General features: G+C 42.0%; 2 protein-coding genes across 2 annotated transcripts; both read left to right on the top strand.

Moving 5' to 3' along the window:
* The first annotated feature begins 75,694 nt into the window (after positions 1 to 75,694).
* Positions 75,695 to 212,160, top strand: LOC145397749 (eukaryotic translation initiation factor 2-alpha kinase 1-like). Its single transcript, XM_080270771.1, has 4 exons — positions 75,695 to 75,758; positions 116,336 to 116,551; positions 163,541 to 163,681; positions 211,622 to 212,160. The coding sequence occupies exons 1-4, from the start codon at positions 75,702 to 75,704 to the stop codon at positions 212,144 to 212,146; spliced, it is 939 nt and encodes a 312-aa protein (XP_080126897.1). The 5' UTR covers positions 75,695 to 75,701; the 3' UTR covers positions 212,147 to 212,160.
* Positions 212,161 to 258,308: 46,148 nt separating this feature from the next.
* Positions 258,309 to 258,839, top strand: LOC145397806 (uncharacterized). Its single transcript, XM_080270826.1, has one exon. The coding sequence runs from the start codon at positions 258,309 to 258,311 to the stop codon at positions 258,837 to 258,839; it is 531 nt and encodes a 176-aa protein (XP_080126952.1).
* Positions 258,840 to 288,358: the final 29,519 nt, after the last annotated feature.

Here is a 288,358-nt window from a genome sequence, read left to right as displayed (position 1 = left end):
ACTCCACCAATTCTTGGGGCTTTCCCCGATTTAACTTTCTTCATTGCTTCTACAACTTCTCTCCTACTGATTTCTTCCTGTCTTCTCACCTCCCTCCTTCTCCCAGCCATTCCCCAGCCACTTACACTCGCATTACTTCCATCCTGTATGCTCAACAATTCCTTAAAGTGTTCTCTCCATCTGCTCACTTTTTCTCCCTTCTCCACTAGTAATCTACCATTTTTATCTTTCACTCCCCTGCTAACCTGACTTCCACCCTGTCTTACTCTCTTCACCTCTTTCCAGAACATTTTCTTACAGACCCTCCACTTCACACTCAAATTCCTTCCAAATTCCAAATTCCTCATCCACTCTCTCTCTTACTAATCTTTTCACCTCTCTCTTTCTTTCTACATATAACTCTCTCTTCCGCTTCTCAACTTCTTCCACACCCCTATTTCTCATCCATTCATTGTATGCTTTCTTCTTTTGTGCCACAGCCTGTTTCACCTCTTCAGTCCACCACGCTGTTCCTTGCACCCCCCTCCATTTTCTCTTCCTCCCACACACCACATCACATGATGCACATATTTCTTCTGTAAATATCCTGCACACACCTTCCATGTCCCCCATCTGCTCCAATTCATATTTGCCCAATCGTTCCTCCACTTCTCTCTTATACTCTGCCTTTTTCTCATCCTCTTGTAACCTTTCCACTCTCCATGCAACTACCCCTTCCTCTCGTCTTTCCCTTCTTCTATTCCTCCATCTTACTTGGATCCTAATTCTGGCCACCACCAAGTAGTGGTCAGAAAGTCCACTCCCCCAACCTCTATAAGCTCTTGCATCCATTACACATCTTCGCATCATTTCATCCACACACACATAATCAATCATTGCCTTCCTTTCATTCAGTTCACCACCCACCCTTCTCATCACTCGCCATGTATACCTGTGGATCATTTTATGCCTGAAGAGGGTATTGGCTATCACCAACCCCCTCCCAGCACAAATGTCCACTAATGCACTGCCATTCTCATCTATCTCAGCAGGCACACCCCACTCACCAACTATTCCATCCATCTTCACATTCCCTACTTTACCATTCATATCACCGATCAAAAACACTCTCTCATTCCTTCCAATCTTTTCCATGCACACTTCCACATTTGTCCAGAACTCTTCTCTCACTCTGCTAGCATGATCTTGCGTTGGCGCATACACACACACAATCGCCCACATTTGTATTCCAACTTTTAACTTTACCCACACAATCCTTGACCCAACTGATCCATACTGTCTTATGCTCTTCTTCCATCTTTTACACACAACTATACATACTCCTTCCTTTGCCCTCTCGTTCTCACCTGCTTCTGCACATATACCCCATCCATACTCCCATTCTCTCACACTTTGTCCTCTCCATTTTGTTTCAGTTATTCCACATACATCCACTTTCACACCCTCAAGCACCTGGACAATCTCTCTCTCTTTCACCTCATCATTCGCTCCACTTACATTCCATGTAGCCATTACCAAGTCCTTTGTCCGGCCCTCGGTTGTCATCGTTAGGTTAGTCCTTGTCCGAGGCTTCTTGTTTGTTTTTTTAGTTAGTTGTTTTCCGGGGTGGGGCACAACCCTCCACCAAGCCTTTTAGTTGCCTTTTACGACAAGCAGGGATATTGAGGGAGTATTCTTGAAAAAAAAACCTACCCCCAGGGGGTAGATAAAAATAATATTTTCTAATTACAAGTATCGATGCTATGCTGCTTTGGTAAATTACCGCTGATTTGGAAATACGTCACACCTGCATATGATTCAGTCCCCTCTTTGAGCAGCCAATAGGATAGGGAGAAAGAAGACATGTAGGCAGATAATAAGGGACACTACCAGTCATAAGCAAGCTCTCATTGTGAGAAATGAAAGGGAGATATGTGTTTTGAAATACCGAATGCTGAACAGCACATACCTATACAATACAGGGTAGTTGCACAATTTAACCCATCACGTCCCAAGGTTTTCCGCACCTCCAACACCCCCCAATCCCGAGCTATTTTGGAAAAAGATTTTTTTGGCTAAAACTTCCGCTTTTGTTGAGAAACAAAGGAAAATCACCAAGAAAGGGCTTACCGTGGTCCATAAGTGGTCGGAACAGGTGAGGTCGCCCGCGCCAGGTATCGTATTCTATCATTGACGTTTGAGGCGCTCACATTTTGTATGGTAGGAAGTAGTGGGAGAAACAACAAACAACACCTCTACATTTATTGAATTTGAACTAATAAACAATAAGAGTAACAATAAAATGAATTTCAAACACATATATATGAAAAATAAGCATTGTACCTTTGTGCAAGCATAGTGAGTTAGGTCCAAGTGGTAACATGCTATGTGCTAAGTTTCTTGTATCAGTCAACATATCATTTTTTCTACTTGTATACTTCAGTTTCATTGACATTTTACCTATTTTTACTGTTTGTAAATGTTTTCAGATGTTTTCATTCATTACGATGACATGCAGCATAAGTATAGCGCACATCTGCTTACTAAGCGCAGTTGCTATGACTCGTATTTCAACATACCCAATTGTTTTATAACTTTCCTATTATTTTTTTCTTTACATAGAACTTTCCCCCACCAATGTAAATGTTTTCAATTATTTACATTCATTACAAGGGCATTTAACGAAATGCTAGAGCATAGTCACGTAGCAAGCACAATCTCAGACACTTGTGTTTCATCTTCTGCTTTATTTTTTGACTCCAATTATACTTTCCCACTTACATTACACATGTTTACACCCCTATACTGCACAATACATAGTTACTGGCACCTATACTGCACAATACATAGTTACTGGCATTATTTATTCAAGTGATCGTCAGAATATCGCATGAAAATACTCTCGCAATGAATGTTTCGACCAACATAATACTCAGACACTTACATACAAATTTTTCACATATATTACACACTTTCCCACTTGTTGACTTCTGTTTTCATAATTACGGGCCTTATTCATTCCACTGAGTGACAGGATATCGCATCTCTATACACACACTAGGAATATTTTGACTTAGAATATATTTCAGCACTTACAGTAATTTGAACTTGTATTATACCCGTTTGCATTTCCCATAATAATATTTGCATATTTAAGGCCTTATTTATTGCACTGAGCGACAGAATATCACATCAAAAAACCCTTGCTAGGTATGTTTCCACTTACATCATAAAGTATTTATACACTTACATACTATTTTTGCACTTATGTTATACCCGTATTCACATTATACTAATATTTTCAGATCAACAGGACTTATAATTTCACTGAGCGTCTGTTTGTTGCATTTACTTCATAGTTTCAGCGTCGTATCGCATTCACACCATATTAGAATTGCATCAAGGTGTGATATTCGCTGAAACATGGGTGCATACAGAGACCCACGTCACACTCGACGCACTCATAGCGGGTGTCCTTCCTCTGTGTGGTGAGTCTCACCCGGGAATTGCTACACACGTAACACCTGCGTTGGGGCCTAGGTCTATTTGGCTGGGGAGGGATAGGAGTGGGGACATGGCGGCCGGATATTCTCAGGGGAGTTTGGGCAATAGGGGCAATGCGGGTGCGATGTTGGCGCCTTTCAACAGCATACTGTGCAAACATCTCTCTTGTGAGCTCCCTCACAAACCCTTCAAAGGTTTCCTGAACTCCTATTGTCAGGGCGTGCAGGTGGTGGCAATTCAGAGCAGTGATATCTAGCAAGTGAAAGAACAGTTTCTTATACCACTTCATCGTGGTACTGGCACACTCTACCGTCGATATCATGGAGTCTGACTGGTCCACCAGGTGCATGTTTATGTTATAGTCTATGACACACTCAGGTTTCCCAATGTGACACCTGTTCTCGCTCCAGTAATCAACGGAATCAGTACAGTGCATCAAAGGGCGGTGAACCGTTGACAAGAGGCTTACTTCTCTATTATGGTTCCACACAGTTGCAAGTATGTTGTTTGCTTTGAAGAAGACAACCTCATTCCTGTCAAGTTTCCTCCCTACCTTGACCATGTGACGCCGGTTCACCTTCACGATTCCACAGATTCCCGTTTCATGCATGTGTAAATAACGAGCGAGAAGAGGGCTAGTGTACCAATTGTCCAGGTAGAGGACGTGACCACGATGAAGGTAGTCTTCTATCATTGTCTTTACCACTGCTCCTGACAGTCCAATACTCCGATCTTCTGTTATGTCTGTCTGTGCACCGGTGTACAAGACTATGTCTTGCACATAACCAGTCCTACAGTCACACATAACAAAGATCTTGAACCTAAAATGGTGCCTTTTGCTGGGTGTATACTGCCTAAATGAAATATTACCTCTCCACAACACGAGACTCTCGTCTATGACGAGGTCTCTATAGGGATAAAATGACAAATGAAAGGTTTGCCTCAGGTGATCAAAGACCAACCTAATTCACCTCATCTTATCTGTGTCGTTCGCATTTGCAGGATCATCAGCATCATAGAAATGGAGGCGACTTAGAATTTGTTGGAAGCGATTACGGCTCATGACTTGCCCAAATATTCGTGTAAGCATAACAGGGTCCCTTGTCCAGTAGGCCGGAATTCTGTTCTTTCGTATAATACCCATCAAAAGGACCAGGGCAAAAAATAGGAACATTTCTGAAAGGGAGACAGGGTAATCATATATGATAGAATGCCTGCTCCTTGTTCCCAATCTTTCACTCTCACGGCGCTTGGTGCTTGCAAAACGGTTGGTTTGGTCAACAGTCTGCTCCACGAATGCCTCACTAGAAAACAGGTGGAAAAAATCCATCCTGGTGGAATTACAGTGAATTCCGGGAGCAATGCAGCCAGCATGCCCCTGCTTAGTGAAAATCACTCCCATCCTCCCAATTCCATCCCACAAATCCCTTGTCCCCATCAGCCCCATCACCGCCTTCGTCTGGGTGGGGAGGAGATGCTGGTGGGGGAGGTTGGGGAGAAGGAGTGCGGAGGCTTCCCCACTCTAACTCCTATTCCCTCTGCCTTTACCCTTTCCCTTTCCCTTACCCTTACGGCCTTGAGGAACATTAGGGGGATGTGGGGATGAAGTTGGGGAATATTGAGGAGCATAAGACGTGCTGGGGAGTGGTTCCTCCCCACCTTCCCCCTCTATCACAACACCACCTGATTTTTCACGCACCCTCACTTGCCCACGTGTTTGGGGATATTGAGGAGCATAAGATGTGCTTGGGAGTGGTTCCTCTCCACCTTCCCCCTCCATCACAACCCCACGTGATACAGAACGCACCAGCACTCGCCCACGTGATACACCCCGCCGCCTCACACTACCTAGGGAGAGCGATGACTCACTCCCGCCACTCTCACTTTCCATACTCCTCCCTGCACTTTCCCTTTCACTCCCCACTCCCTCCATGGCACTTCCTACATCCCCAAACAAAATACTAGGCCCATACCTGCTCGTCCGATGTGGTGTGAGCTCGGGGCCACGATGAGTAATCATCTCACGTCCGTACCACGTGGCAGCACATCCCACGGCTCCGTCCTCGTCCTCGTCCTCATCCTTGTCATCAAATTCGGGTTCCACGTCACGTTGGGGCTGGGCATAGGATGTTGCATGTGGTTTTTTGGCCGGCTGCCCCTCTCTAGCAGCACGGTAAGTCACGTACTGCCGCTTCCTGGGGGACGGGACTTCTTTATCACTGTTGGTGGTTTCCTCCTCCTCCGGCTGCACATAATCTTTGTCAACAACCTCGTCGTCCAGTGGGGAATCACTGTTGCCTGTAAAGGTGTCCAGGGCGGCTTGAATTTCGTCCTCTGAGAGACCTCCCTTCGCTGTGTCTGAGCAGGACCGTTGCTAACAGGTGAGTGACCGAGCCGCGGGTGAGCGCGGGTCGCTCGGGGTCGCCGAGTGTCCCTGCCTGATGGCAGGTAGGGGAAGGTCAAGCAACGATATGTACCGAAAATCAAACGCGAAATTTGAAAATTGTGGAAATTATGCACTTTGCAATTGCACGACGTACTGGTACGTCGCCGGGACTGGCAAATGCAAAATGTTGCAATGTACCCATACGTCGACGGGACAGGGTGGGTTAACTGTAAAGGACAGTATTTCTTATGGAAAACTTCCAAATTCAGTAAAACCTCGATATAATGGACTTCAGTAAACCGGAATTCACTTTTATCGGACTCGAGGAGCTACCGGACTAAGTTCCTATATATTGGAAAAAGTCCGATAAAGCCAGAAGCAGTCCGGATTGCCTGACCACTTCAGCTATGTTCACCACAATAAAGTAAATAAAAGACATGTTTATCAGTGTACAGTACAGTAATATTATATATATATTACACCATTTGATTAATGTAGTGAAGTTATAACACAGTACAGGACTGCAATGGTAGTCAAAACAGTTTAAAAACCGTTCATGTGATGGACTCATGTCTGATATATCGGAAAAAGTCCGGATTAGCAGGGGGAAGTCTGGATGTCACTTTTATCGGAATTTCTCATTTTTCAGAGTGGTTTGGGCCCCAATTAGTTCGTTATAGTGAGATCTTACTGTAAATCACTTAACCCTCTCGTTTATCAATCGACGCAGGCTCAACCATGAGCGAGTACCTGGGACACAGTTCTGGGAGACACAGTTCTGGGTGCCCAAGGCTACACACTGAGAGCGAGAACCTCCCCCCTTTCACCGTGCTGTTCCCACGCACTCTATAGTTCATAAACTTAATTGTCACATCCTTATTTATGCTTCAATAATGGTAATGTTTTTTAACCATAATCTTGAATAAATGTACTCGCTTAAGGTGTTGTAAAAGAGATCAGCTGAATGTATATTATGCCTCATTTTTTTTTCTTCAATTTTTTTCATTTTTTTCTCATAGAAATATAATCTTCATGGTAAATGTTACCAAGAAAAAGTTATAAGGAATTTACTTGGCTACATTTTAGTGTATAAAGAATTACTGTAGGTCAATTAGGGCCGATTTTATGAAGCTAAAAAAGGAAATTATCTTAAGCTCAAGCAAGGCCCGTAGCACACTGACTGGGGCGGTGGGGCAACGCTGGGTGTGGGGTGGGGTGGGTTGAGCGCGTTGGAGGGATACAAAGGGACACAAATAGTGCTTTTTTCTCGCCCGGAAATGGATGCAAGATCATTCCATAACCAAAAAAAGAGGGCCATTTCGTTCAAGGCAACCGACATCGAGTGGTAACTAGTGGTTGAAATGTTTGCAGATGCAGCCTGTGTCAAATGGTAACGTGTGCATGAGATTTGCACCGGACCCATAAACACCAGAGGGTTAAGAACCACTAAGAACAGCTGATGCTGTAGGAAAAGCAGGAAATAGCTTCCTGTGAATTTTTGAAATAATTTCTCAGAAAAATCTGCGAATATGTGAACCTGCAAATGGCAAATCCTGCGAATAGTGGGGGTTGACTGTATGGTATCTTATTCTTTCATCCAGACACGCATAATCAATCATTGCCTTCTGTTCATTCAACTCACCACGTATACCTGTTGATTATTTTGTGCCTGAAGAGAGAATTGGCTGTCAGCAATTCCCCTTCAGCACAAATGTCCACTATAGCACTTCCATTCTCATCCACTTCTGTATGCTCACCTCACTCACCACCTACTCCATCCACTTCCACATTCCCTACTTTTCCATTCATATCTCCAGTCTAAAACACTCTCTCACTTCCAAACTTTTCCATCCATGCTTCCACATTTGCCCAGAACTCTTCTTTCACTCATCATTCACAGTCTTCTGTCAGCACATATACAGTACTTTCACAGTTGCCCATGCTTGTACACCTACTTTCATTCTTACCCATGCAATCCTTGAACCATCTGATCCATACTTTCTACTATGATGTCCCTGATAATGGAGAGACATAAGATTGGTGTGCATCTGCAAACCCAACTTTCACATTCTTCCTTGCACCTCACTGTGGCAAGGTGTTGTCTGCTGCAAGGGAACATCAGTTCACTGTATGGAACTGCCCTTCAGGGGCATTTTCTTGCTTACAATTGATTGGTCTGCTCAACCAGACAGACTGGGGTTACTCAACAACAACTTGAGATGTATCTTTTGGTGGTACATTGCTGGTTAGGTAGGTAGGTGTTATTCGATCTCTTCTGAGAAAGAGAAGACCCTTAGGCTTTTGAAAGCTGGCAGATGATCAGTTGTCTGAGTGCATTCATTAGTCTGTCCATCTATTGGTCTGTCTGTTGCCAGACACCTTAATCCTGTAATGGGTGACCACAGACAAATCGCCTCCATCCCGCCTTGTCCCCCGGCTTTTCACAGCCCACCCTTCGGCTCACACACCCCTCTCTTATATACCTTTCCACTCCATCCCTCCGTCTCCCCCCCCCCTCCACTATCCTCATTAGTCTCTCGCATTCCATCCTTTCCACATGGCCAAACCACCTCACTGTATTTCTCCTAACACTTTCCATCACATCCACATCACAATGCTCCCTCACTTCATTCATTGGTAACAATGTCTTTTAAATAATTTTTATAAGAAGGGTTGCAGTAAGATTACAGGTGGTCCCCTACTTACGAATGGGTTACCTTCTGAGAAACTTCGTAAGTGGAATTTTTCCTGAGTCAAAAATGCATTTAATACACCTAACCTACTGAACATCATAGCCTAGCCAAGCCTACCCTAAACATGAATATAACACTTATATTAACTTACAGTTGGGCAAAATCATTAGCACAAAAACTATTTTGTAATAAAGTGTTGGGTATCTCTTGTTATTCATTCAGTACTGTACTGAGATCGTCTATTGTCAAAGTCCAAATTCACGTTCGGTTGCCAGTACGGGCTGGTTCCTGGACAATTGCCTGTCATGATGAATCACCGTCAAGACAATTCGTTGTCAGACAATTCCTTGTGAAAACTTGGATGACTCCTTGTCTGTAGGCAGAGAATCCCAAACTTATATATTTATATACAGTGGGTACCCGAGTTTAGCATTTGCTTTATTCTGGCCGCACCACGCCGAACTTGCGATATGTGTTTACGTGTAAATAGCCGTGTTCCTTCTGACTCGCGGCAGAATCCACTTATATTGACCTCTTAGTCCAAGTTATTCTCTCATGTAAAACTAGAGGATAAGCAGTCTGCTGCACAACACAGTATAGTATAATTTTAGCAAGGTTTATGTAACTCACAAGAAGATACAGTATTTTCATTCATTAAAAGCATCATGGCCACCATCCTGCTTCACTTCACAAGTTCTTTCCAACTCGGTTCCATTTGCCTCTTAACTTTTCTCAAATGCCACTATACATAATTTATTGCATAACACATTAAAATCTAAGCAAGGCCTGGTAAAAATAAAACTCATCAGTAATGAAAAAAAAAAATATTTTCTCATGGACAGAATCTGAGGTAACCATTCCGACTCCGCTCACCCGACTCTTCCCCCACCTTAGCGAGTGTTTATCATCATTCAGCACCTGGTGGAGTATCGCTTAGAGCAAATCCTACGAAATCATTACCCATATCTCCAGTGTCATCGTCAAGGAACAGTAAATCCTCCTCCTGATTGTCTTCACTGGCAGGAGCAGGATCCTGGACAGGAACTGGAGGTGCAGCTTGTACCTTGTGTGCAGTGTGTCATGTGATTAATGCTTGGTGTCTCGAATTTATTCTTTTTCTGTGCAGTTCTTCATATGCAGCGTGCTTTTCTTGATAAATTCAATACAGGCTTCATGCCGTCCAAGATTGAGATCACATTCGGTGACTGCCTGTTTGCATCTCTCGGCAGTTGCCAAAATCTCGGTCAGCTGATGAGTGGTTGGCTCACCTTGTGGTTGTTCCACTCCTTGTTCATTCTCCTCTTTTTCCTCAGCTTTCTGATCTTCTTCTATCATATCTTCCACATTCTCATCAACAATTGTCTGGCCAACCATTTCTTCAATGTCAGCAACCTCCACCTGATTGAAACCACCAACCCTTATTGTTCTGGCTCATTCAGCCACAGCTGTAACCACCACCACCATGTTCAGCCTCTCATAGTTTTCCCCTCCACCCACTGTTGCCATGATGTCTACTCCAGGAAGAACTTTCTTCCATCCATGATGAATTGTTGCTGCATTAATGTAACACCAACATTCCACACTCCTTGTTTGATGTTGAAGCAACTGAAAAAATCTTCATTTTTTTCTTCTGGGGTATCTCCATTTGGCAACGGTGCTGCACGAGTCACCAGCTGTTCAGTTGTATTGCTGGCTGGGTGGTGTTGGCCATTTGATTCCACATGATCATATGCTTTTTGATTGATGTGCCGGCTGCTAGTTCTGGCTCCACCTCATCTTCAACTTGTCGGAGACTCTGGAAATTTATATGGAAACCCTTTTTTTCTTTCATTCTGTTATCCTTGTTTTTACGAACTGTGTCATACGCTGCTTTTAATAATGGCAAACACTGACAGTTTTGTTAAGCTCAATAGAGCAGAAATCTTGTAAATAATATAAAAGCAAGTGGGAAAAAAAAAAAAAGTTTTATTCAGGCTTGTTACAGACAATTTTAGTCACAAACTTTCCTAACATTAATTAACGTCTTGTGTTACTTTAGTTGTAACATTTTTATACCATAGTCAATAACGATGAAGAAAACTGTCAAAATGAAGTTGAATAAGAATAGGTGTATAGGTTTTTTTTTTTTTTTTTTTTTTTTTTTTTTTAATGAAAATAACTACCATAACCTACCTCATCACTGTCCAGTGATGCCTCAAGTCGGTCCCAGGCCCTAAGGTAAAATTTCAACTTGACGTTAGCAATTACCTCTTGATCTAGAGGCTGAAGAACAGAGGTTGTGTTCGGAGGGAGAAATACAACTTCACAATTTGGATGGGATCCCTTGAGAAAGTGTGGATGACCTGGAGCATTATCAAGCAGCAACAGCAACTTGAATGCTAAGTCGTTGCATTTGCAACATGTTGTCAAACCAGTCCGTGCATGTTGCTGAGGTCATCCATCCCTTTTTGTTAGCTGCCCAGTCTACATTTAGTTTTTTCATGTTGGAGCTGTGGTATGGAACAGGACACGCTGCATTGTAGATAATGAGGGGTTTCATTTGGAATCCTCAGCTGCATTAATAGCAAAGAGCACGCTAAATCGCTGTTTTTAGGCTTTTTTTCTTGGCGTACTATGGTTGATTTGAGTTTTTGTTTCCAATAAAAGCAAGTTTCATCTGCGTTAAACAATTGCCGAAGATCGTACCCACTGTCATCAGTGATTTGCTTCAGCACACCAGTAAATTCTTCCACTGCTGTTGTGTCTGCCTCTGCATCTTCTCCAAGTGCATGAGCACTTTTGAGCGAATGCCGTTTTTTGAAGCAGGCAAACCAACCAACACTTGCAGTGAACGGCAATGGGATTTTAATGTTTAACTTGCATGCAACAGCTTCGTAAATTTCTTTCGCTTTCCGCCTTGCCTGGCCTGAGGAAACACACACTCCATGTTCACTTTTGTGGTCAGTATACCTCCTTAGATAATGTTCTGTTGTGACCAGCTTGCTGCTTGGGTGTGCATCTCTGAGGTACAATCTTATTGCATCACACATCAACCTTATGCTTCTGACTGTAGATTCACTGATCTTAAACAATTTTCCAACCGCACTTGGGCCTAACCCTGAATCAAGTTTATCCCAAACTTCACCTTTCTCTTTCATACTCAGTAATTTTTTTTTCATCCCTACTCTTTCTGGCCTACTTCCCTTGTCTGAGGTATGTTTCCGACCATTACTGAACACAGCACAGTTAGTTGCTGTTCCCGACACTGTCCCACACTTCATTATGAAATACAGCACTGCTATCTGTTGTTCGTCCTTGACCACCACACGTGCGTTTGAGTGGAAGGAAGTGAAGGCCGCTGAGCATCCTTGAAGCTGATTACAGGTTTGCCAAGTACTGTACCTTTTTTTTTTTTTTTTTTCACAATCAGTATTTGATATTTATGATTTTTACCATAAGAAAGCTAAAGAAAATGATTTTTTTTTTTTTAACTACATACCAGATTCTGTTATGTGATTTATTGAAAAATATCAAGATTGGGAACATGTGGAAACTGTACCTGTTCCCGCTCAGTGATGTCATAAATATGGCCACGGAACAAATAAGCACTGCGTTCCAAGGGTTGTAGCCAGCAAAATAGTGCTAAACACGAGAGAGGTATCCGCTATTGATGAGAGGAGGATATTTTAGCAGTCTCCGCTAAACTTGTGATTAGCTAGACTCGCATTACGCTGAACTCGGGTACCCACTGTACACATAACGTGTTAGTTATTCGTTTAATTTTCATGTATATTGATCGTTCACTTAAAGTAATTGGACAATAATTAAATTAATGGTAATGTCTTATATGTATACAGCCTAATGTTAATTGATGAAGTGAAAGTTATCGCACATCGCCTGATTCGCGTTTCAATATTATATTTTTTCCGTTAGTATGGGTCATTTGATGCCACTTTTACATTTATCATAAAAAAAAAAAAGCCATTATCACTTTTATACATTCTAAAAAACTATATACTGTTAAGTAAATGGAGAATGTGAGTGCATTTAAGTACTGTACTTGAATAGTATGATGAGTAAGGATGGAAGGTTAGAGGGTGAGGTGGTTGAAAGGGTGCAGCAGGGAAGAAAGGTTGCTGGCTCCTTGAAAGCAGTGATAAGAAACAGGGAAGTGAGCATGGAAGTGAAAAAGCTACTACACAACAGTATTGTTATACCAGCTGTAATGTATGTTTTTTTATTTTAAGTAAGAGTTATGTGCTAATGACTTTTGGGCCGTGGCTCTGGCACAGTTGCTATCAAACCATTTTGGAGAGTTCGATCTGCTAGTGAACTGTTAACTTGGTATGAATAAATCCATACCAGCTAGTATTAAGGGATTAATGTGGGACTGGGTAGAATTGACATTACTGGAGAAGAAAGACTGCCATGGAATGTCAGCAAGATAATTTCTAAATCCATCCCAGTCTGCCCTATCGAAGTGCCATCAGGTCACCCTGGCAGGTTCAGAATGAGGAGCTTTGAGGGGAGAGGGGCTAACTAATGAGGCTTTTATGAGACTGTGGTCAGAGGATCCAAGTGGTGACTGTACTTCTATCCTGTTTTGATCTGGATTATTTGTTAGGAATAGATCCAAGAGATGGGCATTATGGTCAGGATTATCTGGTATTCTGGATGGTTGCTTTACCAACTGCCTGAGATTAAACGATTCTGCAAACAGCTGGCACTCTAGACCAGCATCGTCAGTCCTAGCAGAATGCAATAACCATTCAACATTATGTACAGTAAAATCACCCAAGATGGTTATTTCGGTGCTAAGGGCAAGGTTAAGATTACTCAACTCGGTGGATATAGAGTCAAATACACAGGGTTCTGAAGAAGCATTGGGGAAGCGATAGACTAAACAGGTATTTTGGTAATATTTTGATCATTTAGTTTATATGGTGAGTAATCAGAATTAGTTGAAATGAAGTTTAAAACAGTGTCAACTGCATATTCAGATTTGATATAACAACAGGTGTCAGCTTAGTTACAGAGCTTAGTTACAGAAGTTTATGGCCTTACGCCTTAAAGGAAGTGAACCTAAGCCTAAAACTTGTTAATAACTCATCAAAACCAACAAATATAATCAGAAAATCAGAAAAAAATGGGTCAGAAAATATCAAACAGCTCTCATCACTTAATTCTTTTAACTCCTTGACTGCGGTTAAGGTGGCAAGAGCGATACCCCTGTTGCGGCAATCTACACGAAAGTTACCCATTTTCAGTGCAATAATTTTCATATTAATCTATCTATCTATCTATTGCCAGATGCCTCAATTCCGTTTGGGGTGGCCACAAACAAATCGCCTCTACGTCTTCCTGTCCCCCGCCATTTCACTGCCCTGCTCCCAACTCACACCACCCTCTCTCATATACCTCTCCACTCCATCCCTCCATCTCATCCTCGGCCTCCCCCTCCCTCTTCCCCCCTCCGCCTCACTCACATACACTCTCTTCGTCAGTCTCTCACCCTCCATCCTCTCCGCATGGCCAAACCACCTCAGTGTGTTCCTCATAACGCTTCCTATCACATCCACGTCCACACCACAACGCTCGTTTATATCCTCATTTGTCAGCCAGTCTCTCCATGTTACTCCACAGGCTCCTCTTAAATAACTCATTTCCACTGCTCTCACTCTTGACTTGTGTCCTTCCAACAATGTCCAAGCTTCACTTCCATACGTTAGAGTTGGTATCACAATACTGTCATGTAGTAACTTTTTCACTTCCCTGCTCACTTCCCTGTTTCTTATCACTGCTTTCAAAGAACCAGCAACCTTTCTTCCCTGCTGTACCCTTTCAAGCACTTCACCCTGCAAACCTCCATCCTTACTCCTCACACTACCCAAGTACTTAAATGTACTCACATTTTCCAATTCCTCACCATCCAACCTCACTGTACATTCACTGACTTCACCTCTCTCAAAGACCATCACTTTACTCTTCCCTACATTCACCTTTAGGTTCTGTTTCTTACACACTCTCCCAAACTCATCCACCAAGCCTTGCAGCTCCCCTTCATCTTCACTCAACAACACAGTATCATCTGCAAACAACAGTACAGGGAGTTTCCACATACTATCCTCTCTCACCAGGGCCAATCCAACATCCACTACCCTGCCTTGCACCTCTTGTATTACCCCATCCATGTACAGATTAAAGAACTATGGAGACATGACACATCCCTGTTTCAACCCAACCTTCAAAGAGAAAAATTCACTTAGTTCACCATCCACACGCACTGCAGCCTTAGCACCATCATACATACTCTTCACAGCATTCAACAACTTCCCATCTACTCCATATATTCTTAATACTTTCCACAATCCTTGTCTATCCACCCTGTCATATGCTTTTTCCAAATCCATGAAAGCTGCATACAACTTCTTTCCCTTCTCTAGAAACTTTTCCACTAAAGATCTAAGAATGAATATCTGATCTACACAGCCTCTTCCCTTCCTAAAGTCTCCCTGTTCTTCTCCAACTAATTTCTCTGTTCTTTCTCTAACTCTGTCAATAAGTATCCTACCATACACTTTTCCTATTATTCTAAGAAGACAAATGCCCCTGTGATTACCACACACTTCTTTTTTCCCTTTTCCTTTGTACAAGGGTATAATTATACCTGACTTCCAATCCTCCAGGACTCTACCTTCCTCCCAGGCCAATCTGCACATCTTCCACATCCATTCTACTACTATCTCTCCCCCATGCTTCAGCATTTCACCACACACTCCACCAATTCCTGGGGCTTTCCCCAATTTAACTTTCTTCATTGCTTCCACAACTTCTATCCTACTGATTTCTTTCTGTCTTCTCACCTCTCTCCTTCTCCCAGCCATTCCCCAGCCACTTATACTTGCATTACTTCCATCCTATATGTTCAACAATTCCTTAAAGTGTTCTCTCCATCTGCTCACTTTTTCTCCCTTCTCCACTAGTAATCTACCATTTTTATCTTTCACAAGATAAAAATAAAAAAAAGTACTGTCCTAAAACATGCACAAGAAAGGGAAGCCCTTCTTCTTACCCAGGAGCACATCAGTGAATGTTTAGATGCTCCTGCAATTACGCAGAGAAAGGTGAAAGCGGTACCATTTTCAGTGTTTTTTTTTGCGTCGCTGACACTGTAGCTGTCCGTCACGCACCACTACCCACACTGCAACTCGCCACTCTTCATTTCTCGACTATGTACCATTATATGCATCACATTTTTTGCATTAACTTGAATGGTTCCCTCAGCACTTCAAAATCATTATTTTACAAACATTTTAAAATAAAATACACCCATACCCCGATAACCAGTGCTGCACTAGACTGAACACAAGAAATTGGGGAACAGTCCCACAATCCAAACAGTTTCAATGTCTGTCGCCTCACTTGTCTGACACCCTACCTCTTTAGTCTGACAACCCTCCTCTCCGTAGGTTTGAAACGAGGCTCCTCCAGTCCTACTGTCTTCCCTCCATCCTTTTCTTCTCCCCCTCCCTGTCTCTCGTCTCCTCCCCCCGTCCCTCCTCAATCCCCCACCACACTCAGCACTGCCAGACATGTCTCCCTCCATCCCCCTGCCCTCCCCCACCCCTGGTTGTCTCCCTCTCCATCCCCCCACCTTCCTCCACCTCTGCCTGTCTCCCATGTGTGTGTGTGTTCTTACCTAATTGTTCTTACCTAATTGTATCTTTACAGGAATGAGTCAAGCTCGTACTGTCCCGTGTCTTAAACCATATTTATCGTACATATCCTTAAATTTGTGAATTGTTTTGGCACACACTATTTCATTTGGTAGTGCATTCCATTGATCAATTGCTCTGTTTGGGAAACTGAATTTCCTTATGTCTTTATCACCTCTTCTTATGCAGTTTTTTGCAGTGTCCTCTTGCTGATGCTTCTCCATATGTTAAGTAATCATTTATGTCTATTTTCTCCTTCCCTGATATGCACTTATATAGCATTATCATGTCACCTCTTTTCCTTCGCTCCTGTAGTGTTGGTAGATTCAGTTTATTTAGTCTTTCTTCGTAGCTTAGGTCCCTGAAGCTTGGTATCCATCTTGTAGTGGCCCTTTGAACTTTTTCAATCTTGTCTATGTGTGTTTTGAGATGAGGACTCCAGACTACTGATGCATATTCCAGGGTTGGTCTAATGAATGATGTTATTATCCTTCTTAGCATGTCTTCATTTATGTATGTGAATGCTATTCTCATATTTGCAAGCAGTGTATACATGTTCCGTACCTTCTCGCTGATGTGGTCAGCCGGAGATAGTCTGTTATTGATGATCACACCTAGGTCTTTTACTCTTTCTGATGAGTATAGGGGTTTATTTCCTAACTTATAATCCCAATCAGGTCTTTTTCCACTTTTACCAAACTTGATTACATGATACTTGTCCACATTGAATTCCATTTGCCATGTACTACTCCATTCATGAAGTTTATTTAATTCTTCTTTAAGCAACGTTGGGTCTGGTTAGTACTTGGATGGGTGACCGCCTGGGAACACCAGATGCTGTTGGCTGGCATCCCTGCGTGTCAAGTGGGGTTGGTGGAGGATTAGTGCCCCTCCCTGTAAAACAATTAACTCTAAGCCGTTGGCCACCCCGTTTGGGATACATGGCGTCTGGCAATGAATGAATGTAGCTTTTTACAAGAGTCTGTGTTAGTAATTCTCCTTTGTATTTTTGCATCATCTGCAAACATATTCAGATAGCTCTCATTTCCAGTGTTACTGTTTATATCATTTATATACACTAAAAACATGATTGGTGCCAGCACTGAACCCTGTGGTACTCCACTAGTCACTTCTTTCCATGATGAGTAGTTTCCTCTTAGTACTGTCCTCATTTCTCTTTTTATGAGAAAGTCTTGCATCCAACAAAACAATTTGCCTCGAATTCCTCCTTGATGGTACAGTTTCCATAAAAGTCTTTGGTGTGGTACTGTGTTGAAAGCTTTCTTGAAATCTAAATAGATACTGTCCACCCATCCTTCCCTTTCCTGTATTGTGTTTGTTACTCTGTCATAGTAGCTCAACAGATTAGTAACACATGATATTCCTTTTCTGAAACCAAACTGTCTTTCTGTTATCATACTATGTTCTTCTAGATGATTTACCCAAGCTTTTCTTATAAGCTTTTCTAATACCTTGCTTACAACACTGGTCAGTGATACTGGTCGGTAGTTGAGTGGATTTTGTCTATTTCCTTTCTTGAATAAGGGGACAATATTTGCTTTTTTCCAAATATCAGGTAGTTTACCTTGACTCAAGGATTTCTTGAAAATTAAAAATAATGGTTTACTTAACTCCTTTGCACATTCTCGTAGTACCCAACATGAAATTTCATCAGGATCACTTGCTTTTCCTCTGTCTAATCTACTTAACTCCTCCTGTATTACTTTTTCTGCTATTTGTATATCTGGTAGTATGTGTGGACATGCATGTTCCACACAGTCCCTCTCAAAATTTTTTCCTTCTGTAAAAGCTAATTGAAAATTCTTATTTAGTGCTTCACAAATATCTTTCTCTTCTGTATAAGTGATTCCCTTGTCCGTAATGGATTGTATTATATCTTTTACTTTGGTTTTGCTTCTGATATAGCTGTAAAACAGCTTTGGTTGATCACTACTTTTATTTATTATATCCTCCTCAAACTGTTTTTGGGCTTCCCTCCTTATTCTTGTATAGTCATTTCTTGCCTGTTTGTAATTATTATACGCCCTTTCACTATTGTGTCTTCTGTATCTATTCCACAACAAATCTCTTCTTTCTTTTGATTTTTTACATTCTGTATTGAACCATTTCTGTATTTTCTTATCTGCTTCTTTGTGCTGTGGGATGTACTTCTGGACTCCTATTTCATAAATTCACAAAAATTTTTATATACAGCATTTAAATCTTGTCCTCTAAGCTCATTTTCCCAATCCACTTCTAAGAAATACTTCTTTAGGTCTTGATAATTTCCCTTTTTATATTTTAGGCTCTTTTTGTAACTGTCATTGCTGTTTACTATGTCATATGCTATCCTGAACCTATAATTTAGTACTGCATGATCGCTTTTACCGAGTGGAGGGTGATATATTAAACTGTCAATATCATTTTCTTGCCTGGTAAATATTAGATCTAGCACTGAAGGTACATCAAGTCCTCTTTTTCTGGTGGTTTCCCTCACATGTTGCGTTAAGAAAAACTCTTGTACGAGATCCAGGAGCTTTTCGTCCCAACAGCTTTCTTGGCTATTTATATCTAGAGTATTCCAATTTATATTTGTATTGAAGTCCCCAGTTAGTCTAATTCTTTCCGATTTCTCTTCCATTTTATGTAGCAATGATCTTATACTTTGATTTGTGCTCTCTGCCAGGTCCTCATATTCGTCTCTTTCCCATGTGTTTGATCTGGGTGGCATGTACAAATTGGCGACAGTTACTTTACCTTCAGATGTGTCGATCTTTACTGCAATCAGTTCTACTTGTGATGGTGTATCTAGTTTTATTTCCTTGACTTTTAGATTTTTCTTAGTTAATATTATAATTCCTCCTCCTTTTTTTAAATTTCTGTCTCTTCTCCATATATTGTATTCCTCTAAGTTTAGCATGTCATTGGATATCCTTAGTGTTAATTTTGTCTCAGTTAGGCATATTATTTGTGGTTCATTTTCTCTGACATAATCATTCATCTCTAGTAATTTAGATTCCATTCCATCCACATTTGAGTACATCAACTTTATCATCTTGTTTATATACTTGTCATGACGTGGTTCTACTACCTTCCTCCTTTTTCTTCCATCCTGTTTGTGTACCACTTTCGTACCTGCAATCCTATTACTTTGTAAAAAAATTTCTTCTTCTCCTCTTCTGATCTTCCCTCATTTTTTGGTTTTACTTCCTTCCTTTTCTCTTTCAGTAATTCCAGTTCCTCTTGTGTTAGGCATCATTTTATCCATACATTTTTGAACTCCTCTTTTTCCATAAGATTCTTTGCATTTTTTAGTATCTCTTCCACAGTGTTTACACTCTGGAAAGTCACCTTTAGAGGTTTTGTCTTGCTTTTCTCGTATTTCCCTAACCTTTTGTGTTCCTCTATGTCTTTACTACAGATTTCCTCTGATACTTCTTTCAGTAAGCTCATTACATATGCCATCTCCTTTTTGTCTCTAGTGATCTTGTTTTTAACTTCTTCCTCTTCTATACCAGTGATTACTATTGATTTGTTTATATGTACTGAATCTCTGACTAATTTTGGATTGTTTTGGATTATTCTTTTCACTTCCTTTTTAATGCTTTTTTCCTCCACCCTTGTTTCTAAGTCTTTCTTTACTTTCACCATTTCAGCATACATGGTTTCTACATCATTTTTGTAGCTTTGCACAGCTTCATTCACCTGTGTTATCTTCTCCTCAATATCACTGCTCTGGTCGATAAGACTGCTTGCTTGCCTAATTGTCTCTGTGTCATTTTTGAACTCTTCCATAACACTCTCGTGATTGACTACTGTACTTGCCATTTCACTCACTTTCTTAAGCGTACTCAAATCCACTGTTAGTTCACTGATGGTTGTGTCTTTCTTATTGGCCTCCCTTCCTAGTTTTTCTCTCTCTTCCTTTTGCAAGTGCATTTGCTTCTTTATTTCATCAATTTCATTTTTGAAAGCCATTTCTAGTTTGTGTACACGTTCAACCAGTCTATTGTGAGTCTCCACTTCAACCAGTTCTTGGTAGAAATCATCATTTTGCTTTTTACTTTTATCCCTTTTCTTTTCCAAATTTGTTTTACTGAAGTATGTATCCATTTTGTAATACTAAATGAACAGAGTATGTACTGACAGAGTATGTACACTTTCCCCATGTTGCTGTAGTCTAAACAAACCCAGCTGCGTACGTGCGTGTGTGTATATTTACCTGGTTGAATTTACCTATTTACCTATTTGTAGCATACAGGAATTGAGCAGTGCTCGTGTTGTCCTGTCTCCATATCCACATTTATCTAGTTTACTTTTACACACATGAATGTTTTTCTCCTGCACCACCTTTTCGTCTAAGTCGTTCCAAATACTTATGTATTTACCCAATATACCTAATTGAGATACACACGAAATATGCTATGCTCGTGGGTTCCCATCGCTGTTTCTCAGTAAGCCAAATTTAGCTTTAAACTCATTTAAGTTTTTAGACTGGACGATCTCTTTTTCAAGGCTATTCCATAAATCTATACTTCTGTAAAGAAAGCTATGTTTCTTGATATCCTTCAAGCAGCTTGACTATTTCAATTTCATTCCGTGTCCTCTTGTTGCTCTCTTATCCCATAAAAACAGATCTTCTCAGTCAATTTTATCTACTGCCACCATGGTCCTGAACACTGCAATCATGTCTCCCCTCGTTCTCCTTTCCTCTAAGGAAGGCAAATCCAGCTTTTCCAGCCTCTCTCTGTATGACAGATCTGCCAGACTGGGGACCATCTTGCTTGCTGTTCTTTGTATTCTTTCAATCTTGTTTATATCTTTCTTTTTGTGTGGGGACCACACTACTGCTGCATATTCTAACCTGGGGCGGATCATGGCCACTATCAATTTTTTCATCATCTCCTCATTCATATAATGAAATGCTACTCTTATGATAGTCAGGAGTTTATAGTCTCTCTAACTGTCTTATTAATGTGCCTTTCAGGTGACAAACTATCTTGGAACAGCACTCCCAAGTCTTTCTCTTCTCTCATTTTAGTGATTAATTCATTACCCAACAAATAATTCAGTGATGGCCTCCTGGTACTTTTACCCATTTCTAATATTTTACATTTCTTTACATTAAATTTCATTTCCCACATCTGGCTCCAATCATGTATCCTATCCAGATCCTCCTGCAGCATTTTACAATCCTCCTCAACCTCTACTGTCCTCAAGATCTTTACATCATCAGCAAACAGACTTGCATAACTGTTCACTCCATCTACCATATCATTTACGTAAATCAGGAACATTACTGGTGCCATCACCGAGCCTTGGGGGACTCCACTTGTTACTTCCCTCCATCCAGACGTCCTATCCTTTATTACTGTCCTCATTTGTCTGTCTCTCAAAAAGTCTCTCATCCATTCTGGGAGATTCCCCTTCAGTCCTCCTATATATTCTAGTTTCCGCATTAGTCTCTTATGAGGTGCCTTGTCAAAGGCCTTCTCTAAGTCAAAGTACACACAATCCACCCAACCATCTCTCTCCTGTACCACGTCAATCGCTCTTGAGTAAAAGCTCAACAAGTTAGAAACACATGACCTTCCACTTCTGAATCCAAACTGACATTCGGCCAAAATATTCATCTCTTCTAGATATTTTATCCATCTGTCTTTCAGGATTCTCTCGCACAATTTTGCGACCACGCTGGTTAGAGAATATCTATCTATCTATAGCCCAACGCCCTAATCCCGCAAAGGGTGGCCGCAGACAAAACGCCTCCAAGTCGCTCTTGTCACCCACCATTTGACTACCCTCCCCCCAACTCACCCCCCCCCTCCCTCATATACCTCTCAACTCCATCCCTCCACCTCATCCTCGGTCTACCTCTCCCTCTCCCTCCCTCCACCTCACCTACATACACCCTCTTAGTCAGTCTTTCATTCTCCATTCTCTTTACATGTCCAAACCACCTCAGTGTATTTCTCCTAATCTTCTCAACCACATCCACATCCACCCCACAGCGTTCCTTCACTTCTTCATTCGTCAACCTGTCCCTCCACGTCACTCCGCATGCTCCTCTCAAGTAATTCATTTCCACTGCTCTCACTCTTGACTTGTTCCCCTCTTGCAAGATCCATACCTTGCTTCCATACATCAGGGTAGGAATCACAATACTATCATGCAGTGACTTCTTAACTTCCATACTCACCTCCCTATTTCTCATAACTGCTTTCAGGGTACCAACAACCTTCCTTCCCTGCTGTACCCTTTCATGCACTTCATCCCCCAAAGTTCCATCCTTACTCATCACACTACCCCAAGTACTTGAATGCACTCACATTCTCCATATCCCCACCATCCAACCTCACTGCACACTCTGTGACTTCATTCCTCTCAAACACCATAACTTTACTTTTGTTTACATTAACTTTCAGATTCCTCCTCCTACACAATGTCCCAAATTCATTCACCAAACCTTGCAACTCCCATTCATCTTCACTCAACAGTACTGTATCATCAGCAAACAGCAACACCGGAATCTTCCAAATCTCACCCTCATTCATTAGAGCCACCCCCACATCCACTGCCCTACCCTGCACCTCCTTTATAACCCCATCCATGTATATATTAAACAGCCATGGAGACATCACACAACCCTGTTTCAGTCCCACATTGAGATCAAAGAACTCACTCAGCTCACTATCCACTCGCACCGTAACCCTAGCTCCCTCGTACATACTCTTCACAGCACTCAACAATTTCCCCTCCACTCCATATATTCTTAATACCTTCCACATACCTTGCCTATCTGTTCTGTCATAAGCTTTCTCCAAGTCCATGAAGGCAGCATACACTTTCCTTCCCTTCTCTAGATACTTCTCCACTAAACATCTTAGAACAAATATCTGATCTGCACACCCTTTTCCCTTCCTAAATCCCCCTTGTTCTTCTCCAACTAGCTCCTCTGTCATATGCCTAACCCTATCAATGAGTATTCTACCCTATATTTTACCAGTCACACTAAGTAGGCAAATACACCTATGCTTACCACATACTTCTCTCTCTCCTTTTCCTTTGTATAAAGGAACAATTATACCTGATTTCCAGTCCTCTGGAACCCTTCCCTCTTCCCAAGCCAATCTACACAACTTCCATATCCACTCCACAACAATCTCACCCTCATACCTAAGCATTTCACCACACACTCCATCAGTTCCTGGGGCCTTTCCCAACTTAATATTTTTCATTGCTTCCACTACTTCCGCCGTACTGATCTCTTCCTCCCTCCTCTCATCTTTTCTTCTCCCAGCCATTCCCCAACCACTTATACTCACACTGCTCTCACTCTCCACATTCAACAAATCCTCAAAGTGCTCCTTCCATCTCCTCAGTACATTCACTGGTTAGAGACACTGGTCTATAATTCAGGGGTTCTTCCCTGTTTCCTCCCTTATAAATTGGTACCACATTTGCCCTCTTCCATTCTTTAGGCACTTTCTCCTCTTCCAGAGAACACATGATTAAACTGTGAATTTTATCTGCCAGTTGTTCTCTGCATTCCTTCAGTACCCAATTAGAAATTCCATCAGGTCCTGGGGCTTTCCTTACATCTTGGGTTTCCAATAATTTGTACACTTCCTGTACCTCCACTTTTATATCTTTTATCACCGGTACATTTCTAGTCACTCCCTCCCCTTCCACAAACTCTTTTTCATTAGTGAAAACTGATTGGAAACATTTGTTCATTATTTCAGCTTGCATTGCTGCATCTTTATAGACCTCTCCTTTTACTTTCAATGTGGTGATTCCTTCCTTTTGTTTCAGTTTGCCATTAACAAATTTATAAAACAGTTTGGGTTCATCCTTGCATTTGTCTGTTATACCTTTTTCAAAATTCCTTTCTTCTTCTGTATGTATTCTTGTGTATTCATTTCTAGTTCTTTTATATTCTTCCTTTGTTCTGTTGTTACCTCTCTTTCTCCAGTTGTTCCACGTCTTATCTCTCTCTTTTTTTTGCTATCATACACCTTCTATTAAACCACTCCTTTTTCCTGTTTTCTTTCCCTCTTACTCTTGGTACAAATTTTTCCACTCCCAAATTATAGAGGTCTAGGAAGATATCCCACTTCCTTTGTATCTCTCTTCTGTCTATCTATCTATTGCCAGACGCCTTAATCCCGTTTGGGGTGGCCACAAACAAATCACCTCCAAGTCGCCCTGTCCCCCGCCATTTCACTGCCCTGCTCCCAACTCACACCCCCCTCTCTCATATACCTCTCCACCCCGTCCCTCCATCTCATCCCCGGCCTCCCCCTCCCTCTTCCCCCCTCCACCTCACTCACATACACTCTCTTCGTCAGTCTTTCACCCTCCATCCTCTCCACATGGCCAAACCACCTCAGTGTGTTCCTCATAACGCTTCCTATCACATCCACATCCACACCACAATGCTCCTTTATATCCTCATTCATCAGCCTGTCTCTCCATGTGACTCCACAGGCTCCTCTTAAATAACTCATTTCCACTGCTCTCACTCTTGATGTGTGTCCTTCCAACAACGTCCAAGCTTCACTTCCGTACGTTAGAGTTGGTATCACAATACTGTCATGTAGTAACTTTTTCACTTCCATGCTCACTTCCCTGTTTCTTATCACTGCTTTCAAAGAACCAGCAACCTTTCTTCCCTACTGTACCCTTTCAAGCACTTCACCCTCCAAACATCCATCCTTACTCATCACACTACCCAAGTACTTAAACGTACTCACATTTTCCAATTCCTCACCATCCAACCTCGCTGTACATTCACTGACTTCACCTCTCTCAAAGACCATCACTTTACTCTTCCCTACATTCACCTTTAGATTCCGTTTCTTACACACTCTCCCAAACTCATCCACCAAGCCTTGCAGCTCCCCTTCTTCTTCACTCAACAACACAGTATCATCTGCAAACAACAGTATAGGGAGTTTCCAAACACTATCCTCTCTCACCAGGGCCACTCCAACATCCACTACCTACCTTGTACCTCTTTTATTACCCCATCCATGTACAGATTGAACAACCATGGAGACATGACACATCCCTGTTTCAACCCAACTTTCAAAGAGAAAAATTCACTTAGTTCACCATCCACACGCACTGCAGCCTTCGCACCATCGTACATACTCTTCACAGCATTCAGCAACTTCCCATCTACTCCATATATTCTTAACACTTTCCACAATCCTTGTCTATCCACCCTGTCATATCAATCAATCAATCATTTCCTGTGGCACCCTCGGGGATGCATAGGGCCTCGATGAACTCACACCACCACATCCTATCTTGTGCTAACTCCTCAAGATCTCCCCAACACTCATCTCCAGCTTCCCGTCTCATTGTCTTCACCCACGTCTCTTTTGGCCTTCCTCTACCTCTCCTACCAAGTGCCACCCACCCTGGTGTACCTCGTACTATTCCCTGTCTCCTATACGCATGTCCTAGCCACTTCCATCGTGAGAACCTAACATATTCATCGATCGGCTGCACTCCCGTTATTTCTCTAATTCTACTATTTGGTATCCTTTCCCACCACTTAACTCCTAATATTCTTCTAAGTGCTTTATTTTCAAACACCAAGAATTTATTTTCCATAGTCACTGTGCTGTACCAAGACTCGTGTCCATAAATTAAGATACTCCTAACCATTACCTTATAAAGTTTGATTTTTGTATGCACAGAAAAATTGTTATTATTCCAAATATTTTTAAGCATTCCCATTGCCTGATTAGCCTTCTTTAACCTTTCCTCGAATTCAAAGTTCAAAGAACCATCCTTGGCTAAATAAGTACCTAAATATTTAAACCTATCAACTTGCTTTACAACTATACCTCCAATTACACATTCCTCCGCATTTTCCATATTCATATTGATTATTTCAGTTTTTCCACAATTAATAACCAAACCCACCTTGCGACCTTCACTCACCAAACAGTCCAACACTCTCTGCATCTCTTCCGGCCCATCACAAATCAAAACTATATCATCTGCATAATCTAAATCCAAAAGTTTCCTGTTCTCTCCCCAAAGTATACCTGCACCGGTTTCTGTTCCAACGCGTTTCATAATGTAATCAATGACCAATATAAATAGTAAAGGCGATAGAACACCACCTTGAATTACTCCGGACTTGACTTCAAACGAATCACTCAGACAACCATCAACCATCACTTTACAAAATGTGTCCTCATGCATGTTCATAATGACCCTCACAAACTCCTCTGGTATTCCATAATGTCTCATGATCTTCCCCATAGTCTCTCTCGAAACACTATCAAAAGCCTTTTCAAAATCAACAAAACAAAGACTTAACGGTACTCTCATTTCATTAACTTGCTGCATCAAATGCCTAACTATAAAGATCTGATCATTGCAACCACGTCCCTTTCTAAAACCAGCCTGTTCATCCCTCAGAATACCCTCAACCACCGGCTCCAACCTATTTAACAACACTCTACTGAAAACTTTCAAAGCTATCGGTCATATGCTTTCTCCAAATCCATGAAAGCCACATACAACTTCTTTCCCTTCTCTAGAAACTTTTCCACTAAAGATCTAAGAATGAATATCTGATCTACACAACCTCTTCCCTTCCTAAAGCCTCCCTGTTCTTCTCCAACTAATTTCTCTGTTCTTTCTCTACCTCTGTCAATAAGTGTCCTACCATACACTTTTCCTATTATACTAAGAAGACAAATGCCCCTATGATTACCACACACTTCTTTTTCCCCTTTTCCTTTGTACAAGGGAATAATTATACCTGACTTCCAATCCTCCGGGACTCTACCTTCCTCCCAGGCCAATCTGCACATCTTCCACATCCATTCCACTACTATCTCTCCCCCATGCTTCAGCATTTCACCACACACTCCATCAATTCCTGGGGCTTTCCCCGATTTAACTTTCTTCATTGCTTCCACAACTTCTATCCTACTGATTTTTTCCTGTCTTCTCACCTCCCTCCTTCTCCCAGCCATTCCCCAGCCACTTATACTCTCATTACTTCCATCATCTATGTTCAACAATTCCTTAAAGTGTTCTCTCCATCTGCTCACTTTTTCTCCCTTCTCCACTAGTAATCTACCATTTTTATCTTTCACTCCCCTGCTACCTTCACTTCCACCTTGTCTTACTCTTTTCACCTCTTTCCAGAACATTTTCTTACAGTCCCTCCACTTTACACTCAAATTCCTTCCAAATTCCTCATCCACTCTCTTCTTACTCTCTCTTACTAATCTTTTCACCTCTCTCTTTCTTTCTACGTATAACTCTCTCTTCCGCCTCTCAACTTCTTCCACGCCCCTATTTCTCATCCATTCATTGTATGCTTTCTTCTGTCTCACCTCTTCAGTCCACCACGCTGTTCCTTGCACCCCCCTCCGTCTTCTCTTCCTTCCACACACCACATCACATGCTGCACATATTTCTTCTGTAAATATCCTACACACACCTTCCACGTCTCCCATCTGCTCCAATTCATATTTGCCCAAGCGTTCCTCCACTTCTCTCTTATACTCTGCCTATTTCTCATCCTCTTGTAACCTTTCCACTCTCCTTGCAACTACTCCTTCCTCTCGTCTTTCTCTTCTTCTATTCCTCCATCTTACTTGAATTCTAATTCTGGCCACCACCAAGTAGTGGTCAGAAAGTCCACTCCCCCAGCCTCTATAAACTCTTGCGTCTATTACACATCTTCGCATCGTTTCATCCACACACACATAAGCAATCATTGCCTTCCTTTCATTCAGTTCACCACCCACCCTTCTCATCACTCGCCATGTATACCTGTGGATCATTTTATGCCTGAAGAGGGTATTGGCTATCACCAACCCCCTCCCAGCACAGATGTCCACTAACGCACTCCTATTCTCATCTACCTCAGCAGGCACACCCCACTCACCAACTATTCCATCCACCCTCACATTCCCAACTTTACCATTTATATCACCGATCAAAAACACTCTCTCATTCCTTCCAAACTTTTCCATGCACACTTCTACATTTGTCCAGAACTCTTCTCTCACTCTTCTAGCACGATCTTGCGTTGGCGCATACACACACACAATCGCCCACATTTGTATTCCAACTTTCAACTTTACCCACACAATCCTTGACCCAACTGATCCATGCTGTCTTTAGCTCTTCTTCCATCTTTTACTCACAACTATACATACTCCTTCCTTTGCCCTCTCATTCTCACCTACTCCTGCACATATACCCCATCCATACTCCCATTCTCTCACACTTTGTCCTCTTCATTTTGTTTCAGTTATTCCACATACATCCACTTTCGCACCCTCAAGCACCTGGACAATCTCTCTCTCTTTCACCTCATCATTCGCTCCCCTTACATTCCATGTTCCGATAACCATGTCCTTTGTCCGGTCTCTTGTTTCTCTGAATTTTCTCCAATCCGCATTTTCAAAAAATTTTCTCAATCTGTGAAATTAGCTTTCCCAAAGTTGTATCTTCCCTGTCTATGAAGCTCGTCTCTTGGCTTGACATTCCCTATTATCATCTGGAATACAATGACAACATGATCACTTTTTCCTATAGGACAGAAATATTTCAATGATTCTATTACATCGGATTCTTTGGTAAACAGTAAATCTAACCTTGCTGGTGTGTCCTCACCTCGGAACTGTCTCTTCTTTGACCCATTGCGTGATCACATTATTCATTATTATATTTAATAATATAGTGCCCCACGAATCCTCACTGTCTCCTGAGTCCCATTCTTCCCAGTTCACCTCTTTACAGTTAAAGTCAACCACCAAAATTATATTGATGCTTTTTCTCAGTTGTTTTTTGTAAATAACTAGCCATATCTGACAACATCTCCTGGTATTCGTCATCATTCCATGCTCTCGTTTTAGGGGGAACATACCCTACTGCCATATCTCTCTTGACTTTCTCTCCAGTTTCTAATTTAATATATATCACTTCAGCCCTGTCTTCTCCCATTTCCACAGTACCTACATTTATGTTGTTCTTCACTGCTATCAACACTCCTCCTCCTGTTTTTTCTTTTCGGTCTCTTCTCCACAGATTGTATTTACCGTCTCCCAAATGAGCATCAATATCTTCTCTTAATTTGGTCTCTACAAAGCACATGACATAAGGTTCATGTTCTTTCAAGAAATCATTAATTTCAAGCTTTGCCGATATTAAACCATCAATATTAGTGTATATCACCTTTAAATTATTTTTGATGTTTTTTATACCCTCTTCTCTCCAAGTTGTGATATATAGGAAATTGTGATATATAGGAAATTAGCTACGCTCGTGGGGTCCCATCTCTGTTTCTCAATGTCAGATTTTGCTTTGAACTCGTTTAAGTTTTGAGACTGGATGATCTCTTTGTCCAGGCCATTCCACAGGTCTGTGCATGTATATGGAAAACTATAATTCTTGATATCCTTCAAGCAACTTGGTTTTATCAGTTTCATTCCGTGTCCTCTTGTTACTCTCCCATCCCATACAAACAAATCTTTTCTGCCAATTTTATCTACTCCCATCATGGCCCTGAACACTGCAGTCTTGTCGCCCCTCACTCTCCTTTCTTCTAAGGAGCCTCTCTCTGTACTACAGATCTGCCAGGCTAGGGACCATCTTGGTTGCTGTTCTTTGTACGTATTTTCTCAATCTTGTTTATATCTCTTTTTTTATGGGGACCACACTACTGCTGCATATTCTAACCTGGGCCGGATCATGTCCACTATCAATTTTTTTTATTGTCTTCTCATCCATGTAAACAAATGCCACTCTTTATGTTTGTCAGATCATACTTCTCTCTGTCTTGTTAATGTGTTTTTCAAGTGACAAACTCTCCTGGACTAGCATTCCCAAATCTTTCTCTTCTCTTGCTTTTATGATTGGTTCATTACCCATCAAAAAATTTGGTGATGGCCTCTTGGTACTTTTACTCATTTCCAGTATTTTATACTTTTTTGCTTTGAATTTTATTTCCCACATCCGGCTCCAGTCATGAATCCTATCCAGGTCCTCCTGCAGCATTTTTATAGTCTTCCTCAACTTCTGCTTTCCTCAAGATATTTGCATCATCAGCAAACAGATTTGATTACCTGTTCATTCCATCTATCTTATTGTTTACATAAATCAGGAACATAACTGGTGCTAACACCATACCCTGTGGGACTCCACTTGTTACTTCCCTCTATCCAGACATCCTGTCCTTTATTACTGTCCTAATTTGTCTGTCTCTCAAAAAGTCTCTCATCCACTCCGGGAGGTTTCCCTTAAGTCCTCTTATGTGCTCCAATTTTCACATTAGTCACTTCTGGGGTACCCCGTCAATGACTTTCTCCGTACACACAATCCACCAAACATCTCTCTCCTGTAGCATGTCAGTCGCTCTTGAGTAAAAGCTCAACAAGCTGGAAACACATGACCTTCCAGTTCTGAATCCAAACTGACATTCAGCCAAAATGTTCAACTCCTCTAGATATTTTATCCATCTGTCTTTTGGAGTTTTCTCACACAATTTTGCAAACATACTGATCAGGGACACTGGTCTGTAATTCCTTGTTTCCTCCCTTGTAAATTGGTACAACATGGGCCCTCTTCCATTCCTGAGGCACTTTCCTTTTTTTCAGAGAACACGCAATAAAACCATGAATCTTACCTGCCAGTTGTTCTCTGCATTCCCTCAGTACTCAGTTAGAGATTCCATCCAGTCCTGGGGCTTTCCTAACATCTTGGGTTTCCAGTAATTTATACACTTCCTGCACTTCCACTTTTATATCTTTTATCAGTACAATTCTAGTCACTCCCTCCCCCTCTACAAAATTCCTTTCTTTAGCGAGAATGTACTGGGCTCCTCTGTGATCCAAACTATTGTATAGTCAAAAGGGGCAAAAACCAAGTCACAGATGATGACTACACATGGTGGAATGGTCAGGAACTCAGATTGACGGAGACTCTCTCCCAATAGCGGCCTCTTCGGTTGTGTTTGTTCCTTTTCAGGTGGTAAAGTTAAGAGTGGTAGCATACCAGAATGATGGAGTAAGTCTCCAACTCGGCCAACTCAAGCCCAACCTTCACAATTTCCCCCAAATGCTCCTAAGGTTACACATTAACAAACTACTAGGTAAGCTCTATACCACCAGTTCTCAAGGGTTATACAAACAGTAAAGTTCGAGTGGGAGGAACTGTGTATTATCAAGACCAATAAAATGCGTAGCAATCTTCCTAGCTACCAGCCTTACAGATTAAACCTGAATCTGTTGGCATGTTGTTCAAAAATAATATATATATGGTCCTAATATCAGATGCCACAAAACGTAGCTCCTTCGTCCCAGGTTCAGTCCAGTGTGGCTCTCCATAACCATCCCTCTGAGCTCATAGTTCACTGGTCCAATCTTCTCATATTCTTGACCTTGACTTCCACACTGGGACCTTAACCATACGTGCTCCCTACGTGTCAAGTAGGTTGGTGGAGGGTTCGTGCCCCTCCCTGTAAAACAAATAACTCAGAGTCAAATGGCCACCCCATACGGGATTATGGCGTCTGGCAATAGATAGATAGATAGATAGACTTCCACACTGGGACCTTGACCTTGACTCACTCACTGGGACTGACCTCCATGCTTCGACTTTGACTCACTCACTGGGACTTCGGCCTCCACACTTGGACTGCTAGAAGTTAACATGTATAATGAATAACTATTCTCCCTAATTCAAGTAATCCCTTCACATGATCAAGAAAGTCTCATAATAAAGAAACATGAGTTACAACACTAGGCATCATAATTAATAACAGAATAACACATGGCACTACAGACACATAGGTCTGCTCAAAATAATACTTATTGTAGGGATAACATGGAAGAAAAAGTACTATAACAAATAAGCATGAAGAACTCTAGCCATGAAAAACATCACTGCATCAATATCATGGTACCTCACAAAGCAATACGTGAACATTAACTCACAACTAACACAGCCCTACTAAGTACTGAAATGCAAAGTCATCCTAACACATATTAATAAATAATTCACAGTTCCAAGGCACTTGATATTTGGCCCACAAAAATCACATTTATCTGAGGCTCAGACAGAACTCTGCGTCATAACTACATTCTCATATGCCAGTTACACACTAAATAATAATAATATAAAATACTTTACACAAATATATGGGAAATACCTCACTATCTAGCTCAAGAAATACAAGGGAGGTGAGCAGGAACTCAGACTTGCTTCTCCAGTGAGGCCAATGGCGTCACCTCGTGTGATCAAACACTTTCTGAGGAACGACAGCAGCTTGATACTAACCCGAGTCTTTTTTATTATTTTCGTCACTATTATCACTCGTGGAGTATCAATTATTCATGCTTCAACATGTCAAATATCAATATTATCAAATTACTTACAGAATTCCTTGGGGGGGAAGGGGGAGGGGAGGATGATGACAGTACTGACCACCTGTCACATTTCACAGCCGGTGAATGAGTGAGCATCTCGTTGTACTCTTGGTGGGAAAAGGAGGGGGGATGACGGTTTACGCAATTTAAAATTTTCATTAATATAGACTCGTGATTGACTCAGTGTGATGCATTTCCCTTTACAATCGATTACCTGAAAAAAAATGACATTCTCTAATTACAGTAATTGCTCTACAACAATCTCTATACACTTGCATCAAAAAAACAATGAAAATCATCGTGCTTCACACCACTTGGTGCATGCGTACATGATGCTAGATTACATGACCATAGGCACATGTTCCTTCTCACTCGAGTTTTTATATTATAAAGAGACTTAATACTAGTTGATTACAGTAGAAAAAAAAAATTACTTAGCAATTAGGTAACTTAATCTATGTTCTGATCACGTTCGCATGGAAACAACTATACCCTGGCCACACTCTCTCACTTAACCGAACTTTTGGTTGTATAAAATGAACTAGATACAACTCATTATCACTTCCAGGCACTACATCCGCCCACGGTTAGGGAAGACCAAAAGTTTGGGCGACTGGACCCGAACTCCTCAGAAATACTCAGTACTCATACTTAACAAGCTCTGTACATAAGTTCATCATTTTGGCCAGTCTCCCTCAATACTGCTGCTGTGAGGTGTTCCACACACTCCTTGCTCGTGAGGGGAAACCAATCTACACACCTCCAAACACACCAGCCGGCCTGTCCTATACTGCGACTGTGGGATATTACATAAGCACCATGCTCAACAACAGTCGGCGGCTATCCTGTCACAAGAAAAAAAAAAAAAATCCTACCACAAGTAAATGTTATCACGATATGCAACTAACAACGTATGTCACTCACCAGGCATATTACTCACAAGGAGAATGCCCTGCTAGAAGGAGAAACTTTGTGCTTAGCTAAGAGTAACACGAACCGCTCCACTGTGTTCTGTCCAGAGAGACCGAATGAAACCTACCTACCTCTCCTAACATGCGAGAGCCCCATACTTCAACTTCTCCAAGCCCTATAGAGAAACTGGAAATTTCCCCTCTCTCTCTTTCTGAGCAGTCCTATACTGCAGTTCGGGTATTACATACACTTGGCGCTCAAGGTTCTCAAAGCGAATAGGAAACCTCCTGGTGGAGACCTTCAGGTAGAACTGCTCCTCACATGTACAATTCCCTAAATCTGAAAAAAAAAGTCCTAACTGTGAGATCCCATTTTCCCTAACTAAGCCTAACAATCAAACCTAAAGAAAACAAAAAAAATCGAGGTAAGGCAAGAACGATAGTCTATACACCGTGGTGCACTAGATTTGACAAACATGCAGCTTCCACACCTCATCTCTCCAAAAGCTGGACATACCCTAAAAAACTACTCAACCCTATTAATCAACTCGAAATTACAACTCAGTGGTACTGGTAAAAAAAAGATAAATACACAGGTAACCGGAGAGACCTGGAAGGGCAAACCTGACTCCATGTTCCCAGTCAGTTAAAGCAAGGACCAGACGTGCTCAGAGAAAGAAAAATTGAGTATATACATTATATACACCATACACCCATCATCTACGTGTACTGCAACCTCTCAGGCGGTCTCCGGGAGCTTACACTAGGCAGTATCTCCTCCTCTTCCTCACTGGTCAAAAACTTGTGATCCACCGTACTCAGTAAGGCATCTCTCTAAACATATCTTTTGACCTTTTCAGCTGCCCTACTCAACATGGTGCCATCGAACACATTTTCTAACTCATAGGCTCTACCCTGACTGATAACTTTGATAATCTTGTAAGGGCCCTGCCATTTTCTGTTTAGCTTTGATGCTGTACCAAGCAAGCACTCTTCAACATGGATCCAAAACTAATTCACCTACTTCTAGAGAGTCATTCCTACGTGCCTTATTTGCCCTGTTAAGGTATCCTGCTGTCATCAGTGGTTGTATCTCCTTGAGCATCTGTTTGACATCTATTTTTTCTACACAGTCTTCATCAGTAGGCAACTGCAAATCTCCTTCTTCGCGATTTGGATGTCGTCCATAAAAAGCAAAGAATGGTGATGTGCATAGGGACGTATGCACTGCCTCGGTCAATGCTTTCTCGGTGTCGCACAGATGCATGGGCCACGTATTCGGATGTTCTTGGCTCTAGATCGCCAGTACTGTCTTTATGGTCCTATGTGCTCTCTCAATAACTGAATTTCCTCAGGGATGGTAGACAGAATCCTTGCTTTATCCTGGCTCTCCTACAAAAATCTCTAAACTCTGCACTGGTGAATTCTCCTCCGTTGCCCATGATAACTACCTGCGACTTGCCATACCTACAGATGTCCTTCTTAAATTCTTCAGCTATGGCTTTAGTGGATTTTGTTCAAAGGAGGTAGATATGTAACCTTGAAAAATGGTCTATCACCGTGAGACAATACCTGTGACCACTCCTATTATTAGGCAAATCTATGAGATCTATTGCAACTCTCTGACCATTATCATCTACTGGTGGCAGTTCCTTAAAATGGTGCACAATCTTTCCGTGACCCTTGAACTGCTGACATGACATGCATGATTTGACAAAATGTCGCACATCGGTTAGAAGAGACGGCCAATAGAAAAGCTGTCTTGCCTTGGCTACCGTCTTGCATTCTCCTAGGTGTGAAGGGTTATAAACAATTGAACAGGCAATAGCAACTAAAGACTTGGGTACTACCAAGCACAACCTCGATTTTCCCATCTCTTCTCTTCGGACATACAGAATCTCCTCGTTCATTTCGAAAGCGTAAATGGGACAATTACCAGACAACTTCCTGGGTAACTGACCTCCTTCTAAATACTGAATTACGTGTCTCCACCTTGGGTCTGCTCTCTGGGCTTCCCGGACCTTATCCACCGTAAGGCCCAGTCACCGAAATTCTGCATTAGATTGGGTTATATCGGAGGCCTCCTCAATTGCTCTGACTGGTCTACTCAAAGCATCTGGGACATAATGATTCACACCCTTTTGTACTTTATCACAAAATCGTAGTCTCTCATCTCCAATAACTAACGCGATATGCTTGGGCATTTAGTCTTTTTCTTAACCCCTTAACCGCGGGGCGTCACTTTCTTGACGCTTGGGAGCAAGGGATCATACCGCAGGGCGTCGCTTTTGTGATTCTGTGTTATTTTGAATTCACCCGGGCTTCCAAGTGGGGGCTTGTATCATCTATCAGTACTGCCAATGTCCAACACTAGTCAGCACTCCTATTCTCATCTGTACTCCCATCCATTGTTGACAATTTAGCCATTTCTCCCCGTTCTTGACTCTCCTCCCTACCCCCCCTCCATTACCCTATCCTCTCGCCTGCCTGGCCATGCTACGCTAAGTAAATCTTCCCTGGAATTTTTCACTGATTTCATCCATTGAAATAAGCCCTATGCCCTATTCTTATACCAAATAATATATACAAGAAAGAAATAGGGTAAGTGAGAGAGCCATACACCTGGCATTGGCTAATTATCACCTGACAACACTTCACGTGCACTCGTTCGCTAATTTTCGCTATTTCCCCATGAAATATGCCGTATAATCTATTTTCGTTATAAATATACATATAAGGAGGGAAGGGAGAAGCCTAAGTGATATTTACATTCACCTGGAACTACCTAATTTATAATGTATTGTCTAGATTTCCTGCCAATCATTTCATTGCTATAAATAGCTGTGTCAAGAGGCTAAACGTTGGCAGTGCTGCTTTCCCTAGGTATGCCTCCACCCCGGCCCACCCTTATCAGTTCACTCTCATCTTCCAGTGTGGGGATACGTCTGTTCGCTCTTGCTAGCTTCAGGGCCATTCCACCCCCATGCAAAGGGCCCTGTGACCTTTACCCCCTACTATACCTCGTGTAGAAAGAGGTAAAGGGCTGACAACTGATAAAAGAGTAACTACGATCTTTCTGTTGAGTAAAACAGTGCAAGTGGAATTGTAAATAATGTGTAAATAATGTGTAAACAGCAAGTGAAAGTAATGAATGTAAATATACGTGAACAGTGGAAAATAGTTTTATAAGTTACTTCAAGTGACAGTGCATAACACAGTGTAAATAAAATAGAAATGTAAATAACGTAAATAAAATAGAGAACGTAAATAGAAATGTAAATGAGTAGTATTATAAGAATACGAGTATATACCCTAGGAGTAATGAAAGTGAAAGTTTCACTCTAGCATGTCTGAATACTATGAGTTATGAGAGTGAAGGTGAAAGTGACATTCACTCTCAATGCTAGTATGCAGGACGAGAAAGTGAATGCTACGTATTTTACTGAAAGAAATTGATTGCCTACAGTGACAATAAACTAATACTACTGAAGGAAACTTATGGATAAAGACTGTAGATATATATAAGTGTTATATAGTAATAGAAATATAAAGTGTGAGGGGTTTTATGAATAAAAAATGACAGAGTACCAAGAGCTAACTAACGCAAGTGCGACGGTCAGACGCGCTCATAATTTTCATTGCTTTCACAGTGTTTTTTTTTTTGAGTATGGATCCCAAACTACTTGAAAATCATAGAGTAGTGTTTATAGTGTTAATATCTGGCTGTGGTAATCATATTACGGGTTGTCGGGAAGTGTAAAGTGGAGACTTCGTTACCCAACTTCAGAGGTGTCCACAAGTCCTACGGTAACCGACAAAGGCTCAACAAACATTCCAGGAGAAAGCTGAAGGTATGTGCCATAAGCATATGTAATTTTAATATTCTAGGACTAATAACTGATTTTTGGCAAATATTTTTTGAGAGTGTGCCGGAGCCCGAATAACCCCGCGGCACACGCAAAACATCGGTAAACATGCCCGCAGTGTAGGGGTTAAAGATGGTGGTTAACGGTCTATGGTCAGTAATGATGGAAAAGGGTTTGCACCATAAATAGTGGCTGAAAAATCTACATGCACTCACTACTGCCACGGCTTCCTTATCTGTTACTGAGTATCTGTTCTCTGTCGGGGTAAGCTTCCTTGAAAAGTATCCAATAGGTCTCGGATCTTTCTCACCCTTCAACTGCATAAGAGCTCCGCCAAATGTGCGAGTCGCTAGTATCTGTGTGTAACTCGAATGGTTTAGTTAAATCTGCCTTTACTAGTACTGGAGCTGACACTAACTTTTGTTTAAGAACTAAGAATGCATTCTCACATTCCTCTGACCATTCAAATTTTGCATCCATCCTAAGCAAATTAGTGAGAGGACTGGCAATGGCAGCAAAGTCAGGAATGTGTTTGTGATAGAAGTTACACATGCTCACAAAGCGTCTCACTTCCTTGGCCTTCGTTGGTCGTGACATCTGTTCAATGGCTTCAAGATTCTTAATGTCAGGGCATACTCCTTTCGCTGACACTACATGTCCCAAGAACTTAATTTCTCGTTTTATGAAAGAGCATTTACTAACATTCAGCTTCATTCCAAACTCGGTTAACCTTCCAAAGGTAATCTTCAGTTGGTCTAGCATCTGATCGAAAGAGTCTGCCCAAATCACAACATCGTCTTGCTAGTTACGGCACCAACCTTCTCTAACTAAAGGGGCTAACACCTGTTGCATTTTCCTCGTGAAAATAGCAGGACTCACATACAATCCAAAAGATAAGCGCTTGTATCTGAACAAATTAACCCCGTCAGAAAAAGTTGTCAAGTCTTGAGAACTCTCATCCAACCGAACTTGGAGGTAAGTGTCTTTCAAATCAAGAGTGCAGTAAATCTTTTTCCCAGCACTTTCCTCTACTAATTCATCTAATCGTGGTAGAGGTTGGATATCTATCTTGACCTTTTTATTAAGAGCCCAATAATCAATACACATCCTTTTGCTGCTGTCTGGCTTGCTGACTTTTTTTTTTTTTTTTTTTTTTTTTTTTTTTTATGCGAGGAAGAAGGAACCAAAGGCCATGGCCCGCAGTAACAGTTCCCTCCAAGAGAAAAACAAAATACAATAGAGAGCCAAATTCAAGATCCGATCATTTTGAGATGCCTGGACACACTGCGTTTGAAAGACTGGAGATCATAGGCAGCAGGAAATACAGACAGAGGGAGACAGTTCCAGAGTTGACCTGTTGCATAAATGAAAGACTGGGAGTAACGGTCAACTCTTGCATTAGAGAGTTGGACAGAAAAGGGATGAGAGTTTGCTGCCAGACGGGTGCTACGCGCCCGTCGTAGAGGTGGAGGAATGCAAGCAGACAGTTCAGAGGAGCAGTGACCATTAAAGTAGCGATAGAAAAGAGATAAAGATGCAACAGTGCGGCGAAGAGACAGAGGCTGAAGGGAGTCAGTAAGAGGAGGAGAGTTAATGAGGCAGCCTTTGACTCCACCCTATTGAGAAGAGCTGTATGTGGGGAGCCTCCCCACACATGAGAGTTGTACTCCACACAGGGGCGGATAAAACCTCTGTATAGAGTCAACAATTGTGCAGGGGTAAAGAAAAGAGCGGAGTCGGCTTAGCACACCCAATCTCTTAGAAGCAGATTTTACAAGAGATGTAATATGATCTTTCCAAGATAAGTCCCGAGTAAATGAAACCCCAAGCATGTTCAAGGATGATGCAGGATTAAGCTGAATATTATTAAACATTAATGGGTATACCTGTGGAAGATTTTGTCGGGTTGATAGGTGTAAGAACTGAGTCTTAGATGCATTAAAGACAACCATATTATTTTTACCCCAGTCAGCGATACGAGCCAAGTCAGACATTAGGTGTGCCATAGCCTCATCCTTGTTTCTTGAAGCAACTGTTGAGATGGGCGTTGCGGGAACCGAATGGAAAGGTGAAGGGTGGAGTCATCAGCGTATGAGTGGATAGGGTTAGATGTACAGCTTAGAAGATCATTGATGAATAAAAGGAAGAGAGTTGGTGATAGGACAGAGCCCTGAGGAACACCACTGTTGATAGATCTAGGAGAAGAACGATGGCCGTCTACAACAGCGGCTATAGAACGACCAGAAAGGAAGCTAGCGATGAAGGCACAGATAGAAGGATAGAAACCGTAGGAGGGCAGTTTGGAAATTAAAGATTTATGCCAGACTCGATCGAAAGCCTTTGAGATGTCAAGTGCAATGGCAAAGCTTTCGCCAAAGTCCCGAAAGGAGGATGACCAGGAGTCTGAAAGGTAGGTGAGAAGATCGCCAGTGGAGCGTCCCTGACGGAACCCATACTGACGATCGGAAAGAAGGTTGTGATAGGAAAGATGCCTTAAAATTTTTCTATTAAGAATTGACTCGAAAACTTTTGAAATACAGGACGTTAAAGCAATTGGACGATAGTTGGAGGGTTGGGAGTGGTCACCCTTCTTTGGGACTGGCTGAATGAGAGCAAACTTCCAGCAAGAAGGAAAGGTACAAGTTGACAGACAAAGGCGAAAGAGTTTGCCTAGGCAGGGTGTAAGCACAGAAGCACAGTTCTTGAGAACAACAGGAGGGACCCCATCAGGCCCATATGCCTTGTTAGTACTGAGGCCAGTGATGGCAGAAAATACATCAACTGAAGAAATTTTAATGTCAGCCATGAGGAAGTCAGAGGGGAGAAGTGATGGAGGAACAGCACCGGAATCGTCTAAGGTGGAATTGGAGGAGAAAGTCTGTGCGAAGAGATCTGCTTTATCAGTAGAAGAAATAGCTACAGAACCATCAGAGTAGAAAAGAGGAGGGAAGGATGATGAGGTAAAGTTGTTAGAAAGATTTTTTGGCAAGGTGCCAGAAGGAGCGGGGAAGAATTCAAGTTGGAGAGTTGAGAGCATTTAGTATGGATGAAATTATTTTTAGTAGAGCGAAGAACAGACTTAGCACGATTCCGGGCAGAAACGTAAAGATGATGTGATTCAGGTGTGGGTTGGCTCCGGTACCTTTTGTAGGCCCTCTCCTTGTTGCGGACAGCATTAGAACAAGCGTGATTAAACCAAGGCTTTCTTGCGTTAGTCAAAGGATATGAGAAAGGAATGTATGCTTCCATGCCCGAGAGAATAACCTCCGTAATGCGCGAGGCACACTCAGATGGCTCCCGGCCATGGAAGCAATAATCATTCCAGGGAAAATCAAAGAAGTACTGCCTGAGGGCCTCCCAGTTCGCGGCTCCAAAGTGCCACAGACGACGTTTCCCTGGAGGGTCCACAGGCCGTACCGGAGTGATAGGACAGGTTAAGGTAATAAGGTTGTGATCGGAGGAGCCCAACGGAGAGAAAAGATTAACAGAGTAAGCAGAAGGATTAGTTGTGAGGAAGAGGTCAAGTATGTTGGGGCTCTCTCAAGGCGGTCAGGGATACGGGTAGGGTGCTGTACAAGCTGCTCTAGGTCATTAAGGATAGAAAAGATGTAGGCTTGTTCACCAGGTGGATCCGTGAAAGGAGAGGAGAGCCAAAGGTGGTGGTGAACATTGAAATCTCCAAGAATGGAGATTTCAGAGAAAGGAGAAATGGACAGAATGTGTTCCATCGTAGAAGTAAGATAGTCAAAGAATTTTTGATAGTCAGTAGAATTAGGGATAAGTAAACAGCACAGATATATTTAGTCAGAGAATGACAGGAAAAGCCGAAGCCAGAGTGTGGAGAATTCAGAAGAATCAAGTTCAGGAACACGAGAGCAAGATAAGTCGTTGCGTATGTATACACAACAGCCACCTTTGGCTTTGAAATGAGTATAGAGAAAGTAGGAGGATACAGAAAGGGTTTGCTGTCGGTTGCCTCAGACAGCTGAGTCTCCGTCAGAAAAAGAAGGTGAGGTTTAGAGGAGGAGAGGTGGTGCTCAACAGAGCGAAAGTTAGATGAAAGGCCGCGAATGTTGCAGAAATGAAGAAGAAGAGAGTCAGACAGTGGTTCCAGGCACCTCGAGTCGTCACCGGGAGAGGGGCAGATGGCGGGGGCATTTATGGTCCCCCCCCCTGGGGACTCCGAGGCTTGATTAATAGACGCCATTTGTATTGATTTTTGAAAAGGAAGTGTAGCGTGTGCTGTGCATGTAGTTTGGTGAAGATAGTTAGAGAAATTTGTACTGGAGAGCATGCTGGCCTACTCTCTGTGTAACTGAGACACTGAAAAAGTTCAGCAAAGGGGGATGGTCAGGAACTAGTCCTGAGGGCTGATGAAACGGGAGCTCCAGCACTCCCTGTCATCAGCTTTCCATCCACCTCGGGAGTACTGCCCTGCTCGACTGGTGCTACAGTCTACTGTAGCTAAATATGCAGCAGTCGATTCCTCAGTCACATCCTTATCAATCATCTTGTCGATCATCTCGGAAATTATCTTCCTTGCTTGCTCAGGATGCTCATACACACGGGTTCAGAGTCGATAGTATCAATGTGAGCTTCAGGTACTTTAAGGGTGCCAATTTCCTTTGGACCAAGAATGAACAGTGCATGATTATCCAATATCACTTCTCTCAAAATGTCCCTCTGTCACTGAGACAAATGCGTCCACTTCAGCTCTCTGAGAGTTGAATTAAGCGCAGCACGTTGGTCACTCCCATCTTGTGCCTGATCCATGTGTGGTAACAAAGCATTATCGACCCGAACTACTGGTGCCACAAGGTCACCTTCTGCCTCGCCCTCTGGTTGCACTAATTCAGGTGGACCTCTGTCCTGTTCCTTGGGGCTATGATAAGTAGTACTCGACTCATCAACTACATGGTATGTTCCCAACACTTGTCCCGGGTTTAGCTTCACTGGCCCCTTGGTTACGTTTGTAATGGGTAAATAGCATGTCCCGTTCTCACTAAATCTCACACAACAGTTTGGTGCTGATGAAGCTTTACCCATGGCCTTCTGAAATTTACTAACATGTAAGACATCTCTGGGTTTTCGGTCTTTTAACGCAATGGGTACTAACATCAATGTTTATGCAGGTACCACGATCCTACACTTCACTTGTACTAGCTATCCTTCTGCCTTTCTCGTATGGTCAGACTGGAACCTTATTCTATTCACTGTCTGGCAAAGCTTTTTTCGGACCTTGTACTGCTGACCACCCCAATGCAGTACCTGACCTTCTCCATCCCAAGTGAAAATCGCTCTACCAATTAAGTCCGCACCCGTGAGCACTGCTGTTGACAAATCGCTCCACTATGCTTGTCTCGGGGGCAATATGCACTACTGATGAAACCTGGCCAACAGCAGTTAACTTATGGTTGGATACTGAATGCAGTGAACATTGGCACTTGCTAATCTTTAATGCTAATCTATTTGCTGTACTCAGTTTCATCAGCGTTGCTACACTACTGGTATCTACAAAAGCTGAAACCTGATACTGTCCCAAAACTGAGCTTATCACTGGAGTGTCTACTTCACCTTGAACTTTTCAGACTTCCTCCACCTCAGCATCTGAAAGGTTCTGACGACTCTCATTCTGTTTTATATCCTGTACGCTACACACAACACGACTGGCAGCCTGCATTACCCCATGGGCCTCTACAGTAGTCATTCCCTAGGCAGTTGGGAGTCTGGATGTAATTGAGAATCCTGCTGTGGAAGGGGATTAGCTGTTGCGGGAGGTATACTTGGCATGCTTCTCTCAGGTTTTCTACTCAGGTTAGGTCTACCAGGGCATCCCTCATGTCCCCTTCTAGAGTTAGCTTTCAAGCAATCAAAACAACTTCTCCGCTCTGGTTTCCTTGGACAACTCGCATGATCATGTTTACTGCCATCTGAGCACCACCCACAAGGCCTCATCATAGGTCTAGCTTTAAAAGATACCTGATGTACCAGTACTTGAGTCACTGGACAAGCGTCGTCACTGACAACTGGAGGTGTGATTCTAGTAGGGGTTGGAACATAAATAATGCCAAACCCTTGTTCATCCACAACTTTTGCCACTCTGTGCCACTGTCTATAACCCATTTTTGTCTAATTCTGAAATAAAGGTCTCCTCCATTACCACATCTATAAACAACTCTAATCGTTCCCTAACTTTCTGGGGTACATTTCATAGCACAACTTTCTTCCACATCTGCTCCACATTGGGAGGGTTAATATGGGGATGTTCTCTACAAATTGCCCTAAAGTTAATCTTGAATTGTCTAACAAATCTCTTAGGTGGATCCTCAAAGTTATACTCCATTTGGGCAAGCTCGCGGAATGCATCAGCGATCCCTGCGGGACCTCTGAACTCCTGTTGCAACAATGATTTGATGTCCCAATAAGTACCACCTGCCTCGCATAAGCTTAACTCTCCCAGAACGTATGTACGCAACTCTGTGTCCATACGGGTGAGCACTACCGCTTTCCGCCGTTCTAAGTTAGCAATCACTGACTCCACCTGCATTAAAAAGTGATCCACCAGGGTCCTAGTACGTAGACCATACATTTCACTCATCCTTAGAATGTCAACATCCTTGCTTTCTAGTACTACCAAATTTCCCTGACAGCTCTGCATACCTCCATCAGGCAAATTTGACCATTGTGGAGTTGACTGCCTCGATTTCCAGACTTTATGGGGGTATACTGTGATGGGTCTCCAATCTTGGTCGGGGTGAGTCCGCGTGGGCTTAACATGTCCTCCAAAGCTCTAATATGCTCAAAACACTCATCAGTTGCAGATGGTTCCTGCTTCACACCTACTCCCTCAGGAATTTCAGTCTCAAGGTCGATTAATTTTTCAGCATGGGACTCCATCATGAAATATACAAATGTGAGCAACCCCAGAAGGTGAATATTCAACTAGTAAAATGCCCAGCTGCAACACCAAGATAGTACACACTACAAATATACATACCCCATAATTCTACATATAATGGCAAGTACATATACCTTTGAGAACTGGGGGATGAGCCATTATCTTAATGAGATTTAATGACAGTCATCTAAATGACCTCTCAGTTATTGCTTACAAGTTTAATTACCCTCACATTAACCCCTTAACCGCGGGACGTCACTTTCGTGGTGCTCGGGAGCAAGGGATCATACTGCGGTGCGTCACTTTTATGATTCTGTGTTATTTTTAATTTGCCCTGGCTTTCAAGTGGTGGCTTGTATCATCTATCAGTACTACCAGTGTCCAGCTATACTCAGCTCTGCTAATGTCATCTACACTCCCATCCACTGTTGACAATTTAGCCATTTTTCCCCCTATCCTTGACACTCCTCCTTACCTCTCCTCCATTACCCTCTCCTCCCGCCAGTCCAGCTGCACTGCACTACACAAATCCTGGACGGATTTTTCCACTCATTTTATCCATTGAAATGTGCCCTATGCCCTATTCTTATACATAATAATATATAAAAGAAAGAGAAAAGTAATTGATACTGCCATATGTCTGGAATGGGATAATTATCACCTGGCAACACCCCACATGCACTCGTTCGCTAATTTTCCCTGTTTATTTACCCTTGAAATATGCTGTATGACCTATTCTCGTAACAAAAATATATACCGGGTATAAGAAAGGAAGGGAGAAGCCTAAGTGATATTTACATTCACCTGGAACTACCTAATTTATTATGTATTGTCTAGATTTCCTGCCAATCATTTTATAGCATATAAATTAGCAGCAGTCACCACGCTGACATTGTCAACCCTTCCCTGCCCCTAGGATACATCATTCAGTTTACTGTCATCTTTCAAGGTGAAACCATGTCCGATTCGCGCCAGTCCTTAGCCCCCTGCAAAGGGCCCTGTGACCTCAACCCCTACTAAACCTCGTGTGGGAAGCGGTAAAGGGCTAAGTGACTCTACTGTGGAATGTGAACTGGCTAATTGATCAATGATAATGATGGACAGTGACTACAATCTTTCTGGTGACTCTAAAATAGTGCAAGTGGAAATGTAAATAATGTTTAAATAGCAAGTGAAAGCAATGAATGTAAATATAACTGAACAGTGGAAAATAGTTTTATAAGTTACTGCAAGTGACAGTGCATAACATAGTGTAAATAGAATAGAAATGTAAATAATGTAAATAAAATAATGTAAATAGAAATGTAAATAGTTTGTAATATAAGAATACGAGTATAAATACTTGGAGTAATGAAAGTGAAAGTGAAAGCTTTGCTCTAGTGTGTATAAATACTTGGAGTAATGAAAGTGAAAATGAAAACTTTCGCTCTCTACACTAGTTAGTTTACTGAACGAGAAAGTGAATGCCTGGAGTGAAAATAAACTACTAGTACTGAAAGAAACTTATGGATAAATACTGTATATATAAATATGTGTAATAAATACTAGGAATATATAGTGAGAGTGTGTTTATGAATAATAAATGACAGCTCCGCCTCAGAATACCATCGGGGAATGAGCGTGGGTGGAAAGCTCGTATGCGCTCGTAATTTGCGTTGCTTTCACAGTGTTTTTTTTTTGGGGGGGGCATATGGATTCCAAACTACTTGAATTCATAGAATAGTGTTTGTAGTTATAATATCAGGCAGTGGTAACCATATTACAGGGTATCGGGAAGTGTAAAGTGGAGACTTTGTTACCCAACTTCAGAAGTCTCCACAAGTCCTATGGTAGTCGACAAAGGATCAACAAACATTCCAGGAGAAAGCTGAAGGTATGTGCCATTTGCTTATTGAATTATAATATTCTAGGACTAATAACTGGTTTTTGGCAAATATTTTTAAAAAGTCAGTCTGAGCGCGATTATCCCCACGGGACGCGCACGGCACACTTCCAACAACCCCGCGGTTAAGGGTCATCCCAGTGTTGTGCCACCACTCGTATTGGGCACCTATGCAATCCAGACTATTGCGTGGTCAAAAGGGTCAAAAACCAAGTCACAGATGATGACTACACATGCTGGTATGGTCGGGAACTCAGATTGACGGAGACTCTCTACCAATAGCGGCCTCTTTGGTTGCGTTTGTTACTTTTCAAGTAGTCAAGTTAAGAGTGGTAGCATGCCAAAATGACGGGGTCAGTCTCCAACCCGGCCAATCCAAGCCCAACCTTCGGAATTTCCCCAAAATTCTCCTAAGGTTACACATTAACAAACTACAGTGGAACCTCGGTCCTCGAACGTCTCACATGTCGAACAAATCGGACCTCGACCAAAAAATTCAAGAAATTTTTGCTCCAGAGGTCGACCAAAATATCGGACCTCGACCAACCTGAACGTAGCCAAACGAAGGGAAGCTGGCCGACCGACAGTCACGCGTCCACCTTTGTTGTTCGTCAACGTGGTCGTCCTGCTGTGCTTCACATTTTTCTTGATTCAGTGCAGTATTAGCCCCTAATAATGGCTCCAAAGAAAGCAAGTTCATCCAGTATGGCTATTGGCAGTGAAAAGAGGAAAGTAGTGCGGAAAATAATTGAAGTGGAAAAATTATTGCTTATCTTCATCAATGAGAAACAGTTAGCAGGAGACAGTGTTAGTGAGTATATAATTTGTGAAAAGGCAAGAGAAATATACAGTGACCTCGTAAAGGAAAGCACTGGTACCAGTGCTGAAACTTAAATAGGTAAGCATCTGGGGTCTTGGAACGGATTAAAATGATTTACATTATTTCTTATGGGGAAAATTAGTTCGGTCCTCGACCAATTTGGTCCTGGAACAGCCTTCCAGAACGGATTGTGTTCGAGGACCGAGGTTCTACTGTACTAGGTAAGCTCTATATCACCAGTTCTCAAGGGTTATACAAACCATAAAGTTCGAGTGGGAGGAACTGTGTATTATCAAGATAAAAAAAATGAGTAGAAATCATCCTAGCTACCAGCCTTCAAGATTAAACCTGAATCCGTTGGCGTGTTGTTCAAAAATAAAAAAATATATGGTCCTAATATCAGATGCCATAACGTAGCTCCTTCGTCCCAGGTTCAGTCCAGTGTGGCTCTCCATAACCATCCCTCTGAGCTCATAGTTCACTGGTCCAATCTTCTCATATTCTTGACCTTGACTTCCACACTGGGACCTTGACCTTGATTCACTCACTGGGACTGACCTCCGCACTTCGACTTTGGCTCACTCACTGGGACTTCGACCTCCACACTTGGACCCGCTAGAAGTCAATATGTATAATGAATAACTATTCTCCCTAATGCAAGTAATCCCTTCACATGATCAAGAAAGTCTCATAATAAACATGAGGTACAACACTCAGCATCTCAATAAATAACAGAGTAACACATGGCACTACAGACACATAGGTCTACTCAAAATAATACTTATTGTAGGGATAACATGGAAGAAAAAGTACTATAACAAATAAGCATGAAGAACTCAAACTCTAACCATGAAAAACATCACTGCATCGATATCATGGTACCTCACAAAGCAATATGTGAACATTAACTCACAACTAACACAGCCCTAATAAGTACTGAAATGCAAAGTCATCCTAACACATATTAATAAATAATTCACAGTTCCAAGGCACCTGATATTTGGCCCACAAAAATCACATTTATCTGAGGCTCAGACAGAACTCTGCTTCTTAACTACATTCTCATATTCCAGTTACACACTAAATAATACAGTACTAATATAAAATACAGTACACAAAAAATATGGAAAATACCTCACTATCCAGCTCAAGAAATACAAGGAAGGTGAGCGGGAACTCAGACTCGCTTCTCCAATGAGGCCAATGGCATCACCTCGTGTGATCAAACACTCTCTGAGGAACGACGACAACTTGATACTAACCCGAGTCTTTTTCTTATTTTCGTCACTATTATCACTCGTGGAGTATCAATTATTCACGCTTCAACATGTCAAACATCAATATTATCAAATTACTTACAGAATTCCTTGAGGGGGGAGGGGGAGAAGGGGGGAGGGGAGGATGATGACAGTACTGACCACCCGTCACATTTCATGACCGGTGAGCGAGTGAGCATCTCGTGGTACTAGTGGTGGGAAAAGGGGAGTGGGGATGACAGTTTACGCAGTTTAAAATTTTCATTAATATAGACACGTGGTAGGTTCAATGTGATGCCTTTCCCCTTATAATCGATTACCCGAAAAAAATGACATTCTCTAGTTACAGTAATTACAAAAATCTCTCTCTCTATACACTTGCATTGACAAAACAATGAAAATCATCATTCTTCACACCACTTGGCGCATGCGTACACAATGCTAGATTACATGATCATAGGCACATGTTCCTTCTCACTCGAGTTTCTATATTATAAAGACACTTAATACTAGTAAATTACAGTAGGGAAAAAAAAATGACAGCAGTTAGGTAACTTAATCTACATTCTGATCATTTCCGCATGGAAACAACTATACCCTGGCCACACTCTCTCACTTAACTGAACTTTTGGTCATATAAAGTGAACTAGATACAACTCATTATCACTTCCAGGCACTACAAGAACCGGTTGGAAAAATTTGTACATTATTTCAGCTTGCATTCCCGCTTCTTTATAGACCTCTCCTTCTACTTTCAGTTTGGTGATTCCTTCCTTTTATTTCAATTTGCCATTGATAAATCTATAAAACAATTTGGGTTCTTTCTTACATTTTTCAATTATACCTTTTTCAAAGTTCTTTTTTTCTTCTCTACATATTCTAGTACTGTATATTCATTTCTGATTCTTCTATATTCTTCCTTTGTTCTGTTATTACTTCTGTTTCTCGAGTTGTTCCATGCAATGTCCCTTTCCATTTTTGCTATCATACAGTTTCTGTTAACCCTTTAACCGCGAGCATTGTTTTGACCCAACTGCCCCCCCCCCCCACGGGGGTTCCAGCCAAAATGTAAACAAATTTTAAACCTTTATAACTCTGCACAGAATAAATCTAGAGTGAAAAATAAGGTACCATTGGAAAGTACTAACCTTCGGCTTTGCAATGGTGTAGGTTTCATGATTTTGTTGACTATCACTGGATGGGCAGTGCCATTAGAAGTGAGAGATCTAAAATCGCTATTTTTCGCTCACACACTATTACCAAATGCCAACCTCATTCTGATAATAATACTATAAACATATATGAACACTGCACATACAATAAACACCCACTCTGTGTTCACTGAGGCAGGTAAAAGACGTTGTAATTGCCCGCACTTCACTGCCACATCAGCGCTGTTGTCACTCACAAAGCTGGACAGATACTGATGCGTGTTTGGTCAGGGGTGGGGTGGGGGGCCCAGGGGGTGGGAGGTGGGGGTCCGGGGGGTGGGAGGAGGGAGGTGGGGGTCGGCTGGAGTGAAAGAACTTAATAGCTACTCTCCCTTGAAACAATTGGCGCGCGGAAAAACGCGCGGTATTCAAAATATTCACAAACATTCCAGAATGACACCCGCGGTTTCGTCCAGTTTTTGCTATGTCATTCTGGAATGACACCTGCAGTTAAGGGGTTAAACCAGTCCTTTTTCCTGTTTTCTTTCCCACTTACGCTTGGCACATATATTTCCACTCCTGAATTATGGAGGGCTAAAAAGATATCCCACTTCCTCTGCATCTCTCTTGTTTCTCTGAATTTTCCTCAGTCCACATTTTCAAAAAATTTCCTCAGTCCTGTAAACTTTGCTTTCCCAAACTTGTATCTTCCCTGCCTTTGAAGCTCGTCTCTTCTTACCACGTTCCCTTTTATCATCTGGAACTCAATGACCACATGATCACTTTTCCCTATAGGACACAGATATTTCAAAGATTCAATTATGTCAGGTCCTTTGGTTAGCGGTAAATCCAGTCTTGCTGGTGTGTCATCACCTCTGAATCTTGTCTTCTTTAACCCACTGGGTCATTTCATTATTCATTGCTGTATTTAAAAACATAGTTCCCAACGAATCTTCACTGCCTCCTGAGTCCCATTCCTCCCAGTTCACTTCTTTACAATTAAAATCACTCATCAGAATTATGTTGTTGCTTTTCTCAGTCACTTTCTGTAGATAACTAACCGTGTCTGACAACATCTCCTAATATTCATCATCATTACACAACATTTCCTAATATTCATCATCATTCCATGCCTTTGTCTTTGGGGGAACATATACTAATGCTGTGTCTCTCTTGCCATTCTCTCCAGTTTCTTATTTTATATTTATCATTTCAGCCCTACCCTCTCCCAGTTCCACAGTATCCACATTTATGTTGTTCTTCACTGCTATCATCACTCCTCCTCCCGTGTGTCTCATCTCAACAGTTTGTATTTACAATTTCCCATATGGATATCAGTGTCCTCTCTTAACTTGGTCTCTACAAAGCACATAGCATGTAGAACTCATTGATTTCTATCCTTGCCAATATTAAACCATCAACATTAGTATATGCCATTTTCAAACATTATTCATTGTTTTCTGTTCATTCTTCTCTCCCTCTCTCCATCAGTACCACTTTCTCAGTTTCTGATGAATAACTTTCCAGTAGAGCACTGTCTTCTCTTCCTCCATTCTCAGTTCATTTTTTTCCTTTGCAATCTTTACTAGCGCCTTTATTTTAGCTCTTTCTTCCTCATTAGCATCTCTTCTTATCCAAACATTCTTGAACCCCTCTTTGTCTGATAATTTCCATGTTCTGTTGATGATTTCATTTCCCATTACCTGAGACTTAAATTTTAAGTGGCCTTTTATTTGGCCTCATCCCTCCTTCCTCGTACTTTCCTAACCTAAACACTTCTTCAGTCTCTTCTTGAGCTTCGTTGTTACCCTCCATAACTACTGATACTATCTCTTTAACCTTACCCACTTCTTCTCTTTCCCTTTCTGATCTTACTGTGATACGTTTTTCTTTTCCTTGTGAAATTATCACTCATTTTTTCCTTGTCTGCTACATCCCTGACTTAAGATTCTCTACTTCTTAGCACTCTAACCACTTCCATCTCTGTCTTTTCCTTGCTTTGTTGTTCTATAATCTCTTTCAAATTTATATTTCCTTCCTCTTGAATTTTCTTCCACCCCATTTGTTGCTCCTTGATTTCCGTAATGTGTTCATGTTCATCTTGCGTTCCCTGATTTTGATTCATGCTCATCTAGTTTACTTTTCATCCTGTCCCTTTCTTCTTCCAGCCTCTTACTGTCTCCTCTTGAGCTGTTTTATTTCATTTGAGGCAGATTCGTCACTCACTTTTAGTTCTGTAACTTCTCTTTCTTGTTCAGCACTGTGTGTGCAGACGTTTTCCAACTTACCTGTACTCTGCATTACTTTGATCTCGTTCTCCTGATCCAAGGTCCGTTCCTGGAACTCTCTAATTATTGACCATACCTTTTTTTAACTCCTGGACATTCCTGTCCTCCATTTTCTCCACTCATGCTACTCTTGTTTGGTTCAGTTTAGTCCTTCCTTTACCCTTATGTTCATCGGAGAAGCCCGCAAAGTCACCGCCACAAGATGTAAACAATGAACTATCCCTTTCTGCCATGATGCAACCATACAGAAACGTTGTACTGTACCTGTACTGTGTCTTGTACTCTTTTTATGACTGAATTTTTTTTTTTTTTTTTTTTTTTTTTTTTTAATACTAAGATCCGATGGGACCATCACTCACGTATTCAGTCACTTAATCACAATTAGGCTGGTTTCCTTTTCAACGCTGATTGGGCGATTATTTCCCCACCATCCACAAAGAGCTCCGTCTATGTCAGCAACCTGTGTGTATTTACCTATTTGTAGTATACAGGAATTGAGCTAAGCTTGTATTGTCCTGTCTCCATATCTACATTTATCTAGTGTAGTTTTTAACACATGTTTTTTGCCTGCATCACCTCTTCGTCTAAGTCATTCCAAATACTTATGCATCTGTTTTGGAAACTGAACCTTTTCAGATCATTAAGACATATACTTTTCCTCAACTTGAAGTCTTGACCATTTGTTCTTCCATCTCCCAACACCAAAAGATCCTCTCTATCCACCCTTTCCGTTTCTCATACATTTCTAAACATTGTGATCATCACCTCTTTCCCCTCTCTCGCGCGGTGTTAGTAACTTCAGTTTTCCCAATCTCTCCCCGTAGGTACGTTCGCATAAGCATGGTATCAGCCTCATTGCCATCCATTGAACCTTCTCTAGTTTATCAATTTGCTTCTTCAAATGAGGTGACCATAACTCAGTTGCATACTCTTGTCTTGGTCTTATCATGGTCAGTGTCATCTCCCTCAGCATTTCCTTGTCCATATAATTAAAAGCCACCCTCATGTTCATCAGTAATCCATAAGTGCTTCCAATGATTCTATTTATATGCTTTTCTGGTAACAAGTCATCCAGAATAATCACTCCCAAGTCTTTCTCATCTTTTCTTTTACTAATTATCCCATTGCCCATTTTATATGTCCAGTGCTGTCTTTTTTCACTCATTCTCATTTCCAATACATGACACTTCTTGGCATTAAAATCCATTTTCCAAGTTTGGCTCCAGCTGTGGAGTTTGTCCAAGTCCTCTTGTAGTGTTTTACAGCTATCAGGACTGTAACTTGCAATACTTTGGTGATAGAAACTCCGTGTACAAACAGCTAGTTAAGGAGTTTATTACGAGCTCACAACAAAATAGTCTGCCCTTCTTGAGTGTCTGCTCTGAACTGAAGCAGTAGCGCCTTCTCCCAGGCTTGAACTCTGGGAAAGCATGCTAGGTCAGCAAGTTTAGTGGGGGCATGTATGCATTGAGGGTGGGGGGCATATATACATCGGGGATAGACATATTGTAGGGGGGGGGGTACATTACTCCCCCGGGTAGTTGAGATGGTGTCTCCTGACACCAGGAGTTATATGGTGTTTGATTATATTACCAAGGCAGGGTCGGGGAGGTTTGTACAAGGGATAAGTATGATACAGGGGCAGTAGGGGAGACATGGCCATGTTTAGGGGAGGGAATTAGGAGGATATATACATATAAGATAAGAAGGATTAATAGGTATGTGTCCAGTAAGGGTCGAAGGTATACATAGACATAATGGGGATTACACAATAATATCTTGATACATGATAAACAAGGAGTAGATATGAGAGTTCTATTGTTTTTCTTCGTTCATTTTTTTTTTTTTTTTTTTTTTTTTTTTTTTTTTTTTTTAGGATACACTGTCACTCAATAATGCATTAAAGAAATACCATCATTTTCTAGTAGGAAGAGTTCTGTTAACATTTTGGTTAATTGTCAGATGGCATTGGTAGTCACTGAATGTGAGGGCACTATGTACGGGGAGTTTCTACGTCGTGTGTAGGGCGAACTATGCCTGTAGCGACTCTGATTTCTTGGAGACGGCGTTCCATTTTCCTGACACAGCAATGCACTGCACATATGATGAGTAGAAAACCTATGAAAGCGATAACCACAGAGGGAAACACAACTGTTGGATGAACCCATGAACAGCTGAAGGCTAGAGAAAATTGATCCATAATGAAGTCACTGTCATTGAGGAATGTTAGCATGCGCAAGTTAGGGAAGGTGACGGTTATGTTGGCAGATGGTAGGGTTGAAGGCATGTTGATTGGTTGAAAGATGTCATAGGAGTGTTTACGGACAGCTTGGTGATAGCGAGTGGCGTAAGTGATGACGGACTCTGATTTGACGGTACAATAGTCTGGTGCTTTGTGGAGACCACTAGCGGGGATGGATCGAACCGAAGAACCAGGACACATGATTGTGACAGAGATGGGAACCGGGAGTTCAGGAGCTGGTACAAAGGAACAGGCCGAGTAGATGAAATGGTTGCAAACTAAAGCAGACTCACAGGGTGTAGCGCTGCTAGGGAAGATAGTGAAAAGGTGTCAGCACAGAGACGAGAGGTCGGAGTAAGGGAGGAACATTTCTGGAGGTCTGTGGAAGAAAGGAAGGCAACTGAAAGATGATCATGGGAGAGGAGAAAATATTCTGAAGGAACAGATACCTGTAACAAGGAGGTGTTGAGGCGGAAAGGGAATGGAATGATGTGGAAAAAGTTAAAGGTTATGGCAGAACGGAGAGGAATATGGACGATGATGTATTTGGTGAGAAGAGTGGCTCCGAGAAGAGGATAATAATATTCGAGGGAGGAGTAGGGGAGGACCTGGGATTGACCGAAGGTGGAGTGAGCCCATTCCAGGACAGAACGGAGAGCTGAGACAGGTACTAAGTCGGCAGTCACACGTTCATTTATAGCATCGACCAGGATATGAACCAAGGCAGAGACTTGAGACAGGAGAGAGTCAATGGCCAGGTGGAGATTATCCATGTTGAGTTTGAGGTAGAAGAACTGAGAGATAACATTGAGATCTGAAAGGTGTTGTCGTAAGATATCAGTGAAGTTGTTTAGAGTGGACGTTACTTCATTTAAGTGGGCCGTAATCTTCTGTAACATAGTGTGTTGGATTTTGATGACTCGGCGTTGGGATTCTAGGGCTGAAGCTAAATGAGCGAGATTAGATTTGAAGCCAGAAATGTCACGGGCTGTAGCAACGCCAAACAAGCCACTTAGAATCTCACCTCCGAAGTCGAAGAGACCTTGTTTCACACGTTACGACCAATGGGTGTCTGAATGGAAAATGTGTCATTGAGCTCAGTGAATTTGTTACTTATGTATTGCAATTGCCAGGAGAGTGGTAGGAAAAGGTTATAGAGATACTGATTTGGGTTGCGTGTCCCCATGATGGCCGTGAGATGGGTCTTGATTCCGTGGAGCTGGTGCGCTTAGGCAGGTAGGGCAATGGCTACGTCGGCCAGGGGTGCAAGATCGTAGCGCAGGGAGACTACCTCGCCTCCTGAGCCGACCAAGGCCCTGGGACATACTCCACCATCGTCCTGACCCGACCCAGACCCCAGGAGGGTCAGCACTGCCAGCAGGGAGATCGCTAACATCGTACCCAGAAAATCAGGGTAGAGTTAATGGGAGAGGTCCTGTAGAGGTTGATGGGCAGAGCGCAGTTTGGACCGATATTGATTTGTTGATGAATGAGTAGGTGTAGGTGGAGATGAAGGAGATTGAGGGATGTGTGGAGGGGGAGGGGGGTCAGGAGGTTGTGTAAGTGACTCTTCCAACACGAGGCCACGGTGTGCTTGCTTTAAGTCATCAACCTGGACCCATTTGGTGTCCTTAGTGGACAGGTCCTGGAGGTGAAATTTGTTGCCTTGTTGAGTCAGGACGCGGTGGGGCCCTGTAAATTTGTCATCCAACTTAGAGGAACGCGTATGGGAATGAGCAAAGACAAGATCCCCTACATTGATAGTGATAGGAGAGGCAGATTTATGTTGGCGCTGCAGCATGCCCTCCTGAGAGGAAGCCAGAGTGGATTGGACATACTGGTGGATTGTTTGGAAGCTGGCCAATTTTAGTTTAACATAATCATCCATGTTGTAGATGGGTTCTGGCTTTGAGGATAAGAGAGAGTATGGGAGGTCCTTGTCAAAACCAAAGAGGATGAAGAAGGGAGATTCGGCAATGGATGCATTGATGGAGCTATTGATTGAGGATGCCACGTGGGGAATCCAGTCATCCCAGGACGAACTATGGGAGCCTAGATGTCTAAGGCACTCTAAGATTTTTCGGTTGTGGCGTTCTACATGGCCATTGGAAGCTGGATGGTTAGGCACGACATTGCACTTACTGATATGAAAGTGGTGACAGATCTCATCTAGAAGGCTATTGTTGAACTCTGTACCATTGTCAGTAAGAATGGTATGAGGGGTACTGAACGGGCAAATTACGTGATCTACAAAGGGACGTCCAACGCTCTTTGTGGTCTTGTCGGAGAGGGGTACAAGGACACAGTAGCGGGAGAAGTGGTCGACTGCTACGAACAAGTACTCAGTGCCGGATTCCGTGAGAGGTAGTTTTAAGAGATCGATTGAGACAGTTTCCCATGGTCGTGGCGGGATTGGGTATTGTAAGAGCGGTGCAGGTAAGCCGGTTGATCCTTTGTGTCGGTGGCAGGAGAGGCAGGAGTCACAGTGGGCATTGATATCGCGGCACATGGTTGGCCAATAGTATTTGAGACGTGCTTGGCGCAAGCATCGGTCTTTACCTGGATGGGAAGCTTGAGGGGTATTATGAACAATGTGAAGAACCGTTGATATCAGGGCAGTGGGGACAAGTTGGCGTACTTCGCAATTGGGCATGTCTCTTCCTGTTAGTAGTGTTTTCCTGTACAAGAGATCATCATCTAGCATGAACTCATCTAGTGATACTGGCAGAGTAGGTAAGGTCGAGGCATCGCCAGATTCTAGGAAATAAATGACTCTGGACCATATGGGGTCTTGGCGTTGAAAGTTTCGAACAACTTCTGACATTAGTGTAGTGTTTTCAATTACTTCGGGCTGCAGCGATGTTATAGCTGAAGCTACGTGACATGATAGTGCATCTGCGTCTACATTCAACTTGCCTGGTACATATTGAAAAGTGGGATTGAAGTCCTGGATGATGATGGACCATCTAGCTAGCCTACCTGTTAGGTTGCGGTTCTTGAACAAATCACATAGTGGAAGGTGGTCTGTTTGGATATGCACTGGATAACCATAGACTATATCTCTGAAATGTTTCAAAGACCAGACTAACGCTAGCGCTTCGAGATCTGTGATACTGTAGTTACATTCAGCAGTTGTAAGGGTGCGACTAGCATACGCTATTACGCGCTTCCTTGATGCTTCATCGAGTTGCATCAAAACGGCACCAAGTCCAGTGCCTGAGGCATCTGTGCAGAGCAGGAAGGGTTTGGTATAATCGGGGATGCTAGAACAGGTGCATTTACAAGAGCTGTCTTTAGCTTTTGGAAAGCCTGTGACTGGTCATTAGTCCAAACAAAGGGCACATTCTGTTTGAGTAAGTGGGTCAGAGGAGCGGCGATCTTTGCATAGTCTTTAATGAATCTACGATAATAGCCACTGAGCCCAGGAAACTTCGTACAGCTTCGGTAGTGGTAGGTTCTGGGATGTTATTAATCGCTTTAGTTTTATCTTCATTAGTATGAATGCCTTGTGCATCTATGACATGGCCTAGGAATTTGATTTTCATTCGCAGGAAGTCACATTTACTGAGATTGATTTTCAGGCCTGCGAGCTGGAGGCGTTCAAAGACTTGCTGGAGCTTGGTAAAATGGTTAGGGATGGATTTACTCACAACAGTGATATCATCTAGGTAAGCAAAAAGAGTGTCCCATCATACCGCTGAAGACTGAATGGATAAGTTGCATGAACACAGAAGGAGCATTTCTCAGACCAAAAGGGAGTCTCTTAAACTGAAAATGTCCGGAAGGGGTGCTGTAACTGGGCGAGAGGACTCTTCCATTTCAACCTGCCAGTACCTGCTGAGGAGGTCTAAAGATGAAAAGACTACGTTAATTTCACCAAGGGATTCTAGCAAATCAGTGAGGACGGGTAACGGGAAACGATCTGGAACGGTGACAGAATTGACCTTACGATAGTCGACTACTGGTCTAAAGTTCCCGTCCTTCTTTGGTACTAAGAAAAGTGGGCTATTCCATGGACTGACGGAGGGTTCAATAATGTCCTGGTCTAACATGTTCTGCACATTTGATCTGTTTGCTTTCTCTGGCTGTGAGGAAATCGATACGTTGGTATGTAAATCGGCTGAGTTCCTGGTAGTAGTTCAATCGTATGTTTGACAAGGTCTGTTCTGCCCATCGGTTCACCGGGTAAGGCAACCACGTTTCTGTACGAGGTCAGAAGGTCGAGGAGTTGTGTGGAATTTTCTGGGAAATCCGCGCAAGTGAGATGTGAGAGCATATCGGGTGAATATGTCAGTGCAGATCCCGTAGAGTTAATAGTACATACACCAATTGGCATACTATCATCAGTCTTAATAGTAGGAATTAAGGAATCCTGGCACACCTTTACGGCCGCTGGGTATACTAGGAAGTCTCCAATCTTTACACCACTTTTAAGTTTTAGTGGAGCATTTGTGACATTGAGCAAGTACAGGTAGCATAAACTGTCCTCTAAGACTGTACACCACGCTGACTCATAAGTCAAGCCATTTACACAACACGTCTCAGGTAGTGTTAGTACATCCGCTCCTTCTTTCGCACCGGCAACACAAACAGAGACTTTGGTGAACTCATGCGGTAACAAAATTGTGCACATATTCGTTACTGCACGTTTCGTCTCTGCGTATTGGAGAGGATCATTCACACTGCGGGAGGTTGGTAACTGAGACATGTCTGAGTCAGCGATAGTGTTGTCGGGAGAGGAGGTAAGAGCCATTTCCGAAGGCTGAGAGGATGTATCAGTAGACATTGAGGAATTTATGTCCTTGCTCGCAGTCAGTAAAGGAATGATCTCTGTATTCTCGGATGATGATAGTGGTGGTTTGGGCTGGTCTGGACTTTTTGGTAGTGATCGGGACAGAGGTAACTGAAGGACTGATTTGATTGTAAGAACAGGATGGGGACATTCCATACTGTATACTGGGAATCCAGAAATGTCTATACTACCACAGGCAGGTAATAATGCAATGGAGTGTTGTGCCATGGTGGAGAAACCAATAAGGGCATCTGCGGGATACTGCAAGTCATTAGTGACATGAAAGTCAATTGGGATAGGGGACAAATCTCTGTGTAGTTTGACTTCTAGGGTGACTCTTCCCTTAACCTTAAACTCTGAGCCTTCGACACCACATAGGCGAATGTCTGGTGGTTCTAGGAAACTGACGTGGTTGTGATGTTGTTGAATAATATGTAAGGAATTGTCGGAGATCAGATTTACTATAGATCCTGTGTCCAAGAAGAATGACGTTGGTATGTCATGACTGCATCCGAGAATGACTAAACCTGAGGATGTTATGGGACCAACATGGCGGATGGGGAGTTGGGTTTCTGGTTCTATGTGATATTGGGCCGATACGGGCGCGGCGCTTCCCCTGACTGGTGGCGGTTGAGGTAACGACATTCCTCAGTGGTGTGAGTCATGCTGGATTTGTGGTATTTGCATTTTGGACGACGGGAGCGGAAAGGCATACGCTGTCTGGTTTGGGAGTGAGAACGTCTGTATTTACGGTCGCAACTGGATTCTCGATGTCCAGGATGACCACAGTGCCAGCAAAGAATCGAAGATTGTCTGTTCCGTCGGACGCTAGATTGATCACGACCTGCGATAGGAGAACGATGCGTGGCAGGTCTGCCGCGTGTGGTGGGACGGGAGCGAGATTGGTCTGGGGTAGTGGAGGATTGACCGACTGAGGAGACCAAGGGTTGGGTGGTGCCCTGATGCGTGTAGTTTGAACCTGTTCTTTCAGTAATGGCTTTAGTGACCTGAATAATTTTATCTCCTGGATTGAAACCTATTTCCAAGGCTAGCTCTCGCTGTGTAGGAGTAAGCCAATGAAGGAATCTCAGGCAACCGATTAAGTCAGCAAAGTTGATGAGTGAAACCACTGGAACGCCATTTATGTGTTCTAACCATTTCGTGCCTACCAGTAATTGAAGCATCTCGCTACTAGTTGCTTTCATGGTGGCGGCAGCTTCGTGGAGCTTGGCATGTTGTGCTGGGACCCTCAAGTCCTCATCCATTTGGTTTAGGAGATTAATGAATCCCATGAGAGACGCGGCATTTGAATGCTGGCAACAAAGGCTGATGAGTTCCATACGAAAATCAGCAAAGGTAGTAATGCTATCGAAATGGCCTGCACAGATCGCGGATCTGACGTCCGATTTGCCGTGGTGCAAGCGACCCATGAGGTAGGCTACTTTGAGCGATTCATCGGTAATCTACCGATTGCGGATGTCAGTTTCGACTTCTCTGAGGAAATCATAGACAGACCAAGTTGGGTCCTGGCCGGTAAATTTGGGATGATTGGCGTCGTCGAGATAGAGAGACTGTGGAGGGGTGGCCATGGCTGGAAGTGCGGAAGTGGCGGAAGGAGAGGAGTGGGAGAGAGAGAAGGCAGTGGTAGTTACGGGAAAGCAAGACAGGTATGAAGTGAGGCACGTGAGTGAAACGATAGGGGAAGGAGTAGAGGAAGAAGAAAGGAGTGTAGAGGTAGGGGTAGAGGACGAGGTATCTGGATTTACGATTGTAGGATGGGTAGTAAGTGGTTCTGCGGGAAGTGAAACGGGAGTCAGAGGTACAGGTCGGTGGTACTCGTTGCCACTTCTTAAGTAAGTGATTGTGTTAGAGTCGGCAGGTGATGTTTCTGGGTCGAGAGGGCTGGTGTTAAGCAGTTGATGTTGAAAGTATGACATTTAATGCGGCAATGGAAGATGAGATGAAGGATGAAGATGGATATGTAGGTGGAAATGTATAATATAAAGATGAGAGAATGTAATACATGAGTAGGTGTGAAAACGAATGAAGGTGAGGGGATGGAGGGATTAAATAAAAGGCGAAGGATGAGATGCATAATAAATAACGTAGGTGAAGATGAAAACGGGGTAATGGAAGTGAGATGGAATATTTACAAAATATCCAATTTGTAGAGAAAATCGAGGATAATCTCTATAGAAAGGTAAGGTATACTATAGTTACACAGTAGAGACGGGATTGACGAGATGTATGATGTGCAGGTGTGGCTGGGTGTAGCGGGGCTGGGGCGGGGCGGGGCAGGGCGGGTCGGCGCTGGAGGGACAGCTGGTCGGAGATGAGAGTGGCTGGGGACGAGACTGGAGCGATATGTTGGATGAGTCTTAGAAGAGGCGGAACTTCTCGCTGGGCTTAAGTCGAGACGGGAAGAGACGCTCCAATGAGTCACCGGCAGGGAGTTGCGGTCCTAGAAGGCTCACTTAATGCAGACTACATGTGAGGGCAAGGTGTGGCGGCGTCGGGGCCGGTGGTGGGGGTGAGGGCAGATGTTGGTACAATGCAGGTGTAGAGCTGTTGAGTTGCAAATTCAGAGAATGGCGGTGGGCAGACAGTGATAAGTGGCACTGTGGGGGCAGGATTTATGATGAGTTCGGAACAGGTGCTGGGAACAGGTGAAACAGGTGCGTAGGTCGGTGATGGTGACACTTGCGGTCAGGAACAAGGTGTGTAGGTGGGGTTGTTTGAGAGGTGAGCACTGGTGAGAGAAATTCTACACCCGGGAGCACAGCCAGTTATTACACCACGAGCGGCACTGAGGAGGGGTGAGGCTGTGAGATGCAAGATGTCGTGTATCTGTTAGTGGCACTAAATAGTGTAGGAGGCGATCAGAATCTGATGGTCCGAAACACCGCTGCTACCAATTGTAACTTGCAATACTTTGGTGATAGAAACTCCGTGTACAAACAGCTAGTTAAGGAGTTTATTACGAGCTCACAACAAAATAGTCTGCCCTTCTTTGTGTCTGCTCTGAACTGACACAGTAGCGCCTTCTCCCAGGCTTGGACTCTGGGAAAGCGTGCTAGGTCAGCAAGTTTAGTGGTGGCATGTATGCATTGGGGGGGGGGGCATATATACATCGGGGGTAGACATATTGTGGGCGGGGGTACAGGACATTTAATATGTTTCATGATTTTAGCATCATCTGCAAACATACTCATTTAACTATTCAAACCCTCTGGCAGATCATTTACATATATCAGAAACATTACTGGGGCAAAGACAGAGCCCTGGGGTACTCCACTAGTCATGTTTCTCCATTGTGAAATCTTGTCTCTTATAACTGTTCTCATCTGCCTTCCTATCAAATAATCTCCCATCCACTTTAATAGTTTCCCATGCATCCTTCCAAAGGTCTTCAACTTTCACAGCAGTCTCTTATAGGACACCCTGTCAAATGCTTCCTTGAGATCAAGATAGACACACTCTGCCCATCCCTCTCTCTCTCTCTTGTATGACATCTATTACCCAACTGTAGAAACTTAATAGGTTAGTAACACATGATCTTTCTTCCCTAAAACCAAATTGTCGTGGTGTTATTGCTGCATTTTCTTTGAATACTTTATTAACCTTTTTCTAATAATTTTCTCACAGATTGTACAAACAATACTAGTAAGTGATACAGGTCAATAATTAAGTGGATCTTTTCTATCTCCTCCCTTGAAGATTGGCACAATACTTGCTCCTTTCCAGTCTGTAGGTAACTGTCCATTTTCCAGTGAGGTCTTGATGATGACACAAGCAAGCTGTACTAACTGGTCAGCACATTCCACCAAGGATCCATCCAGCCACACCATCTGGTCCCATTGCTTTTCTCACATCCAAATCCCTTGTCAGTTGTAGCACCTCATTCACGGCAACTGCAATCTCTGCCATTCCTGTCATCCTGGGCAGGGGCGCACCCAGAAATTTTCTAAGGAAGGGGGGGACCTGTAGTGAGATGAGGTCAGGTAATCCGATAATTATGGGAGAGGTCACATGCAGGTTTAGAGTCAGGGAGCGGCTGGCTCATGTTTTACTCTTCATTTGTACCTGCCAATTTTTCATGTTTTGCTGTTATCGAAATAAATATATGTAAATTTTTAAAGGACCCAGAGAGCTAAGGGGGGGGGCCCGGGCCTGGCCCCCCTCCCTTAGCTCTCTGGGTGGCCCTCCCCCCTGGGTGTGCCCCTGATCCTGGATTCCATTTCAGGTTCCCTAAATTCCTCTTCCAACACATAGAGTGACTGCAGCTTGTTGTTCATTATTTTGCACAATTCTTCTTCTCTTTCGTAAGTTTCCTCTCCAGCCATCAGTCGAATTTTACCGTCCTTAACTTTCATTTTACCATTTACAGACCTATAAAATTGTTTCAGCTTCTTTTTACATTTAGTTACAATATCTTTTTCATATTTCCTCTTGTCATTTTTACCATTTACAAACCTATAAAATAGTTTCAGCTCCTTTTTACATTTAGTTACAATATCTTTTTCGTATTTCCTTTCTTCTTCTCTCCGCACCCTTACAAATTCGTTTCTTATCTGCTTGTGCTCCTCCCAAGCCCTTTCACTAGACCTTCTTCTCACATTATTCCATGGTCTTTTTGTTGCCCCATGTGCCATTCTACATATGTTGTTAAACCATTCTTTCTTCCTTTCCATAGCTGTGGAGAATTTTGGGACACAATTACTAACTCCTGTTTTGTGTACTTGTATAATAAACTCCTCATCAACATTTGTGATCACATTCATTTTACTCTAGTCTACATTTTGGAAAAAGTTCCTTAAGGAAGCAAAGTCTGCCTTCCCATAATTGTATCTAATTTCTCTGTGTTTTTCATCTCTTTCTCCTTCCTTACTCCTGCCACTTCCATCTCAATAACCAGATGTTCACTTTAACCAAAGGGGCATTGGTAGGTTATGTTCCTCACATCGTTTGGGTCCTCTGTGAATACAGTACTAATTCGAGCCTTGATGGTTCGTCATTTCCTCTAATTCTTGTATTTTCTTTAATTATTATTATTATTATTTTTTGTTATGTGTCTGATTCTGGGCATAGGCTTCACAGCCTGTTCCCAAGGCCTAGTAATCCTCCTACATTCCATGCACCTCTACATGCCACCACTTCGGTGCTAACACCCACTGTCCATATTGAATACATGCTAGGGCTGTTTCATACAGGACTGGTGTATTGGTATTAGCGGGGGTATTTTTACGACATGTCAGTTGGTCTTCTGGTACATCAGTAAAGTCTGCTTTTATTAAATTCAAAATCCTTAAACTGTTCCCTGCCCCAGTGGGGATTTGATCCTGGGTCTGGTAAGACTGCAGGCCACCTCTCTACTCGTACTAACTAAACTACCAACATGTTTTCCATCACCAATTCTGTTATTTATTTACCCATGATTCCTCATTGTTTCCAGTATCCATACTTTCCCAATCAACTTCCCTACAGTTAAAGTATCCCATTATTATTATTCTACTTCTTCATTCAGTTAACATCTGTAGTTTAACAATGGATTCTTTTATTAACCATTTATAATCTTCTTTTGTCCATGCCCTAGTTTTGGGGGCATATGAATACTAGTACATCTATTTTTTCTCCATAACAGTCCTCTATTTCAGTTCTCAAAAGTTCAGCCATGGTATTTTCAGTTTCATTATTTTTTGCTCTTAGGTCATTATGGGTTAAATTCATTATCCAGTAAAAGTCCAATATTTCAGCATCCAAATCCCCGGCAAATCTGACATTTCGGCAGTTTTGAGAAATAGTCCCATTTACGAAAATCTCCGATCGTTCGGCAGATTCTCCGATTTTTTTCGTCAGTCTTGAAATTCTCCATGAGGCTCGCCAGCTAGCTACCCGCCTTTACCCGCCTTAGTGAGTAAGATAGTGAAAGTGATGGAACGAGTCTACCACTGCCATGAAGCTCAGAGGCTAGCTCTTTCTCCTATAGCATAAAGAGAGGACAAACATGTAGTGAGTCTAGCATAGGAAAGAGAATCTGTTTCGCCATTCTTCCGCCATTCTTCCGAGTTGTTGCCGTGCTGCTGCCGACTTCTCTTGATTCTTCTGTGTGCTTTGTGAACTTCGTACCGAAATACCTCTGAAATTACTATTCGAGTGTGCTGTAAGCACCGCAACATCAGACAGGAGCTTTGTAACACCTGAGTGGACCAGCCGTGTGTTGTGAACAGTATAAACATCTTCTGCGTACTTTGAAAATGGCCTCCACGTGTGGAAAGTTAACTGGTGTTAGCAAGAAGCGTACACATAAGATGTTGACTATTGCTCGGAAAATTGAGCTGTTGAAAAAATTAGAGGCTGGCATGAGTAGGAAACAGATTATGGATGAGTTTAACGTAAGCTCCTCTGCTCCCTCCTCTCCATCACCAACAGCAGTCTCTGAACCTCAAGCTCTACTGCCGCAGCAACAGGGAGAAGAGTCCTTAGAGCCTGTTGCAGGACCCTCTACTGCTGGGGACTTCTTCCAGCAGTAGCAGAGTCCAATCAACCCCTTTTATTGTACATATGTAAATAAGGAACCTACTATAAGTTTAGGTAAGTGCATGTGAACTTGTAGGCCTACTGTACCATTACATTTATATACAGTATGTTCACTAATTTCTTTATTTTTCATATTCATGTATAGTACTGTATTCATTACAGTATTGTACAGTATCAAACAGTATACAGTACTCTCTCCAAGCACATTTGTAATGATATGAGTGGTGATGATAGTGTTCACCGAAACATATAAGGTACTGAGTGGGTAGGGTTTTTGATAATTCGGCAATTTTGATATTTCGGCACTTGCCTGGTCCCATAGATGCCGAAAATTCGGACTTCTACTGTACCTCCCTCAAACATGCTTTCGCTATCCTTCCTCCAAATATTATAATTTTTTAATCCAAATAATTTTGTATCAACATCTCAGACCAACTTTGTCCCCACCAAGCATACAGTTTCAGGTGTCTTTTATGTAGTCTCCAGTTTCCTCTTGCTTAGATATAACCCATCTACAGTACTATACATGATATTTAGATTTACTGCCCTGGTTTTATCTGTACTCATTCTTCTCTTTTTCATATTCATATCCATCCCCCTTGTTTCCTTCACTTCTGGGCCCCCACATACCACATCCTTACTTTCATATCCATCATTCTCTCCAAAAAAATTTTACATTCATCCTCTAACCTCTGTCATTTTTTTCCTCTACTTGTTCCTTCAAAGATTTTAAAACTTCTCTTTCTTCATCATTCAAATCTTTTCTTACTATAATATTTTCCATCCCTGCCTCTTTACTTAGTTTCGAGGTCACTTTGAGTATGTCATTTACCACACTTTCTGATGACAACTTAACTCTCATTGGTCTTGCTTCCCTTTTCTTGTACGACCCTATCCTCCTTACTTCCTCAGTTTCTTTTTTTCATTTGTTTCCTTCGAGATCGATCTTGCCCAATATTTTTCTCACTTGATTCGAGTCTCTCTCGAGTCTCCCATATCTAACCTTTTCTTCCTCCTTCTTGTTTCCAAATATTACCACACATCTGTTCTTTCTGCAGTTTTTCTCACTATTTTCTCTTTTTCTTCAATATTCTCACTACATTTTCTTCCATTTTTTTTCTTGTTCATATCTCTTTCTTCCTGAATGATTTCCCTTAAGCTGACTACTTCTTTCTGTTCTTCTTCCACATGTACCCACTTTGCCTTTAGCTCTTCTATCACAGTACTCAGCTTCTCCATTTTGTTACTGCTCTCTTCTAGTTTTCTTTTTAATTCGATATTTTCTCGTTTCAGATTCTCGGTCTCCTGGTTCTTTGTCTGTATCAGACTCTGTTTAGTGTTTTCAGTATTTTCAGGCATGTTTCTTGATACTAGATCCTCCACTTTCTTTTCTAGTTCACTAATTCTCATAATCAACGTTTTAACTAAATCCATCACACTTGTTTCAGTGTCAAATCCTGGAAATTCAGGTCTGTCAATGTTTACGTTGTCAGCCATATTTGATGGTTGGTTATAGTACTAAACAGCTGTTACTGAGATTCCGATAAACACTCATGTATACTCACTGACAATAACTCTTTACATTTTTGGTAGACTATATTAACATACAATACTTTAAACTTTAGACAAGACTACAAGAGACAGGACAAACATAATTTCTGAAACCTACTTTTTCAGAGGTGGTTAAGACACGTCCGTTCGCTCTGGCTGGTCCACTGTGTGTGTGTGTGTGTGTGTGTGTGTGTGTGTGTGTGTGTGTGTGTGTGTGTGTGTGTTCTTACCTTACCTAATTGTTCTTACCTAATTGTATCTTTACAGGAATCAGTCAAGCTCGTACTGTCCCGTGTCTTAAACCATGTTTATCGTACATATCCTTAAATTTGTGAATTGTTTTGGCACACGCTATTTCATTCGGTAGTGCATTCCATTGATCAATTGCTCTGTTTGGGAAACTGAATTTCCATACGTCTTTATCACCTTTCTTCTTATGCGGTTTTTTGCAGTGTCCTCTTGCTGATGCTTCCCCATATGTTAAGTAATCATTTATGTCTATTTTCTCCTTCTCTGATATGCATTTATATAGCATTATCATGTCACCTCTTTTCCTTCTCTCCTGTAGTGTTGATAGATTCAGTTTATTTAGTCTTTCTTCGTAGCTTAGGTCCCTTAAGCTTGGTATCCATCTTGTAGCGGCCCATTGAACTTTTTCAATGTTGTCTATGTGTTTTTTGAGATGAGGACTCCAGACTACTGATGCATACTCCAGGGTTGGTCTAATGAATGATGTTATCCTTCTTAGCATGTCTTCATTCATGTATGTGAATGCTATTCTCATATTTGCAAGCAGTGTATACATGTTCCATACCTTCTCGCTGATGTGGTCAGCCGGAGATAGTCTGTTATTGATAATCACACCTAGGTCCTTCTCTCTTTCTGATGTGTGTAGGGTTTTATTTCCTAACGTATAATCCCAATCAGGTCTTTTTCCACTTTTACCAAACTTGATTACATGACACTTGTCCACACTGAATTCCATTTGCCATGTATTACTCCATTCATGAAGTTTATATAATTCTTCTTGTAGCTCTTTACAAGAGTCTGTGTTAGTAATTCTCCTTTGTATTTTTGCATCATCTGCAAACATATTCAGATAGCTTTCATTTCCAGTGTTACTGTTTATATCATTTATATACACTAAAAACATGATTGGTGCCAGCACTGAACCCTGTGGTACTCCACTAGTCACTTCTTTCCATGATGAATAGTTTCCCCTTAGTACTGTTCTCATTTCTCTTTTTATGAGAAAATCTTGCATCCAACAAAACAGTTTGCCTTGAATTCCTCCTTGATGGTACAGTTTCCATAAAAGTCTTTGGTGTGGTACTGTGTCAAATGCTTTCTTGAAATCTAAATAGATACTGTCCACCCATCCTTCCCTTTCCTGTATTGTGTTTGTTACTCTGTCATAGTAGCTCAACAGATTAGTAACACATGATTTTCCTTTTCTGAAACCAAACTGTCTTTCTGTTATCATACTGTGTTCTTCTAGATGATTTACCCAAGCTTTTCTAATACCTTGCTTAGAACACTGGTCAGTGATACTGGTGGGTAGTTGAGTGGATTTTGTCTATTTCCTTTCTTGAATAAGGGGACAATATTTGCTTTCTTCCAAATATCAGGTAGTTTACCTTGACTCAAGGATTTCTTGAAAATTAAAAATAATGGTTTACTTAACTCCTTTGCACATTCTTGTAGTACTCAACATGAAATTTCATCAGGACCATTTGCTTTTCCTCTGTCTAATTTACTTAACTCCTCCTCTATTACTTTTTCTTCTATTTGTATATCTGGTAGTACGTGTGGACATGCATGTTCCACATAGTCCCTCTCAAAATTTTTTTCTTCTGTAAAAACTAATTGGAAATTCTTATTTAGCGCTTCACAAATATCTTTCTCTTGTGTATAGGTGATTCCCTCGTCTGTAATGGATTGTATTATATCTTTTACTTTGGTTTTGCTTCTGATGTAGCTGTAAAATAGCTTTGGTTGATCGCTACTTTTATTTATTATATCCTCCTCAAACTGTTTTTGGGCTTCCCTCCTTATTCTTGTATAATTATTTCTTGCCTGTTTGTAATTATTATATGCCCTTTCACTATTGTGTCTTCTGTATCTATTCCACAACAAATCTCTTCTTTCTTTTGAATTTTCACATTCTGTATTGAACCATTTCTGTATTTTCTTATCTGCTTCTTTGTGCTGTGGGATGTACTTCTGGACTCCTATTTCATAAAATTCACAGAATTTTTTATATACAGCATTTAAATCTTGTCCTCTAAGCTCATTTTCCCAATCCACTTCTAAGAAATACTTCTTAGGTCTTGATAATTTCCCTTTTTATAGTTTAGGCTCTTTTTGTAACTTTCATTGCTGTTAACTATGTTATATGCTATCCTGAAGTTGTAATTTAGTACTGCATGATCACTTTTGCCGAGTGGAGGGTGATATATTAAACTGTCAATATCATATTCTTGCCTAGTAAATATTAGATCTAGCATTGAAGGTACATCGAGTCCTCTTTTTCTGGTGGTTTCCCTCACATGTTGCGTTAGGAAAAACTTTTGCACGAGATCCAGGAGCTTTTGGTCCCAACAGCTTTCTTGGCTAATTATATCTAGAGTATTCTAATTTATATTTGTATTAAAATCTCCAGTTAGTATACTGTATTTCTTTCCGATTTCTCTTCCATTTTATGTAGTAATGATCTTAAACTCTGAATTGTAATCTCTGCCAGGTCCTCATATTTGTCTCTTTCCCATGTGTTTGATCTGGGTGGCATGTACAAATTGGCTACAATTACTTTCCCTTCAGATGTGTTGATCTCTGCTGCAATCAGTTCTACTTGTGATGGTTTATCTAGTTTTATTTCATTGACTTTTAGATTTTTCTTATTTAATATTATAATTCCTTCTCCTTTTTTTAAGTTTCTGTCTCATCTCCATATATTGTATTCCTCTAAGTTTAGTATGTCATTGGATATCCTTGGTGTTAATTTTGTTTCAGTTAGGCATATTATATGTGGTTCATTTTCTCCGACATAATCATTCATCGCTAGTAATTTAGATACCATTCCATCCACATTTGAGTACATCAACTTTATCATCTTATTTATATACTTGTCATGACATGGTTCTACTACCTTCCTCCTTTTTATTCCCTCCTGTTTGTGTACCACTTTCATACCTGCAATCCTATTACTTTGTAAAAAAATGTGTTCTCCTCCTCTTCTGATCTTCCCTCATTTTTTGTTTTTGCTTCCTCCCTCTTCTCTTTCAGTAATTCCAGCTCCTCTTGTGTTAGGCATCTTTTTATCCATACATTTTTGAACTCCTCTTTATCCATAAGATTCTTTGCATTTTTTAGTATCTCCTCCACAGTGTTTACACCCTGGAAAGTTACCTTTAGAGGTCTTGTCTTGCTTTTCTTGTATTTCCCTAACCTTTTGTGTTCCTCTATATCTTTACTACAGATTTCCTCTGATACTTCTTTCAGTGTGTGTGTGTGTGTGTGTGTGTGTGTGTGTGTGTGAGTGAGTGAGAGTGGTGAGTGAGAATGGTGAGTGCATGAGTGAGTGGCGAGTGAGTGAGAGTGGTGAGTGAGTGAGAATGGTGAGTGAGTGGTGAATGAGTGAGAACGGTAAGTGAGTGAGTGAGTGGTGAATGAGTGAGTGAGTGAGAATAGGGTGGGTGGGTAGTAGGGTTGTTTGGCCTTCTTGTTTCCTTCCCTGGCCCCCATTCTTCCCCACCCCCACTTATCTCCCTCCTCCGTCCCTGCTTGTCTCCCTCCCCATCCCGCCCCCCCCCCTTTGGTGCACTGCCAGCTGCCTGCCCATCCCCCCACTCTCCTCCCACCCTCCCCCCACCCACACTTGTTTCCCTCGAGTCCCTCTACCCTTCCCCAGCCCTGCTAGTCTCCCTCCCCATACCCCCCCCCCACCCTTATTTGCCAGGCTTTGGAGATCCTCTGCAGGGTGATGACATGGTGCGGTGTTTCTCAAAGAACGACATGATTGTCATTTGCCTGGCTGCTCTCTTCTCGTCAAACATCACTCGGTATACCTTCTTGCCCTCTTCAAAACGATCAGCTGTGACCCTGCATCATCCTGGGAGAAGGTCGTTCATCCACATCAAGGCGATGGCCTCATCAGTGTGGGCCACCAACTTTAGAATCTTTATGTTCAGGGCTTGCACCTCTGGGACGACTTCCTCCTCCTGTTCCTCCTGGTGGGCACGTTGGAAGCCCATCCCTGTGGCTGTCCATAGCCTCCTCCATGTCTCCCCCATCCGCCTCACCGAACCCCACTTCATGCGACGGCTGTACGATATCTTGCCTCACCCATTCCACTGGCGGTGCTTGCATGCCCACGGGGAAGCCAGTGAACGAGTGAACACACTCTGGCCACAGCTTGTGCCACACACTGTTCATGGTGGCCTGGTTAACCTCCCTCCAGGCACCTGTGATGCTCTCGATGGCATGCTGATATTGTACTTCCACCATAATATCTGCATTGTTGTCCAATTATCACTTTCATTTGCCCTCACCAGCTGCTGCATAGTTTGCTGGAGGTAGTATGCCTTGAAGGTGACAATCACCCCCTGGTCCTTAGGTTGCAACAATGATGTGCTGTTGGGGGTAGAAACACCATTTCATTGTTGCTGGCCCAGTCTTTCATCCAGAAGGGTGGCTAGGCACGTTGTCTACCACCAAGAGGAATTGATCGGCTAGGTTTTTCTTGGAGGTATACATCTTCAGGACACGAGAGAGGTATGAGTGGAAGTAGGAAAAGCAGATGTCGGACGTCAGCCAGGCCCTCTTGTTAGACTTCCAGATTACCCCCAGGCTCTCCTTGACGAAGCCAATCAGAGCCCTCAGATTCTCTGAGTGGTAGACAAGGAGCGGCTTTAACTTAAATTCACCCTCAGGGTTGTCCCCCAGCGGAAGTATAAGCCAGTCCTTGGAAGCCTTGAACCCCAATGCAGACGTCTCTTCCGTTGCAAAATATGTCTTGGAGGACATTTTCTTCCCAAAAAGTCCTGTCCCGTCAAAGTTCAAGACTTGCTTTTCACTGTAGCCACCCTTCGCGATGATTCATATCAGGTCATCAGGGAATGCTGCAGCTGCCACCACATCCGCACTCGCTGCCTTGCTGGACATACTCACATGGCGCAGGCTTTCCCATTTCCTGAAGCGATCAAACCAGCCATGGCTGGCTTTAAAGGTTTCACTTGCATCCAAATTTCTCCTCATCTTTAAATTGTCCCAAAGGGAGAGTGCCTTGGTACAGATGAATGCCTGACTTATTGGCGCCTTCCGCCTTTTCTGGTCCTCCACCCACGAGCAGAGCATCTGCTTCATCTCCTCCATCACTGGCTCTCTGTGGCAGGTGATACAGGGGTCACTGAGGGTTGTAACCACCCCAGTGGCAGTTCTGATGGCAACAGCCTTCTTTATAATAGTCAAGGCAGTCGACTGCGGCAGGTGGAGAGCTGCAGCGACGGCACACTCGCCCTTACCTTTGTCATGACGCTTCAGAATATCTAACTTCACTTCCACTGAAATGTTCTTACACTGGTGCTTGGCAGGAACATCACCTGCACCAACGCTAGCCGACAACTTACCCCGACTAGAGTCACCACTACCACCACTAGTTCCACTAGCCCCACCACATGCAGCACCCTGACTAGACATTATCACACTTATTTAGCACAAATATGACACAAGGTCACACACCACACATGGTTAGTTTCACTGCCCTACTCACTGGCACTGCTGGGACACAGTTATGATGCACTACAATAGCAGCTTGTGTAATATTGGTGATGTAACACGATGCGTGTATGAGAGATCCCTACTCAGTGATGGGCAGTGCGAGAAGGACAATATGGATGCATGCGTAATGAATGATGGGTGTTGGGGCTGTGCGAGCATTTCTGCACATTCTTGCAGGCGGGAGGGCTCAGCTGGCCGCGGAGTGCACGTGATTCAAACTTTTAGCCGATCACCCCTGGATGATACCTCACAGGACCCATAGCAAAACTGGGAGTAGGCCTACAATAGGCGGGGTAGGCTGGTATTTCTACTCCCATCACAAATCTATGGTATCGCATAGTGGGGTATCACATAGTGGAGTATCCCTGTATTGCATTACTATCCATCTTGACCCCTCTATCCTAAAATGTTTCCCATGAGCAGAATATGAAAATGAAGCATAAAATGCAATAAAATTATGATGGAGTACAGTCATACAGTCTCTATCTATAGCTATAGATAGATAGATAGATAGACAGTCATACAGTGCTGGTTGGCTACCGTTTATGAGCCGGTTGATACACCTTGATGCCAGATATTGCATAGAACTGACGGTTATCTCCCTTCTGGTACTGGATATTGCTTTGATAGAGCCGAGCCAGCAGTGCAGGATCTTGCATTGGGTTGGTTGTTGCGATGACGGATAATTGAGTTTGCTGTACGTCTTCTGCCCAGTTAAACCATTTATTTACTGCATTCTAACTCAGAGTTTGTTATGGTTCCGAATGTCTTAACAGTATTGATATGCAGAGTGGCCTGGGGGGAAGGTAGAGTCCCAGAGGATTGGAAGTCAGGTATAATTATTGCCCTGTACAAAGGAAAAGGGGAAAAAGAAGTGTGCGGTAATCATAGGGGCATTTGTCTTCATAGAGTAATAGGAAAAGTATATGGTAGGGTACTTACTGACAGAGTTAGGGAAATAACAGAGGAATTAGTTGGAGAAGAACAGGGAGGCTTTAGGAAGGGAAGAGGTTGTATAGATCAGATATTCATTCTTAGGACTTTAGTGGAAAAGTTTTTAGAGAAGGGAAAGAAGTTCATGGATTTGGAGAAAGCATAAGACAGGGTGGATAGACAAGGATTGTGGAAAGTATTAAGAATATATGGAGTAAATGGGAAGTTGTTGAATGTGAAGAGTATGTATGAGGGTGCTAAGGCTTCAGTGCCTATGGGTAGTGAGCTGAGTGAATTTTTTTGTTTGAAGGTTGGATTGAAACAGGGATGTGTCATGTGACCATGGTTGTTCAGTCTGTATATGGATGGGGTTATAAAAGAAATACAAGGTAGGGCAGAGGATGTTGGAGTGGCCCTAATGAGAGAGGGCAGTGTTTTGAAACTCCTTGTACTGTTGTTTGTAGATGATGCTGTGTTTTTAAGTGAAGACGAAGGGGAGCTGCAAGGCTTGGTGGATGAGTTTGGGAGAGTGTGTAAGAAACTTAATCTAAAGATGCATGTAGGGAAGAGTAAAGCTATGGTCTTCGAGAGAAATGAAGTCAGTGAATGTACACTGAGGTTGGATGAGGAGGAAATGGAAAATGTGAGTGTACTTGGGTAGTGTGATGAGTAAGGATGGAAGTTTAGAGGGTGAAGTGCTTGAAAGAGTACAGCAAGGAAGAAAAGTTGCTGGTTCCTTGAAAGCAGTGATAAGAAACAGGGAAATGAGCATGGAAGTGAAGTAGTTACTGCATGACAGTATTGTGATACCAACTCTAACATATGGAAGTGAAGCTTGGACCTTACTGGAGGGACAGAAGTCGAGTGAGAGCAGTGGAAATTAGTTACTTGAGAGAAGCATGCGGAGTCACATGGAGAGACAGACAAGTGAGGAAGTGAAGGAGCATTGTGGTGTGGATGTGATAGGAAGCGTTAGGAGAAACACATTGAGGTGGTTTGGCCATGTGGAGAGGATGGGGAGCGAGAGACTTGCGAGGAGAGTGTATGTGAGTGAAGTGGAGGAGGAAGCCAAAGATGAGCTGGAGGGATGGAGTGGAAAGATATATGAGAGAGAGGGGTGTGAACTGAGGGCAGGACAGTGAAATGGCAGGGAAGAGGGTGACATGGAGGTGATTTGTTTGTGGCCACCCTGGATTGAGGCATCTGGGAATAGATAGGTAGATTGAAATAGTGTTTGTCCTTTGTATTTGCATTTCTTTCGTATTACCTTTCCAGATATTTTTCAGTTTTTTAAAATACATTATTCATTGTTTTTCCCTTTTTTTTTTTCAGCAGTTCATTACAGAAAGAAGAGGAGGAATTCTATGCAAGGGAATTCAAGTCAGAAAAATATTTTTACAACTCTTACATACAGAGAACTCTGAGTGCTATAGAGGAAGAAGATACAAACTCAAGTCGGAACAACAAAGTATTTAATGCTGGAGATAATGATGTGGGATCTGCTATTTGTAATACTCAGGCAAACTTTGAATTTATTCAGTGTAAGCAAGTTTTTAAAAACAACTTGCTTGATTACACAAGTGATTCCCTTTTTCAGCCAAGTTCTTATTATGCTGAAGAGAGACTTAAGGAGTCAGACTCTTCTGATGATAGCATCATTTTCTGTGATAGTCAACATGTATGTGGTGATAAAGAGGTTCCTCTTGCTGTAGTGAAAATGTCAAGCTCCGAGGAATGCTTAAAGAAGACTTCCCCCTCTAGTCAGAAAAGTACAAGTTCTTCAGATAATGGAGTTTTATATAGAAATTCTTGTTTTTTTCATGAATGTGTAGATCCTTCAAAATCTGAGAAGGTAAGGCTTACCTCAGTTGATGCATATTGCAGTTCACCGTTTAGCAAATCCTCAGACTCCAGCAGCAAACATACATTAGATTCAAGCATCAGTAAAAATGGCATTGTGCACAGCACATATAATAAAGATGCACAGTTATTTCAAAGGCCCCTTGAAATGACCCTCTTTATTCAACTGGGTCTGTGTGGAGAGTCCTTGAAGGAGTGGCTCAAGCACCGGAATGCAAATAGCTCTGTCGTCAATCGGTGGCAGTGCCTCGACTTGTTTCGGCAGATGGTTGCAGCTGTTCAGTACATACATTCAAAGAACTTGATTCACAGAGATATCAAGGTAAGAAATGTTCAATTAGCATTTCTCATCCAAGTGTTTACATGGTCACACTTTGAATGTCAAGTATACTATTAAGTTGAGGCACTCACCATTCATTCAGTCGAGGTAGTGCTGCTCTCGGGTGTCTGTCCTTTCCTCTCTTCCTGCTTTCCTCTTCTGTCTTTATTTTCTTCGTTCTTTCCCCTTTCTTCTACCTACAAGTGACCTTACACTCCCTCTTTTGTCTTTATTTCCTTCATTCTTTCCTCATCCTTCTGCCCATGGGTGACTCTGCATTGAGTGACAAGCCAAATGGTTTCCTGTGCACCAGGAAATCATTTACTAAGCTGGGTGGTTACCATATAACCAAATCATGGCACCTGGTGGTCTAATGGGTAATTAAGGCACTCCAGCCAGATTAAGCCTGTGCAGGTTTGTATTCAAAGGGTGGTTGGGGTTTATTGTTCATGTAATGCCACTCTGGGATGAGTGAGGCTCGTCACTCTCATCATAAATGTCAGGACTAACTTGCCTAGCCCCAGGCTCCTACGCTCCTCATGGGGCAACACTGTATTAGATGATGGATACACATTTCCTGGCAAAAAGGAATATTGTATTTGGTCTCTGCTGTATATACAGTATGTACACCAGTTTAAGCTTTGAGTGTAATATGATAATATAATCAGGCTTCTTGAAGTTTGATTGATGTGTGAATGATTGTGGCGCATTTCACTCTCCTTGATTTATTTTTATAGCTCTTCCAGTGTCATAATTTTTCTTTCCTTGTTTAGCAAAAAAAAAAAAAAAGCTACGTTCTGTAGATGCTGAATCCTATGAAGTAGTGTACAAAAATCAGGAAGGGACATGCCACTCATATGTAAACAGTGAATTTGATACTGCTAGGTATACATCAAGAAAGTTCCTCAAAAAATATTAAGGTTTATCTTTCTAAGCAAGAAACCTGAATTAGAAAGAAAAAGGTTTTTGCATATCGGAAAACTTTATTTTTCTCCTAAACAGAATGAATGATTACCACAAGATGGGGTTATTTGACTCACCTGGGGCAATTAGACTCAGTAAGGGTTAATGACATTCAGGTGGCCCAGACATTGTAAACAGAGGTGTCCTATATTTGACTTTTTCATATGGTACTATATTCTGAAATCAATAACTTATATTGTACATGAAATTTAGGGATAGATTGCTGAAGCTAAGTGAACTGTGATCAATTTTTCATTCCTCTTATTTTCAGATTTTTTTGAGCTGTGATTTACAGCAGTAAAAACAAGGTTTGGTGGTAACCATATAACCAAATTGCGTCGTCTGGTGGTTTAGTGGGCAGTTGAGGCATTCCAATCAGATTGAACTGGTGCAGGCTTACATCCAAAGGGTGGTTAGGGTTTATTGCTCACATAATACCACTCAGGGATGAGTGAGGCTGGTCACTTTCATCTTAAATGTCAGGACCAACTTCCTTAGCCCCAGGCTGCTACGCATGTCATGGGGCAACGCTGGATTAGATGATTGATGAATGAATCAAAGACAAGAGTAATTCTATTTTCCTCCTCTGTCCCTTGGATATATAACAAAACATTGTGTCATTAATCTTTAACCACCCACCAAAGTAAGTTAGCTGCTTTTGTTTATAAAATATTATGATTTTATACTAATGGAGCAATTTGACTTGGTACTTTGGGGCAATTTGTATGCTGCAGCTTCATGAAGTACTATCTGGACAGTTGTAGACACTGCATCACAGATTTCAAGGATATCTCCCAGGTACAGGCTGAGTACATGGCTTCCTGAAGAAGACATAAAGTCCTGTTGTCCTTCGGGGTATGCCAAAATTTTTCAAGGAAGCGACCTACTGTCTCTGAAGAGGTTGTAGTGACCTACTTTAACCCGTGGATTACGCAGTCACCTTTTTTTTTTAATCCCACCCCGTGGTGTGGGGGAAAAAAAAAAAAAAAAAAAAAAACGTAGTTTTTCTTTATTATAAACTTGAAGATAAACATCCAGGACATCATCTGGTAAAAAAAAAAGAAAACTCTCTCCGTCCTTGTGTACTGGCAGCACCATGCGTAAGTTTGCGTAGGGGAATAGTGAAAAAATGAAAAAAAAAAGAATTTTTTTTTTTTTTTTCTATAATCTTGAAGATAAACATCCAGGGCGTTGTCTCTCTCTTTGTGTAATGCCATGCATAAGTTTGTGTAGGGGAGGAGTAGTTAGAGGTGATGCATGGCCATTGGAAAGTTAGCGCAGCCTGAGCTGTGGCTCTCAATGCGACGCTTCCCAACCTGAGCTGTGGCTTGCAATCCACGGGTTAAAGAGCTGGAAGACAGCCTTAGGGGAGTACCTTCTGCAAACATCCTTAACTATGATCAAACCAGCATCATTGATGATCGTAAAGGAAAGCTCCAGATATTCCGGTGTGGTAAAAATGTGCAGAGCATATCACGAATACGACGAAGAGTTCAACATCCATCATGTTCTTCATCACTGCCAGTGGAAAGCACCTTAGTCCATGTGTTGTTTACAAGGCTAAATGCATGCAGCAGTCATGGTTTGAAGAAGGACCAATTAATGTACAGTAAACTCCCGATTATCCGTCTCGGCACTACCTGCATACGACATGATGCGGCGTAGCTAATGTCTGAATTAAAATGGTATGTGGCAGAAAGCATAAAATCTTTGAAACTACCCGGCATGAAGGACCCTTTCTTCTGGCTGAAAGTACATTATTATCCTCCATGAAACAGTTGTTGTCATCAAACCTCCAGCTAAAAAAAAAAAAAAGGGGGGGGGGTTATACTGTACATGTACTGTAGTGTTGCTTCCTGGTCCTAGATATGGTTTATTAGGTACTGAATGGAAGGAAGGCAATGATTGATTGTGTGTCTGTGGATGAAAGGATGCGAAGATGTGTATTGGATGCAAGAGCTTATAGGTTGGAGGAGTGGACTTTCTGACCACTACTTGGTGGTGGCCAGAATCAAGATCCAAGTAAGATGGAGAAATAGAAGAAGGGAATGATGGGAGGAAGTAGTAGTTGCAAGGAGAGTGGAAAGGTTACAAGAGGATAAGAAAAAGGCAGAATATAAGAGAGAAGTGGAGGAACGATTGGGTAAGTATGAATTGGAGCAGATGGGAGATGTGGAAGGTGTGTGCCAGATATTCACAGAAGAAATATGTGCAGCATGTGATGTGGTGTGTGGGGTGAAGAGAAGACGGAAGGGGGTGCAAGGAACAGCATGGTGGAATGAAGAGGTGAGACAGGCTGTGACACAAAAGAAGAAAGCATACCATGAATGGATGAGAAATAGGGAGATGGAAGAAGTTGAGAGGTGGAAGAGAGAGTTATATGTAGAAAGGAAGAGTGAGGTGAAAAGATTAGTAAGAGAGAGTAAGAAGAGAAAGGATGAGGAATTTGGAAGGAATTTGAGTGGAAAGTGGAGAGAATGTAAGAAAATGTTCTGGAAAGGTGAAGAGAGTAAGACAGGGTGGTAGTGAAGTTAGTAAGGGAGTGAAGGATGATAATGGTAGATTACTAGTGGAGAAGGGAGAAAAAGTGAGCAGATGGAGAGAACACTTCAAGGAACTGTTGAACATAGAGAATGGAAGTAATGCGAGTATAAATGGCTGGGGAATGGCAGGGAGAAGGAGGAAGGTGAGAAGAGAGGGAGAAATCAGTAGGAGAGAAATTGTGGAAGCAATGAAGAAAGTCAAATAGGGGAAAGCCCCAGAAATTGATGGAGTGTGTGGTGAAATGCTGAAGCATAGGGGAGAGATAGTAGTAGAATGGATGTGGAAGATGTGCAGATTAGCCTGGGAGGAAGGTAGAGTCCCGGAGGATTGTAATTCAAGTATAATTATTCCCTTGTACAAAGGAAAAACGGAAAAAGAAGTGTGTGGTAATCATAGGGGCATTTGTTTTCTTAGTGTAATAGGAAAAGTGTATGATAGGATACTTATTGATGGAGTTAGGGAATGTCAGAGGAGTTAGTTGGAGAAGAACAGGGAGGCTTTAGGAAGGGAAGAGGTTGTGTAGATCAGATATTCATTCTTATATCTTTAGTGGAAAAGTTTCTAGAGAAGGGAAAGAAGATGTATGCAGCCTTCATGGATTTGGAGAAAGCATATGATAGAGTGGATAGACAAGGACTGTGGAAAGTATTAAGAATACTGTATATGGAGTAGATGGGAAGTTGTTGAATGCTGTGAAGAGTATGAACGATGGTGCTGAGGCTGCAGTGCGTGTGAATAGTTAATTTTTCTCTTTGATGGTTGGGTTGAAATAGGGATATGTCATGTCTCCATGGTTGTTCAATCTGTACATGGATGGGGTAATAAAAGAGATACAAAGTAGGGCAGTTGATGTTAGAGTGGCCCTAGTGAGAAAGGGTATTGTTTGGAGATTCCCTAGACTGTTGGTTGCAGATGATACTGTGTTGTTAAGTGAAGACGAAAGGGAGCTGCAAGGCTTAGTGGATGAGTTTGGGAGAGTGTGTAGGAAACGGAATCCAAAGGTGAATGTAGGGAAGAGTAAAGTGATGGTCTTTGAGAGAGGTGAAGTCAGTGAATGTACAGTGAGGTTGGTTGGTGAGGAAATGGAAAATGTGAGTATGTTTAAGTACGCAGGTAGTGTGATGAGTAAAGATGGAAGTTTGGAGGGTGAAGTGCTTGAAAGGGTACAGCAAGGAAGGAAGGTTCCTGGTTCCTTGAAGGCAATGATAAGAAACAGAGAAGTGGGCATGGAAGTGAAGTTATTACCTGAAGTGTTGTGATACCAACTCTAATATATGGAAGTGAAACTTGGACGTTGTTGGAGGGACACAAGTCAAGAGTGATAGCAGTGGAAATGAGTTATTTGAGAGAAGCCTGTGCAGTCACATGGAAAGACAGAATGACAAATGAGGAAGTGAAGGTGCATTGTGGTGTGGATGTGGATGTGATAGACAGTGTTAGGAGAAACACATTGAGATGGTTTGGCCATGTGGAGAGTGTATGTGAGTGAGGTGGAGGGGGAGGGATGGAGGGGAAGGCCAAGGATGAGATGGAGGGATGGAGTGGAGAGGTATATGAGAGAGAGGGGTGTGAATTGGGAGCAGGGCAGTGAAATGGCAGGGAACAGGGTGAAGTGGAGGCGATTTGTTTGTGGCCACCCCATATGAGATTAAGGCATTTGGCTATATATATATATATATATATATATATATATATATATATATCTATCTATCTATTGCCAGACGCCTCAATCCCGTTTGGGGTGACCACAAATAAATCGCCTCCAAGTCGCCCAGTCCCCCGTCATTTCACTCCCCTGCTCCCAACTCACACCCCCCTCTCTCATATACCTCTCCACCCCATCTCTCCATCTCATCCTCGGCCTCCCCCTCCCTCTTTCCCCCTCCACCTCACTCACATACACTCTCTTCGTCAGTCTTTGACCCTCCATCCTCTCCACATGGCCAAACCACCTCAGTGTGTTCCTCATAACGCTTCCTATCACATCCGCATCAACACCACAACGCTCCTTTATATCCTCATTCGTCAGCCTGTCTCTCCATGTGGCTCCACAGGCTCCTCTTAAATAACTCATTTCCACTGCTCTCACTCTTGACTTGTGTCCTTCCAACAATGTCCAAGCTTCACTTCCATACGTTAGAGTTGGTATCACAATACTGTCATATAGAGATAGGTCTAATTATAGATATATATATACATATATATATATATATATATATATATATATATATATATATATATACAGTGCTCGTCAGAAGTATGGAGCGCCCTGCATCCCTCCTGAGAAACAAACCTTTCAACATTGAAAAAACATATAAATAATGCATTTTATTTACCTTTAGTGCTTCATAGGGTAGCCTTTACGTTTCTTCACGGACCTGAGACGTCTTGGAAGTGAAAGGGCGAGGCTCCTGAGGTGCTGGAGGGGTATTTTGTCCCAGGAGTCACGAATGGCGGCTTCCAGCTTAGGCAGAGAGCTCACGTCCTTCCCTTGGAGACTCTTCTTTACGAGGTACCAGAGGTTTTCAATCGGGTTGAGCTCTGGGCTATTTCCTGGCCAGTCTGTCATGAATGATACCTCGCAGTCATGAAGCCCATTGGTGACCGATTTGGCCTTGTGAGCAGGTGCACCGTCCTGCTGAAACACTCGTGCACCTGTTAGCTCGAAGGAGTCTGGTAAATGATCACACAGAAGCTCCAGGTAAACATCCTGATTCACTCTGAGGTTCTTGGGAAGTACAACAAGCTTCCCCAAACCCTTCCCTGAGAAACAACCCCATACCATGAGTGAATCAGGATGTTTAACTGTGCTTTCTACATACCGTGGGTCAAGTGGGTCACTACCTTTGCGTCGATACACACATGCTCCTCTGTTACAGGTAACACTAAACGTTGCCTCATCAGACCACAACACTGACAACCATTGCTCCTCACCCCAGTTTAGATGTTTATTAGCAAAGGCAAGCCTACGAATTCTCTGGCTCTTGGTGAGAGGAGGCTTTTTCACAGGCCTATGACTTGTGTAACCAAGCTCATGCACCCTACGAGACACTGTTCTCACAGACACCTCACCAAACACTTCCGGGTTGCTCTCCTTAATTTTCCTTGCACTCACACGAGGATTAAACTCCACTGCACGTTTTAAAACATTAACAGACCTTGGGGAAGTTTTCCTAGGCCTACCAGACCTTGGTTTCTTTGTGGGAACTTCACCACTGTTTTCCTTCCGAAACCACGCACACCAACGACGCACTGTCGATCGTGCCACACCAACCAATTCACTAATTTCCTTTGTTTGGTGCCCTGCCTCCTTTAGAGCAATGATCTGGGATATGATTTCACTCGACAGTTCACGGGTAGGTGCCATAACAAAGTTTTGAAGGCCAAAACACTGCGGGACACTCGGTAAAAAATGGCGCAATTTGAGAGGGACACTTGGCGGAGTTCCTCTCTCTCAGGCAGCCCGTGGGCGACTGAGGCGGGAACCAACCAGCACGTCGGAAGGCCTCAGGCTACCGTGACGTCATGCTCGGAGCTCAAACTTGTGGCTCAATTCTTACCCCCAAAAATGGGTGATTCTTTTTGGGCCATAAGTATTGCACGCCCGGCGGACAACGCTGAATACATTTGACGAGTACTGTATATATATATATATATATATATATATATATATATATATATATAGATAGATATAGATATATATACTGTATATATAAATATATATGTATATAATACACACACACACACACACACACATACCGCAAATTGACTTAGGACCTATGCACAGAATTGTTACGGGAGGGTTCTCTGTCTTTGCTTTGTGTTTCCAGCTCTACCAAGTGAATTTTTTGGCAACTCCTCTGGTGTTGGCGGGAGATGTTGGAACGCTCAGCAAGTCAGTGCTTGCCCAGAAGCAAGAGTGGGAGTATTTGTTCCCATCGTTCCGAGCTTGCACCTCCCTCTTTTTTCATGTGCCTTACTGTTTGCCCTGTTATTTTCCTAGAGTCGGGTTGTCGTACATGGAAAATACTGCTTAAGGGATGAGAGGGTCCGTATCATTGCAACACGATTTGTGAATGTACTGGACGCGCAAAGTCGACTGTCATGAAGAGTCTTGCTACAGTGCATGGCCTGCCACCTGGTGTCGTACCAGAGCACAAGCATAGCGGTGGAAAGAAGAGGACGACTTCCAGGGGTACAGAACCGTTTCTGAAGAGGGAAGTAATCAAGAATCCTCGACTGACAGCAGCAGAATTGAAGAGAATGCATCCCCAGCTGTTACACGACGTCTCAATTCGAACTATCCAACACCGCTTGCAGAAGGAGCTGGGTTTGCCAAGCCGCACCGCAGCCAAGAAACCACTTCTCACTGACTTCATGAAGAAGCAGCGCATTCAGTTTGCCAAGAAGTATGTACACTGAACATCGGATGAGTGGAAAAAATTATGTTTTCCGATGAAAGCACATTTCAAGTGTTCCAGGTGCATTCTGCCAAGGTTCATCGCCCTGCCTCCTGTAGTCGATATGACCCTGCTTACACGATGCCAACTGTTCACAATCAGTAATGGTATGGGAGTGTTTCTCAGGTGAAATGGGAAGGGGAGGCCTCTACTTTCTTCCTAAGAACATGATGATGAATGGTGGCCGGTACATTCAAGTTCTGGAAGATTATTTGTTAAACTTTTTTGCTTTTCATGGGTGCGACTTTTTCATGCACGATCCAGCCCCATGTCACAAGTCAAGAAAGGTGACAAAATGGCTTCAGGATAAATAGATTGAGGTCTTCATGTGGCCTGGCAACAGTCTGGAACTAAATTCGATAGAAAACTGCTGGGCAAAGATGAAGAAAATCATGGTAGAGAAGACACCCAGTCTGGACAACCTCAAAACTGAACTGACAGATGTTTGGTGCAAAGAAATGTCTTTATATTACATTAGAGATCTAAGTGATTCCATGCCAAAATGCATCCAACTGGAACTAAAAAAAAAAGGAAACATTATTTCATATTAATGAATGGCATTTCATGAACAAACATTGTGATATACAATGATTTCTGTGTTTATTAATACCTCGTGGTGGGAGGTCCTTAGTCAGTTTGTGATAGCTGTACATATTTATGTATATATATATATATATATATATATATATATACGTATATATATATATATACACACTCAAACCTCGGTTTAAGGGGCCTCCATTTAAGGGATTTCGGATTTAAGGGACTCCATATTCTACCTGACAAATGGACAAGACCATTCAAAAATGATACGTAATGTCTAGGTTATACACATTAATGTGTTTCTTTATACAGTACCCGTAAAATAGTATTCATAATCATATAAATCAGTAAGATAGTGAAACAATCATTGCATTTCATAATAAGATTGTCTATACTGTATATGTGGTAAAACAATGGACATTTTCAAGTAAGGGACATTTTCAAGTAAAGGACAAATTGATTCCCCACTTAGTCCCTTAAATCGAGGTTTGAGTTTATATACAGTATATACAGTATATATATATATATATATATATATATATATATATATATATATATATATATATATATACTGTACACACGATCCACCCAACCATCACTTTCCTGTAGCACGTCAATCGCTCTTGAGTAAAAACTCAACAAGTTGGAAACACATGACCTTCCACTTCTAAATCCAAACTGACCATCAGCCAAATTATTCATCTCTTCCAGATATTTTATTCAACTATCTTTCATAATTCTTTCGCACAATTTTGCGTCCATGCTGGTTAGCGACACGGGTCTATAATTCAGGGGTTCTTCCTTGTTTCCTTCCTTATAAATTGGTACCACATTTTCCCTCTTCCTTTCTTGAGGCACTTTCCCCTCTTCCAGAGAACACACAATTAAACTGTGAATCTTATCCGCCAGTTGTTCTCTGCATTCCTTCAGTACCCAGTTATAGTTTCCATTTGGTCCTGGGGCTTTCCTTTCTCCTTGAGTTTCCAGTAATTTATACACTTCCTGTACTTCCACTTTTATATCATTTATCACTACATTGCTAGTCACTCCCTCCCCTTCCACAAACTCTTTTTCATTAGTGAAAACTGATTGGAAGCATTTGCTCATTATTTATGCTTGCATTGTATTTACCTATTTGTAGTATACAGGAATTGAGCGATGCTCGTGTTGTCCTGTCTCCATATCCACATTTATCTAGTCTACCTTTACACACATGAATGTTTTTCTCCTGCACCACCTTTTCGTCTAAGCCGTTCCAAATACTTATGTGTTTACCCAATATACTTAATTGTGATACACACATAATATACTATGCTCGTGGGTTCCCATTGCTGTATCTCAGTAAGTCAAATTTAGCTTTAAACTCATTTAAGTTTTTAGACTGGACGATCTCTTTGTCCAGGCTATTCCATAAGTCTACACTTCTGTAAGGAAAGCTATATTTCTTGATATTCTTCAAGCAGCTTGACTTTTTCAATTTCATTCCATGTCCTCTTGTTGCTCTCTTATCCCATAAAAACAGATCTTCTCGGTCAATTTTATCTACTCCCACCATGGTTCTGAACACTGCAATCATGTCTCCCCTCTTTCTCCTTTCCTTTAAGGAAGGCAAATCCAGCTTTTCCAGCCTCTTTCTGTATGACAGATCTGCCAGATTGGGGACCATCTTGGTTGCTGTTCTTTGTATTCTCTCAGTCTTGTTTTATATCTTTCTTTTTGTGTGGGGACCACACTACTGCTGCATATTCTAACCTGGGACGGATCATGGCCGCTATCAATTTTTTCATCATCTCCTCATCCATATAATGAAATGTTACTCTTATGTTAGTCATGAGTTAATAAGTCTCTCTAACTACAGTATCTTGTTAATGTGCTTTTCAGGTGACAAACTATCTTGAACCAGCACTCCCAAATCTTTCACTTCTCTCATTTTTGTGAATAATTCATTACCCAACAAATAGTTCAGTGATGGCCTCCTGGTACTTTTACCCATTTCCAATATTTTAAATTTCTTTACGTTAAATTTCATTTCCCACGTCCGGCTCCAATCATGTATCCTATCCAGATCCTCCTGCAGCATTTTACAATCCTCCTCAACCTCTACCTTCCTCAAGATCTTTACATCATCAGCAAACAGACTTGCATAACTATTCACTCCATCTACCATATCATTTACGTAAATCAGGAACATTACTGGCGCCAACACCGAGCCTTGCGGGACTCCACTTGTTACGTCCCTCCATCCAGACATCCTATCCTTTATTACTGTCCTCATTTGTCTGTCTCTCAAAAAGTCTCTCATCCATTCCAGGTGTTTCCGCTTCAGTCCTCCTATATATTCTAGTTTCCACATTAGTCTCTTATGTGGTACCTTGTCAAAGGCCTTCTCTAAATCTAAGTACACGGAATCCACCCAACCATCTCTCTCCTGTACCTCGTCAATCGCTCTTGAGTAAAAGCTCAACAAGTTAGAAACACATGACCTTCCACTTCTGAATCCAAACTGACATTCAGCCAAAATATCCTTCTCCTCTAGATATTTTATCCATCTGTCTTTCAGGATTCTCTCGCACAATTTTGCGACCATGCTGGTTAGAGACACTGGTCTATAATTCAGGGGTTCTTCCTTGTTTCCTCCCTTATAAATTGGTACCACATTTGCCCTCTTCCATTCATGTGGCACTTTCCCCTCTTCCAGAGAACACACGATTGAACTGTGAATTTTATCTGCCAGTTATTCTCTGCATTCCTTCAGTACCCAATTAGAGATTCCATTTGGTCCTGGGGTTTTCCTTACATCTTGGGTTTCCAGTAATTTATACACTTCCTGTACCTCCACTTTTATATCTTTTATCACTGGTACATTTCTAATCACTCCCTCACCTTCCACAAACTCTTTTTCATTAGTGAAAACCAATTGGAAACATTTGTTCATTATTTCAGTTTGCATTGCTGCATCTTTATAGACCTTTCCTTTTACTTTCAATGTGGTGATTCCTTCCTTTTGTTTCAGTTTGCCATTAACAAATCTATAAAACAACTTGGGTTCATCCTTGCATTTGTCTATTATACCCTTTTTCAAAATTCCTTTCTTCTTCTCTACGTATTCTTGTGTATTCATTTCTAGTTCTTTTATATTCTTCCTTTGTTCTGTTGTTACCTCTCTTTCTCCAGTTATTCCATGCCTTATCTTTCCCTTTTTTTGCTATCATACACCTTCTATTAAACTACTCCTTTTTCCTGTTTTCTTTCCCTCTTACTCTTGGTACAATTTTTTCCACTCCCAAATTATAGAGGTCTAGAAAGATATCCCACTTCCTTTGTATCTCTCTTGTTTCACTGAATTTTCTCCAGTCTGCATTTTCAAAAAATTTTCTCAATCCTGTAAAATTAATTTGTTTTCCCAAAATTGTATCTTCCCTGTCTATGAAGCTTGTCTCTTGGCTTGACTTTCCCTATTATCATCTGGAACACAATGACCACTTGATCGCTTTTTCCTAAAGGACAGAGATATTCTAATGATTCTATTACATCAGGTTCTTTGATGAACAGTAAATCTAACCTTGCTGGTGTGTCCTCACCTCGGAACCGTGTCTCTTCTCTGACCCATTGCATCATCACATTATTCATTATTATATTTAATAATATAGTGCCCCACGAATCCTCACTGCCTCCTGAGTCCCATTCCTCCCAGTTCACCTCATTAGTTAAAGTCACCCACCGAAATTATACTGTTGCTTTTCTCAATTATTTTTTTGTAAATAACTAGCCACATCTGACAACATCTGCTGGTATTCGTCATCCTTCCATGCTCTCGTCTTAGGGGGAACATACACTACCGCCATATCACTCTTGATATTCTCTCCAGTTTTTAATTTCATATACTGTATATCACTTCAGCCCAGCCTTCTCCCATTTCCACAATATCTACATTTATGTTGTTCTTCACTGCTGTCTTCACTCCTCCTCCCGTTTTTTTCTTTCCTGTCTCTTCTCCATAGTTTGTATTTACCATCTCCCAAATGAACATCAATATCTTCTCTTAATTTGGTCTCTACAAAGCACATGACATCAGGTTCATGTTCTCTCAAGAAATCGTTAATTTCAAGCTTTACCGATATTAAACCATCAACAGTAGTGTATATCGCCTACAAATTAGTTTTGATGTTTTTTATATCCTCTTCTCTCCTTCTCTCCATCAGTACCACTTCCTCAATTTCTGATCATTCACAGCCATCCCCCTTAGTTTCCTTCACTTCTATTTCCCTAAATACCACTTCCTTACTTTCATATCCATTACTCTCCAAAAAAAAGTATTACATTCTTCCTCTGTCCTCTTATCATTTTTTTCCTTTACTTGTTCCTTCAATGATTTTAACACTTCTCTTTCTTCTTCATTCAAGTCTTTTCATATTGTAATATTTTCCATCCCTGCCTCTTTGCTTAATTCCCAGGTCACTTTAAGTATATCATTTATTACACTTTCTGATGAAAACTTGACTCTCATTGGTCTTGTTTCCCCTTTCTTATAAGGCCCTATCCTCCTTACTTCCTCAATTTCTTTTACCCACTTGTCTCCTTCGGGATCAGTCTTGCCTAATATTCCTCTCACCAAGTTCGTGTCTCTCTCGAGTCTCACGGATCTAACCTTTCCTTCCTCCTCCCTGTTTCCAAATATTACCAAGCATTTGTTCCTTTCTACAGATTCTCTCATTATTTTCTCTTTTTTCTTCAGTATTTTCACTACATTTTCTTCCATTTTTTTCTTGTTCATTTCCCTTTCTTCCTGAATGATTTCTCTTAACCCGCCCCGTCCCGTCAACGTATGGGTACGTTGCAACGATTTGCATTTGCCAGTCCCGGCGATGTACCAGTACGTCGTGCAATTGCAAGGTCCCTAATTTGCACAATTTTCAATTTTCGCACGTGATTTTTCGTATGAATACACGGGACACCTTCCTCTATTCCTCTACAAGATGCCAAGCAGGGACAATGCCTTACACCGCATAATCTCCCTCCTTCCCCCCCCTCACGCCATTGTCTTGGCAAAGGACCTGTTACCAGTGACCTGGCTAGTAAAGATATTCAGGGCCAGAGAGATTCCCCAGTCGATGACAATGTGGAGGACAATGTTTACATAGCATTGGAAGAAGAAACAGCCAGAAATAATGATCAGGTAATGTGGCAAAAAAAGGTCAGGTATGGTGATTAGTTAGTGAGTGAAACAATGCTTATAATGCCTTTATTACTGCTTGAAAACCAATATACTCTCATGCTACATATACATTCGTACCAAGTAAATAAATAAAAACCGTTTATGAGTGGATAAAATAGGTACCCTCCCATAAAACTCGTTTTCTTTGGTGCCAGCACGTTAGAAAACCCAGTCAGGTAAGGAGGAACTGCTACCTGGATTGGGTATTTTAAACCTCAGGTGAGCGATTTCTCTAGGAATTTTCGATGTTTCTCACCAAAAGCGAAGGTTTTAGCCAAAAAATTTTTTTTCGAAAATACCTCTGGACTGGGGGATGTCGGAGGTGCGGAAAACCTCAGGACGTGATGGGTTAAGCTAACCACTTCTATCTGTTCTTCTTCTACGTATGCCCACTTTGTATGTGTGTGTATTTATGAGTGAGGGAAAGATTGTGTATGTGTGCATATGAGCATGGTTCATTTGTGTTCTTACCTAATTGTATCTTTACAGGAATGAGTCAAGCTCGTACTGTCCAGTGTCTTAAACCATATTTATCGTACATATCCTTAAATTTGTGAATTGTTTTCGCACACACTATTTCATTCGGTAGTGCATTCCATTGATCAATTGCTCTGTTTGGGAAACTGAATTTCCTTACGTCTTTATCACCTCCCTTCTTATGCAGTTTTTTGCAGTGTCCTCTTGCTGATGCTTCCCCATATGTTAAGTAATCATTTATGTCTATTTTCTCCTTCCCTGATATGCATTTATATAGCATTATCTTGTCACCTCTTTTCTTTCTCTCCTGTAGTGTTGGTTGATTCAGTTTATTTAGTCTTTCTTCATAGCTTAGGTCCCTTAAGCTTGGTATCCATCTTGTAGCGACCCTTTGAACTTTTTCAATCTTGTCTATGTGTTTTTTGCGATGAGGACTCCAGACTACTGATGCATACTCCAGGGTTGGTCAGATGAATGATGTTATTATCCTTCTTAGCATGTCTTCATTTATGTATGTGAATGCTATTCTCATATTTGCAAGCAATGTATACATGTTCCCTACCTTCTCACTGATGTGGTCAGCTGGAGATAGTCTGTTATTGATAATGACACCTAGGTCCTCCTCTCTTTCTGATGTGTGTAGGGTTTTATTTCCTAACTTATAATCCCAGTCAGATATTTTTCCACTTTTACCAAACTTGATTACATGACACTTGTCCACATTGAATTCCATTTGCCATGTATTACTCCATTCATCAAGTTTATTTTATTCTTCTTGTAGCTCTTTACAAGAGTCTGTGTTAGTAATTCTACTTTGTATTTTTGCATCATCTGCAAACATATTTAGATAGCTTTCATTTCCAGTGTTACTGTTTATATCATTTATATACACTAAAAACATGACTGGTGCCAGCACTGAGCCCTGTGGTACTCCACTAGTCATTTCTTTACGTGATGAGTAATTTCCCCTTAGTGCTGTTCTCATTTCTCTTTTTATGAGAAAATCTTGCATCCAACAAAACAGTTTGTCTCGAATTCCTCCTTGATGTTACAGTTTCCATGAAAATCTTTGGTGTGGTACTGTGTCAAATGCTTTCTTGAAATCTAAATAGATACTGTCCACCCATCCTTCTCTTTCCTGTATTGTTTTTGTTACTCTGTCATAGTAGCTCAACAGATTAGTAACACATGATTTTCCTTTTCTGAAACCAAACTGTCTTTCTGTTATCATACTGTGTTCTTCTAGATGATTTACCCAAGCTTTTCTTATAAGCTTTTCTAATACCTTGCTTACAACACTGGTCAGTGATACTGTTCGGTAGTTGAGTGGATTTTGTCTATTCCCTTTCTTGAATTAGGGGACAATATTTGCTTTCTTCCAAATATCAGGTAGTTTACCTTGACTCAAGGATTTCTTGAAAATTAAAAATAATGGTTTACTTAACTCCTTTACACATTCTCGTAGCACTCAACATGAAATTTCATCAGGACCATTTGCTTTTTCTCTGTCTAATTTACTTAACTCCTCCTGTATTACTTTTTCTGCTATTTGTGTATCTGGTAGTTTGTGTGGACATACATGTTCCACATAGTCCCTCTCAAAATTTTTTTCTTCTGTAAAAACTGATTGGAATTTCTTATTTAGTGCTTCACAAATATCTTTCTCTTGTGTATAGGTGGTTCTCTCATCCGTAATGGATTGTATTATATCTTTTACTTTGGTTTTGCTTCTGATGTAGCTGTAAAATAGCTTTGGTTGATCACTACTTTTATTTATTATATCCTCCTCAAACTGTTTTTGGGCTTCCCTCCTTATTCTTGTATAATTGTTTCTTGCCTGTTTGTAATTATTATATGCCCTTTCACTATTGTGTCTTCTGTATCTATTCCACAACAAATCTCTTCTTTCTTTTGATTTTTTACATTCTGTATTGAACCATTTCTGTATTTTCTTATCTGCTTCTTTGTGCTGTGGGATGTAATTCTGGACTCCTATTTCATAAAATTCACAGAATTTTTTATATACAGCATTTAAATCTATATACAACATTTAAATCTTGCCCTCTAAGCTCATTTTCCCAATCCACTTCTAAGAAACACTTCTTTAGGTCTTGATAATTTCCCTTTTTATAGTTTAGGCCCTTTTTGTAACTTTCATTTCTGTTAACTATGTCATATGCTATCCTGAAGTTGTAATTTAGTACTGCATGATCGCTTTTGCCAAGTGGAGGGTGATATATTAAACTGTCAATATCATTTTCTTGCCTAGTAAATATGAGATCTAGCATTGAAGGTACATCGAGTTCTCTTTTTCTGGTGGTTTCCCTCACATGTTGATTTAGGAAAAATTCTTGCACGAGATCCAGGAGCTTTTGGTCCCAACAGCTTTCTTGGCTAATTATATCTAGAGTATTCCAATTTATATTTGTATTAAAATCTCCAGTTAGTATAATTCTTTCTGATTTCTCTTCCATTTTATGTAGTAATGCTCTTAAACTCTGAATTGTACTCTCTGCCAGGTCCTCATATTCGTCTCTTTCCCATGTGTTTGATCTGGGTGGCATGTACAAATTGGCTACAATTACTTTCCCTTCAGATGTGTTGCTCTCTACTGCAATCAGTTCTACTTGTGAGGGTATATCTAGTTTTATTTCATTTGACTTTTAGATTTTTCTTATTTAATATTATAATTCCTCCTCCTTTTTTTAAGTTTCTGTCTCTTCTCCATATATTGTATTCCTCTAAGTTTAGTATGTCATTGGATATCCTTGGTGTTAATTTTGTTTCAGTTAGGCATATTATATGTGGTTCATATTCTCTGACATAATCATTCATCTCTAGTAATTTAGATACCATTCCATCCACATTTGAGTACATCAGCTTTATCATCTTGTTTATATACTTGTCATGACATGGTTCTACTACCTTCCTCCTTTTTATTCCCTCCTGTTTATGTACCACTTTCGTACCTGCATCCTATTACAGTACTTTGTAAAAAAAATATGTTCTTCTCCTTTTCTGTTCTTCCCTCATTTTTTGTTTTTGCTTCCTCCCTCCTCTCTTTCAATAATTCCAGTTCCTCTTGTGTTAGGCATCTTTATATCCATACATTTTTGAACTCCTCTTTTTCCATAAGATTCTTTGCATTTTTTAATACCGTATCTCCTCCACGGTGTTTACACTCTGGAAAGTTATCTTTAGAGATCTCTATTTGCTTTTCTCGTATTTCCCTAACCTTTTGTGTTTCTCTATGTCTTTACTACAGATTTCCCCTGATACTTCTTTCAATAAGCTCATTACATTTGCCATCTCCTTTTTGTCTCTTGTGATCTTGTTTTTTACTTCTTCCTCTTCTATACCAGTGATTATTATAGATTTGTTGATATCTACTGAATCTCTGACTAACTTTGGATTGTTTTGGATTATTCTCTTCACTTCCTTTTTAATGCTTTTTTCTTCCACCCTTGTTTCTAAGTCTTTCTTTACTTTCACCATTGGAGCTTACGTGGTTTCTACATCATTTTTGTAGCTTTGCACAGCTTCATTCACCTGTGTTATCTTCTCAGTATCACTGCTCTGGCCTATCAGACTGCTTACTTGCCTAATTGTCTCTGTATCATTTTTGATCTCTTCCATAATACTCTCGTGATTGACTACTGTACTTGCCATTTCACTCATTTTCCTCCTAAGTGTACTCAATTCCACGGTTAGTTCACTGATTGTTGTGTCTTTCTTGTTGACCTTCCTTCCTAGTTTTTCTATTTCTTCCTTTTGCAAGTGCATCTGCTTCTTTATTTCATCAATTTCATTCTGGAAAGCCATCTCCAATTTGTGTACACGTTCAGCCAATCTATTGTGAGTCTCCATTTCAACCAGTTCTTGGTAGAAATCATCATCTTGCTTTCTACCTGTATCCCTTTTCTTTTCCAAATTTGCTTTACTAAAGTATGTGGCCATTTTGCAGTACTAAAAGCACAGAGTACTTACATTCCCTGGGGCAGTTGTAGTCTAAACAAACAATCAGCTGACTGAGTGCATTCCTTCGCTGCTCGGTTCTCTTTTCTGTTTGAACAAGTCTTGTTTAAACCTCTTAACTGTGTGTGTGTGTGTGTGTGTGTGTGTGTGTGTGTGTGTGTGTGTGTGTGTTTGTGTGTTTACCTTGTTTTATTTACGTAGTTTTGATATACAGGATATGAGCTTCGCTCATGTGGTCCTGTCCTTGTATCTCAGTAAGTCAAATTTTGCTTTGAACTCATTTAAGTTTTTGGACTGGACCATCTGTTTGTCCAGGGCATTCCACAGGTCTGTGCATCTGTATGGAAAACTATGCTTCTTGATATCCTTCAAGCAGCTTTGCTTTTTCAGTTTCATTCCGTGTCCTGTTGTTACTCTCCCATTCCATACAAACAGATCTTTTCTGTCAATTTTATCTACACCCATCATGGCCCTGAACTCTGGAATCATGTTGCCCCTCTCTCTCCTTTCTTCTAAGGAAATCAGATCCAGCTTTTCCAGCCTCTCTCCATATGACAAACATCCGAGGTTGCTCTTCTTTGTATTCTCTTGATTTTGTTGTTATATCTTTCTTTTTGTGTGGGGATCACACTACTGCTGCACATTCCAACCTGGGGCAAATCCTGGCTACTATCAATTATTTCATCTCCTCATCCATGTAATGAAATGCTACTTTTATGTTAGTCAAGAGTTTATACCTGTTTCTGTTTTGTTAATGTGTTTTTCAGGTGACAAACTATCCTGGATCACTACTCCCAAATCTTTCTATTCTCTCGCTTTTATGATTGGTTCATTACCCATCAAATAATTCAGTGATGGCCTCTTGGTACTTCCATTTCCAAAATTTATATATTTTTTGCATTGAATTCCATTTCCCACATCCTCCTCCAATCATGAATCCTATCCAGGTCCTCCTGCAGCATTTTACAGTCTTCCTCAACTTCTACTTTCCTCAAGATCTTTGCATCATCAGCAAATAGACTTGCTTAACATTTCTCTCCATCTACCATATCGTTTACGTAAATCAGGAACATTACTGGCACTAACACCAAGCCCTGTGGTACTCCACTTGTTACTTCCTTCCATCCAGACATCTTGTCCTTTATTACTCTCCTCATTTGTCTGTCTTTCAAAAAATCTCTCATCCACTCCAGCAGGTTTCCCTTCAGTCCTCCTATGTGCTCCATTTTCCACATTACAGTAGTTGCTCGTGGGTACCATCTCCATGGCTTTCTTCAAATCTAAATACAGTACACACAATTTACCCAACCATCTCTCTCGCGTAGCACGTCAATCGCTCTTGAGTAAAAGGTTAGCAGGTTGGAAACACATGACCTTCCACTTCTGAATCCAAATGGACTTTCAGCCAAAGTGTTCATCTCCTCCAGACATTTTATCCATCTGTCTTTCAGGATTCTCTTGCACAATTTTGCGACCATGCTAGTCAGGGACACTGGTTTATAATTCAGGGGTTCTTCCTTGTTTCCTCCCTTATAAATTGGTACCACTTTGGCCCTCTTCCATTCCCAAGGCACTTTCCCTTCTTCCAGAGAACACACAATTAAACTGTGAATGTTATCTGCCAGTTGTTCTCTGCATTCCTTCAGTACCCAGTTAGAGATTCCGTCCGGTCCCAGGGCTTTCCTAACATCTTGAGTTTTCAGTAATTTATACACTTCCTGCACTTCCACTTTTATGTCTTTTATCACCACATTTCTATTCACTCCCTCCCCCTCCACAAAATCCCTTTCTTTAGTGAGAACTGATTTTAAGCATTTGTTCATTATTTCAGCTTGCATTGCCACATACTGTGGTAGACCCATCATCCACCCACTTAGTGTAGTGATGCTATGTTTTAGGGTAGCTTTACACTAAGTGGCAAGCTAAATGATTTCCGTAAACCAGGAAAGCAATTACAACACTGGATGGTAACCTTACAACCAACCAACACGTGTTCCCTACGTGACAGCAGGTGGGTTGGCGGAGGGTTAGTGCCCCTTCCCAGAAAACAGGGAACTAAAAATACAAACAAGAAGCCTTGGACCAGGACTGACCAAAAGGTGACAATTAAGGACCAAACAAAGGACATGATATGGATGGTGACGTAAATGGCGGGGGACAGGATGACATGGAGGCTGTTTGTTTGTGACCACCCTTTATGGGATTAACCCATTGACTGCGGCTGTATCACATGTGATATCTGAGTCCAAATGGCTCTCACTGCGGCTGTATCATGTATGATTTCCTGCTTTCAAAAATTCCGCCATCAGAAATGGCGCGAAATAAATCAGCTAGCAATTCGTGGCACCCTATAGAATATTGCCATACATAAATTATGCATTTTTACAAGGTGCAGAGCTCAGCTCAGTTACCTACAAAATGCCGAAGGTAAAGGTACAAAATATTCTCCATGCCACCGCTAGCAGTAGCCCAAGCATATATTGGATGAAATCTCAGGGTGGGTGTAGTAATGATAGTGATATTTTAGATGATGACAATGATGGTTCAGATGCTGATTTACACCGTATCTGATCGCAAAATTGACACTGACAACATAGTGCAACCATAACACATTGTTTTCCTGGCACCACTGCACAGGGAATATGTATTACTTCATGGACCTATATCAGAGGTAATGTTTTTGTTTGCTATATTGTGTTATATGCCATTGAACTTGGGATTTTTTTCTCTATCTTTTGACAATATTATTTTTTTTTCTAATATTTTTTTCTGAATACTGCCACACACAGGCTGTACATGTAAACAAACACTGACACAGTGAATGGGTTAAGGCGTCTGGCAATAGATAGATAGATAGATTGCATTGCCGCATCTTTATAGACCTCTCCTTTTACTTTCAGTTTGATGATTCTTTCCTTTTGTTTCAGTTTGCCATTGACAGATGTATAAAACAATTTGGGTTCTTCCTTACATTTGTCAGTTATAGAGTATGGATCAGTTGGCTCAAGGATTGTGTGGGTAAGAGTGAAAGTTGGACTACAAATGTGGGTGATTATGTGTGTATGCGCCAATGCAATATCATGTAAGCAGAGTGAGAGAAGAGTTCTGGACAAATGTGGAAGCATGCTTGGAAAAGTTGAAAGCAAAGAGAGAGTGTACTTGACTGGAGATATGAATGGAAAAGTAGGGTGTGTGAAGGTGGATGGAGTAGTTGGTGAGTGGGGTGTGCCTGCAGAGGTGGATGAGAATGACAGTGCCTTAGTGGATATTTGTGCCGGCAGGGGGTTGGTGATAGCTAATACCCTCTTCAGGCACAAAATGATCCACAGGTATACATGACGAGTGATGAGAAGGGTGGATGATGGACCGAATGAATGGAAGGCAATGATTGATTATGTGTGTGTGGATGAAAAGATGAGAAGGTGTGTGATGGATGCATGAGTATATAGAGGTTGGGGGAGTGGACTTTCAGACCACCACTTAGTGGTGGTCAAAATCAGTATCCAAACAAAATGAAGAAATAGAAGAAGGGAAGGACAAGGGGAGGTAGTTTTTACAAGAAGGGTAGAAAAGTTACAAGAGGATAGAAAAAAAAAGGCAGAATATAAGAGGGAAGTGGAGGAGCGATTGGGTAAGTATAGATTGGAGCAGATGGGGGACGTGGAAGGTGTGTGTAAGATATTCACAGAAGAAATCTGTGCAGGATATGAGGTGGTGTGTGGGCTGAAGAGAAGATGAAAGGGCATGCAGGGAACAGCATGGTGGACTTAAGAGGTGAGAGAGGCTGTGGCACAAAAGAAGAAAGCATATAGTGAGTGGATGAGAAACAGGGGTGTGGAAGAAGTTGAGAGACGGAAGAGAGAGTTATATGTAGAGAGGAAGAGAGAGGTGAAAAGATTAGTGAGAGAGGGTAAGAAGAGAGTGGATGAGGAATTTGGAAGGAATTTGAGTGTAAAGTGGAAGGAATGTAAGAAAATGTCCTGGAAAGAGGTAAAGAGAATTAGACAGGGTACCAAAGAAGTTAGTTGGGGAGTGAATGATAAAAATGGTAGGTTACTAGTGGAGAAGGGAGAAAAAGTGAGCAGATGGAGAGAACACTTCAGTGAATTGTTGAACATAAGAATGAAAGTAATGAAAGTACTGTATAAGTGGCAGGGGAATGGCTGGAAGAAGGAGGGATGTGAGAAAAGAGGAAGAAATCAGTAGAATGAATGTTGTGGAAGCAATGAAGAAAGTTAAAATGGGGAAAGCCCCAGGAATTGATGGAGTGTGTGGTGAAATGCTGAAGCATGGGGGAGAGATAGTAGTAGAATGGATGTGGAATATGTGCACATTGGCCTGGGAGGAAGGTAGAGTCCCGGAGGATTGGAAGTCAGGTATAATTGTTCCCCTGTACAAAGAAAAAACGGAAAAAGAAATGTGTGGTAATCATAGGGGCATTTGCCTCCTTAGTGAATAGGAAGAGTATATGGTAGGATACTTTTTGACAGAGTTAGGGAAATAACAGAGGAATTAGTTGGAGAAGAACAGGGAAGTTTTAGGAAAGGAAGAGGTTGTGTAGATCAGATATTCATTCTTAGGTCCTTAGTGGAAAAGTTTCTAGAGAAGGGAAAGAAGTATGCAGCCTTCATGGATTTGGAGAAAGCATAAGACAGGGTGGATAGACAAGGATTGTGGAAAGTATTAAGAATATATGGAGTAGATGGGAAGTTGTTGAATGCCGTGAAGAGTATGTATGAGTGTGTCAACGCTGCAGTGTGTGTGGATGGTGAACTGAGTGAATTTTTCTGTTTGAAGGTTGGATTGAAACAAGGATGTGTCATGTCTCCATGGTTGTTCAATCTGTATATGAATGGGTTTATTAAAGAGATACAAGGCAGGGCAGTGGATGTTGGAGTGGCCCTAGTGAGAGTGGACAGTTTTTGGAAACTCCCTGTACTGTTGTTTGCAGATGATGCTGTATTGTTAAGTAAAGATGAAGGGGAGCTGCAAGGCTTGGTGGATGAGTTTGGGAGAGTGTGTATGAAACAGAATCTAAAGGTGAATGTAGGGAAGAGTAAAATTATGGTCTTTGAGAGAAGTGAAGTTAGTGAATGTACAGTGAGACTGGATGGGGAGGAAATGGAGAATGTGAGTGCATTTAAGTACTTGGGTAGTGTGATGAGTAAGGATGGAAGTTTAGAGGGTGAAGTGCTTGAAAGGGTGCAGCAGGGAAGAAAGGTTGCTGGCTCCTTGAAAGCAGTGGTAAGAAACAGGTAAGTGGGCATGGAAGTGAAAAAACTACTACACGACAGTATTGTTACAAACTCTAACATATGGAAGTGAAGCTTGGACGTTATTGGAGGGTCGGAAGTCAAGCGTGAGAGCAGTGGAAATGAGTTATTTGAGAGGAGCCTGTGGAGTCACATGGAAAGACAGGCTGACAAATGAGGAAGTGAAGGAGCGTTGTGGTGTGGATGTGGATGTGAATGGAAGCGTTGGGTGAAACATACAGAGGTTGTTTGGCCATGTGGAGAGGATGGAGGGTGAGAGACTGATGGGGAGAGTGTATGTGAGTGAGATGGAGGGAGGGAGAGGGAGGGGGAGGCCAAGGGTGAGATGGAGGGATGGAGTGGAGAGGTATATGAGAAAGGAGGGTGTGAGCTGGGAGCAGGGTAGTGAAATGGTGGGGGACCGAGCTACATGGAGGCAATTTGTTTGTGGCCACCCCTTACGGGATTAAGGCGTCTGGCAATAGATAGATAGACCTTTTTCAAAATTCTTTTCCTCCTTTCTACATATTCTTGTATACAGTAATCCCTCCACTAGCCGATGTAATGTAGCCAAAGGCATGTCCGGAAAGTGGTCCCATCCAGAAAGTGGACCCCTGCCTGCTGGACTGGTACTTAAGGACCCTAACCCAGCCTAACTTTGAAAGCCACCTAAATAACTCCCTACTGGACATGCATAGCACCTATTTAAACCTATTTAAGACTCAGTTGATACCAATAATGGACATAAAGCATGAAATAAATGAAAAGGAACCAGAGAATTAGAAATTAGATGCGGTTATGGAAAATATTTAGCAGTGTACAGGGTACAAGCACGTCTGCGGCTGCCTTCTTTAAGGCTTTGTCAGTGGCAAAAGTGCTCTTGAAGCATATACAGTAATCCATTGTTGTGCTGCACTTAATTCTCCGCACTGTGAGTTATATTTGTTTAACACTGCACATTCTGTTCTTAATGGGGTGCTTCTGAAAAGCCTAGTATTCCGTTAGATGGCTCCACTGTAGCAGTAAACACATTCCCGCGCTGTTTAAAAGCATAATTTTATTTGTTAAATATTTACATTGTTGTGTGAATTTGTGAATCATGGTAATGTCATATGCCGTAATATAAATAATACAAATAGAACACGTATATATAACGTATCATGAATTGTTTATATTTATCATAAACTGAAATTAAAATATCACTGATGGCATGTGATGGCAATTCGCCATTTCAGTGGTCCTATATTATTTAATTTCTGCTACATTTAGTGCAAGTTAGATTCTTAATACATAGTTTGTTCGGAGTGTAAAGTACGCCTAGTGGGTATCTAGTCTCATCCAGTCTTTATGTGGGCAGAAATTTAATGTTGAGTAAATACTGGCATTCACCATCATAAATCATCCGGTCTGAGGAACCGTCCCAAAACCAAGATCGTTTACGCGTCATTTTTTGCCCGGTCTCACTGAGGACAGACGGCTGAGGAAGGTAAACAAGCCAAGACATCGCCTCCAAGTGATCCACAAGATTCACACGGAGTCAAGTTCAGTATTCACGTATATGTATATATATATATATATATATATATATATATATACACATATATATATATACATACATGCAAACGTGAGAACACATGACGAGTAAATACTACTGCATCCTCTTAAATGTCTACCCCCAGTGAGATTGCATCCAGATCAAGAGGACTGGTATGTGCACAAGCTACTGACTCAGTCAGTGGAAGATCTTACAAACATATGTGTGTGGACAGGTGGCCTGGAGACATTTCTCACATGACCATACCATTAGGGACTTGCCAAGAGGGGGCAATGTGTGTGAGATATTGATGATAAGATGACCTGAACACTGTAAAAATTAAAATAACCACTAGTTCTCAACAGAAAAAGACAAAACTTCACTGTAACACTTTATTTACAAAAAGCTACAATGATACATATGAATATGACTCACTCATGGTGCAAGGAAGCTGCAGGGGAAGGTCTCTCTCTCTCTCTCTCTCTCTCAGCTCAACAGTCAAGAACTCACATTACTGAACTATGTGTGTTTGTGGGTGTGTCCATTTACGAGAGTAATGTAACCAACGTCGGGTACAGGGACATGAGAAATGGGCGTAGCTTAGTTAACAGCTAGAGAGGCAAGATGTGGGTATGACAATTATACAAAGATATCGCTCAATGAAACACACTGCCTATACACAGTCACTTATGAACCAGTGACGAATGTTATGAATATAGCTCGTTTCTACTCTGAGTGAATCCGTGACATTACGCCATCAAAATAAAATTTTTCATGGAAACTTGACATCCCTCGTGAAAAATCTTAAACACGGGACTGTCTTGTGGTGCGCATGCGTGAAGGAAGCAAGCAAAATGTTGAATGCCAGTATTTACTCAACATTAAATTTCTGCCCACATAGAAACTGGATGAGTCTAGATACCAACTAGGCGTACTTTACAGTCTGAACAGATAATGTATTAAGAACGAAATTTGAACTAAATGTAGCAGAAATTAAATAATATAGGGTCACTGGAAGGATGGGTTGCCATCACATGCCATCAGTGATATTTTAATTTCAGTTTATGATAAATATAAACACTTCACGATACGTTATATATACGTGTTCTATTTGTATTACAATGGAAGCTCGATTATCCAGGCTCGGATTATCCAGCTTTCGGTATATCCGGGCCGTGACCCAATGGTTCAGTGGTACAGTAATTCATAGAATTATCTGTATGAATGCTCCGGTTTAAACAGGAAGCATCCAGTTGCTAAGGAGAGAGGCATGGATAAACCAGAGAAGGTCTTGCTCACCCTGCCCCCACCCACACCTCCTGCTCACAACTCGATCACAAGGGTGGTAGGGTGGAGTTTGGTGAGGCAACTGATACTCCTGACGTAGCCTAACCTTGCTTAACTACTTAATAAGTTAACCTAATTTAACCTAACCTGACCTAACCTGGGCTCCAGTTGGGAAATTGGGAAACTAAATCCACTTTTGTGTACGATGAGTTTCTTCCTTTATGCCCGAAGCAATCGTAGGTACGGCTTAAAGAACGTGATAAAAGAGAAAATCTTTCAGCAAGAGAAGGTAATTTACTACCCTCAAAATAGAAAAACACAGAAAACAAACTGGAGGAATATGAAGTGAATTGGTGAAGTCTTTAGGCTGTATGCTTAGACGAAAAGTAATGGGTTTCCTAGTTTTAGGGAACGAAATGAAACAAGAATGTCTGCTAATCAGAAAAAAAAAAAAAAAAAAAATTACTCATCTCATGTGTTCTAAGTTAGCATTCAGTTCTGCATTCTTCGTTAGATATCGCGCTTCCCAACACATTTCGGACCGACAGAGCATTGTTATTTCTTCCTCTTACATTTACTGTTCACTCTTTTGTTCGTTCTTAAGTGTACTGTATGTATGAAAGAGAGTATTAATACAAACAATAATGCATTCCATTAACCCCATCATAGCTGTCAGCCTCGAACAGTGGTTTACTGTACCAGTGTCAGGGATGTTGGGTTAGGGAGAGCTATAAAAAACTGTGAACAATTATGGGAAGGGAACGAAGGTCACTGGTATGTTTTCACGACCCTCCTCTACCATCTGAAACAGTCAGGCGGCTTGCCACTTCATCTCCGATGTTTTTGCCGATATGTTTAAATACTAATGTAACATGCATCCTAATTATGAGTAAGTTTCTTCCATTATGCCGGAAACAATCGTAGGTAAGGCTTAAGGAACGTTATGATAATAAGAAAACAAACTAGAAAAATACAGAAAACAAACTAGAGAATATGAATTGAATTGGTAAGGTTATTAGGGTGTATGCTTGGACGAAAATTTATGAGTTTCACAATTATAGGGGACGAAATGGAACAATTATGTTTACTAATAAGAAAAAATACTTTCATCTCACGTGTTCTCGTAAGGTGGCATTCAGTTCCACATTCTTTGTTCGATGTCGCTTCCCAACACATTTCGGACTGACAGAACATACAGTTATTTCTGCTCCTTACAGTTAAGTGTACATTTATTGCACATTCTTTTGTTCGTTCGTGTATGTGTGAAAGAGAGAGTATTGATACAAACAATAATGTATTCCATTAACCCCTTATGGCTGCTAGCCTTGAACAAAGCTTTACTGTACCGGTGTCAGTAACGTTAAGTTAGGGAGAGCCATAAAAACTGCGAACAATTATGGGAAGGGAATGGTCACTGGTATACACGACCCTACTCTACCATTCCAAACAGCTCGGCGGTCCTTTCATCCCAGATGTTTTCGCCGATATGTTTAAATGCTAAAGTAACATGCACCCTAACTTTATGTTTAAATTCTAATGTAACATGCCCCCTAATTTTCTTTCACGAATCATAGCAAATCACAAAATGGGTTTAGGGAGGAGGGGAAAAAGCCAAGTGTACCAGACGAGTCTTTTCAAATCTGTAAGAAAAAGAAACTGACTTTATAACTTTGAAAAAATGGTTTCAAGGTCTGCCACGGGAGCACACAAATTTCTGAACTCACGAACATTGAGGATTTGAGGGGGGTAAACATACGCTTTGCTGTAAGCAGTAAAAGCACCTTACCAAATCAGTTCATCCTGATAGTCTGTTATATTTTTCTGATTATTTCTGGGTTAGTAAATAAACATTTTTTGTTAAATCTTTCCTCGCTGTTTTTAGCTGTACTGGTGTGACGACTCTTTGATTCGTTAACGTAACGGCAGAAGACACTGTTCTAATCTAAGTGTTTAAACCTGACCTAACCTAGCTTAACTGCCCCTAATAATGTAACCTAACCTAATCTTCAGTTGGGAAGTTGGGAAACGAAGTCCACATTTGAGTACGATGAGTTTCGTCCATTGTGCTGGAAACAATCGTAGGTACAGCTTTAGAACGAGACGATACTAACAGGGAGGAAATCTTTCAGTAAGAAAACGTGATTTACCGAACTGAATATAGTCTGAAAAATATTGAAACAAGCTGGAAGAATATACATTGAACTGGAAAGGTCTTTCTGGTACTTAAAGTGTACATTTACCGGTAAATAAATTAGTCTAACAGTACAGTACTTGTGTTTCCGCCGGATTAATCGTGCTTTCAGACTAAGCGGGCACCCCTTAACACCATATAGCCCGGATAATCGGGCTATCTCTGTATTTATATTTCGGCATATGACATTACCATGATTCGCATTTTCACACAACAGTATAGATATTTAACAAAGAAAAATATGCTTTTTAAACAGCACGGGGAATGTGTTTACTGCAACAGTAGAGCCATCTAGCGGAATACTAGCTTTTAAAGCACCAGATTGCACCACGTCAGTTTCAACTGCTAGTTTCCACTCCACAGTTAATCCTTTGCACTCTAAATTCTAATTTCTTAACACTGCACAACAATGTAAATTCCTATGTGGTCTAGTGGCGAAGTATTGGAGTTTATTCACTGTTTATTCACAAAAACGAACATGTGCGGCATCCATTGCGATGAGCATCTACTTTTGATGGCAGTTAGGTGGTAACTGGTGAGGGGGAAGGAAGGAAGGGGTGAAGAGGCCATGTGTAAACACAGCTGGCCTGTTCGTCGCCACACGGCAATTTCAAATTACAGGTGGGAAAAAATTCGGATTTTGGGGGGATTTTTTATTTTTTTTTGGGGGGGCCATTTTGGGGTTCCGAAGGTCCAGGCCCACAATGTCTGGAAAGTGGGCATCCGGATAGTACAGGGATTACTGTATTCATTTCTAGTTCTTCTGTATTCTTCCTCAGTTCTGTTATTACCTCTCTTTCTCCAGTTGTTCTGTGCAATGTCCCTTCCTCTCTCTCTCTCTCTCTCTCTCTCATTCACCTTCTGTTAAACCAGTCCATTTTTCTGCTTACTTTCCCACATACTCTTGGCACATAATTTTTCACTCCCAAATTATAGAGGCCTAGAGAGATATCCCACTTCCTCTGTATCTCTCTTGTTTCTCTTAATCTTCTCCAATCCACATTTTTGAAAAATTTCCTCAATCCTATAAAGTTTGCATTCCCAAAGTTGCATCTTACCTGCCTATAAAGCTCATATCTTGACATCATGTTCCCATTTATTGTCTGGAACTGAATGACCACATGATCACTTTTCCTTATAGGAAACAGATTTTCAAAGATTCGGTTACGTCAGGTTCTTTGGTTAGCAGTAAATCTAGTCTTGTTGGTGTGTCATCACCTCTGGATCTTGTCTCTTCTTTGACCCATTGGGTCATTACATTATTCATTGCTATATTTAACAGTATAGTGCCTCACAAATCTTCATTGCCTCCCTAGTCGCATTCCTCCCAGTTAATCTCTTTACAATTAAAATCTCCATCAGAAGTATATTGTTGCATTTCTCAGTCACTTATTGTAGATAACTAACCATGTCTGACAACATCTGGTATTCTTTGTCATTCCATGCCTTTGTCTTAGGGGGAACATATACTACTGCCATGTCTCTCTTGCCATTCTCTCTAATTTCTGATTTTATATTTATCACTTCAGTCCTACCCTCTCCCAGTTCCACAGTATCTGCATATATGTTGTTCTTCACTGCTATCATCACTCCTCCTCCCACTTTTTCTTTTCTGTCTCTTCTCCATAGTTTGTATTTACCATCTCCTATATGGATGTCATTATCCTCTCTTAGCAGGGGAGTGAAAGATAAAAATGGTAGGTTTAATAGTGGAGACGGGAGAAAAAGTGAGCAGATGGAGAGAACACTTTAAGGAATTGTTGAACATAGAGGATGGAAGTAATGTGAGTATAAGTGGCTGGGGAATGGCTGGGAGAAGGAGGGATGTGAGAAGACAGGAAGAAATCAGTAGAATAGAAGTTGTGGAAGCAATGAAGAAAGTTAAATCAGGGAAAGCCCCAGGAATTGATGGAGTGTGTGGTGAAATGCTGAAGCATGGGGGAGAGATAGTAGTAGAATGGATGTGGAAGATGTGTAGATTGGCCTGGGAGGAATGTAGAGTCCCGAAGGATTGGAAGTCAGGTATAATTATTCCCTTGTACAAAGGAAAAGGGGAAAATGAAGTGTGTGGTAATCATAGGGGCATTTGTCTTCATAGTATAATAGGAAAAGTGTATGGTAGGATACTTATTGACAGAGTTAGAGAAAGAACAGAGAAATTAGTTGGAGAAGAACAGGGAGGCTTTAGGAAGGGAAGAGGTTGTGTAGATCAGATATTCATTCTTAGATCTTTAGTGGAAAAGTTTCTAGAGAAGGGAAAGAAGTTGTATGCGGCTCTCATGGATTTGGAGAAAGCATATGACAGGGTGGATAGACAAGGACTGTGGAAAGTATTAAGAATATATGGAGTAGATGGGAAGTTGTTGAATGCTGTGAAGAGTATGTACGATGGTGCAATGGCTGCTGTGCGTGTGGATGGTAAACTAAGTGAATTTTTCTCTTTGAAAGTTGGGTTGAAACAGGGATGTGTCATGTCTCCATGGTTGTTCAATCTGTACATGAATGGGGTAATAAAAGGGGTACAAGGTAGGGTAGTGGATGTTGGAGTGGCCCTGATGAGAGAGGATAGTGTTTGGAAACTTCCTGTACTGTTGTTTGCAGATGATACTGTGTTGTTGAGTGAAGACGAAGGGGAGCTGCAAGGCTTGGTGGATGAGTTTGGGAGAGTGTGTAAGAAACGGAATCTAAAGGTGGATGTAGGGAAGAGTAAAGTGATGGTCTTTGAGAGAGGTGAAGTCAGTGAATGTACAGCGAGGTTGGATGGCGAGGAATTGGAAAATGTGAGTACGTTTAAGTACTTGAGTAGTGTGATGAGTAAGGATGGAGGTTTGGAGGGTGAAGTGCTTGAAAGGGTACAGCAGGGAAGAAAGGTTGCTGGTTCTTTGAAAGCAGTGATAAGAAACAGGGAAGTGAGCATGGAAGTGAAAAAGTTACTACATGACAGTATTGTGATACCAACTCTAACGTATGGAAGTGAAGCTTGGACGTTGTTGGAAGGACTCAAGTCAAGAGTGAGAGCAGTGGAAATGAGTTATTTAAGAGGAGCCTGTGGAGTCACATGGAGAGACAGGCTGACGAATGAGGATATAAAGGAGCGTTGTGGTGTGGATGTGGATGTGATAGGAAGCGTTATGAGGAACACACTGAGGTGGTTTGGCCATGTGGAGAGGATGGAGGGTGAAAGACTGATGAAGAAAGTGTATGTGAGTGAGGTGGAGGGGGGAAGAGGGAGGGGGAGGCCGATGATGAGATGGAGGGATGGGGTGGAGAGGTATATGAGAGAGGGGGGTGGGAGTTGGGAGCAGGGCAGTGAAATGGCGGGGGACAGGGCGACTTGGAGGCGATTTGTTTGTGGCCACCCCAAACGGAATTGAGGCGTCTGGCAATAGATAGATAGATAGATAGAACTCGGTCTCTACTAAGCACATAACATCTGGTTCACATACCCTTAAGAAATAGTTGATTTCTAACCTTGCTGATATTAAACCATGAACAGTAGTACATGCCACTTTGAAACTTTTTTAGGTGTTTTTTATTCCTGCTACTTGCCCTCTCTCTGTTGGTACCACTTCTTTAATTTCTGATCGCTAACTCTGCAGTAGAACACTGTCTTCTCTTCCTCCATTCTCAGTTCGTTTTTTGTCTTTTCTTCCTTTACTAGCGTCTTTATTTTAGCTCTTTCTTCCTCATTATCATCACTCCCTGTGCAAACATTCTTGAACCCCTGTTTGTCTGATAATTTCTATGCTGATTTCATCTACCATTACCTGAGACTTAAACATTAAATGGCCTTGCCCCTCCTTCCTCATACTTTCCTAACGTAAACACGTCTTCAATCTTTTCTAGATCTTGTCACCATCCATAACTACTGATACTATCTCTTAAACCTTACTCAGTTCTTCTTTTTCCCTTTCTGATCTCACTGTCATATGTTTTGCCTTTACTTCTGAAATTATCACGCATTTTTTCTTGTCTGCTACATCCCTGACTAAAGATGTTCTACTTCTTTAGTACCTAAGTGTGTGTGTGTGTGTGTGTTTGTGTGTGTATGAGAGAGAGAGAGAGAGAGAGAGAGAGAGAGAGAGAGAGAGAGAGGTGAAAGTGAAGGTAAAAGGGAATGTGAACATAAATGAAAGGAAGGTGAAAGCAAAGGTGAGTGAATGTAATTGTAAAGGTAAATGTGAAAATGAGACAGTAAAGATGCAAGTGAAGGTTAAGGTGAAATTAAAATTGAAAATGAAAGTGACAGTGAAAGCAAGTGTAAAGGTTAAGATGCAAGTGAAAGTGAGCATGGAAATGAATATGGAAGTGAATGTCATAACAAATGTGAAAATGAAGGCAAAAATGAAAGGGAAGGTGAAGGTGAAGAAAATGATTGAGATGAAAATATGTGAAGTAATAATGAAAATGGAAGTGCCCAATGAGAGAGAGAGAGAGAGAGAGAGAGAATAAATACAGGAATGACATAAGGATTGTTCCTTCTAATAACAAGAGGAAATAGGCATATCCCTCCTCTCTCTCTCCTTCTCCATTCCCTCCCTCCCTTCCCCCCACTTTCCAGGGAGAGAGAGAGAGAGATTGCATAGGATTACATAGGAAAGCAAACAGCAACAGACCTTATGGTCCTTTCAAGGCTGCTTGTTACAGAGAAGACTATGACTAAAAGATCTAACTCTCCATGCTGGAGGATAAGGATGGTAAAGCAAGAAGGCTCCTCCAACCCCCAAACCCTCCAGGAAAAAGTGAGAAAAACCACCATGCAGCATAGAAAAAATGACTTGGGAATTTCACAGGAAATACTAGAAAGGAAAAGTCACATTCTATAATACTTTGTCTGTAAGCTACCCGTTTGAGTAATCTGAAAGAGAAAGTAATCAAATAAACTAATAGTTAATGCATGACATTATAAATGGGTACGTTGAGTTAATGGGGAATCTGTGGACATAACATGGAAACTACTCAGTGCACAGTGTGGATGTTTAGGGGTGGTGCAGCAGCCTTGCCTGGCACTTTTAAGGTAGGCAGCAGTCAATCAGGCCCTAGCACCATTCACTCCACTGAGATAAGGAACTCTTCCATGTGGGACAAGTACACAAGTTTCCTCTTGAAGCAGTGACCCTTGGTACATTAAAAAAATCCTGATGGTGGTCACTTGACTAACAGGGACCCTCAGTGATCCACAGCCCATCACAGGTCGAAAGTAAGAGTAGTGACCGATAACTCAGGGCTATCTGTGTAGATCCTAATCTGTGCTTATATTACTTCCTTTGCACTGGGGAAATTGAATGATGCAGTGTCTTATTGACAAAAGGGGACTGCACAGTGCACAGTGAGGATGTACAATGCACAGAGTGGATGTTTAGGGGTGGTGCAGCAGCCTTGCCTGGCACTTCTGAGGTAGGCAGCTGTCAGTCAGGCCCTAACTCCATTCACTCCACTGAGACATGGAACTCTCCCATGTGGAACAAGTACATAAGTTTCCTCCTGGAGCAGTGCCCCCTGGTACATTAAAAAAATCCCAATGGTGGTCACTTGGCTAACAGGGACCCTCAGTGTTCCACAGCCTATCACAGGTCGAAAGTAAGAGTAGTGACCATTAACTCAGGACTATCTGTGCAGATCCTAATCTGTGCTTACTGTATATTACGTTATTTGCATTGAGTAAATTGAAAAATGTATAATGACATGACACGACACTATGTATGGGTATGTTAAGTTTACAAGGTGTATTGTAGACATGAAGGGACTGCACAGTGCACAGTGTGGATGTTTAGGGGTGGTGTGGCAGCCTTGCCTGGCACTTTTAAGGTAGGCAGCAGTCAATCAGGCCCTAGCTCTGTTCACCCCACTGAGATAAGGAACTCTTCCATATGGGGTAAATACAAAAGTTTCCTCCTGAAGCAGTGACCCCTGGTACATTATAAAAATCCCGATGGTGGTCATTTGGCTAACGGACCCTCAGTGATCCGCAGCCCATCACAGGTCGAAAGTAAGAGTAGTGACCATTAACTCAAGGCTATCTGTGCAGATCCTAATCTGTGCTTATGTTATTTTATTTGCATCAAGTAAATTGAAAAATATGTAATTATGTGACGCAACGCTATGTACGGGTACATTGTTTATGAGGTGTCTTGTAGACAAAAGAAGAATGAACTTACACGTAGCTATAAAAGCAAGTTATTTTGATAGAAAAAGAATCAGCTGAGGATCTCATGCAAATACTCGTCTATTTTGTTTTTGAATGTCTTGAGATACTGTTCACGGTATCTGAGGGTAATCTGTTCCAGATATTTATGACTCTGTTGAAGAAGAAGTATTTTGCTTCATGGGATTGGAAATGCTTTCCCATTATTTTGAACCAGTACTTTTGTTTTGACTCGACCGGTCTATTTCAAATATTTATTCATGTCTAAGTTGTCATATTTCTTCATGATTTTGAAAATTTCAATAATGTCACCTCTTAACCTGGGCATCATTAGGCTAAATAATTTAAGTTCTTCAAGGCGTTCCTCATATGGTTTGTTTCTAAGTCGTGGCATCATTTTTGTGATTCTTTGCTGTATTTTCTCTAAGTTTTCTGTCCTTTCTGTAGTACAGAGACCAGAATTGCACACAAAACTCAAGATGGGGGGGCACTAGCGAGTTGTACAAGGTAAGTATGACTTTTTCCGATGTAAACCCGAAAGTTCTTCCAATAAAGCCCACCAGCATGTTTGCAATTTTAGTTGCATCGGTGCACTGCTTAATAGGTTTTATGTCATTTGATATTATCACACCAAGATTCTTTTCATTGTCTGTACTTGATAACTGGATATTATTCATTTTGTATATCGCATGGATGTTGTTACTTCCAGTATATAGTATTTTACATTTTTCTGTGTTGAATTTCATTTGCCATTTTTCTGCCCAGCTTGCTAAAGTGTTAAGGTCATTTTGTAACTGCTGCCACTGTAATTTGAAGTTACTTTGTTGGTTATTTTAGTATCGTTTGCAAATTTGGATATTTTACAATTTAGACCCTCATATCGATTATGTAGATAATAAAAAGTATCGGTCCAAGTACTGTACTGAGTCTATGCCACTAATCACATTACACCATTTGGATTCCTTTCCGTTTATCACAACTTGGTGCTTTTGGTCTGAAAGCCAGTCTTGTAACCATTTCTGCCTATTATCTTTTATTCCACGTGCTTCTATTTTGCTCATGAGACGTTTGTGAGGGACAGTGTCAAATGCTTTCTGAAAGTCGAGGTAAATTTTATCTACTGCTCTTGAGGCATCATATGATTTGTAAACATTATGGAAGAAGTCCAGTAAGTTAGTTAAGCATGAACGACGATGACTGATTCCATGCTGCAAGTCTTTAATTATATTATTTTATAGATAATTAACTATTTTATCTCTTATGTTTTTTTCCATTAACTTGCACACTATTGATATTAAGCTGATTGGTCTCTATTTTCCTGGGTGTGACTTATTGTAATTTCCTGGGTGTGGTCCTGCCTCTGTTTCTCCATTCCCACCCTCCCTCCCCCTCCATCTTCTGGGAGAGAGAGAGAGAGAGAGAAGTGCGAGCATGTTGTATGATGTACTGTAGTGTTTTTTTACAATGATTTTCATAAGTTATGTAAGAAGCGGGGCCAGGGGAGAAGTCCGTTATCTGGATGGAGCCATTACCCGGACATGCCTGTGGCTCTTTTTCATCGGATAATTGAGGGATTACTATATATCAGACTGTGTTTGATGGTGGGAGGAGGTACCTTAGGCCAAGATGATGGATAGACATGGTAAGTGAGTATGTGCAAAAGTGAGTAATGGAGAGGCTAGGAAACTGACAGCAGATCGGGCTAGTTACAAGAAGTTACAAGGAAAAGTTTGTATCTCAAAGACCTTGTGGTCTTACCAAGGAGATACTTTGTATATACTGTACTTGGGAATACATACCCACTATACTCTCATTCTGTTAGCAAGATCTTTTAGAGGTTTCTTTTAAACTGCCACACTGGAATCCTATTAACAACTTCCATGAAGAGAGTGTTCCAGGCAGAGCAGGTCATGTAAGTGAAAAAGTTTTCAAAATTGCAGGTGTTAAATCTTTTCAATTCCATCTTCCAGCCATAGTTCTGTGCTGAGACTAAACAAGTTTGTACAATCAAGGCTGTCAGACCCATCCCTTTCAGTTCGCTGGCATTGTAGTCTACGAGTTTGTAATGAAAACAGTCCCACAGCCCTCACGTGATCCTTGTAACTCTTTTTCCTGATGGATGGGATAAGTTTTTTTAGGTCTATTGTGGACTCTCAAGTCAGTCTATGTCTTTCCTGTATGTTAGTGACTAGAACTGCAACAATATTAAGGAGCTGTTTAGTGTAAGAACAATCTCTTTATTCCTGTAACAAAACAGCCTCTGGATGTAGCCTAGCAACATCTGAATCTTTTTCACATCTTAGTTGCATGGCTTGGAAAATTTTAGGACATTACTAATCACTACACCTAAGTCCTTTTCCCTTTTAGTTATCCTCCGAGTTCTCCCCAATAGTAAATATGGTAGTCAGAAGAATTTTGTGCAGAAGAGTGTATGGCGTGTTTAGGACCCATGTTTTTTCCTGGTGAAGTGATAGTCATAAGCAGACTACAGCTGATAGTTGATTTGGAGCATGTAAGTGTGGATGTGTGTCATAGGTGGTACGAAACATGTATCATAAGTGTGGATAACTTTATGTCAGGTGGAGCTAGGATTCTGGGGGTTGAATGATGAGTGAGTGAGAGTGTGATCTCATCAATAGGGCAGATTTGGGTAGGGTATTATTATTATTATTATTACTATTATTATTATTATTATTATTATTGCTATTACTATTACAGTAATTCCTGCACTATCCGATGTAATAGAGCCAAAGGCATGACCGAAAGTGGTTCTGTCCAGATAGTGGGCCCTGCCTCCTGAACTGGTACTTATGGACCCTAACCTAGCCTAACTCAGAAAAACACCTACATAACTCCATACCAGACATGCATAGGACCTATTTAAGACCCTAGTCACACCAATAAGGGACATAAAAGTGAAATGAATGCAGATGAACCAGAGAATGAGGTATTAGAGGTAAGTATGGAAAAAAAGTACGGTATTAAACATTCTGGATACTTACAACAAGTCCCTGGGTCCTGGACTGGTACCTATGGACCCTAACCTAGCCTAACTCAGAAAAACACCTGCATAACTCTCTACTGGACATGCATAGCACCTAAGACCCTATTCACACCAATAAGGGACATAAAAGAGTGAAATAAATGCAAAGGAACTAGAGAATGAGGTTTTAGAGGTAAGTACGGAAAATACAGTACAATATGAAATATTCTGGGTACTTACAAGTCCCTGGCCATCTCGATGAATAACCCGCCTCCTCTCAGACTCTGACTAAAAAGTTGTACCTTAAGCACCTGCAGTAATCAAGTCTTGCACTGAATTTAGTCATTTGCACTCTGAATTCTATTTTCTTAACACTGTGCACTCTGTTCTTACTTGCGCTCCATTGTACCTTAATGAAATCAGTGTTGCACTCTGCACCTAAGTCTTTGCACTCAGAATTCTGATTTCATAACACTACGCACTGTTCTTTTCACTGCACAACACTGTAAATTCCCCTGTGGTCTAGTGGTGAGTTCTTGCTGTTTATTCACTGTCAAAGTCTGAGAGTAGCTGATGCAGGTGGCCTAGGGGTGCGTCACTGGGATGTGGTGATGGACTACCCACTGCAGATGACTCTGATGACGGGCGCATACTCACGTCCAGTGGTGACTCCACTGTGCCTGATGTGCTGGGCTGTGGTTCTGAGGATGAAGGAATGTCTTGGGGAGGCAGTGGTGTGGAGCCAGGGCAGGGCACAGCGGGGGTCACGGGTCTGAGAAAACTGTCAATCATTGATTGACACAAGGAATGACGATTTTGGCGATTACTGATACACTGCCTGAAAGCGCGCACTTCCTCCACAAGTCCCAAGGGCCCCATCTCCCTGTCACACTCCGGGTGTTCCAGGTAGTCAAGAACGAATGTTGTAGCGACGAGGTTTTCTAAAGTCTGCTGGCCTCTCGTGTTCTGTCCCTCCCTGCATTCATCCTCGTCCTCGAGAACAACCATCACCTCATCCAGGAACTTCCTATAGTACAGCCTCTTCGTTGCCACAATCACTCCTTGGCCCATTGGTTGGATGAGAGAAGTCGAATTAGGTGGCAAAAATATGCACCTAATGCGGCCATTCTCAGCCACCAAGTCTTGTCAGATGGATGCATAGGTGCATTGTCCAAGAGAAAGAGGGCCTTTACCTGGTTGTGCGGGATTCCCAGTTTCTCCGTCTGGTAATGGATGACCTCTTTGACGAAATGGCGGTGAAACCAGTCTTTGAAGATCTTGGCTGTGAACCAAGCCTTCAATGAATGGTACCAAACGACAGGAAGAACATCCATCATCCCACGCAGACACTGAGGCTGCTTTGCATGGCCAACAATAATGTGCTTGAGCCAGTGCATGCCGTTAGCATTGGCACAACACAAAGCAGATATCCATTGCTTGCAAAGCTTGTGGACAGGTACACGCTTCTCCATCTCCTCGGCTAGAGTGTTTGTTGGCAAAGAGCGATAGAATAGACCAGTTTCGTCAGCGTTGTAAACTTGACCGAGATTGAGGCCCTCCCTGTCGATCAAGCCCTTCACCCTCTGCCGAAATTCCTCTACTCCCTCCTCGTTGGCCTCCAGAGCTTCACCATGGCCCTTACGGTTGGTAAGGTCATGCCATAACTTGAAAGGGAAGAGCCAACCCTCGGATGCGTTGAAGTCTGAGGTGCATGTAACCTTGCAAAGTTCCAGCAGCAGCCTTCAGCTCCGTGCCACGCACCATCACACCAGCAGCACATTGTTGACGATACCAGATCAGCGTAGAGCGGTTGATTTCTACGTACCGGGGAGTAAACATCATCTTCCTCTCCACGTTGTGTTTGTACTTCGATGAGAAGTCAGCCGTGTACTGCATGGGTTTGTCCTGGGATCTCTTGATATCAAACAATATAGAGCGGGCGAGGTTGAATTCACGGAGGATGCGTGAGGTCGACCGTCCCACGTCCTCCTTGTCCAATATCTCCCTCTTCTTCTCCAGAGTCAGAACCACTCGTTTCCTCTTCTCAGGTGGCGGGGCCATCATCACACACACGAAGAAGAGGCAGGAAAAGAACAGCAGAGCCTGCAGGAGGTAGGGCACCACCACAAAAGTGGGCACATGGGCGGCCTTGGCAATGAGCGTGCACTCACGACGAATGACGGGTGGGAAGTGGGGAGGATTGAGGGGTGCTCTAGCGGACGTCAGTGGAACTACACACCAAAACACAGCTGGTCCGCGCCACACATCGAGTTCAAATTACATGGGGAAAAAAATTTGATTTTTTTGGAATTTTTTGTGTCTTGGGGGCAATTTTGGGGTTCTGAAGTCTTGGGCCCAAAATGTCCAGTAAGTAGGGAGTCTGGATAGTGGGCATTCGGATAGTACAGGGATTACATATATTATTATTATTATTATTATTATTATTATTAGGCTAATATTATTATTATTATTATTATTATTATTATTATTAGGCTAATATTATTATTATTATTATTATTATTATTATTAGGCTAATATTATTATTATTATTATTATTATTATTATTATTATTATTGTTATTAATATATTATTATTATTGTTATTATTATTATTATTATTGTTATTTTTATTATCCATCTATCCATCATCCAATCCTATGTTGCCCCATGAGGAGCATGCTGGGGTTAGGCACATTAATCCTGACATTTAAGATGACACTGACCAGCCTCACTCATCCCTTGACATTTAAGATGACACTGACCAGCCTCACTCATCCCTGAGTGGCATTACATGAATACTAAACCCCAATCACCCTTTGGATATAAACCTGCTGAGGCTCAATCAGAGTGGAGCACCTTAATTACTCGCCAACCACCAGGTGCCATGATTTGGTTATATGGTTAACACTCAGCATAGTAAATGGTTTCCTGCTGTACAGGTTTTTATTGTTATTATTATTATTATTATTATTATTATTATTATTATTACTACAATTGTTTTTTCTCTTTCAGCCAGCCAATATATTCTTCACCCTCAACCACAGCCACTGTATCCAGCTGGGTGACTTTGGCCTGGCTCGTTCCATTTCATTTATCCCTGGAAGTTTTAGTGATGATGTGAACACAACTAGTATCACCCCTATGAAGTGGACTCTTAGGACCCAGGGAGTTGGTACGCCTATATATGCTGCTCCTGAAATTCTACTTGGTGGGCAGTATAATACAAAGGTAATCAAGTTCTGCACTGATCTTTTCTTGTAATCATCTTTAAGTACCATATATACAGTACAGTACAGCAGGTGCGCACAGTACGCGAGTTTATGGGCAACAGAGGAGGTCGCTTACTTGGAATTTGCGTACTGTGAATACGAAAAATTACATATGGGCAGCACCCCCCTTCATCGGGAACCCCTGAGACCCCTTTCAGACCTAAGTATTATGCTGTACAGGGAAACTAGCTAAGACATACAGTAAGTACTCACAGTACGCGAGTATATGGGTGACAGAGGACGTCGCGAACTGGAAATTCGCATACTCAGAAACTCGTTCAGACCTAAGTACAGTATTGTATTGTACAGGGAAACTACCTAAAACATATTACCTAAGATAAAGTAAACCAACAAGATTATGGCTTTACTAAATCAACATGGATGTGGCTTAACTAAACCAACAAGAATATGGCTGCTCACCTTAACCCAAGACGACAACAGGCTTGATGGAGGTAAGAAGGGGATCCGAGGCAGGATGAGGCACCTAGCATGCATCTCCTGCATCACCCACCACACTGCCTGACACACCAACTTCCTCACCACTCTTGTCACCAGCACTTTCAACAATTTCACTAGCTCATGCACTCGCTTTGTTTGTTAACCCGTCAAAGTCTATTTCTGACACCTCAGACATTGCATCATTCTCTTGATCCTCCTCAGGATATGGCTCTTCTGATGTTGAAGGGAGTGATTCCTCATTTTCTTCAAGCTGCAGGTAATGGGTGATGAGGGTTTGCTTCCGTCTGTTTACTTCGTGGTTGTGCTTGTCTGTGTAGTAACTGAAGGTTCTGTCCAGTGAAGTCATCACCTCAACTACTTGCAACTGAGAGCTTTCATTGTCCTTGAATTCTTCCTTTGAATTTATCAGGGGCACACAGTACCCGGCTGATCTCCATCATGGACAAATCTTTACTCTTCATCACTGGTGTTGCTGGCTTTTCTGCTGCGATCTCCTGCTCTGCGTCGGCCTCGTCCACTCGCTGTGCGACTTCCTAAGAATCCTGCTCCGCTGCTGCCGAATGCAAGCCCCTGATCTCCTCCAGCATGATGGCCTGAAACCCGGGATCAGCTTGTGCAGTTGTGAGAATGGCTGCCTCGGCAGTGGCCAGGGACTGAAATCTGCTTCCCAATGCAATTTCACCCAGGTGCGGGACGAGGAGGCACCAAGCATGGTTAATTGTTGCAGCTGTTATATCTTCCCAAGAAGACAACAGGAAGGTGATGGCATCCTTGAGGTTGAAAGACTGCTAAAAAGCCATAACAGTCTTATCTGGATTTGAAGCTGATGGTGCGGGTGCTGTGGGTGAAGCAAGTGAAGCGGGTGGATAGTCCAAACCTCCTCGGCATCCATGACATCACTCCCAACGGTGTTCAAGTCAAGAATTGCCTGCAGTTCCTCAGAGTTGTCAGTCTTGCTGCGGAGGTGATCGTAGAGGCATTGGTGGTATAGTTGCTTCATTGTTGCAATTAACTCCTGGTCTAGCGGTTGGAAGAGACAGGTTGTTCTGGGTGGCAAAAAAACGATCTTGCATTCCTTGCTGAGATCTGCTAGCCAGGTTGGATGGCTTGGGGCATTGTTGAGGATGAGGAGCACCTTGAAGGGGATGCCAAGTTCCCAGGATTTAGCCTTGGCATCAGGGATGAAGTGCCGCAGCAGCCACTCCGACAAGATGCTGCTCGTCATCCAGCCGTTGGAGTTGCTGTACCAGTACACCCCGCTATCATTCATGCAGCAAAGATTCGTGTAACATCTGGGGTGTGCTGCGGAATGAACCACAACAGGCCGCATCATGTGTGAGCCTGATAAGTTCATGGCAAATATGACCATTATCCTGCTCTTGTCCATTTTTCTTCCCCGGGCCTGGCGCTGATGCTTACTGATATATGTAGACTCTGTCATAACCTTGTAGTATAGGGCCGTTTCATCAGTATTGTAAATTTGGTCCCTGCTGTAGCCACCTTTGTCGATTATCCCCTTTAGGATGGCTGGATTGTCCCTGGCTGTCATTTCATCCGTTGATGGGGCGAATGTGATGTAGCTCCTTCCTCTTCAGAATCGCCATAGCCACCCCACGGAGGCTTTTGAATGGTTTCTTGACACCAGGCTTCAGAGCTGCAGCTTTGTAGAAAATTTTCCCCTTGTCCCTGATGTAGTGCCCATCCAGTGAAACTCCTTCCTTATCTTTCCTCAAGATGTTTGTTGCCAGGTACCACTTCATAAGAATTATTGCCCGGTTGGTTCTCTTTTCAAGTGCCACCGTCCCATACATTTTAACAGTCTACTTTATGGCCTCCCTGTTAGCCCATATTGTTCGTACCGTCGCTTCTGCCAAGTCGAGTTCCTTCCCAATGACGGTGTTACCCCTCCCACTCTCCTTCTTCTGAATGACTTCCATCTTCACGACATGGGTGATGCAGTTCTTTCTTTCTCGAGGACGGGACAGACATCCTGGCTCACAAAACAATAGCCTCGGAGTAGATGAGAACGTAGCTGGAACTGCGAGTGTACCCTCTGTGCACGTGTATTTCCTCTGCTGGGCCTCTCTCACCACCCTCCAAGTGGTGCATTTGGGCATCACATAATGCGTGCACATCATTGACGTCACAAGGTGGGCGGAGCGTAGGCAACCGTTATAGCTACTTGGGGTGGCAATGTCACGTACTCGGAGTAACCCCTGATTTGGGCCACTCTTTGCTGCCGTCTCCCTTAAAAAGTTCAATTTGCATACTATTATAAAATACACTAAAATTCAGAAAAAAATAGGCCCTCACATACAATGAGGGTCGCCTACTCTGAACTCGTGTGCTGTGAGTACCTACTGTATTACCTAAGATGAAGTAAACCAAGAAGATTTTAGCTTTACTAAATCAACAAGAATATGGCTGCTCACCTTACCCCAAGAGGACAACAGGCTTGATGGACGTAAGAAGGGGATCTGAGGCAGGGTGAGGCACCTAGCGTGCACCTCCTGCACCACCTGCCACACCACCCGACACACCGCCTTCCTCACCACTCTCGTTACCAGCACTTTCGACACTTTCGCTAGCTCATGAACTCACTTCACTGATGAATCCTTCATAGTCTATTTCTAATACCTTAGACATCGCATCATCTTCTTGATCCTCCCCAGGAAATGGCTCTTCTGATGTTGAAGAGAATGATTCCTCACTTTCTTGAGGCCGCAAGTAACGGGTGATGAGGCAACCGTTGGTGCGTCTTGGGGTGGCAATGTCGCGTGCTTGGGATAACCCCAGATTTGGGCCACTCTTTGCTGCCATCTTGCCTATGACGAGTTCAATTCGTGTACTATTAAAAAATACACTAAAATTCTATAAAAAATAGGTCCTTGTGTACTATGCGATTCGTGTTCTGTGAGCTCACATACTGTGTGTACTTACTATATTTTATTTATCTGAATAATCTCTGTGTACAGTAGGATCTCGCCAGTAATGTCTAATTTGTGTCAGAAAAACACTCTTTTTAGCGAAAACGTTGTTTGCACGACATTGAAATACATGTATAAACGGTTTATTGGTGCTGCCATCCCAGGACTTTTCCCCATTTGAAGTCCCTCCTATCACTACCTTTTTTTAGCTGAAATAATAAAATTAGTTATTAAATCATCATGAGTAATATAAAACTCACCTTATAGGAGTTGATGAGGTGTTTAACGTGATGAGTGATCTGAGGCTTGCGCATAGAGGCTACTGTTGCGCACCCCCTTATCCCTCACTCACCTTGTCTCCACTCCTTCCTTTTGTGCCCGGGTCACCCACTTCCATCAACACTTCATCAAACCCCACAAAGTTAAACTCTTCAGGCATGACCCCAACGTCATCAGTGTCCTCATTTACTTCATCCCCTTTCTGTTGTTCTTCCTCAGCTGGTCGTGATACTGTTTCTGGTACTGTATTTTCTTTAAATCTGATTTACAAGTCCAAGCATTTGCTCCCTTTCACCTGAGTCACTCCCAATGTCTTGAATCATGTCATGAAGGCTGGAGCAGACCCCCAGTAGCAGCGATGGCTTCTGTGTCGTCTTTTTTTCTGCTCAGGCTCTTCTGAATTACTCACTGCATTACCACTATCACCATCTTCATCCACTATATCCTGGATGTTGTCAGCATTGCCATTGCACAGCATTTCTTCCAATTCTTCATGAGTCACTTCTTCATATCCTGGAGCTGGGATACTGCAAATGGCATCTGAGACTTGAGTAATTAATTCTTAAGGCCACTCTCTCTCAGTCTCAGCAGACTTGTGTTGTAGCAGGAGTGCCGACCAGGCATGTTTAACTGTTGCCAGTGTTGTATTATTCCAGGCTTTGACAAAGAAATATACGGCCTGTCAAATGTTATATTTCTTCCAGAATGCAACAACAGTCATTACGGCAGGGGTTGCAGATATGCCAGGTGGAGCAGGTGAGTCAGGTGCAGCTGTGGAGGTGGAGGGGCAGGCAGAGGGTGAGTCAGGTGTGGCAGTGAAGGTGGAGGAAATGGCAGCAGGCGAGCCAGGGGAGGCAGCAAGGGGAGGATCCTCCATCTCCCTGCTACTGCTCACATTTTGGGCTATTTCCTTCATTTCTTCTTGTTTGTCTGTTTCATTCCTCATCTTGTCATGGACATATTTGTAGTACAACAACTTGGCATTTGCCATATCTTGGTCTAGCAGTTGTTATTTGGAGGTTGTATTAGGGGGCAGAAACAATCTCAACTCCAGGGTGCCATCCTGCTAGAAATTGTGCATGACTGGGAGCATTGTGTAGAAACAGCACCACTTTGAAGGCTAGATTCTTCTTTCAACAGCACTCTTTGGCATCTTAACCCCTACACTGCGGGGTTGTTTTTGCACTCCTTGCGTGTCTCGCGAGGATATTCGCGCTCCGACAGACTCTGTAAAAATATTTGCCAAAAATCAGTTATTAGTCCTAGAATATTATAATTACATATGCATATGGCACATACCTTCAGCTTTCTCTTGGGATGTTTGTTGAGCCTTTGTTGAGTACTGTAGGACTTGTGGAGACTTCTGAAGTTGGGTAACGAAGTTTCCACTTTACACTTCCCGACACCCCATAATATGATTACCACAACCTGATATTATCACTAGAAACACTTTTCTATGATTTTCAAATAGTTTGGAATCCATACTCCAAAAAAAACCCACCGTGAAAGCAATGGAAATTACGAGTGCGTACGAGCTTCCTACTTGCACTCGTTTTCCGCTGGTATTCTGTCATTTATTATTCATAAAAACACTCACACTTTATATTCCTGTTACTATATAACTATATATCTGCAGTCTTTATCCATAAGTTTCCTTCAGTATTAGTAGTTTATTGTCACTGTAGGCATTCAATTTCTCTTTCAGTAAAATACTTAGAGAGCCAAGGTTTCACTTTCACTGTCATAACTTCAAATATTTGTACTCATATTCTTATATTACTAATTATTTACATTTCTATTTACATTTTCTATTGTATTATCAATATTTACACTTCTGTTTTACTTACACTATGTTATGCACTGTCACTTGCAGTAACTTATAAAACTATATTACACAACATACACTCTTTAAGAGCTCTGTGGGAAAGCCCGGTCTCGGCCATGGCCTTCCTAAGGGACTCGGGGCTGTTCGGCCAGACTGCGTAGGGAACAACTACTACTACTGTATTACATTGTTCCATCATATTTACATTCATTGCTTTCACTTGCTATTTACACATTTTTTACACATTATTTGCACATTATTTACACATTATTTACATTTTCCACTTGCACTTTTAGAACTGCTTCAGGCTGTGGTTATCAAAAAAGCAGGTAACGCAGAGGGGAACCTGGCACTCAGCGCACTGCCAAGAGGTGCATTTGTGCTCAGGTGTGCGTCGGGTGGTATGTGCACACGCCTGGCACCTGCAGATCGCAGCCTTCCTCTTGGTTGTGGCAGGCATTTGCACCAGTCTGTGACGATCTTTGTACGCCCTCTGCTCAAGTCTGTTGGGAAGTCTTACAGCATGGTGCCTTGGAGCTGCTGCTGTCACCCTACCATATCTCTCAAGCAGCTGCTGAACAAAAGTCCTGGCGAACAGCCTCAGGGAGAAGGACTTGGGTGGCTTTACCTTCATCTTGTACAGGATGAAGGCGTTCAGCATCATCATGTCAGTGAGATGCAGAAAAACTTTCCTGTACCACCTAGTATTCTTTCTGAGGCAGTTGATCTCTCCAATCATCATGTTGGACTTGTCCACCAGCCGCATGTTGATAGTATAGTCGATGACAGCATCAGGTTTCCTCACAGGTTCGCCTGTCCTACAGTCGACCTTCCCACTGTCTTTCAGTTCCCCCTTGTGTACGGTGGTGAGCATGTGCACTACCCTCTTGTCATGCCACGGTATTGCCGGTATCTTCTCGGACTTGCATAGGTGCACGTCTCCTCGCTGCGAGTTTCCTGCCTCGGGATTTTGGGGAAGTTGGCATGATTGCTCTTCACAGTGCCGCAGGAGCCAATGCCCGTGTTCTGAAAGGTATTTAGCAAGTTTTGGTGCTGTATAGTAGTTGTCAGTATACAGCACATGATTCCCACCAAAATATCTTTCAAGCAACACTTTCACTACACAGCCTGAGAAGCCAAGGGGGTGTGTTCTGTCCAGATCGACAGTGCTGGCTGAATAGATGATGAAGTCAAGGATGTACCCCGTCTTACGGTCGCACAGTACAAAGAACTTGATTCCAAAGCGATGGCGTTTGCTTGGAATGTACTGTACAAACCTAAGACGTCCTCTGAACAAAACCAAGGATTTGTCTATGACAACCTTCTGAAAGGGGTGGAAGAATGACATAAACTTATCCTTCATTCTGCTTAGAATCTCACGGATCTTCCAGAGTGGGTCGGTCTGGGAAGGTACATCGTTGTTGGTGAAGTGCAGGTTTCCAATGATGTTCTGGAAGCGATCTCTGGCCATGTACTTATTGAAGGTGGGTGAGGGTAGTTAGGGGTCCATGGACCAGTATTCTTCCAACTCATGCTTCTTTCAATGTGGCATGAGAAGCATAAGGGCGAAGAACACATACAGCTCCTGCACTCCCAGCACGGTCCACTGTTGCATCTTCGGTGCACCTGCACTACTTGCAGCATGTTGTGATTCGTACATGTTTGTCTCATCACATATGTGCTGCATGACTTTGTCATCGAGGAAGGCCAAAAGGAAGTCCACACACTCAGCATCCTCGGCAAGAGTGAAGGCAGGCTGTATCCCTGAGGAACTCTCGTCGAAATGAAGATGTTCAGGGACGAAATTGGAGCCATCCGTCCACACCAAGGCATCCAGGATTCCCTGTCGTGGCGATGTAGGGTGGGTGAGGGTGGACGGTGGCTGTGAGGCAGACTGGGCTGTTTCAAGGTCACTCACTGACCCAAGGTTGCCGTGTAGCACTGGCAGCCCTTACTCTACTTGCTACTTTACTTTTACCTGTCAGGGATTTACCTCTTCCCCTACGGCCTGCCTTCACTGTAGGCGCTAGTGGAGACTCCGACGACGAAGACTCAGGAGAAAATTCCACTGAAGATGAGGAAGAGATTAGTGAAGTGGGACTGGGGGTGTGGGGAGGTGATTCACCTCTGGACTCATGGCGGGGTGGGTCACTCGGGGCCATTGTTCCGGGGCTAACCCGCCGCCTTTTCATTCCCTTCCCAAATTCCTTCCCTTGCTGCACTAAGGACTCCTTTTCCTTGGAGCTAGGGATAACTTGGGACACTGAAGCACTCTTACTAGGAGTTTCTGTCACAATTTCCTCCCCAGGCTCATCACACAATTCACCTGAAGGATCAAAGTCACCATCCATCATAATCATAGATAATTCTGCCAGTTCACATTCCACTGCTGAGTCACTTAGTCCTTTACTGCTTCCCACACGAGTTTTTCTAGGGGTAGAGGTCACAGGGCCTTTTGCAATGGGTGCAGAAGCGGTGGAAATGGCGGGGCGCGAGTGCGACATAGTTTCACCTTAGAGGATGACAAGGAACTGAATGACACGGCATATATGGGCAGGCAAGGGTTGACAATGTCAGTAGGGTGACAGCTGCTAATTTACATGCTATGAAATGATTGGTTGGAAATCTCAACAATACATAAAAATATAGGTAGTTCCAGGTGAATGTAAATATTACTTAGGCTTCTCCCTTCATTTCTTATGTATATTTTTATTACGAGAATAGATTATACGGCATATTTCAAGGGGAAATTACTGGGGGAAATTAGCGAACGAGTGCACGTGAGGTGTTGTCAGGTGATAATTAGCCAATTCCAGGTGTATGTCACTATCACTTACCTTGTTTCTTTTTTGTATATATTATTTTGTATAAGAATAGGGCATAGGGTTTATTTCAATGGATGAAATCAGTGGAAAATTCCGGGGCAGATTTGCTTATTGCAGCACGGCTGGGCAGGCTAGAGGAGAGGGTAATGAAGGGGAGGTAGGGAGGGGAGTCAAGTACGGGGAAAAATGGCTAAATTGTCAACAATGGATGGGAGTACAGATGATATTAGGAGTGCTGACTATTGTTGGACATTGGCAGTACTGATAGATGATACAAGCCACCACTTGTAAGCCCGGGAGAATTCAAAATAACACAGAGTCACAAAAGTGATCCATTGCGCCTGAGCATCACGAAAGTGACGCCCCACGGTTAAGGCATTAAATGAAACATCAAACCACTTTCTCGATAACTCAGTGGACATGTAGCCTTTTTTCGTTTGCTCCCAGTAAACATTAAAGTTTTTCCATATCACATCCCTTGTATGCCCTTGGCCTTTTATGTTTGTAAATCACCATAGGCTTCATGAGACAGTCACCTGATGCATTGCACGTTAAGAGGAGACTAAATTGATCCTTGGCCATTTTCACTCCTTTTGCTTGTTTTTCTTTCTTCGAAATAAATGTTGACATGGGTGATTTTTTCCAATGTAATCCTTTCTCATTGCAGTTAAAAATCTGATCTAGGGTATAACCTCCCTCCTGAATAATTTGAGTGGCAGTTGCAGGGGAAGAATCTGCAGCCACCAAGTCAGCTGACGAAACCTCACCCTGATATATTGCATGTTTTGTGCCACTTCTACCCTTAAATTTGTGTAGCCACCCTACTGAGGCATTGAAAGAAGGAGGAGACTTAATGTTTTTCTTTCATGCAACTGTAGCATACATTGAGTGGTTTCTCCCTCTGTGCTAAGGGATCTTTGTATGCAGCATGTGTTAGGAGAGTAATGCTTTGTGGTAGTGAGACCTGGACAGTAAGGGAAGAGGATATTCACAGGCTCAGATACACAGAAATGGCAGTGATTAGATGGATGTGCAGCGCGTCCTTGAGTGTGAGGCATGGGGGGGCCAGGTTTATGATGGAAGAGTTGAGAGGCAGGATGGGACTGGAATATATAGGTGTTGTTATGAGGAGAGGTAGATTGAGATGTTTTGGGCATGTGGAGAGGATGGGGGATGGAAATTGGGTTCAGAAAGTAAGAAGTGTTAGTGTCAGGGGTAGACCTGGGATGAGGTCATTGAGTGTGACCTCAGGAATAAGGGACTGAATAGGGAAGCTGTCAGAGATCGAGCAGCATGGAGAGCTGCCATTAGGTGACCGAGGCTGATGCATGTAAGCATGTTGGAGCCTTTAAAAATGAAACAGTTATCATCATCATTTGAGAGATAAAGAGGACTGGTAAAAGTGGATGGAGAGAACCTTTTATGAAATATGGTGGAAGAAAAGAGTTCATGAATATCAATGTAGGAAGAATAGATATCAAAGTGATGTAAAAAATTTAGCTCCTGATATAAAAAAGTTTAGTTCCCCAAAGAGGCATATAGATATTGGACATTAGTAACAGTTGGAATAAAGAGGGGGTGCAAGTTGAGAATATGTGTTCCAAAAGAGATAAAAGTAGATATGGAAGCATATCTACCATGTGGTGGATAGGGGTGCCCATCATCCACTCACTCAGTGTAGAGATGCCTTATGATCTCTACACTGAGTGACAAGTCAAATGGTTTTCTGTACCCAGGAAACTTACTCTGGCTGGTAACAATATAACCGGGTTTTATGGTAGGGTTAAGTGTCCCCCAAGTTTCCCCTATCCAAAATCACTTAATCACGGCAGTTGTTTTGGAGGGCCCAATACCTGCCCAGGGCCCCAACCAAGTGGGCAGATTCGCATGGTCATGTGGATTGTGAGAGGTATGAATGAGGAGAACAAGAGGGTGGAAGTAGTGAATGTGTTCAGGAGTGCGAGATATGCTGTGATGGCATTGTGTGAAACACAGATGAAAGGGTATGAAGTGGAGGAGTGGGAGGGTGTGAAATGTGTAAGACTGGGCATGAATGGGTGAGGAAGGAATTGTTTTGTTGATGATCGAGGTGTGGCAGAGTGGAATGAGAGACTACAAATGTGTCAGTTCGAGGTATATGTATGTCAAGTTTGCGAAGGTGAAATTGGCGGTAATTGTAATGTATGCACCGTGCTAGGACAGGAGTGAGAAAGACTGGTTTTGGGAGGAGCTGGGTGAAGTAGTGGGAGAAATGCCCAGGAACTATAAAGTGATCGTAATGGGTGATGTGAATAGAAGAGTAGGCACTGGTCCTGAGGATGACATAATGGGTTGTAATGGAGTACCAGAAGAAAATGATAATGGGAAGCGACTGAAGGATATGTGTCAGGAGAGGAGGTTGTGCATTTGTAACTCATATTTCAAACACAAAGATGCACATAAATATACTGTACATGGTATAGAGGGAATGGGGATCGTGTTGAAAGAAGCCTGATTGATTACGTGCTTGTAGAGAGGTCGATGCAGGGAATGGTTGCTGATATGAGGGCTGTGAAAGGACGATGTGGATGTCTGTCAGATTCTTCATTTGTGCAATGGGTCAACTCTGGAACTGTCTCCCTCTGTCTGTTTTTTCTGCTTCCTATGATCTCCAGTCTTTCAAATCCAGTGTGTCCAGGCATCTCAAAATGAACGGATCTTGAATTTGGCTCTCTCTTGTATTTTGCTTTTCTTTTGGAAGGAACAGTTATTGCAGGCTTGTGGCCTTTGGTTCCTTCTTCTTTGCATAAAAAAGAAAAAAAATGATTGTGGTATGCAAGATCAAGCTGAGAGGAGTGAGTTGGATCAGGAGAGAGAGGAGCAGTCAGGGAGAAAGACTGAAAGTTGAGAAGATGAGGATCAAAGAAATGGCAGATGAATACAGGACCAAAGTAGGGGAGGAGTTAGAACCTGTGAATTGGAATGAAATGGATCTGGACAGTCTGTGGGATGCGTAAAGGGATTGCTTAGTTACATTATATATTCGGCATGGTGGGATGATGAGGTTAAGAGAGCAGTGGAGGAAAAGAGGATGAAATGGCTAAAGTGATTACAGGACAGGGGTTCAGTTGAAATAAGAACCGAATATATTGAGAACAAGATGCACGTAAAGAGACTGATTAAGAGAAAAAAGAAGGAGGTATGTGGTGATTTATCGTAATTGTAAATATAATATAGATGGAAACCATCATCCACTCACTTGATGTAGTGCTGCCTACTTCTTTCTTAGCCTTTATCATTCTTTTTCTGTGCCCGCCCTCCTCTCTTCCTATTTCTCCCATCTTTCCTGTCACTTCTTATTGCTTTTCTTTATAGGTGGCTTAACATTGAGTGACACGCGAAATGGTTTCCTGTAAGCCAAGAAACCATTTACAATGCTAGGTGGTAATCATATAACCAAACCATACATGCTTCCTGCATGTCAGCAAGTGGGTTGGTGGAGGGTTATTGCCCCTCCCCGTAAAACAAATAACTCAAAAGTCAAATGCCACCCCATACAGGATTATAGCGTCTGGCAATAGATAGATAGATAGCAGTTGTATAGATATCGTAGTCATTGCCGAGCTATTGTATCAGTGGGTTGATTACAGGGATTTTTAAGAAGGAGAGAATGTTTGTTGTACTTGTTGCAGATGGCAGAAGATAAAGGTGAGTCTGGGGTTTGATTGCTGTTTATTTTCTTCAAGGGAATATCTCAAAGAGTAGTACTGAGGTGAGAGCGGTTTTATGCCGGTTAACTTCGATGAAGAAGATTAAGCTGGGAAAGGCCCCAGGAATTGATGGAGTGTGTGGTGAAATGCTTAGGTATGGGGGTGAGATTGTTGTGGAGTGGATATGGAAGTTGTGTAGATTGGCTTGGGAAGAGGGAAGGGTTCCAGAGGACTGGAAATTAGGTATAATTGTTCCTCTGTACAAAGGAAAAGGGGAGAAAGAAGTATGTGGTAACCATAGGGGTATTTGCCTTCTTAGTGTGACTGGTAAAATATATGGTAGAATACTCATTGATAGGGTTAGGCATATGACAGAGGAGATAGTTGGAGAAGAACAAGGGGGATTTAGGAAGGGAAAAGGGTGTGTAGATCAGATATTTGTTCTAAGATGTCTAGTGGAGAAGTATCTAGAGAAGGGAAGGAAAGTGTATGCTGCCTTCATGGACTTGGAGAAAGCTTATGACAGAATAGATAGGCAAGGTATGTGGAAGGTATTAAGAATATATGGAGTGGAGGGGAAATTGTTGAGTGCTGTGAAGAGTATGTACGAGGGAGCTAGGGCTACGGTGCGAGTGGATGGTGAGCTGAGTGAGTTCTTTGATCTCAATGTGGGACTGAAACAGGGGTGTGTGATGTCTCCATGGCTGATTAATATATATATGGATGGGGTTGTAAAGGAGGTGCAAGGTAGGGCAGTGGATGTGGGGGTGGCCCTAATGAATGAGGGTGAGATTTGGAAGCTTCCGGTGTTGCTGTTTGCTGATGATACAGTATTGTTGAGTGAAGATGAATGGGAGTTGCAAGGTTTGGTGAATGAATTTGGGACAGTGTGTAGGAGGAGGAAGCTGAAAGTTAATGTAAACAAACGTAAAGTTATGGTGTTTGAGAGGAATGAAGTCACAGAGTGTGCAGTGAGGTTGGATGGTGAGGATATGGAGAATGTGAGTACATTCAAGTACTTGGGTAGTGTGATGAGTAAGGATGGAACTTTGGGGGATGAAGCACGTAAAAGGGTACAGCAGGGAAGAAAGGTTGTTGGTACACTGAAAGCAGTGATGAGAAATAGGGAGGTGAGTATGGAAGTTAAGAAGTCACTGCATGATGGTATTGTGATCCCTACCCTGACGTATGGAAGCGAGGCGTGGACCTTGCAAGAGGGGAACAAGTCAAGAGTGAGAGCAGTGGAAATGAGTTACTTGAGAGGAGCATGTGGAGTGACGTGGAGGGACAGGTTGACGAATGAAGAAGTGAAGGAACGTTGTGGGGTAGATGTGGATGTGATTGAAAAGATTAGGAGAAATACACTGAGGTGGTTTGGACATGTGGAGAGAATGGAGAATGAAAGACTGACTAAGAGGGTGTATGTAGGTGAGGTGGAGGGAGGGAGAGGGAGGGGTAGACCGAGGATGAGGTGGAGGGATGGAGTTGAGAGATATATGAGGGAGGGGGGGGTGAGTTGGGGGGAGGGTAGTCAAATGGTGGGTGACAGAGTGACTTGGAGGCGTTTTGTCCACGGCCACCCTTTGCGGGATTAGGGCGCCGGGCTATAGATAGATAGATAGAACTTCGCAATCTCCTTGCCTCTTCTCGCCGTGCCTCTGTTCTCTTCTAAACTCCTTCTGACCCCTCTCTCCTATTTCTCCTATATATGACTGGTTGTGTCACGTGTAAGGGCACTTGTGTGTGGAACCTTCCCGAGCCTGGGAACTTTCCATCCAGCGTCACACTTTGCTGTTTTTGAAATTCCTAACTGAGAATGTGTGAACGTTATTTCCTCTAGCTCTCTCACTGAGGCATGACTTTCATCTAACCTCTATGTTACATACAGTATATACATTACTAGTTATTATGTAGTGTGTTATGATATTTTAGAGTCCTGACATCTCTCGGTCACGCCTAGCTGGCAAACCTTTGACAGCATGTAGTAACTATGCTCAGATTTTTTCCAGCTGATGATCCACTTTCATGAATGTGGCACCTGTGCACTCCTGCTGCGTGATTGGTTGGTTTCAGTTTAATATCTGAAGTACAGCAAACTCGCCCCTAACACAAGGGTTCGTTCCAACTGTGGCGCGTTCGGCGCGAAACCGTGTAAGTTTTAACTGCTCCTTATTTTTCTCCCTAGACCCCCTAAATGTGGTGTTTTGCTGTTATCTGTCATTGGTAATCAATATAAAGCACTTTAAGTGGTTAGAAGGTTTATTTAAAGTTATAACTTACAAATACAGTACAGTAATCCCTCCAATATCCTAACGCCCAATATCCGAACATACCCACTAACCGGACATTATCATCCTGGGATCCAATAATCCCAAAATGGGCCAAAAACTGCAAAAAATTCGAAAAAAATCTGACTTTTTTCCCACCCGTAATTTGAAATTGCCACCTGGTGCCGAACAGCTGTTACACCATGGTCCCTTCACCCCTTCCTTCCTCCCCCCTCCCCCCTCCCCTGTCAGGGTTGCCATTTGGTATTTTTCATTACCAAGTGTGGGCCAATTTGGTAATGAAAAATTCGTTTGGTAATGAATCAGAATAATGCATTACCAAATAGATTTTTCACATGTATGAGGATACACAGGATGGAGATGGTGGATTGTTTGCTCTCTCTGATTAATCTGCTAGCCTAGATAGTGTGAAAATAATCAACATGGTGTTAATTATAAGGAGAGTGATTACATGAATTTCCACTTGTATATATAATTAGTGAAGAATAAATGCTAGCTTTACGAATTTGGTAATGAAAAGTTAAATTTAGTAATGAAAGTTGAGGAGATTGGTAATGTGGCCGTTGCGATCTGGCAACTCTGTTACCCCGCCGTCATCAACAGTCACAGCTTAACTCCGATCGAGAGCAGATGCTCATAACATTGCAAGCCACAAGTGCTTGTTTTTTGTGAATAAACAGTGAATAAACTGCAATACCTCGCCACTAGAACACACAGGAATTTACAGTGTTGTGCAGTGTTAAGAAATTAGAATTTAGAGTGCAGAGGATTAACTGTGGAGTGCAAACTGGTGGTTCAAACCAGTCCTGGAGCCAGGACTTGTAAGTACCCAGAATGTTAATATTGTATAAACTCACCTCTAAAACCTCATTATATGGTTCTTTTGCACTTATTTCAGTCTTTTATGTTCCTTATTGGTGTGATTTGGGTCTTAAATAGGTGCTATGCATGTCCAGAGGGAGCTGTATAGGTGTTTCTTTGGGTTAGGGTCCATAAGTACAAGTCCATAAGCTGGGGCCCAATATCCGGACAGGACCACTATCTGGACCTGCCTATGGCCCTGTTACGTCGGATATTGGAGGGATTACTCGCACAGCAAAACTTCAACACACAAATACGTAAACACAAGGCAACATTCCGATGCCGATTGGTTTTGGGACAATTCATTGTCAAGTCAATTCGCCATCATAACAATAACAAGACAATTCACAATCATTAATGAAGACAGCTGTGGGTGATGCTAAAATATAATTCAAAGGCGAAATAAGTATATTTATAGAATGACGGGGAATCGTTCAGGGTGTGAATTGTCCTGACGGGGAATCGTTCAGGGTGTGAATTGTCCTGATGGGGAATCGTCCATGTTTTGATGGGGAATTGTCTGACGGCGAATAGACATGACGGAGAATTGTCTCGGAACCCGCCGATCATGGATAATCATATAAATCAGATTAACTGGTTACAAGGCTTTAGTTAATGCTTTAACTTTATTTAAGTGCATTAACTTCCGGTGTTGCTGTTTGCTGATGATACAGTACTTTTGAGTGAAGATGAATGGGAGTTGCAAGGTTTGGTGAATGAATTTGGGACAGTGTGTAGGAGGAGGAAGCTGAAAGTTAATGTAAACAAAAGTAAAGTTATGGTGTTTGAGAGGAATGAAGTCACAGAGTGTCCAGTGAGGTTGGATGGTGAGGATATGGAGAATGTGAGTGCATTCAAGTACTTGGGTAGTGTGATGAGTAAGGATGGAACTTTGGGGGATGAAGTACATGAAAGGGTACAGCAGGGAAGGAAGGTTGTTGGTACACTGAAAGCAGTGATGAGAAATAGGGAAGTGAGTATGGAATTAAGAAGTCACTGCATGATGGTATCGTGATCCCTACCCTGACGTATGGAAGCGAGGCGTGGACCTTGCAAGAGGGGAACAAGTCAAGAGTGAGAGCAGTGGAAATGAGTTACTTGAGAGGAGCATGTGGAGTGACATGGAGGGACAGGTTGACGAATGAAGAAGTGAAGGAACGTTGTAGGGTAGATGTGGATGTGGTTGAGAAGATTAGGAGAAATACACTGAAGTGGTTTGGACATGTGGAGAGAATGGAAAATGAAAGACTGACTAAGAGGGTGTATGTAGGTGAGGTGGAGGGAGGGAGAGGGAGGGGTAGACCGAGGATGAGGTGGAGGGATGGAGTTGAGAGGTATATGAGGGAGGGGGGGGTGAGTTGGGGGGAGGGTAGTCAAATGGTGGGTGACAGAGTGACTTGGAGGTGTTTTGTCTGTGGCCACCCTTTGCGGGATTAAGGCGTCGGGCTATAGATAGATAGATAGAACTTACATACCAGAAGAGTAAATATTTATCTTACAAATATAGTATCGTGGAAAATCAGTGCAGCAAATCTTTAACGAACAAATAAAAAAAAGGCAATATTCCAACGCCTATCAAGTAAACTGGTTATAAGACTTTATTTCTTGGTTTAACATTATTTAATAGTACTTTAACTTGTACATAAACTTACCAGAACAGTAATGTAAATATTTAACTTACAAATACAGTACTGTGGAAAAGCAGGACATGATAACCTGATCAAAACAAACCGTTCGTGGTGCTGTGCTGATGTTCGAGGATTTGATCTTTCAATGGCCGCCCCTCTTGCGTAAATTTATAGTTTTCGTAATGGTTCTTTAATCTTACGTTGCTTTATACATATCCCAGCATTAACTGCGTATAATTCCGAGCGCGTTCAGTGAGAACGTGTTCGGGGCGAGTTTACTGTATTATATTTGCAAAAAAATTGTACCTTATATTCCAATTCTCATAAATACTGTTTTGCATTGTCACTGTACTATAAACAGACATGAAACGAGTATGTATCTGTGCTTTACCCAAATGGACAATGAATTTGAGGAAGTTAAATTTGAATTGGAATATTGTTGTAAAAGGTACACAGTTCTTGCATCTCTAATAAATAAATAAATGTATATATACTGTCACTGATTGCATTGTGCAGTTGACACTTGTACGGTGTGGTGCGGTGAGGATCTGTCCGTTCTCCCCTTTGGGGCTAAGATGCGAATGAATGTGTTTGAATGGATGAGTAAATGGGGAGTGTGTCGTCCTGTCTCGGCTACCTCCCTTTCCTTGGGGGAAGCAGCCTAGGTATACAGATAGATAGATATTTACTTATAGATATATATATACTTATGGATAATGTGGGCGAAGGTATCGAAGCAATGGAGTAGGTGTGATCCACAATAAAGTCTGACAAACAAATGTGGGCTATTGTGTGTGTATGTGCCAACGCAAGATTGTGCAAGCAGAATGAGAGAAGAGTTCTGGACAAATGTGGAAGTGTGCATGGAAAAGTTTGGAAGGAATGGGAGAGTGTTTTTGATCTGTGATATCAATGGTAAAGTAGGGAATGTTAAGGTGGATGGAATAGTTGGTGAGTGGGGTGTGCCTGCTGAGATAGATGAGAATGGCAGTGCGTTAGTGGACATTTGTGCTGGGAGGGGGTTGGTGATAGCCAATACCCTCTTCAGGCACAAAATAATCCACAGGTATACATGGCAAGTAATGAGAAGGGTGGGTGGTGAACTGAATGAAAGGAAGGCAATGATTGATTATGTGTGTGTGGATGAAAGGATGTGAAAATGTGCAATGGATGCAAGAGCTTGTAGAGGTTGGGGAAGTGGACTTTCTGACCACTACTTGGTGGTGACCAGAATCAGGATCCAAAGAAGATGGAGAAATAGAAGAAGGGAAGGACGGGAAAAAGGAGTATTTGTAAGGAGAGTGGAAAGGTTACAAGAGGATGAGAAAAAGGCAGAGTATAAGAGAGAAGCGGAGGAATGATTGGGCAAATATGAATTTGAGCAGATGGGGGACGTGGAAGGTGTGTGCAGGATATTCACAGAAGAAATATGAGCGCATGTGATGTGGTGTGTGGGATGAAGAGAAGACGGAGGGGTATGCAAGGAACAGCATGGTGGAATGAAGAGGTGAGACAGGCTGTGGCACAAAGGAAGAAAGCATACAATGAATGGATGAGAAATAAGGGCGTGGAGGAAGTTGCGAGGCGGAAGAGAGAGTTATATGTAGAAAGAAAGAGAGAGGTGAAAAGATTAGTACGAGAGAGTAAGAAGAGAGTGGCTGAGGAATTTGGAAGGAATTTGAGTGTAAATTGGAGGGACTGTAAGAAAATTTTTCTGGAAAGAGGTGAAAAGAGTAAGACAGGGTGGAAGTGAAGTTAGCAGGGGAGTGAAAGATAAAAATGGTAGATTACTAGTGGAGAAGGAAGAAAAAGTAAGCAGATGGAGAGAACACTTTAAGGAATTGTTGAACATAGAGGATGGAAGTAATGCGAGTATAAGTGGCTGGGGAATGGCTGGGAGAAGGAGGGAGGTGAGAAGACAGGAAGAAATCAGTAGGATAGAAGTTGTGGAAGCAATGAAGAAAGTTAAATTGGGGAAAGCCCCAGGAATTGATGGAGTGTGTGGTGAAATGCTGAAGCATGGGGGAGAGATAGTAGTAGAATGGATGTGGAAAATGTGCAGATTGGCCTGGGAGGAAGGTAGAGTCCCGGAGGATTGGAAGTCAGGTATAATTATTCCCTTGTAGAAAGGAAAAGGGGAAAAAGAAGTGTGTGGTAATCATAGGGGCATTTGTCTTCTTAGTATAATAGTAAAAGTGTATGGTAGGATACTTATTGACAGAGTTAGAGAAAGAACAGAGGAATTAGTTGGAGAAGAACAGAAAGAACAGGAAGGCTTTAGGAAGGGAAGAGGTTGTGTAGATCAGATATTCATTCTTAGGTCCTTAGTGGAAAAGTTTCCAGAGAAGGGAAAGAAGTTGTATGTGGCTTTCACAGATTTAGAGAAAGCATATGACAGGGTGGATAGACAAGGATTGTGGAAAGTATTAAGACTATATGGAGTGGATGGGAAGTTGTTGAATGCTGTGAAGAGTATGTATGATGGTGCTAAGGCTGCAGTGCATATGGATGGTGAACTGAGTGAATTTTTCTCTTTGAAGGTTGGGTTGAAACAGGGATGTGTCTTGTCTCCATGGTTGTTCAATCTGTACATGGATGGGGTAATAAAAGAGGTACAAGGTAGGGTAGTGGATGTTGGAGTGGCCCTGGTGAGAGAGGGTAGTGTTTGGAAACTTCCTGTACTGTTGTTTGCAGATGATACTGTGTTGTTGAGTGAAGACGAAGGAGAGCTGCAAGGCTTGGTGGATGAGTTTGGAAGAGTGTGTAAGAAAAAGAATCTAAAGGTGAATGTAGGGAAGAGTAAAGTGATGGTCTTTGAGAGAGGTGAAGTCAGTGAATGTACGGCAAGGTTGGATGGTGAGGAATTGGAAAATGTGAGTACGTTTAAGTACTTGGGTAGTGTGATGAGTAAGGATGAAGGTTTGGAGGGTGAAGTGCTTGAAAGGGTACAGCAGGGAAGAAAGGTTGCTGGTTCCTTGAAAGCAGTGATAAGAAACAGGGAAGTGAGCATGGAAGTGAGAAAGTTACTACATGACAGTATTGTGATACCAATTCTAACGTATGGAAGTGAAGCTTGGACGTTGTTGGAAGGACACGTCAAGAGTGAGAGCAGTGGAAATGAGTTATTTAAGAGGAGCCTGTGGAGTCACATGGAGAGACAGGCTGACAAATGAGGATATAAAGGAGCATTGTGGTGTGGATGTGGATATGATAGGAAGCGCTATGAGGAATACACTGAGGTGGTTTGGCCATGTGGAGAGGATGGAGGGTGAAAGACTGACGAAGAGAGTGTATGTGAGTGAGGTGGAGGGGGGAAGAGGGAGGGGGAGGCCGAGGATGAGATGGAGGGATGGGATGGAGAGGTATATGAGAGAGGGGGGTGTGAGTTGGGAGCAGGGCAGTGAAATGGCGGGGGACAGGGCGACGTGGAGACGATTCGTTTGTGGCCACCCTGAATGGGATTGAGGCGTCTGGCAATAGATAGATAGACAGACATCTTGCGAGACGAGACAACTTGTTTTTTCTGCTTGGCTGTCTCTCGTGTCCCCCACCCCCCCTTCGTCTCTAGCGACTGTTCCATTCGCCTTCTCACTTCCGCCACTTTACCACTGACAAAACCGCTAATTTACTTAGAATGGTATGATTGTCTAATGTAACAAGTGCCTAGGTATTAAGATACCATTAATTTGCACTTACCCAGCCAAATGGGATTATTTTTTTTAAATATAGGGAGATGCATCAATTTTGTACCTTTTACAACAATAAATATTTCAATTCAAATTCAACTTCCTCAAATTCATTGTCTGTTTGGGTGAAGCACAGATACTTGTTTCATGTCTGTTTGTATAGTACAATGACAATGCAAAACAGCATTTTTGAGAATTGGAATATAAGGTACAATAATTTTTTTGTAAATATGATACTTCAGGTATGAAACTGGGTAGGGGGGGTTTTCAAGAATACTCCCTCAGCATCCCTGCTTGTCGTTAAAGGCGACTAAAAGGGTTGGCGGAGGGTTAGTGCCCCTCCCCAGAAAACAACTAACTAAAAAAACAAACAAGAAGCCTCGGACAAGGACTGACCAAATGATGACGACCCAGGACCGGACAAAGGACTTGGTAATGGCTACATAGAATGTAAGAGGAGCGAATGATGAGATGAAAGAGAGAGAGATTGTCCAGGTGCATGAGGGTGCAAAAGTGGATGTATGTGGAATGACTGAAACAAAATGGCGAGGAGAAAGTGTGATAGAATGGGAGTATGGATGGGGTATATGTGCAGGAGTAGGTGAGAATGAGAGGGCAAAGGAAGGAGCATGTATAGTTGTGAGTAAAAGATGGAAGAAGAGCATAAGACAGTATGGATCAGTTGGGTCAAGGATTGTGTGGGTAAAGTTGAAAGTTGGAATACAAATGTGGGTGATTGTGTGTGTGTATGCGCCAACACAAGATCGTGCAAGCAGAGTGAGAGAAGAGTTCTGGACAAATGTGGAAGTGTGCATGGAAAAGTTTGGAAGGAATGAGAGAGTGTTTTTGATCGGTGATATGAATGGTAAAGTAAGGAATGTGAAGGTGAATGGAATAGTTGGTGAGTGAGGTGTGCGTGCTGAGATAGACAAGAATGGCAGTGCATTAGTGGACATTTGTGCTGGGAGGGGGTTGGTGATAGCCAATACCCTCTTCAGGCATAAAATGATCCACAGGTATACATGGCGAGTGATGAGAAGGGTAGGTGGTGAACTGAATGAAAGGAAGGCAATGATTGATTATGTGTGTGTGGATGAAAATGTGTAATGGATGCAAGGGCTTATAGAGGCTGGGGGAGTGGACTTTCTGACCACTATTTGGTGGTGGCCAAAATTAGGATACAAGTAAGATGGAGGAATAGAAGAAGGGAAAAACGAGAGGAAGGAGTAGTTGCAAGGAGAGTGTAAAGGTTACAAGAGGATGAGAAAAAGGCAGAGTATAAGAGAGAAGTGAAGGAATGATTGGGCAAATATGAATTGGAGCAGATGGGGGACGTGGAAGGTGTGTGTAAGATATTTACAGAAGAAATATGTGCAACATGTGATGTGGTGTGTGGGAGGAAGAGAAAACGGAGGGGGGTGCAAGGAACAGCGTGGTTGACTGAAGAGGTGAGACAGGCTGTGGCACAAAAGAAGAAAGCATACAATGAATGGATGAGAAATAGGGGCGTGGAAGAAGTTGAGAGGCGGAAGAGAGAGTTATATGTAGAAAGAAAGAGAGAGGTGAAAAGATTAGTACGAGAGAGTAAGAAGAGAGTGGATGAGGAATTTGGAAGGAATTTGAGTGTAGAGTGGAGGGACTGTAAGAAAATGCTCTGGAAAGAGGTGAAGAGAGTAAGACAGGGTGGAAGTGAGGTTAGCAGGGGAGTGAAAGATAAAAATGGTAGATTACTAGTGGAGAAAGGAGAAAAAGTGAGCAGATTTAGAGAACACTTTAAGGAATTGTTGAACATAGAGGATGGAAGTAATGCGAGTATAAGTGGCTGGGGAATGGCTGGGAGAAGGAGGGAGGTGAGAAGACAGGAAGAAATCAGTAGGATAGAAGTTGTGGAAGCAATGAAGAAAGTTAAATTGGGGAAAGCCCCGGGAATTGATGGAGTGTGTGGTGAAATGCTGAAGCATGGGGGAGAGATAGTAGTAGAATGGATGTGGAAGATGTGCATATTGGCCTGGGAGGAAGGTAGAGTCCCGGAGGATTGGAAGTCAGGTATAATTATTCCCTTGTAGAAAGGAAAAGGGGAAAAAGAAGTGTGTGGTAATCATAGGGGCATTTGTCTTCTTAGTATAATAGGAAAAGTGTATGGTAGGATACTTAAGCGGGTATCACACGGGGACCTGTGAACAATTTGTGCAGCACAAAATGGACGTCCAAGCTGAGCTTGGATGTCCATACCCTATCACACGGTGGACGTCAACGGCCACCTTCTTCTTCTTTATCGAGTTAACCCCACGTGACTGGGAGGTCACTACCAACTCCCTAGCAGACGACGTGTTTATCAGCAACAACAATGGACATGAACCAGATTGTGACTTTTGCAATGGGTGCTGCAGTCCTAACCCTGCAGGATGAGGAAGAAGCCTCTGGAAGAAGACAAAGGAGGGGAGAAGGAGGGCACTGTGGATGAGAGAATGGCTCCCACGGAGTGAAGAAAGCAGCCAGTATAGAAATCTGCACCGTAGTGCTTTCTTCCCGAGTATGCCTTTCGAACATGCGCGGGCCTCTCTTGGAAACAATCAATCCACATTCCATCATATTTTCCACATTTTGGTATATATGAAAAGTTTCTATGACAAACAGAAATATTAAAAGTACAAAGTTTACTGGCTGTTTTGAATTAATCATAATATATCACCTGAACTGACTACAGAGTTCAGTAGGAGAGGACACACACTATGTGTAAACTCCATAGAGAAGAAGGAGACCACCAAGTCGTGGACGTCCACGGTCACCGTGGACGTCCACGAATGGGTCAGGCGGCCTTCCTCCCATGGATGTCCATGACCCTCCTGCGGGGGCAAGTTTGGACATCCACGAGTCTCCCGTGTGATAGCCCCTTTATTGACAGAGTTAGAGAAAGAACAGAGGAATTAGTTGGAGAAGAACAGGGGGGATTTAGGAAGGGAAGAGGTTGTGTAGATCAGATAGTCATTCTTAGGTCCTTAGTGGAAAAGTTTCTAGAGAAGGGAAAGAAGTTGTATGCGGCTTTCATGGATTTGGAGAAAGCACATGACAGGGTGGATAGACAAGGATTGTGGAAAGTATTAAGAATATATGGAGTAGATGGAAAGTTATTGAATGCTGTGAAGAGTATGTATGATGGTGCTAAGGCTGCAGTGCATGTGGATGGTGAACTAAGTGAATTTTTCTCTTTGGAGGTTGGGTTGAAACAGAGATGTGTCATGTCTCCATGACTGTTCAATCTGTTCATGGATGGGGTAATAAAAGAGGTACAAGGTAGGGTAGTGGATGTTCGAGTGGCCCTGGTGAGAGAGGATAGTGGTTGGAAACTCCCTGTACCGTTGTTTGCAGATGATACTGTGTTGTTGAGTGAAGACGAAGGGGAGCTGCAAGGCTTGGTGGATGAGTTTGGGAGAGTGTGTAAGAAACGGAATCTAAAGGTGAATGTAGGGAAGAGTAAAGTGATGGTCTTTGAGAGAGGTGAAGTCAGTGAATGTACAGCGAGGTTGGATGGTGAGGAATTGGAAAATGTGAGCACGTTTAAGTACTTGGGTAGTGTGATGAGTAAGGATGGAGGTTTGGAGGGTGAAGTGCTTGAAAGGGTACAGCAGGGAAGAAAGGTTGCTGGTTCCTTGAAAGCAGTGATAAGAAACAGGGAAGTGAGCATGGAAGTGAAAAAGTTACTACATGACAGTATTGTGATACCAACTCTAACGTATGGAAGTGAAGCTTGGACGTTGTTGGAAGGACACAAGTCAAGAGTGAGAGCAGTGGAAATGAGTTATTTAAGAGGAGCCTGTAGAGTCACATGGAGAGACAGGCTGACGAATGAGGATATAAAGGAGCGTTGTGATGTGGATGTGGATGTGGATGTGATAGGAGCGTTATGAGGAGCACACTGAGGTGGTTTGGCCATGTGGAGAGGATGGAGGGTGAAAGACTGACGAAAAGAGTGTATGTGAGTGAGGTGGAGGGGGGTAGAGGGAGGGGGAGGCCGAGGATGAGATGGAGGGATGGGATGGAGAGGTATATGAGAGAGGGGGGTGTGAGTTGGGAGCAGGGCAGTGAAATGGCGGGGGACAGGGTGACGTGGAGGCGATTTGTTTGTGGCCACCCCAAACGGGATTGAGGCGTCTGGCAATAGATAGATAGATAGATAGATAGGTATGAAACTGAAACCAACCAATCATGCAGCAGGAGTGCGCAGGTGCTACATTCATGAAAGTGGATCATCAGCTGAAAAAAATCTAGTATAATTACATTCTAATTTATTAATACATGGTATTCATCACGGTATTGTAGAGACACAATAATATTGTGGAAATATAACACATTGTAGTAATATATTGTCTGTATAATGGAGTAAATACATGGTAGAAAAATACTGAATACAGCAAGCTTGCCCCCAACGTGTGGGTTTCGTTCCTAACGTGGTGCGATAGGCACGAAACTGCGTAAGTTTCAACTACTCCTTATTTTGCTCCCTAGATCTCCTAAACGTGGTCTTTTGCTGTTATCTGCCATTGGTAATCAATATGAAGCACTTTAAGTGGCTAGAATTTTTATGTAATGTTATAACTTACAAATACAGCAAAACTTCAACATATAAATACGTAAACACAAGGCAACATTCCGATGCCGAAACCAATCGGCGTCGGAATGTTGCCTTGTGTTTACATATTTGTATGTTGAAGTTTTGCTGTGCAGTACTGTATTTGTAAATTACAACATTAAATAAACCTTCTAACCACTTAAAGTGCTTCATATTGATTACCAATGGCAGATAACAGCAAAATACCACATTTAGGGAGTCTAGGGAACAAAATGGTTTCGGGACTATTCGCTGTCATGCCAGTTCACCATCACAACAATAACAAGACAACATAGACTTTGATGGATCCCCCTGAAATATAGTCATTAAAGTATTGATTAATTAATAATAAGTATATTTATAAAAGTATTGATTAATTAATATAAGTTTTTCTATTCTATTCTATTCTATAGCCCGACGCCCTAATCCCGCAAAGGGTGGCCGCAGACAAAATGCCTCCAAGTCGCTATGTCACCCACCATTTGACTACCCTCCCCCCAACTCACCCCCCCTCCCTCATATACCTCTCAACTCCATCCCTCCACCTCATCCTCGGTCTGCCTCTCCCTCTCCCTCCCTCCACCTCACCTACATACACCCTCTTAGTCAGTCTTTCATTCTCCATTCTCTCCACATGTCCAAATCACCTCAGTGTATTTCTCCTAATCTTCTCAACCACATCCACATCCACCCCATATCGTTCCTTCACTTCTTCATTCGTCAACCTGTCCCTCCACGTCACTCCACATGCTCCTCTCAAGTAACTCATTTCCACTGCTCTCACTCTTGACTTGTTCCCCTCTTGAAAGGTCCATGCCTCGCTTCCATACGTCAGGGTAGGGATCACAATACTATCATGCAGTGACTTCTTAACTCCCATACTCACCTCCCTATTTCTCATCACTGCTTTCAGTGTACCAACGACCTTCCTTCCCTGCTGTACCTTTTCACGCATTTCATCCCCCAAAATTCCATCCTTACTCATCACACTACCCAAGTACTTGAATGCACTCACATTCTCCATATCCTCACCATCCAACCTCACTGCACACTCCGTGACTTCATTCCTCTCAATTACCATAACTTTACTTTTGTTTACATTAACTTTCAGATTCCTCCTCCTACACACTGTCCCAAATTCATTCACCAAACCTTGCAACTCCCATTCATCTTCACTCAAAAGTACTGTATCATCAGCAAACAGCAACACCGGAAGCTTCCAAATCTCACCCTTTTTCATTAGAGCCACCCCCACATCCATTGCCCTACCCTGCACCTCCTTTACAACTCCATCCATGTATATATTAAACAGCCATGGAGACATCACACAACCCTGTTTCAGTCCCACACTGAGATCAAAGAACTCACTCAGCTCACCATCCACTCGCACCGTAACCCTAGCTCCCTCGTACATACTCTTCACAGCACTCAACAATTTCCCCTCCACTCCATATATTCTTAATACCTTCCACATACCTTGCCTGTCTATTCTGTCATAAGCTTTCTCCAAGTCCATGAAGGCAGCATACACTTTCCTTCCCTTCTCTAGATACTTCTCCACTAGACATCTTAGAACAAATATCTGATCTACACACCCTTTTCCCTTCCTAAATCCCCCTTGTTCTTCTCCAACTAGCTCCTCTGTCATATGCCTAACCCTATCAATGAGTATTCTACCCTATATTTTACCAGTCACACTAAGTAGGCAAATACCCCTATGGTTACCACATACTTCTCTCTCTCCTTTTCCTTTGTATAAAGGAACAATTATACCTGATTTCCAGTCCTCTGGAACCCTTCCCTCTTCCCAAGCCAATCTACACAACTTTCATATCCACTCCACAACAATCTCACCCCCATACCTAAGCATTTCACCACACACTCCATCAATTCCTGGGGCCTTTCCCAACTTAATATTCTTCATTGCTTCCACTACTTCCGCCCTACTGATCTCTTCCTCCCTCCTCTCATCTCTTCTCCCAGCCATTCCCCAACCACTTATACTCACACTGCTCTCACTCTCTACATTCAACAAATCCTCAAAGTGCTCTTTCCATCTCCTCAATTTCTCTCTTTTCTCCACCAACAATCTATTATTCCTATCTTTCACTCGCCTACTATATCCCCTTTCACACTGCCTTACTTTCTTTACCTCCTTCCAAAACAATTTCTTACTCTCCCTCCATTTCACACTCAGATTCATGGCCGCCTAATGTTGTTTTATTCGTGTTTACCTGTTTTTTTGTGGTGCTTATCAGCAAGAACAAACATCGACGAATAAGATGACATAGGTTTCATGGCAGTATATTGATGTTTGGGTGGCGAAAATAAGGAGAGAATATGTGTTATTTGCCGCCCGCGGGCAGCCGGGCCGGGCGGCTTCGCAAAAAAAGTCGTGCGCCGGAAAACTTACTGAAACTTATCGTGTGCGAGAGGGTTAAGAAATATAGATTTCCTTATAGAAATACAGACATGTGGAATTGCCTGGACAAAGAGATTGTCCAGTCTAAAAACTGAAACGAGTTTAAAGCTAAATTTGACTTACAGTACTGAGAAACAGCGACAGGAACCCACGAGCATAGCATATCTCGTGTACATCACAATTAGGTATACTGTATTAGGTAAATACATAAATATTTGGAACGACTTAGACGAAGAGGTGGTGCAGGCGAAAAACATTCATGTGTGTAAATGCAGACTAGATAAATGTGGATATGGAGACAGGACAACACAAGTATTGCCCAATTCCTGTATACTACAAATATGTAAATACAAATAGGTAAATACACACACACACACACACACACACACACACACACACACTCACAGGTTGCCGACAGAGACGGAGCTCTTCCTGGATCGTGCAGAAATAATCAGTAAATCAACGGCGAAAAAGGAGACCAGCCTATTGTGATTGTGAAAATGAGTGCTTGAGTGGTGGTCCCGTCGGTTAATAGTAAAAAAACCCAGCAGGTTTCGGTCAAAGCTCAAGATACAGTGGAAACTGAAAGATTCCATATGGTTGCACAATGGCAGGGGGTGACGGAGCTTTGTTTACAAATGACGAAAAGGAATTCGAGGGCTTCTCCAAAGACGATGTGTGAAATGCAAGCACTATGTTGAACCAAACAAAAGTAGCTGGAGTAGAGAAAACAGCAGAGAGGAATGTCCAGGAAATAAAAAAAGTATGGGTAGTAATTAGAAAATTACAGGAACAAACCCAAGAGCAGGAGAGAGAGATCATAGCTGTACGAAGTAAACTGGAAAAAGTTTGCACACACAGTGTAGAGCAAGAAAGAGAAGTCACAGAATTGAAAGTAAGTAATGAATCAGCATCAAATGAAATAAAACAGCTCAAGAGGGAGAATAAGAGGTTGGAAGAAGAAAGAGACAGGATGAAAAGCAAACTAGATGAGTATGATTCCATATCAAGAATACAGGACGAGCACATTAACCCCATAACCGCGGGGGGTCACATTCATGACGTTTGGGAGCAAGGGATCATACCGGGGGGCGTCACTTTTGTGATTCTGTGTTATTTTGAATTCGCCCGGGCTTTTAAGTGGTGGCTTGTATCATCTATCAGTACTGCCAATGTCCAACACTAGTCAGCACTCCTAATCTCATCTGTACTCCCATCCATTGTTGACAATTTAGCCATTTCTCCCCGTTCTTGACTCCCCTCCCTACCTCACCTCTATTACCCTCTCCTCTCGCCTGCCCGGCCGTGCTACGCTAAGTAAATCTTCCCTGGCATTTTCCACTGATTTCACCCATTGAAATAAGCCCTATGCCCTATTCTTATACCAAATAATATATACAAAAAAGAAATAAGGTAAGTGATAGTGCCATACACCTGAAATTGGCTAATAATGTTCCTTAAGCCTTACCTACGATTGTTTTCTGCATAATGGAAGAAACTTACTCATAATTAGGGTGCATGTTACATTAGCATTTAAACATATCGACGAAAACATCTGAGATGAAGTGGCAGGCCGCCTGACTGTTTGAGATGGTAGAGGAGGGTCGTGAAAACATACCAGTGACCTTCGTTCCCTTCCCATAATTGTTCGCAGTTTTTTATAGCTCTCCCTAACCCAACATCCCTGACACCGGTACAGTAAACCATTGTTCGAGGCTGACAGCTATGATGGGGTTAATGGAATGCATTATTGTTTGTATTAATACTCTCTTTCATACATACAGTACACTTAAGAACGAACAAAAATGTGAACAGTAAATGTAAGAGGAAGAAATAACAATGCTCTGTCGGTCCGAAATGTGTTGGGAGGCGCGATACTTAACGAAGAATGCAGAACTGAATGCTAACTTACGAGAACACATGAGATGAGTTTTTTTTTTTTTTTTCTGATTAGCAGACATTCTTGTTTCATTTTGTTCCCTAAAACTAGGAAACCCATTACTTTTCGTCTAAGCATACAGCCTAAAGACTTCACCAATTCACTTCATATTCCTCCAGTTTGTTTTCTGTGTTTTTCTATTTTGAGGGTAGTAAATTACCTTCTCTTGCTGAAAGATTTTCTCTTTTATCACGTTCTTTAAGCCGTACCTACGATTGCTTCGGGCATAAAGGAAGAAACTCATCGTACACAAAAGTGGATTTAGTTTCCCAATTTCCCAACTGGAGCCCAGGTTAGGTCAGGTTAGGTTAAATTAGGTTAAATTATTAAGTAGTTAAGCAAGGTTATGCTATGTCAGGAGTATCAGTTGCCTCACCATACTCCACCCAACCACTGTTGTGATCGAGTTGTGAGCTGGAGGTGTGGGTGGGGGCAGGGTGAGCAAGACCCTCTCTGGTTTATCCATGCCTCTCTCCCTAGCAACTGGATGCTTCCTGTTTAAACCGGAGCATTCGTATGGATAATTCTATGAATTACTGTACCACTGAACCATTGGGTCATGGCCCGGATATACCGAAAGCTGGACAATCCGAACCTGGATAATCGAGCTTCCACTGTATATATATACATATACATCTATATATATATATATATTTATATATATATATATATATATATATATATATATATATATATATATATATATATATATATATATATATATATATATATATATATATATATATATATATATATATATATATAATAAATATACAACATATATCTATATATATATATATATATATATATATATATATATATATATATATACAGGTAACTCGCACGGAACACGATCTCACGGAACGCGCTCGCAATTATACACGGTAAGGGCTGGGATACATATAAGACAACGTAAGATTAAAAAAACATTATGAAAACTACAAATTAACGCAGGAGAGGCCTTTGAAAGATCAAATCCTCGAACGTCACCACAGCGCGCGGTTTGTTTTGATTACGTGACGATCTAGGCGGGAAATTATTCAGCGAGTGAGACATTCCCGAGTACAGTAGCACAGTATTTGTAAGTTAATTATTTACAGTACTGTACTGTTCTGGTAAGTTTATGTGCAACTTAAAGTACTATTAAATAACGTTAAAGCAAGAAATAAAGTCTTATAACCAGTTTACCTGATAGGCGTCAGAATAACCCTTTTTTATTTGTTCGTTTTTTTTTTTTTTTGTTCGTGCTGTTCAGTATTTGTAAGTTAAATATTTACTGTTCTCGTATGTACTGTACTTGTAAGCACTTAAATAAAGTTAAAGCATTAAATAAAGCCTTGTAACCAGATAACCCAAATTATATGATTACCCATGATCGGCGTCGGAATATTGCCTTTTTTGTTTGTTCGTTAAACTCTTACTGTACTGCTTTTCTACAGTACTGTATTTGTAAGTTAAATATTTACTGTTCTGGTATGTACTTGTAAGCAATTAAAGCATTAAATAAAGCCTTGTAACCAGTTAACCTGATTTATATGATTACCCATGATCGGCGTCAGAATATTGCCTTTTTTTTGTTTGTTCATTAAAGACTTATAATAAGAGAAAAATACATTTTTGTCTTAGTATCTTTACCTATTTGCTCAGGTTTGCTGTAATGGTTTGCAACTTGTAGAAAACTGTGAAAACTTTCGGGAAGTGAACGAAAATCTGGGACATGACCTTGACTTCATCGTCTCATGTATCATCTGTCAGTTCACCACCGGCTATCGTAATGAGTGGATGTACGATTTTTTCGCTCGTGGCCATGCCTAACCACACATAGTTACACCCATTATCTCGACCCAGACAGAAAATACCTTTTTCCTCCCTTGCAAAACACAAACAGCCACCCTGTTTACGAGACAGCAATATATATTGCGAAAATAACAAGGTAAATTGATAAAGATGAACGTAAAATAATTGAGAAAGATGAACATGTTATGACGGAAGAAATACGTTTTCCCTGTCTGTAAACGTATTTATTTCTGCTTTGTATCTGTATTCGTAATAATTAGACTTATTGTTAGTTCTGAAACTGCATTACGATTCTATTTTTAGCCATTCTCGTGGTGTGGGAGCTGGAAGTTGTGACACAACTTCCTTATTGCTAATCGGACTGACCCTCCACTTTATTCTCCCGTGGCAGAGTCTAGCCTTGGAGGACGTGCAGTTTTCTCATTTAGGACTGAAAATTCAACTCTTTCGCTCCCTTTTCCAAGCATGGGCACAACGATAACGTAAAAAATAACTCGAAACTACCATAAACATATATCAAAAAGGTGAAAATGTATTCATAACATTTTTTTTTTCCAGCCATTCCTAACAGATTATGTACTGAAATCATTCGATATCACAGTACTGCATTTCTAAGTTAAATATGTACTGTTCTGGTATGTACTTGTAAGTTAAAGCACTGGTACCAGTTAACCTAATTTATTACCTATGATCGGCGTCGGAATGTTTCCTTGTGTCTACGTACAGTATTTGTGTGTTGAAGTTTTGCTCAGGAGTACTGTATTTGTGAGTTATAACATTAAATAAACCTTCTAACCACTTAAAGTGCTTTCTAGTGACAGATAACAGCAAAACAACACATTTGGGGGGTCTAGGGAGCAAAATACGGAGTAGTTTAAATATACGCGATTTCGCACCTAACACGGCATGGTAGGAACGAAACCCTCGTGTTCCGTGCGAGTTACCTGTATATATATATATAATACATATACAACATATATATATATATATATATATATATATCAATCTGACATATTTAGCGGACGTGGGGTAATCGTAATCTGTAATCGTAATCGATTGTAATCGATTACAGACTTTTGTGTAAACGTAATCGTAATTGACTACAATAGGTAAGCACAGTACCCGAGCTCACAGTAAGTGAATTTCATTGTACGCAAGGACCTATTTTTTATTGAATTGTAATGTATTTTTAATAGTATGTGAATTGAACTCATAATACACGAGACAGCAGGGAAGAGTGGCTCAAATCCGGAGCTGAGAGCAAGAGGGCTGAGAGCAGGAGACTGCAGCAGAACAGCCAGCACCACCAGTGATGGAGAATGGAGACTTGTCAATGATGGAGATCGGCCGGGTAGTGTGTGCCCTAGATAAGTTCAAGAAAGAATTGAAGGACATTGAACTCTGTCAGTTGCGACTGGTGGAAGTGATGACTTCACTGGACAGAACCTTCTGCTACTACACAGACAGGCACAACCAGGTTAACAGATGGAAGCAAACCTTCATCACACATTTCCTGTGGCCTCAAGAAAGTGAGGAATCACTCCCTTCAACTTCAAAAGAGCCATATCCTGGGGAGGATCAAGAGGATGATGCAATGTCTGAGGTGTCAGAAAGACTTTGAAGGGATTATGAACAAAGTGGGTGCATTAGCTAGTGAAAGTGTCAAAAATGGTGGTGATGAGAGTGGCGAGGAAGGTGGTGTGTCGGGTGCTGCAGGAGGTGCACACTAGGTGCCTCACCCTGCCTTGGATCCCCTTCTTAAGTCCATCAAGCCTGTTGTCCTCTTGAGTTAAGGTGAGCAGCCATATTCTTGTTGGTTTAGTTAAACCATATCCTTGTTGATTTAGTAAAGCCATAATCTTGGTTTACTTTATTAGGTCATATGTCTTAGATAATTTCCCTGTACAGTACAATACTGTACTCAGGTCTGAAAGGAGTCTAAAGGGTTGCCCATGAAGGGGGGTGCCGCCCATATGTAATTTTTCCAATATGTTTATGTATTCACAGTACGCAAATTCCTAGTAAGCGACCTCGTCTGCCGCCCATAAACTCGTGGACTGTGCGTACCTACTGTACTTAGGCATTTTTTTCAAAGTAATCACAATCGTAATCGATTACTCTCATATTGTAATCATGATCATGTTTTTTTTTTTACGATTACAAGGCCCCAGATAAGTTATTCTTCCACAAATACTCGTCAAGAATAAAATACTGTAGTTCAGTGTCAAACAGTCAAATATACACTATAAAAGTGCATAAGTAATATGAAAACGAAAGTGAATTGTAGGTTACCACTTAGAAGCTTCCATATAATATCCTACCTAAGCTAGAATAATATCACCTGGGAAGATTAAACCATATTTATCGTACATATCCTTAAATTTGTGAATTGTTTTGGCACACACTATTTCATTCGGTAGTGCATTCCATTGATCAATTGCTCTGTTCGGGAAACTGAATTTCCTTACGTCTTTATCACCTCTCTTCTTACGCAGTTTTTTGCAGTGTCCTCTTGCTGATGCTTCTCTATATGTTAAGTAATCATTTATGTCTATTTTCTCCTTCCCTGATATGCACTTATATAGCATTATCATGTCACCTCTTTTCCTTCTCTCCTGTAGTGTTGGTAGATTCAGTTTATTTAGTCTTTCTTCGTAGCTTAGGTCCTTTAAGCTTGATATCCATCTTGTAGCGGCCCTTTGAACTTTTTCTATCTTGTCTATTTGTTTTTTGAGATGAGGACGACAGACTACTGATGCATATTCCAGGGTTGGTCTAATGAATGATGTTATTATCCTTCTTAGCATGTCTTCATTTATGTATGTGAATACTATTCTCATATTTGCAAGCAGCGTATACATGTTCCATACTTTCTTGCTGATGTGGTCAGCCGGAGATAGTTTGTTATTGATAATCACACCTAGGTCCTTCTCTCTTTCTGATGTGTGTAGGGTTTTATTTCCTAACTTATAATCTCAGTCAGGTCTTTTTCCACTTTTACCAAACTTGATTACATGACACTTGTCCACATTGAATTCCATTTGCCATGTATTACTCCATTCATGAAGTTTATTTAATTCTTCTTGTAGCTTTTTACAAGAGTCTGTGTTAGTAATTCTCCTTTGTATTTTTGCATCATCTGCAAACATATTCAGATAGCTCTCATTTCCAGTGTTACTGTTTATATCATTTATATACACTAAAAACATGATTGGTGCCAGCACTGAACCCTGTGGTACTCCACTAGTCACTTCTTTCCATGATGAGTAGTTTCCTCTTAGTACTGTTCTCATTTCTCTTTTTATGAGAAAATTTTGCATCCAACAAAACAGTTTGCCTCAAATTCCTCCTTGATGGTACGGTTTCCATAAAAGTCTTTGGTGTGGTACTGTGTCAAAAGCTTTCTTGAAATCTAAATAGATACTGTCCACCCATCCTTCTCTTTCCTGTATTATGTTTGTTACTCTGTCATAGTAGCTCAACAGATTAGTAACACATGATTTTCCTTTTCTGAAACCAAACTGTCTTTCTGTCATCATACTGTGTTCTTCTGGATGATTTACCCAAGCTTTTCTTATAAGCTTTTCTAATACCTTGCGTACAACACTGATCATTGATACTGGTCGGTAGTTGAGTGGATTTTGTCTATTTCCTTTCTTGAATAAGGGGACAATATTTGCTTTCTTCCAAATATCAGGTAGTTTACCTTGACTCAAGGATTTCTTGAAAATTAAAAATAATGGTTTACTTAACTCCTTTGCACATTCTCGTAGTACCCAACATGAAATTTCATCAGGACCACTTGCTTTTCCTCTGTCTAATTTACTTAACTCCTCCTGTATTACTTTTTCTTCTATTTGTATATCTGGTAGTATGTGTGGACATGCATGTTCCACATAGTCCCTTTCAAAATTTTTTTCTTTTGTAAAGACTAATTGGAAATTCTTATTTAGTGCTTCACAAATATCTTTCTCTTGTATTTAAGTGATTCCCTCATCCGTAATGGATTGTATTATATCTTTTACTTTGGTTTAAGCAATGTTGGGTCTGGTTAGTACTTGGATGAATGACCGCCTGGGAACACCAGATGCTGTTGGCATAATGTTCTCCCTACGTGTACAGTGGGGTTGGTGGAGGATTAGTGCCCCTCCCTGTAAAACAATTAACTCTAAGCCCTTGGCCACCCCGTTTGGGATACATTGCGTCTGGCAGTGAATGAATGAATGAATGAAACTTTGGTTTTGCTTCTGATGTAGCTGTAAAACAGCTTTGGTTGATCACTACTTTTATTTATTATATCCTCCTCAAACTGTTTTTGGGCTTCCCTCCTTATTCTTGTATTTTCGTTTTTTGCCTGTTTGTAATTATTATACGTCCTTTCACTATTGTGTCTTCTGTATCTATTCCACAACAAATCTTTTCTTTCTTTTGATTTTTTACATTCTGTATTGAACCATTTCTGTATTTTCTTATCTGCTTCTTTGTGCTGTGGAATGTACTTCTGGACTCCTATTTCATAAAATTCACAGAATTTTTTATATACAGCATTTAAATCTTGTCCTCTAAGCTCATTTTCCCAATCCACTTCTAAGAAATACTTCTTTAGGTCTTGATAATTTCCCCTTTTATAGTTTAGGCACTTCATTGCTGTTAACTATATCATATGCTATCCTGAAGTTGTAATTTAGTACTGCATGATCGCTTTTGCCGAGTGGAGGGTGATATACAAAACTGTCAATATCATTTTCTTGCCTAGTAAATATTAGATCTAGCACTGAAGGTACATTGAGTCCTCTTTTTCTGGTGGTTTCCCTCACATGTTGCGTTAGGAAAAACTCTTGCACGAGATCCAGGAGCTTTTGGTTCCAACAGTTTTCTTGGCTAAATATATCTAGAGTATTCCAATTTATATTTTTATTAAAATCTCCAGTTAGTATAATTCTTTCCGATTTCTCTTCCATTTTATGTAGTAATGATCTTAAACTCTGAATTGTACTCTCTGCCAGGTCCTCATATTCATCTCTTTCCCATGTGTTTGATCTGGGTGGCATGTACAAATTGGGTACAATTACTTTCCCTTCAGATGTGTTGATCTCTACTACAATCAGTTCTACTTGTGATGGTATATCTAGTTTTATTTCATTGACTTTTAGATTTTTCTTAGTTAATATTATAATTCCTCCTCCTTTTTTTAAATTTCTGTCTCTTCTTCATATATTGTATTCCTCTAAGTTTAATATGTCATTGGATATCCTTGGTGTTACTTTTGTTTCAGTTAGGCATATTATTTGTGGTTCATTTTCTCTGACATAATCATTCATCTCTAGTAATTTAGATACCATTCCATCCACATTTGAGTACATCAACTTTATCATCTTGTTTATATACTTGTCATGACATGGTTTTACTACCTTCCTCCTTTTTATTCCATCCTGTTTATATACCACTTTCACACCTGCAATCCTATTACTTTGTAAAAAAAATTTGTTCTTCTCCTCTTCTGATCGTCCCTCATTTTTTGTTTTTGCTTCCTCTCTCTTCTCTTTCAGTAATTCTAGTTCCTCTTGTGTTAGGCATCTTTTTATCCATACATTTTTGAATTCTTCTTGTTCCAAAAGATTCTTTGCATTTTTTAGTATCTCCTCCACAGTGTTTACACTCTGGAAAGTCACCTTTAGAGGTCTTGTCTTGCTTTTCTCGTATTTCCCTAACCTTTTGTGTTCCTCTATGTCTTTAGTACAGATTTCCTCAGATACTTCTTTCAGTAAGCTCATTACATTTGCCATCTCCTTTTTGTCTCTTGTGATCTTGCTTTTTTACTTCTTCCTTTTCTATACCAGTGATTACTATAGATTTGTTTATATCTACTGAATCTCTGACTAATTTTGGATTGTTTTGGATTATTCTCTTCACTTCCTGTTTAATGCTTTTTTCCTCCACCCTTGTTTCTAAGTCGTTCTTTACTTTCACCATTTCAGCATACATGGTTTCCACATCATTTTTGTAGCTTTGCACAGCTCATTCACCTGTGTTATCTTCTCCTTAATATCACTGCTTTGGTCTGTCAGACTGCTTACTTGCCTAATTGTCTCTGTATCATTTTTGAACTCTTCCATAACACTCTCGTGATTGACTACTGTACTTGCCATTTCACTCATTTTCTTCCTAAGTGTACTCAATTCCACTGTTAGTTCACTGATGGTTGTGTCTTTCTTGTTGGCCTCCCTTCCTAGTTTTTCTATTTCTTCCTTTTGCAAGTGCATCTGCTTCTTTATTTCATCAATTTCATTTTTGAAAGCCATTTCTAGTTTGTGTACACGTTCAACCAGTCTATTGTGATTCTCCACTTCAACCAGTTCTTGGTAGAAATCATCATCTTGCTTTCTACCTTTATCCCTTTTCTTTTCCAAATTTGCTTTACTAAAGTATGTGTCCATTTTGCAATACTAAAAGCACAGAGTACATGTACTTACATACCCCGTGCAGCTGTAGTCTAAACACACCTCAGCTGACTGAGTGCATTCTTTCACCTCTTGGTTCTCTTTTCTGTTTGAACAAGTTTTGTTTAAACTTCTTATTTTTTTTTTTTTTTTAATAATGAAAAATCATTTAGTCTAACCTGGTACACAGCTTGACTCATATAAAGATACTAATTTAGGTAATGGTACTGGCCGTGCTGGTTCGGAGTGCCGAGGTCGCACGTCTGCTATCTGTGACTCCCACTGTGTGTTTGGTTGAGCTTGTGCGTGTGTAAGTGAGCGTGTGCGTGTGGGTGAGCGTGTGCATGTGGGTGAGCGTGTGGATGTGGGTGTGTGTGTGTGCGTGTGTGTGTGTGTGTGTCTGTGGGTGCGGCATATTTTCTTCTCTCCTTGTGATACATTTGCCTAAAACACATGCGATCCACACAATAGATTTCTCCACAAACATTCGCTGCACGACATATGTATGTATATGTGGCTGTGGCATATTTCTTGTCTCTGACACTTGCGTTTTGTTTTAGCTAAGTCAGTGAATGCATGAAATATTTCTTTGTGAAGACTCACTGCGACTCTATTGTACTGGCACACACCACACTCCTTCACGAACACCCGCAGCATGTTTGACGTATATTTCACACAATTCCATACACATTTTCACTATCAGAATCACAATAATTCCATCACTAAACACCTCTAATTCTTCCTTCCCGACTATAAAAGCTGTATGTGATGCCTGCCCCATTCCACACTATGGTTCCATAATTTCACCAAGCCAGCCACAATATCTTTCACACAAAATACACTTTAGGCATTGGCTTCATTATATACGTACAGTATTTGTAATCACGCCATGGGCCTTGGGGAGGGCGAGAGGCGAAACCCCGCAACAGTGAACACGCATATAGGCTCGTAAGCCTAACGCTTCATAATGGACACAGTTCCTTTTCGTGACATATATCTATGTTCCATCGACAATATCACATACAAATATGCTCACAAATATTGCATTATCACACTGAGTCCATAGGGGCTTCGGCTCGGGTAGGAGGAGGAGAATTAGTAGGAGTTTAAAGGGACTGAAGACACCGCAACCCTCCGCCTGGCTGCTTGGAAGAGACTGAGGTATATCGCTACGTGCTGGGCCCAGTGAGGCAGCTCAGTGTTGCCAATGCCTTACCATTGGAAAAAGCAGTATTCGCTACAATGCGTCAGAATTTGATGCGATTTTGCCAGAAACTTTATTTTTGGCTAATTTTTTTGTGCTTAGAAACCCAATTCGAGTGACTAATTATCTTGAACTCAATCCCCATGAAACGCGAATCACGTGACTGTGCCTGAGAGGGTTAATAGCCTTTAAGCAGCTTGACTTCTATTTCATTCCGTGTCCTCTTGTTACTCTCTTATCCCATACAAACAGATCTTCTCGGTCGATTTTATCTACTCCTATCATGGTCCTGAACACTGCAATCATGTCACCCCTCTTTCTCCTTTCCTCTATGGAAGGCAAATCCAGCTTTTCCAGCCTCTCTTTGCACAACAGATCTGCCAGACTGGGGACCATCTTAGTTGCTGTTCTTTGTATTCTCTCAATCTTGTTTATATCTTTCTTTTTGTGTGGCAACCACACTACCACTGCATATTCTAACCTGGGGCGGATCATGGCCACTATCAATTTTTTCATCATCTCATCCATATAATGAAAAGCTACTCTTATAATAATCAGGAGTTTATATGTCTATCTAACTGTCTTGTTAATATGTTTTTCAGGTGACAAACCATCTTGGACCAGCACTCCCAAATCTTTCTCTTCTCTCGTTTTTGTGATTAATTCATTACCCAACAAATAATTCTTTGATGGCCTCCTGGTACTTTTACCCATTTCCAATATTTTACATTTCTTTACATTAAATTTCACATCCCACATCCGGCTCCAATCATGTATCCTATCCAGATCTTTCTGCAGCATTTTACAATCCTCCTCAACCTTTACCTTCCTCAAGATCTTTACATCATCAGCAAACAGACTTGCATAACGGTTCACTCCATCTACCATATCATTTACGTAAATCAGGAACATTACTGGTGCCAACACCGAGCCTTGAGGGACTCAGCTTGTTACTTCCCTCCATCCAGACATCCTATGCTTTATTACTGTCCTCATTTGTCTGTCTTTCAAAAAGTCTCTCATCCATTCCAGGAGTTTCCCCTTCAGTCCTCCTATATACTCTAGTTTTCACATTAGTCTCTTATGAGGTACCTTGTCGAAGGCCTTCTCTAAGTCTAAGTACACACAATCCACCGAACCATCTCTTTCCTGTAGCATGTCAATCGGTCTTGAGTAAAAACTCAACAAGTTGGAAACACATGACCTTCCACTTCTGAATCCAAACTGACATTCAACCAAAATATTCATCACTTCTAGATATTTTATCCATCTATCTTTCAGGATTCTCTCACACAATTTTGTGACCATGCTGGTTAGAGACACTGGTCTATAATTCAGGAGTTCTTCCCTGTTTCCTCCCTTATAAATTGGTACCACATTTGCCCTCTTCCATTCTTGTGGCACTTTCTCCTCTTCCAGAGAACACACAATTAAACTCTGAATTTTATCAGCTAGTTGTTCTCCGCATTCCTTCAGTACCCAATTAGAAATTCCATCAGGTCCTGGAGCTTTCCTTACATCTTGAGTTTCCAGTAATTTATACACTTCCCGTACCTCCACTTTTATATCTTCTATCACCGGTACATTTCTAATCACTCACTCCTCTTCCACAAACTCCTTTTCATCAGTGAAAACCGATTGGAAATATTTGTTCATTATTTCGGATTGCACTGCTGCATCTTTATAGACCTCTCCTTTTACTTTCAGTTTGGTGATTCCTTCCGTTTGTTTCAGTTTGCCATTAACAAATTTGTAAAACAGTTTGGGTTCATCCGTACATTTGTCTATTATACCTTTTTCAAAATTCCTTTCTTCTTCTCTACATATTCTTGTGTATTCATTTCTAGTTCTTTTATATTCTTCCTTTGTTCTGTTGTTACCTCTCTTTCTCCAGTTGTTCCACGCCTTATCTCTCTCTTTTTTTGCTATCATACACCCTCTATTAAACCACTCCTTTTTCCTGTTTTCATTCCCCCTTACTCTAGGTACAAATTTTTCCACTCCCAAATTATAGAGGTCTGGAAAAATATCCCACTTCCTCTGTATCTCTCTTGTTTCTCTGAATTTTCTCCTATCCACATGTTCGAAAAATTTTCTCAGTCTTGTAAAATTTGCTTTCCCAAAGTTGTATCTTCCCTGCCTATAAAGCTCGTCTCTTCTCTTGATGTTTCCTATTATCATCTGGAATTCAGTGACCACATGATCACTTTTTCCTATAGGACAGAAATATTTCAATGATTCTATTACATCGGGTTCTTTGGTAATCAGTAAGTCTAACCTTGCTGGTGTGTCCTCACCTCGGAACTGTGTCTCTTCTTTGACCCATCGCGTCATCACATTATTCATTATTTTATTTAATCATATAGTCCCCCACGAATCTTCGCTGCCTCCTGAGTCCCATTCCTCCCAGTTCACTTCTTTGCAGTTAAAGTCACCTACCCAAATTATATTGTTGCTTTTCTCAATTATTTTTTTGTAAAAAAATAGCCATATCTGACAACATTTCCTGGTATTTGTCATCATTCCATGCTCTTGTCTTTGGGGGAACATACACTACCACCATATCTCACTTGCCATTCTCTCCAGTTTTGTAATTTCATATATATCACTTTAGCCCTGCCTTCTCCCATTTCCACAGTATGTAAATTTATGTTGTTCTTCACTGCTATCATCACTCCTCCTTCCATTTTTTCTTTTCTGTCTCGTCTCCACAGTTTGTTTTTACCATCTCCCAAATGAACATCAATATCTTCTCTTAACTTAGTCTCTGCAAAGCACATGACATTAGGTTCATGTTCCCTCAAGAAATTGTTATTTTCAAGCCTTGCCGATATTAAACCATCAACATTAGTACAGTAATCCCCCCACTATCTGATGTAATAGAGCCAAAGGCATGTCCGGAAAGTGGTCCCGTCTGGATAGTGGGCCCCAGCCTCCTGGACTTGTACTTATGGACCCTAACTCAGAAAAACACCTATACAACTCCCTCTGGACATGCATAGCACCTATTTAAGACCCAAATCACACCAATAAGGGACATAAAAGACTGAAATAAATGCAAAAGAACCAGAGAATGAGGTTTTGGAGGTGAGTTTATACAATATTAAACATTCTGAGTACTTACAACAAGTCCCTGGCTCCTGGACTGGTAGTTATGGACCCTATCTCAGAAAAACACCAATACAACTCCCTCTGGAAATGCATAGCACCTTTTTAAGACCCAAATAACACCTATCAGGGACATAAAAGACTGAAATAAATGCAAAAGAACCAGAGAATGAGTTTTAGAGGTGAGTTTATACAATATTAAACATTCTTGGTACTTACAACAAGTCCCTGGCTCCTGGACTGGTTTGAACCATCCGTTTGCACTCCACAGTTAATCCTTTTCACTCTAAGTTCTAATTTCTTAACACTGCACAACACTGTAAATTCCCGTGTGTTCTAATGGCAAGGTATTGGAGTTTATTCACTCTTTATTCACAAAAAACGAGCACATGTGGCTTGCATTGCGATAAGCATCTGCTCTCGATCGGAGTTAGGCTGTGACTGTTGATGATGCGGTAACAGAGTTGCCAGATTTAACGGCCACATTACCAAACTCCTCAATTTTCATTACCATTTTTAACTTTTCATTACCAAATTCGTAAAGCTAGCATCTATTCTTCACTAATATATATACAAGTGGAAATACGTGTAATCACTCTTCTTATAATTAACAGCATGTTGATTATTATCACGCTATGTAGCTACCAAATTAATCAGGAAGAGCAATCAATCCACCATCTCCATCCTGTGTATCCTTGTACATGTGAAAAATCCGTTTGGTATTGTATTATTCTGATTCATTACCAAACGAATTTTTCATTACCAAATTGGCCCACATTTGGAAATGAAAAATACCAAATGGCAACCCTGACAGGGGAGGGGGGAGGGGGGAGGAAGGAAGGGGTGAAGGGACCATGGTGTAACAGCTGTTCGTTGCCACACGGCAGTTTCAAATTACGGGTGGGAAAAAAGTCGGATTTTTTTCAAATTTTTTGCGATTGTTGGCCCATTTTGGGAATATTGGATCCTGTGACCAAAATATCCGGTAAGTGGGGATGTCCGGAAAGTGGGCGTCCAGAAAGTACGGGGATTACTGTATATACCACCTTCAAATTATTTTTGATGTTTTTTATACCCTCTTCTCTCCTTCTCTCTATCGGTACCACTTCCTCGATTTCTGATTTTTCATAGCCATCCCCCTTAGTTTCCTTCACTCCTGTTTCCTCACATACCACATCTTTACTTTCATATCCATCACTCATCAAAAAAAGTTTTACATTCTTCCTCTGTCCTCTTATCATTTTTTCCCTTTACTTGTTCCTTCAGTGATTTTAAAACTACTCTTTCTTCTTCATTCAAATCTTTTCTTATTATAATATTTTCCATCCCTGCCTCTTTGCCTAGTTTCCAGGTCACTTTAAGTATATCGTTTACAGTAAAAGTCCTATTATTCGGCAGCTGATTATTCGGTTGATCCGACATTGCGGCTGTTTTGAGAAATAGTCCCATTTACGAAAATCTTTGATTGTTCGGCAGATGTCTGGAATAATCTCGGCAGTCAAGGAAATGTTATCTGTGACTTGTAGGCCTAATGTTTCATTACACTTCTATATGTTCACTGTAATCAGGTACAGTACTGTACTGATTACAATATTGCACAGTATATACAGTACAGTAACCATCCCCCCAAATTAGCGAGGGTTACATTCCAAGCCCCCTCGCTAATTCTTGAAATTCGATCATTCTTGACGCCTTCCTGAAAATGACATTTACCGCTAATTGCGTAGCCCATGAACCACTCATACTGTAATGCATTACCCATAAATAAATGTTGCGTGTTAAATCAGTTTCCCCGTTGTTTTTAGCTGTATGGCTGTGACAGCTCTTGTATTTTGATTCCTCAGCATAATGGTGGAAGGGACTGTCCTAAGTGTTTAACTATACCTAATGTAACCGAGTTTAACTTTACCTAATAATTTAACCAAACCTAACCTAACCTAAAGTCAAAAAAATACATAAAATAAACTGGGGGAATATGAATTGGTAAGGTCATTCTGATGAAAGTTGAACGTACATTTAGCACTCATTCTTTTGTTCGTTTTTGTGTTTATATGTGAAAGAGTATTGATGCAAACAGAAATGTATCCCATTAACCCCTTAATAACCTCTGGCATTAAACAACCCTTTACAGTACCGATGTCAGTGATGTCAAGTTAGTGTGAGCTAAAAAAAAAAAAAAAAAAAAAATATGGTGAGGGAACGAAGGTCACTGGTATGTTTAGACGACTCTACACTACGATTCCAAGCAGTCAGGGGGTCGCTTTATCTCAGATGGTTTCGCCCATTTGGTAAATGCACTGTAACTTTATCAGTTCTTCCATGACTCATAGCGAATCATAGCATGGGTTTAGGAAGCTAAATAACACATTGCAAGGTGCGCCAGACGATTATCTTCACATCTTTAAGGAAAATAAATTGATTTCAGGAGAATGGAAGAAACTTACTCTACGTTCTCAAAGAAGGATTAAATTTCTTCCATTTTCTTGAGGGGGGTGTGAGTTGGGAGCAGGGCAGTGAAATGGCGGGGGACAGGACAACGTGGAGGCAATTTGTTTGTGGCCATCCCAAACGGGATTGAGGTGTCTGGCAATAGATAGATAGATAGATTTTCACTACATCTTCTTCCATTTTTTTCTTGTTCATTTCCCTTTCTTCTGGAATTATTTCCCTTAAGCTGACCACTTCTTTCTGTTCTTCTTCTACATGTGCCCACTTTGCCTTATGCTCTTCTATCACAGTACTCAGCTTCTCTGTTTTATTACTACTCTCTTCTAGTTTTCTCCTCAATTTGATATTTTCTTGCTTCAAATTCCTGATCTCATTTGCCGTCTCATTGGACTGGATCAGACTCTGTATAGTAATCTCGGTATTTTCAGACATGTACTTTAACACTAAATTCTCTACTTTCTTTTCAAGGTCACTAATCCTCATAATCAATGTTTTAACCAAATCCATGACATTAGTACTGTATTACTATCAAATCCTGGAAATTTGAGTCCCTCAGTGTTTACATTATCGGCCATGTCTGAGATTGGTTACAGTACCAAAAACTGCTGTTACTGAAATACAACAAACATTCATGTATACTCTCTGCCAATAAATCTTTACATTTTTGGTAGTCTATTTTAACTTACAGTATTTTAAACTTAAAGCAAGACCATAGGAGACAGGACAAGCATAATTCCTGAAAACTACTTAAGGTTTGCAGCGGTGGCTGGGAGCAGTCGAGATACGTCCATTCGCTCTGGCTGTGTGTGTGTGTGTGTGTGTGTGTGTGTGTGTGTGTGTGTGGCTGTGGCGTATTTGTTCTCTCCTCCTTGTGGTACGTTTGCCTAACACATGCGATGCACACAATAGATTTCTCCGAACATTCGCTGCTTGATGTATGTATATATATGTGGCTGTGTGGTGTAAATCATGTCTCTGATCCTTGCGCTAGGTTTGCGCTAAGTCAGTCAATGCATTCAGTATTTCTCGGTGAACACTCACTGCACTATTTTATACATACATTTCACACTAAACCATATGCAATATAGCACTGTCTGAGATTGGTACAATACCTTTTCACTGAAGTCTGTGATTGTGCGGCATACTTGTTGTCTCGGATCCATGTGCTAGGTTTGCACAAAGTCAGTCAATGCACGCAATACTTCTCGATGAACACTCCCTGCACTATTTTATACGTATATTTCACACTAAACCATGTGAAATATAAAACACTGTCACATGATTCCATCCCAACCTCCTCTATTGTTCCCTTCCTGAGTCTATTTCGTATGTAACTGCCTGTTTCCTTAGCAACAATGGCATATCTCTATGGCGTACATAACACCTGCTATGGTAGGTCAGTTATTTCACTAATCCAGGCACTATATGTTTCACAAATATAAGTATTGGCTTCACTATAAAGGTAAAATACTCACATCATTTATGAGCAGGGTGAAGCAGAGTGGAAACCCCACTATAACAAACCAGACTCCTGCCTCTCGGCCTAACGGCTGATTACGGCCCCAATGCTTTACAAACAATATATCTATGTTCCATAGACACAGTCACTTCACAGTATAGTAAAAAAAAACTGTGCGATCACAATATTTCAATAATGGCTTCTGCCTCGGGTGGGAGGGGGAAGATGGCAGATTTAAAGGGATGACTGACAGCAGCGCTACCCTTCAGCCTGGTTGGTCATCAGGTACTGAGGCTTTTCTGCTGTGTATTGTCTCATCAGAGCAGTCACAGTGTTGCCAAGTATTTAGTTTGGAGGCGAGACTGGCTTGCTAGAACGCACCAAAATTTGATGCAAATCGGGTGAAAACTTTATATTCGGCGAATTTTTTTCTGTTTTTTCACGTGATTTGCGTCAATGTGTTTATCATAAAAAAAACGTGGAACGCGATTTTGTCCACATGCCTGGGAGGGTTAACGTGGCAGTGTCTGGATTGACTTTATCGGATACGTTTATGTGAAGGTACAGAACATGATGAATGTTTTTGGTGTATCCGATAGAGCCAGGATTCCATGGGCTTAAATGATAAGTGAATGGAAGTGTGGCCCATTGGATTGGGCAAATTTGGTCTGTCTGGACATTGCTACTCCTCACCCTGCCCTAGGATAGGAGAGAAGGTCCGGATGATGATGATGATGAGATACGGAAGCAGGACAGACGAGCTTAGCTCGAAGCATGTATATTTCAGTTAGGTTAACACACACACATATACATGCACACACATACTGAGAGATTGACTCTGCCCCTGTTAGAGTGTGGGAGATAAATAAGGTGGGTTTTTATTAAAGGCCTATTTTGTGTTTGAAATTGCACAACCAAAGGTTGTTCTTTTATTGAGGTAAAGCATCCGTGGGAGAGGGGGCTTGTATCATTGGTAATTATTATGCATGATCTGTGCTATGAGTGTGTTATATATAGTCTTCATACATCTTAATAATAGTTCTTTCCTTTTTCAGAGTGATATGCACAATTTGGGGATAATTTTACTGGAACTCTTCCAGCCATTTCAAACTGAGTCAGAAAAGAGTCATGTTATTACTGCCCTTAAAACTGAGAAATGTTTAGACCAAGAGTTACTCAAGCAGTGGCCGGATGTTGTAAGTACAATATTATTGCCTTTTCAGTTAATATAAAATTAAGCTGTTTGGTATGTCATTGGGTGTTATTGTTGTTGCTCTGCATTTGTCTGTCTGGTCAAACAGACCCATCATCTACAAGCAAGCAGCTGCCTTCCTTTGACAAACAGTGCCTCATCAGAGGCAGAATAAGGTCCTTCCATATGATGCAGTGCTGGAAAATGGAGGAGACATAGTCCCCAAGAGGATGAGCTATGTATAGGAGTTCTGTATGAGTAGTTGTCTCTGCTAGGATATTGATTACTTGGTTAATGTGTTGTAGTTGAGTTCCCTGCCTGGTAGTGTTGTGTAAAGCCAGCTATTAGGCTGTAGCCTCACATCACTTATATGATAATACAGGTACTCTCTCCCTTGTCTGCCTTCCTAGAAACTGAATTTCCCCTAATCCAGCCATTTTTAAACTCTGCCTGAGCATGTTCTTTCACTGGTTAGCGTAACAAAATATATACACCCATACCCCGATTTCTGACGCAGCGGTAACCGGTGATTCGCTAGACTGAACAAAAGAAATAGGGGAACATTCCCACCATCAGAACAGCCATCGATTCGCTAGTCTGAACACTCCACCCCTCCCCAGGTTTTAAACAAGCGTGTCTGAATGGGATGTGGTGGTGCGCACGGCTCTCCCTGTCCTTCCCCCATCCCCTCTCCTCTCCCTCCATCCCTTCTCGATTCCCCAACACACTCAGCACTGCCAGGCATGTCTCCCTCTCCATCCCACACACTCTCCCCTACCCACAGTTGCCTAATTCCCCATCCCCCCACCCTCCCCCACCCCAGCTTGTCTCCCGTGTGTGTGTGTGTGTGTGTGTGTGTGTGTGTGTGTGTGTGTGTGTGTGTGAGAGAGAGAGAGAGTGAGAGTCAGTCAGTCAGTCAGTCAGTCAGTTAGTCAGTCAGTCAGTGATTGAATGAGACTGGGTGGGGGGTGTAGTAGGGCAGTTTGGGTTTCTTGTCTCCTTCTCCATCCCCCTGCCCTCCCTGTCCCCCCCACCCTCCCCCACCCCCACTTGTCTCCCTCCCCCACCTCTGCTTGTCTCCCTTCCTATGCCTTTGCCCTCCTCCACTCCTGCTTGTCTCCCTCCCCATCCCCCCACCTTCCCCCACCCCCACTTGTCTCCCTCCCCACTCCAGCTTGTCTCCCTCCAGTCCCCTCACCCTCCCCCACCCATGCTTGTCTACCTCCCCATTCCCTTGCTCCCGCCCCATCCCTGCTTGGCACGCTGCCAGCAGCCTGTGTGTCAGTTACACTGAAGGATCTCACACAACACATCCCACCCACCTTACCTTCCTGCATGTCATGTTTGCTGTCTCATTTTTTAGCAGTAGCATTGTTTATGTGGTTAAAAACATTACCCATGGTGTTTCTGTGTCAGTCTTTGTTGATTGAGTAAGGTATTTGAGAGTTTGGGTTTCAGCTTGGAATGCATCTCTGGCTTTTCTTCAGTACTTTATGGGGAAAACTGGTTCAGTATCCAACATACTTGCTGACCAAATTTTCCTATTGGTACACAACACTGCCAGAAGTTGGGGTATGGGTATATTGAAAAAGAAAATCTTGCTATTGTTGGTTTTCAAATTGCCTTATTTTTGCATGGGTGCTGACTTGGTTTGTAGTTCACGTTCTTGTCATTACATGCTGTTGTGACAATGGAGAGGTCATCATGGCCTAAAGTACAGTTTGTCACACAAGCACATACTTTGTCATCATTGCCACTAAATGCTATTATTAGTCTCTTACACTGTCTAAATGGGGAAGGGAAGCCTTCATTAGCTGTGAAACCCCCAGCAACAAATATCCATTCATAAGAATAGCAAACAACAGCTTAATTATTAAGAAACTTAGAGGTGCTTAATGAAGTTGCGTAATGAACTTTATAACGTTGACACCTTCACTGTTCATGACTAGGAATAAAAACTCCAGTCATCAGTTCTTAAAAATGGTCCTTAACCCCTTAACCGCGGGGCGTCACTTTCGTGACGCTTGGGAGCAAGGGATCATACCGCGGGGCGTCGCTTTTGTGATTCTGTGTTATTTTGAATTCACCCGGGCTTCCAAGTGGGGGCTTGTATCATCTATCAGTACTGCCAATGTCCAACACTAGTCAGCACTCCTAATCTCATCTGTACTCCCATCCATTGTTGACAATTTAGCCATTTCTCCCTGTTCTTGACTCCCCTCCCTACCCCCCCTCCATTACCCTCTCCTCTCGCCTGCCCGGCCGTAAGTAAATCTTCCCTGGAATTTTTCACTGATTTCATCCATTGAAATAAGCCCTATGCCCTATTCTTATGCCAAATAATATATACAAGAAAGAAATAAGGTAAGTGAGAGTGCCATACACCTGGAATTGGCTAATTATCACATGACAACACCTCACGTGCACTCGTTCGCTAATTTTCGCTGTTTTTTTCCTCTTGAAATATGCCGTATAATCTATTTTCGTAATAAATATACATATAAGGAGGGAAGGGAGAAGCCTAAGTGATATTTACATTCACCTGGAACTACCTAATTTATAATGTATTGTCTAGATTTCCTGCCAGTCATTTCAGTGAAATACATAGCTGTTTCAAGAGCTACGTTGGTAGTACTGAATATCCCCTAAGTAGGCCTCTACCCCGGCCCTCCCTTATCAGTTCTCTCTCATCTTCCGAAGAGGAGGTACGTCTGTTCCTCTTGCTGACTTCAGGGCCTTTTTCACCCCCATGCAAAGGGCCCTGTGACCTTTTCCCCCTACTAAACCTTGTGTGGAAAGAGGTAAAGGGCTGACAATTGATAAAAGAGTGACTACGATCTTGCTATTGAGTAAAACAGTGCAAGTGGAATTGTAAATAATGTGTAAACAGCAAGTGAAAGTAATGAATGTAAATATACATGAACAATGGAAAATAGTTTTATAAGTTACTTCAAGTGACAGTGCATAACACAGTGTAAATAAAATAGAAATGTAAATAACGTAAATAAAATAGAGAACGTAAATAGAAATGTAAATGAGTAGTATTATAAGAATACGAGTATATACCCTAGGAGTAATGAAAGTGAAAGTTTCACTCTAGCATGTCTGAATACTATGAGTTATGAGAGTGAAGATGAAAGTGACATTCACTCTCAATGCTAGTATACAGTACGAGAAAGTGAATTCTACGTATTTTACTGAAAGAAATTGAATCCCTACAGTGACAATAAACTAACACTACTGAAGGAAACTTATGGATAAAGACTGTAGATATATATCAGTGTTATATAGTAATAGAAATATAAAGTGTGAGGGGTTTTATGAATAATAAATGACAGAGTACCAAGAGTGAACTAGCGCAAGTGCGATGGTCAGACGCGCTCATAATTTTCATTGCTTTCACAGTGTTTTTTTTTTGGAGTATGGATCCCAAACTACTTGAAAATCATAGAGTAGTGCTTATAGTGTTAATATCTGGCTGTGGTAATCATATTACGGGTTGTCGGGAAGTGTAAAGTGGAGACCGTTGCCCAACTTCAGAGGTCTCCACAAGTCCTACGGTAACTGACGAAGGCTCAACAAACATTCCAGGAGAAAGCTGAAGGTATGTGCCATAAGCATATATAATTTTAATATTCTGGGTCTAATAACTGATTTTTGGCAAATATTTTTTGAGTGTCTGTCAGAGCCCGAATAACCCCGCGGCACACGCAAAACATTGGTAAACATGCCCGCGGTGTAGGGGCTAAATATAGAATTATTGTGTTATCTATCTTCATGGCTGAAACTGAAATACACATTTATATCTAAATAAGTCAAACTCTCATAAAGTATAAGGTCTCTTCAGAAAGTATCCAAGCTCAGCCACTGTTGAGCTAGGACACTAATCTCCCTCAAAGTAGGCCACACCGGATTTGACACACGTAGCCCAGTGTTCTTTCCACAGCCTGAAACATTTTTTAAAAGTCGGTTTTTGGTATCTCTTACAGGTGCTTCATTGCATTCATCATAATCTCTTCTCTTGTCTCAAACTGGGAACCTTCCAGCAAGATTTGAGCTGTGTGACTAACCAAAAGTTGCACAAAGCCATGTCTGGTGAGTAGGGAACCTGCCAGACGTGCGGGGCATTCTGCTACACCAAAAATTCCTGAAACACTTGAAAAGAATGGGCAGGGGCATTGTCACAGTGCAGCTTCCAACTTGCTGCTTTTCAAAGATAAGGTCTCTTCCGCCAAACTGCGTCATGAAGATGAGGGATTACATTTAGATGGTAATGTTTGTTAACAGTCTGACCTTCTGGCATGTATTTGTAATGCACAACACCATGGATGTTGAAAAAAAACTGTCAACATGCATTTCACCTTGCTGTGGACCTGTCGTGTTATTTTTGGCTGAGGCAACCCTGCATGTTTCCAGTGGGCCGACTGTGCTTTGGTTTCAGGGTTGTACCCATACACCCAAGTCTCATCTCCAGTGATAACAGGCTTCAGAAAGTCTGGATCGCGATTTGCACACTCAAACATGTATGTAGCAACATTCATCCTAGAGAAGAGATCATGACGAATGCGATGAAACACCCGCAGGAGATACTGAAAACTGACTTTGAAAAATGTTTCAGGCAGTAGAAAGAATGCTGGACTAAGTGTGTCAAGTCAGAAAGGCCTATTTTGAGGAGGATTAAGTGTCCTGGTTAAACAGGTAACTATTTATTTTTTTAGAGCCTAAAGGTGGATGCTTTCTGAATAGACCTCATATGATTAATTATGACTGATAATGTGAGTGCAAATCTGTAAGTCCTCATGCACAAAACATGAAATAAACTACAGTATAGGTCTCACTTTCTTCGTTGACTCAGTCAGTTTTTTTTTTTCTCTCTCTCTCTCTCTCTCTCTCTCATACATTGAGAAAACTGATGTACTGTAATTGTACCTTACAAGTTACAGTTGTGTCTTGCTGTCTTCCTTGACTTGATTCTCTCTCTCTCTCTCTCTCTCTCTCTCTCTCTCTCTCACACACACACACACACACACACACACACACACACACACACACACACACACACACACACACACACACACACACACACACACAGGCAATATTAGGCAAGATTGACCCCGAAGGAGACAAGTGGGTAAAAGAAATTGAGGAAGTAAGGAGGATAGGGCCTTATAAGAAAGGGGAAACAAGACCAATGAGAGTCAAGTTTACATCAGAAAGTGTAATAAATGAGATACTTAAAGTGACCTGGAAATTAAGCAAAGAGGCGGGGATGGAAAATATTATAATAAGAAAAGATCTGAATGAAGAAGAAAGAGAAGTTTTAAAATCATTAAAGGAAGAAGTAAAGGAAAAAAATGATAAGAGGACAGAGGAAGAACGTAATACTTTTTTTTGGAGAGTATTGGATATGAAAGTAAGGAAATGGTATTTAAGGAAATAGAAGTGAAGGAAACTAGGGGGGATGGTTGTGAAAGATCAGAAGTTGAGGAAGTGGTACGGACAGAGAGTAGGAGAGAAGAGGGTATTAATAATGTCAAAAATAATTTGAAGGTGATATATACTAATGTTGATGGTTTCATATCGACAAGGATCGAAATTAATGATTTCTTGAGAGAACATGAACCTGATGTCATGTGCTTTGTAGAGACCAAATTAAGAGAAGATATTGATGTTCATTTGGGAGATGGTAAATACAAACTGTGGAGAAAAGACAGAGAAGAAAAAAAGGGAGGAGGAGTGATGATAGCAGTGAAGAACAACATAAATGTAGATACTGTGGAAATGGGAGAAGGCAGGGCTGAAGTGATATATATGAAATTAGAAACTGGAGAGAATGTTAAGAGAGATATGGCGGTAGTGTATGTTCCCCCAAAGACGAGAGCATGGAAGGATGACGAATACCATGAGATGTTGTCAGATATGGCTAGCTACTTGCAAAAAATAATTGAGAAAAGCAATAATATAATTTTGGTGGGTGACTTTAATTGTAAAGAGGTGAACTGGGAGGAATGGTACTCGGGAGGCGGCGAGGATTCGTGGGGTACTATGTTATTAAATATAATAATGAATAATGTGATGACGCAGTGGGTCAAAGAAGAGACACGGTTTCGAGGTGAGGACACACCAGCAAGGTTAGATTTACTGTTCACCAAAGAACCCGATGTAATAGAATCATTGGAATATCTCTGTCCTTTGGGAAAAAGTGATCACATGGTCATTGAGTTCCAGATGTTAATAGGAAACGTCGAGCCAAGAGACGAGCTTCATAGACAGGGAAGATACAACTTTGGCAAAGCAAATTTTACAGGATTGAGAAACTTTTTTGAAAATGCGGATTGGAGAAAATTCAGAGAAACAAGAGAGATACAGAGGAAGTGGGATATCTTTCTAGACCTCTATAATTTGGGAGTGGAAAAATTTGTACCAAAAGTAAGAGGGAAAGAAAACAGGAAAAAGGAGTGGTTTAATAGAAGGTGTATGATAGCCAAAAAAAAGAGAGATAAGGCGTGGAACAATTGGAGAAAGAGATGTAACGACAGAACAAAGGAAGAATATAAAAGAACAAGAAACGAATACACAAGAATACGTAGGGAAGAAGAAAGGAATTTTGAAAAAGGTATAATTGACAAATGCAAGGATGAACCCAAACTGTTTTATAGATTTGTTAATGGCAAACTGAAACAAAAGGAAGGAATCACCAAGCTGAAAGTAGATGGAGAGGTCTTTAAGGATGCGGAAATGCAAGCAGAAATAATGAACAAAAGTTTCCAGTCAGTTTTCACTAAAGAAAAGGAGCTTGTGGAAGGGGAGGGAGTGATTAGAAATGTTCCGGTGATGAAAGATATAAAAGTGGAGGTGCAGGTAGTGTATACTAGAAACTCAAGATGTAAGGAAAGCCCCAGGACCTGATGGAATTTCTAATTGGGTACTGAAGGAATGCAGAGAACAACTGGCGGATAAAATTCACAGCTTAATTGTATGCTCACTGGAAGAGGGGAAATTGCCAAAAGAATGGAAGAGGGCAAATGTGGTACCAATTTACAAGGGAGGAAACAGGGAAGAACCCCTGAATTATAGACCAGTGTCTCTAACCAGCATGGTCGCAAAATTGTGTGAGAGAATCCTGAAAGACAGATGGATAAAATATCTGGAAGAGATGAATATTTTGGCTGAATGTCAGTTTGGATTCAGAATTGGAAGATCATGTGTTTCAAACTTGTTGAGCTTTTACTCAAGAGCGATTGATGTGGTACAGGAGAGAGATGGTTGGGTGGATTGTGTGTACTTAGACTTAGAGAAAGCCTTTGACAAGGTACCTCATAAGAGACTAATGTGGAAACTAGAATATATAGGAGGACTAAAGGGGAAACTTCTGGAATGGATGAGAGACTTTTTGAGAGACAGACAAATGAGGACAGTAATAAAGGAAAAGATGTCTGGATGGAGGGAAGTAACAAGTGGAGTCCCTCAAGGCTCAGTGTTGGCGCCAGTAATGTTCTTGATTTACGTAAATGATATGGTAGATGGAGTGAACAGTTATGCGAGTCTGTTTGCTGATGATGTAAAGATCTTGAGGAAGATAGAGGTTGAGGAGGATTGTAAAATACTGCAGGAGGATTTGGATAGGATACACAATTGGAGCCGGACGTGGGAAATGAAATTTAATGTAAAGAAATGTAAAATATTGGAAATGGGTAAAAGTACCAGGAGACCATCACTGAATTATTTTTTGGGTAATGAATTAATCACAAAAAGGAGAGAAGAGAAAGATTTGGGAGTGCTGGTCCAAGATAGTTTGTCACCAGAAAAGCACATTAACAAGATAGTTGGAGAGACTTATAAGCTCTTGACTAACATAAGAGTAGCATTTCATTATATGGATGGGGAAATGATGAAAAAATTGATAGTGGCCATGATCCGCCCCAGGTTAGAATATGCAGCGGTAGTGTGGTCCCCACACAAAAAGAAAGATATAAACAAGATTGAGAGAATACAAAGAACAGCAACCAAGATGGTCCCCAGTCTGACAGACCTGTCATACAGAGAGAGGCTGGAAAAACTGGATTTGCCTTCGTTAGAGGAAAGGAGACAGAGGGGAGACATGATTGCGGTGTTCAGGACCATGGTGGAAGTAGATAAAATTGACAAAGAAGATCTGTTTGTATGGGATAAGAGAGCAACAAGAGGACATGGAATGAAATTGAAAAAGTCAAGCTGCTTGAAGGATATCAAGAAATATAGCTTTCCTTACAGAAGTATAGACTTATGGAATAGCCTGGACAAAGAGATCGTCCAGTCTAAAAACTTAAATGAGTTTAAAGTTAAATTGGACTTATTGAGAAACAGCGACGGAAACCCACGAGCATAGTACATTCCGTGTATATCACAATTAGGTATATTCTTAAATATTTGGAATGACTTAGACAAAGAGGTGGTGCATGAGAAAAACATTCATGTGTGTAAAGGTAGACTTGATAAATGTGGATATGGAGACAGGACAACACGAGCATTGCTCAATTCCTGTATACTACAAATAGGTAAATACAAATAGGTAAATACACACAACACGGAGAATGTAAGTACATGCTTTGCACTTTAAGTATTGCAAAATGGATACATACTTCAGTAAAACAAATTTGGAAAAGAAATGGGATAAAGGTAAAAAGCAAAATCATGATTTCTACCAAGAACTGGTTGAAGTAGAGACCTACAGTGCTCGTCAGAAGTATGGGGCGCCCTGCGTCCCTCCTGAGAAACAAACCTTTCAACATTGAAAAAACATATAAATAATGCATTTTATTTACCTTTAGTGCTTCGTAGGGTAGCCTTTATGTTTCTTCACGGACCTGAGACGTCTTGGAAGTGAAAGGGCGAGGCTCCTGAGGTGCTGGAGGGGTATTTTGTCCCAGGAGTCACGAATGGCGGCTTCCAGCTTAGGCAGAGAGCTCACGTCCTTCCCTTGGAGACTCTTCTTTACGAGGTACCAGAGGTTTTCAATCGGGTTGAGGTCTGGGCTATTTCCTGGCCAGTCTGTCATGAATGATACCTCGCAGTCACGAAGCCAATTGGTGACCGATTTGGCCTTGTGAGCAAGTGCACCGTCCTGCTGAAACACTCGTGCACCTGTTAGCTCGAAGGAGTCTGGTAAATGATCACACAGAAGCTCCAGGTAAACATCCTGATTCACTCTGAGGTTCTTGGGAAGTACAACAAGCTTCCCCAAACCCTTCCCTGAAAAACAACCCCATACCATGAGTGAATCAGGATGTTTAACTGTGCTTTCTACATACCGTGGGTCAAGTGGGTCACTACCTTTGCATGCTTCTCTGTTACAGGTAACACTAAACGTTGCCTCATCAGACCACAACACTGACAACCATTGCTCCTCACCCCAATTTCGATATTTATTAGCAAAGGCAAGCCTACGAATTCTCTGGCTGCTAGAGAGAAGAGGCCTTTTCACAGGCCTGTGACTTGTGTAACCAAGCTCATGCACCCTACGAGACACTGTTCTCACTGACACCTCACCAAACACTTCCGGGTTGCTCTCCTTAATTTTCCTTGCACTCACACAAGGATTAAACTCCACTGCACGTTTTAAAACATTAACAGACCTTGGGGAAGTTTTCCTAGGCCTACCAGACCTCGGTTTCTTTGTGGGAACTTCACCACTGTTTTCCTCCCGAAACCGCGCACACCAACGACGCACTGTCGATCGTGCCACACCAACCAATTCACTAATTTCCTTTCTCTGGTGGCCTGCCTCCTTTAGAGCAATGATCTGGGATATGATTTCACTCGATAGTTCACGGGTAGGTGCCATAATAAAGTTTTGAAGGCCAAAACACTGCGGGACACTCGGTAAAAAATGGCGCAATTTGAGAGGGACACTCGGCGGAGTTCCTCTCTCTCAGGCAGCCCGTGGGCGACTGAGGCGGGAACCAACCAACGCGTCAGAAGGCCTCAGGCTACCGTGACGTCATGCTCGGAGCTCAAACTTATGGCTCAATTCTTACCCCCAAAAATGGGTGATTCTTTTTGGGCCATAAGTATTGCGCGCCCGGCGGACAACGCTGAATACTTCTGACGAGCACTGTACAATAGACTGGTTGAACGTGTAAACAAACTAGAAATGGCTTTCAAAAATGAAATTGATGAAATAAAGAAGCAGATGCACTTGCAAAAGGAAGAAATAGAAAAACTAGGAAGGGAGGCCAATAAGAAAGACACAACCATCAGTGAACTAACAGTGGAATTGAGTACACTTAGGAAGAAAATGAGTGAAATGGCAAGAACAGTAGTCAATCACGAGAGTGTTATGGAAGAGTTCAAAAATGACACAGAGATAATTAGGCAAGTTAGCAGTCTTATTGACCAGAGCAGTGATATTGAGGAGAAGATAACACAAGTGAATGAAGCTGTGCAAAGTTACAAGAATGATGTAGAAACCACGTATGCTGAAATGGTCAAAGTAAAGAAAGACTTAGAAACAAGGGTGGAGGAATAAAGCATTAAAAAGGAGGTGAAAAGAATAATCCAAAACAATCCAAAGTTAGTCAGAGATTCAGTAGAGATAAACAAATCAATAGTAATCACTGGTATAGAAGAGGAAGAAGTTAAAAACAAGATCACAAGAGACAAAAAGAAGATGGCAAATGTAATGAGCTTACTGAAAGAAGTATCAGAGGAAATCTGTAGTAAAGACATAGAGGAACACAAAAGGTTAGGGAAATACGAGAAAAGCAAGACAAGACCTCTAAAGGTGACTTTCCAGAGTGTAAACACTGTGGAAGAGATACTAAAAAATGCAAAGAATCTTAAGGAAAAAGAGGAGTTCAAAAATGTATGGATAAAAAGATGCCTAACACAAGAGGAACTGGAATTACTGAAAGAGAAAAGGGAGGAAGCAAAAACAAAAAATGAGGGAAGATCAGAAGAGGAGAAGAAGAAATTTTTTTACAAAGTAATAGGATTGCAAGTATGAAAGTGGTACACAAACAGGATGGAAGAAAAAGGAGGAAGGTAGTAGAACCATGTCATGACAAGTATATAAACAAGATGATGAAGTTGATGTACTCAAATGTGGATGGAATGGTATCTAAATTATTTGAGATGAATGATTATGTCAGAGAAAATGAACCACAAATAATATGCCTAACTGAAACAAAATTAATACCTAAGATATCAAATGATATACTAAACTTAGAGGAATACAATATATGGAGAAGAGACAGATATTTAAAAAAAGGAGGAGGAATTATAATATTAACTAAGAAAAATCTAAAAGTCAAGGAAATAAAACTAGATATACCATCACAAGTAGAACTGATTGCAGTAGAGATCAACACATCTGAAGGTAAAGTAATTGTAGCCAATTTGTACATGCCACCCAGGTCAAACACATGGGAAAGAGACGAATATGAGGACCTGGCAGAGAGTACAATTCAGAGTTTAAGATCATTGCTACATAAAATGGAAGAGAAATCGGAAAGAATTATACTAACTGGGGACTTCAATACAAATATAAATTGGAATACTCTAGATATAAATAGCCAAGAAAGCTGTTGGGACCAAAAGCTCCTGGATCTCGTACAAGAGTTTTTCTTAACACAACATGTGAGGGAAACCACCAGAAAAAGAGGACTTGATGTACCTTCAGTGCTAGATTTAATATTTACAAGGCAAGAAAATGATACTGACAGTTTAATATATCACCCTTCACTCGGCAAAAGCGATCGTGCAGTACTATAGTAGGACTCGCCTAACTATGCGTCTGTGGTGTGTCCCACATCTGTGTGCAGTGTTGCCACGTTATCTCTCTCTCTCTCTCTCTCTCTCCTGGCGGGAAATGTGAGCCACCCTGAGTACTTTTGATTCTTTTATAAGTTATTTATAATTGTGCTTTCATTTGTTAATTTGGTTTTGTTATATTTAGTGAATGTGAGCATTTTTCTCTAGCAACACCTGTACAAGCTATGCTTGGGTCTATGGAGGTACTTACTTTACCTTAGGCCAGACTGGGTTGTCAGTGTTGCCACTCACAAGAATTATATGAATTATTTCTTTTACTTTGGATATTGGCATATTTCTTCTTTTTTCGGGCTCATTATCTTATATCCATAACTGTGATATTATTACCCACCCTAAAACTACGCTAAAAAACATTAAAAGTGACTACAATTTCTTTTAGCAACACTGTACAATATGAATGCCATGTTTCTGTGTTACTGTATAAATATTTTATGCATAATAAGATTACTGTTGATTCATCCATCAAAATACACAAGTGTAAGTTTTATTCATCGAAATTTATCGTATTTGTGATGCCTTGTACATAAATAGCTACCGTTTCATATAGCAAGTTGGGGAAACGTGGCACCATTGTACACAAGTGCGGGCCACACCACAGCCGCAAATTTAGGCGAGTCCTACTATAAATTATAACTTCAGGATAGCATATGACATAGTAAACAGCAATAATAGTTACAAAGAGCCTACACTATAAAAAGGGAAATTATCAAGACCTAAAGAAGTATTTCTTAAAAGTTGATTGGGAAAATGAGCTTAGAGGACTAGATTTAAATGCTGTACAGTAGTGCACCAACTTTCGCTACAGCAAGATTCGCGGAATCCACTTTCGCGGCATGCACCAAATATTCCCTAACTTCCACTTTCGCTTGATAAAAATCGATTTTCGCGCACAAATTTTGGGTTTGGGACAATATTTTGAACTTTGAATTTCCTGCACCGCCCACCCGCAACCCACCGCCATCTTGAATGACGTCATGTCAACACTCTGTCCACCCATTCCCGCCATTGTGTACGAGCGTGCTAGCTCCATTGTGTTGGATTCTCACGGTTCAGTGGCCTCTACTATACCTGGTAGTGTGGGGAAAGGGCCTGGTGGTGTGGGGGGAGAGCCTGGTGGTGTGGGGGGAGGGCCGGGAGGCAGTGGTGGTGATAAAAAGTGGCCGGGACATTCAAAGTCGGCAGGAAAGGCCAAGGCTAAAAGAGAGTATCGTGTTGGAGTGAAGAAACGGCAGTAGAATAATGAAATGAAAAGTTGCATCTGAGGAGGCAGAGAGAGAGAGTGGTAGCGAGGCAGCAAGAGGTGGCGCCAATACGTCTGGCGTGGCTAAATAAGCCCGCCACGCGCCTCGGATACTTACCCCCAACATCCATTAAACACCTCAACCTGGGCTCTGTGGTATGTTTCTCCTCATATAATGTGTACTGTACAGTTTTTATTGTTTGTATCTCACAATGCAATGTACAATAGTGATTTGATGTACTGTATTACAAGTGAAAATGAAAATCTGATGTTACTTTAGGATAACCGGGAACCAATTAGCCTTTTTGCCATAAAGACAATGCCCCAACTTTCGCTAATTCCACTTTCGCGCATTATTTTTGGACCCAATTAGGCGCGAAAATTGGTGCCCCACTGTATATAAAAATTTTTGTGAATTTTATGAAATAGGAGTCCAGAAGTACATCCCACAGCACAAAGAAGCAGATAAGAAAATACAGAAATGGTTCAATACAGAATGTAAAAAATCAAAAGAAAGAAGAGATTTGTTGTGGAATAGATACAGAAGACACAATAGTGAAAGGTCGTATAAGAATTACAAACAGGCAAGAAGCGACTATACAAGAATAAGGAGGGAAGCCCAAAAACAGTTTGAGGAGGATATAATAAATAAAAGTAGTGATCAACCAAAGCTGTTTTACAGCTATATCAGAAGCAAAACTAAAGTAAAAGATATAATACAATCCATTACGGACGAGGGAATCACTTATACACAAGAGAAAGATGTTTGTGAAGCACTAAATAGCAGAAAAAGTAATACAGGAGGAGTTAAGTAGATTAGACAGAGGAAAAGCAAGTGGTCCTGATGAAATTTCATGTTGGGTATTACGTGAATGTGCAAAGGAGTTATGTAAACCATTATTTTTAATTTTGAAGAAATCCTTGAGTCAAGGTAAACTACCTGATATTTGGAAAAAAAGCAAATATTGTCCCCTTATTCAAGAAAGGAAATAGACAAAATCCACTCAACTCCCGACCAGTATCAATGACCAGTGTTGTAAGCAAGGTATTAGAAAAACTTATAAGAAAAGCTTGGGTAAATCATCTAGAAGAACACAGTATAATAACAGAAAGACAGTTTGGTTTCAGAAAAAGAAAATCATGTTACTAATCTGTTGAGCTACTATGACAGAGTAACAAACACAAAACAGGAAAGGGAAGGATGGGTGGACAGTATCTATTTAGATTTCAAGAAAGCTTTTGACACAGTACCACACCAAAGACTTTTATGGAAACTGTACCATCAAGGAGGAATTCGAGGCAAACTGTTTTGTTGGATGCAAGACTTTCTCATAAAAAGAGAAATGACGACAGTACTAAGAGGAAACTACTCATCATGGAAAGAAGTGACTAGTGGAGTACCACAGGGTTCAGTGCTGGCACCAATCATGTTTTTAGTGTATATAAATGATATAAACAGTAACACTGGAAATGAGAGCTATCTGAATATGTTTGCAGATGATGCAAAAATTCAAAGGAGAATTACTAACACAGACTCTTGTAAAGAGCTACAAGAGGAATTAAATAAACTTCATGAATGGAGTCGTACATGGCAAATGGAATTCAATGTGGACAAGTGTCATGTAATCAAGTTTGGTAAAAGTGGAAAAAGACCTGATTGGGGTTATAAGTTAGGAGATAAAACCTTATACACATCAGAAAGAGAGAAAGACCTAGGTGTGATTATCAATAACAGACTATCTCCGGCTGACCACATCAGCGAGAAGGTACAGAACATGTATACATTGCTTGCAAATATGAGAATAGCATTCACATACATAAATGAAGACATGCTAAGAAGGATAATAACATCATTCATTAGACCAACCCTGGAATATGCATCAGTAGTCTGGAGTCCTCATCTCAAAAAGCACATAGACAAGATTGAAAAAGTTCAAAGGGCCGCTACAAGATGGATACCAAGCTTAAGGGACCTAAGCTACAAAGAAAGACTAAATAAACTGAATCTACCAACACTACAGGAGAGAAGGAAAAGAGGTGACATGATAATGCTATATAAATGCATATCAGGAAAGGAGAAAATAGACATAAATGATTACTTAACATATGGAGAAGCATCAGCAAGAGGACACTGCAAAAAACTGCATAAGAAGAGAGGTGATAAAGACGTAAGGAAATTCAGTTTCCCAAACAGAGCAATTGATCAATGGAATGCACTACCGAATGAAATAGTGTGTGCCAAAACAATTCACAAATTTAAGGATATGTACGATAAATATGGTTTAAGACACGGGACAGTACGAGCTTGACTCATTCCTGTAAAGATACAATTAGGTAAGGTAAGAACACACACACACGTAGAGGGATTCAACCGAGTAGGACGTGCGACATCGGCGCTCCGTACCGAACCAACACAGCCGGTGGCATTACCTAAATTAGTATCTTTGCATGAGTCAAGCTCTGTACTACTGTAGGTTAGACTAAATGATTTTTCTTTATTAAAAGAAAAAAAAAAAAAGTTTAAACAAGACTTGTTCAAACAGGAAAGAAAAACAAGACGAAAGAATATGCTGAGTCATCTGAGGTTTGTTTAGACTACAACAACACGGGGATTGTAAGTATATACTTTGCACTTTTAGTATTGCAAAATGGATACATACTTTAGTAAAGCAAATTTGGAAAAGAAAAGGGATAAAAGTAATAAGCAAAATGATGATTTCTACCAAGAACTGGTTGAAGTGAAGAATCACAATAGACTGGTTGAACGTGTAAACAAACTAAAAATGGCTTTCAAAAATGAAATCGATGAAATAAAAAAGCAGATGCACTTGCAAAAGAAAGAAATAGAAAAACTAGGAAGGGAGGCCAGTAAGAAAGACACAACCATCAGTGAACTAACAGTGGAATTGAGTACACTTAGGAAGAAAATGAGTGAAATGGCAAGTACAGTAGTCAATCACGAGAGTGTTATGGAAGAGTTAAAAAATGACACAGAGACAATTAGACAAGTAAGCAGTCTTATTGACCAGAGCAGTGATATTGAGAAGATAACACAGGTGAATGAAGCTGTGCAAAGCTACAAAAATGATGTGGAAACCACGTATGCTGAAATGGTGAAAGTAAAGAAAGACTTAGAAACAAGGGTGGAGGAAAAAAGCATTAAAAAGGAAGTGAAAAGAATAATCCAAAACAATCCAAAGTTAGTCAGAGATTCAGTAAATATAAACAGATCTATAGTAATCACTAGTATAGAAGAGGAAGAAGTAAAAAACAAGATCACAAGAGACAAAAAGGAGATGGCAAATGTAATGAGCTTACTGAAGGAAGTATCAGAGGAAATCTGTAGTAAAGACATAGAGGAGCACAAAAGGTTAGGGAAATATGAGAAAAGCAAGACAAGACCTCAAAAGGTGACTTTCCAGAGTGTAAACACTGTGGAAGAGATATTAAAAGATGCAAAGAATCTTATGGAAAAAGAGGAGTTCAAAAATGTATGGATAAAAAGATGCCTAACACAAGAGGACCTGGAATTACTGAAAGAGAAAAAGGAGGAAGCAAAAACAAAAAATGAGGGAAGATCAGAAGAGGAGAAGAAATTTTTTTTTTTACAAAGTAATAGGATTGCAGGTACGAAAGTGGTACATAAACAGGATGGAATAAAAAGGAGGAAGGTAGTAGAACCATGTCATGACAAGTATATAAACAAGATGATGAAGTTGATGTACTCAAATGTGGATGGAATGGTATCTAAATTACTAGAGATGAATGATTATGTCAGAGAAAATGAACCACAAATAATATGCCTAACTGAAACAAAATTAACACCAAGGATATCCAATGACATACTAAACTTAGAGGAATACAATATATGGAGAAGAGACAGAAATTTAAAAAAAGGAGGAGGAATTATAATATTAACTAAGAAAAATCTAAAAGTCAAGGAAATAAAACTAGATATACCATCACAAGTAGAACTGACTGCAGTAGAAATCAACACATCTGAAGGTAAAGTAATTGTAGCCAATTTGTACATGCCGCCCAGATCAAACACTTGGGAAAGAGATGAATATGAGGACCTGGCAGAGAGTACAATTCAGAGTTTAAGATCATTACTACATAAAATGGAAGAGAAATCAGAAAGAATTATACTAACTGGGGATTTCAACACAAATATATATTGGAATACTCTAGATATAATTAGCCAAGAAAGCTGTTGGGACCAAAAGCTACTGGATCTCGTACAAGAGTTCTTCCTAACGCAACATGTGAGGGAAACCACCAGAAAAAGAGGACTTGATGTACCTTCAGTGCTAGATCTAATATTTACTAGGCAAGAAAATGATATTGACAGTTTAATATATCACCCTCCACTCGGCAAAAGCGATCATGCAGTACTAAATTATAACTTCAGGATAGCATATGACATAGTAAACAGCAATGACAGTTACAAAAAGAGCCTAAACTATAAAAAGGGAAATTATCAAGACCTAAAGAAGTATTTCTTAGAAGTTGATTGGGAAAATGAGCTTAGAGGACAAGATTTAAATGCTGTATATAAATAATTCTGTGAATTTTATGAAATAGGAGTCCAGAAGTACATCCCACAGCACAAAGAAGCAGATAAGAAAATACAGAAAAGTTTCAATACAGAATGTAAAAAATCAAAAGAAAGAAGAGATTTGTTGTGGAATAGATACAGAAGACATAACAGTGAAAGGGCGTATAATAATTACAAACAGGCAAGAAACGATTATACAAGAATAAGGAGGGAAGCCCAAAAACAGTTTGAGGAGGATATAATAAATAAAAGTAGTGATCAACCAATGCTGTTTTACAGCTATATCAGAAGCAAAACCAAAGTAAAAGATATAATACAATCCATTACAGACGAGGGAATCACTTATACACAAGAGAAGGATATTTGTGAAGCACTAAATAAGAATTTCCAATTAATTTTTACAGAAGAAAAAAATTTTGAGAGGGACTATGTGGATCATGCATGTCCACACATACTACCAGATATACAAATAGCAGAAAAAGTAATACAGTAGGAGTTAAGCAAGTGGAAAAGGAGGAAAAGCAAGTGGTCCTGATGAAATTTCATGTTGGGTACTATGAGAATGTGCAAAGGAGTAAAGTATACCATTATTTATAATTTTCAAGAAATCCTTGAGTCAGGGTAAAGTACCTGATATTTGGAAGAAAGCAAATATTGTCCCCTTATTGAAGAAAGGAAATAGACAATATCCACTCAACTACCGACCAGTATCACTGACCAGCGTTGTAAGCAAGGTAGTAGAAAAGCTTATAAGAAAAGCTTGGGTAAATCATCTAGAAGAACACAGTATGATAACAGAAAGACAGTTTGGTTTCAGAAAAGGAAAATCATGTGTTACTAATCTGTTGAGCTACTATGACAGAGTAACAAACACAATACAGGAAAGGGAAGGATGGGTGGACAGTATCTATTTAGATTTCAAGAAAGCTTTTGACACAGTACCACACCAAAGACTTTTATGGAAACTGTACCATCAAGGATGAATTCGTTGCAAACTGTTTTGTTGGATCCAAGATTTTCTCATAAAAAGAGAAATGAGAACAGTACTAAGAGGAAACTACTCATCATGGAAAGAAGTGACTAGTGGAGTACCACAGGGTTCAGTGCTGGCACCAATCATGTTTTTAGTGTATATAAATGATATAAACAGTAACACTGGAAATGAGAGCTATCTGAATATGTTTGCAGATGATGTAAAAATACAAAGGAGAATTACTAACACAGACTCTTGTAAACAGCTACAAGAAGAATTAAAGAAACTTCATGAATGGAGTAGTACATGGCAAATGGAATTCAATGTGGACAAGTGTCATGTAATCAAGTTTGGTAAAAGTGGAAAAAGACCTGATTGGGATTATAAGTTAGGAAATAAAACCCTATACACATCAGAAAGAGAGAAGGATCTAGGTGTGATCATCAATAACAGACTATCTCCGGCTGACCACATCAGCGAGAAGGTACGGAACATGTATACACTGCTTGCAAATATGAGAATAGCATTCACATACATAAATGAAGACATGCTAAGAAGGATAATAACATCATTCATTAGACCAACCCTGGAATATGCATCAGTAGTCTGGAGTCCTCATCTCAAAAAGCACATAGACAAGATTGAAAAAGTTCAAAGGGCTGCTACAAGATGGATACCAAGCTTAAGGGACCTAAGCTACGAAAAAAGACTAAATAAACTGAATTTACCAACACAACAGGAGCGAAGGAAAAGAGGTGACATGATAATGCTATATAAGTGCATATCAGGGAAGGAGAAAATAGACATAATGATTACTTAACACATGGAGAAGCATCAGCAAGAGGACACTGCAAAAAACTGCATAAGAAGAGAGGTGATAAAGACGTAAGGAAATTCAGTTTCCCAAACAGAGCAATTGATCAATGGAATGCACTTCCGAATGAAATAGTGTGTGCCAAAACAATTCACAAATTTAAGGATATGTACGATAAATATGGTTTAAGACACGGGACAGTACGAGCTTGACTCATTCCTCTAAAGATACAATTAGGTAAGAACACACACACACACACACACACACACACACACACACACACACACACACACACACACACACACACACAGCAACCAAGATGGTCCCCAGTCTGACAGACCTGTCATACAGAGAGTGGCTGGAAAAACTGGATTTGCCTTCCTTAGAGGAAAGGAGAAAGAGGGGAGACATGATTGCGGTGTTCAGAACCATGGTGGGAGTAGATAAAATTGACAAAGAGGATCTGTTTGTATGGGATAAGAGAGCAACAAGAGGACATGGGGTGAAATTGAAAAAGTCAAGCTGCTTGAAGGATATCAAGAAATATAGCTTTCCTTACAGAAGTATAGACTTATGGAATAGCCTTGACAAAGAGATCGTCCAGTCTAAAAACTTAAACGAGTTTAAAGTTAAATTCGACTTATTGAGAAATAGCGATGGAAACCCACGAGCATAGTACATTCCGTGTATATCACAATTAGGTATATTAGGTAAATACTTAAATATTTGGAACGACTTAGACAAAGAGGTGATGCATGAGAAAAACATTCATGTGTGTAAAGGTAGACTTGATAAATGTGGATATGGAGACAGGACAACACGAGCATTGCTCAATTCCTGTATACTACAAATAGGTAAATACACACAGCGAACGGATGTCTCTTGACTGCTCCCAGGCCCAACCAACGCTGCAAACCTTAAGTAGTTTTCAGGAATTATGTTTGTCCTGTCTCCTATGGCCTTGTATTAAGTTTAAAATACTGTAAGTTAATATAGACTACCAAAAATGTAAAGATTTATTGGCAAGAGTATACATGAATGTTTGAAGTGTTTTCGGTAACAGCTGTTTTTGGTACTGTAACCAATCTCAAACATGGCTGAAAATGTAAACATTGAGGGACTCGAATTTCCAGGATTTGATAAAAATACTAATGTCATGGATCTGGTTAAAACATTGATTATGAGGATTAGTGAGCTTCAAAAAAATGTGGAGAATCTAGTGTTAAAGGACGTGTCTGAAAATATGGAGATTACTATACAGAGTCCGATCCAGTCCAACGAGACGGCAAATGAGGAGATCAGAAATTTGAAATGTGAAAATATCGAACTGAGGAGAAAACTAGAAGAGAGTACTAATAAAACGGAGAAGGTGAGTAGTGTATTAGAAGAGCATAAGGCAAAGTGGGCACACACACAAGAAGAACAGAAAGAAGTGTTCAGCGTAAGAGAACTCATCCAGGAAGAAAGGGAAATGAACAAGAAAAAAATGGAAGAAAATGTAGTGAAAATAATGAAGAAAAAAGAGAAAATAGTGAGAGAAACTCTAGAAAGGAACAGATGTGTGGTATTTGGAAATAGAGAGGAGGAAGAAAAGGTTAGATCCGTGAGACTTGAGGGAGACATGAACCTGGTGAGAGGAATATTAGGCAAGATTGATCCCGAAGGAGACAAGTGGATAAAAGAAATTGAGGAAGTAAGGAGGATAGGGCCTTATAAGAAAGGGGAAACGAGACCAATAAGAATCAAGTTGTCATCAGAAAGTGTAAAGTGACCTGGAAACTCAGTAAAGAGGCAGGAATGGAAAATATTATAATAAGAAAAGACTTGAATGAAGAAGAAAGAGAAGTTTTAAAATCATTGAAGGAACAAGTAAAGGAAAAAAATGATAAGATTACAGACGAAGAATGTAATACCTTTTTTTGGAGAGTGATGGATATGAAAGTAAGGAAGTGGTATGTAAGGAAAAAGAAGTGAAGGAAACTAAGGGGGATGGCTATGAAAGATCAGAAATTGAGGAAATGGTACCGACGGAGAGAAGGAGAGAAGAGGGTATAAAAAACATCAAAAATAATATAAAGGTGGTATATACTTATGTTGATGGTTTAATATCGGCAAAGCTTGAAATTAACGATTTCTTGAGAGAACATGAACCTGATATCATGTGCTTTGTAAAGACCAAATTAAGAGAAGATATTGATGTTCATTTGGGAGATGGTAAATACAAACTGTGGAGAAGAGACAGAAAAGAAAAAACGGAACGAGGAGTGATGATAGCAGTGAAGAACAAAATAAATGTAGATACCATCGAAATGGGAGAAGGCAGGGCTGAAGTGATATATATGAAATTAGAAACTGGAGAGAATGGCAAGAGAGATACGGCGGTAGTGTATGTTCCCTCTAAGACGAGAGCATGGAATGATGACGAATACCAGGAGATGTTGTCAGATATGGCTAGTTATTTACAAAAAATAATTGAGAAAAGCAACAATATAATTTTGGTGGGTGACTTTAACTGTAAAGAGGTGAACTAGGAGGAATGGGACTCAGGAAGCAGCGAAGATTCGTTTGGCACTATATTATTAAATATAATAATGAATAATGTGATGATGCAATGGAGGATTGGAATTCAGGTATAATTATTCCCTTATACAAAGGAAAAGGGGAAAAAGAAGTGTGTGGTAATCATAGGGGCATTTGTCTTCTTAGTATAATAGGAAAAGTATATGGTAGAATACTTATTGACAGAGTTAGAGAAAGAACAGAGGAATTAGTTGGAGAAGAACAGGGAGGCTTTAGGAAGGGAAGAGGTTGTGTAGATCAGATATTCATTCTTAGATCTTTAGTGGAAAAGTTTCTAGAGAAGGGAAAGAAGTTGTATGCAGCTTTCATGGATTTGGAGAAAGCATATGACAGGGTGGATAGACAAGGATTGTGGAAAGTATTAAGAATATATGGAGTAGATGGAAAGTTGTTGAATGCTATGAAGAGTATGTATGATGGTGCTAAGGCTGCAGTGCATGTGGATGGTGAACTAAGTGAATTTTTCTCTTTGGAAGTTGGGTTGAAATAGGGATGTGTCATGTCTCCATGGTTGTTCAATCTGTTCATGGATGGGGTAATAAAAGTGATACAAGGTAGGGTAGTGGATGTTCGAGTGGCCCTGGTGAGAGAGGATAGTGTTTGGAAACTCCCTGTACTGTTGTTTGCAGATGATACTGTGTTGTTGAGTGAAGACAGAGGGGAGCTGCAAGGCTTGGTGGATGAGTTTGGGAGAGTGTGCAAGAAACGGAATCTAAAGGTGAATGTAGGGAAAAGTAAAGTGATGGTCTTTGAGAGAGGTGAAGTCAGTGAACGTACAGCGAGGTTGGATGGTGAGGAATTGGAAAATGTGAGTACGTTGAAGTACTTGAGTAGTGTGATGAGTAAGGATGGAGGTTTGGAGGGTGAAGTGCTTGAAAGGGTACAGCAGGGAAGAAAGGTTGCTGGTTCTTTGAAAGCAGTGATAAGAAACAGGGAAGTGAGCATGGAAGTGAAAAAATTACTACATGACAGTATTGTGATACCAACTCTAACGTATGGAAGTGAAGCTTGGACATTGTTGGAAGGACACAAGTCAAGAGTGTGAGCAGTAGAAATGAGAGGAGCCTGTGGAGTCACATGGAGAGACAGGCGACGAATGAGGATATGAAGGAGCGTTATGGTGTGGATGTGGATGTGATAGGAATTGTTATGAGGAACACACTGAGGTGGTTTGGCCATGTGGAGAGGATGGAGGGCGAAAGACTGACGAAGAGAGTGTATATGAGTGAGGTGGAGGGGGGAAGAGGGAGGGGGAGGCCGAGGATGAGATGGAGGGATGGGGTGGAGAGGTATATGAGAGAGGGGGGTGTGAGTTAGGAGCAGGGCAGTGAAATGGCGGGGGACAGGGCGACTTGGAGGCAATTTGTTTGTGGCCACCCCAAACGGGATTGAGGCGTCTGGCAATAGATAGATAGATAGATAGCAATGGGTCAAAGAAGAGACACGGTTCCAAGGTGAGGACACACCAGGAAGGTTAGATTTACTGTTTACCAAAGAACCTGATGTAATAGAATCATTGAAATATTTCTGTCCTATAGGAAAAAGTGATCATGTGGTCATTGAGTTCCAGATGATAATAAAGAACGTCGAGCCAAGAGATGAGCTTCATAGACAGGGAAGATACAACTTTGGGAAAGCAAATTATACAGGATTGAGAAAATTTTTTGAAAATGCAGATTGGAGAAAATTCAGAGAAACAAGAGAGATACAGAGGAAATGGGATATCTTTCTAGACCTCTATAATTTGGGAGTGGAAAAATTTGTACCAAGAGTAAGAGGGAAAGAAAACAGGAAAAAGGAGTGGTTTAATAGAAGATGTATGATAGCAAAAAAAGAGAGAGATAAGGCATGGAACAACTGGGGAAAGAGAGGTAACAACAGAACAAAGGAAGAATATAAAAAAATTAGAAATGAATACACAAGAATACGTAGAGAAGAAGAAAGGAATTTTGAAAAAGGTATAATAGACACATGCAAGGATGAACCCAAACTGTTTTATACATTTGTTAATGGTAAACGGAAACAAAAGGAAGGAATCACCAAACTGAAAGTAAAAGGAGAGGTCTATAAAGATGCAGCAATGCAAGCTGAAATAATGAACAAATGCTTCCAATCAGTTTTCACTAATGAAAAAGAGTTTGTGGAAGGGGAGGGAGCGATTAGAAATGTACCATTCATAAAAGTTATAAATGTGGAGGTACAGGAAGTGTATAAATTACTGGAAACTCAAGATGTAAGGAAAGCCCCAGGACCTGATGGAATTTCTAATTGGGTACTGAAGGAATGCGGAGAACAAGTGGCGGATAATATTCACAGTTTAATCGTGTGTTCTCTGGAAGAGGGGAAAGTGCCACAAGAATGGAAGAGGGCAAATGTGGTACCAATTTATAAGGGAGGAAACAGGGAAGAACCCCTGAATTATAGACCAGTGTCATTAACCAGCATCATTGTAAAATTGTGTGAGAGAATCCTGAAAGACAGATGGATAAAATATCTAGAAGAGATGAATACTTTGGCTGAATGTCAGTTTGGATTCAGAAGTGGAAGGTCATATGTTTCCAACTTGTTGAGCTTTTACTCAAGAGCGATTGACGTGCTACAGGAGAGAGATGGTTGGGTGGATTGTGTGTAATTAGACTTAGGGAAGGCCTTCGAATAGGTACTGTACCTCATAAGAGACTAATGTGGAAACTAGAATATAGAGGAGGACTGAAGGGGAAACTCCTGGAATGGATAAGAGACTTTTTGAGAGACAAACAAATGAGGACAGTAATAAAGAATAGGATGTCTGGATGGAGGGAAGTAAGAAGTGGAGTCTTTCAAGGCTCGGTGTTGGCGCCAGTAATGTTCCTGATTTACATAAATGATATGGTAGATGGAGTGAACAGTTATGCAAGTCTGTTTGCTGATGATGTAAAGATCTTGAGGAAGGAAGAGGTTGAGGAGGATTGTAAAATACTGCAGGAGGATCTGGATAGGATACATGATTGGAGCCGGACGTGGGAAATGAAATTTAATGTAAAGAAATGTAAAATATTGGAAATGGATAAAAGTACCAGGAGGCCATCACTGGATTATTTGTTGGGTAATGATTTAATCACAAAAATGAGAGGAGAGAAAGATTTGGTAGTGCTGGTCCAAGATAATTTGTCACCTGAAAAACACATTAACAAGATAGAGAGACGTATAAACTCTTCACTAACATAAGAGTAGCATTTCATTATATGGATGAGGAGATGATGAAAAAATTGATAGTGGCCATGATCCGCCCCAGGTTAGAATATGCAGCAGTAGTGTGGTCCCCACACAAAAAGAAAGATATAAACAAGATTGAGAAAATACAAAGAACAGCAACCAAGATGGTCCCCAGTCTGGCAGATCTGTCATACAGAGAGAGGCTGGAAAAGCTGGATTTGCTTTCCTTAGAGGAAAGGAGAAAGAGGGGAGACATGATTGCAGTGTTCAGGACCATTTTGGGAGTAGATAAAATTGACCGAGAAGATCTGTTTTTATGGGATAAGGGACCAACAAGAGGACACGGAATGAAATTGAAAAAGTCAAGCTGCTTGAAGGATATCAAGAAATATAGCTTTCCTTACAGAAGTAGAGTCTATCTATCTATCTATCTATTGCCAGACGCCTCAATCCCGTTTGGGGTGGCCACAAACAAATCACCTCCATGTCGTCGTGCCCCCCGCCATTTCACTGCCTCTCTCCCAGCTCACACCCCCCTCTCTCATATACCTCTCCAACCCATCCCTCCATCTCATCCTCGGCCTCCCCCTCCCTCTTCCCCCCTCCACCTCACTCACATACACTCTCTTCGTCAGTCTTTCACCCTCCATCCTCTCCACATGGCCAAACCACCTCAGTGTGTTCCTCATAACACTGGACAAAGAGATTGTCCAGTCTAAAAACTTAAACGAGTTTAAAGTTAAATTTGACTTATTGAGAAACAGCGACGAGAACCCACGAGCATAGCACATTTCGTGTATATCACAATTAGGTATAGAGTACATTATTAGGTAAATACATAAATATTTGGAACGAGTTAGACGAAAAGGTGGTGCAAGAGAAAAACACTGATGTGTGTAAAAGTAGACAAGATAAATGTAGATATGGAAACAGGACAACACGAGCACTGTTCAATTCCTGTATACTATAAATAGGTAAATACACGCACACACACACACACGAGCGAACAGCCAGAGCGAGCAGACGTCCCAGCCATCGCTGCGAACCTTAAATAGTTTTCAGGAATTTAGTCTGTCCTGTTTCCTAAGGTCTTGTTTTAAATTTAAAATAATGAAAGTTAATAGACTACCAAAAATGTAAAGATTTATTGGCTAGAGTATGCATGAATGTTTGTAGTATTTTTCGGTAACAGCTGTTTTGGTACTATAACCAGTATCAAACATGGCCGAAAATGTAAACATTGAGGGACTCGAATTTCCAGAATTTGATAGAAATACCAATCTCATGGATCTGGTTAAAACATTGATTATGAGGATTAGTGAACTTGAAAAGAAAGTAGAGAATCTAGTGATAAAGGACGTGTCTGAATATACAGAGACTACTACACAGAGGCTGATCCAGTCCAATGAGAAATGAGGAAATTAGAAATTTGAAGCGGGAAAATGTCGAATTGAGGAGGAATCTAGAAGAGAGTACTAATAAAACAGAGAAGGTGAGTAGTGTATTAGAAGAGCAGAAGGCAAAATGGGCACACGTAGAAGAACAGATAGACATGGTCAGCTTGAGAGAAATCATCCAGGAAGAAAGGGAAATGAACAAGAAAAAAATGGAAGAAAATGTAGTGAAAAAACTGAAGAAAAAAGAGAAAATAGTGAGAGAAACTGTAGAAAGGAACAGATGTGTGGTAATATTTGGAAACAGGGAAGAGGAAGAAATGGTTAGGTTCGTGAGACTCAAGAGAGACACGAACCTGGTGAGAGGAATATTAAGCAAGATTGACCCCGAAGGAGACAATTGAGTAAAAGAAATTGAGGAAGTAGGAGGATAGGGCCTTATAAGAAAAGGGAAACAAGACCAATGAGAGTCAAGTTTACATCAGAAGGTGTAGTAAATCATTCATTCATTCATTGCCAGACACCATGTATCCCAAACGGGGTGGCCAAGGGCTTAGAGTTAATTGTTTTACAGGGAGGGGCACTAATCCTCCACCAACCCCACTTGACACATAGGGATGCCAACAGCATCTGGTGTTCCCAGGCGGTCACCCATCCAAGTTGTAGTAAATGATATACAGTAATCCCTCTAATATCCGGACGCCCAATAACCGAACATCCCCACTAACCGAACCTTATCGTCCTGGGATCAAACATTCCCAAAATGGTCCGAAAATCCAAAAAAATTGGAAAAAAAATCGATTTTTTGCCGTCCGTAATTTGAACTTGCCGCGCGCGCCGCGTGAGAGCATTGTTTTGGTTCGTCATTCCTCCGACGTCCGATAGAGCGCCGCTGCATCCTCCCCACTTCCCGCCTGTCTCTCACCGCGACAAGACCTACGCTCTTCGTCATGGCTGCCCACGTGCTCGCTTTTGTGGTGGTGCCGTACTTGCTGCAAGGCCTCCTGCTGCTCTCTGCCCTACTCTTAGTGTGTGTGATGATGGCTCCGCCTCCTGAGAAAAGGAAGAGAGTGGTGTTGACTCTGGAGAAGAAACGGGAGATATTGGAGAAGGTTGATGCGGGTTGGTCTTCCTCTCGCATTCTCCGCGAGTTCAACCTGGCCCGGTCGACTTTGTTTGATATCAAGCGTTCCCGAGACAAGCTCATGCAGTACACGGCTGACTTCTCGTCGAGAAGCAAACGCAACGTGGAGAGGAAGGTTATGTTTACTCCCAAGTATGCAGAGATCGACCGCTCCACGTTGATTTGGTATCGACAGCAACGTGCAGCTGGTGTGATGGTACGTGGAACGGAGCTGAAGGCTGCTGCTGAGAAGTTTGCAAGGCTTCACGACGCCCTAGACTTCAAGGCATCCGAGGGTTGGCTCTTCGCGTTCAAGTTGCGACATGGCCTTACTAACCGTAAAGCACATGGCGAAGCATTGGACGCTAACGAGGATGGAGTGGACGAGTTTCGGCACAAGGTGAAAGGCTTGATCGACAGGGAGGGCCTCACTCTCGGTCAAGTCTATAACGCTGACGAAACTGGCCTATTCTATCGCTCGGTGCCAACGAACACTCTCGCCGATGAGACGGAGAAGCGTGTACCTGGCCGCAAGCTTTCTAAGGAACGGATATCTGCTTTGTGTTGTGCCAATGCTAACGGCATGCACCGGCTTAAGCCCGTTATTGTTGGCCGTGCAAAGCAGCCTCGGTGCCTTCGTGGGGTGATGGATGTCCTTCCTGTCGTATGGTACCATTCTTTGAAAGCATGGTTCACAGCTGTGATTTTCAAAGACTGGTTTCACCATCACTTCGTCAAGGAGGTCATACATTACCAGACGAAGACACTGGGAATTCCTCGCGACCAGGTAAAGGCTCTCCTTCTCCTCGACAATGCACCTGCCCACCCGTGCGACAAGGACTTGGTTGCTGAGAATGGCCGTATTAGGTGCATGTTTCTGCCACCTAATACGACTGCTCTCATTCAACCAATGGACCAAGGAGTGATCGTGGCAACAAAGCGCCTGTACCGTCGGAAGTTCCTGGACGAGGTGATGGTGGTTCTCGAGGACGAGACGAGCGCAGGGAAGGACGTGACACTCGAGGCAAGCGGACGTTGGAAAACCTTCGCCGCTACAACATCAAGTCTGCGCTGTACAACTGGGCTAGTGCATGGAAGGAAGTCCCTGTGAAAACTCTTGAAAATGGTTGGTCTCGTCTGCTTCTCGGAACAGATGTGGAGTACGATTTCCTAGGGTTTGGACGTGGATGACTTCCATGCACGGCTACGTACGCACGGCGACGATGTTGATGTGGACGATGTTCGTGAGTGGTTGGACGACGACGAGGGCGATCCTGGGTATCAGACGTTGTCTGATATCGAGATCGCGTCTTCGGTTGCTGGTGTCAGTCCCGAACTTGAAGATTCCGACGACGAGGCGATGATGATGCAGACTCCGCCCAGCAGGACACTACTCCAGCCATCCCCAAGCTGAGCGCACTCCGGGAACATCTAGAGTTCGTCCTAGACTACCTGGAACACCCGGACTGCGACAGGGAGATGGGGCCCTTGGGACTCGTGGAGGAAGTGCGTGCTTTCCGGCAGCGCATCATCAATCGCCAGAATCGTCGGTCCTTGCGTCACTCAACGATTGACAGTTTTTTCAGGCCCGTGACCCCCGCTGTGCCAAGCCCTGGTTCCACTCCGTTGCCTCCCCAAGACAGGCCCTCATGCTCCGAGCCACAGCCCAGCACATCAGCTACAGTGGAGTCACCGCTCGACGTGAGTTTGCGGCTGTCTTCAGAGTCTTCTGTAGTCGGTACGCCATCACCACTACCCACTGATGCACCCCTTGGACGCCTGCCAGTGATACTCTCGGGCTCTGACAGTGAATAAACAGCAAGAACTTCTCCACTAGACCACACGGGAATTTTGAGTGTTGTGCAGTGAAAAAAACGGTGTGTTGTGTTAAGGTTTTCAAGTTGGGAGAAAAGACTAAGTAGAAAAGAAATTTAACGTAACTAACCTTCTTTGTTTTGGCTTTGGAAACTTAAAAAAACTTGGGAAAAGTTAATGTGCAACACTTAAATTTAATGGAACATTATTTGGACTAAAGTGAACACTGTGAAAAGAACGGACTTCTGTGTGTTAGTGACTAAGTTCAGTGCAAGACTTCAGGAAGAGTGTAGTGCAAGTGCTTCAGGAAATCGTTCTTACTGTCAGAGTCCGAGAGGAGGCGGTTATTCATCGAGGTGGCCAGGGACTTGCTGTAAGTAGCCAAAATGTTTCATGTTGTACTATTTTCCATACTATATTTACCAGAATGTTTCATATTGTATTTTTTCCCATACTATACTTACCAGAAAGTGTCATACTTTACTTCTTTCCATACTAAACTTACCTCATGCATGTGCAGTAGGAATGTGTTTTTCAGAGTTCGGTTAGGTTCGGTTAGGTTAGGTTCGGTTAGAGTCCATAAGTACCAGAATGTTTATTAATGTATGAACATACTTCTAAACCCACATTTTATGTGTCTATTGCATTTATTTCAGTCATTTATGTGCCTTATTGGTGTGATTTGGGTGTTAAATAGGTGCTATGCATGTCCGGAGGGAGTTGTATAGGTGTTTCTCTGTGTTAGGGTCCGTAAGTAAAAGTCCATAAGCTGGGGCCCAATATCCGGACAAAACCAATATCCGAACCTACCGATGGCTCTATTGATCCGGATATTGGAGTGATTACTGTACTTAAAGTGACCTGGAAATTAAGGAAAGAGGCAGGGATGGAAAATATTATAATAAGAAAAGATTTGAATGAAGAAGAAAGAGAAGTTTTAAAATCATTGAAGGAAGAAGTAAAGGAAAAAATGATAAGAGGACAGAGGAAGAATGCAATACTTTTTTTTGGAGAGTAATGGATATGAAAGTAAGGAAGTGGTATTTAAGGAAATAGAAGTGAAGGAAACTAAGGGGGATGGCTGTGAAAGATCAGAAGTTGAGGAAGTGGTACTGACGGAGAGTAGGAGAGAAGAGAGTTTAAAAAACATCAAAAATAATTTGAAGGTGATATATACTAATGTTGACGGATTCATATCGACAAGGCTTGAAATTAACGATTTCTTGAGAGAACATGAACCTGATGTCATGTGCTTCGTAGAGACCAAATTAAGAGAAGATATTGATGTTCATTTAGGAGATGGTAGATACAAACTGTGGAGAAAAGACAGGAAAGAAAAAACGGGAGGAGGAGTGATGATAGCAGTGAAGAACAACATAAACGTAGATACCGTTGAAATGGGAGAAGGCAAGGCTGAAGTGATATATATGAAATTAGAAACTGGAGAGAATGTTAAGAGAGATATGGCGGTAGTGTATGTTCCCCCAAGATGAGAGCATGGAAGGATAACGAATACCAGGAGATGTTGTCAGATATGGCTAGCTATTTACAAAAAATAATTAAGAAAAGCAATATGATTTTGGTGGGTGACTTTAATTGTAAAGAAGTGAACTAGAAGGAATGGTACTCGGGAGGCGGCGAGGATTCGTGGGGCACTATGTTATTAAATATAATAATGAATAATGTGATGACGCAATGGGTCAAAGAAGAGACACGGTTTCGAGGTAAGGACACACCAGCAAGGTTAGATTTACTGTTTACCAAAGAACCCGATGTAATAGAATCATTGAAATATCTCTGTCCTTTAGGAAAAAGTGATCATGTGGTCATTGAGTTCCAGATGTTAATAGGGAACGTCGAGCCAAGAGACGAACTTCATAGACAGGGAAGATACAACTTTGAGAGCACAAACTTTACAGGATTGAGAAACTTTTTTGAAAATGCGGATTGAAGAAAATTCAGAGAAACAAGAGAGATACAGAGGAAGTGGGATATCTTTCTAGACCTCTATAATTTGGGAGTGGAAAAATTTGTACCAAAAGTAAGAGGGAAAGGAAACAGGAAAAAGGAGTGGTTTAATAGAAGGTGTATGATAGCAAAAAAAGAGAGAGATAAGGCGTGGAACAATTGGAGAAAGAGAGGTAATAACAGAACAAAGGAAGAATATAAAAGAACAAGAAATGAATAATAATAATAATAATAATAATAATAATAATCTGGCCTTTTGTTTCTCAAAAGCGCCAGTTCTTCCTTTTGGGAATTCACTAGCGCTCGACACACATACATTATTTTTATAATTACAAGAATTACATTTTTTGTATATAATACAAGCTATATCATATATACATGAAACTGACAATAATTAAACCCTATAATCATCCATCATTGTACCTCTCTCCAGGTCATAACATTTTGAAAAAAGAAAGGCTTTCAGCTGTCTCTTAAAGGATTCAACAGTAGAGAGTTGTCTTATGGACAATGGCAATCTGTTATATAATCTAGGGGCTCTATATGCAAAAGAACGATCAGAGAAAGATGACTGGTGAATGGCTCCTGGCTCATCAAGACGCAAGGAATCATCTTCACTGCGTAACATCACACCTGGGCGTGTCGATGGGAGTTTTAACAATTCAGCAAGATACTTCGGTTCACCAAACTTAAGAACCTTGAATGTAATAAGACACAATTTAAATTCAGTTCTAGCCTTTACTGGTAACCAATGCAACTCAATCAGCAACGGGGTAGTTGAGGTTCTTGGGGGGAGACCAAAGATAAGCCGTGCCGCCCTGTTCAACACAGACTGAACTTTTGTTAGTATATTATTTGGAAGACCGACCCACAGTGAATTACAATAATCAACACGAGACAAGACCACTGCATGGACCAATGTTAATAGGCACCGTCTATTCAGGAATCTTCTCACAGAGTACAGATTTCTGATATGCAAGTTACACCCTCTTACAACCTGATCAATATGTTCTTTGTAATTTAACTTAGAATTAAAATAAACACCCAGATTTCGAACAGAACTGACTGGATGCAGCTGTGACACACCAATGTTCAAAGCCAGGGCATTGTCAATGTCATCACCCCTTCTGTTTCCTCTAATGATGATGATCTCAGTTTTACCATCATTCAGCTTAAGTTTCCTCTTAGCCATCCAAATCTTAATATCAGACATTAGAGATTCAAACTTTGTCTTAGTATCGTTGATATCTGACATCTTAACATAGAACTGGGTGTCATCAGCATAAAAATGATAGGACACATCATGAGCATCAAGTAGAGACGATAAACTACTTGTGTAGATAGTAAATAGAATTGGACCCAAAACTGATCCTTGAGGGACTCCAAATAGAAGAGGAGCAGAATCAGAGCTAGCGTAATCAACAACCACTCTCTGAGATCTGTCTGACAGATACGACTTAAGGAGCAAAAGGGCACTATCACGAACGCCATAAAAATACAGATCATCCAACAATAGTTTGTGATCTACTGTATCAAAAGCTGCAGACAGATCCAAAAGAACTAGGAGAGAGGACATCCCACTACAAGTGTTTGCCACCAAGTCTCTCTGAATCCTTGTTAGTGCAGTTTCAGTTGAATGGTATTTTCTGTATGCTGATTGAACAACAGGAACAACTCTGTTGTGTTCCAGTAGTGGTAAGAGTTGATTGAGTATGGCCCGCTCAATAATCTTGGATAAAAAAGACAGGTTAGAGACAGGACGATAATTTGTCATGCTCTCGACATCAAGGCCAGGTTTCTTAATTAGGGGCCTAAGCAAAGCACGTTTCTAAGACTGCACAAAATTACTTTCTAAGAAGCATCTATTTATTATGTTGCAGATAAAGTCTGCAGCATGCTCATACACATCAGGCAGTTGTGACATGTTACATGGATCGAGTGAGAAAAATGATTTATTAAGTTCTCTGATGTAACATTTGACTTTGTTTACATCCAGCGGATGAAATGTTGAAAGCAAATGATCCCCGGTGCACGGTGGCTGGAAGTCAACTGAGTACGCTTCACTAGGAGAACTGCTGTCTATATCACTTCTTATGCGAGATATCTTACTTGTAAAAAATGAAGCAAAATCAGAAGCCAATTGGGCATCAGATACAGAAGTTGGTTTAACAGTTACATTCCTCCGACCAACCAAATTGTTCACAACTGCAGACAGTTTTTTTTTATCACCACCACATGAATCAACTTTATTTTGATAATACCTAGCCTTTTGGGCTTTTACAGTGTGAACGACTGCTCTTCTTGCAAAAACATAACACAAACGAGTTACTTCAGTCCGCTGCAAGCTCCACTCACGTTCTGCCCTTCTACGTTGTCTACGCAAAGAATTAATGGATGGACCATACCACGGAGAATTATCATGTACAGTGATTGTTTTTACTACCTCAGGATAATAATGGTCAAAAATTGACCTGAGCTCGTTGTTGTAAATATCAACCAATTCACCAGAAGAAAGACTTGAAGAATCGATGGAGTTTAAACGCTGATCAATTTCAAAACACATCAACTGGCGGTCAACACTGTTGTAATTTCTGAACCTGATGACCTTCCTATATGAAGAGGATTTCAGGACATCAAAACTAAGAGTGATCAGAGCATGATCAGAGATGAGGGGGTCAAATGAGTCAACCTCCACATATGATACGTGCCTGCAACCAACAGGGGACAAGATCAAGTCAAGGACATGTCCTGAGACATGAGTTGGATTACTCACATGATTGAAAAAATTGTTCTGGGTGATCAACTCAAGGAATTCTGAAGAAAATGGTTTTGACTCTGGACTGTCAACCCAATAACTGAAATCACCACAGACAAGAAGTCCTCCAGGTTTAAGAGAAAACCCTTCAAGAAACTGCCCAAACTCCTCCATAAAACCTCGCTCTCTGCCCAGATAACCTGGTCGATAGACAATTGCAATTCTAATAGTACTCTGATGGAAATTTATTAATACTTCCATAAATTCAAATGAAGATGGGGTCAGGTCTGAGTCAATGAGAGAAACATTTGCAAGTGCTGCTGAGTAGATGAGTGCTATGCCTCCTCCCGGATAGTCAGCAGCAGGCCTGGGAATACTAATAATAGAATGTGTCTTAGGCAAAGCATTACGAATAATATCGATATCAGACTCATACAACCAGGTTTCAGTCAAGCACAATATGTCAAGCTCGTGCTGATTTAGGGTTTCATTAATACAGTCTATCTTATTACGGATGGAACGAATATTTAAAAGACCCATCTTTAACTGGTTCAATAGGGACGTAGTCAGTTTTTTGAATGGTCATAATTGGTGTTTTCAATCAATCTATTCCTATGAGAAATCATAATTGGACATTCTCTACTTGAAGCAAAATAGGCACCGCCTGTGACTTTGAATTAGCATCTTGATGTCTTAAAGAGGAGCAGTTGATGCATTTAAGAGAATTTCTGTTACTACAGTCCTTAGATTTATGGGCTTCAGCACAAAAGACACATTTAGGTTCATCACTTTTCCTAGAACATCTCTCAAATGTATGACCAAAGCCATGACAGTGATGACACTGTGTAACCCAGAATCTATCGAAAGCACGGCATCTTGTAAGATCCACATAGATGTAATTGCCCTGTTCTACAATGGAGGATCTCACCTCTGGTGACATCTTCAAGACAGCAGTTTTGGTGTCATTCCTTGTCCTTGTGAAGAGAAGATTGAGGGTACAACCTCGATCAACAAGCATCTTAATTTTATTGTTTTTTCTCAGAATATTTAGGATGATGTCAGAGTCATCCAAGGAAGAGGAAAGGCCTGTCACAGTCATTTTAGGCAACATTTTCTTTGGCTCTGATATGCAAAAAGTGCCCTCAGAGCCAAAATGATCAATCAGCACCCCGGTTGCTTCACCCTTGGCCTCAACTGATGGAAACTTCATTACCAGCCCACCAGCCTTGGTCTTAAGGCAGCTGTCAACCGGTACCGAGTTAAGTACGCCTCTGATGTCTTCTGGTCCCATCTGATTTGTCAGGGCACCACCGCCACTCTCTGGTTTCACAATCAGTACATGCTGACTATGAATGGCTTTTTTCTGGCCATGAGCACTGATCTCAATCACGCCCCCAGGCAGATCCTTCCCTTCCCCCACGAGAGACCCGCGAACAGCATCCGCAAATGACTTGGCCTGATCTTGCGTGACCGCCATGGGTGATGAGACCTTGGTCTCTAGTGCCTCCAGTCTATTTGATACGTCTCTGATTGCTTGAAAGATCGGCCCAATAACTTTATCTTCGAACTCCTTCTTGGTACTACTTCCTCCACCAGCCAAGACCTCGTCTGGTGGTGCAACACACTGGCTACACAGCCAGCGAAAGCCCAGCTGGTGGCTCCTCTTCATGAATGGATAGTCGCCTGCATCCAAATTTTCACAAGCTATATGAATCCACTCACTGCAGTAGGTGCACTTCAGTGCTTGTGCACTTTTTACTACAGACCTACTGCAGTGAGGGCACTGGCGTTGTTTACTCATGATAAGGGAGAACAAAAAACAAAACAAAATGGCAACAACAGCAAAACCTATATACAATACTACCCGGGAAAAACCCGGGTAGCACCGCCCCCGTTTGTGTCACCCAAATTTAGGAGACAAAAAGAAAACCGAAAGAAAAAAAAGCACAAAAAACAGAAATGGAAAAAACAAACAAAAAAACAGGGTGTCTGCGAGGTCACCACGAGTAGGTGGGGTACGACTTGACTACCCTTCTAGGAAAGGTAACCCAAACCGAGGTGCTGCAAAAGTGCTGAGATGGTATTGAAACTTTTCATAATTCGAGCTTTATAGCAGCAGCAAATACGTCACTTAGGCAAGACCTCATTGGTTACGATACTGCGACAAGAATACGTAGAGAAGAAGAAAGGAACTTTGAAAAAGGTATAATAGACAAATGCAAGGATGAACCCAAACTGTTTTATAGATTTGTTAATGGCAAACTGAAACAAAAGGAAGGAATCACCAAATTGAAAGTAGAAGGAGAGGTCTATAAAGATGCAGCAATGCAAGCTGAAATAATGAACAAACGTTTCCAGTCAGTTTTCACTAATGAAAAGGACTTTGTGGAAGGGGAGAGAGCGATTAAAAATGTACCGGTGATAAAAGATATAAAAGTGGAGGTACAGGAAGTGTATAAATTACTGGAAACTCAAGATGTAAGGAAAGCCCCAGGACCTGATGGAATTTCTAATTGGGTACTGGAGGAATGCAGAGAACAACTGGCGGATAAAATTCAGAGTTTAATTGTGTGTTCTCTGGAAGAGGGGAAAGTGCCACAAGAATGGAAGAGGGCAAATGTGGTACCAATTTATAAGGGAGGAAACAGGGAAGAACCCCTGAATTATAGACTAGTGTCTCTAACCAGCATGGTCGCAAAATTGTCCAAGAGAATCCTGAAAGACAGATGGATGAAATCTCTGGAAGAGATGAATATTTTGGCTGAATGTCAGTTTGGATTCAGAAGTGGAAGGTCATGTGTTTCTAACTTGTTGAGCTTTTACTCAAGAGCAATTGACGAGGTACAGGAGAGAGATGGTTGGGTGGATTGTGTGTACTTAGAGAAGGCCTTTGATAAGGTACCTCATAAGATACTAATGTGGAAACTAGAATATATAGGAGGACTGAAGGGGAAACTTCTGGAATGGATGAAAGACTTTTTGAGAGACAGACAAACGAGGACAGTAATAAAGGATAGGATGTCTGGATGGAGGGACGTAACAAGTGGAGTCCCTCAAGGCTCGGTGTTGGCGCCAGTAATGTTCCTGATTTACGTAAATGATATTGTAGATGGAGTGAACAGTTATGCAAGTCTGTTTGCTGATGATGTAAAGATCTTGAGGAAGGTAGAGGTTGAGGAGGATTGTAAAATGCTGCAGGAGGATTTGGATAGGATACACGATTGGAGCCGGACGTGGGAAATGAAATTTAATGTAAAGAAATGTAAAATATTGGAAATGGGTAAAAGTACTGGGAGGCCATCACTGAATTATTTGTTGGGTAATGAATTAATCACAAAAATGAGAGAAGAGAAAGATTTGGGAGTGCTGGTCCAAGATAGTTTGTCACCAGAAAAGCACATTAACAAGATAGTTGGAGAGACTTACAAACTCTTGACTAACATAAGAGTAGCATTTCATTATATAGATGAGGAGATGATGAAAAAATTGATAGTGGCCATGATCTGCCCCAGGTTAGAATATGCAGCAGTAGTGTGGTCCCCACACAAAAAGAAAGATATAAACAGTATTGAGAGAATACAAAGAACAGCAACCAAGATGGTCCCCAGTCTGACAGACCTGTCATACAGAGAGAGGCTGGAAAAGCTGGATTTGCCTTCCTTAGAGGAAAGAAGAAAGAGGGGAGACATGATTGCAGTGTTCAGGACCATGGTGGGAGTAGATAAAATTGACAAAGAAGATCTGTTTGTATGAGATAAGAGAGCAACAAGAGGACACGGAATGAAATTGAAAAAGTCAAGCTGCTTGAAGGATATCAAGAAATATAGTTTTCCTTACAGAAGTAAAGACTTATGGAATAGCTTGGAGAAAGAGATCGTCCAGTCTAATAACTTAAACGAGTTTAAAGCTACATTTGACTTACTGAGAAACAGCGATGGAAACCCACGAGCTTAGCACATTCCGTGTGTATCACAATTAGGTATACAGTATTAGGTAAATACATAAATATTTGGAACGACTTAGACAGAGATGATGCATGAGAAAAACATTCATGTGTGTAAAGGTAGACTTGATAAATGTGGATATGGAGAGAGGACAACACGAGCGTTGCTGAGCTCCTGTGTACTACAAATAGGTAATGACAAATAGGTAAAGACACACACACACACACACACACACACACACACACACACACACACACACACACACACACACACACACACGAACGAACAGCCGGAGAGAGCAGACGTCCCAGCCATCGCTGCTAACCTTAAGTAGTTTCAGGAATTTTGTCTGTCCTGTCTCCTAAGGTCTTGTCTTAAATTTAAAATAATGAAAGTTAATAGACTATCAAAAATGTAAAGATTTATTGGCTAGAGTATACATGAATGTTTGTAGTTTTTTCGGTAACAGCTGTTTTGGTACTTAACATCAAACATGGCCGAAAATGTAAACAATGAGGGACTCGAATTTCAAGGATTTGATACAAATACCAATGTCATGGACCTGGTTAAAACATTAATTATGAGGATTAGTGAACTTGAAAAGAAAGTAGAGAATCTAGTGATAAAGGATGTGTCTGAAAATACGGATACTACCATACAGAGTCTGATCCAATCCAATGAAACAGCGAATGAAGAGATTAGGAATTTGAAGCGGGAATATGTTGAATTGAGGAGGAAACTAGAAGAGAGTACTAATAAAACGGAGAAGGTGAGTAATGTATTAGAAGAGCATAAGGGAAAGTGGGCACACGTAGAAGAAGAACAGAAAGAAGTGGTCAGCTTAAGAGAGATTATCCAGGAAGAAAGGGAAATGAACAAGAAAAAAATGGAAGAAAATGTAGTGAAAATACTGAAGAAAAAAGAGAAATTAGTGAGAGAAACTGTAGAAAGGAACAGATGTGTAGTAATATTTGGAAACAGGGAAGAGGAAGAAAAGGTTAGGTTCTTAAGACTCGAGAGAGACATGAACCTGGTGAGAGGAATATTAGGCAAGATTGACCCCGAAGGAGACAAGTGGGTAAAAGAAATTGAGGCAGTAAGGAGGATAGGGCCTTATAAGATAGGGGAAACAAGACCAATGAGAGTCAAGTTTACATCAGAAAGGTTCTGAATGAAGAAGAAAGAGAAGTTTTAAAATCATTAAAGGAAGAAGTAAAGGGAAAAAATGATAAGAGGACAGAGGAAGAATATAATACTTTTTTTTGGAGAGTATTGGATATGAAAGTAAGGAAGTGGTATTTAAGGAAATAGAAGTGAAGGAAACTAAGGGGAATGGCTGTGAAAGATCAGAAGTTGAGGAAGTGGTACGGATTGAGAGTAGGAGAGAAGAGGGTATTAAAAACGTCAAAAATAATTTGAAGGTGATATACACTAATGTTGATGGTTTCATATCGACAAGGATCGAAATTAACGATTTCATGAGAGAACATGAACCTGATGTCATGTGCTTTGTAGAGACCAAATTAAGAGAAGACATTGATGTTCATTTGGGAGATGGTAAATACAAACTGTGGAGAAAAGACGGGAAAGAAAAAAAGGGAGGAGGAGTGATGATAGCAGTGAAGAACAACATAAATGTAGATACTGTGGAAATGGGAGAAGGCAGGGCTGAAGTGATTTATATGAAATTAGAAACTGTAGCAGAGAGGAAAAGTTTGAATGTAATGGAGATGAGATGTCTGAGGAGTATGTGTGGAGTGACGCGTATGGATCGAGTGCGAAATGATGAAGTGCGAAGGAGAACTGGAGTTGTTCGGGAGATGGCTGGTAGAGCTGAGCAGAGGGTGTTGCAATGGTTTGGGCATATGGAGAGAATGGATAATGAACGATTGGTGAAAAAGATAACTAGATCTGATGTGAGAGGTGTAAGGCTGAGAGGGAGACCACGAATAGGATGGATGGACAGCGTGAAGAGAGCGCTGGATGCGAGAGGGATGTCTGTTGAGCAAGGAAGAGTGGCTGTGCGTGACAGAAATAAATGGAGAGAAATTGTGAATGAATAAGTGATGACGCAGCCCTGAGGGGATATTCTCCCGCATTTGGTCTGATCAGCTAGTCAGGTCAGGTGCGGGTAAGGGGATGGGTCTGTTATGATGTAGCAGGGGTAAACCAGTTCTGCTGTCGGGCCCTGCTCCGGATGTCACTGATTGCATTGCGCAGTTGACCCTTGTGCGGTGTGATGCGGTGAGGATCTGTCCGTTCTCCCCTTTGGGGCTAAGATGCGAATGAATGTGTTTGAATGGATGAGTAAATGGAGAGTGAGTCGTCCTGTCTCGGCTACCTCCCTTTCCTTGGGGGAAGCAGCCTAGGTATATAGATAGATAGATAGAAACTGGAGAGAATGTTAAGAGAGATATGGCGGTAGTATAAGTTCCCCCAAAGACGAGAGCATGGAAGGATGACGAATACCTTGAGATGTTGTCAGATATGGCTAGCTATTTGCAAAAAATAATTCAGAAAAGCAATAATATAATTTTAGTGGTTGACTTTAACTGTAAAGAGGTGAACTGGGAGGAATGGTACTCGGAAGGCGGCGATGATTCATGGGGCACTATGTTATTAAATATAATAATGAATAATGTGATGACGCAATGGGTCAAAGAAGAGACACGGTTTCGAGGTGAGGACACACCAGCAAGGTTAGATTTACTGTTCACCAAAAAACCCGATTTAATAGAATCATTGAAATATCTCTGTCCTTTAGGAAAAAGTGATCAAGTGGTCACTGACTTCCATATGTTAATAGGGAACGTCGAGCCAAGAGACGAGCTTCATAGACAAGATACAACTTTGGGAAAGCAAATTTTACAGGATTGAGAAACATTTTTGAAAATGGGGATTGGAGAAAATTCAGAGAAACAAGAGAGATACAGAGTAAGTGGGATATCTTTCTAGACCTCTATAATTTGGGAGTGGAAAAATTTGTACCAAGAGTAAGAGGGAAAGAAAACAGGAAAAAGGAGTGGTTTAATAGAAGGTGTATGATAGCAAAAAAAGAGAGAGAGAAGGCGTGGAACAATTGGAGAAAGAGAGGTCACAACAGAACAAAGAAAGAATATAAAAGAACAAGAAATGAATACACAAGAATACGTAGAGAAGAAGAAAGGAATTTTGAAAAAGGTATAATAGACAAATGCAAGGATGAATCCAAACTGAAACAAAAGGAAGGAATCACCAAACTGAAAGTAGAAGGAGAGGTCTTTAAGGATGCGGCAATGCAAGCAGAAATAATGAACAAACGTTTCCAGTCACTTTTCACTAAAGAAAAGGAGCTTGTGGAAGGGGAGGGAGTGATTAGAAATGTTCCGGTGATAAAAGATATAAAAGTGGAGGTACAGGAAGTGTATAAATTACTGGAAACTCAAGATGTAAGGAAAGCTCCAGGACCTGGTGGAGTTTCTAATTGGGTACTCAAGGAATGCAGAGAACAACTGGCAGATAAAATTCACAGTTTAATCGTATGCTCACTGCGAATCGTATGCTCACTGCGAGAGGGGAAAGTGCCACAGGAATGGAAGAGGGCAAATGTGGTACCAATTTACAAGGGAGGAAACAGGGAAGATCCCCTGATTTATACTCCAGTGTCTCTAACCAGCATGGTCGCAAAATTGTGTGAGAGAATCCTGAAAGACAGATGGATAAAATAATTGGAAGAGATGAATATTTTGGCTGAATGTCAGGTTGGATTCAGGAGTGGAAGGTCATGTGTTTCTAACTTGTTGAGCTTTTACTCAAGAGCGATTGACGTGCTACAGGAGAGAGATGGTTGGGTGGATTGTGTGTACTTAGACTTAGAGAAGGCCTTTGACAAGGTACCTCATAAGATACTAATGTGGAAACTAGAATATATAGGACGACTGAAGGGGAAACTTCTGGAATGGATGAAAGACTTTTTGAGAGACAGACAAATGAGGACAGTAATAAAGGATAGGATGTCTGGATGGAGGGATGTAACAAGTGGAGTCCCTCAAGGCTCGGTGTTGGCGCCAGTAATGTTCCTGATTTACGTAAATGATATTGTAGATGGAGTGAACAGTTATGCAAGTCTGTTTGCTGATGATGTAAAGATCTTGAGGAAGGTAGAGGTTGAGGAGGATTGTAAAATACTGCAGGAGGATTTGGATAGGATACCCAATTGGAGCCGGGCGTGGGAAATGAAATTTAATGTAAAGATGTGTAAAATATTGGAAATTGGTAAAAGTACCAGGAGGCCATCACTGAATTTTTTGTTGGGTAATGAATTAATCACAAAAATGAGAGAAGAGAAAGATTTGGGAGTGCTGGTCCAAGATAGTATGTCACCAGAAAAGCACATTAACAAGATAGTTGGAGAGACTTATAAACTCTTGACTAACATAAGAGTAGCATTTCATTATATGGATGAGGAGATGATGAAAAAATTGATAGTGGCCATGATCCACCCCAGGTTAGAATATGCAGCGGTAGTGTGGTCCCCACACAAAAAGAAAGATATAAACAAGATTGAGAGAATACAAAGAACAGCAACCAAGATGGTCCCCAGTCTGACAGACCTGTCATACAGAGAGAGGCTGGAAAAACTGGATTTGCCTTCCTTAGAGGAAAGGAGAAAGAAGGGAGACATAATTGCAGTGTTCAGGACCATGGTGGGAGTAGATAAAATTGACAAAGAAGATCTGTTTGTATGGGATAAGAGAGCAACAAGAGGACACGGAATGAAATTGAAAAAGTCAAGCTGCTTGAAGGATATCAAGAATTATAGCTTTCCTTACAGAAGTATAGACTTATGGAATAGCCTGGACAAAGAGATCGTCCAGTCTAAAAATTTAAACGAGTTTAAAGCTAAATTTGACTTATTGAGAAACAGTGACGGAAACCCACGAGCATAGTACATTCCGTGTATATCACAATTAGGTATATTAGGTAAATGCTTAAATATTTGGAACGACTTAGACAAAGAGGTGATCTATCTATCTATCTATTGCCAGACGCCTCAATCCCGTTTGGGGTGGCCACAAACAAATCGCCTCCAAGTCGCCCTGTCCCCTGCCATTTCACTGCCCTGCTCCCAACTCACACCCCCCTCTCTCATATACCTCTCCACCCCATCCCTCCATCTCATCCTCGGTCTCCCCCTCCCTCTTCCACCCTCCACCTCACTCACATACACTCTCTTCGTCAGTCTTTCACCCTCCATCCTCTCCACATGGCCAAACCACCTCAGTGTGTTCCTCACAACGCTTCCTATCACATCCACATCCACACCACAACGCTCCTTTATATCCAAGCCAAGATGAGGTAAGGTGGAGCGGCCCGGGTCTAAAATAAGGGTGTCCGGAGTTCGAATCTTACTGTCGCGGCTGACTCCTTTAAGAGCCAAACTGAAGTAAGGTGGAGCGGCCTGAGACTCCGACAAAGAGGTGATGCATGAGAAAAACATTCATGTGTGTAAAGGTAGACTCGATAAATGTGGATATGGAGACAAGACAACACGAGCATTGCTCAATTCCTGTATACTACAAATAGGTAAATACAAATAGGCAAATAGGTAACTACACACACACTAACTAACTAACTAACTAAGAAAATCTAAAAGTCAATGAAATAAAACTAGATATACCATCACAAGTAGAACTGATTGCAGTAGAGAGCAACACATCTGAAGGGAAATTAATTGTAGCCAATTTGTACATGCCACCCAGATCAAACACATGGGAAAGAGACGAATATGAGGACCTGGCAGAGAGTACAATTCAAAGTTTAAGATCATTACTACCTAGAATGGAAGAGAAATCGGAAAGAATTATACTAACTGGAGATATTAATACAAATATAAATTGGAATACTCTAGATATAAATAGCCAAGAAAGCTGTTGGGACCAAAAGCTCCTGGATCTCGTGCAAGAGTTTTTCCTAACGCAACATGTGAGGGAAACCACCAGAAAAAGAGGACTCGATGTACCTTCAATGTTAGATCTAATATTTACTAGGCAAGAAAATGATATTGACAGTTTAATATATCACCCTCCACTCGGCAAAAGCGATCATGCAGTACTAAATTACAACTTCAGGATAGCATATGACATAGTTAGCAGCAATGAAAGTTACAAAAAGAGCCTAAACTATAAAAAGGGAAATTATCAAGACCTATAGAAGTATTTCTTAGAAGTGGATTGGGAAAATGAGCTTAGATACAAGATTTAAATGCTGTATATAAAAAATTCTGTGAATTTTATGAAATAGGAGTCCAGAAGTACATCCCACAGCACAAAGAAGCAGATAAGAAAATACAGAAATGGTTCAATACAGAATGTAAAGAATTAAAAGAAAGAAGAGATTTGTTGTGGATTAGATACAGGAGACACAATAGTGAAAGGACGTATAATAATTACAAACAGGCAATAAACGATTATACAAGAATAAGTAGGGAAGCCCAAAAACAGTTTGAGGAGGATATAATAAATAAAAATAGTGATCAACCAAAGCTGTTTTGCAGCTACATCAGAAGCAAAACCAAAGTAAAAGATATAATACAATCCATTACGGACGAGGGAATCACCTATACACAAGAGAAAGATATTTGTGAAGCGCTAAAAAAGAATTTCCAATTAGTTTTTACAGAAGAAAAAAATTTTGAGAGGGACTGTGTGGAACATGCATGTCCACACATACTACCAGATATACAAATAGCAGAAAAAGTAATACAGGAGGAGTTAAGTAAATTAGACAGAGGAAAAGCAAAGTGGTCCTGATGAAATTTCATGTTGGGTACTACGAGAATGTGCAAAGGAGTTAAGTAAACCATTATTTTTAATTTTCAAGAAATCCTTGAGTCAAGGTAAACTACCTATATTTGGAAGAAAGCAAATATTGTCCCCTTATTCATGAAAGTAAATAGACAAAATCCACTCAACTACCGACCAGTATCACTGACCAGTGTTGTAAGCAAGGTATTAGAAAAGCTTATAAGAAAAGCTTGGGTAAATCATCTAGAAGAACACAGTATGATAACAGAAAGACAGTTGGTTTCAGAAAAGGAAAATCATGTGTTACTAATCTGTTGAGCTACTATGACAGAGTAACAAACACAATACAGGAAAGAGAAGGGTGGGTGGACAGTATCTATTTAGATTTCAAGAAAGCATTTGACACAGTACCACACAAAAGACTTTTATGGAAACTGTACCATCAAGGAGGAATTCGAGGCAATCTGTTTTGTTGGATGCAAGATTTTCTCATAAAAAGAGAAATGAGAACAGTACTAAGGGGAAATTACTCATCATGGAAAGAAATGACTAGTGGAGTACCACAGGGTTCAGTGCTGGTACCAATCATGTTTTTAGTGTACAGTATATAAATGATATAGACAGTAACACTGGAAATGATAGCTATCTAAATATGTTTGCAGATGATGCAAAAATACAAAGGAGAATTACTAACACAGACTCTTGTAAAGAGCTACAAGAAGAATTAAATAAACAAAATCTGTCAAATTTATACACACAGTATTCCTGCTATTATTCAGTAAGAATAGTAATAGTAATACAGTATATTCAAATTTATTCACAGTATCTCTATGTAGTAAAAAAAATAATATGTGAGCTTTTCAGTAGTCTGTGTATCTACCTGTTGCCAGATACCTTAATCCTTTAAGGGGTGGCCACAAACAAAACACCTCCATATCATCCTGTCCCCTGCCATTTCATTGGCCTCCCTCCAGCTCATACCCGCCACTCTCATATACCTCTCCACTCCATCCCTCCATCTCATCCTCGGCCTCCCCCTCCCTCTCCTCCCCTCCATTTCACTCAGATACACTTTTCGTGTTAGTCTCTCTCTCCATCCTCTTCGCATGACCATCTCAGTGCATTTCTCCTAACGTGTCCCATCACATCCACATCCATACCACAATGCTCCTTTACTTCCATATTTGTCAGTCTGTCTCCCCATGTAACTCCACATGCTTCTCTCAGATAACTCATTTCTACTGCTCTCGCTCTTGATTAGTGTCCTTCTAACAAGGTCCATGCTTCGCTTCCATATGTTAGTAAAGTATCACGGTACTATCATTCAGCGATTTTTTTTTTTCTTTTTTTTTTTTTTTACTTCCATGCTTGGTTCCCCATGTCTTACCACTATTTTCAAAGAACCAGCAACCTTTCTTCCTTGTTGTAACTAATCAAGCACTTCATCCTCCAGACTTCCATTTTACTCATCACACTACCCAAATACTTAAATGCAGTCACATTTTCCATTTCCTCATCATCCAACCTCACTGTGCATTCAGTGACTTCAATTCTCTCGAAGACCATAACTTTGCTCTTCCTTACATTCACCTTTAGATTCTGTTTGTTACACACTCTCCCAAACTCATTCACCAAGCCTTGCAGTTTCCCTTCATCTTCACTTGACAGTCTAGTGTCATCTGCAAACTACAGAACAGGAAGTTTCCAAATGCTGTCCTATCTCATGAGGGCTGCTCCAACATCCACTGCCGTACTTGTAAAGTATCTCTCTTATAGCCCCATCCATATACAGATTGAACAACCACAAAGACATGGCACATTATTGTTTCAGTCCAGCATTCAGATAAATTCACTCAGTTCACCATCCACATGTGCTGCAGCCTTAGCACCTTCATACATACTCCTCATGGCATTCAGCAGCTTCCCATTTACTCCATATATTCTAAACAGTTTCCTTATTCCTTGTGTATCCACATTGTCATGTGCTTTCTCCAAGCCCATGAAGGCTGCATACAACTTTTTGCCCTTCCCTAGAAACTTTTCCACTAAGGACTTAAGGATGGATATCCAATCCACACAGTCCTGTCTCTTCCTAAAACTCTGTGTTCGTCTCCAACTAATTCCTCTGTTATTTCCCTGACTTTGTCAGTAAGTATCCTACCATATACCTTTCTCATTACACTAAGAAGACAAATGCCTCTCATGATTACCACACACTTCTTTTTCCCCTTTTCTGTTGTACAGGGGAATCAATTACACTTTCAGCAGTATCACTTATAATATCATAGTTAGAATACAGTATTAAGGAAGATATAGCCAAAATTCCAACTCTGTCTTTATAATAAAAATTGATTTTTGATTTTCAGGCACTTTAAACTTAGCCTTTGAGGCAGGGGTTTCCTTCGTCTAAAAAGAAAATGGTTGTAATACTTGGCTTTTTCAAGTCAACAACCATGGGAATCATTGCAGTAGGCTATAGATTTCACACAATTTTTTATTCTGAACAGTTCTAATGCCAGAGACGCAGAGACAACATCAGTGGTGTAAACTTATAGTACAACCCCATGGGGACAGTTGCTTACCTATAGTTGATGGGTCTACTGGGCAAGGCAGACCAGGGTTGAGCAACAACAGCAATAGCAACAACTCTCACGTTCTCTCTTCATGTCCAGATTACCTTGGTCTGTCCATTCAGTCATCTCATCATCTACTTAATTTGTCACACACATTGTCCCTCATTATGCCACTGTTGTTAGTATGCTCAAAGTTGGTGATCTTACCATCCTTTATGCTTGTATTTCACTATCAGTGAGCTTCACATGTCTCATGCATGAAGCATATTATTCTTTCATATGGAGTAGGAGCAGTGATTTTCAAAATTTTCAGCCATTTCCGACTCTCAGATGTGGGAATACCTTTGGAATGATGATGATGTTGCCATTTTCTTAATAATATATAGTTTTCATTTACTGTGAATGCCTTTCCCCAGGCACCATGGATCCTAAAGCTCACCCACCCTGACGCCAGTCAGCGTCCATCAGCAGGTGAAGTGTTGGAGTCATCCTTATTCCAAGTTTGTGAATCAGCAGTGGCTATGAAGTCTGCCTCTTCATTTAACCTGAGTAACCTGAGTAGTGATGCACAGACTCACAGTACTTCATGTATAGAAAGTTTGCAGATAGATAAATCATTTGATATTTTTCAGCAAACAGAAATAGAGCAGAGAGACTTTAATGCAACTTCTAAAGATTCTGTTCCTTCTGATGTGTTGTCTCATGCAGACAGTATGAATATATGTAATGAGAGTAGGAAAGAAAGTGTTGAGGTATGTGAATTTGAACAGTTACTAAGGAAAAAGGAAATTGAATTTGCAAGGATAAAAGCAGAAAATACAGAAAAGTCAAATGAAATTTTCTTGAAGGATAAGAAAATTGCATCATTAACAGCAGAAAATAACAGTCTTCATGCATTAGTTGCAGAATTACAAAAGAATATTGCAAAGATGAAAACATAATTTTATTAATATACTGTAGTGTAATTTTGAAATAAGATGACACTCCTTTCTTGTTGCCAGTCACTGGGCACTGTTTTAGTAACGTTTGTATGGTTCAGATGTACGATAATTATAGATCATCAAGCAGGTACAGAGCTAATCTTATGTAAATAATATTATACAATTGCTTACCAAACATATAATCACCTAAACACCAATAAGTGTAGATTGTTCATTAAGTTTAATGCAGCAACAGGTGGAGCACCCACAGTATACTGAGCACCAACTTCAGTAGGAGCTTGGCACTTAGGTATGATAAAATATAGGTCTCACCACTGTCATTGACAGGATGTCATTTGCAAAAAAAATAAAATTTAGGAAGATTTTGTTTATTTTGGTGCACTAGGTGGAAATGATAGATAGTACAGTTGTTTCAGTCAGTGATACTACATTGTTATTCATAGGAAACAAAGGCATTTAGATGAATCGTTCCACAAGAACATCAGAAAATAGCATCGAAATGGGTTTCGTAAACATTTTGAACACTTCCTGTATATTTGTACTTGCTTGAGTTGTTTGGGTAATTTCAGATTTTAATATGAAATAGTGGCATGAGAAAATTCTATTTTAGGTACTCATACTGTAAGTAAGGGTGACTTTGCACTCCTGCCTCTATCTTTCTTTCCTTCATTCTTTCCTCATCCTTCTGCCTATGGGTGACTGTACACTGAGTGTCAACCCAAATGGTTCCTGCACACCAGGAAAACATTTAATATGCTGGGTGGTAACCGTATAACCAAATTATGATGCCTGGTGGTTTAGTGGGTAATTAAGGCACTCCAATCGGATTGAGCCTGTGCAGGTTTATATCCAAGGGGTGGTTGGGGTTTATTGCTCACGTAATGCCACGCAGGGATGAATGAGGTTGGTCACTTTCATCTTAAATGTCAGGACCGACTTGTCTAGCCCCGAGCTCCAACGTTCCTCATGGGGCAATACAGGATTAGATGGTGAATGAATGAATTATTGAAAAGGTTGTAGCCATTGAGGCACAAACATGTTTGAATAGAATGTAAATACAGTATTTGCATGGAAATAAATATTGTATGTCATCATAATAGTGTCATCAGGGTAATACAACTACCCTCCTTACTAGGAGATCTAGAATGTCAAAATGTTTTTTTGTCCATCATACAATACCAGCCTTCCAACTCAGGCTAAAAACTTTTTCATACTGTGTTAGTGTTCCAGAACTAGTTAATGACTGCTGTGCATTTTCAGTACCTCTCAGGTGTAGATGAGGAGCCTGCACATGGTACTGCTGAGCACCCTGAGTGGAGCTACATAGTTATGGCCTCCACCCTGGTGCCAAACCTCCTTATATCTCCATGCATTTTGATGTGGGAATGGATGCTGGTGAGGCACTGTCTACCACAAGGAGGCGTCAATTCCCTACAAAGTGTATGTACTTGACACTGCGTGTAGGATGGCCCCATCGGAGCAGCTGCCTACCTTCACAGCTAGAGAGACTGGGGTTAGATAACAACAACATGCTGTCTCTCAGTATTTTGTCCTTAGTCAAAGGTGTCAAAAATAAAGTCAGTATATTTGTTGAAATGTTGCTGCAAATATTAGGAAAACATTTAGCACACAGAATGAAACCTTTGAAAACTTTACTGATTGTAATAGTAGTTTTAGAACTGTAACAGGGATACAACAGCCCATTGGCTTCATATCATGCAGCAAGTGACTAAATGTGGCCCAGCATTGCATCCAACACCAACTAATTATTTTGTAGAATCAGCATCAGCAAGACCTACCTTTAATTACATAAAGCTCAGGTAGCACTGGGAGAGGCAAGTAGGACCTTGTGAACCACTGTGGCAGGCAGGACCAAATAATTTTTAATCATGAATAACACCTATGTATTTTTTGGGAGGGGGGGAGGGGCTTCAGATATCTGTCATCATGTTCAATCATTTATGTGTATTGACTGCAGGTATGAAGTTAATGCAGTTGGTTTTAGCAGGATGTGAGAATTTTGAGTAAAGTACTGTATGTAAATTCCAGAAAAAGTAAACATGATGGTGAAGTTTATTTTTGAAAACCTAGTTTTGGCAGTTTCTTCTTGTGAAATTAATATTGGTCATAGATACAGTAAGTCCTCGTGTTTGGATGCATTTTACTTCGACGCCTCATTCTTCGCACAAGAAAAAAGTTTCCGAGTTGTCTCACAATTCGCGAATTTCCCCGCAAGTCGATGCTCCCAGCCAGCAGCCGACACTTAGCAGACGATGCGTACCAATGCTCAGTCTAGGCACTGTCCATTTTTCTATGCAACAGTTTTCCATGATCTTTTTACAGCAGGTCCAGCGGGGCAGTAGACACACGTAAGTTTGTTATTGTTTATGATTGTAACATACGATCTTCAGCTGTACTGTGATTAAACATCTGGTCCAGCTGGGCAGTAGACACGTGAGTTTGTTATTGTTTGTGATCGTAACATTCAATCTTCAGCCGTGTCGTGCTGCTGTTTCTTAACAAAGAATTGTTACATGTTTCTCATAACACTATTTATTTTTGTTTTGATGGAGAAATGGATGTAAAATAAAGCCTATCAACATTTAAGGAAGGAAAAAATAATAACCGTCCCAATACGGAGATGGTAGAGTCAGCCCACCAATTTTTTATTCTATTTTACTATATTACAGTGTCTCTTCCTTGTAGCAGTGAGTAAAATAATGTTGTTTTAGTGACAAAGAGGGCACATATAATGACCAGGGTTTAGTTAACGTACTTTGATGTCGAAAATTAAGTACAGGTAATCTGGTGAAAAGTGGCAGCTTTTCCTTGGTTAGTGACATCGGAAACCAGCCCATCCACTCTCAACATACCTTCACTTGCCACTCAAGCCAGTCTTCACTTTATTTCTGGTAAGGATTTTTGGTGTTGCAGCTCTTGATAACAGTTTTAATGTCTTTCAGGTACATGTTTATTGTGTTATGCTGTTTTAGCACTAGTAAACACTCTTCATTTAATTTTGGGTAGGGCCTGTTTGGTGTTATATTACTTTCTGATATGATAGGTACATGTCCCACCGGAATGCTCCTCTATTTTTCCCATTGATACTTCATTTCACAATTCGATGTTTCGCGGTTCGCGAGGTTTTGGTGTAACATCCAAATCGCGAAAAGCGAGGATTTACTGTCATTGAATTTGTATGTAAATAATGTCAGTCTACACTTCATGTGGAACGTATAAAGAAACATTAAGAACAACAGTGGCTGTCATGGTGCATGATCATTGTTGGTCCAGGTTCAGCCTGGTGTGTTTGCGCCTCACCAGGGAGGACTTGGACCACCACAGTATTACATATGTGTTCATTTTCTTTGCCTGTATCTTGTAAAACTGTGTGTGTGTGTGTGTGTGTGTGTGTGTGTGCGTGCTTGCGTGCGTGCATGCGTGTTCATTCTTACCTAATTGTTCTTACTTAATTGTGTCTTTACAGGAATGAATCAAGCTCATATTGTCCCATGTATTAAACCATTTTTATCATATGTATCCTTAAATTATGAATAGTTTTGGCACACACTATTTCATTTGGTAGTCCATTCCACTAATCAATTGCCCTATTAGGGAGTGGAAAGGTTACAAGAGGATGAGAAAATGGCAGAGTATAAGAGAGAAGTGGAGGAACGATTGGGCAAATATGAATTGGAGCAGATGGGAGACGTGGAAGGTGTGTGTAGGATATTTACAGAAGAAATATGTGCATCATGTGATGCAGTGTGTTGAAGGAAGAGAAGACGGAGGGGGTGCAAGGAACAGCGTGGTGGACTGAAGAGGTGAAACAGGCTGTGGCACAAAAGAAGAAAGCATACAATGAATGGATGAGAAATAGGGGCGTGGAAGAAGTTGAGAGGCGGAAGAGAGAGTTTTATGTAGAAAGAAAGAGAGAGGTGAAAAGATTAGTAAGAGAGAGTAAGAAGAGAGTGGATGAGGAATTTGGAAGGAATTTGAGTGTAAAGTGGAGGGACTGTAAGAAAATGTTCTGGAAAGAGGTGAAAAGAGTAAGACAGGGTGGAAATGAAGTTAGCAGGGGAGTGAAAGATAAAAATGGTAGATTACTAGTGGGGAAGGGAGAAAAAGTGAGCAGATGGAGAGAACACTTTAAGGATTTGTTGAACGTAGAGGATGGAAGTAATGCGAGTATAAGTGGCTGGGGAATGGCTGGGAGAAGGAAGGAGGTGAGAAGACAGGAAGAAATCAGTAGGATAGAAGTTGTGGAAGCAATGAAGAAAGTTAAATTGGGGAAAGCCCCAGGAATTGATGGAGTGTGTGGTGAAATGCTGAAGCATGGGGGAGAGATAGTAGTAGAATGGATGTGGAAGATGTGCAGATTGGCCTGGGAGGAAGGTAGAGTCCTGGAGGATTGGAAGTCAGGTATAATTATTCCCTTGTACAAAGGAAAAGGGGAAAAAGAAGTGTGTGGTAATCATAGGGGCATTTGTCTTCTTAGTATAATAGGAAAAGTGTATGGTAGGATACTTACTGACAGAGTTAGAGAAGGAACAGAGAAATTAGTTGGAGAAGAACAGGGAGGCTTTAGGATGGGAAGAGGTTGTGTAGATCAGATATTCATTCTTAGATCTTTAGTGGAAAAGTTTCTAGAGAAGGGAAAGAAGTTGTATGCGGCTTTCATGGATTTGGAGAAAGCATATGACAGGGTGGATAGACAAGGATTGTGGAAAGTGTTAAGAATATATGGAGCGGATGGGAAGTTGCTGAATGCTGTGAAGAGTATGTACGATGGTGTGAAGGCTGCAGTGCGTGTGGATGGTGAACGAAGTGAATTTTTCTCTTTGAAAGTTGGGTTGAATCAGGGATGTGTCATGTCTCCATGGTTGTTCAATCTGTACATGGATGGGGTAATAAAAGAGGTACAAGGTAGGGTAGTGGATGTTGGAGTGGCCCTGGTGAGAGAGGATAGTGTTTGGAAACTCCCTGTACTGTTGTTTGCAGATGATACTGTGTTGTTGAGTGAAGACGAAGGGAGCTGCAAGGCTTGGTGGATAAGTTTGGGAGAGTGTGTAAGAAATGGAATCTAAAGGTGAATGTAGGGAAGAGTAAAGTGATGGTCTTTGAGAGAGGTGAAGTCAGTGAATGTACAGTGAGGTTGGATGGTGCGGAATTGGAAAATGTGAGTACGTTTAAGTACTTGGGTAGTGTGATGAGTAAGGATGGAGGTTTGGAGGGTGAAGTGCTTGAAAGGGTACAGCAGGGAAGAAAGGTTGCTGGTTCTTTGAAAGCAGTGATAAGAAACAGGGAAGTGAGCATGGAAGTGAAAAAGTTACTACATGACAGTATTGTGATACCAACTCTAACGTACGGAAGTGAAGCTTGGACTTTGTTGGAAGGACACAAGTCAAGAGTGAGAGCAGTGGAAATGAGTTATTTAAGAGGAGCCTGTGGAGTCACATGGAGAGACAGGCTGATGAATTAAGGATATAAAGGAGCGTTGTGGTGTTGATGTGGATGTGATAGGAAGCGTTATGAGGAACACACTGAGGTGGTTTGGCCATGTGGAGAGGATGGAGGGTGAAAGACTGACGAAGAGAGTGTATGTGAGTGAGGTGGAGGGGGGAAGAGGGAGGGGGAGGCTGAGGAGGTCGAGGATGAGATGGAGGGATGGGGTGGAGAGGTATTATGAGAGAGGGGTGTGTGAGTTGGGAGCAGGGCAGTGAAATGGCGTGGGACAGGGCGACTTGGAGGTGATTTGTTTGTGGCCACCCCAAATGGAATTGAGGCGTCTGGCAATAGATAGAGATAGATTTATTGTCTCTCATTTTGTGTAGTTTTTTGCAGTGTTCTCTTGCTGATGCATCCCCATTGGTTATATATTCATTTATGTCTATTTTCTCTTTCCCTGAGATGCATTTAGCATTATCATGCATCCTTCTTTCCTTCTCTCCTGTAGTGATGATAGTTTCAATTTTTCTAGTTGTTCTTCATAGCTTAAATCACTTAAGGGGCACTGGCCTGTGTTTTGGGTAAGTATAAAAGTTACTGACTAGTTTTCATGAAAATTTAATACAACACAAATAAGATTCCTACTTACGTGTGTAGAAAGTTTGAAGTTGATATATGAAGAAGAAAGATGGGAAAAAAATTATTAGAGAAAATCGCTTAAAGATGGGAAAAAATTTATTTGATAAAATTGCTTGAAATTTTTACCTAAACTTACATTGCCAAAGCTAAGAAGGATTCAGCAATATGATCATTTTTAAGCTACCATTGCTAAATTTGTTCAATCGCAAATAAAATTTATGATTTCCTTTTTGTGTTGTATTAAATTTTTATGACAGTCATTTTTATATTTACCCAAAATATAGCCCACTGCCTCTTAAGCTTGGTACCCATCTTGTAGCTGCTCTTTGTACTTTTTCAATCTTATCTATATGTTTTTTGAAATGAGGATTCCAGACTACTGATGCATACTCCAGGGTTGGTCTGATGAATGATGTTATTATCTCTCCCAGCATGTGTTCATTTATATATATGAATGCTATTCTCATGTTAGCAAGCAGTGTATACATGTTATGTACCTTCTCACTGATGTGGTCAGCCGGAGATAGTCTATTATTGATAATCACTCCTAAGTCCTTCTCCCATTGTGATATGTGTAGGATTGAACTTCCTAACTTAAAACCCCAGTCTGGTCTTTTTCCACTTTTACCAAGCTTAATTACATGACACTTGTCCACATTAAATTCCATTTTCCATTTATTGCTCCATTCATGAAGTTTAGTTAATTTTTCTTGTAGCTCTCTGCAAGAATTTGTGTTAGTATTTTTCCTTTTTCTTTTTGCATCATCAGAAAACATATTTACATAGCTTTGATTTCCAGTGTTACTGTCTATGTCATTTATATATACTCCATCCATCCATCCATCCATCATCCAATCCTATGTCGCCCAGTGAGGAGTGTAGGAACCCAGGCCTAAGCATGTTGGTCCTGACATTTAAGATGAGAGTGACCAGCCTCACTCATCCCTGAGTGGCATTCCATGAGCAGTAAACCCCAACCACCCCTCTGATATAAATTTACACTGGCTCAATCCAATAGGAGCACCTTAATTACCCACTAAACCACCAGGTGCTGTAATTTCAATTGGAGCACCTTAATTACACTCAACCCTCAGCTATCACTCCCAATTGGTCCCGCTATGGCTGCGCTATAGCCGAAACCGTGATAGCCGAATTGAAGAACTTATGGTAATAATTCTAATTGGTGCCATGACCTCAATATTTACCTCTAAGATACCTTTTTTGTACCACATATTCATATATAATAGTCTAAAAATGATTAAGTTTTATGATGTGATCACGATTCTTATAAATACCCCTCACAGTTGATTCATTGATGTTATGTTTCTTCCCCACACTTTGCTTGGTCTCACCATTCTCTATAAGTTTCACATTCCCAGTTTATCTGCATAACTTATGTTCTTCCTCTTCTTTATTTCCCTGCCAGGTGCTGCAGCTTTATGTTGGGTGACGGTAGGGGGACGGGGAGGGGGTACGTTGGCCATGGTCATATCATAAAAAGGTTAATGTTCTCGCTATCACTGTTCACGGTCTGAGGGCACGCACTTGAATGGTTTGGCGGGCAGGAGACTCAGTTGGGCGGCCAATCAGCTCTCGGCTGGCGCTGACATCACACAACCAATCACGGAGTAAAGCTTTTGTTGGCTGGGCAGAGCACTGGAGCCTGGCCTTTTTAAATTTTTCGAACATTTGCGGTGCGCGATAGCAGGCATTTAGAGCATGATAAAGCAATTTGGGTAGTTTTTTATATAGGCATGATAGCGAGATACGCTATAGTGGAACCTGTGATAGCCGAGGATTGAGTGTACCCACTAAACCACCAGGTGCTGTAATTTGGTTATATGGTTAGTTCTGTGGTAGGTGGGGGCACTCACCATCCACTCACTTGATGTAGTGCTGCTGTCAGGTGTCTGCCCTTTCCTCTCCATCCTTCTGTCCTTCCATCCTCTTCTGTCTTCCTTTCCTTCATTCATTCCTTATCCTTCTGCCTACAGGTAACTTTATACTCCTTCTTCTTTCTTTCCTTCATTCTTTCCTTTCCTTATGCCTGTGAGTGACAAGCCAAATGGTTTCATGTACACCAGGAAACCATTTACTACGCTGGGTGGTAACCATATAACCAAATTTTGGCGCCTGGTGGTTTAGTGGGTAATTACTGTGCTCCAATCAGGTTAAGCCAGTGAAGGTTTATGTCTAAGGGGTGGTTGGGGTTGATTGCTCATGTAATGCCACTCAGGGATGAGTGAGGCTGGTCACTCTCATCTTAAATGTCGGGACCAACTGCCTAGCCCCAGGCTCCTATGCTCATCATGGGGCAATGTAGGATTGCATGATGGATGGATGGATGGACGGTTACAACCCTGCATAGTGAATGATTTCCTGCTATACAGGAAACCATTTGGCTTATACTAAAAACATAATTGGTGCCACCACTGAGCTTAGGTTGTGCATATCAGATACATGTATTCATTCTTAGATCTTTAATGGAAAAGTTTCTAGAGTAGGTAAAGAAGTTGTATGCAGCCTTCATGGATTTGGAGAAAGCATATGACAGGGAGGATAGACAAGGATTGTGGAAAGTATTAAGAATATATGGAGTAGATGGGAAGTTGTTGAATGCCGTGAAGAGTATGCACGAGGGTGCTAAGTTGCAGTGCGTGTGGATGGTGAACTGAGTGAATTTTTCTATTTGAAGTTGGATTGAAACAGGGTTGTGTCATGTCTCCATGGTTGTTCAGTCTGTATATGGATGGGGTTATGAAAGAAATTCAAGGCAAGGCAGTGAATGTTGAAGCGGCCCTAATGAGAGAGGGTGGTGTTTGGAAACTTCCTGTACTGTTGTTTGCAAATGATACTGTGTTGTTAAGTGAAGACAAAGGGGAGCTGCAAGGCTTGGTGGATGAGTTTGGGAGAGTTGGTAAGAAACAGAATCTAAAGGTGAATGTAGGGAAGAGTCAAGTTATGGTCTCCGAGATAAGTGAAGTCAGTGAATGTACAGTGAGGTTGGATGAGGAGGAAATTGAAAATGTGAGTGCATTTAAGTACTTGGGTAGCATAATGAGTAATGATGAAAATTTAGAGGGTGAAGTGCTTGAAAGGGCACAACAAGGAAGAAAGGTTGTTTGTTCCTTGAAAGCAATGATAAGAAACAGGGAAGTGAGCATGGAAGTGTAAAAGTTACACTGATAGTACTGTGATACCAACTCTAACATATGGAAGTGAAGCTTGGACCTTGTTAGAGGGACACAAGAGAGAGAGCAGTAGAAATGAGTAATTTTAGAGGAGCTTGTGGAGTCACATGGAGAGAGAGACTGACAAATGAGGAAGTGAAGGAGTGTTGTGGTCTGGATGTGGATGTGACAGGAAGCATTAGGAGAAAGATGCTGAGGTGGTTTGGCCGTGTGGAGAGGATGGAGAGTGAAAGAAGGTCGAGGAGAGTGTATGTGAGTGAGGTGGAGGGGGGGAGAGGGAGGGGGAGGCCAAGGATGAGAGGAAGGGATACAGTGGAGAGGTATATGAGAGAGAGGGGTGTGACCTGGGAGCAGGGCAGTGAAATGGCAGGGGACAGGGTGACATGGAGGCGATTTGTTTGTGGCCACCCCGTATGGGATTAGCCACAGCTCAGGCTGGGTAGCGTTGCATTGCAAGCCACAGCTCAGGCTGTGCTGGCTGTGCATCACCATTAACTACTCCACTCCTACGCAAACTTAAGCATGGTGCTACACAAAGATGGAGAGAGAGAGAGAGAGAGAGATTTTTCTTTTCACCAGATGATGCCCTGGATGTTTATCTTCAAGTTTATAATAAACAAAAAAAAAAAAAAAATCATTTTTTCACTACTTCCCTACAGAAACTTATGCATGGCCCTATGCACAGATGGAAAGAGAGAGTTTTTTTTTTTTTTTTTTTTTGTCACCAGGTGATGGCCTAGATGTTTATTTTCTAGTTTATAATAAACAAAACTAAAAAAAAAAAACTTTTTCTTAATTTTTTGCACACCATGGGGTGGGATAAAAAAAAAAGAAAAGGTATTTGTGAAGTCCACGGATTAAGGTGTCTTGCATTAGATAGAGAGACTGAGTCCTGTGGAACTCCACTAGTCACTTCCCTCCATGATGAGTAATTTCCCATTAGTACTGTTCTTATTTCACTTTCTCTTGAAAAAATACTGCATCCAACAGTACAGGTTGTCTTGGATACCTCCTTGATGGTACAGTTCCCATAAAAGTCTTTGGTGCAGTACTCTGTCAAATGCTTTCTTGAAATCTAAATAGATATTCCACCCATCCTTCTCTTTTCTGTAATGTTTCATTAACTCTATCAAAGTAGCGTAATAGATTAGTAACACATGATTTTCCCTTTCTAAAACCAAACTGTCATTCTGTTAACATACTATGTTCCTCTAGATGGTTTACTCAAAATTTTCTTATTAACTTTTCTTAATTACAACACTGGCCAGTGATACTGGTCGGTAGTTGAGTGGATTCTATTCCCTTTCTTGAATAGGGGAACAATATCTGCTTTCTTCTAATTATCATGTAGTTTACATTGACCTAAGGATTCCTAGAATGTTAAATATAATGGTCTGCGAACCTCTTCTGCACATTCATTTAGCACCCAGCCTGAAATTTCATCAGGACCATATGCTTTTCCTTTGTCTAATTTACTTAACTCTTCCTGTACTTCTTTTTCTGATATTTGTATATCTGGTAATATGTGTAGGCATGCATGTTCCTTATCATCTTCAAAATTATTTTCTTCTATAGAAACTGATTAGAAATTTTTATTTAGTACATCACAAATATCATTCTCTTGTGTATAATGATCCCTTCATCCATAATGGTCTGTATTTTATCTTTAACTTTGGTTTTGCTTTGGATGTAGCTGTAAAATAGTTTAGGTTGGTCACTACTTTTATTTATAATGTCTTCCTCAGACTATCTTTGAGTTTCTCTCCTTGTCCCTGTATAATCATTTCTTGCCTTTTATAGTTGTTATATGCCCTCTTGGTATTGTGTCCTCAGCATCTTCTGTGTGTCTGAGTGTGTGTGTGTGTGTGTGTGTGTGTGTGTTCTTACCTAATTGTATCTTTACAGGAATGAGTCAAGCTCGTACTGTCCCGTGTCTTAAACCATATTTATCGTACATATCCTTAAATTTGTGAATTGTTTTGGCACACACTATTTCATTCGGTAGTGCATTCCATTGATCAATTGCTCTGTTTGGGAAACTGAGTTTCCTTATGTCTTTATCACCTCTCTTCTTATGCAGTTTTTTGCAGTGTCCTCTTGCTGATGCTTCTCCATATGATAAGTAATCATTTATGTCTATTTTCTCCTTCCCTGATATGCACTTGTATAGCATTATCATGTCACCTCTTTTCCTTCTCTCCTGTAGTGTTGGTAGATTCAGTTTATTTAGTCTTTCTTCGTAGCTTAGGTCCCTTAAGCTTGGTATCCATCTTCTAGTGGCCCTTTGAACTTTTTCAATCTTGTCTATGTGCTTTTAGAGATGAGGATTCCAGACTACTGATGCATATTCCAGGGTTGGTCTAATGAATGATGTTATTATCCTTCTTATCATGTCTTCATTTATGTATGTGAATGCTATTCTCATATTTGCAAGCAGTGTATACATGTTCCGTACCTTCTCGCTGATGTGGTCAGCCGGAGATAGTCTGTTATTGATGATCACACCTAGGTCTTTCTCTCTTTCTGATGTGTATAGGGTTTTATTTCCTAACTTATAATCCCAATCAGGTCTTTTTCCACTTTTACCAAACTTGATTACATGACACTTGTCCACATTGAATTCCATTTGCCATATACTACTCCATTCATGAAGTTTATTTAATTCTTCTTGTAGCTCTTTACAAGAGTCTGTGTTAGTAATTCTCCTTTGTATTTTTGCATCATCTGCAAACATATTCAGATAGCTCTCATTTCCAGTGTTACTGTTTTTTTTATATACACTAAAAACATGATTGGTGCCAGCACTGAACCCCGTGGTACTCCACTAGTCACTTCTTTCCATGATGAGTAGTTTCCTCTTTGTACTGTTCTCATTTCTCTTTTTATGAGAAAGTCTTGCATCCAACAAAACAGTTTGCCTCGAATTCCTCCTTGATGGTACAGTTTCCATAAAAGTCTTTGGTGTGGTACTGTGTCAAAAGCTTTCTTGAAATCTAAATAGATACTGTCCACCCATCCTTCCCTTTCCTGTATTGTGTTTGTTACTCTGTCATAATAGCTCAACAGATTAGTAACACATGATTTTCCTTTTCTGAAACCAAACTGTCTTTCTGTTATCATACTGTGTTCTTCTAGATGATTTACCCAAGCTTTTCTCATAAGCTTTTCTAATACCTTGCTTACAACACTGGTCAGTGATACTGGTCGGTAGTTGAGTGGATTTTGTCTATTTACTTTCATGAATAAGGGGACAATATTTGCTTTTTTCCAAATATCAGGTAATTTACCTTGACTCAAGGATTTCTTGAAAATTAAAAATAATGGTTTACTTAACTCCTTTGCACATTCTCGTAGTACCCAACATGAAATTTCATCAGGACCACTTTGCTTTTCCTCTGTCTAATTTACTTAACTCCTCCTGTATTACCTTTTCTGCTATTTGTATATCTGGTAGTATGTGTGGACATGCATGTTCCACATAGTCCCTCTCAAAATTTTTTTCTTCTGTAAAAACTAATTGGAAATTCTTTTTTAGCGCTTCACAAATATCTTTCTCTTGTGTATAGGTGATTCCCTCGTCCGTAATGGATTGTATTATATCTTTTACTTTGGTTTTGCTTCTGATGTAGCTGTAAAACAGCTTTGGTTGATCACTATTTTTATTTATTATATCCTCCTCAAACTGTTTTTGGGCTTCCCTACTTATTCTTGTATAATCGTTTATTGCCTGTTTGTAATTATTATAGGTCCTTTCACTATTGTGTCTCCTGTATCTATTCCACAACAAATCTCTTCTTTCTTTTGATTTTTTACATTCTGTATTAAACCATTTCTGTATTTTCTTATCTGCTTTCTTTGTGCTGTGGGATGTACTTCTGGACTCCTATTTCATAAAATTCACAAATTTTTTATATACAGCATTTAAATCTTGTCCTCTAAGCTCATTTTCCCAATCCACTTCTAAGAAATACTTCTTTAGGTCTTGATAATTTTCCTTTTTATAGTTTAGGCTCTTTTTGTAACTGTCATTGCTGTTAACTATGTCATATGCTATCCTGAAGTTATAATTTAGTACTGCATGATCGCTTTTGCCGAGTGGAGGGTGATATATTAAACTGTCGATATCATTTTCTTGCCTAGTAAATATTAGATCTAGCACTGAAGGTACATCAAGTCCTCTTTTTCTGGTGGTTTCCCTCACATGTTGCATTAGGAAGAACTCTTGTACGAGATCCAGGAGCTTTTGGTCCCAACAGCTTTCTTGGCTAATTATTTCTAGAGTATTCCAATTTATATTTGTATTGAAATCCCCAGTTAGTATAATTCTTTCTGATTTCTCTTCCATTTTATGTAGTAATGATCTTAAACTCTGAATTGTACTCTCTGCCAGGTCCTCATATTCATCTCTTTCCCATGTGTTTGATCTGGGTGGCATGTACAAATTGGCTACAATTACTTTACCTTCAGATGTGTTGATCTCTACTGCAATCAGTTCTACTTGTGATGGTATATCTAGTTTTATTTCATTGACTTTTAGATTTTTCTTAGTTAATATTATAATTCCTCCTCCTTTTTTTAAATTTCTGTCTCTTCTCCATATATTGTATTCCTCTAAGTTTAGTATGTCATTGGATATTCTTGGTGTTAATTTTGTTTCAGTTAGGCATATTATTTGTGGTTCATTTTCTCTGACATAATCATTCATCTCTAGTAATTTAGTTACCATTCCATCCACATTTGAGTACATCAACTTTATCATCTTGTTTATATACTTGTCATGACATGGTTCTACTACCTTCCTCCTTTTTATTCCATCCTGTTTGTGTACCACTTTCGTACCTACAATCCTATTACTTTGTAAAAAAATTTCTTCTTCTCCTCTTCTGATCTTCCCTCATTTTTTGTTTTTGCTTCCTCCCTTTTCTCTTTCAATAATTCTAGCTCCTCTTGTGTTAGGCATCTTTTTATCCATACATTTTTGAACTCCTCTTTTTCCATAAGATTCTTTGCATTTTTTAGTATCTCTTCCACAGTGTTTACACTCTGGAAAGTCACCTTTAGAGGTCTTGTCTTGCTTTTCTCATATTTCCCTAACCTTTTGTGTTCCTCTATGTCTTTACTACAGATTTCCTCTGATACTTCCTTCAGTAAGCTCATTACATTTGCCATCTCCTTGTTGTCTCTTGTGATCTTGTTTTTTACTTCTTCCTCTTCTATACCAGTGATTACTATAGATTTGTTTAAATCTACTGAATCTCTGACTAACTTTGGATTGTTTTGGATTATTCTTTTCACTTCCTTTTTAATGCTTTTTTCCTCCACCCTTGTTTCTAAGTCTTTCTTTACTTTTCACCATTTCAGCATACGTGGTTTCCACATCATTTTTGTAGCTGTGCACAGCTTCATTCCCTGTGTTATCTTCTCCTCAATATCACTGCTCTGGTTTATAAGACTGCTTACTTGCCTAATTGTCTCTGTGTCATTTTTGAACTCTTCCATAACACTCTCGTGATTGACTACTGTACTTGCCATTTCACTGATTTTCTTCCTGAGTGTACTCAATTCCACTGTTAGTTCACTGATGGTTGTGTCTTTCTTATTGGCCTCCCTTCCTAGTTTTTCTATTTCTTCCTTTTGCAAGTGCATCTGCTTCTTTATTTCATCAATTTCATTTTTGAAAGCCATTTCTAGTTTGTTTACACGTTCAACCAGTCTATTGTGATTCTCCACTTCAACCAGTTCTTGGTAGAAATCATCATTTTGCTTTTTACCTTTATCCCTTTTCTTTTCCAAATTTGCTTTACTAAAGTATGTATCCATTTTGCAATACTAAAAGTGCAAAGTATATACTTACAATCCCCGTGTTGTTGTAGTCTAAACAAACCTCAGATGACTCAGCATATTCTTTCGTCTTGTTTCTCTTTCCTGTTTGAACAAGTCTTGTTTAAACTTATTATTTTTTTCCTTTTAATAATGAAAAATCATTTAGTCTAACCTAGTACAGAGCTTGACTCATGCAAAGATACTAATTTAGGTAATGCCTCTGGCCGTGTTGGTTCGGTACGGAGCGTCGATGTCGCACGTCCTCCTCGGTTGAATCCCTCTACGTGTGTGTGTGTGTGTGTGTGTGTGTGTGTGTGTGTGTGTGTGTGTATTTACCTATTTGTATTTACCTATTTGTAGTATACAGGAATTGAGCAATGCTCGTGTTGTCCTGTCTCCATATCCACATTTATCAAGTCTACCTTTGCACACATGAATGTTTTTCTCATGCACCACCTCTTTGTCTAAGTCGTTCCAAATATTTAAGAATATACCTAATTGTGATATACACGGAATGTACTATGCTCGTGGGTTTCCGTCGCTGTTTCTCAATAAGTCGAATTTAACTTTAAACTCGTTTATGTTTTTAGACTGGACGATCTCTTTGTCCAGGCTATTCCATAAGTCTATACTTCTGTAAGGAAAACTATATTTCTTGATATCCTTCAAGCAGCTTGACTTTTTCAATTTCATTCCATGTCCTCTTGTTGCTCTCTTATCCCATACAAACAGATCTTCTTTGTCAATTTTATCTACTCCCACCATGGTCCTGAACACCCATAATCATGTGTCTCCCCTCTTTCTCCTTTCCTCTAACGAAGGCAAATCCAGTTTTCCAGCCTCTCTCTGTATGACAGGTCTGTCAGACTGGGGACCATCTTGGTTGCTGTTCTTTGTATTCTCTCAATCTTGTTTATATCTTTCTTTTTGTGTGGGGACCACACTACCGCTACATATTCTAACCTGGGGCGGATCATGGCCACTATCAATTTTTTCATCATTTCCTCATCCATATAATGAAATGCTACTCTTATGTTAGTCAAGAGCTTATAAGTCTCTCCAACTATCTTGTTAATGTGCTTTTCTGGTGACAAACTATCTTGGACCAGCACTCCCAAATCTTTCTCTTCTCTCCTTTTTGTGATTAATTCATTACCAAAAAAATAATTCAGTGATGGTCTCCTGGTACTTTTACCCATTTCCAATATTTTACATTTCTTTACATTAAATTTCATTTCCCACGTCCGGCTCCAATTGTGTATCCTATCCAAATCCTCCTGCAGTATTTTACAATCCTCCTCAACCTCTATCTTCCTCAAGATCTTTACATCATCAGCAAACAGACTCGCATAACTGTTCACTCCATCTACCATATCATTTACATAAATCAGGAACATTACTGGCGCCAACACTGAGCCTTGAGGGACTCCACTTGTTACTTCCCTCCATCCAGACATCTTTTCCTTTATTACTGTCCTCATTTGTCTGTCTCTCAAAAAGTCTCTCATCCATTCCAGAAGTTTCCCCTTTAGTCCTCCTATATATTCTAGTTTCCACATTAGTCTCTTATGAGGTACCTTGTCAAAGGCCTTCTCTAAGTCCTAAGTACACACAATCCACCCAACCATCTCTCTCCTGTACCACATCAATCGCTCTTGAGTAAAAAGCTCAACAAGTTTGAAACACATGACCTTCCACACTTCTGAATCCAAACTGACATTCAGCCAAAATATTCATCTCTTCCAGATATTTTATCCATCTGTCTTTCAGGATTCTCTCACACAATTTTGCGACCATGCTGGTTAGAGACACTGGTCTATAATTCAGGGGTTCTTCCCTGTTTCCTCCCTTGTAAATTGGTACCACATTTGCCCTCTTCCATTCTTTTGGCACTTTCCCCTCTTCCAGTGAGCATACAATTAAGCTGTGAATTTTATCCATCAGTTGTTCTCTGCATTCCTTCAGTACCCAATTAGAAATTCCATCAGGTCCTGGGGCTTTCCTTACATCTTGAGTTTCAGTAATTTATACACTTCCTGCACCTCCACTTTTTTATATCTTTCATCACCGGAACATTTCTAATCACTCCCTCCCCTTCCACAAGCTCCTTTTCTTTAGTGAAAACTGACTGGAAACGTTTGTTCATTATTTCTGCTTGCATTGCCGCATCATTAAAGACCTCTCCATCTACTTTCAGCTTGGTGATTCCTTCCTTTTGTTTCAGTTTGCCATTAACAAATCTATAAAACAGTTTGGGTTCATCCTTGCATTTGTCAATTATACCTTTTTCAAAATTCCTTTCTTCTTCCCTACGTATTCTTGTGTATTCGTTTCTTGTTCTTTTATATTCTTCCTTTGTTCTGTCGTTACCTCTCTTTCTCCAATTGTTCCACGCCTTATCTCTCTCTTTTTTGGCTATCATACACCTTCTATTAAACCACTCCTTTTTCCTGTTTTCTTTCCCTCTTACTCTTGGTACAAATTTTTCCCTCCCAAATTATAGAGGTCTAGAAAGATATCCCACTTCCTCTGTATCTCTCTTGTTTCTCTGAATTTTCTCCAATCCGCATTTTCAAAAAAGTTTCTCAATCCTGTAAAATTTGCTTTGCCAAAGTTGTATCTTCCCTGTCTATGAAGCTCGTCTCTTGGCTCGACGTTTCCTATTAACATCTGGAACTCAATGACCACGTGATCACTTTTTCCCAAAGGACAGAGATATTCCAATGATTCTATTACATCAGGTTCTTTGGTGAACAGTAAATCTAACCTTGCTGGTGTGTCCTCACCTCGAAACCGTGTCTCTTCTTTGACCCACTGCGTGTGTGTGTGTGTGTGTGTGTGTGTGTGTGTGTGCACGCTTGCCTCCTTGAGTGCATAGCTGCATGTGCAGGTGAATTTATAACCTTCAAAGTATTCATGAGAACAAAGAAGGTTTTGTAGAAAATGAGTGAAGTAACTGCAGAACATAGCGATGCAGTCTACAGTGAGTTCCATTGATGTTTTGTCATTAAATACATGTTTATTTTATATGTAGGATCACTTTAAGTTGTTTCAGAAAGTAAAGAAAATGTCTTAAATATTGTTAGCATAAATCCTGATAAGTTTTAAGTATTGTAAAAGCAGTGATTAACAAATTAAGTCATTGGTCCATGTCTGCCCCAGTGGGTGGTCCAACAATGACATGGAATGTTGCATGAAACTAACCGGACCACATACTGGTTTTAATTATGCAGTAAGAAGAGATGGTTCTTCATTGTAACTTACACATACTGTAGCCCACCATGTAGTCATAGTACCACAAAAGTATGAACAGTTTCCAGGCACAGGCTTAGACATTATTATAAACTTTTTAATTTTGTGGTCTGGTTTGCCACGGCTTGTGCAAGCTGTGCAAGAACTGAGAGATTGTGCAAGCAAAGAAGGATATATTGTTATGTAAAGTACTTTCTGTTTAGTGCTTATCTCTGCTATGCTGAGCATATCATTCGTTGTGTTTGTAGTCAGCTGTATGGATGCCGGTCCCAATATTTCTCAAGATGATTTTAAGAACCCTGATGTCTCATATTTGCTGAATTTAAGGTTGTGCCCTAACACTTATATACTTGTACTTTACAAAAATATTACAGATTCATCATCATCATCATCATCATCTGGACCTCCTTCCCCACCCTAGGGCAGGGTGAGGAGTAGCAGCATCCAGACAGAGTAAGTTTGCCCAATTCAGTAGGCCATGCTTCCATTCACTCATTATTCAAGCCCACAGAATCCTGGCTCCATCAGATAGGCCAAAAAAATTTCACCACGTTCTGTAGCTTCACATATACCTATCTGATAGAGTCAGTCCGCATGCTGGAACGTTAAAAATGGGTGCCAAATCCCTGGTTATGTGCTTCTCTGCACAAAATTCATCCAGACAGCTCGGTCTCTTTTTCAGTCCCTCAGCCTCACCAACTGCTCCTATGAACCGTCTGCTTGCATCCCCTCATCTCTGCAATGGGCGCATAGCATCCGTCTAGCAACAAACCCTCACCCTTTTTCTGTCCAGCTGTGGCAAGAGTTAACTGTTCCCTCACCTTTATTTATGCAACAGGTCAACTCTAGAACTGTCTCTCTCTCTCTGTCTGTATTTCCTACTTCCTATGATCTCCAGTCTTTCAAATGCTGTGTGTCCAGGCATCTCAATATGAACTTATCTTGAATTTGGCTCTGTGTTGGATTGTTTTTGTTTTTTTCCTCAGAAGGAATGGTTCATATGCTCCTGGCCCTTGGTTCCTTCTCAAAAAAAAAAAAAAAAAAAAAAAAAAAAAAAAACATACCTCTTCCTCACACACTCATCCACCATATCCCTTCACCTTCTTCTTGGCCAGCCTCACCTCCTCCCTCCTTCAATTTGCTCAGATTTACCTTTTTCACCACTGTTGTCATCCATTCTCTCCACATGACCAAACCATCTCAATACACCTTCTTCAATTCTGGTGTCCACAGTCTTCCACACTCCTCATCTTTCACGAATCACATAATTCCGTATCCTATCCACTCTGTACTCCATATGCTCGTACATTCCCCACCAATCCGATCTCCACTGCTCTTACTCTTGATTTTTCAGTTTCATGCCACGCCATAGTCTCGCATCCGTATGTTAAAGTTGGCACTAACACCCCTTCATGTAAGCCATGCACAGCTGCAACACTCAAGCCTCTGTTTTTTTATCAAGGCATTCATAGCACCAGTCACTCTCCTTCTCTGTGTCGCTCTACTTTCTACTATTTTTTGCACATTTTCCTCTCTTTTCTATCACTGTACCCAGGTATTTGGACTCTCTTACCAATTCTAGTCTCTCTCCATTCCCTGTAACATTGCACTGGGAGTCCCCTTCTCTCTCAGTAACCATCACTTTACTCTTTTCTACATTTACTCTCTTGCTTATCATGGCCTTCATTGCACCAGCTACTTTTCTTCCATGTGTCACACTACTTTCCACTTCTTTTGCACATTTTCCTCTCTTTTCTATCACTGTACCCAGGTATTTGAACTCTTTTACCAGTTCTAGAGTCTCTCCATTCACTGTGACATTGCACTGGGAGTCACCTTCTCTCTCAGTAACCATCACTTTACTCTTTTCTACTTTTACTCTCAAGGCACGACGCTCACAGAAATCAGCAAAACTCTGCATTAGTCTACCAAGCTCTTGTCCGGTATTTGCAAGTAGCACTGCATCATCTTGAAACAACAGATTTGAAATATTCCATCCATCACCATTCATTACTAGTGCCATCCCTCTCTCCATTACTCATGTTCTACTCTCTCATCACCCCATCCATATATATATATTGAGCAACCACAGGGACATCACACAACCTTGTTGCATGCCTACACTGATTGTGAACCAATCACTTAGATGCCCATTTACCCTTACACATGCCTTACTACCATCGTAAAAACTCTTGATGGCTCCTAGCAGCTTACCAGCTACACCATACATGAGAAAAACCTTCCACAATCCTTCTTTGTCTACTTTGTCATATGCATTTTCCAGATCCATAAGTGCCATAAATACAGTATAGTCCTCCTCACATGCCTTCTCCACGATCTGTCTTACTGCAAATATTTGATCCACACACTCCTAAAGCCACCCTGTTTGTCACTCACTGGGACTTCTGATCTCTCTTTCTTACTTTCACCATAGCTAATAATTCTTCCATATACTGTACCTTCCTTACCGCACTCAGTAGACTTATGCCACGATAATTCTTGCATTCACTTCATTCACCTTTATTTTTGTACAGGGGTACAAACACTGCCTCTGCTCTCACAGTTTGACTCATCTGTGCCTTCTTACATTTCTCCAACAAGCACTTCATTGTGCTCTGTCCACTACACTTAATCAGCACTGCATACACATCAACCCCAGTTGCTTTCCCATTTTTCAGCTGCATCAGAGCATTCTTTACATCTGTGAGTGTCACATTTCCTGGCATTGCATTCCTTTTCTGTACACCCCCAGAACCAATCATGTTAACAGTCACTTTGCTCTCTCCATTCCCATTCTTCAGACTTCAAAATGTTCTTTCCATTTGGTCCTTACTTCATCCCCATGGGTAATTAATAATCTACCATTTACATCCTTCAGTTTCACATTTGTTTCCACTGTCACTTATACATTTCTGCACCTCATTCCAGAATAGCTTCCTATTTTCACTAATATGCATTCATTCTTCCTCCTCGATCATCATTTACCTCCTTCTTTTTCCTCTTCATTAGTCTACGTGCTTCTTAATCTCAGTATCAATCAATAAATCATTTCCTGTGGCACCCCACGAGATGCATAGAGCCTCAATGAACTCTCTCCACCAATATTTGTCTCTTGCCATCTCCTTCAGGTCCCACCAACACTCTTCTCCTGCTTCTTTTTTCATTGTCCTCAACCAGGTTTCCCTCGGCCTACCTCTACCTCTTCTTCCTCTCGCGGTCCACTCTGGCACATCCTGTATTAAACTGCCTTATTTTCTGTATATGTGCCCCAGCCACTTCCAGCAAGACAGTCTCACATATTCATTAACTGGTTCCACTCTCGTAATATCCCTTACTCTTTCATTTGTAACTCTGTCTTGCCACTTTACCCCATGAATCCTTCTCAGTATTTTATTCTCAAATCCTAATACTTTCTGAACTGTTGCAATTGTACTCTACCATGACTCGTTTTCGTTTTCGTTTTCGTTTTCGTTTTTAAAGGCTCCAACATGCTTGCATGTGTCGGCCTTGGTCACCTAATGGCGGCTCTCCATGCTGCACGATCCATTGCAGCCTCCCTGTTCAGTCCCTTAACCCTAAGGTCACACTTAATGACCTCGTCCCATGTCTTTCTCGGTCTACCCCTCATAACCCCACCCCCAATATTAACACTTCTCACCTTCCTCACCCAACTATCATCCCCCATCCTCTCCACATGTCCAAACCACCTCAATCTACCTCTCCTCATCACAACACCAATACACTCCAGTCCAATACACTCATGCCCATAAATTAAAATTGGTCTAGCCATGGACTTGTAAATTTTCACTTTAGTATGTAACGAAAGCATATTATTATTCCAAACAGATTTCAACATTCCAACAGCTCACCAAGCCTGTCTAACCCTCTCCTCAATTTCATTGTTTAATGATCCATTAGATGATACAATCGTTCCCAGATATTTAAAGTTTTCTACATTCTTCACCACATTATTCCCAATTACACAATGGATTTGGTTCTCCATGTTCATATTAATAATTTCAGTCTTTCCACAATTTATTACCAATCCCACTTTTTCTCCTTCCTCCACCAGACAGTCAAGCACCCTCTGCATCTCGTAAATACTTCCGCAAATCAATACAATATCATCAGCATAGTCCAAATCCATCAGCTTCTTATTTTCTTTCCAGTTAATTCCTGCACCTGTTCTCCTTACAACCTTTCTCATAACATAATCCATAACCAAAACAAACAGCAATGGCAAAAGAACTCCCCCTTGAATCACTCCTGACCTAACTTGAAATGGATCACTCAAAGAACCACCCACCATTACCTTACAAAAAGTACCTTCATGCAGGCTTCTAATAATATTCACAAACTTTTCTGGTATACCATAGAATCTCATAATTTTCAACATAGCTCCACATGAAACACTATCAAATGCCTTTTCAAAATCCACAAAACACATACTAAGTGGCATTTTCATTTCATTAGGATGTTGTTTAGATGCCTTACAATAAAAATCTGATCATTACAACCTCGACCCTTTTTAAATCCCGCTTGTTCTTCTCTTTAAAATCTGTCAATTACTGGCTCTGTTCTGTTCAACAAGATTTTGGAGAAGACTTTTGCAACTACAGGTGTCAAAGTTATCCCCCTCCAATTGCCACACACGCTTAAATCTTCCTTTTTTGGTATTTTTATAATCACTCCATTTTTCCACTTTTCTGGAATTCCACCATTATCCCAAGCCACATTAAAAAGTTTCAAAAGCGCATTCATCACCTCATCATTTTCCACCTTAAGCATTTCAGGAAATATTCCATCCTCTCCTGGGGCCTTAAATTCTTTAACTCCTTTATAGATTTTGCTGCCTCTTCCAAGGTTATATCCCTTGTTTTTATCTGCAAATCTCTCTCGGCTGGCAAAATGTCCTCTTCAGCTGGGATTGGTCTATTTAGAACAGATTCAAAGTGCTCTTTCCACCTTCCTTTTATATCCAAGTCTTTAGTCATCAAATTACCATTTCTATCTCGTACAGGTATTTCCTTCCTTCTCTTTTCAGTCCCAGTTAACTCCTTTATGACTTGATACGCTGCTCTTGTGCTCTGACCATCATTTTTACTTAATTTAATTTCTGTCTCTGTTGCCTTTTCATCATATTGCCTCCTCTTATCATGTCTAATGAGTCTTTTTTACTTCAGAATGTAAACTCCAGTACTTTGCTCTAAGTACTTCAACTACCTGACCATCAACATGTTGTTCTTCACTTCTTAACTTAGCCTCTTTCCTTTTCTGAATTGCATTCCATGTTTCATCTGACATCCACTTTTTCCTTCTCGCTTTTCCCTTTTTCTTAATAGTAATCTTAGCACTCTCATGCAAAACCTCTTTTACCTCTCTCCACATATTCATTTCTTATTTTAACTGAACCCCTGTCCTGTATCCACTCTAGCCACTTCTTCCTCTTTTCCTCCATTGCTCTCTTAACCTCTTCATCCTACCATGCCATACCTTCAGTGGCGTACTGAGGGGGGGGGGGCCATGTGGTCATGGCCCCTCCCCTTCTGCAATACATATATATCTATATATATATATACATATATATAATGTGTGTGTGTGTGTGTGTGTGTGTGTGTGTGTGTGTGTATACTGTATATATGATCATACTGTCCAATATTCCTGTCTATTCTGCTGAAGTTTTATTTTAAAAAATGTGAGCGTTTGAATTTTAGTACAGTAGAAGGTTATTGGAGAGGCTGAATCATAACTCAGTGGCACAGATTATTTAAAAATGACTTTAGAATATGCTATATTTATGTCATATACCCATTCCATATGGCCTGAAAATAATTATAAAATTGGCCAAATGCAAAATTTACTGGGGGGCTTATAGTGCCCCCCTGAACCCCCCAGCTGTACGGGCTCGCCGCGCTCGCCAAAGTCATGGGCTGCACAGTTAAAAAGATAAAAAAAAAAAGGCCCCCCCTCCTTTTCAACTTTCTGGGTACGCCACTGCATACCTTTCTTCTTTGTTGTTACTCTTGCCACACCACACACTGCTTTAGCATTGCTAACTAAGCAATCCGTGTATACATTCCGCATGTTGTCCAGGTCTATTTCATTCCTGTTCACTGATTCTAACTCCTCCCCTACTTCATTCATTTTCAGGTTTGTAAGACCTTCCCCACAAAATTTCAGTATGACCTTGATTTTACTGTAGTTATTTTGTAATTGATGTACAGATAAATTGACAAGTGGAACATATTATTTCTACTGTCAGTAGCAGTGGGGTCAAGGTGCATGAATGTGATACCCAAGAGGCCATTGACTTTTTTTAAGGCCATCACCTAGAATGGAAAAGTTATCTACCATTAAATGCACTGTACTGAATATGGTACCCCTGCCTGAGGTTCATACACTGTGCAAGAGGTAAGATAGGAATGGATGTTTTCAGTGTACAATACCTGCCTAATGGTCATATGATTAAAAGTACTGGTTGCTAATGGCTTTACCATGCACACAATTTGAAACTCCAAAGAAGCAGCTTAGATTTTTTATCACTGAATCCCACCAGGGTTTTACATTGCTCATCTACCCATAAGTGATCTGAATTACATTATACTGTAGTAGTTTTGGATTCCAACACTACACATAAAAATTTGTAACTTGTTGTTACCATTATCATTACCATTTTACCAGTTTTTTGTACAGTACACTGCATTGTATTTTATTGTCTCATAATAATAACACCTTGTCCATTGTTGAAATCAGTTTTATACTTATGTAGAATATATTCATTACAATTGTCATTCTGTCCTTTTTCCCACCTAAAGATGGGGTCAGACTATTCACTTTTGAGGAAACTTTTAGGATGATTGATATGGAAAAGGATGTAGGTGTACTGATTAGCAGTGTCCTTAGATTTTCCAAGCAGCACATCGAAGTTGAGAAAAAGTTCAGAAGTTGTGAGGCCATATCCAGAGGCAGTTTCATTATAGGAATAAAAGAGATTGTTCTTACACTGTATAACTCTTTAATACAGTCACTCTGGAGTATGTTGTACAGTTCTGGTCACTTACATAGGGAAGACATAGATCGACTTGAAAGAGTTCAAGGTAGAGCTACAAAACCTGTTCCATCCATCAGAAGACTGAGTTATCAGGATTGCATGAAAGCTCTGGGACTGTTTTCATTAGCAACTCATAGGCTACAAGGTCAGCTCACTGATTTGTCTAAAATACTAAATGTGTTTGATAGTCCTGACTGTATACTATAAAGTTGTTCAGTCTCAGCAGGAACATAATACACATCCAGGGTTGGAAGCTGGAATTGAAAAAAGAAAAAATTTACACCAGTATTTGTGAAAACTTTTTTGCATACAAGATCTGCTCCACCTGAACAGACTCCCCATGGATGTTGTTAATAGCACGACACAAGAGCAGTTAAAGAGAAACCTTGACACGATCTTAATCACACAAGAATGTTTGTGTAATGAGTATTCTTTCCCAAGCAGATACAAAGTATCTCTATGGTATGGACTGCAGTGTCTTTGAGATAGTGTCTCTCTCTCTCTTTCTTTCTTTCTTTCAGAATGTCCATGGAGACATCGCACTCCCTTCTCACACTCCAGTACTGATAACGAACCACTCATTCAGATATCCATGTACTCTTACTCATGCTTGTCACAAAAATTTTTCAGAGTATTCAGGCTTTCCATCCACATCATGCACAGGTAAAACCTTCCATGATCATTCTCTCTTATGCTTTCTCCAGTTCTTTAATACCTTATATACTTCTCATATTTAAAGTTTTTATTTATTTGTTATTATTATTATCATCATCTCTGCTGTATTCCTTTCCTACTACTCAGGAGACTCATCCCATGATATGTTTGTATACTCACTTTAGTCACTTTACTTACAGGCAGAGGCACAGTCTCAACCTTTTTCTACTATATAACTCACTTCATGCCAGCTTTCTGATATATTTCCCTGTCATCCCGTGATATGTTTGTATACTCACTTTAGTCACTTTACTTACAGGCAGAGGCACAGTCTCAACCTTTTTCTACTATATAACACCACACATGCCAGCTTTCTGATATATTTCCCCCAAAATATTTATCATCAATTCCACTCCTTCCATTACATTTCATCATCTCTACCTATACTGTACGCCATCGACACCAGTTGCCTTCCAATTCTTTTACCTCTTCACCACAATTTTTGCTTCTTCCAGTGCCCCATTCTCAATTCCTACATTCCTTTTCTGCACACAAAACCAGACATGCTTACCGCTTGCTCTGTTTTCACTGTTCTGAAATGTCAATCTTTGAAAATATTCTTCAAAATATTCTTTCCATCCGTTCATTTTTATACTTGACATTGTTAGCATGCTGCCACTGACATCTCATAAATTTTCACCACATTAATGGGTCAGTTATACTGGAGTCAGTTGTACTGGAAATGAAAATGTTAGATTAGTTTCACATGCCAGAGCACTTATTTTTCTCCTTCCAACAAATAAATGTCCCTTGTTGCCAGAGTATTCTCTAACTCTTGATATATATATATATATATATATATATATATATATATATATATATATATATATATATATTTTATATAACAGTGGACACTGACAGTGATTGTTTTTGCTTAGGTGACAGACAAATAATTTGGGCCTGTTGATGATGAAGCAAGCAAGATTGAGTACTGGAGACATGAATCATATTGCCTAGCAGGAGATTTGTCAATACTGTAGCAAATATGACAAGACAGATAGTTTTGCTCATGCATTCACTACATACAACTTGAGTCAGGATGTTTGTTTATTCATACAAGAATACTCATTTAAGAACATCTTTAATTGTTCGGATAAACTGTGCATGTTTTAAGCACACTATTTATAGCTGGCATGAATGACAGCAGACAAATTACAACTCAGTGAGTTCATCAGAAAGAATTCCGAGCTCAGTACTTCTGGTGATTTGATGACATATTGTAAAGTCAGGCTACTGAGAACAGTCATAGTTCATGCTGTAGGATGTCAGTTAAATTTAATGTCAGTAAGAAAAAGATACTACATAATTTATGTTCTGCATCACTAAGCGCATCAGATTCATGTCACTTTATGTTTTATAATCATCATCATCATCACTGTCATCAATCATCATCATCATCATCATCATCATCACTTATCATCCATCATCAATCATCCACTATCACCATCAATCATCATCATCATCATTCCAATCTAGTTTCACTGAAACTATATAGTAGGGTCCTAAAATATGTGAGAGAACTAAACATGGGAGAGGTGTCGGACAGCATGCCTTGAGAAATGAACCTCATATCCATTCACACATCAATGAAACCTTTGAAATCCTAGCCACATCTCACAAGCAGTACCATCTGCACCTCAATTTTTTTTTTTTAAGATGTGCTTCATCACTGGGACAGCCATCATATATGTCTTTGGGACAGTCATTCCATCACCTACCAGATTGTTGAACAGATGTCAAAGTACTCTTGCTAGTTAACTTGCCTGAGATTTGTATTTCATTTGTGAGCATTTCAAAATATTTTCAGGGTTTGTGTTGTTAATTCAGTACTTTAATTTATAACAGGTATTGTTTTTGGAGTAGGAAAAGTCTTCTCAGTCTAATGGAAAACCATGGAGTATATAATCCTTGCTTGACTAAATTTACTATTCAGTCACAGCAAATGAAATATAAAACTGATGTACATTACTTGTTAATGGAGGTGAAATGTAACATTAATTTCTAGTTAATTTGTTTACAGTACCGGTATGTGGTTCAAAATATAAGGAACATTGCTTGAAGTGGCCAGTTATTTGTGGTCCACTGGTTTCATGTCCAGATGAGCCTGGAGTAAAAACAACAACATGATGGTAGATGATGATAAGTGAAGTATATATATACAAGTACAGATTAGGAACATGTTAATTGCTTTATGATATGAAGAGTGGGCTGTTACTTAATAGGTGTCATAAATTTCTATAAGCTAAGAATACATTGATAGTGCTGTGCTGCTCACTTTGTGCAGCTATAACTAGTATAGAAAGATGATGCAGTTTAAGCAAATGAATTGGTCCCAAATTTATTTCGTGGTTACAGTTTTACTTTATTTCATTTATGACCCTTTGGCTTAAGAAAGAAGGAGCTTTAGACTTCATTTATTAGACCTCCTTTACCACTGCAATAAAATCTTCCATCACATAATTATACAGTATTCATTGTAACCCATCCCCCTACATTTGACTGTTGGGGAGGGGAGTGTTGAAATTATCTACCTTTAATGTACTGAGCTGTTATATCCAAGTCTTGGGCCTAACACTTCTAAGAGGGTAATATTGGGACTGGACATTACCACTGCATAAAAGATGGCATTATATGACAGCAAATACAGGAATGGTAATGAGTATCATATGCAATATGGGTAGCAGTTACAAAATTTAAAGGTTGAGCTACAGTACTAATAAATTGTGAACCTTTATGATCAATGAGAATTTTCAAATGTTCTTTTTAATAAGGGTGAATCCCCCGTGCTAGGTCCAGTGGACCATATAGCTCTGCAGGACAAGGACAGATCTTTGAAAAGACTGTTACATCTCTCACCAGAAATACGCTGCCTTGGTGCAGGCTTGAACTGCCAACCCAACGGTCATCAAGCGCGAGCCCTAACATTGAGCTATTCTGGCCCCTGTTCCTTTTAATAGAATTTGTAAAGAGAAAAGTTTCCATTCTGTAGATCATCGTCCTTACTCTGTTTACTGACAGTAATGGCAAATTCCTTTACCTATAATCTTTTTCAGTGGGGCTCATTTGAAATCATGAAAATTGTCTGTTGACTAGCTACAGGTAGTTACTAACAAAAGTTACCAAGTATAGTACTTTGTTTCAAGATAAAGCAGATACAGTTGTGGTCAGATAACTGACATAATATTAATACCAGTGACTGTTACTGCAGGTATGCTGGGAAGATGAAACATACAGATCTGAGTACTGTATATTGAAAGGGATGAGCAGAGCGTCACTGAATGACAGAACTGAGAATACGAGTACTGTAGTGTGTTACGAGAGATTTGGCATAACACATATTAGAGAAGTGATGCATACTGGTAGGTTAAGATGGTTCTGACACAAGAGTGTAGAGATAGAAATGCCTGAAGGTAGACCACAGATGACGAGATTAGATCCTGTGTTGAAACCTCCAAGGTAGGGGATTGAAGAGGAGAAATGGCTCAAGTTATGTAATAAGATGCTATCACAGCCCAAGGTCTCTAAGCATAACATAATGTAGTGGAACTTTTATGCATCATACTAAGATGGAGTATGATATTAAAATATTCATTAGAGCCAGCAAGAGTGGATGGTTAAATTATTTTTCAGTAGTACTTATGGATTACTATTGCAAGTACTTTCATAACTGATATTTGTATGTTGAAAGACCTCAGTATAAGTTAATAATTATGGGCCATAGACAGAGAAGGGTATGAGATTTGTTTTATTCTGTAAACCTTATATATAAAGTAAAACATTTTTACTCTAGATAATACTTTTCATGTGAATTAAAATACTTTCACTGTTATTTGCCTTTGAATATCAAGTTTCCATGTTTGTAGAAAGCTTTTCTTTCTGGATCCTTTGACAAATAGTGCTGTTCATCTTTATGTGAAAGGCTACCTAATTTTGCCATTGCTGTAAGACTGTACTCATAGCATTGATCGTAAACAACTTAGTAAATATGCAGTCAGACTGAATAGGAGACTGCCAGAGGTCGAACAGCATGGAGACCATTATTAGGTGACTAAGACCAATGCATGCAAACTTGTTGAAGCCTTCAAAACAAGTACTGTACCATTTATTTGTTAAAGAAAACTGTATTTAAGCCTGAGGCTGAGGCTGCATGCAGTTTTGTTAATAAATTATGGTAATGGAAAAGTGAAATTGTGGAAATCGAAAGAAAATACCAAAAAATAATGGGGATAGTCTTCCTTAGATCTGTTGGAAGGTGACAGGTATACTGCCACAGATATGAAGTTATAGTTCATAGTGAGCTACTGTAGTATTTACAGAGATTCACTTGACAAGGGTCTCAGCTTCACATGGTGTTGGTAAAGTCAAGTAATCAGATGACGCATGTAATGTGGAAAGTTTATTACTGTAGGGTAGGAACAAGAATTTTGAAGATTTGAGTGTGTGAGCCTTATGTTCGTAGTTTTACTGTTGCACTGGCAGTTAGAACAGTTCATTCAGAGTGACAGCCTTAAGAAGAGACTGGAGATTTTTTAATACCTCCAAGGGTAGTTGGCAGGCCAGTTGCTCTTGTAGCCTAGCCTTGGGTCCCCATACCTCAGAGAAGGTAAAATGTCATTGATTAACATTTGCTTCCTGTTCTTACTTATGGATCTCACCCATCCCATTATTAGTGGAAAATAGTGTAAGGATGATGATGTCACAGAAATGTGGAAGGGTTCATAAGCACTGGTAATCCATTTACTTTTTAAGTAAATTACTTGACACTAAATGAGATTTTTATTATGTCTCATTAAATGGCCTATATGATTGTGCTTATTTATCCTATTTGCCTTCCCAGTGGCTAAAGCACCTAGGATTTTTACTGGGTAATGCTAGGTGATTATATTCAGCTGAGAGAAACTGCTGCCAGTTGAAATGTTAAAACCTACTGTATTTTGGTTATTAATAAGAATATTCAAATCTAGTTTGTCAGTAACAGCATATTTCTTGTATTTTCATTTTTATTATAAAAGGTCTTTATGCCATGTATCATCCTTAATGGAAATAAAAATGTTTTACTGTATGATTAAGATAACCTAAACTTTGCAGAAATAAGTAAAATGTGCATGCAGTCTTAACCCGCGGCATCCCGTCGACGTTCTTTAACGTCCACACGTTTTGTCACTGCCAATCTCGTTGACGTACATAAACGCGAATCAATTGCAAGGTCCCTAATTTGCACAATTTTCAATTTTCGTGAGTGATTTTTGGTACGTATACACGTGACACCTTCCTCTACAAGATGCCAGGCAGGGACAATGCTTTACCTAGCATGACCTCCTCTCCCCCCCTGCACGCCATTGTCTCAGCAATTCACCTGTTATCATTGACCTGGCCAGTAATGCCATGTCATGCCACGGTACGAAATTCAGGGCCAGAGTGATTCCCCAATCAATGACAATGTGGAGGACAAACTTTACATAGCATTAGAGGAAGAAACAGTCAGAAATGATGATCAGGTAATGTGGCAAAAAGAGGTCAGGTATGGTGATGAGTTAGTGAGTGAAACAATGCTTATAATGCCTATATTACTGCTTGAAAACGAATATACTCTCGCACTACATATAAATTCGTACCAAGTAAATAAATAAATAACGTTTGTGAGTGATGTGAAATAGTTATTCTCCCATAGAACTCATTTTCTTTGGTGCCAGCCTGTTAGAAAACCCAGTAAGGTAAGGAGGTACTCCTACCTGTATCGAGTATTTTAAACCTCAGGAGAGCGATTTCTCTATGATTTTTCGATGTTTCTTACCAAAAGCGGAGGTTTGAGCCAAAAAAAAATGTTTCCAAAAATGGTCGGGATTGGGGGGAGTCAGTAGTGGAAAAGTGGTTGGGATGGGGTGGGTTAAATACTAATGGCTTTACAACCTTTGCTGAAATGTTTCCTCTGAACAGTAAAATGTATCAGATTTAGAAGGCAATAAAATGGGTTTCTTTTTCTTTTCTCTTCTTTTTTAATGATTAGGCAAGGTAAAGTCATTATTCAAGTGTCCTGAATCAGGCAAGAGATGGAATTAAAGTTGTACTACCATATATCCTTAAGGAACCAACCTGCAAGGTGCATGTTGAAGCTATTAATCATGTATAGAACCTTGTACAGGCATTTGTTATAGCTGCATCAAGCATTGTGTAAATACTGTAGCTAACTGTGTGGCATGTAACTTGTTATTCTTAGACCCTTCATTTTTTTTTCTTGTTTGCTCATGTGTTTGATAAGTCAGTGCTTTTGATCAAATGACTGAATAGCTTGTTGAATACACAGGTACTGATGTACAGCCCCCCCCCCCCTTGTTTTTTCCCCCCTTTCTTGGTTGATTGTATATACATGTAAATAAGATTTTTGCATCTGGAATATTTATATAGAATTCAGTATACATAAATATATACCAATATTATTTTCAAAAGATGTAATTAAGAATAAACACCTCTCAGAAATACCAAAATTGTGCATAATACTTAATGTATAGTGTATACTACAGTATACTGTATTGAGAAATACTTCAGTTGGTTGTCTGATAAAGTCAAATTTATTCCCTCACAATTTTCATTCATTCAGTCATTGCAGTGTATTCATAATTAGGCTTCAAAAGTCTGAACTGTATTAATGCCACATAACAAAAAATGGTACTTTATATGATGCATGTTAATTTGTTTGTAAATATAGGTAGCATTCTGATCACCACAGTCTTTCATTTTACAGTACTGTCCTACCAGTTTCACAATGTGTTGTCGGATTTTACTCAGGGGGCAACACCTGCATTCTACAATTTCGAAAGCTAAACCTTCAAACTCGACTTGTACCCCTCACCTTCAGTGTACAGTATATATATGTTTATGTATACACATACATATGCATATCTATATAAGAAAACATGGTGGTGGAATGAGGAGGTATAGGGAAGGGTAAAGGAGAAAAAAGAGGTGAAGAAGAAATTTGAGAGAACTGGGAAAGAAGAAGATAGAGAGACTAAAACAGCAAATAAAGAAGCCAAAAATGTGGTAGCAAGAGCAAAGGCAAGAACAGCGGATCAGCTCTAGGAAGAATTGGAAACACCGAAAGAACAGAACAAGGTCTTTGCATTGATGGTGGACTGAAGAGGTGCAGGAAAGGGTAAAAGAGAAGAATGAGGCAAAGAAGAACTTTGATAGAACTGGGAAGGAAGAAGATTAAGAAAGACTAAAAAGGGCAAATAAAAAAAGCAGCCCAAAAAACAGTAGCAATAGCTAAGGCAAGAGCAGTGGATCAGCTCTATGAGGAATTGGAAACACTGGAAGGACAGAAGAAGATCTTTGCGTTAGGAAAAAGAAGGAACTAAGTGACAAAAGATCTTACGCATATAAAACATATAAAGGATGGTGGGGTAGGGTGCTGAGCGTATAGGAGGGCGTAAAAGGAAGGTGGAAAGAGTATTTCAAGATGTTACTGAGTAAGGAAAATGAGAGGAGTAATTTTGGAGATGGGATGTCAAAGGAATACAAAGGAAAGCAAACAGCAACAGACTTTATCGTCCTTCCGAAGCAGTTTGTTACAGAGTATGTATACTGTGACTACGAGATCTAATTCTACATGCTGAAGAACATGGATAGTAAAACACCAAGGCTCCACCCACCTCCAAACCCTTCAGGAAAAAGTAAGAATCACCATGCAGCAAGGAAAAACTGGGATGGAAGTTTTATAAGACAGACTGAAAAGGTAAAGTTACATTCTATAATACTATATTAGCTACCAGTTTAGATAACCTGAAAGAGAAAGTAATAAAGCAAAATGAGTAATCAAATTGAAATAGCAGCTGTGACAACAGACAACACCACAACACCCCCAGGAGGCGACAACGGAGGGATAGGTAGGGCACGTGCGATGTCCGTGCGATATGGGCATATGTCCTTTATGGCTGCGCGCCCCTATTCCACAGAGTGCACCTGGCGCAAACACCTCAGTCCGGGTGCATTACCCTCCAACCAATCCAACCCTCGCCAGGATCGGGTGGAGCTAATTAAACCAGTTCCAGACAGCACCCCCAGCAACGGCCTGTAGCCGTGCACAAGCAGCGGCCCAAAGCCATGCACAAGCAATGGCTTATAGCCGTGCACAAACAATGGCCTGTAGCTGTGCACAAGCAATGGCCCACAGCCGTACACAAGCAATGGCCCATAGCCGTATACAAGGAACGGCCCATAGCCGTATACAAGCAACGGCCTATAGCCGTGCGCAAGCAGCGGCCTGTAGCTGTGCCTTAGCATCAGCCGGTAGCCATGCGCCAGCAGCGGCTTGCAGCCGTGCAATTGCGACAGCTGGTAGCCGTGCATCTAAGAGTAGGCCTATGGCCGCTCGCAGTGCTGTCCACCCCCCCCCTGCAGAACCCGTGACGGCCGATTGCCGCATGTGGGGAGAGAAAGGCATGCCCTCTCGCCTTCTGCTGTTGCCTCGAGGGGCACAACGCCAGCAACAACTGGTAGCCATACCAGTGGACAGGGGATGGGTTGTAGCCGCCTCTCACCTACAAGCCGCCCCTCATGTGGGACATCTGCGACAGCCTGTAACCACACCCACAGTCACCCTTCGTCTGTGGTTCCATCAGGGAGTCGGGCCCTGGTAACGGCTGGTTGCCATACTGACAGGAAAGGGATGGCCGGTAGCCACCCTCCTCTCATCGTCCAAGGGACCTCGGCGATGGCCAGTAGCTGCGCCAGGGAGGGACGCCCCAAAAGTCCCTTGCCTCCTGTGACTCCAAGACCAGAGGGAGAACCTTGCTCAAGCCGCCCTATTGGTGGTAAGGCAGGCCCTACCCCTATCTTCCCAGCCCAAGGCAGCCTCCAGGAGGAGAACCTCCCATTCACGGACTTCTAGAGAGGACCTATAATGACCCCAGGGCTGCACTCCATCCAGCCAGCACCAGTGGGCGACCAGGAACTGTCAGACTCCTGTCGCCAGCAGCTCTGCAGTCCTACCCTGACGGCAAAGCAATGGGAGCGAGACCACAGCAGACGGGCTCTCCACGCTGCCCCTAGTACCCCAGGGCGCGACCTCTCCAGTGCTGACGAGGAGTGACACCCTCTCTGCACCAGGTGCCTGCAGGTGCGCCTATATGAGCTTTTCAATTTTGGTCCTGAGAGCCAAATCCCTATACCTAGCCCCCATAGTGCGGGGCCCTTCGCCACACCTGATCGAAGCCCAATCCGGAGGACGACCCCCCTAGGTGAGAAGGCATCTGAGGGGACTCAGCCAACCCTGGTCTGACACCTGTGAGCTGCCGACGGCTGCTCCCTTGCCCCACACCCCTGCCGCAACTGTGACTTCCATGCCCATGAGGTGAAAATGAAAGTGACAATTAGAGGGTTCACCAAACCCTGTTTCACAGGTCTGCCACCAGGTGGTCTAGCAATGCCCAGCCTCGATTAAATATTTTTGCGGGGTTTTAAAGACCTGTTAAATTGTACCTAATACAGTACCCTCATGTCCAACACGGTAATATTGTCATGCATGGGTCCCGTGTTGGACCAAAAACGTGTTGGACAAACAACAGAACTTATGGGGAAAAATGAATTATGTCAGCAACCCTAGGAAAAGTCACCCTAAATACCTACCATATACCTATACATATATCGGTACTACTGTAATTACAATAAATGGTACTGTACTATGAATGATAACTAACCTTTTAGGATAGTGTTGGTGGGCTTGCTGGGAATGGAAGGTGGTATCCGAGGCTGTAGGTAGTCCTACTGGGTCCCTGGAGGATGGCTGCTGGCGTCACTAGCGGGTAATGGCTGCTGCTCCTCCTCAACCTCCCTCATAAATCCTTCGAAATCATGCTCAGAATCACTATCTTCGTCCACAGCCATGGGTGCTGTCTATTTACACATATATGAATAAATCGTGTGCAGTTAGTAAAAGGAGATAACCTTCAGGACTTCTTATGTGTGTGTTTAATATGCTTTAAAGAAGTAAGCAGTTCCACTGCAAATAATGTATTGAACGATTGCTTAGTTGGTGAATCAGCCATATTAATCGAAACAAACGGCAGTGCGGTACGACATCATAACCATAACTGGGTACGCGGAGTCGAAGTGTAAACTTACTAACTGTGGAGTGGAGCCAGGGAAACTTTAAAAGAATTATTTGTGTTAGACTTTGGTTACTAAGATCATCAAGACTTCCAACATGTCCGTACTGTTACGAAAAGTCATACGTCAGGCAGGGCAGCATATCGAAAGATGCTGCTAAATATGCGTCTACACATCTATTTTCTTTTGTGGATACTAACGAATGACAAATATTTTAATCACTGTTATCTTGCTTTATGGATGGTTCTTGTAAAATTGCCTAGGTTTTGTCTTTATATTATGCTTACAGAGATGGGTAAACTGACGAAAGCTGAGTTTACAAAATGACATTTATAATACATTATACTGTATATAATCAAAGGGCTCCCATATTATAATTTCTTTGTAGCATATCATGCCATCTGGGTAATTTGATGAGTAAAATGTTTTGAGGTGTTTTACTTTGTGTCAAAATTAAAAAAGAAATTAAGCACAGGCTACTTTTTCAGTGCCTACCCCGCATCAGAGCTGGGCGATGGAAGCGAACCTAATGGAAGATTTCTGAAACAGGATCTGGTGAAGTCTCTAACTGGAGCATAGTGACAGAGGTTAACTATTCCAGTTCAACCAAGTGTAAGCCGAGACAGTAATAACATGCAGCTATCCTGCTCCACTCAGTGAACACGGGACATGTGTGTACTCATTATAAAGTTACATGGAGCTCAGTAATTAAGTGTACTCCCAGTTTCACTTAACCTTTCCGTGGCCGCTGGCGTCGAGTGACGTTTAGCCGATAAATGGCCGCCGGTGTCGTTTGAGCGCTGCCTATAAAAAACTGCAAAAATTTTGGGGAAGTGAATGACCGTTCTGAACGTCTTCACACTGACCAACACTACACTCCCATACACCTCATTAAACACTTCTGAGCCTGCTGTTGTGATGAGTGGATTTTCGATTTTTTCGCTCCTGGCCATGCCTAAACAAGCACAACTACACTCATTATCTTGACCCAGGCAGAACATATCATCTTTGTCCTCTCTTGCAAAACACACACAACCACCTATTTACGATTATGAAGTAATACAGGCACATAGAAAAAAGACATGATAATAAGTGAAAAACACATTTTTGTCTTGGTATCTTTACCTATTTGCTCAGGTTTGCTGTAATGGTTTGGATCATTAGATGCAGTGCAACTTTTAGAAAACTGTGAAAACCTTCGGGAAGTGAACGGAAATCTGGGACATGAGACTGACCTTGACTTCACCCTCTCACATATTATCAGTCAGTTCAGACCACCTACTGCCGCGACGAGTGGGTGTACGATTTTTTCGCTCGTGGCCATGCCTAAAAACACATAAGTTACACCGATTATCTCGACCCAGACAGAAAATACAATCTTTTTCCTCCCTTGCAAAACACACACAACCACCCTGTTTACGAGACAACAATATATGTTGCGTAAATAACAAGGTAAAATGAGAAAAGATGAACGTAAAATGATAAAGATGAACATGTTATGTTATTACGGAAAAAATACGTTTCCCCCCGTCTGTAAACGTATTTATTTCTGCTTTGTATCTGTATTTGTAATAATTAGACTTATTCTTAGGTCTGAAACTGCATTACGATTCTATTTTTAGCCATGCTCGTGGTGTGGGAGCTCGAAGTTGCGACTCAACTTTCGTGTTGCTAAACGGATCTGACCCTCCACTTTATTCTCCCGTGGCAGAGTCTAGCCTTGGAGGACGTGCAGTTTTCTCATTTAGGACCGAAAATTCAACTCTTTCGCTCCCTTTTCCAAGCATGAACACAACGATAACGTAAAAAATAGCTCGAAACTGCCATAAACATATTTTATATCAAAAAGGTGAAGTATTCATATATTTTTTTTTTTTCCAGCCATTCCTAACAGATATGTACTGAAATCATTCGATATCATCATATCTCATATATGCACATTTCAGCACCATTGGCATTGTTTTGAGAGATTAAAAAAAAAAAAATAATAACCTGCCCAGTTGCGTTGCGGCAGCGCCCCTGGGTGGCGATATCGGTTGCCGATATTTCTGCAACTTCCGCTCTCCATTACAAGCCACAAAATGCGTCTAGGAAGCTGGGCTTTGCACTGTTAGGTGCATCTGAACTTTCTCTTCAATATGGCAAGAAAAAAAATCAATTTTCGAAACTTAAAAAAATGGCCCCGGCGTCGGCCTGGCGTGCACTGAAAATTCCAGGCCTTCGGCCACAGAGGAGTAAGTGCAGTGTCTGTCTGCTTATTCTCGAGACGGCTGGTATCCTGCATGATACCTACAATATCTCTGCTAGTCTGAGCTTTTCATTTGTATAAAGCCTTGTGGAAAATCTAGCTGTCCTATATTAATAAAATGCCCGCCGAGACCGCCACAGGACCTCCCACCTCACCACCCCCCACACCACCGCCGAGCCGCCACCCCACCACCACCCCAGGAGGACACACCGGTGAGGTTAGTGACCTCGGGCAAGAGGGTCATCGGGGCATCCCGACCCTGAGCCCCTATTCCCCGCAAGTGCCCCAACCCCAGGCGTTCAGACAACCTGAACTACTGTGCGGGCGGGGTAGTGACCGTCAGACCAGGGGTGGGACTGAAAAGAGGTCAGTCCCAGGTAACACCGTCTTGACGGTCTTGTTACACCCTCTAGGACAGGAAGAGGCCCAAGGGCAGGAAGAGGCCCAAGGCTACGGCCATAAAAGAGAAATAGACACAGGCTACGGCCTGACAAAGTGTGTAAAGGGGAAGGTGACCCCAGGCTCCGGCCTTAACACGCTGAGGAGAGTTGCCTGTGTGCATCCCTCTCCAGTTGTACTTTGGCTACGGCCAGAATACGGTCCAGGGTAGAGAGACCCTGCTACCGTACGTGTAGCGCTACCCAATTACGGAAGCGGCGACTCGGGGCCGGCCTCTCGCCGGAGCAGACGGGTGATCTCGTTTCTCCGTTAGTCGTTTCCCGTACGGGCAGACACTCGGCTATGGCCGGGGCACGTACCAGGGTGGAGAATTCCCTGACGGTAGGATCTGTCTGTATTGGAGAGAGTGCGGCTCTTGAGCCCCTCACTCCGGCTTGTCTCCTACTGCGGGAGGAACACCACATTGATGGCCTCTTGCCTCAGCGAAAGGGCGACCTCGACCACCCTACAGGTGTCCCTCGCACGCCGGGCAAGTTCACGGCTCCAGGCAAAGTCCACACTAGGGGAAGTAGAACCCCACCTCAGCCCTATGAACACACTCAGGGAACCACGAAGAGAGTGAGTCTCCCTTTAGCCTCTTTCCCTTCGGGGAGCCCTTCGTCGCCATCCAGGCTTCTTGGCCAAGCGGAGGCGTTAGAGTGGTGGCAAGGCCTGATAGCGGATTTACCGCCCACACCCGGACGCTCCTTAGCACTGTCGGAGCCCTACAGGAGACGCTGCCGCAGCCCAGCCCTGACGGCGCCTCTCCCCCTAAGCACCTGCAGCCCCCGGGCGCCCAGGCCTTCCACCACGGTCCCCGACGATGGAGACCCAGGCTCCCTCACGCCCCGGCAGCAGAGGAAGCAGGCCTGAATCCTCCGACCGTTCGGTCCTAGTCCCGAGGGCCCCCGATCAGGTCGAGGCCCCCAGACCGCAGGGCCTCCCTGCACCCCACCAGCGCGGCCCTAGGAAGGAGCCGCCCCTCAGGTCGAGGCCCTAAACCAGGGAGCCTCCCTGACAGTAAGTACCAGTGACTTAACTACCCAAGAAACAAGGGTAAAACAGTGACAGTGACAGTGACCCCTAATACAGTGACAGTGATCCAATGCACAGTGGCAGTGTCTAATAAAAGTTATATTAAACAGTGGTATCATAGTAAGTCGTGCGTAAACGTTAAACAGTTCAGTCCCCCTCTATAGGAAGGAAGCGGGGAGTTTTCTGTGGAATTGGAGGTAGGTGCGTGAGTGAGCCGAAAGGCAAGTGAAGTGCTCCCCCGCGACTAGGTGACAGTGTCGGATGTCGCCATACGCACCCTACCTCTATTATAGTAACATCTCCCCCACAGACTCCTGAACACAGTGAACCCAAGTGAAACTCCCCCGTTTATTATTACCCACCAGTGACACGACAATTAATCTCAACTGACAACCGCAGTGAAGTGATATCTCCTCTAAGTAACAGTAACACATATCCATGACTGCCCTGTGCCCTGTGTAAATGTATATTGGATCAAGTTATGTCAATGAGTGTATTATTGTATCTCTGTTCTATTGTGTGTCAAATATTGTGTATGTACACTGTAAGGAGTAGAATTTAAGCAATAGATGTGATTCGGTGTACTGTCTCTTTTTATGCCCTGTTCCTTTGTTAGTGCATTACATCCGGTCTAGTAAAAGGACCCCGTTCCAGTGCTCGTGTTTTTACGACGAGAAGTCGCCTTAAAAACACAGCATTACAATTAATAATTTGGTAAAATACATGTAAGGTTGTTGAAATGCGTGAACTGCGCATAGTGCCCCCTGAAACTCCCCGACAGCCCCACCAGGACCCAACAGAGGAGCCGCAGCCGAACCACGAGACTCAGTGCGACAACGGCACAAGTCAGCCGGGGCCGTGCGCCCCTATGACACACAACCGCCTCACCGTTGCCTTAGCAGGAATCCAACACTACCTTCAGGGAGAGATACCGCCGGATCAGATCGGGGTGGAGCTGCCTATCCAGCTCCACACAGCGCCCCTCAGGAGTTGGCCTGTAGCCACTCCTACCTTCAACAGGAGTGTGCCTGTAGTCTCTCCAAAGGTGCCTTCCTCTTTGGGACAGCCGGTAGCTGCCTGCCCCTCGTAAGGGAATCGGTAAACAAATGACCTGAGGGTAATCAGGAGACGGCCTGTAATCGCTCCCGCCTTCGTCAGGTGTCCTTCCAGGGATGGCCGGTACCCACCCTACACCCCCTCCTGCAGGAGTCGGCCTGTAGCTGCTCCCGCCTTCACCAGACAGCCGGTAGCCACTCCGAAGGTGTTGCCCCTGAGTCGGCCTGTAGCTGCTTCTCCCTACGGCAGAAGACGGCCTGTAGTCGGTCCCGCCTTCGTCGGATGGCTGATAGCCACTCCGAAGGTGCTGCCCTAGAGTTGGCCTGTAGCCGCTCCCACCTTCGTCAGATGGCTGGTAGCTGCTCCGAAGGCATTGCCCCTGAGTCGGCCTGTAGCCACTCCTCCCTACGGCAGAAGGAGATGGCCCGTAGTCACTCCCACCTTCGTCAGACAGCTGGTAGCCACTCCATAGGTGTTGCCCCTGAGTCGGCCTGTAGTCGCTCCTTCCTCTGGCAGAAGGCGACAGCCTGTAGTTGCTCCCACCTTCGTCAGACAGCTGGTAGCCGTTCCGAAGGTGCTGCCTTTGACTCGGCCTGTAGCTGCTTCCCTCCCCTCCGGCAGGAGTCAGCCTATAGCCACTCCCACCTTCATCAGATGGCCAGTAGCTGCTCCTAAGGTGTCCAGAGGTGTGCTGATTCCCCCTCTCAGGCCACGACCAGTATCTAGGCCTTGGCGCTTCATAGTCACGCCCTTGGGAAGCCACGGCCAGTAGCCGGGCCCCACAGCCAGAGGCAGACGAGAGCAGTCCTGCCGCCCCAGCGTGAGACGTGGGTCCAGACTCCCGATGCAGAGGACACATGAGAATTCCAGAGAGGCCTTAATGCCTCCCCTGGCCTCTGCTCCCTATGCCTGGCCCTAGAGAAGACCCACCTGGCGGACCCTGATTCGGGTCGGTGCCGCAGTCCCTCCCTGACAGCGCCACTTGGTTCTGGGGACCGCAGCCCTAGGGCACTCCAAGCCCTCCCTAGGACACCCGGGCGAGACTTCCCTATGCCCCGACTGTGGAAGACCTCCACCTCTTGTCGAAACCTGAGCCAGAGATTTCTGGGCCTGTTTGGCCCCAGTCCTGAGGGCCACACCCCTGTGCCCAGCCCGGAGGATATGGGCCCCTCCACCACCTGCAGCCCCGGACGAGAGAAGACACCCCTGTGAGTCGTCCCGTGCCCTCTCAGCACGCCCTCCCCTGGCAGTGCCCCAGTCCCGGCAGAATTGTCCCCCTGCCGCCCCCACCGTATAAGTGACTCATGTTAAGTGTGATATTGCCCCAAGTTAGTGTAATAGTGCTGTAGTGACATAGTGCACCCCAAGTAACATGTCAAGTGTTCACGAGAAGTTAGAAGGGGAATGAATTATACCATGGGGCAGAATAATAGCAACAAGTACAGAGTCTAAGTGTTGGTGAACCAGACTCACGGAGTGACACCCTTGTAGGAAATCAGTAAGACACTCAACCGAAGGGATTCATATTAGTAAAATATCCAAATGCCCCTTGCTACCAGAAAATAGTGAAGAGAAAGTGTTAGCAATACCCTCCCCCTCATATTGTTATAAATATAACGAGACTCTCAGTGCCTTACACCCTCCCTTCTCGAATCTCTCGGCATTCCCTACGTACGTGAAAACCTAGAATCGTGTTATAATGAATTACCAAAACCCCCTTGCTACCAGAATATAACAAGTCAAACTCTCTAACATTTACTCCCACTTTATTTTATTCTACCTATACCAGTTTCTCAATGCGTCGCCCCTCCCTCTTGTGTGAGACTCACCCCCAACTCCCCCACGTGCACCAAGACCCTGTATTCTGAGTAAACCTGTACACTAAACCTAGTGTGTTATCCTCAGTGCCTGTTGAACTAGTATCCTGCGAGATACTGACTGTCTAATTAAGAATCATAATTCACCAAATACTGTGTTGTATTATCTGCTGTTTGTCTTGTGCCTGACTGAAGGAATACACGTGTAAAGGTTATTGCCTGGAGTTTTTGTGTCCTGGCTCTCTCTTATTTGCACTGAGCCCCTGCCTCGAAAGAGGACCCTGCTACACATTAGGTGTTCTAGGACCGAGTAGTCAGGCCTTTTTACCTAGCATTACACTGGTGGACAGCGGTGGTTCTTGACCCAGGCATACGAGGGAGGTAGTGAAGAAATATTTGGCAAAATGGCAACAAAACCACACGTGGAATTACCCAAGTTTAACCCCGACCAGTACGATATACACACGTATCTGGCAATTATTAAACCCTTACTGGATATTGGCTTTGATAAAGACTAGCAAAAAGTCATAGTCACACCTCCACTATTGGGCAAAGTGGTGGCGAACATAGCACCGAAAGTCGTCCCGGAGCTCACCTGGCAGAACTTTATGAAGTTCATTGTTCAGGCCATCACCCCATCATTAGGGAAAGTGGTGGCTCTATCCCAGTTGGATAGTTTTTCATTTGACGTGGATTTAAATAATACCCTGATACAGGCAAGACGCCTAGTTACTGCTGCCTACCCGGAGGCAGATGAGGAAACCCGGGATCAGCACACTTTCAACACTCTTCTCAGAGTGCTTCCGAGTGTTGTCAAACAAGACTTTATCATCCATGACCCGACTGGAGACATAGATAGGGATATCCAGCTCATACAGCGCCTCCTGACCGCCTGCCCTACACCCCAGCAAATTAATGTAGTGAAGACATTTCCCACTCAACCCTCAGCTCCCTTGATCATGCCACGTCTGCCCTTGCCTCACACCAACCCCATCCCGGCGCCGAGCCCGCCTAGGGCACACCCCTCCCACTGGCACCCCGCCCCCCAGGAAAACCCTAACCTGATCCTAGTGAATCCATGGGAATTCACAGACGGGACCAGCTTAAGGCTGCATGCTGCAAGCCCATAGCCCCGGGTTCACATAAGGTGTCCTCTCTGGAGGACGAGGCCCCGGAGGACGAACTGGCACCCATAGAGGAGCCCCATCCTGGGGAACAGGAGCAGGAGCAGGAAGATGGAAGCCCCAGACAGCTGGACTTTTTAGGCCCGCCCCCGCACCAACCCACGGTGGGGGGGGCCATTACCCCCAAATATCGCCCCCCAGTGTACCACAAGATGAAATTGAACGGCATGAAGGCCAGACTGTTAGTTGATACGGGAGCTGCCAGATCCTGCCTTTACAGCCACTATTTCTCCTGCCATAAATCGACCTTTGGCCCGCTCCGCCCCACTGCCACTCACCTTGTGGACGTGGGGGATGGCCCCCTGCCCATCCGTGGGGAGACACGGACCCTACAGGTTGACACCCACCAGCCGGTGTCAACCCAACACCAATTCATTATTTTCAACTCCTGCTGGAGCTACGACGGGTACTTGGGACTGGACCTACTCCAGAAGCTCGAAGCTACCATAGATTGTTGTTACCGACAGCTCCAGTTCTGTGCCCCGCCCAACCTCAGGTCATTTGCACCCGTAATCCCCGGCCCCAGCTGGAAGATTCGCCCCCTTCTCCCCTTCCTCATCCCCCTCCTCCCCTTCCTCAACCCCCTCCTCCTCCCCTCATGCCTCCCCTCACCACCTCTCCTCACTCTTTCCCCGCCACCATCTCTGTTGCCGTTACCATCCCCCCCCATCATGAGGCCTGGGTGCCCCTCCACCGGCCCTCTGGCCCCTCTGTTTTGTTCTCCCCCCTCCTCCCACCGGGAGCCTTCTCCGCCTGCCTATTATCTCCCACTTTCCTCCCCCCACATCACACCGCCATCTGCATCGCTAACCTTGCTCCTTCCCCCCTCACTCTTCCAAAAGGGCTCATCATCAGAGAGATGGAGGAAGCTGAGCCCTGCACCCCACCCTCCTCCCACTCCCCCACTCCCCTGCCACCCATCCCAGACCATCTCTCCGCCCAGCAGTCAGACACCCTACGCCGTCTTCTCCTGGATTTTCAGGATCTGTTTGCAGCAGGACCGGCAAACATACGACACACCATGTACCTTTCGCATGAAATTCATACGACAGGCCCACCCATTAGACAACCATCCCAACGGAAAAACCCCAGACAACGGGAGGAAGAGGACTGCCAAGTACAAGAAATGATAGAAGCCGGTGTCATTTCCCCCTCCACCAGCCCTTGGACCTCCCCCGTCGTTCTAGTGAAAAAGAAGGATGGCACAATGCGATTCTGCATCGATTACCACCGCCTGAACGACGTCACCATCAAAGATGCCACCCCCCTCCCACGAATCAATGATTCCTTAGATTCCCTTTACTGGGCATCTCGGTTTTCCACCCTTGACCTCTAGTCTGGATATTGGCAGGTCCCCGTGCGCCAAGAAGACCGAGGCAAAACGGAAATTTTGACAAGTAACGGCAAACATTATGAATTTAATGTCCTGCCGTTCGGACTCTGCAATGCCCTCGCCACCTTCTCCAGGCTTATGGAATCTGTCCTTAGCAGTCTCACCTGGGAAATATGCCTGGTGTACTTAGATGACGTCATTGTCTTTAGCCAGACCTGGGCCGACCACCTGCAGCGCCTCCGCTGAGTCTTCACCAGGATTCGCCAGGCAGGCCTCAAACTCCGGCCCTCTAAGTGCATCCTGGCTGCTCGGACTGTCTCGTTCCTGGGACACGTTCTTTCTCAGGCAGGAATCTCCCCCCGACCCTGACAAGCTCCGCGCTGTAGCAGACATACCTCCACCACAGGACGTCCAAAGCATCCGTGCCTTTTTAGGACTAACGTCCTATTACTGCCGCTTCGTGAAGGAATCCGCCCACATCGCAAAACCCCTTCACGATTTGACCAGGAAGGGGGAACCGTTCTTCTGGACGGAAGAAAGGCAAGCTGCTTTTCAACAGCTCAAAGACAAGCTTGTCTCTGCCCCCATCGTGGCTTTTCCCGATTATGCCCTTCCCTTCCACCTCTACACCGATGTTTCCCTCTCTGCCGTAGGCTCCGTGTTAGCTCAGGTTCAGGCAGGCTGGGAACACATCATCGCCTGCACCAGCCACACCCTGAATCAAGCCGAAAAGAACAATGCCGCAACCAATTGGGAATGCCTCGGCATAGTATGGGCCCTCCAGCACTTCAGGGCATACCTTTCCGGGACTCAGGTTACTATCATCATGGACCACCAGTCCCTCCAATGGTTACGCCAATCTGATTCCCATAATGCCCAACTTATCAGGTGGCACGAGACCTTGGAGGAATTTAATTACGAGATCTCCTACAGGCCTGGAAAACTCCACACCAACACGGATGCCCTTTCCCGCCTCCCCGTCCACACCCTCCAGCCAGAGACAGACCTCCTGCAGCAATGGCGCCACAAGGAGCGACCCCCTTGGATCCCTTCCCACCTGTTCAACAAGCTATACCGGCAGGGCGACCACCTCCTAACCCCATCCGGTCATATCCTCCTGGCCTCCCAAATCGTGCGTGACACCTTACGCCATCTTCATGCCCATAACAGCATCCATCTGGGCACCAAGAAGTTGCTACAGGTGTTCAACGACACGTACTGGGCACCAAACCCCTCCACCTTTGCCAAGGAAATCATTCAAAGTTGCTGTGCCTGCGCACTGGGGAAAGACATCACTCGAACCGCAGGACCCGACCCTCGGGCCACATCACCGCCCACAAGCCTTGGCAACTCTTAGCAATTGACGTAGTGGGACCCCTCCCTCCAAACTCAGTACGTGATCACATTCGTGGACACATATTCAAAATTTGTCGTAGCCTGTCCAGCCAGAGAGCATCATGTTGTCGCCGTCACCGATGCCCTCCTCCAACACATGTTCCCTTATTTTGGCATTCCCCAGGCCATCCATTTGGACAATGCCCCAGAGTTTAACGGAAAAGTCTGGGAAGAAATCGCCAAAATATTTGGATACAGGATCTTCCACTCCTCTCCTTACTGGCCACAGGGAAACGCAATGTGCAAACGCAGCCATCGCACCCTCATGAATGCCAAAATATTTGGATACAGGATCTTCCACTCCTCTCCTTACTGGCCACAGGGAAACGCAATGTGCAAACGCAGCCATCGCACCCTCATGAATCAATTGTGCACAAATATTGAGGCCACAAAAGACGACGACTGTCCTGCTCACATGAAAATTGTCCAGTGGGGCATAAATTCCTGCCCCTGAGAAGATGGGGTTTCCCCCTATGAGAGGATATTCAGCGAGGCCCCTCTCCTACTGCCTCTCCGCCAACACCTACAGCCACCCACAGACCCATTACACCACCTGAAGGGCCAACTGGCCCACCTACAGAAAAACCTAGACCTCAGCCCCAGCACAGCCCCCAACCCTTTCCACCTTGGCGACACTGTCGTAATCCCCCAACCCCATCCCACACAAACTCGCCCCCCTCTTCACGGGACCCCACACAATCACCCGTGTCCCCAACCCCTATCAAGTTGTCATCAACTATCACGGTGCCCCATGCACCCTCCGGAACCGCCACGTGTGTCCCTTCTGCGCCCCTGCACCTGCTGCCCCAGCCCCACACCCCCTCCCTCCTCCTGTCCCGGCGCCACCCGCAATTTCCACATACAAGTGCTACATTTCCTCCTCACCCTCCCCCTCCACCCCCCCTACCACCTCGACCTCCCCGGCCACCACTCCACCCTGCACCTCACCTGCCACATCAACCTCCCACTGCTCTCTCTCACCACTTCCTCCTGCCACCTCATCCTCGCCGCCCAGCCCCATGTGTCCCGCCCACGCCACCACGCCATCACCACACCCAACTACCATCACCTCCCAGCCACCACTCCACCCTGCACCTCACCTGACATCTCACCTGCCACACCAACCTCCCACTGCTCTCCCTCACCACTTCCTCCCGCCACCCCATCCTGGCTGCCAACCCCACGTGTCCCGCCCACGCCACCACCACACCCAACTACCACCACCTCCCACCCACCACCCTTACCAATACCCACTCCAACATCATCACACTCCACCATGCCCACCCCACGCCCAACGGCACTTACCACCCAACTGCGCCCACCCTGCACGCCCCCCTCCCCACCCACTCCCACCCTAAAGACCACAACCACCCGCTCAGGCCGCTTCTCGCGCCTACCCGCCCAATACACCCATTCCCCCATGCCATCCACCTCCCCCCAACTTCACACTGTCATGCTACATCAGGCCCAGATCCCCACCACCTACAGTCCCCAGAGACCTTACACCGCATTACCATGGCACAAAACCTGGCTGCTACCCTCTGTGTCCAGCATACAGCACCACGTCACACCAGCAGTGACAACCACCAAGATCAAAGTGCGATGGGCAGTATGGACACCTACCCTCGGCAGGAACCGACGGCTCCGAGGGCCACACCACCTACTCCACCTCCTCCGCTTCTCTCCCACCACCTCCACGCTGTTCCTCACCTGTGATGCGGAGCAAGAGGAGAACCACGCCACCACTGCCTGGCAGGCCTTTCTCAAGGACCTCCAACCAGTTTACGCCATCCATGACACTCACGTCTATCACCTCCAGTCACGGGGACGTGACTTTTTCTAGGAGGAAGGTGGTAAAATGCGTGACCTGCAGCATAGTGCCCCCAGAAACTCCCCGACACCCCCACCAGGACCCCACAGAGGAGCTGCAGCCGAACTGCGAGACTCAGTGCGACAACGGCACAAGTCAGCCCGGGCTGTGCGCCCCTATGACATGCAGCCGCCTCACCGTCGCCTTAGGAGGAATCCGACACTACCTTCGGGGAGAGGTACCGCCGGATCAGTTTGGGGTGGAGCTGCCTATCCAGCTCCAAACAGCGCCCCTCAGGAGTAGGCCTGTAGCCACTCGCGCCTTCAGCAGGAGTGTGCCTGTAGCCTCTCCAAAGGTGTCTTCCTCTTTGGGACAGCCGGTAGCCGCCCGCCCCTCGTAAGGGAATCGGTAAACAACCGACCTGAGGGTAATCAGGAGACGGCCTGTAGTCACTCCCGCCTTCGTCAGAAGGTGTCCTTCCAGGGACGGCCGCTAGCCGCCCTACACCCCGTCCTGCAGGAGTTGGCCTGTAGCTGCTCCCACCTTCGTCAGACGGCCGGTAGCCGCTCCGAAGGCGTTGCCACTGAGTCGACCTGTAGCTGCTCCTCCCTCTGGCAGAAGGAGACGACCTGTAGTCACTCCCACCTTCGTCAGATGGTTGGTAGCCGCTCTGAAGGTGTTGACCCCGAGTTGGCCTGTAGCTGCTCCTCCCTCCGGCAGAAGGAGACAGCCTGTAGTCACTCCCGCCTTCACCAGACGGCCGATAGTTGCTCCGAAGGTGTTGCCCCTGAGTTGGCCTGTAGCCGCTCTTCCCTCCAGCAGAAGGAGACGGCCTGTAGTCGCTCCTGCCTTCATCAGATGGCCAGTAGCTGCTCTGAAGGTGCTGCCCTTGAGTCGGCCTGTAGCTGCTCCCCACCCCTCCCGCAGGAGTCGGCCTGTAGCCGCTCCCGCTTCGTCAGATGGCTGGTAGCTGCTCCAAAGGTGTCCAGAGGCGTGCTGATTCCTCTCTCAGGCCACAGCCAGCAGCCGGGCCTTGGCGCCTCATAGTCATGCCCTTGGGAAGCCACGGCCGGTAGCTGTGCCCCATGGCCAGAGACAGGCGAGAGCAGTCCTGCCGCCCCAGCGGGAGACGAGGGTCCAGACTCCCGATGCAGAGGACGCAGGAGAATTCCAGAGAGGCCTTAACGCCTCCCCTGGCCTCTGCTCCCTAAGCCTGGCCCTGGAGAAGACCCAACTGACGGACCCTGATTTGGGTTGGTGCCGCAGTCCCTCCCTGACGGCGCCACTTGGTTATGGGAAACGCAGCCCTAGGGCACTCCAGGCCCTCCCTAGGATGCCCAGGTGAGACCTCCCTACACCCCGATGGCGGAAGACCTCCACCTCCGGCCGAAACCTGAGCCAGAGATTTCTGAATCTGTTTGGCCCCAGTCCTGAGGGCCACACCCCTGTACCCAACCCAGAGGATACGGGCCCCTCCACCACCTGCAGCCCCGGACGAGAGAAGACACCCCTGCGAGTCGTACCATGCCCTCTCGGCACTCCCTCCCCTGGCAGTGCCCCAGTCCCAGCAGAATTGTTGCTGGCGTGTCCCCCTGCTGCCCCCACCGTATAAGTGACTCATGTTAAGTGTGATATTGCCCCAAGTTAGTGTAACAGTGCTGTAGTGACATAGTGCACCCCGAATAACAGGTCAAGTGTTCACGAGAAGTTAGAAGGGGAATGAATTATACCATGAGGGGGAATAATAGTAACAAGTACAGAGTCTAAGTGTTGGTGTACCAGACTCACGGAGTGACGCCCTTGTAGGAAATCAGTAAGACACTCAACCCAAGGGATTCATATTAGTAAAATATCCAAATGCCCCTTGCTACCAGCAAATAGTGAAGAGAAAGTGTTAGTAATATCCTCCCCCTCATATTACTATAAATATAACGAGACTCTCAGTGCCTTACACCCTCCCTTCTCGAATCTCCTCTCGGCATTCCCCACGTACGTGAAAACCTAGAATCGTGTTATAATAAATTACCAAAACCCCCTTGCTACCAGAATATAACGTCAAACTCTCTAACATAAACTCCCACTTTATATTACTATAACTATAATCAGTTCCTCAGTGTGTGGCCCCCCCCCCGTGTGAGACTCCCCCCTAACTCCCCCCCCCCGTGCACCGAGACCATGTATTCTGAGTAAACCTGTACACTAAACCTAGAGTGTTATCCTCAGTGCCTATTGAACTAGTATCCTGCAAGATACTGACTATCTAGTTCTATCTATTCTATTGCCAGACGCCTCAATCCAGTTTGGGGTGGCCACAAACAAATCGCCTCCAAGTCGCCCTGTCCCCCGCCATTTCACTGCCCTGCTCCCAACTCACACCCCCCTCTCTAATATACCTTTCCACCCCATCCCTCCATCTCATCCTCGGCCTCCCCCTCCCTCTTCCCCCCTCCACCTCACTCACATACACTCTCTTCGTCAGTCTTTCACCCTCCATCCTCTCCACATGGCCAAACCACCTCAGTGTGTTCCTCATAATGCTTCCTATCACATCCACATCAACACCACAACGCTCCTTTATATTCTCATTCGTCAGCCTGTCTCTCCATGTGACTCCACAGGCTCCTCTTAAATAACTCATTTCCACTGCTCTCACTCTTGACTTGTGTCCTTCCAACAACGTCCAAGCTTCACTTCCATACGTTAGAGTTGGTATCACAATACTGTCATGTAGTAACTTTTTCACTTCCATGCTCACTTCCCTGTTTCTTATCACTGCTTTCAAAGAACCAGCAACCTTTCTTCCCTGCTGTACCCTTTCAAGCACTTCACCCTCCAAACCTCCATCCTTACTCATCACACTACCCAAGTACTTAAACGTACTCACATTTTCCAATTCCTCACCATCCAACCTCGCTGTACATTCACTGACTTCACCTCTCTCAAAGACCATCACTTTACTCATCCCTACATTCACCTTTAGATTCCGTTTCTTACACACTCTCCCAGACTCATCCATCAAGCCTTGCAGCTCCCCTTCGTCTTCACTCAACAACACAGTATCATCTGCAAACAACAGTACAGGGAGTTTCCAAACACTATCCTCTCTCACCAGGGCCACTCCAACATCCACTACCCTACCTTGTACCTCTTTTATTACCCCATCCATGTACAGATTGAACAACCATGGAGACATGACACGTCCCTGTTTCAACCCAACTTTCAAAGAGAAATATTCACTTAGTTCACCATCCACACGCACTGCAGCCTTTGCACCATCGTACATACTCTTCACAGCATTCAGCAACTTCCCATCTACTCCATATATTCTTAACACTTTCCACAATCCTTGTCTATCCACCCTGTCATATGCTTTCTCTAAATCCATGAAAGCCGCATACAACTTCTTTCCCTTCTCTAGAAACTTTTCCACTAAAGATCTAAGAATGAATAACTGATCTACACAACCTCTTCCCTTCCTAAAGCCTCCCTGTTCTTCTCCAACTAATTTCTCTGTTCTTTCTCTAACTCTGTCAATAAGTATCCTACCATACACTTTTCCTATTATACTAAGAAGACAAATGCCCCTATGATTACCACACACTTCTTTTTCCCCTTTTCCTTTGTACAAGGGAATAATTATACCTGACTTCCAATCCTCCGGGACTCTACCTTCCTCCCAGGCCAATCTGCACATCTTCCACATCCATTCTACTACTATCTCTCCCCCATGCTTCAGCATTTCACCACACACTCCATCAATTCCTGGGGCTTTCCCAGTTTTAACTATCTAGTTAAGGATCATAATTCACCAAATACTGTATTGTATTATCTGCTGTTTGTCTTGTGTCTGAAGGAATACATGTGTGTCACGGGGTTTTTAAAAGAAATGCTTATATTATTTAAATGATAATAATGTTCAATAATATTGAAGAGCAGGGACAATGATTGTCTTACTAAATCAAGCAACGATTACTTTATGCTGACTTGCTTCGCACGATTAACTAAGAACGAGAATTTATAAACTTTCTCAACAGTACACAGCAGAGACTAATTACTCACAAATTTCTGATTATTAGTACTGTTAGCCTCTGGAAAAAGTTACTTCACTCCTGACAATAAATAACTATCTATCTATCTATAGCCCGACGCCCTAATCCCGCAAAGGGTGGCCGCAGACAAAACGCCTCCAAGTCACTCTGTCACCCACCATTTGACTCCCCTCCCCCCAACTCACCCCCCCTCCCTCATATACCTCTCAACTCCATCCCTCCACCTCATCCTCGGTCTACCCCTCCCTCTCCCCCCCTCCACCTCACCTACATACACCCTCTTAGTCAGTCTTTCATTCTCCATCCTCTCCACATGTCCAATAACTAATACTAATAATATTAGGTTCTTGTTGATGCTTAACCCCTAGGTGGCACAACGGATTTTAAGCTTAATACACAAGACTGGCCTAAGTACCAGTTAAGAATGGCAAACGTTTATGCAAGCTAGGAGCTATAAGAAAAATAAGCTTAATTGCGGAGAAATGAAACAAGAGTTTACATTACATTAAGCTCAAAAAAAGAACTGTTAAATTTATTGATTACAAAATAAATTTAACGTGACATTTCAAAATCAAATTAATGAGACCGCACTCACTCACTCACTCAAAAGCTAAATCCTTACGCCTAGGAAAAACACCTTAACTAAACTCTTAAACTAGGAAAACGAAAAGAAATACTGGTCAATGAATGCGGTATATCACCCAAAGCTGGAGAACTAAGGGTGGGAGCTTGGAGAAACTGTAGTCAAGTGGAGTCTGGGTACTAGCGACCTCTCACACTGCTGGTGCACAGGACCTCTCTGCGTCACAGCAAACACTTAACTCCATTCAAATGATGTGTGTGGTAGAACGCACAGGCCACCGGAAGAAGGCGTGGCTAACGGTTGAGGCAAGCAGGGGCAAACAATAAAGAAAGAATAGTATCGCTCAGTAGAGCACTTAGTGACGTGCATTAGATCGGTCACTTTTGAAACAGTGACGAATGTTTTGAAAAGTATACCACCGAAGTGGAGAGAGAAACGGTTAACTGAGGGATACACAGTGAGTTTTCCACTAATAGTTCATGTTTTTCACAAAAGGAAATGTCGCGAATTTGATTCGTGACATTACGCCCCTACAAAATGAATTTTTTCCTTATGGGAAAAAATTTGTGGTATATATATATATATGTACACATCCTAACTCAGTCACACAAGATTCACACTGTGGTGTGTGTGCTATCCTGCTACAGGAGAAAGTCGCAGTCGCCAGTGAGCGAAAAAAAAAAACTCGTATTTACGTAACAGAAGCAAGCAAACTATTTCGCCTTTGTCTGTCAACTTGTACCTTTCCTTCTTGCTGGAAGTTTGCTCTCATTCAGCCAGTCCCAAAGAAGGGTGACCACTCCCAACCCTCCAACTATCGTCCAATTGCTTTAACGTCCTGTATTTCAAAAGTTTTCGAGTCAATTCTTAATAGAAAAATTTTAAGACATCTTTCCTATCACAACCTTCTTTCCGATCGTCAGTATGGGTTCCGTCAGGGACGCTCCACTGGCGATCTTCTCACTTACCTTTCAGACTCCTGGTCATCCTCCTTTCGGGACTTTGGCGAAAGCTTTGCCATTGCACTTGACATCTCAAAGGCTTTCGATCGAGTCTGGCATAAATCTTTAATTTCCAAACTGCCCTCCTACGGTTTCTATCCTTCTATCTGTGCCTTCATCGCTAGCTTCCTTTCTGGTCGTTCTATAGCCGCTGTTGTAGACGGCCATCGTTCTTCTCCTAGATCTATCAACAGTGGTGTTCCTCAGGGCTCTGTCCTATCACCAACTCTCTTCCTTTTATTCATCAATGATCTTCTAAGCTGTACATCTAACCCTATCCAAACATACGCTGATGACTCCACCCTTCACCTTTCCATTCGGTTCCCGCAACGCCCATCTCAACAGTTACTTCAAGAAACAAGGGATGAGGCTATGGCACACCTAATGTCTGACTTGGCTCATATCTCTGACTGGGGTAAAAATAATATGGTTGTCTTTAATGCATCTAAGACTCAGTTCTTACACCTATCAACCTGACAAAATCTTCCACAGGTATACCCATTAATGTTTAATAATATTCAGCTTAATCCTGCATCATCCTTGAACATGCTTGGGGTTTCATTTACTCGGGACTTATCTTGGAAAGATCATATTACATCTCTTGTAAAATCTGCTTCCAAGAGATTGGGTGTGCTAAGCCGACTCCGCTCTTTCTTTACCCCTGCACAATTGTTGACTCTATACAGGGGTTTTATCCACCCCTGTGTGGAGTACAACTCTCATGTGTGGGGAGGCTCCCCACATACAGCTCTTCTCAATAGGGTGGAGTCAAAGGCTTTTCATCTCATTAACTCTCCTCCTCTTACTGACTCCCTTCAACCTCTGTCTCTTCGCCGCACTGTTGCATCTTTATCTCTTTTCTATCGCTACTTTAATGGTCACTGCTCCTCTGAACTGTCTGCTTGCATTCCTCCACCTCTATGACGGGCGCGTAGCACCCGTCTGGCAGCAAACTCTCATCCCTTTTCTGTCCAACTCTCTAATGCAAGAGTTAACTGTTACTCCCAGTCTTTCATTTATGCAACAGGTCAGCTCTGGAACTGTCTCCCTCTATCTGTATTTCCTGCTGCCTATGATCTCCAGTCTTTCAAACGCAGTGTGTCCAGGCATCTCAAAATGATCGGATCTTGAATTTGGCTCTCTATTGTATTTTGTTTTTCTCTTGGAGGGAACTGTTACTGCGGGCTCATGGCCTTTGGTTCCTTCTTCCTCGCATAAAAAAAAAAAAAAGCTTGAGGGAAAAACTCTGTGACGACGGTGAAAATCCTGTACTCAGGTCAAACTGAGCGAAAGTTTGCTACATTTACACTGACAACTAATTGTTGTGTAGCGTGGTGTATGTAATACACAGTGTAGGTGTGACAGTTGTAGTGTAACTGTACCTACGTGTAAAATGACACAGTAAATAATAATATGGCGACGACGAAGGCAGAGGAGAAGAGGCGGCAGCGTACGGCAGACGATCAGCTGGTCCGCACAGCAAAACTGCTACACCCATTGCTGTACCTGCAAAACCAATTAAGATGGAGCATCAAAAGTGTCAATGAGACAAAATTCTTATTACGTTACAATTACTCTCTCTGCCCAGCAATCAGTACATGCTACGAAAAGTATGCTCTAGCTGAAAAATACAAGTGACAGCCTAAGCTTCGTACATTCGAGGTCGCCATTAATTATAGCACACGATTAGTGTCGGCAAGTTGAGAATCCTTATGCAAACTCGGGTCTTCCATAGGCTCGAACTGCACACGGGTCCTCAACCTGTGCCTTAACCTACAGTACTTATATTAATATCGTGGAGGTGAGAATCCTTGTGCAAACTCGGGTCTTCCATAGCCTCGAGTCGCCTCTGCGGAGTTCCCACTTCCCCTTTAACCTACAGTACTTATATTAGTATCGGGGAGCTGAGAATCCTTGTGCAAACTCGGGTCTTCCATAGCCTCGAGTCGCCTCTGCAGAGTTCTCTCTCGAACTTCCCCCTTAACCTACAGTACTTATATTAGTATCGGGGAGCTGAGAATCCTTGTGCAAACTCGGGTCTTCCATAGCCTCGAGTCACCTCTGCGGAGTTCTCTCTCGAACTTCCCCCTTAACCTACAGTACTTATATTAGTATCGGGGAGCTGAGAATCCTTGTGCAAACTCGGGCTTCCATAGCCTGGAGTCGCCTCTGCGGAATTCTCTCTCAAACTTTCCCCTTAACTTACGGTACGTAATATGTATGTACAGGCCCTGGACATGATGTGTCCTGTGGGGCCAATGGGCGAGATGTCAGGTCTGCACCCACTTCACCACTAACCTGTCTCTCAACTGACTCAGAGATTACAGGTGTGGTTGCGAATGGCACGGGAAGGACATGTCCCTGATTAGTGGTGTTACTTTGACACACACTACAGGAATGGACAAAACTATCTATGTCTCGTCCCATCCCTGGCCAGAAAAAATCAGCTCGGATATGGCCCTGGGTCTTCCCTTTGCCCATGTGACCTCCTGAGGCTGAACAATGACCCCATTGTAACACTGCTAGGCGGCACTTGGCGGGAACGACAAACTGCAGTCGAACCTCGCCCTCGGGTGTTCGTGACTCACGGTAGAGCCGTCCTTGTTTGCGAAGGAACTTGGCTCGACCTCCCCGTGAATACTTAATCACTCGACCCTTTTGTTTGTTCCGCACAGCAGCAAGTGTCAGGTCAGAATGTTGTTCCTGTACAACAAGTTGGCTACACACCAGATCTTGCGGCGATTCAATGATCACTGGGGTGACACAGTCTGGAGCCTCAGCCATGGCTCGTGTTACCGCAGCAGCCAAAGTCTGAGTAGCGTCATGTTCGGTGCAACTATCCTTGACACCGGAAATGTTGCCTACTATAAGGTCAAATAAGGGTTCTGGCATGACAACTGCGAGTGTCGCACCAGTATAGAAAGGAGATGCCACCTGGATACATGCCTCAGGGAACAATCTCACTGATCCATCAATAAGGTTTGCATGGATCTGTCGACCTGTATACTGCTCAAGCCGAACTAGACTCTGCTTGACAGAGCAACCTGAGGAACCATTATCTCTCAGGACCTTCACAGGAATGCCTCCCACAAACCCTGGCTGAACAAGGAAGGTTCTGTCACCTGTGGGAGGGCCTGTGGAGGAAGCAGCTAGCCACTCATGAGGCTGCTGAATTGATGCGGCAAACATTGTGCCTTGAGAATTATATACTTGAGGGTTTGTACTCACTGCCTGGGAAGATGGAACATTGGCCATCTGTGGAGAGGGGTTCACTGTCACTGTGGGACTAGTGAACTGTGGGGGAGTACCCATACTGGTAGGGACGTGACCACCGTGCTGCTGCTGAGGAATGAAGGCTGCATTCGCTTCCTGTCTCTTTTGAGCTGGTGGTGAAAAAGTTTGTCCCGACGGTCAGTTGCGTGGCTGATACTGCTGCTGGTTAGGGTACTTGTTGTACCTCTTCCACTCAGGTTTCTGAGTGTTTTGCCCCTGGTCCTTCCACTGCGGTTTTGGACCTTGGCCATTATTCTGAGAATGGCCTTGGTGCTGGGATTCAGTCTGAGACGGCTTCCCAGACTTGGCAGTATCTTTTCTGCTCCAGGTGTTTTGCTTACGAGTTTGATACCCGTATGCAGTGAAATACGCGTCAGCCTTTTCTGCCATTTGGCTGGCATCCTTCACCTGGCAGATCTTAAGCTGTGCTATGAGCTCAGCAGGCCACGACCTCTCTAGCTGTGTACGCAGCATAAGATCAATTATCCCCTCATGCGTGGAAGGAGTTTCATCTTTCTCCATCCACTCATTTAAGTAAGCAGTGAGACGATCGCGGAACTGAACAGCTGTCTCCTTGTCTTGGAGACGAGCTCGCATGAACTGAACTTTGGCGTCGTCTACTGTGAGACCTTACGCCTTAATGAGTGCAGCTTTCATCATCTCATACATGAGATTGTCTCAACGAATTCTGTGGAGAATATCGAGGGCAGGGCCCTTAAATAAACTAAGAAATTGGATCCGCTTAGCTGCCTCATCCAGTTGATACATGTCTGCCATGTCCTCAAAACGAGCTATATACGGCTCGATTCGCTCGCTTTCCTTGTATGAAGGAAGCTTGATGCGTGGGGTCGCCAGGACATGTGTAGGAAGAGCGCTAGTGGAGCTTGGATTAACTGCACCAGATGTGTCTGAAGCCAAGGAATCTTGCTTGAGCTTCAGCACTTCAAGTTCATGTTTTTCGCGTGCTTCTTGCTCGGGACGTTTGTGTTTTCGTTCTCTGTCTCGTTGTTCACGCTCGTATTCACGTTGTTCTCGCTCTTGTACTAGCCCGAGTTCGCGTTGTTTTTGTTCGTGTTCGTGCTGTTCTCGCTCATGTTCGCTTTGGATTCTACGCTCTTCACGAGCATCTTTCTCACGTTCTTGCTCGTAATTAAACCGTGAGAGAACGTAACTCTGAATTTTCTCTGGGTCTGTGAGGCCCATATCTTTGGCTTCCTGTACATAAGCACTGGCTGCCATGATGCTAGCTCAATTTAAATAACTAGCGACTCAGTACTGACTGCTACTTCGCAAACGAATGCTAATAAACACAAGTAAAGAGTACAGACACAAGCTAGTGGTGACCAGTCTTATCTAGTTAACTGGAAAAGAATAAAGCAAAAATGCAAATAACTGAGAAGACTCAATAATTAACACAATGGGTACGGCGGCTACCCAGGAGCGAATAAAATCGTCTGGCGTTACCAAAAATAAAGTACTAAATAGAGTTAAGTACTCTATGGATTAATAAAGCAAAAATTCACTAGATAAACTAACGGTAAACACCAGTAAACTTGTGCCTATAAACTTGAATGATAAATACCCAAATATGAACGAGTAAGTATTATCTCGTGAATAGCTTTAGAGCTAGGAGTTAATATCCTGGAATGAGGTCACCCATTGTCACGGGGTTTTTAAAAATAAAAACTTATATTTATTTAAATGATAATAATGTTCAATAATATTGAAGAGCAGGGACAATGATTGTGTTGCTAAATCAAGCAACGATTACTTTACGCTGGCTTGCTTCGCACGATTCTCTAAGAACGAGAATTTATAAACTTTCTCAACAGTACACAGCAGAGACTAATTACTCAATTGCTGTTACTGTTAGCCTCTGGAGAAAGTTACTTCACCCCTGACAATAAATAACTAATACTAATAATAGTATCAGGTTCTTGCTGATGCTTAACTCCTAGGAGGCACAACGGATTTTAAGCTTAATACACAAGACTGGCCTAAGTACCAGTTATGAATGGCAAACGTTTATGCAAGCTAGGAGCTATAAGGGAAATAAGCTTAATTACGGAGAAATGAAACACGACTTTACATTACATTAAGCTCAAGAAAAAGAACTGTTAAATTTATTGATTACAAAATAGATTTAACGTTACATTTCAAAATCAAATTAATGAGATCCCACTCACTCACTCACTCAAGAGCTAAATTCTTACGCCTAGGAAAAACACCTTAACTAAACTTTTAAGACTAGGAAAACGAAAAGAAATACTGGTCAATGAATGCTGTGTATCACCAACGAAGGGTGGGAGTCTGAACTGTAGTCTAGTGGAGCCTGGGTTGACCTCTCACTTCTGGAGCACAGAACCTCTCTCCGTCAAAGCAAACACTGGACTGAGTAACTCGTGGGAAAAAAGGGGAGCGCTAGGCCGCATTTTTTAACGGTCGAGTGAGCGAAACGCGCCCAAAACAAATCGCTCAGCAGAAGCGCTAATGTCTCACACAAAGACGATCACGTATGACAATGAAAAATTGATTTGACAAAGCTTCCGTCGATAAGCGGTTAACAGAACAATAAACTGGGATTCCACTTGAGTTCGCGGTTTCCCACAAAAGCCAGTGTCACTAGCCAACTCGTGACATTCATCAACTTCATTTTTGAAAGCCATCTCCAGTTTGTGTACACATTCAACCAGTCTATTGTGAGTTCTTGGTAGAAATCATCTTGCTTTCTACCTTTATCCCTTTTCTTTTCCAAATTTGCTTTACTAAAGTATGTGTCCATTTTGCAATACTAAAAGCACAGTGTACTTACATTCCCCGGGGCAGTTGTAGTCTAAACAAACCTCAGCTGACTGAGCGCATACTTTCGCCACTCGGTTCTCTTTTCTATTTGAACAAGTCTTGTTTAAACTTATTATTTTTTTTTTAAATAATAAAAAATCATTTAGTCTACCTGGTACAGAGCTTGACTCACATAAGGATACTAATTTAGGTCGTAATGCCACTGGCCGTGCTGGCTCGGTATGAAGCGCTTTCAGCGCACGTCTGTTCTCCTTGACTCCTTGTGTGTGTGTGTGTGTGTTGCTTATATCTACCTGACATCTTTAATTGACAGAGGTATTAATTTTCGTCATTAATACCAAACCGTCAGCATATCTGTATGTACTCACCGACTCCAGACCTTCGTCGCGTGAGTAGCAAGGAGCGCATGAGTACTGCCTAAAAGTAGTGGCGCTCTCAGCTCCGCTACTGGCTAAAAAAGGTAATGGCGTTACCACCATCGCTATTAAAATAGTAGCGGCGCTATTCCCAGCTTTGATTATAAGCCCCCACTTGAATCAGCTATGGTAAAACAGCCCTTATAGACACGACTCATGGAGCCCAGTGCTCCAACCAGCCGCAGGCCAGCAGAAACTGAACAAGGGTAGACCAGTGGTCCTCACACAGAAAACAATACACACGGACAGGAACTTGACACTTGAATTTGTCTCTAGTACATGGCACGTTCGGCACTTACTGTACTCTCGTTGGGAATTCATGTCGTATGTTTATGAAATGTTAGACAAATAAGTCTGTCTATCTGTCTGTCTATTGCCAGACGCCTCAATCCCTTATGGGGTGGCCACAAACAAATCGTCTCTACGTCGCCCTGTCCCCCGCAATTTCACTGCCCTGCTCGCAACTCACACCTCCCTCTCTCATATACCTCTCCACTCCATCCCTCCATCTCATCCTCGGCCTCCCCCTCACTCTCCTCCCCCTCCACCTCACTCACATACACTCTCCTCGTCAGTCTCACCCTCCATCCTCTCCACATGGCCAAACCAGCTCAGTGTGTTCCTCCTAACGCTTCGTATCACATCCACATCCACACCACAACGCTCCTTTATTTCCTCATTTGTCAGCCTGTCTCTCCATGTGACTCCACAGGCTCTTCTTAAATAACTCATTTCCACTGCTCTCACTCTTGACTTGTGTCCTTCCAACAACGTCCAAGCTTCACTTCCATACATTAGAGTTGGTATCACAATACTGTCATGTAGTAACTTTTTCACTTCCATGCTCACTTCCCTGTTTCTTATCACTGCTTCAAGGAACCAGCAACCTTTTTTCCCTGTTGCACCCTTTCAAGCACTTCACCCTCCAAACTTCCATCCTTACTCATCACACTCCCCAGGTACTTAAACGCACTCACACTTTCCATTTCCTCACCATCCAAATAAGTCCTTTAATGAAAATCCTCCAAAGTCTTAATTAAGCAGACCATCGCATTTTTTGAATGAAATGTCGCACAAATACATAAATTACCGCATTATCGTATGCATGGTATCGTACATCGTACATAGTGCCAAACTGTCTAATTTGTACAATAATTGTCGTAGATCTGGCAACGCTGACTACCGTCACAGACTCTAGAATCGACTTAGAGCAGCAGAGCATCAACAAACAAAAGATACGTGTCCTAGACGCTTGAGTTTGACATTTTTTTTTTTAATATATAGCTTATGGGCCTATGGCTAATTATATATCTATGAAGTTTATTATTATTATTACTATTATTTTGGGGGCATGTGCCCAGGTGCCCCCCCCCCCACCCCTGGGATCCGCCAATGCTCTTGGAAGCAGATTTTACAGGAGAAGTAATATAATCTTTCCAAGATAAGTCCCGAGTGAATAAAACCCCAAGCATGTTCAAGGATGATGCAGGACTGAGCTGGATATTATTAAACATTTGTGGGTACTCCTGTGGAAGATTTTGTCGGGTTGATAGCAGTGTTGTAGGTCTCGAGACCGGTCTTGGTCTCGAGATCTGTCTCAAAACCAGTTTGATGTGGTCTTGGTCTTGACCTTGGTCTCGCTTGATGTGGTCTTGGTCTTGATCTTGGTCTCGAAGCTTCTGGTCTCAGAGTTCTGACTCGAGACCAGGTCGAGACCAGCATCACAAAGTGCATCGCAGTCTGGGGAAGGTCGGAATTTATGATCATACACAGAGAAAAATCATGGCTGAATCGATTCACGGTGCACCATACAGCGTTGTACTGCCTATAGATTGATAGGTGTAAGACCTGAGTCTTTCATGCATTAAAAACAACAAGATTACTTTTACCCAGTTAGAGATACGAGCCAAGACAGACATTAGGTGTGCCATAGCCTCATCCCTTGTTTGTTGAAGTAACTGCTGAGATGGGCGTTATGGGGACCGAATGGAAAGGTGAAGAGTGGAATCATCAGCGTACGAGTGGATAGGGTTAGATGTACAGCTTAGAAGGTTACTGATGAATAAAAGGAAGAGAGTTGGTGATAGGACAGAGCCCTGAGGAACACCATTGTTGATAGATCTGGGAGAAGAACGATATGACCGTCTACAACAGCAGCTATAGAACGACCAGAAAGGAAGCTAAAGGCACAGGCAGAAGGATACAAATCGTAGTTTGGAAATTAAAGACTTATGCCAGACTCGATCGAAAGCCTTTGAGATGTCAAGTGCAATGGCAAAGCTTTTGCCAAAGTCCCGAAAGGAGGATGACCAGGAGTCTGAAAGGTAGGTGAGAAGATCGCCAGTGGAGCATCCCGGAACTCATACTGACGATCAGAAAGAAGGTTGTGAAAGGAAAGCTGCTTTAAAAATTTTCTGTCAAGAACAGACTCGAAAACTTTTGAGACACAGGATGTTAAAGCAATTGGACGATAGTTGGAGGGTTGGGCATGGTCACCCTTCTTTGGGACTGGCTGAATGAGAGCAAACTTCCAGCAAGAAGGAAAGGTACAAGTTGATAGACAATGGCGAAAAAGTTTACCTAGGCAGGGTGTATGCACAGAAGCACAGTTCTTGAGGACAACAGGAGGGACCCCATCAGGCCCATATGCCTTGTTAATATTGAGGCCCGTGATGGCAGCAAATACATCAGCTGAAGAAATTTTAATGTCAACCATGAGGAAGTCAGAGAGGGAAAGTGATGGAGGAACAGCACCGGAATCTTCTCAGGTGGAATTGGAGGAGCAAGTCTGAGCACAGAGATCTGCTTTATCAGTAGAAGAAATAGCTTCAGAGCCATCAGAGTAGAAAAGAGGAGGGAAGGATGATGAAGTAAACTTGTTAGAAAGGTTTTTGGCAAGATGCCAGAAGGAGCGGGTGGAACTCGAGTTGGAGAGTTGAGAGCGTTTAGTACGGATGAAATTATTTTTAGCAGAGCGAAGAACAGACTTAGCATGATTCCCGGCAGAAACACAAACAAAATGTGATTCAAGGGTGGGTTGGCTCTGGTACCTTTTATAGGCCCTCTCCTTGTTGTGGACAGCAATAGAACAAGCGTGATTAAACCAAGGCTTTCTTGCATTAGTCAAAGGATATGGGAAGGGAATGTATGCTTCCATGTCCGAGAGAATAACCTCCGTAATGCACAAGGCACACTCAGATGGCTCCCGGCCACGCAAGCAATAAATATTCCATTGAAAATCAAAGAAGTACTGCCTGAGGGCCTCTCAATCTACAGCTCCAAAGTTCCATAATCGACGTTTCTTTGAAGGGTCCACATCCCGGACAGGAGTGATAAGACAAGTTAAGGTAATAAAGTTGTGACTGGAGAAGGCCAACAGAGAGAAAAGATTAAGAGTGTAAGCAGAAGGATTAGTTGTAAGGAAGAGGTCAAGTATATTGAAGCTCTCTCCAAGGCAGTCAGGGATACGGGTAAGGCGCTGTACAAGATGCTCTAGGTCCTTAAGGATAGAAAAGATGTAGGCTTGTTCACCAGGTGGATCAGTGAAATGAGAGGAGAGCTAAAAGTTGTGAACATTGAGATTTCCTAGAATGGAGATTTCAGAGAAAGGAGAAATGGATAGAATGTGTTCCATCGAAGAAGTAAGATAGTCGAAGAATTTTTCATAGTCTGTAGAATTAGGGGATAAGTAAACAGCACAGATATATTTAGTCAGAGAATAACAGGAGAGCAGAGGCCAGAGAGTAGAGCGTTCAGATGAATCAAGTTCAGGAACACGAAAGCAAGATAAGTCGTTGTGTACATATACATAACAGCTACCTTTGGCTTTGAAATGAGTATAGAGAAAGTAGGAGGACACAGAAAAGGGTTTGCTGTCAGTTGCCTCAGACAGCTGAGTCTCAGTTATGAAGAGAATGTGAGGTTCAGAGGAGAAGAGTGGTGCTCAACAGAGCAAAAATTAGATGAAAGGCCGCGAATGTTGCAGAAATGAAGACGAAGTGAGTCAAACAGTGGTTCCTGGCCACTCATTGAGTCGTCACAGGGAGAGGGGTGGATGGTGGGGGCATTTATGGTCCCCCCCCCCCCGGGGACTCCGAGTCTTGGTTATTAGTCGCCATTTTTCTTTTCGAATTTTGAAAAAAGAAGTGTAGTGTGTACTGTGCATGTAGTATGATGTTGACAGTTATAGTAACTTGTACTGGAGAGCATGCTGGCCTACTCTCTGTGTTACTGAAACACTGAAAAAGTTCAGCAAAGTGGGATGGTCAGGAACTAGTCCCGAGGGCTGATGAAACGGGAGCTCCAGCTCTCCCTGTCATCAGCTTTCCATCCACTTTTTTTTTTTTTTTTTTTTTATGTGTCCGACTCTGGGCATAGGCTTCACAGCCTGGTTTCAAGGCCCAGTAGTCCTCCTACATGCCATACACCTCTACATGTCACCTTGGGAGTACTGCCCTGCTCGACTGGTGCAGATGATACTGCACTGATGGCTGATTCAGAAGAGAGATTGAGACAGTTGGCAGAGGAGTTTAGAAGGGTGTGTGAAAGAAGGAAATTGAGAGTAAATGGAAATAAGAGTAAAGTGATGAAGTGTACGAGGTCGGTAGATGGTAGGAGGATGAATATAGTTTTGAATGGTGCATTGCTTGAGGAGGTAGAGTGTTTTAAGTATTTAGGGTCACATGTTGCTGTGGATGGAAAAACAGATGCAGAAATGAAGTTTAGAATGAATGAAGTAGGAAAGGTGCTGGGAGGAATGAAAAAGTGTTTAGATGTCGTTCGCTTAGAATGGATGTAAAGAGAAGGCTGTATGAGGGTGTTGTGGTACAGACTGCATTATATGTGGCTGAAACGTGGAATATGGATGTAGCAGAGAGGAAAAGTTTGAATGCAATGGAGATGAGGTGTCTGAGGAGTATGTGAACACGTATGGATCGAGTGAGAATTGATGAAGTGCGAAGAATTGGTGTTGTGTGGGAGATGTCTGATCCAGTTGAGCAGAGGGTGTTGCGATGGTTTGGGCATATGGAGTTAATGGATGACGAGTGCTTGATGAAAAAGATAACAGGATCGGATATGGGAGGTGTAAGGCTGAGAGGAAGACCACAAATAGGATGGATGGACAGTGTGAAGAGAGCGTTAGATGCGAGAAGGATGTCCGTTGAGCAAGGAAGACTGGCTGCGCGTGATAGAAATGACTGGAGAGAAATTGTGAATGAATAAATGATGACGCAGCCCTGAGGGGATATTCTCCCGCATTTGGTCTGATCATTTGATCAAGTCAGGTGCGGGTAAGGGGATGGGTTCATAACGATGTGGCAGGGATAAACCAGCTCTGTTGTCGGGCCCTGCTGCGGATGTCGCTGATTGCACTGCGCAGTTGACCCTCATGCGGTGTGGTGCAGTGAGGACCTGTCCCTTCTCCCTTGGGGCTAAGATCCAAATGAATGTGTATGTTGATGAGTAAATTGAGAGTGTGCCATCCTGCCTCGGCTACCTCCCTTTCAATGGGGGAAGCAGCCTAGCTATATAGGTAGATGGATCGAAGCTGAATGAAGGGAGAGAAACATAATTAACTATATCTAAATGGTGCTGTTGCTGCAGAGTTCTACACCAGTTTGTGAACATGCCAGCTAGTAGGCCACAGTCTACTTTAAGATACAGCATGAGCAAGTCCTTCAAGCTTGAGCAACCTGCCATTGACCAAACTTTTGATGCATGATCATATTCTTCCTCTGTAATGAAGCTACCTTTTAATGAACTGTAAAATGCATCAATGGGTAGTAAGCTATGATCTTCAAGGATATCAGTCTCAGAAAGATATTCATATGGAAATACTTGCTTCCCAGAAATTAGTATTTTAAGCATTCATCCATTTCTCCAAGTATTTCCTTTGTGAATTTGAGAGAACTTCCAGACTGAATGTGTACCTTAGCCAAATCAGCAAGACTCCCACTCATAAACCCATAATTATCGATGAATCTCAGCTTACCAATATCAACCTTAAAAAACTTAGGTGCCTGTTTGCAAAGCAGGTTAATGGGGAGGTCTTGGTTCATTTCCTTAGTGAATAACCCTAAATCACAACTCACATTATGAGGAATGGTAATTAGTCTATTAGAAGTATATTTTATTCGCATATTACATTTCCTACACAGAACCCCTACATAATTGTTAAACTGCTTATAGTGGTGATACTGTCTGTGTTTGTCACTACCATTAGCAAGTGCTGACTCACATGACTGACACACCATCTGCCTTTGAAAGTTTTCCTTATCCTCATCTGTCATATGGATGGGAAATTTGTGGCGCCTTCGTAACCGTTCATAAGAGAGAGTTACCATATCTATGAAATGTGTGGCTGCATCGGGCCCAACATATGTATATGACTACTAAATTATCATCTCCATCCACAATGATATAGGTATATGCAACAGCGTGATGTGTACTGACAGTATGATCCTTATCATCCCCATCCTTCAGTTGGGCTTCAAAATCATAAAAGTACACAAAATCAGGGGGCACTGTTTTCCACCAGTTTTTAAATTTACTCTTTCTGTCGGGAGAAGCAAAACTGAGAATGCGAAACCTTCTCCTCCTCCCCAGTAAAGTCCGAAAAGCACACTTCACAGAAGAAGGTACTCATAAGTTGACGTTTATGTAGAAAAGCCTAAAGAAATTTCCTTATATTTGTCAGACAACAGTGTTTGTTGTCTAATAATTGCAAATTTACCTTGTCCTCATACATCTTGCTCCCTATTCTGACTATAGCCAATTCGTAGCGATGTTTATCATTCAGGCTATAAATATTAATACGTAATTGATTTTAAGATTCTAACCAATCAAGGGAGTACCAAGAAATCTCTTTCCCTCGAGGAAACTTTATCAGAGTACTACATTTTCCCCATAAATCCACTCGACGCTGCATATCCGTCCATTTATTATGGATAGAAGATATCCTGTGAGCAGCCAAGCACTGTATTATACAAGCATCTTTATCTACTCCCACGTGTTACAGCGGCACGAGGGTTTGATGAGATGTGGCACCATTGTGATTATTTGCTTCGAAACAGTACACTTGAGTGAAGCAGAGTAACCACGATATAGTTGCGTTAAGGAAAGATGTTTGTTGTATGTAAGCTCCATTTCGCAAGGTTGACATTTCAACCCCAATTATTGGTATAATTTACGTTGTTCTACCTATCTGTATGCGCCAGTGTGTGTGTGTGTGTGTGTGTGTGTGTGTGTGTGTGTGTGTGTGTGTGTGTGTGCGTGTGTGTGTGTGTGTGTGTGTGTGTGAGTTCGTTGGGTGGCTGGAGTTGATGAGGTTGAGTTGGTGGGTGTGGTAGTTCGGTGCATCGCCAGGGTGAGTGGACAGTGGTAATGGTGAAGATGAGGGGGGGGGGGGACTTGTTGGGTGTGGTGTGTGGAGTGGTTTTGGGTGGGTTGTAGGGGTAATTAGGTTAGTGAGTGGATGCGTTTGGTGGGCTGGGTGGGTAGGTGGCTGAATGTGTGAGTGGTCGGGGAGGGGTCGGTAAGTTAGGTTTGGATAAGATGAGCTTGATGAATAACTCGGGTTCAGATGGGTGAATGGGGTGGCGGAGTGAATGGGGTTGGGTAAGAAGGGTGGGTGGGCGGGTGGGTCGGTGGGAGGAGTGTGTGGACAGGATGGGTGGATGGCAGGGTGAGGTGGGCTGGGAGTGTTCAGGGAGAGGTGGGAGGGTTGTGTGAATGGATGAGATGGATGGCATTGTTGGGTGACCAGGGTGGGTGGAATTCGTGAATGGGAAGGGTGGGTGGAACTTGAGTGGTGAGGGTGGGTGGTAAGGGTCGGTGGGTAAGATAGGTTGTCGGAATGTGTGGGCAGAGTCGCCTGGGTGAGTGGGCACCGTTGGTCGCCAGGGTGGCTGAAACGATTGCGTGGTCGGGATGATCTAAAAGTGGGTGGTTGGGTTGGGTGGCTGGATCGGTTCAAGGTGGGATGTGAATGAGTAAATGAGTTGAGTGGCATTGTTGGGTGAACTTTGTGTGTGGCATTCGTGGGTTAGCAGGGAGGATAGCAGGGATCGATGATCTGGGTGGGTGGCAGGGGTGAGGTCAGTGGGTTGTGTTGGATGGGTTGAGTGGGTAGGTGGATAAGTAGGTGAGTGAATATGTGGCTGTCCACATGACAAGGCAAGAAAGGGACTTATCTGGCCATAAAACTTTTAACTGTTACTTGGATTTTAGTCTATCGCTTAAAACACGTTGGATAACTATTTGGAAACCAGACTCTATACATTAAGGTCACTGTATTGAAATCTGCTAAAACTTCGATATAATCACTTCTCATGGAAATGAAGATGGATCTATGCACTTGATAATACACCTAATAGTAATATAAATGAAAGTAACATTACATGCGGCAAGACGTGAGAGTGAGCGAAGCTTCATATCACCGATCCATCCGCCTAACAAAGCAGTGTTTTGGTGGGGGTAAGGAGGGGGAGTTAAGGGGGGTAGACGTGTGCGATTAACCTGACCTCTAGTGGCAGATTACCCTGTATCACGAATATCTGTCTGCAAGTGTACACTCGAAAGCATTAATTTCTCCCCCCCCCCTAGTAGCCGGAGTCGCGGTCTGTGAGCAACCAGGCGATCGAACACCTCACACCCATCGTCCCTCCCCCAACCGCAGTGTAAGCGTTGTTGGATAGATGTGGAACGGCCAAAGCTGATGATGTTACAATGTGTCATGATTGTTGTTATAGAGATTCAGAACCAGTAGGGGTAAGTATGTAAAGGTATTTCATGTGTAATACGGTGCTGTTAACCATAACTTATGAGAAAGGCACGACAATGAAAGAAGACCTACAATGTATTATGTCTATCTATCTATCTATTGTCAGACGCCTCAATCCCGTTTGGGGTGGCCACAAACAAATCGCCTCCAAGTCGCCCTGTCCCCCGCCATTTCACTCCCCTGCTCCCAACTCACACCCCCCTCTCTCATATATCTCTCCACCCCATCTCTCCATCTCATCCTCGGCCTCCCCCTCCCTCTTTCCCCCTCCACCTCACTCACATACACTCTCTTCGTCAGTCTTTCACCCTCCATCCTCTCCACATGGCCAAACCACCTTAGTGTGTTCCTCATAACGCTTCCTATCACATCCACATCAACACCACAACGCTCCTTTATATCCTCATTCGTCAGCCTGTCTCTCCATGTGACTCCACAGGCTCCTCTTAAATAACTCATTTCCACGGCTCTCACTCTTGACTTGTGTCCTTCCAAAAACGTCCAAGCTTCACTTCCGTACGTTAGAGTTGGTATCACAATACTGTCATGTAGTAACTTTTTCACTTCCATGCTCACTTCCCTGTTTCTTATCACTGCTTTCAAAGAACCAGCAACCTTTCTTCCCTGCTGTACCCTTTCAAGCACTTCACCCTCCAAACCTCCATCCTTACTCATCACACTACCCAAGTACTTAAACGTACTCACATTTTCCAATTCCTCACCATCCAACCTCGCTGTACATTCACTGACTTCACCTCTCTCAAAGACCATCACTTTACTCTTCCCTACATTCACCTTTAGATTCCGTTTCTTACACACTCTCCCAAACTCATCCACCAAGCCTTGCAGCTCCCCTTCGTCTTCACTCAACAATACAGTATCATCTGCAAACAACAGTACAGGGAGTTTCCAAACACTATCCTCTCTCACCAGGGCCACTCCAACATCCACTACCCTACCTTGTACCTCTTTTATTACCCCATCCATGTACAGATTGAACAACCATGGAGACATAACACATCCCTGTTTCAACCCAACTTTCAAAGAGAAAAATTCACTTAGTTCACCATCCACACGCACTGCAGCCTTCGCACCATCGTACATACTCTTCACAGCATTCAACAACTTCCCATCTACTCCATATATTCTTAACACTTTCCACAATCCTAGTCTATCCACCCTGTCATATGCTTTCTCCAAATCCATGAAAGCCGCATACAACTTCTTTCCCTTCTCTAGAAACTTTTCCACTAAAGATCTGAGAATGAATATCTGATCTACACAACCTCTTCCCTTCCTAAAGCCTCCCTGTTCTTCTCCAACTAATTTCTCTCTTCTTTCTCTAACTCTGTCAATAAGCATCCTACCATACACTTTTCCTATTATACTAAGAAGACAAATGCCCCTATGATTACCACACACTTCTTTTTCCCCTTTTCCTTTGTACAAGGGAATAATTATACCTGACTTCCAATCCTCCGGGACTCTACCTTCCTCCCAGGCCAATCTGCACATTTTCCACATCCATTCTACTACTATCTCTCCCCCATGCTTCAGCATTTCACCACACACTCCATCAATTCCTGGGGCTTTCCCTATTCATTGCTTCCACAACTTCTGTCCTACTGATTTCTTCCTGTCTTCTCACCTCCCTCCTTCTCCCAGCCATTCCCCAGCCACTTATACTCGCATTACTTCCATCCTCCACGTTCAACAATTCCTTAAAGTGTTCTCTCTATCTGCTCACTTTTTCTCCCTTCTCCACTAGTAATCTACCATTTTTATCTTTCACTTCTCTGCTAACTTCACTTCCACCCAGTCTTACTCTTTTCACCTCTTTCCAGAACATTTTCTTACAGTCCCTCCACTTTACACTCAAATTCCTTCCAAATTCCTCATCCACTCTCTTCTTACTCTCTCTCACCACTCTTTTCACCTCTCTCTTTCTTTCTATTATAACTCTCTCTTCCGCCTCTCAACTTCTTCCACGCCCCTATTTCTCATCCATTCATTGTATGCTTTCTTCTTTTGTGCCACAGCCCGTTTCACCTCTTCGGTCCACCACGCTGTTCCTTGCACCCCCCTCCGTCTTCTCTTCCTTCCACACACCACATCACATGCTGCACATACAGTATTTCTTCTGTAAATATCCTACACACACCTTCCACGTCCCCCATCTGCTCCAATTCATATTTGCCCAATCGTTCCTCCACTTCTCTCTTATACTCTGCCTTTTTCTCATCCTCTTGTAACCTTTCCACTCTCCTTGCAACTACTCCTTCCTCTCGTCTTTCCCTTCTTCTATTCCTCCATCTTACTTGAACTTTAATTCTGGCCACCACCAAGTAGTGGTCAGAAAGTCCACTCCCCCAACCTCTATAAACTCTTGCATCCAATATACATCTTCTCATCCTTTCATCCACACACACATAATCAATCATTGCCTTCCTTTCACTCAGTTCACCACCCACCCTTCTCATCACTCGCCATGTATACCTGTGGATCATTTTATGCCTGAAGAGGGTATTGGCTATCACCAACCCCCTCCCAGCACAAACGTCCACTAACGCACTCCCATTCTCATCTACCTCAGCAGGCACACCCCACTCACCAACTATTCCATCCACCTTCACATTCCCAACTTTACCATTCATATCACCAATCAAAAACACTCTCTCATTCCTTCCAAACTTTTCCATGCACACTTCTACATTTGTCCAGAACTCTTCTCTCACTCTTCTAGCACGATCTTGCGTTGGCGCATACACACACACAATCGCCCACATTTGTATTCCAACTTTCAACTTTACCCACACAATCCTTGATCCAACTGATCCATACTGTCTTATGCTCCTCTTCCATCTTTTACTCACAACTATACATACTCCTTCCTTTGCCCTCTCATTCTCACCTACTCCTGCACATATACCCCATCCATACTCCCATTCTCTCACACTTTGTCCTCTCCATTTTGTTTCAGTTATTCCACATACATCCACTTTCGCATCCTCAAGCACCTGGACAATCTCTCTCTCTTTCACCTCATCATTTGCTCCCCTTACATTCCAAGTTCCAATTGCAATGTCCTTTGTCCGGTCCTTGGTCGTCAACGTTTGGTCAGTCCTTGTCCGAGGCTTCTTGTTTGTTTTTTTTAGTTAGTTGTTTTCCGGGGAGGGGCACTAACCCTCCGCCAACCCTTTTAGTCGCCTTTTACGACAAGCAGGGATACTGGGGGAGTATTCTTGAAAAAACCCCCTACCCCCAGGGGTATATATATACTTACGTCGTGTATTATAATGTTACAAATAAATAGAATAGCCTATAGTGAACAATATCTTTTGAAAGATATGATGTCTTTTCTCATCCATTCTCACTCCCACCTCCACCACCCTACTCTCTGGGTTCCTGTCTCCACCAAACGTCCCTTTAACCCTCTCGTCCCCCATTTCCACCCTTTGTTAACCAAAATAAACTAAGATAATGATGAAAGGATCCGTCAGGTACTGATCATATTGATATTATCATACACCTCTGCATTAAGCATCAACAAATCAATAACATACAATACTTCGGTATATCTGCCAACTATTTCATCCTCTTGTAAGCTGTTAGCTGACATACTGAAAGTTGGACCGTGTGTTACAAGGACATATGGCTTTTTATCGTTAAGACAGGTTATATGTGGTTTTGGACGTCCATTAATTCATATTATCGTGGCAATTTAAGCCTTACATTATAAATACGTAAGGTTTTTGTTCCTGTCATTATTGGATGAACGAAACGTATCAGAGATCAACACTCTCTGTTTAAACGAAAATATGCCGACCCCTCATCAAAACAGTGACACAGTGTCATTATGTATACGACTGAATGTGGGTCAGTCGTATACTTAATGACACTGTGTCACTTTTGACAAGAGGTCGGCATATTTTCGTTTAAGCAGAGAGTCTGTGGTTCGTCAGAGTCGATCTCTGATTCCTTTCGTTCATCCAGTAATGCAGGAACATAAACCTTACTCATTTATAATGTAAGGCTTCAATTGCCACGTTAATATGAATTAATGGACGTCCAAAACCACACATAACCTGTGTTAACGATAAACAACCGTATGTACTTGTAACACAAGAACTTGCAGTGTGTATGTCACCTAACAGCTTACAACAGGATGAAATAGTTGGCAGATATACCGAAGTACCGGTATTGTATGTTATTGATTTGTTGATGCTTAATGCAGAGGTGTATGGTAATATTAATATGATCAATACCTGACGGATCATTTCATCATTATCTTAGTTTGTGTTGGTTAACAAAGGGTGGGAGTGGGGAACGAGAGTAAAAGAGACGTTTGGTGGAGACGAATCCAAGAGTAGGGTGGTAGAGGTGGGAGCGAAAATGGATAAGAAAAGACATAGCCTAATATCTTTCAACAGATGTTGTTCCCTATACAATATTTATTTGTAACATTATAATACAGGAAATAAGTATATATCCAATAACACATAATACATTGTAGGTCTTTCATTTTCGTGCCTTTCTCATATGTTGTGGTTAACAGCACAGTATGACACATTAAATACCTTTACATACATTCCCCTGCTAGTTCTGATTGTTTATGAACAACAATCATAACAGATTGTAACATCACCAGCTTTGGCCTTTCCACATCTATCCAACAACTCTTACAATGGAGTTGGGGGAGGGGCGATGGGTGTGGGGTGTTCGATCTCCTGGTCGTTCACTGGCCGCGACTCCGGCTATTTGGGGGGGGGGGGAGACTCTAGTGCTTTCGGGTGCAGAGAGAGAGAGAGAGAGGTAACATTATGTATTAATTATTGTACAGGCTATAAAAAAAATTTTCGGCACCCTTAAGGCACGATACATTATGCCACACCACACGAGGCATTCTGAATCAACTCCTGAATTACGGTGCGTGGTTGGTATCTTTGGCCCTGTTTTGCTGGTGTGTGTTTATTCGTCTGCTAATGATGAAATCCAGTGGGAGAGGGAGAGAGGTACAGGGGTACCAACCACACCATGTATTCACGTCATATGTAACAGTGATCGTCGCGAAGGGTATCAGAGCAAAGGGGTGCCGAAAATTTTTTGAGAGGGTGTACGTATGTATACCATTACATGCAGTAGTGCACAAAATGATCTTGTCCAAGCTCTTTGGTTTACTGTACGGTACATTAGTGTTGGCAAGCCTACACAATATATTTTTATAACTATTAATTTCTACAGTATGTTCCTGTATGCACAGTACGTCTTGCAATGACACTTTTATTATCTCTTGCATGCAGTTTGGTATTGTAAAAAGTGCCATTAGTGTCACACACTTGGCAATTGCCCTGCATTTGTATTATTAAAGTTTAAACATATACAAATTGTATTATCGTTTGTAGGCTACATACTGGTTACGAACGACAAAAGTTTTGCCATATGTTACCTGTTTTCATGGCATATTCTCGACAATATTGTGTAATATGGCCTCATACATTTATCGCCAGCTAATGAAACATTTGACTGTCTGTTTTCAAACGGTATGTTTCACACAGGAAGGGGTATTAATTATTTTGCCGTTCTCTCCAAAGGAACTGTATGTGGTAGGCGTGCGTTTGAAAAGTGTAAGACTATTTTTTTTTTTTTCTGTTAAATCAGTGTTTCCCTTGTGCTTATTAGAGCTAAAGCAACATACGGCTGTGGATCTCTGATTCCCATTTGAATGTTTTCGGCATAATAATGTAACCTAACATTTATGTGATACGCTGTCATACCCATTACCTAAGAAATACATTATACGGTAATATTCTTGTCTCCATTATTAATACTGTACATCCATTATACTCCAAATCTCATTATTATATTATTGTTATGAATCATTGATCAAACATATGTGGGACAATTTTCACCACCCACATGATATCAAAGGTGATGGATGCTGATGCACCACATAATATTTATTGGTAAATGTTATACCACGTACTCAGAGCTCAACTTCTTGCTCCCTGAGTATGAGGGCCTGATTTGGGTTCTTTCCAAGACCGGGTCCAGAACATGCAACCAAAGGAACAGGGCTCAAAAACACAGGCCAACCAATCTTACTTGTCTATCTATCTATCTATTGCCAGACACCATAGTCCCGTAAGGGGTGGCCATTTGACTTTGAGTTATTGGTTTTACGGGGAGGGGCACTATCCCTCCACCAACCCACTTGCTGACACGTTGGGAGCACGTATAGTTTGGTTATATGGTTACCACCCAGCGTTGTAAACGGTTTCTTGGCTTACAAGAAACCATTTGGCTTGTCACTCAATGTAAAGCCACCTGTAAAGGAGAGAAGAGCAATAAGAAGTAACAGGAAAGATGGGAGGAAGAGAGGAGGGCAGGCACAGAAAAAGAATGATAAAGGCTAAGGAAGAAGTAGGCAGCACTACATCAAGTGAGTGGATGATGGTCGCCAACACCTACCACCACCACCATCTTACATGTATATTACCATAAAAACATAAGTACCCTGGCACAATACATTGTGACAGTGTACACACACTATGGGAGATACAGGGATTGGAGTTGTGACTACTGATGACAGGGTAACTGCAGGTGTTGCCCAGGTGTGGGAGGGGTCCCGTCATGTGTACACTTTCTGAAGGGGCGCGGGACCACTGCCGTACGCCGGATCGTCAGATGAGGGCTGCGGGGCAGCGTAGGGGGAGGCCTTTCACTGGAGGGGTCTCTGTGGGTGTGTTGGCCCTTGGGACTGGGGTC

The sequence above is a fragment of the Coenobita brevimanus genome, chromosome 43 (assembly GCF_032717465.1).
Source record: "Coenobita brevimanus isolate Jiangsu-jjx chromosome 43, ASM3271746v2, whole genome shotgun sequence".
NCBI classification, from domain to species: Eukaryota; Metazoa; Arthropoda; class Malacostraca; order Decapoda; family Coenobitidae; genus Coenobita; species Coenobita brevimanus.
Note: the sequence above shows the minus strand (reverse complement) of the source record. Positions and strands in the feature narration are given on the sequence as shown.

What these genes read in the sequence shown, in the direction of transcription:
- LOC145397749 (XM_080270771.1), top strand. Translation starts at nt 75,702, where the DNA reads ATGGTTGCAGCTGTTCAGTACATACATTCAAAGAACTTGATTCACAGA. An exon ending in TGATTCACAGAGATATCAAG is followed by an intron (nt 75,759 to 116,335) that starts GTAAGAAATGTT and finishes TTTCTCTTTCAG; the next exon opens with CCAGCCAATATATTCTTCAC. An exon ending in TCAAGCAGTGGCCGGATGTT is followed by an intron (nt 163,682 to 211,621) that starts GTAAGTACAATA and finishes GCCTTTCCCCAG; the next exon opens with GCACCATGGATCCTAAAGCT.
- LOC145397806 (XM_080270826.1), top strand. Translation starts at nt 258,309, where the DNA reads ATGGACCACCAGTCCCTCCAATGGTTACGCCAATCTGATTCCCATAAT.